The sequence below is a fragment of the Triplophysa rosa genome, linkage group LG14 (assembly GCF_024868665.1).
Source record: "Triplophysa rosa linkage group LG14, Trosa_1v2, whole genome shotgun sequence".
NCBI lineage: Eukaryota > Metazoa > Chordata > Actinopteri > Cypriniformes > Nemacheilidae > Triplophysa > Triplophysa rosa.
This window is the reverse complement of record NC_079903.1, coordinates 14,301,528-14,588,017: the sequence shown is the minus strand read 5'-3', so window position 1 is coordinate 14,588,017 and position 286,490 is coordinate 14,301,528. Positions and strand designations below refer to the sequence as shown.

The 286,490-nt window shown below is 38.9% G+C and overlaps 19 protein-coding genes across 31 annotated transcripts in view; 14 read left to right on the top strand and 5 right to left on the bottom strand.

The window, feature by feature from the left end:
• taok1a (TAO kinase 1a) overlaps positions 1–7,446 on the top strand; it is an 18,791-nt gene extending 11,345 nt beyond the window's left edge. For both annotated transcript variants that reach the window (XM_057351941.1, XM_057351940.1), the window contains exons 12-20: positions 1–73; positions 195–326; positions 473–709; positions 885–1,013; positions 1,104–1,307; positions 1,399–1,638; positions 1,929–2,141; positions 2,227–2,409; positions 2,753–7,446. The exon at positions 1–73 is cut by the window's left edge and continues 143 nt beyond it. In XM_057351941.1, the coding sequence (XP_057207924.1) occupies positions 1–73; positions 195–326; positions 473–709; positions 885–1,013; positions 1,104–1,307; positions 1,399–1,638; positions 1,929–2,141; positions 2,227–2,409; positions 2,753–3,283 (1,942 nt within the window). In that variant the 3' untranslated portion in view covers positions 3,284–7,446. The remainder of the gene's footprint in view (positions 74–194; positions 327–472; positions 710–884; positions 1,014–1,103; positions 1,308–1,398; positions 1,639–1,928; positions 2,142–2,226; positions 2,410–2,752) is intronic.
• Positions 7,447–7,811: 365 nt separating this feature from the next.
• Positions 7,812–13,474, top strand: tp53i13 (tumor protein p53 inducible protein 13). 2 transcript variants are annotated; one of them, XM_057351944.1, is made up of 9 exons: positions 7,812–8,442; positions 8,847–8,918; positions 9,031–9,066; positions 9,248–9,306; positions 9,430–9,508; positions 9,601–9,729; positions 9,877–10,083; positions 10,256–10,916; positions 10,997–13,474. In XM_057351944.1, exons 1-9 carry the CDS (start codon positions 8,347–8,349, stop codon positions 11,110–11,112), a joined length of 1,455 nt encoding a protein of 484 aa, XP_057207927.1. In that variant the 5' UTR covers positions 7,812–8,346; the 3' UTR covers positions 11,113–13,474. The 2 variants fall into 2 exon arrangements, with proteins under 2 accessions (XP_057207927.1, XP_057207928.1); XM_057351945.1 differs by lacking the exon at positions 9,248–9,306 and having other exon boundaries at positions 8,427–8,442.
• Positions 13,475–13,736: 262 nt separating this feature from the next.
• On the top strand, positions 13,737–18,791 carry LOC130565309 (matrix metalloproteinase-20-like). The gene is made up of 10 exons (XM_057351942.1): positions 13,737–14,757; positions 15,177–15,415; positions 15,491–15,639; positions 15,721–15,846; positions 16,818–16,976; positions 17,061–17,232; positions 17,426–17,559; positions 17,648–17,804; positions 17,880–17,983; positions 18,071–18,791. Exons 1-10 carry the CDS (start codon positions 14,575–14,577, stop codon positions 18,169–18,171), a joined length of 1,524 nt encoding a protein of 507 aa, XP_057207925.1. The 5' UTR covers positions 13,737–14,574; the 3' UTR covers positions 18,172–18,791.
• On the bottom strand, positions 15,727–28,683 carry npat (nuclear protein, ataxia-telangiectasia locus). 5 transcript variants are annotated; one of them, XR_008964351.1, is made up of 18 exons: positions 28,497–28,683; positions 28,066–28,184; positions 27,874–27,934; positions 27,691–27,769; positions 27,561–27,601; positions 27,179–27,397; positions 27,004–27,079; positions 26,727–26,850; positions 26,544–26,635; positions 26,368–26,449; positions 26,166–26,262; positions 25,940–26,047; positions 24,457–25,806; positions 24,202–24,302; positions 23,530–23,620; positions 22,070–23,328; positions 20,886–21,209; positions 15,727–15,826 (listed from the first exon to the last, which is right to left on the bottom strand). XR_008964351.1 is itself a non-coding variant. In XM_057351937.1 (18 exons), exons 1-18 carry the CDS (start codon positions 28,531–28,533, stop codon positions 21,129–21,131), a joined length of 3,921 nt encoding a protein of 1,306 aa, XP_057207920.1. In that variant the 5' UTR covers positions 28,534–28,683; the 3' UTR covers positions 20,648–21,128. The 5 variants fall into 5 exon arrangements, 4 of the variants coding, with proteins under 4 accessions (XP_057207920.1, XP_057207919.1, XP_057207921.1 ...); XM_057351937.1 differs by lacking the exon at positions 15,727–15,826 and having other exon boundaries at positions 20,648–21,209; positions 24,457–25,674; positions 25,771–25,806; XM_057351936.1 differs by lacking the exon at positions 15,727–15,826 and having other exon boundaries at positions 20,648–21,209.
• A 1,412-nt stretch (positions 28,684–30,095) lies between these two features.
• On the top strand, positions 30,096–46,365 carry hif1al (hypoxia inducible factor 1 subunit alpha, like). Of its 2 annotated transcripts, none has more exons than XM_057351997.1 (15): positions 30,096–30,242; positions 39,631–39,821; positions 40,133–40,284; positions 41,110–41,194; positions 41,336–41,448; positions 41,876–42,063; positions 42,596–42,702; positions 42,867–43,014; positions 43,124–43,332; positions 43,636–43,772; positions 43,849–43,944; positions 44,031–44,167; positions 44,302–44,404; positions 44,488–44,596; positions 44,672–46,365. In XM_057351997.1, exons 1-15 carry the CDS (start codon positions 30,220–30,222, stop codon positions 44,749–44,751), a joined length of 1,878 nt encoding a protein of 625 aa, XP_057207980.1. In that variant the 5' UTR covers positions 30,096–30,219; the 3' UTR covers positions 44,752–46,365. The 2 variants fall into 2 exon arrangements, with proteins under 2 accessions (XP_057207980.1, XP_057207981.1); XM_057351998.1 differs by lacking the exon at positions 30,096–30,242 and adding an exon at positions 39,283–39,453.
• Positions 46,366–48,077: 1,712 nt separating this feature from the next.
• On the bottom strand, positions 48,078–52,842 carry zgc:152863 (uncharacterized protein LOC562658 homolog). The gene is made up of 5 exons (XM_057351999.1): positions 52,677–52,842; positions 51,576–51,682; positions 51,253–51,450; positions 50,382–50,523; positions 48,078–49,254 (listed from the first exon to the last, which is right to left on the bottom strand). Exons 2-5 carry the CDS (start codon positions 51,667–51,669, stop codon positions 48,927–48,929), a joined length of 762 nt encoding a protein of 253 aa, XP_057207982.1. The 5' UTR covers positions 51,670–51,682; positions 52,677–52,842; the 3' UTR covers positions 48,078–48,926.
• A 1,026-nt stretch (positions 52,843–53,868) lies between these two features.
• Positions 53,869–70,744, bottom strand: pak4 (p21 protein (Cdc42/Rac)-activated kinase 4). The gene is made up of 10 exons (XM_057351996.1): positions 70,604–70,744; positions 63,521–63,742; positions 62,995–63,215; positions 59,973–60,387; positions 59,313–59,768; positions 58,839–58,972; positions 58,388–58,514; positions 57,349–57,474; positions 57,134–57,268; positions 53,869–57,016 (listed from the first exon to the last, which is right to left on the bottom strand). The coding sequence occupies exons 2-10, from the start codon at positions 63,719–63,721 to the stop codon at positions 56,861–56,863; spliced, it is 1,971 nt and encodes a 656-aa protein (XP_057207979.1). The 5' UTR covers positions 63,722–63,742; positions 70,604–70,744; the 3' UTR covers positions 53,869–56,860.
• Positions 70,745–71,086: 342 nt separating this feature from the next.
• Positions 71,087–75,645, bottom strand: aifm4 (apoptosis inducing factor mitochondria associated 4). Its single transcript, XM_057351459.1, is given in 18 exon segments — positions 71,087–71,582; positions 71,706–71,807; positions 71,909–71,984; positions 72,072–72,164; positions 72,255–72,372; positions 72,456–72,532; positions 72,625–72,688; positions 72,770–72,821; positions 72,900–73,035; positions 73,108–73,238; positions 73,406–73,476; positions 74,175–74,261; positions 74,344–74,456; positions 74,580–74,655; positions 74,740–74,784; positions 74,925–75,034; positions 75,257–75,366; positions 75,576–75,645. Coding segments are annotated over 18 exon segments (1,530 nt in total). The 5' UTR covers positions 75,611–75,645; the 3' UTR covers positions 71,087–71,548.
• A 1,536-nt stretch (positions 75,646–77,181) lies between these two features.
• On the top strand, positions 77,182–105,555 carry tlcd2 (TLC domain containing 2). Its single transcript, XM_057351332.1, has 4 exons — positions 77,182–77,730; positions 78,033–78,115; positions 90,659–90,741; positions 103,084–105,555. The coding sequence occupies exons 1-4, from the start codon at positions 77,552–77,554 to the stop codon at positions 103,462–103,464; spliced, it is 726 nt and encodes a 241-aa protein (XP_057207315.1). The 5' UTR covers positions 77,182–77,551; the 3' UTR covers positions 103,465–105,555.
• A 582-nt stretch (positions 105,556–106,137) lies between these two features.
• On the top strand, positions 106,138–113,936 carry ccdc92ba (coiled-coil domain containing 92Ba). Its single transcript, XM_057351331.1, has 4 exons — positions 106,138–106,549; positions 107,260–107,392; positions 108,568–108,615; positions 111,476–113,936. Exons 1-4 carry the CDS (start codon positions 106,538–106,540, stop codon positions 112,156–112,158), a joined length of 876 nt encoding a protein of 291 aa, XP_057207314.1. The 5' UTR covers positions 106,138–106,537; the 3' UTR covers positions 112,159–113,936.
• Positions 113,937–114,723: 787 nt separating this feature from the next.
• cluha (clustered mitochondria (cluA/CLU1) homolog a) lies at positions 114,724–133,814 on the top strand. Of its 3 annotated transcripts, none has more exons than XM_057351185.1 (26): positions 114,724–115,343; positions 120,814–121,007; positions 121,103–121,274; positions 121,351–121,494; positions 121,578–121,705; positions 121,794–121,948; positions 122,055–122,180; positions 122,556–122,703; positions 122,784–122,876; positions 122,952–123,646; positions 124,130–124,542; positions 125,338–125,439; positions 125,522–125,622; positions 125,980–126,132; positions 126,218–126,280; positions 126,448–126,692; positions 126,841–126,925; positions 127,003–127,156; positions 127,241–127,380; positions 127,464–127,544; positions 127,663–127,788; positions 128,006–128,127; positions 128,322–128,415; positions 130,202–130,336; positions 130,704–130,777; positions 130,862–133,814. In XM_057351185.1, the coding sequence occupies exons 1-26, from the start codon at positions 115,214–115,216 to the stop codon at positions 130,986–130,988; spliced, it is 4,200 nt and encodes a 1,399-aa protein (XP_057207168.1). In that variant the 5' UTR covers positions 114,724–115,213; the 3' UTR covers positions 130,989–133,814. The 3 variants fall into 3 exon arrangements, with proteins under 3 accessions (XP_057207168.1, XP_057207169.1, XP_057207171.1); XM_057351186.1 differs by having other exon boundaries at positions 114,730–115,343; positions 124,130–124,455; XM_057351188.1 differs by lacking the exon at positions 114,724–115,343 and adding an exon at positions 116,397–116,488.
• A 639-nt stretch (positions 133,815–134,453) lies between these two features.
• Positions 134,454–157,566, top strand: pafah1b1a (platelet-activating factor acetylhydrolase 1b, regulatory subunit 1a). Its single transcript, XM_057351739.1, has 6 exons — positions 134,454–134,605; positions 141,392–141,620; positions 150,020–150,104; positions 151,319–151,393; positions 155,099–155,305; positions 157,365–157,566. Exons 2-6 carry the CDS (start codon positions 141,589–141,591, stop codon positions 157,548–157,550), a joined length of 585 nt encoding a protein of 194 aa, XP_057207722.1. The 5' UTR covers positions 134,454–134,605; positions 141,392–141,588; the 3' UTR covers positions 157,551–157,566.
• A 6,783-nt stretch (positions 157,567–164,349) lies between these two features.
• Positions 164,350–194,646, top strand: mettl16 (methyltransferase 16, N6-methyladenosine). The gene is made up of 10 exons (XM_057350947.1): positions 164,350–164,482; positions 164,815–164,955; positions 182,971–183,158; positions 184,690–184,830; positions 185,005–185,117; positions 185,275–185,417; positions 187,458–187,527; positions 190,008–190,097; positions 193,444–193,617; positions 193,708–194,646. Exons 2-10 carry the CDS (start codon positions 164,828–164,830, stop codon positions 194,200–194,202), a joined length of 1,542 nt encoding a protein of 513 aa, XP_057206930.1. The 5' UTR covers positions 164,350–164,482; positions 164,815–164,827; the 3' UTR covers positions 194,203–194,646.
• A 1,822-nt stretch (positions 194,647–196,468) lies between these two features.
• Positions 196,469–222,352, top strand: mnta (MAX network transcriptional repressor a). Its single transcript, XM_057350530.1, has 6 exons — positions 196,469–196,861; positions 205,503–206,049; positions 206,191–206,232; positions 208,346–208,457; positions 218,975–219,167; positions 219,278–222,352. The coding sequence occupies exons 1-6, from the start codon at positions 196,789–196,791 to the stop codon at positions 220,054–220,056; spliced, it is 1,746 nt and encodes a 581-aa protein (XP_057206513.1). The 5' UTR covers positions 196,469–196,788; the 3' UTR covers positions 220,057–222,352.
• Positions 222,353–222,959: 607 nt separating this feature from the next.
• On the bottom strand, positions 222,960–228,389 carry slc35f2l (info solute carrier family 35 member F2, like). The gene is made up of 8 exons (XM_057350531.1): positions 228,313–228,389; positions 228,021–228,196; positions 227,760–227,887; positions 227,378–227,537; positions 227,020–227,176; positions 226,881–226,933; positions 226,578–226,732; positions 222,960–223,232 (listed from the first exon to the last, which is right to left on the bottom strand). The coding sequence occupies exons 1-8, from the start codon at positions 228,387–228,389 to the stop codon at positions 222,963–222,965; spliced, it is 1,176 nt and encodes a 391-aa protein (XP_057206514.1). The 3' UTR covers positions 222,960–222,962.
• A 711-nt stretch (positions 228,390–229,100) lies between these two features.
• Positions 229,101–251,583, top strand: vps53 (VPS53 subunit of GARP complex). Of its 2 annotated transcripts, none has more exons than XM_057350528.1 (22): positions 229,101–229,261; positions 230,123–230,203; positions 230,607–230,656; positions 230,746–230,812; positions 236,251–236,337; positions 236,665–236,780; positions 236,896–237,015; positions 240,719–240,797; positions 240,909–241,052; positions 241,138–241,280; positions 242,097–242,238; positions 242,372–242,467; positions 243,118–243,212; positions 244,183–244,425; positions 244,835–244,982; positions 245,071–245,153; positions 245,265–245,343; positions 245,456–245,604; positions 246,019–246,088; positions 246,201–246,338; positions 249,982–250,086; positions 250,167–251,583. In XM_057350528.1, exons 1-22 carry the CDS (start codon positions 229,175–229,177, stop codon positions 250,338–250,340), a joined length of 2,496 nt encoding a protein of 831 aa, XP_057206511.1. In that variant the 5' UTR covers positions 229,101–229,174; the 3' UTR covers positions 250,341–251,583. The 2 variants fall into 2 exon arrangements, with proteins under 2 accessions (XP_057206511.1, XP_057206510.1); XM_057350527.1 differs by having other exon boundaries at positions 242,369–242,467.
• Positions 251,584–251,850: 267 nt separating this feature from the next.
• On the top strand, positions 251,851–254,213 carry rflnb (refilin B). Its single transcript, XM_057351063.1, has 3 exons — positions 251,851–252,537; positions 252,698–252,771; positions 252,869–254,213. The coding sequence occupies exons 1-3, from the start codon at positions 252,352–252,354 to the stop codon at positions 253,182–253,184; spliced, it is 576 nt and encodes a 191-aa protein (XP_057207046.1). The 5' UTR covers positions 251,851–252,351; the 3' UTR covers positions 253,185–254,213.
• A 660-nt stretch (positions 254,214–254,873) lies between these two features.
• exo5 (exonuclease 5) lies at positions 254,874–259,500 on the top strand. Of its 3 annotated transcripts, none has more exons than XM_057351062.1 (6): positions 254,874–255,026; positions 255,509–255,587; positions 255,689–255,942; positions 256,035–256,139; positions 256,254–256,426; positions 256,727–259,500. In XM_057351062.1, the coding sequence occupies exons 1-6, from the start codon at positions 255,023–255,025 to the stop codon at positions 257,198–257,200; spliced, it is 1,089 nt and encodes a 362-aa protein (XP_057207045.1). In that variant the 5' UTR covers positions 254,874–255,022; the 3' UTR covers positions 257,201–259,500. The 3 variants fall into 3 exon arrangements, with proteins under 3 accessions (XP_057207045.1, XP_057207042.1, XP_057207043.1); XM_057351059.1 differs by having other exon boundaries at positions 254,874–255,143; positions 255,482–255,587; XM_057351060.1 differs by having other exon boundaries at positions 254,874–255,143; positions 256,727–259,499.
• Positions 259,501–275,706: 16,206 nt separating this feature from the next.
• Positions 275,707–283,140, top strand: abhd15a (abhydrolase domain containing 15a). Its single transcript, XM_057351058.1, has 3 exons — positions 275,707–276,910; positions 280,446–280,798; positions 280,997–283,140. Exons 1-3 carry the CDS (start codon positions 276,374–276,376, stop codon positions 281,550–281,552), a joined length of 1,446 nt encoding a protein of 481 aa, XP_057207041.1. The 5' UTR covers positions 275,707–276,373; the 3' UTR covers positions 281,553–283,140.
• The last annotated feature ends 3,350 nt before the right edge of the window (positions 283,141–286,490 follow it).

The following is a 286,490-nucleotide window of genomic DNA, read 5'->3' as shown; positions in this document are numbered from 1 at the left end:
CAAGAGCGAAGTAGATCTGATGGAAAAAGACCAGACCATCATACCCAACAGCACAGTGATCCACGTCAAACCGGTTTGTGCTCTTCCGCTTTGTTTCAGTTTACATATGTTTTTGCATTCGATACGAAGTTGGTTCATTTTCAGTTTCTCATGCCATGAGCAGCATTTTAATGTGGGTTCTGTTTGTGCTGAAGGATGAAGAGAGCTATCAGGATGAACCAGAGTCTCAAAGGCCGCCAGACGAGCCCCAGTCGCCCCCAGCGCAAACTCCACGCCGCCAGTTTCGCAATCGAGAGCACTTCGCAACCATCCGCACGGCGTCCCTGGTGAGATTACCACCTAAGAAAAGAACGAAAGAATTTGTTTACTTTCTAACCACTTTAAGCAGAATTGTTCACTGTTTCTACAGCTCTTAAAGGGTAAGAGATCCACATTAGTAATGGTAATCATATTGTGTCTATGTGTGTGTTAGGTCACCCGTCAGATTCAGGAGCATGAGCAGGACTCTGAGGTTCGAGAGCAGATGTCTGGCTACAAACGTATGCGCAGGCAGCACCAGAAACACCTTCTGGCATTGGAGAACAAGCTAAAGGGTGAGATGGATGAGCACAGACTCAAACTAGACAAGGAACTGGAGAACCAGAGGAACAGCTTTGCCGCAGAGATGGACAAACTCGTCAAGAAGCACCAAGCCACTTTGGAAAAAGATGTACAGTAACACAGTTACACATAAACAAATAGCAAATATGTTTAAGATGAATGTCTTCTTAGATTATGATGAATTATTCATTTGCGAGGCTAAGATTCAGTTTCATTTATTATTTAACAGTCATAAAAAATTCTGAACGGCTGGTCATTAAGTTTAGCACTGTTCTGTATTCTAGGCCAAGACGTTTACCAACGATGAGAAGAAATTCCTGCAGCACATTCAGAGCCAGCAAAAGAAAGAGCTCAGCAGCTTCCTGGAATCTCAGAAACGAGAGTACAAACTGCGCAAAGAACAACTGAAAGAGGTCAGAAAGCCATACAAATGTTAACCAGGAGCCCTTCATCCTCCTCTTTAATATTCAATTACAGAGTTACATGCATTACTTTCTTTGCAGGAATTGAATGAGAACCAATCCACACCAAAGAAAGAGAAGCAGGAGTGGCTGTCCAAGAAGAAGGAGAACTTCCAGCACTTCCAGGCGGAGGAGGAGGCCAACCTTCTCCGTCGACAGAGACAGTATCTGGACCTTGAGTGCCGCAGGTTCAAACGGCGGATTCTCATCTTGCGCCACAACGTTGAACAGGATCTCATGAGAGAGGTAAGCAAACATAAATGTATGAATAGTTTTGTCCTCTGTGCAACTCCACCATTGTTTTAATCCCATATTGGTCCTATGCATGTGTTTATAGGAGCTCAACAAGCGTCAGACCCAGAAAGATCTGGAGCACGCCATGCTCCTCCGGCACCACGAGTCCATGCAGGAGCTGGAGTTCAGGCACCTGAGCAACATCCAGAAGATGCGTGCGGAGCAGATACGTCTGCAGCACCAGACCGAGCTAACCAACCAGCTGGAGTACAACAAGCGCAGGGAGAGGGAACTCAGACGCAAGCACGTCATGGAGGTCCGACAGCAGCCCAAGAGCCTCAAGGTAACATCACTTTCCTGTCAAGATTATATACCTATAATGCTAATGGGATAGTTCACCCATCATTTATTCACCTCATGTCATTCAAAACCTGTATATGACCGTTTCATCTGTGGAACACAAAAGAAGATATTTTAAGAATGACTCCGTGGTTTTGTGTTCATACAATGGAAATCAATTGGGTGTTTGGTTACCAACATTCTTCAAAATATCTTCTTCTGCATTCTTCAAAAGAAAGAAATTCATACATGCTTACTGCATGGTTTCCCACCATTTTGTTGTTTCATTGACAGTCCAAAGAGCTTCAGATCAAAAAACAGTTCCAGGATGCATGCAAGACCCAAACCCGACAATACAAAGCCTTGAGAAACCACCTGCTTGAGAGCACGCCAAAACCAGAACACAAGACCATGCTGAAGAGACTGAAGGAGGAGCAGACAAGGAAACTGGCCATTCTCGCCGAGCAGTACGACCACACCATCAACAACATGCTCTCCACACAGGCTGTGAGTGCAGAAGCGTGTAATAGATGACTCCACCAATGCCTGATCATATGATAACCATCTCTCTCTCTCTCTCTCTCTCTCTCAGTTGCGCCTAGACGAGGCGCAGGAGGCCGAATGTCAGGTGCTGCGCATGCAGCTGCAGCAGGAGTTGGAGCTGTTGAATGCATATCAGAGTAAGATCAAGATGCAGACGGATGCCCAACAGGAGCGAGAGAGGAAGGAGTTGGAGCAGAGAGTATCTCTGAGGAGGGCTCTGCTGGAGACTAAGGTCTACACATTCACTTAAACATGAATAATGAAACATTAGAGTGAAGTGGTGTGGTGTATTTAAATCGCTTAATAGGATTTACAAAGAAGTGTCAGGCTGTGTTCCTTTAGCTCAAATGGTTGAGAGTTGCGTTAGCAGCACAAAGCTTGCAGGTTTGATTCCCAACTAACACATACGTATACTATTAAAATAGTCACTTTGTGTAAAAGCATCTACTAGATACATAAATGTAAAGCAACCCAAATTGTCTGTTTATTAAACAAAGCTATGTTTATATTTAAACCTCACGCCATAGAGTTCTAGAGTCTGATCATGTGATGACCGTGTGATGTCATACCCACAGATTGAAGAAGAGATGTTGACCTTGCAGAACGAGCGCACAGAGCGGATCCGCAGCCTACTGGAGCGCCAGGCCCGAGAGATCGAGGCCTTTGACTCGGAGAGCATGCGATTGGGCTTCAGCAACATGGTGCTGGCTAACATCTCTCCTGAAGGCCTCAGCCACAGCTTCCCCGGGGCCCCGGCCAGCTGGATCCCCCATCAGCACTCGGATAGTTCTCAGGGGACACAATGGGGCAGCAGCAGTGGGTCGGGGTCCAGCCACCACTATTACTCCGGTCAGGGAGGAGCGCAGGCTCAGGGCTGGAGTCAGGCCCAGGGCTGGAGTCAGGCCATGCCCGGGGGTGGACTTCCCCCGTGGGGCCACTCCTCCTCGGGTCCCCCAGGAGCCATGCCAAAAAGCGGCGTGGGGATGCGAAACAGCCCTCAAGCCATTAGGAGGACCACCTCGGCGGGGCGCACTGAGCAGGGCATGACTAGGAGCACCAGCATCACGTCTCAGATATCCAACGGTTCGCACCTGTCCTACACATAGACGCCAGTGCGTTTGTGCCAACCCTGAACACACAAACACACACGGGGTGGGGGAACGCACTGGCTCAGACGGGCACAGAGAGCAGAACTGGATGCACTTGTCTACCCCGCCTCCCTCTGCTCTTTTCTTTCTCTTTCATTTTTTCCCTGTATGTTTCATCCTACATGCAGATGTGCATGCAACCGTAAATATTGCTCAGGTCAGGAGGTATTCTAACACTACATGAAACGTGTTTGATAAGCATGCAGAGCTAGAGTCACCGTCACTAGAAAGCTAACTTGAGATGTGTTTAGTACTGAAGATATATACAGAGAGAGCTATATATAATAGATGTTTTATTGATTTAGTCCACTTCATGTGTGGATTAACAAACCAAAAGCATGTTAAAAGGAGAAATTGGCCGTAATTCTTTACAATAATTTAAGTTCTTGAAGATTGTGGAAGTATGAAGTGAACAGGGACACTTTTGAAAGCTAACAAACTATAGGCCTGCTGTCATGCTTTAGGAAAAGGAACAATCTGGGGTCGAAAAAACAAGGAACAGAAGTCAGAATGACTCGAGTATGAGTAGTATTTGTAATGTCTGTATTAGGAAGACGGCCAGCCAATCTGTCGAATCGATTTTAAGTTTGTAAAGTGTTAAAATTGTCAGATTGTAATAGTTTGAATTGCAAAGTTTTGAGTTAACCTACATTAAGCATTGTATGTTTTGTCTTTTGAATTACAAAAACTTGACCATATAGACTTTTTCTATAACGTTTTGTTTACATAAGATTAGTGAGGTCATGTTGCCCAAGATGTGTGTTTTTGCCATTTGCAATTGAGGATTCGAGGAAATGTGCTCATATCTCCTGCATGCTTTGCTTTTTCTTAGTCTGTACTTGAATTAGGCAACATGGTTTTGAGACGGTCTGTCTGTCGTGTCGCAGTCTTTGATACATCCATCCTTCATAACGTCAACCTCCTGTCATCTGGATTGTGTGTTAATGTGATACTAAAGCAGTATATTTCAGATGCAGTCCTACATTACTTGATATTAAATCAGTATGCTTTTGGTCCATTCATGTTGCATACAAGGAGCTAAATGATATCAGATCTACGGTCAGTGTCTTGAATGTGTGACTGGTTTGAATGTTGACACATGCCACAGATATGAATGTTTTTTCTCTCCAAGTTAGATTTAGTATAATTTTATACCCCAGGTAGTGAACAGACACAAAATTGGTCCAGTGTCACAGTGTAACAGAATGTAATGGATCAGGAGTGGGTTTGAGAGTAGGTGCATGTTTGTGTGAGTGTGTGAATACATTTGGTTGTGTACATACAGATGGATTTCCCCATACTGTAATACTAAACCCATTTTGTTAATACATTTTCAAGGTGCCTTTTTATAGCTGCCAAGCAGAAGCACTTTATGTAGCGTGTTAAGGAATATTTTTACAGATGTTTTGGAGCGCAGGTGTATGTAGTGTGTTATAACACTTGGTAAGTTTCTGACCTGAGGTTGTCCGGATGTTTGCTGTTCAGGGATCAAACAAAGATCGTTATGGTCACTTTAAGAAAGTGGTAGATATGAAAGATGAAGTTTGATCAAGATCAAGATTGAACTTGAGGGTTTGTCAGTGATTTTTGAATGGTTTATCAGAGGAATCAATGAATCCTTGAATGTACTTTGTCCTCCATCAGGTTTGTGGTTTTTGACACTTTGGGATTGTAAAGAATTGTGGGTGCATGATTGACTTCCTTTCCCCTGAAGGTCATGACAGCAGGCTTTATGTGAAACATAACAAGCAAACCCCTTTCGGTGCATTTAAACACCCTTGATCCGGTGACTTTGACACTAAATAGCAAAGGGTGTTTTCATTGTTTCGAGAATACACTACCAGTCAAAAGTTTGGACACACTGAACACATCCCAGGTGAAAGTCTAGGCAAAGACCGTCTGCTTTGAATAAGCTGAAGAACCTAACTTACTGTATTTTTATTGTTATTTTAATGTGGAAAATAGTAACATCATTAAACAACTGAATAACACACGATTATGTACTGACCAAAGATAAAAATCTTTGCATAAATAAAATGCAGATCTGCACACTGTGGCCCTTCTTTTAACCAGCTGTCCACACTTTTGATAAAACGATTAATATTAATCAACACCGACCTCAAAGATATAGAAAAGGCCAAAAAGTATAATTCTAATTTCTCCCTCGTTTGTTGGCTGGTAAGCAATTGAGATGACCAAGCACATGAATATAATTTTTCTGTAGATCTAACAGGGAAATCTTGTATGTCTTCATTCCTCCCCTGCTTCTGTCCTCTGTGCCGCCCGTTCAGCAGGTGTCAGTGCCCAGCGTTCTGAGGATACGAGATGTGCTGCCGGTTCCCCACTGCTTTATCTGCCTCAGTGCCATCACATCACGCCAAGCTCAGTCTGGATCCAGCCGTTTTTAGTGGATGAATGTCTAAATGTACTTTCTCGGTCAAGCTAACTTCCAAGCGAGTTTGGCTAGTTTGCTCGTGTGACATCCCTATGACTGCAGGAATTACTTTGATGGAAAACTGTTCATTCTTGAAAAAGCTTCACTCGTGTTTTAACACTTCTGATGGAGTACATTACCCTCGCCCTAGTTCAATTATTGGTGAAGATGAAATACTTCCTTGCAGTTCCTCCCAAGCAGGACCCACCTTTAATCCCTCCCTTTTCTTTCATTAACCCCAAAGAGCTTGATTTACCAAACGGATCCAGCTCTAATCCGAGAATTGAAAGTGTACCTATCTAAACTCTAGAGTCATCATCTAGGGGAAAGTGTTCATATTGTACATTTGAGTAAAAGACATTAAAGTTGACAGATTCGATGCTGGCACGGTTTCCACCCATCGAGAATCTCTAAATATAGACAAGTTTTAAAGAAAAATCGTAAATGTAAAACTATGTACCTTGAGCTTTTAAGAGGTTATCGGCCTGTGTACATGGATACTCACTCTGGGGCCTCAGATATGAACTTCAGGGAGTAGTGTGTGTTTACAGGTCATCTCTACACACTTTCTGTTTTCCATTTTTATGAGATCATTTGTCTGTTGTTCAAGTGTCTGCACAGTCCTCTTGGGCCCTCAAACGCCTTCATGCGAACCCTTCATTCGTGTGAAGTTTGTATCAGCAGGTGAAGAATACAGAATATTCTACTATGGCTTCAATTTAACAACAAATGTGCAGAACAGAGCTGTTAAAAATACAGCCATATTATTCCGTTTTAATTCTCCCATAGATCTGCATTTGATATTAGGGTAAACCTTTTGTTTTTAACCAACAAACGATCTGTTTAGTCCAGTTGTTGTTTTTATGGTTGTTTATAAGCATACGTTTTGGGGGAGGGCTTGGGTCGGCGTTACTCATAATTGTGATAACTGTTTATTTGTCAAACCTGCCATCGATATAGATTAAACATCTTATTTTTTCATTTGATCCTAGTTTGAAACACTTGTCCTACTGACTGGAATTAGGGGACGTGTAAGTTATACTGATATATGAGAAATACTAGAATGACTTTTATTATAAATAATAATAGAGGTTAAACCTCTGGTCAAACACTGTGCCATTCCACAGCTGCCAAGCCCAATCACTACTGCATTGTGTCCTCTCCAGAGAAACCTATTGACAGGTTATAAAAAAAGTGATGTTACTAAGTTTTAAAGCATCTGAACCCTTTGGCGCCAACAGTACAAAGAATTAAAATGAGAAGGTATAGAGAGGGGCTGGTCTGAGGGGAAGGGCTACATTTCTGTAAAGAACATCAGTATTCATTTGCTGTGTTTGAAATTTCATACTAATGTAGCCTACTACATACGGAATTGTTTTTGAGTATGGGTAGTATGGTAGTATGCCATTTCGAACGCACCCATTGTTTTATGGCTCAGCATCACCACTATAGCTTCAATGTAACCTGTAACAAAATGTATAGATTGTGTATCATGTTATTGAATGTCTAAAAGATTATAAAAAAGTTTAAAAATACAGAATAAATGGTTTGAAATTGTATTAAAGTATTCTTGAATCGGAGAAAAGTCTAAGGATAAATGAATTATTTTTTTCTTCTGTATTACTATTGTGTTGATGGAGGAACACTGGTCAGAGGATACGCTGTAATAAAAGTACATTTAGTACAAGTATTTGTCTGGCCTTTCATTTAAAAAGTTTGTTTTTTTGTTTTGTTTGAATTATTTTGTCAGTCATTTCACAGACGTAATATATTTTCAGCTTAGGAAGTTCAACAAACCATAAATGTTTTTTATCTTTAATTTACAATTCACATTAAACAGTTTTCATGTCAAACCGCAGTTTATTATCTTATGTTTTTTTTTTGTCAAAGACAAAACATTTGTATTACATGTATTTCTCTCTTAAAATGTTGGTATTCTCAAACAGTATACATTAAAATATAAATATGAAATATAAACCCCTCAGAATTAAACTATCGATCTACCTGCAGACGACGTCACGTAGTCCGCTTGAGCCAAAACGAGTTCTGATCCCTTTGAGCTACCGTACACAAAAAATATACACACAACATTCGTAGGTGTATTGTGAGCATTACTCGGAATATGAAATCTTTTAAAGTAACTTGTAATGCTTATTTCGTATGAACATGCGCATTTGTCAGAGAAGAATTCTTACGTTCACCGCTACATTAACGTTGGAGCGTACTGACGACATGTAACTTATCAGAGAAACTTCAGATGTTAACACGTTACACAATACGTTCAACCTGGATATAAACCATCTCTCGGATTTCTCTGCCCTGTTCAGTACGAATCATGCTGGATCTTCCGAGGAAGGTTTCGTGTCGCTCTGTCAAAGTAAAAACAGACTTCAAGCAGTGATTTCTGTGGATTTTATTCCCAAGATTAAGCATGGATCTTCACGCGTGTGTAAACCTATATATTTGCATTTATAAACTCCTACACAGTAATCTGCGCCGCAGGTTAACGATCAGTTGGGAGCTAACGTTATATAGTAAACCTTACCGTATCACGCGTTTTTAAATACATTAACAGCGGGTTAAAGTTATGAGTCCTCAAGTAAACCTGCTGTCTGGACTTGGACTGATCTGGCTCTGCGTAACCCAGTGGTGTCACTGCAGACTGGTCTGCGACAATGGAAAGGTAAAGATAAACGCCTACGACAGTTTAACAACGTTCTCTATGAAGTGTGTATAAGGTCATATTAATTCAAATTATACATTGAATCTTATACTTTACAGATGTGCATGGTATCCCTGCAAAAAAAAAAACTACAGAAATTCTAATAGATTTATTGATTCATGGGAATTATATTGGTTTTAATGGAAACAATCTTGGTCTGTGTGTGTCTCTAGGAGGAGTAGTGTGTTTGGTTCTGCTGAAGGGATTTTCTGGAGTTAGACCCAAAACACAATATAAAGGGATTTTAAAATGGTTTTAATGGGAAACTGCTGATGATTCACAATGTTACTTTTAATAGAAACCACTAGAATTTGTATTGGGGTTTTTTTCAGCAAGAATATCACAGTTGTCTTATTATCCAACAGGCAAATCTCATGACAGACCTACCAGGACCTGAGGAACTCATTTGTCAAGAGCTTTGGCCACAGTCACAGATGGTAAGGGGTGTTGTCTTACAGTGTAGCCTACATTTCTCTATCAAATGCTCACAGATAAAACATGTGATGACACAAAAACATGACTGACAGGTTTTCTTTTTTCTGGTTGCAGAATATTCCTGATATTGACACAAAATATGTTAACACGGTAAAGAGTCCCCATTTTTATTATTAGTGTTATTTTGCATTTCATTGTCATTGTAAACACTAAATTGGTTTAATGATTAAACATTTAGAATAGCGGAATTGTTCCTGTTGTTTTACCACATCAAATCCACACGCTGTTAAAGTATTCTGGCAAAACTCATTGTCACTTCTGTGTTGCGTAGGCTGCTGATTACATCTGTATGGACACACCCATTACATACCATGACCTCATACCCACCCAGTAAGATAACATATTCTTATACATAATCCATTGTCTTAAAGTTTCTTTATGTGTTAATGGTCCTAATACATCTAGAGGTATGCCGTTTAACTTGTTTGATTTGTCGTGTTATTCTTTTTTTAGTGGGCCTTACCGGCCTGTCGAGGCAGAGAGTGGAGAATATCTGTATTGTCCTCCTCAGCGCTGGCTACACAACCTCAAAGTAATGCACACAGACACAGTACACCTGTACTAACGTTAATGCCCTCGCCAATATCACAAATAAGCAGCACTGAACATTTTTATCTTTGACAGAATGGTGCGCTGGTGCTTCTGTATCACCCCTGTGTCTCAGCTGAAGCTCGCAGGAATCTCGCCGTGTTGGCTCGCTCGTGTCTGGCTCATTATATTCTCACACCGTACCCCTGGCTCAGCCGACGGAGAGTGAGTCACGAGACGGCACATTAACGCGTATAACACATGTCTAGATTGCTTGTGGCCGCTAAAAGATTGTGTTTGTTAAAACACTTTCTATGCAGACTTTCTACGCTAATATTTTTAACAGACATGTGTTATGTGTCTTTCTCAAAGCCCTTAGCTGTGGTCTCTTGGGGTCGCTCACTAGAGATGTCTCGCATCTCAACTGGGTTTTGTGATTGGTCGGTCTCCATTTCCTACAACATTAGTCAACTTAGCACGAGCCAAAGTACAAAGTACAGTCTGTACTTGACCAAACCAGCACCTCTGGACAGACCAATGAACATAAAGCAAGAGATGTCCAATGGGGAAGGATTAAAGGTAAAACAATTTGCATGTTGATGACTATTATCAAATGGTCATTAATATCAGAATTGATTAATATTATCATGAGCTGCATAATATGCAGATTTATTAACAGGAAGTTAAAGGAACAGTTCAGAAAAATTGCTTTCATAATTTTCATACTAACCTCCAATATATTGTTTGTAAGAATTGCTGCTTGGAAGCTCTCCATCTTAATGATGTACAGAAGACCAGAAAAAGATCCAGAAAGACCAGGATGGCCCTCAAACAAACATCACAGGAAGTGACACCGAAAGTCAAACCCAACAACCTTAACGGCATAGAGAGTGCAAAACAGAACATAACAGACAAACTATCACAAAATAACACAAAGGAGATGACCTCCTTGCTATTGTTTACCGTTAACGTCACACAATCTCACAATTCATCTAAGGACTTACAAGAACCAGCTGGAGTATCCAAGGAGCAAACTGACGCAGAGAAGCAACTTGTCCAGAATAATGTTGAAAGAAATAAAAACCAGACAGACCGAAAGTCACATATGAAAACTACAATAGAAAGCAGGAGGCATCGGATTAAGACTGATACAAAGGCACAGAGAACTGAATCTGAATGCGTAGATCTCACAAAGTGTGGAGTCCCAGAGTCTCCACATATAGGGGGTCCATTGAGAGGGGAGAGGATACCCATTCCACGCACCGATGAGGCCGTGTGGGCTGCAGCCGCTCTGGGCTTCCTGTTGGTGCTGCTCACCCTGTCCGTGCTCCACACGCGCCTCTATCGGCACTGTAGGTCCTCAACCAGCCTTTACTGGCAAGACGGCCAGCAAGACTATGAGAACGTGGGTGGTAAGTACACAGTCGTAAGTTCATGTCTTGGAAACAGTTCTTGCATAGCATATTTATACCTGAGGTGTCACATGTTGCAGAGGTCATCCGGCGGAGACTCAGGATGGTTGGCCGGAGGAAGAGGAGGTGCAGCTATAACAGGAGACAGGAAAGTGCATTACTGTCTAACTCCAGCGCTGAGGAGAATTCTGAGTGACTTGGATTGTTGAACACTCATGGGAATTGACAGGATATGCACGCTTGGATTGGAGACTAGTTTGAGTTTCTGCTAAGTCATACGTCACCCACCGATTCAATACAGACATTTTTATTGATAAACCAGTTATGTATCCGAATAACTGATACGTACACAAACACAGTATGACAACTTAAAAAACAAGTTTTCTTTATTTATAACACTACTTTCTTTAGCAAAGTCAGTATAAAATACCATGTACACATTGAATGTCTTGAGAGTTAAATTGTCTTTTATTATAGTTAGCATTTTGCTAATTTAAAGCATTATGGAAGGTTTTAGTCACATGCTGTGCCCTTTGGATTTTATTTGAGAGGTGTTAGTATTATTATTATTATCAAAACCAAAGCAATTCATAATATCTAGTGCTATACATTAGATTTTCATTTATCTCAATGGCTAATGTTCGGCTGGCACATGCCTGCTTGCTGCCATCTTTCTTCATGTGCTCGCAGCTCTGCCCCAAATGTTATATCAGAGCTGTAAATGACATGATTAATTACGTCCCAAAATCATCTCCTATGATGTAATTAAATGGCTGTCAATAGAGAAATGGTGGCTGCAGAATGGTGCAGTTACTCACTAGTTAAACATTGACCTCCTGTGGCAATGTTCGGATTAAAACATGCTGCTTTTCTCATTTTCATAATTTATGATAACACAAGATGGCGGCAGCAGAGAGCTCTGCAATTCTGAAAAGACACACCCTCAGTTGCTTGAGATGCTTTTTCATCCGAAAGTAAATGTAGAGTTTTAATTACAGGGACGTTTGGAGTTTTGGAATTTACCATGGTACTGCCAACTTAACAACGCTAATGCCTTTATTGTTATTACTTTACAAACATAACAAATTAATAAACAATATTGAAAGTATGGGTGTCACAATTGTATTGACAATAAGTGTGATAATAAAACCATTATTATCATCAATATCATGTTAATTCCACACATATTATTGTAAACTATTCAGCACCTATTTAAAATGGACTGAGTGGTTGCAAACTCTCTCTCTCTACCTCCCTACATTTGTATTTGGAGTGCGATTCATTTACCAAATAAAAGACAACACACAAAATTAAAGATGAATTCGACCAATATTCATTTATTTAAGAACTTCAATGAAATTGTGATAATATTGTTATTGTTGGCCACGATAACCGCATTGTGATCATTGTAATAGCCATAACTTTTAGAATCTTTTATAATTGTAATTAATTAACAAGCACAGTTGAAATTGAAGTTACTAAAACTTATAGTGTTCTGGTTGAAACATTAAATCTTCATGGGTATTCATATCAGTGTTGTATTGAAACATCACTGTAGTCACATTATCCAGATTGCAGTCTTTTTCAAAAGGATTATAAAGGTGTAATCTGGATCATGACGGCGTTGTGAAATTCTGTTCAGTCACAGCATGGAAGGAACTGATTTATTAACAATAACAAGCTGCAGCCAACAGTTTGCCAATTCATAATCCAGTGTTGTTGTCTGACCCATCATGACTTTGCCTTTGAGAACAGGTTATCATGTTAGACTGACATTAATCTCCACAATAAAATACAGCATGCATTTTAACAGTCTATTTTTTATAAGATCATGCCACAGTACTAGACTTTCTAGCAGATTTTCTCTGTTCCTTCCGAAGGTCAAGTCCTCATGTTAGTACTGTTCAGTTATCTCAGTGATGATCTGGGTCCTCTTTTGCAAGCAAGAGTTGTGCAATGGACGTAAAATAATAGATGCAATGCAATATGGATTATTGGTCTACATTGTGAAACCATAAAAAAAGCTATATGAAACTTACAATCCAGTATCAGAAAAGCATGAATGTTGTTCAGACTAAAGCATTGTTAAATTATACCTTAAATCTGTTCTAACATGACGCTTGATGGGCCATTAAGCTACTTGTGATAAGTATATATTATATAGTATAGATTATATTGTGTTTTTTTCTTCTTGCTTTAAGGAATCCTTGTAGAGCTTTTGGCAAGAATAGTGCATCCAAGAACAGGAATGTTTCTGCATGTTCAGGATGTGTTTTTTCCTTTATGTTTGACGAACGTGAGAAACAATGTATTTCACCCCTCTAGACAACCTCTGCGGGTTGTCTAAAGTCTGCGACAAGGAGTTTGGCATTCTGCTCACTACAAACAAGTTTGCATTTAGCCACTTTACCATGTTTCAGCAGAACAACAGCGAGTCTAAAATTACATCTGCTTTAAACATTCTTTTGCAGCTTTTCTTTTGACTGTAATGTATAATTACACGTATCACACACGTATTTTTAGGCCTGTATACATAAAAATCAGTTATAGAGGGTTTTATGCACTGTCTGTTTAGTCGAATGCAACACCAAATATTTTTTTTAGAACTGAATTGAATGCAATATTGAGCAGAAGCTAAATGATGTGGTATTCAAAAGCAATGTTGCAATAAACAGTAATGACTTAAAAACTGAATAGTTCCGAAACCTTGGATGTCCAATTTCACTGTTTTTATATATTAATATATATAGTATATTTATTAGATATACAAATATCAAAAAATTCTTAAATCAAGATACATGAAAGGAAAGTGACCTACAAGATATTTATAAAAGAATAAGTTTAAACATGCAAAATAATCTGCCAATGGGGTCAGAAAAATAAACTTGAATTGGTACTTAAGTAAAAGGTCAAATCAAGTTTATTTAAGTTCGTTTTACTTAAAGTGATAGTTCACCCAAAAATGACAATTCTGTCATCATTTACTCGCCCTCTCGTCATCTCAAACCTGTATGACTTTCTTTCTTCCGCAGAACAGAAAAGAAGATATTATGAAAAATATTGTTGATCAAACAGCAATGGCAGTCATTCACTTGCATTGGTTTTGCGTCCATAGAAGTCAATCGGTGCCACCGCTGTTCAGTTATCAACATTCTTCAAAATATCTTCATTTGAAAATAACTTGCTGTACACATTAGTATTGAAAATATTTTCACAACTAATCTTGCAATAAATCATCCGTTGTATATCATCGCCTGCCAAATTCTCAGCAAGGAAAGAAAATAACTGGTTCCGATCACAAGATATAAGTAACACTATACTGTGCATAACATTGGAGGCATTAGAGCTATTTAAGGACAAAACACATTTTCCAGACGCTTTTGAAGTCCACTTTAACACAAGGGCAGAGACATTTCATTGGCCGTGAAGTATGTCTGAGTGTGGTTGATACCACTCCCACAATCCCATGTGAAACGCATGTATTGCGTTTTGAGGTGTACGTGTTTGATGTATTTAATTTGACACATCTTACACAGGATCCCTCTTTTCCCGTGACCAGAACAAACCACGCCCAGCTCGAGGTTTTCCTGGTCTTGGCACTGTCTGAGTCATAATAATACGTTATAAAGCATTCCCATCAGCGAACACTTTCAACTTGATGTCCTCTTGGACCGGCCATTCAGAAGCTACGGTCTGGAGAGGGAAGATGCACGTTTTGCTCTGTCTAGTTTGTGTCTTCAGTCTTTTTGGTCAGTATCGTCTGACACCGTTACCACAAGATGAACATGATCAATCGATTCATGCAACCAAACCTGCTCAGAATGACCTGTCCATGGCAACTGTAAGTGTTTTGTATGTTTACACCTGTTTGGTGGTTTTACTTTAGTATAATTTTACTTAAGCTTTACAAACTGACATATTTTTAATGAAATGTTCAAATAAGATGTGCAGTGCAGGTAGAGATATTGTTAAAACAATTGACAATGTATTTCATTAGCCGTATTATAATTTATATAATCTTTAGTTTGTATTAAATAATGTATACACGATGACTGACTTTATCATGTTGATTTGTTCATTGCACAAAATCTTTGCAATTGTTTTGACATCGAATTAAAATGCTATAATGTGAGATGAATGCAAACAGATTTCAACTGATAAACTTCATTTGAGCTAACTTAATAAAGCCCATCAGATGGATAAAATACAGGAAGGGTGTGGAAGCTGAAAGTCGATACTCACTGTGGTGGTTTCTTGCAGAAATACCTGCAGCATTTCTACAGTTTCCAAGCAGATCCTGCAGGCCGCAGGAGGAGGAGCCGCCCATCGTTCTCATCCAAACTGAAGGACATGCAGAGCTTTTTCGGACTCAACCGAACAGGAACCTTAAATCCAGCCACCCTCATTGTGATGAGAACCCCGAGATGCGGCGTTTCTGATGTGGAGGACTACAGTCACAGACGTGGAAACAAGTGGAAGAAAAACCTCATTACTTATGGGTAAGTATTATGTATTTGTGTATTTCATGCATCACGAGAAGCACGTACAGTAATGTGAAGTGTGACATTTTACAGTGTTGGCCAGTATACCGGTCACTTACCGGTGAACATAGTGGACTCTCTGATCTCATCTGCTCTGGATGTATGGGCGAAGGCCAGTCCTCTTACTTTCCTCAGATCATATTCTCACGAGGCAGACATCATGGTGGAGTTTGTAAGAAATGGTAAGTGAGCGCACTATTGGTCACAACGCATTCTTGCTTTTTCATGTCTTACCGGATCGATTATGCTCTCTGAACATCTAGATCATGGTGACTCCTTCCCTTTTGATGGTCCAGAAGGCACACTGGCTCATGCTTATGGTCCAGGGGCGGGCATCGGCGGGGATGTTCACTTCGATGAAGCTGAATCCTGGACAGTGGGTTCAAAAGGTATTTTACATGTCCGTTTGGATGGACCCACATTTACATCTGGGCAATTCCAGCGTTTTGGATGTGACATTTTTGGTCAAAACTTGAAATATAAATTCTCAGAGAATGTATTTATTGCCAGTATATTGAATCGTCTGTTTATTTTTTACGAAGACATGAGAAAAATATCAATCTAAGCATGAGTTTTCTCGTTTAAAAGTGAGTTTGGATGTGGACATTATGGATGTGACAAAAAAACGCTGCAAGTTTTTGAGAGGTTACATACTTTGAATGATTTCTGTGAATTAAAATGCACAAACCAAAAGCAATAATACCCAACAAATGGAGGCAGAATGGCTCTTAATAGACCGCTAAATAGATTTTGTATGAAATTTTCATGTGTCCATTTATGAGTAATATGGACCGTTACAGATGTGACAATTCTCTTACCTAACTATGCTTTAACAACTTTGAGACTTCACATGGGTACTTAAACCACCAAATATTGACATATGACCTATCACACTGCAGGTTTGCCAGTAACTTACTGTAGATTTAATTTACAATTTTGTTTTAAAGAGAAACTTATATTTTCTTTCATAAAACAATACTAAATATCTTGGGTCACTTTTCTTGTTATGTAAATGTATCATAATTTAAGAAGTTTTAAATATTTTTACTAGAAAACGAAACAAAAATGCTTATCTCAGAAGTCAAAGTGGTTTAATTTCGTCAAGTTTAACTCAAATTGAAAACAGTACTAATAGGAAAGTATTAAGTAGTAATTAAATCCACAGTAAGTTACTGGCAAACCTGCAGTGTGATAGGTCATATGTCAATATTTGGTGGTTTAAGTACCACCAAAGTTTTGGAAGTTTTACAGAAAAAAACCTTTGGTAAAAACTTGATTTGTTCAACTTAAGTTGACATATGCATGGAATTGTCCATCTAATAATATAAAATGTTAATATAAGTCTACTTTTCTTTCTCAGGGTTTAACTTGTATCTAGTAGCTGCGCATGAGTTTGGACACGCACTGGGTTTAAAACACTCACAAAATCCTGAATCGGTGATGTACCCGACATACAAAAACAGAAAAACGTACAATGTGCTCTCCAGTGAAGATATCATAAATATCAACACACTATATGGTAATACATAAATCGTGTATTATGACACTATGAAAAACATGCACATGTAAAGGATATCACAGGAGTATGCTTTGCGTCTAACAGGACCAAGAAACAAAAGGCCTTCTCCGTCTTCAAGATTTATCTGGAGCTATCCCAGTGACCCCTGGCACAGCGGTTCTAATTTCCCTGTATCACTGAAGGAAACGTGTAATCCGGACCTGACTTTTGATGCTGTCACTACTGTAGGAGAAGCTCTTTTCTTTTTTAGAGACAAGTAAGTTGATTATGTGTTTTTGTTGGTCCTGACAGAAATAATAGGTTCATAAGAATAGTACACAAGCCCCTAACCAAGTCTAACCTAGCCTAAATCTAACCTAGACCCCAAACCTGCAATAAGATTGGTTGATACATTTCTTGTATTTAAGAGACCAATGAAAGGTGAACAAACATTTAATTTTCTCTTTCAGGTACTTGTGGATTAAACACAACAACCAAAATGATATAAAGGAAGGTCCTATCAGCAATTTTATGCCAAATGTTGATTGCAAGATCGATGCTGCTTATTGGGTGCCACAGCGAGCAACAGCTTATCTGTTTAACGGTACAGAGGTTGTTTGACATCATGCACCTCTGTAATGTCTATACAGGATGTTAACCGACACACATTATCTGTAACATTTTCAACACAGGGACTGTTTTCTGGACTGTTAAAGGATCCCAGGTTAAAAGCAGAGCCAGAAACATCAGGACTTTTGGGTTCCCATCATGGGTCCAGCACATAGATGCTGCAGTCCACATTCACAGAACCGCACACACCTTATTCTTCACTGAACACTTATACTGGAGGTGAACGACTGAGATTCGATTATTCAATTAAAGACTTTCTGTTAACGTTATTAAAGTTAAAACAATTTCTCTTAGGTATAACGAACATTACAAGTCTATGAATGACTCGAGTCCACGTAACATTTCTGAGGATTTCCCGGGAATAAATGGGCCAATAAATGCTGCAGTTTATAAAGATGGTATGTGTTATTTTACTTTGGCTTGTAATTTATCATTTTATGTATTTTCAGTCACATAACAACTTATCAAATCTTTGTTTATTTCAGGTTCCCTCCATTTCTTTGTTGGCTCAGATGTGTACAAATATGACACCAAACAAAAGGAAATTATTGGAGTGTATAAAACAATGTCCTGGCTTGGGTGTTAATGGACAATCATTTGAATAACAGTTGCTTACACTAACCCAATCTTATGTCTTTTTTGTTGAAATACATTCTTCTTTCCTAGTTTAATGTGCAGGCAACATGTTTTCACTTTCTTGAGTGCAAACAATGTTGCTCTTTTAAAACAACTCGTTTGAGTGGTCTATGAAGTGGCTTAAATGACTCCTGACTCAACCAGTGGTGCGAGTTCACAGCAGGATTCAAAGGACAGCGAATGGGTGTGGCAGAAGTAGCAGTGTTTTGGAAACCCATGTCAAAACAATCATTACTTTTGGAGATTTGTTTAGTGCCGAAGGCGGGATAGAAATTACACCACCTTTACTGATTATGTTGAGAATTATAAAGAAGCACGTCATGTTTGTTCTTCACGTGATAACTGCACCTACTGTGTAATGTCTTCGAAACGTGCGTATGTAAATATAATGTGGTGTAGAAAAGGTTTTACAAAAGACATTGTAAGTAAAAACGTATGCCCTTGTTCTGACCTTCTAACTTGCCATTACAGCTAAATTCTGATTTGAGAGCCTGTGTCCCATGTGACTATATACTGTAATAACTGTTCCATAAGATATGTAGAGCTGCATAAGCCAAATAAAACAGAAAATCAGCATTAAATTGAGTTGGCTGTGTGCTTGACCTCTTCTCTTGCAGTGTTGGGTGTAACTAGTTACTAAGTAATTAGTTACTGTAATTTAATTACTTTCCCCTTTAAAAAGTAAAGTAAGGGATTACTCTTATTTGTTCTGTAATTAAATTACAGTTACTTCTGATGTAACTGAATTAAATACTGTGTAATCTATACAATAATGGAATTGACATTAAAATTCAAAATCTAACTTCAAAATGCATGCATTAATGTATCTTACTCACATTTGTTATACAAGTCAGTTAATAATTGTACTTTATGTAGTTTTATATGATTTATTTGAATGAATTGAGAGTCGTTTTATGTCTATCCTTGACTCACTTAACTAATCAAGGTTGATGTAGGATATAGAAAGTAATTAGTAATAAGTATTTAAATACTTTTTGTAGAGAGTAATTTGTACAGTAATCTAATTACACTATTGAATATGTAATTAGTAACTAGTAATTAATTACTTTTTTAGAGTAACTTACCCAACTGTTCTCTTGCCATGAAATGTAAAATGTCTTTATTTGTTCAGTATAAGTACCTGGATATCTGAATTGTACATGTGGTTGTAGGCTACAATTAAGTCAGTGACCCAGTTATCTGAATGAATAGTCCTTGTGTACTTTAAACTAGGGATGTAACGATTCACCGTTGAAAATCGTTTATTATATGTGACGATTCAAGTTGGTTGAGACGTTAAATGAATCGCAATACATGTTTTGAACACCAGGGGCCACTGTGTTTACTGCAAACTTGGTTAACGTGGAAATGCTGATTAGGGTTGTCACGGTACCATAAACATATCCGGATACTATACCGTATGAAATATCACGATACCAACAAGTATTGAGATGCTTTCTCATGTTTATAATTAAAATCTACAAAATAAACCAAAATTCCTTAATTCACAGATCTAAATGAAACATGTCGTATTTAGTTAACTGTATTATACTGCACACTACAATATTTGTAGTAGGCTATTAACTGTAGTCATTGGATAAGTTTTAGCAAATACTGTAGCACTTTAATATTCACTGTGATAAGATTTAAAAACACTATTGTCTAGTAATTTTAGCAACGTTTACTGAAGTGACTACTAAATAAAAAAATGAACATTGGAACTAATTCAATCAATGTGCGACAAATTGCATTTATAGATATGCTTATAAAGAAAAACGGCCAGTAGGGGGCGGCATTTTTTTGTGTCAGTGAATCATTCAACCAACTCGTTCAAAGCCGCTGATTCATTCAAGAACGAAGCAAGAGTCTTGATGAATGACTCCCTGAATTATTATCTCGTCAAAACACGGATTCATTTAGGAGAGAAACGCCGCTAAAAGACAGATGAAAGTGTTCAAATGAACGTTAATGCGCATATGCAACATTAGTTACGGCACTACGATACTACCGTTTAAAAACAGCGGCATAGCGGGAATTTTGAAGCTTTAGCATCGCGATGCTACCGTAGCACCGGTACACCGTGCAACCCTAATACTGATATTTCAGACAAAGCAGTCTTAGTTTGTTTATATTAAAACGACTTTTGTATTATTCATTTTTTATTTGATTTGGAATTTGCTTTAAAATAGCAATTTTGTTTTGTTATTTGACATGCAAGATATCTTTTATAACTCGTTTTGTAAAAAATATTTTAAAAATCATATTGTGAGATCAGTATCGTTACATCCCTACTTCAATCTTTTGATACAGTACTTACAATAAATAAACAGTACAAATCCTAGTAAACTACTTTGCCTATAGGCAAGCACAACCTAGTGTAGTACTCCTTGCACAACCTTACACAGATATAAATCAAAACACAATCATTCAAACAAATACTGATTTATTAAAATAAGTAATAACGTAATAAACCATCTAAAGCCAAGAAAAGGAATACTGTTTAACTCCCGACATCCTTTCAGGCTTAGAAAGAGTTTAGAATTTAGTCACATGGTGCAACTGATGAAGACAAAACGCAATTAAAAAGCAATAAACTAAATAATTGATGCAATGTAGCAGCTGTACACTTTTACATATAGTCAAAATATGTAAATATATAGTCACCTTTTCTTAAATTATCTCCTTTTTCTTTTTTAAGAGTGCTAAATTGGTCCAGGCCAGTATTTTTTCTGAAAAGTGAAACTCTTAGTATATGATTAATAGGCTAATACACTGTATCTGTACATTATCTCACATTTTGTAAGTAAAACCAGAAGGTAGCTATTAAGGAGTGGTGCTGTTTTATCGTCTTCAGTAGCACACATGGCTTGATGTGTCCCTGAAATAGTGGGGACTGCCTTAGCGTCATTACTCATCATAGTGCAGAGATGACAGGAATTTATCCACATCCAGGTCATCTGGAAAAGAGTCCAGCAGTTTCTTCGGTTTCTGGAAAAACATATAGGAATTCATGTGAACTCTGCCAGCATAATGGATGACATCATTTGGTCTACACAATTCAACAAATGTTAAGTGAAAGTGACCTATTAGTCAGATATGGTGACCCATACCCAAAATGTGACCTCTGCTTTTAACCCATCCAGAGAGTAGTGAACACACACACAGCAAGTGGTGAACACACGTACACCCGGAGCAGTGGGCAGCTATCACTGCAGCGCCCGGGGAGCAAGTAGGGGTAAGGTGCCTTGCTCAAGGGCACCTCAGTCGTTACCCAACAGTTACCCTGGGAATCAAACCGGCAACCTTCTGGTCACGAGTCCGACTCTCTAACCATTAGGCCACGACTCCCCCAAAACTCAAACACAGTTTTTAATTGTAGTTCATGAAGGGTAATTGTTATACCTGTTGAATGTACTTACTATCTTGATAAAGGTAAATTATCCATAATTTCAAACAACAAATCTTAAACCCAATTTGGAACGCACAATAAAAAACATGACTTTTTAACGTTTTTAAAAACGGAGTTATCTGTTTTTGCAAAATAAAGGTCTTTGCACATACAGTCCGAAATTTCCGTATGCGTTTTTTCGTATTTGCCTCTCGTTTGTACGGTGTCTCTGAATTGTTAAAAAAGGCCACTCAAAATGCTTGACGGATGCGAAAAACGCAGAAAATCAAGCCCGGTCCGAATTTTTTTATGACGGACGAAAATATCGGAGGCAGTGTGTAAATGTGATTGACACAACGTGAGGTCTTATTTTTTAACGTGCGGAAATTTCGGACGCAAATTTCAGACTCAATGTGCAATGGGCTTCACTCTTAATTTAGATGATATAACATCTGCTCACCTTAGATTTTTTCTTACTTCCCGAGGAGCCAGAAAGCTGCAGCTCTTTCTTTGCTGGAGGACTAGGTTCAACATGCTTCCGTTTCTTGGTTTTAGGGGCGGAGGATTTCCCAGCACTGGCCTCTTCCTGACGCAAACTGTCCTTCAGGGGGCCTCCTGTCCTGGCGGCACGGGACAGAATCATGAGAGTGTGGGCAGCCATGTTGATGCTGTTCTCACTGCCTGCCTCACTGGCAGGACTGCAAGAGGGCACATCAGGAGTTGCAGGAGGCGGCAGACACCTCGGTGTGCTTTCACCCTCCCGCCCGTGTCTCTGCCGACACGGGGTTCTCAACCCATCCGTCACCTCCTCCTGTGTACGCACTGGTCCAGGTGTTCTGGGGAGTGGGATTTCTGGACAGCTGGCGCCTTGCCTCTTCAGAGGAGTTTGACCCTTTATGTCATGCAGCATCTCAACCGCCTGTTTAGTCAGGGGGCTTGTCTTGCAAAACATTTTACCGGAAGTGCTTGATATCGGTGTGGCAGGTTTAGCCGTAGAGGAAGCAAGGTTCTCAGGCGGCCGTGCGGCTGTTGGACACTGCTCTTGCTGACAGCCTTCCAACACATTTTCTTTGTTTGATGTGACACCGGGAGTGTCCTGTAAAGAGATTTTGTCTGATGATCTCTCGATGTGAGGTTCTTCTGGTGTACTGTTCTTTGTATTGCTGGCTGGTTTCAGCTTTGGCCATTGAGCAGATGATTTTGCACTCGAAACCGTTCCACCATCCTTGTTAGATGGTTGTGTTTTTTTCTGTGATTCTAATCTAACTTGAGGCTCACTGGCAGTTTTGTTGAACGTTCTGGCACTCGCAGCAGTTTGATCTATTGATCTCTTTTCACTCACTTTACTTTTTTGGGCTTCTGATTGTTGCAGTGGAACGCTGGATTTTTCACAGTCCTTTTTACCAGTATTGTGATTTACCTCAGGCAGTCTAACTGGTTGTATTCTTTTTTTACTGGTGTCAGACACCACAAGCTGGTTTGGTTCAGTCCGTTTGTTATCTTTATCCTGATGAGTTGGGGGAGATGTAACGATGGAGATGAGTGTGGTTGTCTGTGTGGAACTCTGAGCAGCTGTAGTGTTTTCGGGTGTGGTGTCAAAACGCAGTATCCTCCGATGGCTGGGGCTCGTTCCACTGGCACTCATTGGCTGGTCGGAGCTCTGAGAGGTCTGAGGAAGCACTTTTGAAACTTGGCCAGGTCCAGACAGGCCAGGTTTGCCTGAAAATGAAAACATCTCAAGTGAATCAATCTAATGCATAATCTATAAACAAATGCAATTTAAAACCTCTGGAGAAAGACAAGCTGTTTTTATTCTAAAGTGAATTTTCATCCGTCTGTGGTCCAGAAATGAGGCTTTCCTCATGTACTACATGTAGAATAAAATTAAAATACTGTAATAAACAAAAGAATTACTCTTACCCATGTCAATGTTCTCTTTGGGTGCTATTTTAGGTTGAGAAATGAATTTAGCAGGTTGTCTTACAGAGGTAGAACACGGCAAAGACAGCATCTGTAAATAACAATGTTTATGTTGTAAAAAATACATATTTTAAAAAATGTGAGATATATACAACTGCAGAAAAAATTAAGAGACCATTTCAGAGACAGTTTTTCTGATTTTAAAATGTACTATTTCTAGGTGTGTTTTAGTAAAATTATCATTTTTTGTTTCATTTTGTGAACTAATAACAACATTTCTCAGAAATTCCAAATAAAAATATTGTTTCTTTTTGCATTTATTTGCAGAAAATGAATACTGGAGAAAAAAAAAGATTATTAACAGTAATATTTGTACACGTATTTAGGAAAAGTTCCAAAATTATTTTAATGTGATAACCTTTTATCAGTTTTCACGTGTCTTGCAATGCTGTCAGTCTTTCACATTGCTGTTGGATATTTTTGTCATTCCTGAGGTTTGATTTAGTTCAAATTCAACAAACACTGGACTGGAATGACCACAATACATCTAGAAATGCTGATTTGAAATTACAATTTGGAATAGTCTCTTAATGTTTTCCGCGGCTGTATATATACCAACTTGTTGTTGGTACACTTCATCACAAAAGTTCAAACTTCTTAAATGTGTCTAACCTGATTGGGAAGTTTCCCAGTATTCTGCCCCACAACAGACACTGGAACAATCACATTTTGTAACATAGGCTGAACCGGTGAGGATACAATGATGGTGGATCCTAAAAAAACAGTTGGAATTTCAAACATGGCATTATAATCCAAGGTCAGTGGTTAAGACTAAATAGTGTGCCTTAACATAAACAAAACTCAGCAACATATCAAAATAAAACATTCATCCTACACAAACGTATACAGTGTCTAATCTTCACTCACCGATCTGAGAGATATTTGGACCGATAGACACAACCGTCCTCTGGCGAGGTGGTGTTGCTACCACATGTGGGCTAGAAGACACCGTCCCCTGAGACACAGTATTTGGAAGCAGCACTAGATTTGACCGTTGCTCAGCAGTGGTCGGATCAGTTACAACGAAATAGCTGCCTGGCGGTCCATAAGAGGGGTTAGCAGGCAACAGCTGAATAAAACCGGTTTCCTGACCTACGGGACGTGTAACAATAGCCTGCACATTGTTCAGAACGCTCCTCGTTGGTGTTCCAAACGATCCAATGGCCTCCATCCCCTGTAAGGTGTTCACAGCCTGAGCCGTCTCCTCCAGTGTTATGACCGCAGAGGCTGTGGGCAAACTCTTGGCAGGAGATTTGGCAGGAGACGACAGGAAGATGGTAGGAATTCGGTCACCGGTGATGCTGGAAACAGCCTGGTTCAGCGCCATATCGCTAGATTGTCCATCCTGTTCATCACTAAGTATAATTTTCAGAGACACGATTTTACTGGGGTCGGGCTCTTTAGCCTGGCTGTCAGAAACACACAGCGAGGTAGATGGTGGTGAGGTGGTGACACATGAAGCAAGGGCTGGCGAGTTTACAGAACCCGCTGTGGACCTCAAAACGCAAGGCTGAGCTTCTTTGTGGCTCGAGTCTGTATGCTGTGAGCATGTAAGGGTTATAGAGGTTTTGTCTGCAGAGTGAGAAGGTGTTACAGATAAGTCAGGTTCTGATAAGTGAGCTGAGGGCACAGCCACAGAAGTTCTTGTCATATCCAGATTGGCTCCAGGATGTCCACCGGTCACCATCCCAGTTTCCTTTACAGGTGTATCACTTGGAACAAATGCGTCTGTAATGGATGCTTGTTGTGGTGGTTTATTTAACACCGAGACTTGATAAATTTGATCACTTTGGTGATTACTGATGAGAGAGCTCTCCTGAGGTACCAGGGTTGGATTTTGAATGTTTTCAGATGTTTTGTCTTGTAGATCATCTATCTCCGTGGCAACAGTTTCCTCAGTGAAAGAAGAGCTTGAGGCGATTTGGTCAGGTGGATGTGAATCTGCTTTACTGTTTAACTTTGTGGTTGAAGTAGCATCTCTGGTTTGTTTATTGCCAGATAAAGCTCTGGACCTAGTCAGCCCTCTCTTTAAATTTGTGGGTCCATGTCCAGTAGCTGTTTGCTTCAATATATGAGGATGCGGAGCTGTGGAAGAAGACTTGGATACATTACAAATGACCGGGGATTTCTTTTTGCTTTTTGACTCTGAAGTATTCTGGCTCCTTAAGTTTATAGCATTACTTTCACCCCCTGGTCCGGAATCTTCCTGTGTGGTGCCTAGAATTAAACAATAACAACATGTTTGAAAATCAAAAACAACATATGCATGTGGTTTGAATTTGGTTTCATGTGGTTTCTTCATACAGCATTTTTTTTTAACAAAGCCTTTTTAAAATTAACCTAATATCACCTGTCTCTGAAGCGTTGTCAATGTGCATGGTCTCATCACTCTCTTCTTGTGCAATAGTGCTTAAACTACCATCAGCCTGTTCACTGCCTTCAGCCGCGTTGTTTTTCCCTTTAAAAGAGACAGATGGTTATTGAAATAAAAAAAATCTAGAACTAGTTTGATTTACACAAGTTCCTAAAAACTGATATGTACTTCCTCACTATATTTGTTTTACATCCAAACTTACCATAATCAAAGAGATCAAAGAGTGCCTGAAACGCAGGGTCTGACTCAGTCTGGGCTAGTATGTCATGGATAGCATCATCTGTCATATGAATTTCCCCCTAAAAACACATTTGCAATGCTGTTTTAAGAGCACAGAGACTGCAATACAGGGCGGTCAAGATTTCAATACTCCAAAAATCAAACATTACAAGAAGGACACACACCTGGAGGCCCAGGATTTCATCGATCGACTGTTCCTGTTCCATAGTACTGCAGGCTGCTTTTGATGTCTGGGGACTATTATCACTGTTAAAGTGATATTCAAATATTATAAACTTAACTATCATATCGGGGCTTAACTTGAAATGTTATGCAAGAAATTGCTTGCCTCTTAATTTACCTTGCCAAGATTTTGTTGATGTTTTCAGCTAGTTTTTCTTGCAAGGATCTATCATTTAGAATTTTTTCTCTGGCATTTTCTATAACTATTTGCTACAAAAAGAAAATTGACATGATTTTTAATGACACAGGAGTGTCAAACTAGAAGCTTAAAACAGACCCCCCCCAAAAAAACTGTCCTTACAGATAAGTTCTCTGCCACATTCTCTTCGCTAGCAGTTTCCACAACAAGAGTGCTGGACACTACTGTGCTTCGGCTGGTCCCACTGGCACCCAACTGACCGCCTCCTCTCCGCCTTGGTGAATCACTAAAATACAGAACATAAGATTCCACTTTCCTGTTTAATTCGAAATAGACTATCTGCCCATACTCAATTAAATGTTTGCTGTTATTTTAGTAAATTATATAAAAAATGAGAAAGTGTAAAATATTTCAGATGACATCGACACTGTAGTCTTACCATTTTCTGCGAGCAGGAGACAAAGGTCCTGGATTTAATCTATGGTCAGGGACCAATATCTGCAATGGTGACTCACCTATAACATTGTAAGATGTCAGAAGATAAAGTTTTTACTTATATTTTAATCAAATTGATATCTTTGCTTACAATGAATCTGAAAGAAATCAGAACTCACCTAGCTGAGTAAGGCAAAGAGTGGAGGGTCTGGTATATTGGGAGGTATAAGACACTGGGGTGGAATGTCCCAACATTCCTTGAGGGGTTGACAGGGGGCTGGGGACACACTGGCTCGTCACACTGCAAGTCACTGGCAAAAACCCAGTGATGGGAGACTGGGATGCGGAGATAGGTCTCTGCTGGCGTGCCATGCTTTGAATGTGGTGTTTAGTGCGCACTTTTGATGATACAATAAAAACAAATAAGGATATTTATGTCAGCATTCGGATCTGTCACTCACTACATTTACTTTGTTGCTGTTTTTACTAGATTTTATCACTTGGTTCTTTTTTCTACCTGTTGCAAATAAAGTGTTTATAAAACGAGCTAGAAAAACTCACATCGCTGATTCATTTGCAAAGCTGGAGAGTTCTGCATAGACCTGTAAATGATAAAGCATAGATTTAGTAAAGGGGGCTGCTAAAACATTTAAAGCATGCAGTGTTAACGTGTAAATAAATATGCATTCACTTGATTTGGTTGAGCGTGAAGTCAAGCTTTTTCCATAATGATGTCATTACAACCGGTATTTGATTTTCTTGACTTGTTTCTGCCATGAAAAATGACACATTGTTATTTCATGTTATTTATAATCTTACATTATTATGGAAAGTTATGATACAATTGACGGTCTATAACTGTCTTTGTACTCACCATTTGCTTTAACAGCAACATATTCATTTAATATCGTAAACAGGTTTTTTCCAAAAAGAGACTGGAAAGAAAAAAGAATCTACTAAATACATAATCTTCAGAGCATATCAGTAGTATAGTTAGGCAATAAATACACTGGATGTGTTTCAAATATATTCATTCGTAGCTATAAATTATGAACAGTGCACATACAAACACGCAGGCAGGAATAATCCCATCCTCTGAACTGTGCTCAGCATACTCTTTCAGGTTTGGACTTTCAAAAATGAAGGCTCGACTTGTAGCAGTAAGACCTTCCTGCTGCAGGTAGCCTAAATTCAAAGACAACAATAAATCATTTCAGAGATCAATATATCAGTTTCAAAATGGCACATAACGTTAGCATGCGTTGTTATCTGTACGTTAACCACCACCAAAAGCTCCATCAGATCACTTTGACACTGAATCTGTCACTACTTGAGTTCAGAATAAGACCAATTATGTATAAAATAAGCACTGCAGAGTTCTGGATAGACCACGTAACGTTAATTACATACATTAGACTGTATATTTATGCACAGACTAACGTTAGCTGCTCGCTAGCTGCTGTAGAAACACAAAAACAAGAGTCTCTGAATACTTACCAAGGACAAGTCTGGCGATATCGGAGGGCAGCAACATATTTCTAAGTTATCCGTTATCACCAAATCTACTGCATTTGATGTTTAAACGTTAAAATACAATTTAATCCATAATATGTCATGACAGTTGAAATATTGCAGGTTGTTTTACTCTTGCGTCCATTCCGACTGCGAAAAGGCGCGGAAATTCAGCTCCTCTGACCCGGATATTGTTTACATTATATTCAGGAGGAAATGAAGGGAAATGTAGTTTTTTCTCATTGTGCCGTTGAACTGTTGACAGATGGGAGGATCCCCCATATATATAGAAATGGAAATATATATGTGTGTGTGTGTGTGTGTGTGCGTGCGTGCGTGCGTGCGTGCGTGTGTGTGCGTGTGTGTGTGTGTGTGTGTGTGCGCGTTCATGTTTGTATATCCCGGTGGGGACCTAAACCTGAATACACACCAACACATGGGGACTCGTGTCACCGTGGGGACCAAAATTGAGGTCCCCAGGGGCAAAAAAGCTAATAAATTGTACAGAACAATATTTTTTACAAATCTAAAAATGCAAAAAGTGTTCTATGATCTTTAGGTTTAGGGGTAGGGTTAGGGATAGGGGATAGAATATACAGTTTGTACAGTATAAAAACATTACGCCTATGGACTGTCCCCACGGGGATAGTAAACCAGACATGTGTGTGTGTGTGTGGTGTGTGTATACATGTATTTTTAACCCCTTATGCACATGGCCCAATGGAAAAAGTGTTTTATTCATCGTGTCTGCATTTTTATTACCTTTGTTTTACATTATTATTTTATCAACTATAACAAACTAAGCAACACTTAAAAGCTAAAACACTCGACATTTATGTTCTGAACTTGTTTTTGCAATCAATAAAATGCCCAAAAATAGGGGCTCTTATATAAGAGGTTGAAAAGCAAAAAGTAAATACATGTATTAATAAAGACAAGGCACAGTGACAAAATAAATGTTTATTTAAATTAATTTTACACTTTTGCTTTTGTCACACAATTATTAATTCTCCTGGTTTGAATTACATTTTCTTTATTACACACATGCAAAACCTATACACACGCTAATGTATTCCTATTTGCTATCTTTTATGCCTATATCAGATCTGCTTGGGATACAAAGATTGAAATTGCAAATGTATTTAGGTTATTTAAATTTCTAAAATTTGACAAGGTTTGATGTAGTCCATGCTTTATCTACAATTTTTCTACATTTTCTGAAATTAACTAAAATCATTATATTCTATGTTATATCATTTTATTTATAATTTTATTCTGCTTAGTGTTGCAGTTAATGTGTTGAGTCTTGACCTTGTAGATTACCTAATTATTTAATGTGCTGAAATAGTGGGATTATAACACCTAGTCCTATTAAGAGAATCTGACCTTGGCAGAGCAAATACAAATATTTTAAAAGTACAGTAAATTTTTAAAAATAAATAAAACAGTAATATTCTATATCAACATACTGTTGTAATTGTTTTAACCCACTTGGATTTCAGACACGATTGATAAGAGTAGTACCTGCCTGCAAACCCGGAGTGATAACGCCCGCAGTGACTCTTATTTTGACATCGAGCATGTATTCGCAGATTACGGTCGAGCCTCTGAAAATTTGAGATAAACAACCAGCAAGCGAGATTTGCGTCTGCAGACAATTCAACGATTGAAGACATAAAACTTGATTTGTAGAGGTTTCATTGGAGCAATGGTGAACTCTGCGAATAAAAGGTAATGCATTTAGTCCTTTACACTGTTAATAAAATACTTAGAACTTGAATAATAGCAGAGGTGGTAAGTGGGGACAGATAGATGTTGGGTGGGAGAACAAGGTCCTCAGATGTAACGTTAGACGTATGGCCTCCATTTGTGTAGTCGGTGAATGATCAATAGATTGGTCAATTAACTTTGACCTACGTTTATAATAGAGTTGTTTGTTATTTTTAAATATCTTTATATGAGGTGTTTAAATAGTTTTGTCTGTGATTTGGGCAAACTGTTGTGAAAGACAGTTTGTAAAAGGACAATAGGGCATTGGTCAATTACATTGTAACGTTACACAGCATGAAATCAAGCCATTTAAAACAATAAATGCCTCAATTAAACAAAATCTTACCATAGCCACTGTGAACTGTCTAAATGATTTGTTATGATTAAGTACATTTAAGGTGAAGTCTATAAGAAATATAATCCAGTAACCATTGTTTGGATCAGGTGGTCGCTAGACCACATGGTGAATAAAACCGCTTGAAGTGAATGTCCTTGGTTTTGTTTGATTGAGTCTGGAGAATTTGATGATACCTTCTGTTTTGTCACTGTAGCTTTGTTCCTGACGCCTATAAGCACACATAATCTATGTATGGACTGTTTACAGCTATTGTTGTTTGTTTGTCTGAGAACTCTGATGTGAAAATGTGCTGGTCAATGAATAACGAATAATATATATATAATATATTATTATTATATATATAATGATATATATTTAATATATATATATATATAATATAATTGCTGTACAATTAATATTTTCTTCCATATGTTGGATGTCAATAAATATAAGATATTGGTGAAATCAAAACAAAATATATATAAAATATCCGCAATTAATCTATTATCAGATATACACAATTTTTTATTCGTCCCAAACGAATATCACTTGCTGTTCTTCACTTTTATGCACAAGCCTGTAGGCTTTCGAATATTTGAAGTTCTACATTTGCATATGGTTCAAGACAAAATTGTTTGTTTTTACCGTTGTCAGACCATCTTATCTTCACATATACAACCTACAGTGCGTGTCTGAAATAAACGAATTGCACACTTCCTAAACCAAGTAAATGGGCCAGAGTACATTTTGTTCTCTGTTGGCCTATATAGCAGAAATTACTGCCTTGTGTTGAAGCTTTTTTTGTTGGCACAGTTCCGTAGGCCCCCCCTCCCATCGACGTGCAAACGAACCTCGCTGAACAGCACACAAACACACAGCCAGGAGGAAACGTGTATCTCTCGGCACAACACATTGGCGCAATTCCCGGGCTGTATACGCGATAATCAAAGAGTCACGCCTACAGACAAAACATCCGACGGTATTTACACGAGCTAAACCGTCGTATCGCCAACTGACGACATATTATACATGTTAAAGAGTAGGGAGCGAAGGGAACACATTGTCCCCAAACAAGCATGACTAGAGAGAAGTCTACATTTAAAAAGACGCGAAATGTGAATCGGGCCTAACACGTTCCTTTAAAAAGTAACTGGTCGATTGTATTAGTTTCTTGTATAAATATATAGCCAAATAAACATTTTATAATGATTTATTTTGAAGTGGATTGAATAACATTTTAAAAACACCACTCGGCTTCATATCAGTCAGTGGAGTCCTAGAGCAGTTCACATGAACATTCCGCACAGCCTGACGGTATGTAGCATGCCTGTAGCCCAGACGTTCGTTTGAACGTGTTGGGAGGATGACTACATTCCGTCCTACATTAACGTGTTGACATTTAACCAGAATACCTTATACTCTTAGTAAATCCAAAACCATAACAGCACGGAAACTGGGCGTGTCGACTCAAGGACACTGTGTTCCTGCAACCGTTTACTGGTGACTTCGTCAGCATTTTAAGTTTAGGTTCATGTGTATTTATAACATTCATGTCTATTTCTTTTAAGATTTTTGTTAAGCCTTAAATGTATAAGGTATTTGAAATCTTAACTCACTGTGGTCTTAACTATGGGATTACTTTTGTGTCAATAAAAATGAACGCAAACTTAAAAAAAACGAACAAAAATATACGAGAAAGAAAAACAAGACTTTGATAATGAAAACAATAAACTCAGTTGCAAGAATGTGACATGATTTTCAAATAAACTGCTATTTTTCTTAACAATTTTCTAAGTTTCGTTTTTGAAAATAATAGTTTTGAATTCGCTGCTAGATTTTTCATTTGCGCTTTTCGAGTTTTCGTTCGCCTTTCTGGCACAAATATCACGTGTGGGCGGGACTTATGGCCACTTTACTCTCATTGGTTAGTGAGATTTGGATAGACAGCTCCCTGACCAGGAAGTCGATACTGAAGACAGTGCAGCGGATTAGAGAGCAATCTGTTTGCGGTTTACTGTATTGTATTGTTTTAGTGTTTGTACTTAAATTACCTTCTTATTTTGTTAGTATATTAGCAGGTTTGCCAACTTTCACGCACTTAAAAGTGGGACATCACGCCGTAACAACAAGCCAACGTCGAGTAAAGACAGGATAGATAGCCTTGTGAAGCTTTTGAGGCTTTTTCCTGATTGTACCAAAAATTATTCAAAGCCTCAAAGACAGACCCTACCAGTGACATCTAGTGGTCAGCTGCAATTATAGAAGCCACTTTCTAATGATTCACATCTTGTTGATTCCAGTTAACACAAAAGCAATACTCAGCAATACCAGCTGTATCTTCAGTCTGAGAATCATTGTCCACACATGAAAGCGTTACAACGTTTTGAAAAGTCACTTTACTAGTAAAATGTTTAAAATATGTTGCAATATGCAATTCAGTTCTTATGGTGGAACTGATTATAAGGACATCCCTGGATTTAGATTTTCTAATTTGCATTAAGAGCATTTTGTGTCTCCTTATAATGAATGAAGGCACGGCAAAGATTTGAATCAGTCACATCGCTTCAGGCGTTTAATTGTGACGTATGAAGCCTCAAATGTCATCGGTCACGTGATCACATACATTTGATACAAGCCTCGACACAGTCTCGAACCAGTCTGCTTCAATAGAGTAAAACAGGCTTCGAAGCCTTAGTGTCAAACGTCCCATCTCTAATAGATAGCCATATTCACATGCAACTTTACGTGGGTTTAAAGGCCGTCAAGACAGCAGTCTATAATTTATCATTACAATGATATCAGGAAAACGAGATGCCTAGTGAGTTTTGAGGAGATATACAATAAAGTGTTATGCTTCCAGTTCATATTTATAATTTATAGATTATAATCGTGGTGGCATTTTATGTATTGTTTCTATCTTTAAATGTTTGTTTATATTTTAAGAAGTCTCTCTTCTGCTTTTCTTGAACCTGTTTTATGTAGGTGTGTAAATACATAATGAAATTGTTGTTTGCAAGAGGCAGACTAAATTAATAAAACATTCTGAAGGCCTCTAATGAATTTGTTTTGTTGTAGCATTTAAAAAACATAAATGTCATTTGAATGTATTGGTACTGTTTTATGAGGTGTACTTTGTGTGAATGTAAAGAAAGGGGTATAATACTGTACATTCACCATGTGTTTAAAAAGAAAGATACAGTACTTGATTTATAAGTGGACTTAATTCTTTAAAAGGAGACTGTATGCAAGAGCGACATCGTCATCCTCCTCTTCAGCTGGACACAAGTCACCCTCACATACATTTATGTAACCGAGATAATAAAATCGCCAAAAGTTTCTCTGTACAGTAACTATGCAACTATGTTTTAATTTAGCACGTTAATTTAAAGAAATATGTAACGTCACCGCTCATGCGCGAGATGCACCCAAATATCCAAACGCATCCGTTTAGCGCATGTTTATATAGAAAAATTATGATAAAGTAGTGCCGCGGCATAGAAAGAGGCATTCTGTGTGAATGGCCGGTCACAGTGCAACAGTGAAAAGGGACTGAAACAGTGTCGCGCTTTGCCGCGTTCCGCACGTTGTTTAAGCGACATACACCGGTAATGCGATATATTAAAAATTCATATCATAACAAAAATACACACCGGTATTTGGTATGAACCGGTATATTGCCCAGCACTACTTAATAGTCCATAAAATAATACCTGACAAAAAATATAAAGCACACAATGAACGAACTAAGTAAAGACAGAATTGCTACTGTACAGGAATAAAACTTTTAGCTAGGGCTGAACGATTAATCGAATCGCAATCGCGATGTGAGACGTTGCGATTTGCTAATCGCAAGAGGCTGCGATGTGGAAACGATGTGAAATATAGGAAACGCGTCTGTTCCAAGCCTGCTTTGAGTGGCATTCTTGCTAACCAACAGAGTGAGCGCACCTCCGTTATGCCTAATCAAAAAAAAAAAAAAAAACAGAAGCGGGAGAGAGAGAGTGTGTTATTATGGCATCTGCAGAGTCAGATCGATCATATTAGGCAAATAAATACTAAAGAACCATCCAATTCAGAAGACCGCACACACAGCCTGTGTTATACTCGCTCTCTTCCCGCGTTGCGCGTCTTGCGGACGAGCCGTTTAAACTTGACGCGCACACATAGCCGTTTCATACTCGCTCGTCTCGCGGACGAGCCGTTTAAACTTGATGCACACACATAGCCTGTTTCATACTCGCGTGACTCTTCCCCGTGTTGCGCGTCTAGCGGACGAGCCGTTTAAACTGAATGCGCACACATAGCCTTTTTCATACTCGCGCGACTCTTCCCCGCGTTGCGCGTCTCGCGGAGGAGCCGTTTAAACTTGATGCGCACACATAGCCTGTTTTCATATCGCGCGACTCTTCCCCGCTGCCGTCTCGCGGACGAGCCGTTTAAACTTGATGCCACACATAGCCTGTTTCATACTCGCACGTCTCTGCCCGCGTTGCGCGTCTCGTGGACGAGCCGTTTAAACTGATGCGCACACACAGCCTGTTGCCTTGACGCACGCGCGCACCCTGTGTCAACTCACGCCTAGCCGTTTCAAACAAATGTAAATTCTATCTAACTGTTTTGCTAATTTCACTTGGATGAAATTAAACATTCAGCACATTTTCTACTGTTTTAAAAAATCCCACATACTTAAAAAATAATAAATCAGCCTATGTAACCTATGAACTATTTTAATAATTCACTAACACAATAGAAAATGTTATGGATTTAAGGGTTACAATGGAAGTTGTATTTGTTTTAATGGAAACTATAATAGTGTACACTGGTATTTGGATTCTATTGGTGTGATGTAATCTTGAAGCTGGAACCAATTGAACAACAGTAAGCCCGATTTGAATAATGCCCAAAACACACTACAAAAATGAATTTTGTAATGGTTTTAATGGAAACAATTAGAATTCTGTAATGTTTTTTTTTTGTTTTCTTTCAGCAGGGTAATTATACCCATACTGTGCTCCACACAACAATATTGAGCTGAAGTTTGAATTAGAAAAGTTAAAATCGCAAATCAAATCGCAATCGCAATGCCTGTCAAAAAAATCGCAATTAGATATTTTCCCCAAATCGCACAGTAATTCACAGGCTCAATATTTTGTTTGAATTTACTTTGTTTTGCTCAATTCTATATTAAGTTGTATTGTATTTTATTGAAAAGCAAGACAAATTATAAAAAGCACATTTTGACTATTCAGTTTGTGCAATAGTGAAAAAAATGGCTTAATAAATAGAAGTATGTTTTAAGTAACAACATAAGATAAAGCATAGATCGTTTCTCGCTTAAATCGTTGGCGTCTGTGCTGTAGTAGTGTTGTCACGATACTGGAATTTCTAACTTCGATTCAATACCTAAAAAAATATCGATATTCGATACCATTTTCGATACCACGGGGAATAAACTGCCATAGCAATAAGGCCCTAATAAGCAATAGCAATATAGGCCTTTTTAATTTTTATTTGAAGTTAAATTGAACAAGACTAGACAATGAGGTATATATTTTTACATTATTTATTAATTGTTAATCTAATGTTAATTTTACAAATACATTTACTATTTAAAATCAAAGTTGTATTTGTCAGTATTAATGGACCAGACCCTGTTGACAAAAACAGCCTATGCTGGTTTGGTATGTTTTGATGCTGGTTTGTGCTGGTTTAAACTGTTCATGTGCTGGATTAAGATGGTCATATGCTGATTTAAGATCAAACCAGCATCGATCAAAACATACCTTACCCAGCATATACTGGATTTTTCAACAGGGGAGCTTACATGAATAGTTGTATTTTTTAACTAACATTTAAAAGAGATTAATAAATACTTGAACAAATGTATTGCTCATTCATTGTTCGTTAATGTTAGTTAATAGCCTACATTTTTATTTGGCTAAATTGGCTTTTATTCACATAGGCCCATACTGTAATCATTGATCAGCACACATATAGACAGAAACGCAAACTTAAACGCAAGAACTGTTGCAGAGACTCCGCATCTTTCTAACATTAACAACTTTTAACTGGAGCGAATGAGACGAGTGGATGAATCATTGAACAGCGCACACACATAGAGCGCTATGGTAAACACGGAAGTGCAAACGTGTATCACACATGAGAACTGTTGCGGAGACTTTACTCGCACCAGCATTATTTCAAACATCAAATTAACCGGAGCGAACGAGACGAGTGGATGAAATCATTGATGAGCGCACATAGACAGAAACGCGTGCATTAAACATGAGAACTGTTGCGGTGACTCTGTACTAACATAAACAACATATAACCAGGGCGAATGAAACGAGTGGATAAAATTATTGATCAGCGCACATACATGGATAGCTATGGTAAACACGGGAAGCGTAACGAGCGTGCACCACGCCAGATGTGTTACTGAGACTGGCCATCTTTTCTAACATAAACACGATTTAACTGCCACGAACGAGTCAAGAATGTGAGAGGAGGCGGGGCTCTGTTGTTATGCGTTCACGTGCAGTGTGCGTTAACTCACTGTCAGAAAAGAGAAAGAGAGCGGGAACGCGCAGCTGATATCGATACGTGGGACATGGGTATTGGAACCGTTTCAGATTCTTCAGTATCGATACTTATCGAAATATCGATATTTTTGACAACACTATACTGTACTGGTCTTCAGTATCGCCTTCCTTGTCAGGGAGCTATCAATCAAAAACTCACTAGCCAATCAGCGTAAAGCGGCCATAAGTCCCGCCTACACGTGAGTTTGTGCCAGAAAGGCGAACGAAAACTCAAAGCGCAAATGAAAAATCTAGCAGCGAATTCAAAACTATTATTTGCACAAACGAAACTTAGAAAATTGTTAAGAAAAATTGCAGTTTATTCGAAAATCATGTCACATTCTTGCAATTGAGTTTATTGTTTTCATTATCAAAGTGTTTTTTTTCTTTCTCATTGTATATTTTTGTTCCTTTTTTTTTTTTAAGTTTGCGTTCATTTTTATTGACACAAAAGTAATCCCATACTTAACACTAACCATAGTTTAACTATGGTATTTGTAGTAAAACTGATGGTAATCATGTGTACTGCACGTTAACTATTATGGTATAAAACAATGTTACTTACTTGTTTGTGTAAATCATGATGTCATTTTTTTAGCTAAGGTGTTGTTACCATGATACTATTAAGATGCATTTATCAATTTAATTGAAAGTGACTTAAATTCGATTTACCTTTTTCAACTCACTTATTATTGATTGCTTCACATATTGTAACAGATTATAATGGAGTACAAACAGTACAGTATGTTCTTCTAATGGTGCACTGTAGTAAAAAGCCAAATCAGATATAAAAGCTATAAAGTTGTTGTATTTTATTGTCCACCTCTCTAGATTCAAAAAGCTTTACTGGCAAGGTAGAATGCAATATTTACAATGCCATATGTACAAATACATATGTATTTTATTTACATTTATGCATTTGGCAGTTGCTTTTATCCAAAGCGACTTACATTGCATTATACTATACATTTGTTTCTAAGTATGTGCAATCCCTGGGATCGAACCCATGACCTTGGCGTTGCTAGCGCCGTGCTCTAACTACTGAGCCACAGGAAAATCTATTTGTAACCTGTGTGTGCGCGTGCACGGTTGAGAGTGGATTATTGTGTAATCTGAGGTGGTCGCTGGGTCTTGAAATGGGATGCTGGGTCTTGCTTCATCTTGTCTGAAATATTTAACTTTTTGTTCTGATTTGAAATGTCTTTTGACTGTGTGCAGTCGTTTAATTTAACATTGTATTCATCACCATAACGTGGAAAGGATGCTGCAATGTTGTTTTTTTGTTGTTATTATATTCTCTGATCTCTGCCTGGTACAAAAGTTTTATGCGTGAAGTTAGGAATTGCAAAATGGTTACAGCATGTAAAAATGTTTATAGGTATAGGTAAAACTACAAGTTTTCCATTCACCGTCCTTTTTCTGTTTTTTTTTTTACTTTGGATGTTTTACTGCTTTAATGTCTGATTTGGATGCACCACTTTCTGGAGAACAGAGCTCAGTGTAATATTGTGAATCATTACTATAGTTGGCTTTTTACTCTAAGAGTTTTGGCTTAATGGTTAGGTTGTTAAATTAAAGTCATGCGGTAACAAATAATCATTTGATCCAGGTAGGCGATGCATAACTGGACCGTGTTGACTGTTTTGTTTATCTTATTCTTGACCATGCAATTTCTTATACAGACATGTTTCTGACTTGACCGACTAGACTACGTGTTGTTTACCAAACCATAAAGCTGGAACACGAATCGGGCCGAGGTGCCATGCACGCTCCTATCCTGTTTACAGGATCCTGAATGCATGTACCCTGAAATACAATAAGGCAGTAAATCAGTCCTGTTTAACATGCTAATTATGATTTGCCCTCAGAGAGTTCGTCCTTTGTTCAGTAACCTGCCAAAAAAAATGATTTCAGTCGTTTGGTGGGTGATTTTGGAATGTCAGGGGTCGTCAAAGTTCAGTCCCGTTCAAAGCACAGGAGGTGGTCAGGCCAATAGTGGGAGGCGACTATCTGATCGGGAAGTATGGGGGAGGGCCGCGAGACAAACTTTGCTGTTATAAATGCAACAAAGCACCTCTGAATGCCTCCACAATGCTTCAGGCAAATGGAGGAAGAGAACAAGACCCCTCAACCCCCCCTTTATTTCCAAAAGTTTGTCTGGCGCTTTCTCTGGCAGGACCAGAATAGACAGCATTGGAGCAGAGTTACAGCTGTATTGAGTTGGAACTATATTGAGAAGAAACAAAAACAACATGTAAGACGGAAAGAGAGAATGCAGTTGTCTTTATTTTTCTTAATGCAGACGCTTTGTAAGGGCAAACATTGTTTTCAAAGCAAACTCTTTTTTTTTGTTGCTCTTTTTGCATCTTTCATCGATTCTGTAAGTTTACCCTGACTACTGTTTTAAGCTTGTTTGTTTTCTCTTATTTAGGCCGAGTTTGGAGCAGCGGAAGGTGCGTTCGCGGGATGCGGCGCGGTGTAGGAGGAGCCAGGAAACGGAGGTGTTTTACGAACTGGCTCACTCTCTGCCCCTCCCACGACGCATCGCTTCCCACCTGGACAAAGCTGCCATCATGAGGGTGACGCTCAGCTATCTGCGCATGAACCATCTTATCCAATCCGGTGCGTTTAACCCCCTTGTAAAAAATAAGATCTTCTCAATAGCAGTTTATTATAACTTTAAAGTTGAAAAGATTAATTAATATTATTACATTATAACACCTTTTTTGTGGTTGTTGGAAAATTATAAATTGGCTAATAATTAGATAATTCATTCTGCATTGTTTTAGAATAGTATTATCTTCTCCATGGTCACCTTGAGTACCTTCAGGGACCCTCTGGGTGAAACCCCTCACGTTTATATATGATGGGGAAAATGGTTTAAATCCCTCTTTGTTGTCCTATGCTCATCTGGTTTTTGCCGCGTCCATCAGGGTCTACCAAAACACAGTCCCAAGACGAGACCGAGGATCCCACTGATGGGTTTTATCAGCAGGCACTGGCTGGTTTCATTCTGGTCTTGACAGAAGAAGGAGATATGGTCTTCCTCTCAGACGGTGTCAGCAAATACATTGGCATAACACAAGTGAGTGTGACCCTTCCTTGTTGAAGTACTGCATTTATAAATACCCAACATGGGCGATATAATGAAAATGTATGATATATTTGTTATAATGTTTGCTGGTTGTATACAATTTTATACAGAGTTGTGGATTTGAAATTTGTTACTTATAGTATTATACTTTGCACAATGACAATGAAGTTGAATCTAAGTATAGAGTCAATCTAAGCAATATGCACTTGATTGTATGACAGCATGTGACTTTAGTGTGTGTTTTCTATGGTATGTTTCTGTAACGTGTGTGTGGCAGGACCCTCTTAGAATAAGTCAATTCCTTAGGGAACATATGCAGACTGCAGTCTTTTGTTTATTAATGGAAGCTATGAAAGGAATCATGTATTAGTATAGTTTGGCCTCACTGTACCAAAATACTACAAAAATTGATATAAAGTATTTTTGATAGTAGGTTGTTTGATGGACAGGACATGAAACCTAACGCGCATGACCTAGATGGATGTTCTATGAATTGCATTTATAAATAGACATTATATCTATTCTAGTTTAGTCAGTAAGGCTCTCTTGATGTTCAGGCGATTCATTCCTGGCGGTCAGATCAAATGTATGTCCCAAAGAATGTTATGCTCTGTCATATTAACAGTATTTCTGGTACGTAGATATTACGAGTCATCATTTTTTTTATCTGGCTTATATTCAAGTACAACTAGTACACTTTGAATGTACTGTACAAGAGCTGCTCACATGTGTGACATTTTCTGCCATTTCAGATCTTTAAATGTTATGATTATGTGGTTTAAATCGAGATCATTTGTGATTTATTGTGATCCACAGCTGGAGCTGCTTGGGCAGAGTGTGTATGAGTTTGTTCATCCATGTGATCAAGAAGAATTGAGAGACATCCTCACCAGTAGACCAGGTAGATAACTTTGCTTGGGAATTGAGTCCCTGGATTGTGTTTTGACTCAAAATGAATGTCCTACTCCTTAATCACCTTCTTACAATGTTTGCTGCACAAGTTTGGGACTGAACAGGATGCAAATTTTTTTTTTATCCTCAGGTCTTACAAAAAAAAACTCTGATAAGTTGACCGAATTCAACTTTTTTCTTCGAATGAAGAGCACTCTCACTCACACAGGAAGAACAGTTAATATCAAGTCTGCCAACTGGAAGGTACACACAATACACAAACTGTACGTGTTTTACATGACTTATTACATGGTGTTATCCGGTTTGATCTGGACTGTTCATGTTAGTTCCACTTTTGAGGGTGTAGATAGCTTTGAGGAGCATGCAGAAATGTATTACCATTTCACATCTGCTTTGTACTTGTACTGAAGTCACGTCACCCGAGTACAGAAAACAAGACACGATTACTTACAAGGCAGAAGTCCAGTTATAGTTCTTGCCAAGACAGAAGGCAGAAGTCCAGAACATTTGCACGTCTTGTTGCACAATACTGTGTTTTATTGAGAAATTAACAAACAGTCTGAAAAAAACCTAGTGGCCACAAAGCATTTTATTACGTAAGCACCTGCGTCAGCAGACTTCTGAATTTAAACCGATTACCTAAAATGTTATGTTGCTCACTTTTTCTCAGGTTCTTCACTGCACAGGACACATACAGACTCTCAGCAGTGAAGATGAAAGCTCACCCCCTGCTGGCAGCTTCCTGACATTGATCTGCGAGCCCATTCCTCACCCCTCCAGTGTTGAATTTCCCCTGGATAGCAGCACCTTCCTCACACGCCATAATATGGATCTGACTTTCACACAGTGTGATGGATGGTAAGAGTTCACACAGATTCTCTGAAATGCATGCATCAAAACATATTGAATGCACAATGAATATATATATATAATGAAAATGAATCTCGACATGGCATAGTGTTTGTTAACTCGAGCAGGTCAGCTGATTTCTGTTCACCTCTTTAAAGAAGCGCTGAAAGAATCCAAATTTAGCCCCCTACTTGCGGTTTAATCCACCCACAAGTACACTGACTGTTCAATTACTAAATCTATCTACATATACTGTACACAAGCCTCTTGTAGCTGTTGACATTTTATCCTCCTTGTTGTTTTGGAAGAGGGACTGTACGTGTCTGCGAGTATGTGCATGAGAGTAACAGACTTCATTTACAGTCTGAGAATGCCCATGACTCGGGTTTACTCTGCTTGTAATACGAATACTGGATATTTATAGTCTCTCACCTCTGAACCTGGATGCACGAGTGACATTTAAGTGTCAGGAGATTTCCATTTTAAATAAGTGCAAATATAAATGAACTAGATGTTAACTGTCTGCTTTTTGTGGCAACAGTGTCACCGAGCTTGTTGGATACCAAACCGATGAGCTGATTGGCCGATCAGCCTATGAGTTTTTCCACGCCCTTGATTTTGATCACGTGACCAGGAGTTTACGCACCTGTAAGTTTAATTCGGTTACACAACTTGCTGAACTGTTTGTCTTAATCTTTACCCCATCCAGTGAAAAGATTATTAATGCAATTTGTTTAAAATTTCCTGTATTTTACATTCAAATGGAGTGTATCTTTACTCGTGCAGTAAGCAAATCTTTACTTGTTCCACAGTGTTCTCCAAAGGCCAGGTATGCACAAGTCACTACCGCTTCCTGGCTAAGAACGGAGGCTTTGTCTGGACCGAGACCCAAGCCACCGTCCTCTACAACAGCAGGACCTCTCAACCTGAGGCCGTGGTCTGCCTCAACTTCATCCTCAGGTAGTTCAATCTGACTCGGCAGCATGACATTTAGTTTCTAGTTTGCATTTTCATTTCATGGCCTTTTAAATAAGCGATGAGTAATATTTTCTTTCATTCTCTTTGGCAGTGGGGTGGAGCAGGCAGACGTTGTGTTCTCATTAGAACAGACCTTTGATACGTCGAAACCCAAAGTTGAGGTGCTGAGCGTGCTCAAGGAGGTCGACTCGGACACGGAGGAGAGCAGCACTGCCGATCTGTTCCTCAAGATGAAGGAGAACCCTGAGGAGTTACTGCAGCTGGCACCTCACTCTGGAGACGCTATCATTTCTCAAACAGGTGCCCGCACAGATGCTTGTTTCAGCTCTGTAGACCATTTTAACTTTTCATAAAGGGGAAGTGTGTCTTTTTTGCACCAATACTGTGTGTTTGAGACATCACCATTCTGTCTGTCTAACCAATGGTAGATGTGTTACGAAAGTCTGCACTGAAAATATTAATATAAATTATATAATATATAATAATAATAAATGAATTGTTGTACAGATTACACATTTCACCTTTTAGGTTTAATTTTCTCAAATCAATATTATTATTGTGAATCCTGCATAAATCTGATGTAGTGTTTTGTGTTATTTACAGAGGGTGTGAAGTTGTCATTTGGCTGTCCACCGAGTGCCAGCAGCATCCCAGAATGCCCTCAGGACTTCTGTACACCTGAGCTCCGCCAGCTCCTCTCACCAATATTCGACAAACCTACCAAATCCCCACCAGCTGCGGTACGTATGAGAGCAATTGATTCGGATCGGTTTGATTCTTGAATGCTTTGCCTGACATAAAGGATCTGTTTTTTAGAGCCTAGCTGAAGAGCTGCCAGTGGAGATGGATGGGGTGGAGAGATTCTTTGCTCTTAAACCTGAGGAGAGCTTAACTGTGAAAGGCGTGACGGAGGTACTGAGTGGTTTTCAGAATGAGAAATTAGCATCGATTTTTTTTATGTAGGGATGCAACATCATTTCTCTTTTAATCTGTGACAGGACATGGATGAGCTTGATCTAGACATGCTTGCTCCATATATCTCAATGGATGATGACTTCCAGTTGACCTTCCTGCCCCAGTGTCCCGAGATGGTTACATCATCTTCAGAAATGCAAAGCAACACTTCAAGGAAACGGTAAGCTGTCGCAAGTTTTCAGTTTCAGAGGTTTGAATGTTCGCTTGAATGTGTCAATGGATTCGCTTTCTGACCTGCATGATAATTCCTGAGTAGTATTAGATATTTCATGTCCTACGTGTCCTCCACAACAGAGGTTTAGAAGATGATGACATTCCTGTTCTGGCTGCCAAATGGGAGGAGAGAGAAATGGGCAGCTCCAATGAGGATGAGCTTCTGCTAAGCCACAGCTTACTGGTGAGGAGCATGGATTTGCTTATCTTTATCATGTCAGACCTGTTTTCAACATTAGGACATTATTTTTTATTTTTGTTTTACAGAAAAACTTTGTGTCGGAGGAGTTTGAGTTACCACCTCAAAAGCGAACTCACCTTTTGACCGACAGAGATCCTTTACTGGGAGGAACTCAGTCGTTGTGTGATACACCAGGTATGCATAAAATACGTTACATTTCGCAGTTACAGTCTGCCTATTTAATAACACGTGTTGTTATTTTGTTAACAGCTCTGATGAGGAACAGCTTTCTGAACCGGCCACCGGATTTAATGAAACCAATTGATAACACGGTGTTGTCGCTCACTTGAAAAGAAGACGACACAGATGAGCACACAGCTGTCAAAGAGAGAATAGCAACCAGTTAGAAGGACATTTCTAAATAATCTACATGCTCTTAAATATACTCAACAACCATCAATGTAACCCATTACGAAGAGCGACATTTTACGCACAACATACATGAGCATCGTTTTTTCATCAATCTGAAATTGTATACTTTTTTGGGGGAAGATGCTATAGCAAAATTAGACTTCGTATAGAATTAGTGTGATGTAGTCGAATAGATCAGTTGGGTATTGAAAACACAAGTGTTTTAAACACCCAGGAGTTTTGTAGTTTAGTCCAAATTCGTCCAAAGCACAAATGCGACCGAAGGGGTTTGAAATCGAAGACAATTTTGGTTAGGCTATATTAGAAATAGTGGTAACACTGTTATACCACAGCCTTAATCAAAATCTATAAATCAGATTAATTTGTGACGTTATGCTTAATGCTGTGAGAAAGAAGCTACACTGTATTTCACACAACCATCCTCTGCTTCCTTTTCTTACAAAAAGGGTGGTTTTCTGTCTTGTGATGCAAAGGGCTGGGCGATATATCGTGCGATTCATAAGCTCAGTTTCTCAATGACTACGGTTAAATGCCGCCACATCCGAAACCCAGAGGGCGCTCTTGCGCAGAAACTCCGAATATGAGAAACAGAAGAAGAACAGTTAGTTCCAGGAAATGGCAGTGGTCATATTCTAGCGCTGTTCTTCAAACCTTTTCAGGTATTTTCATGATAATAAAGTATATTTATAGTGATGATGTTTGACGAGTGTTGCTTTTTCAAATGTACGTTATAAACGACTCAATCTCGTAGTGATTTTAAATCGAGCAGTACTTCCTACTGATCAAAGAGCCGTAGTTCACGGAAGAGCTGTGCACAAAACATCGAATCGATTTAGACTCATATAATTAGCGTGAACCGCGATATATATCGCTCAACCCGGCTATGAATGGATATAATCATGCTTATGGTGTAATAGATGATTCACTGAGGCCGTGGCTGACAAACGCAACAAATACTCTCTAACATCTTTTTATAAATAATTTTATATACATATATACTTTTGCAATTTAAACTGGTGAAGCTATACTTGTGTCTTTGGTGTTTAACTACAAATATGGTATTTTTTTGTTTGTTTGTTTGGTTTTGTTTTATTTTGGCTGTGTGATAATTACATGTAATTGTTTTCAAAGAGACTATGCCGGTGACACGCAGCATTTAAATTGACTGAATGTCTTTTTGAACCCGCGATTTGATAACACAAAAAATGGATCTTGTTGTTGGTTGATATTACAAGTCCTAGATCATATTTTGCACCGATCATTTTTAAATAGTGGTGCTTTTTTCAGTTGACTGTGAATACGTTATATTCCCCTGATTTCTGTACAGTGTAGCTTGTACAGACATGATTCAAGGGGCCTTATTCGAGTGGTGTCAAAAATAAAAAGACATGCCTTTTTACATATGGATAACATAATGTTGATGGATAGCAAATACTCCAGACTGTGTATATTACTTGTGTATTTGTAGCATTTATTTCCAATGTACCTTTATCTTGTATTGACTGGTAAAGAAATAAAACGTGTAAAATGCATTCCAGGAGAGCAGTGTTTACAGGTTGCTAAAGAACTTGGGTCAATGAGGTTATTTTAAACTCTAATCCTCTCTAAAGCTTTACAGCTATTATTTGTTGGGGAGCAAAATAGCTGTCTTAATTAGTTGTCGTTATTTTTCAAACATTATCCCTTAAAAAACTATTAGAATTATGTGAATTGACATCAACAACCATCCAATAAGAAAGCGTATTCTGTTCTCACATGGTGACGATGGCGTGCATTTACCTAGTGGTTATTTCTGTTTCACATATCTGTAGAGTATTTTCTTTTAATGCTTCGTTCGGTGAGATGAAACCCTCATGGTGTGTAGGTACAAAATGGTGAATCAAAGGTATAGTTCACCAAACAGTTCTGACTTCCATAGTAGTAGTTTTTCTTACTAATGGTAGTCAATAGTGTCCCAGAACATGTGGTTACAAACATTCTTCGAAATATCTTTGTGTTTAGCAGAACAACCAAATTTATACATGCCTGAAACAACTCATGAGTGAGTATATGATAAGAGAATTTTCATTTTTGGGTGAACTATCCCTTTAAAGCTTTCATTTGTCAAAATGATTTGACAAATAACTAACTACATTATATCAGAGAATACTGCTTTTATTCTAATATATAAAAGATACACAGAAAAGCAGTTTAAAATAAATGCATATATGCAACTACAATTTAACCAGTTATTAATGTTTATCTTTCAATTTGTTTTTCTACAGCAGATCTCCTAGTTCTTGATTCAATAAGCTTTGCATGTGTTTTGTGTATTTTATTTGCCAAAAAAATCTCAAAATTGAGCTTTTGTTTACATTCCAAGCACTTATGCATGCATAAAAACTTATACATCTTTTCTAATATATTTGAATAAAAGGCAAAGACATAAAACATTAAAAATTAGACATCACGTTTGGCCACTACTGTATATGCATAGATAAACACACTGACTGTACAGTACATGAGTGAAGTACTAAAAATGGCCTGAAGGTGGGAGCAGAGTTGTTGTAAATTGTCTACTGTCAAAATGGCATTTGATTATAGGGACTGCTGGAAGTAGTAAGGTTAGGGTAAATTCAAACACATTGCATTGTTGGAATGCTGCTCCCAAAACAGTGTTTTGCACAAACTGAGTATGTAATATCACACAGTACACATAGCACACTAGTATAAATATTGCAAAAACAGTAGAACGTGCTTTTAAAAACTACATGCAGCACTAGCTATTCCGACTAAAACATACTTGAAGTCCCATCTCGGAGTGTTGAATCTGAAAACCAGTTTAGTTGAATGATCCCTTGTCAATGAAAAGCATGTAGGTCCTTCGTAAGTAGGTGTCATGTTCTCTATTTCTACCTCCATGAAAACAAATTTGTCTAAGCTCACGAAAGTCTTTTATGGGTCAGTACTTCTAAAACAAAACTGAACTGGAAACAACTAAACAGGTTTGAGCAGTATTAGAGAACATATCGGTTTAATGTGGATTAATGTACAACCTTGAAGTATGTTGGACCAACTACAAATAAATTCGTCTAAGCTCATGAAAATCTTTTATGGGTCAGTACTTCTAAAACAACACCAGACCAGTTCAGTGTAAAAACAACATGTTTGAGCACAGTGTTAGAGAACATATCGGTTTAGTGTGGATTAATGTACAACCTTGAAGTATGTAAGACCAACTACAAAATGAAACACCGCTCAAATAGCCATTTAAAATAGATTTTAATAGCAAACACTCCATTCATAAAGATTAAAAATATTAGCATTATTAAAATATTAAACATTTACCAATTGTGCATTGAGCATTATATACATGACAATGTAAATGTTACATACCATAAAAAATAAAAGCAAAAACACATTGAATGTCCAATCAGACAGAAGACTTCAAGTCTGTTCTACATGTCAATGCAATATTTAACAGCAGATAATTATATATATATTTGGGTGGAAGGATTAAGTTTGATTTATTCTACAATCATAGTCGGTCCATGTTTCATGGCCAACACATTCGATCGCAATGCTCTTTGAAACACTGAGTGAGGGGGTTTGAGTGCAAAAAGCTTTTCGGAGTTTAAATAGAATTTAAATGATTCATATTCTTTCCAGGCAGGCTAAAACCAGTTTCCATGAGCCTGCTCATGAGGAATTCTGGGAAGGGTTGCCACCACTAAAGTTAACTACACAGCATTCCATCTTCGAAGTATATAGATCTTGATTTCCTAATGTGATGCCTACATTACATAAAAGTCGTTCTTCATAAAACTACTCTTGAACACCACGATCTAATTCCCCTCATGGAGGAGAGACAACAGTCTTCAGATTGTCACCGAAAACATCATCAATATTGCAGCACTTCACCTAGAAAACATATCTATGTCGGACCAATACGGTCATTGCAAAACATCCCGACATTTCAGTTAGAGGACTTCACTGTGAAAGCCATAGAAGTTGACCTCTAGAAAATCTATCATCCATCATCGCAGGCAAGGACATGTTGCCTGTGCCAGGAACTGAACAATCACAAGGCTAAAGGTGAGTTAAGTTCAAGTCTTTAGTTGGTTTTATCAACAGAAAGTGCACTTTGCGAATCCCGTCCATCAATATCGCTTCCACCGACTCTGGATTGTGACTGGACCTCTTCGTATGGCGGTGGAGGAGTCTCTGTGCTCTGATTGGCTGTGTCTGTGCAATGGCTGGTATCTGATCGTATGAGTGATGTCAGAGGACTATGTTCTGACGCGTCCTGTGCCAACAGGAGCTGAGTGGGTCCGCGGAAGGGTGAAAGTCGTTGACCCCAGCTGCCGTAGATCGCCTCTTCATATGTGGGAAGAGAAACGGGTAACCCATCAACCACAAGGTCCAGCTGATCGGAGGACCTCCTGTTGAGACGGCAAGATGCAGCGTTAGTCAACATACACATTTATATATTTTTTTGAGATATGGTGCAGTTAGAATTTGTAAATTCATTTCTATTGTTGATGATTTTTAACTGTATTCTTTGATCTGTTTGGTAGAATATTTGTTCATGCTGTTAAAATGTTGATGTGCAGGGAACGTGTGTGTTGATTTCTTTTTTGATAGATAGATAGATAGATAGATAGATAGATAGATAGATAGATAGATAGATAGATAGATAGATAGATAGATAGATAGATAGATAGATAGATAGATAGATAGATAGATAGATAGATAGATAGATAGATAGATAGATAGATAGATAGATAGATAGATATCAACGACTTCCACCCTTCCACAGACCCACTCAGCTCCTATCAGATTTTAAATACATATGCGGTCAAGATAATGATATTATTACCATATAATTTTTTTAAGAAAACACGTCATGCTATCAGTCCAATTCATCTTTAATTTTGTTTAGGTTGCGTTTTTTTTGGACAACAAATCTCACTTAATGGTCCAGTGTATGAAATTTAACGGCATCTAGTGGTAAGGTGGCGAATTGCAACCAATGGCTCACTCCACCCCTCCCTTTCGAAGAATTACGGTGGCTGACACAGGACTAAGATGTCGTGACATTTTCGTTTCTTTTGCCGAAGGAGATGACACATTTACAAAAGCGCTCTGTAGAGCAGTTTGTCCCCGTTTAGGGCTACTGTAGAAACAACATGGCGAATTCCATGAATCTGTATGTAGATAGAAATAGCTCATTTTAAGGTAATAAAAACCGTATATAGTTATGCATATTATTTTGCATTTCTGTCAATAAAGGTCCAGTGTATAATATTTTGGAGGATCTAAAATCCAAGTGTAGGAAGTCCAAGAGAGAGTTTTTAATTATTGCAAATCAAAGCAAAATGTTAAACAGGTGCAAGACACTGCTGCTGGGTTGTATGCATGGATATTATATGTAGTATTTACACAATATCGACAATTATGCTTATTAATATTATAATTATCACCAATACTGGTATATTGTGACACCTCTACTTCAGGTCTTTCCTAAAACGTAACAAAAGTTTAAACTGGTGAAATGGCTTAGGCTTACCTTTGTGAACGACAGGAAAGCAGACGGGACTTGATCACTAAACAGGCCGTTGTGGTAAGAAGGAAGATGGACACCCCAATTGCAGTTGTAGCCACACTTGGGATAGAGCTGACCATTTTTTCATGTTGTTCAGCATGACCCTCTGTTAAAAAAACACAACATTGTTTTAAGACTTGTGTACGGTGCTCACAATGAACCTTACTGATAAAAATCTATACCAACGTAAGATGCTTTGATAAAAAATGTGTCTGCCAACTGTATGAATGGAAAGAAAAACTGTAAATTAGCCAAACAGGTTTAATGGAATCAGTGGTTACGTGGTTTACATCCTTTGTACATTTTAATTCTATGATGCTGACGTTTTCCGAAGTCTTAAAATGCATCACAGAAAAAAATCAATACTGGTTAGTTTGGTGACTTTGCTCACTTCCTGCTCAAGTTGCTGGTTTCCTCTCGTAACATGTTTGAGATCGAATGAGGAAGTGAGCAGACCGGTGTAACACATCAAGGTTTTTTCTCCTATAGCCTATATAGTTATGATTATTTAGGTCATTTATTCATAGCTCTGCTTGTGTAATTCCTCCTGCACATTTCCTTCATTCAGAATGCAGAACTGTTGCTCTCTGCAGCAACAAGTTCCTGCATGTTGCTTCGTCTTTCACGTCAATCGTTTACTTGGCAAGAAAGCAGTACATGCTTGTATAGCGATGTCATTACAAAAATCATGAAAATATGATGCAATGTGAGATGCATTAGTCTGTACACATAAATCCCCGACAGCAGTAGAAAGAGGAACACACTAGTGAAACATGCCCTGGTCCAGACTCGAACCCAAATCCGTAACTAAATATGTTATCTAGACTTTTCTTACCTGGTCTGGGTATACAGGTGGGCATGCCCGGCTGCCAGCGTCCATGATTACATTTAGCCCAATTGCGGCGTGAGGGAAGAGTATAGCCCGGCTCGCAAAAGAAGTGAATGACGCTCTTATGAGGAAAACCTCGACAAGGAGAAGGATCACAGCGGAAACCTCCATGCTCTGGTACGAGCGGGTGGGAACAATTCCGGCCTTAAACAAAAGCAAAATATTATGGCTACATTGATCGTTTAGCTTTATAAGTAGGTTTCAGAGGAAGTTGGTGGCTAGTTATCTGGAAGAGGAAGATGTGGTGTGCTAAAAGGAAACCTTCTTACCTGTGGTTAAGTCTGGCAGAGCAGCCAACATAAGAAACCCGTAGCTTAGGGCAGTACGCAGACATGGCAAGAGAGATGATCGCTGTGCAGACATCAAAACACCTGTCCTGCTCGCGAACAATAAAACAAACAACTTAGTAACCTATATTCCATATACAAACAATTTGTAAAATTGTTCATGCATTGTTAATGCAAGACTGTAAACGTATATGTATGGGAAGTCATGCATCAACTGTGTTTATTTGATGGGAAACAGATGCACTTAAGTGCATCACGTGGTGTGACTAACACCATCGACCGCATCTTGGGTTGGTTTCACAGATAGGGGAGAGAAGTTACAGCCAAAGCTGGCAAAAAGCACACACACCCAGCCTGTGACCGTAGAATAATAGCACCTGCAAAAACCTAAGTGCAACTTGGTATAAATGTCAGGGTGGCAGTCAATGGTCCAAAGATGACTGGCAGCTTTGCCACAACCTTTTATAAACAGGAGCAAGAAGTTCACCAAGTTCATCTTAAAAACCCAAAACACTGAAAGCAGGTTTGATGGGTGCAATGTTAAAGTCATCTGTGTAAATGCGGGATTGTCCCTTCTTGGCAGCTTGACATTTTCACACATAATGTTGGCACAGAACAAACCACAGTGTGGGCGGATTGCTGTCATCTATACTAAATACACGAATCACTTTAAGGTCGAAAATAAGTGTGCTTTGCAAAATAATGATGTGAGATGCAAACCAAACATCCTAGCCTTTTCGGCTACCAATTACCCTCAGTAAAAAGAACTGTGGATTTTGAGTAATAAAGTTTAGTGAATATTTTTGATAGGTCACACTCACACACTCGCGAACTGATCTTTGATTCACCTTCACTTCTCTATTAATCAAGCCATCCAGCTCATCGTTTTTATCACTGTTCTCTTGCCACAGCGCTACCTATAAACGACACGTACAGCCTGCTGTACACACAAACACGTGCATGTTAAGGCCTTTGTTAAGGGTTTGTAAAAAGCTCTTTCATGCCACCATACCATACTCCGCGTTAAAGCCTGTATTGTAACACGATGATGGAGCACATGACTGATCATAAACACAAACTCACCTGTCAATGCAGCTCGCGTCGATGTAAGTTTATATAATATATTCCAGCCGCTCTTGAGTGTGTTCTCGTTCTCAAGCTTTCAGATTTTAAGCGATGCTGCACACAACCTGCCGCTCGCACTGAACGAGACCTGATTCAACAAGTGTATGTATCCACAGAGCAGCTGTCAGATGACTCACCGCACAGCTGAGTTATCACACGCAGCTGGCGCTCTGATTGGTCGCTAGAGCTGCGCGTGCACGCAAAGAGCGACGAGAGCGAGCCGCCCACAACGACCATCATATTCTGGAAACCGAAAGCAATTCGTGGAAAAATGGTATTGTGGTTATATAATTAATGCAAGTATTTGTTTTTACCACCACGCCTAAGTAGTAACCACTTTCCCGTTTATGTTAAAAGAGGAAACGACAGAAGGATAAGGTAAATAATACATTTAGCTAAATTATAAAAATATAGATTATGTGTATACCACAGAGAGATAACGCTTATCTGTGAGCACAATGACTTTTTGGTTTTCAAATGAATGGTTTTATTTTGAAATTGGCTTTGGAATTTAACAATGTTTGTCACTGCAAACCAGTTGATAACTGCGCTGCGTTCTAGGTACATCGGATTTAGGATATTTCCCACCACAAACCCGGAAATAACGTTACTAATGACTTAGTAACATTAAAGCAATTAACATTACAAGAGCGCAATACCAAAAAATGATTTCTGTGTGAGGTGGGAAATATCCTAAATCCGAGGTGTCTGGAACTCAACATAAGCCCTATTGTTCCACTAAAGATGACCAAAATTTATTCTATTCTTTTTTGTCAGGCGCAACCGAATATAGCCGCTGTCCTTCTGAAACCTTGTATTTCCACGTGTCATGATTCTTTTTGCCATAAATCATTATTATTAGTCACCCTTTATGTTTCTCACTGGGTTCTTGAAAGCGCTTGATAACTTTGATAAATCAGTATTTAATCATTCGAAAAGTACAGTGTTTTTTCCATTTCCTGAAAAACAGTCAATTTGGACATCCAAGGTTTCGGAAGAGCAGCGACGATATATGCAACATAAATTGCATCTTTTGTACACTGGCAGGACTTTCCCACTTAACACTCTACAGAGAAATAATTGTGACATATCCTGAGAAAAAGTTCCGCTCACCCCCAAGCGATCAAGGATGTCAATGAGTCAAAAGGAAAAGGGTTTAAAAAGTGTATTTGAAAAATCTGTCTGAAGTCCAATTTAACCACCAGTAAAAATTCACATATGAGGAAACTAACATTGACTGTGCATCAAAAATGAAAAAACTAACAATGCAAACAACAAAACCAGAGAAAACGGTATGAACCAGTTTACATTTTCAAAAAGATGCTGAACTGTCAGTAGCAGTTGTACATCCAAAAAACTGCTGAAGATTATTTTAGCAATTCAATCCAATATAACGCATCTGTCTGGTATTTACATCCATATTAAGTCGGATAATAACTAGTCTTCTGTTATTACTTCTATTCCACTTCTAAAACAAAAGGGTTATTTCAAACTATCTACATGCTGACAGAACAGTAAATTATAGTTAAAAAAAGAAACTAAATTTATGTTTACAGTGCAAGATTAGAAACCTATTAGGTTTTTAACAAAATAAACGATAAAGACAACAGCAGAATACAGGACATCCTTTTAAAGCAGTGGCAATCTGAGATGAAACTATAGATAGAAAAGCCATATTATAAAACAATGTACCCTTCCAGAGAGCATTTGATAACGTTACCCAATAGTATGCGAGCACCAAATGAAGAACATTCAAAAACATAACACAAATGCAGATCATATCTTGCCATTCAACAGATCAAAGCTCACATCTTTTCTGGGAATGTAATACAGCTTGTGGGGGAAAAAAAGAATGCAGATCTTCCTATTCAACAAATCATGTGCACCCTGTTTCCTGGGAATGTACTGCATCTTAAACTTGTGAAAAATGGCAAAGAAAATACGTTTGGGAATCAATTAACACCTGTGTTTTATGAGAAAATCATGCAAGCTGAGCCGTTTTGCTCACAGTAGATCATTTTTCATTCACACATTTAAACAAATAAGGCTTCTGGTTATAGCTCTCATCTTTCTGAACAGTCAAAAGCCATTTTAAAATATGAAGGTCAATGTGGTTGGTCACAGTTTACTTGACATACTGTAGTAGTATTGCCCAAATGGCACATGTTCAGTTGAAGTGTTGCATTAAGGCTGTTGTTTTGTTGCTACTAATAATGATCTCCAGATCAACCTCAATTTGCTTCAGTGCACTCTGCTTGTTAAATCACAATCTATGCCTACAATAATAAACATTAATGTGACCCTAAACACACTATTCACTATTTGAAAATGGTAAATTTCATATATTCATCATTTAATAAAGTCTTTAATGCTATTAATGTACAACATATTTTGCTCCAAGGCCTGATTGTCATGTTTTGTTCTATCTCCTGAAAAAGTAACAGTCCGGAATTAAAAAATAATAAAATAAAATACTGGTGGGGAAAACTATTTTTTATATTAACAAATATCTGTCAATAATTGTTTTCTTGACATCACATCTAAAATTATAGTTATGCTTTGTGTTATAAGTGTAGGTCATTGAATTTTTTTATTGCCTTTGTTTTTATAATAGCTCCAAAATATATACATAGGCTACCGCTTCAGTCTAGAATTAATCAATCTCTACATAAACATACAGGTGACCCAAATCTTCATTTAACCGTCCAGTGATCTGATCACATGAATGATTTGGCCTATATTCTTGTGTGCTTTCACTACAACGAATGCCAAATCTGAGTAATCTTTTAATTACTGGTTAAATTTTTGTCATTACCACCAATAAAGTTAATGACCAAGCAAATAAGAATATGTAGCTTAGAAATATGTAGGGATTAATTTATATTATAAACTCTCATATTCAGACTTCATACTGTCTTTGGTTGATTTCTCGGTGCAAACTATTAAGGTCTCCTGCTTCCTGACATTGGGGTTCTTAATGCAGAAAGCAGTGTTAATGACCAATCATATGAGTGTTTGTACACTGATACATACATGCCTGTATATTACTGTATGTGCTTTGTGGCAGTTCTAGCAGCTGTCACATGGTGGAATCAAGCTACAATGTCCATTTCCATGGCTAACAAACTTAAAACACTAGAGCACACACGATGCTCAGCCATACTTGCGTAGCTGAGGTTTAAGTAAAACCTCATCACTCCTATAGAACATATCGTAAATGAATCCTTCAAAAAAAGCTGCGATACTTTAGAGATTTATGTGAAGGGCTTATGAACACAAAATTCCAATGTAGGACAGTCTATATGAGAAACAACTCAATCTCTTCAACTAATGTGCCGTGGCGCAGTGGTAAAAGTTTCTGAATCAGTTCTTAAAAAAATTAGCCCACACCCACCCCTCTCCTCTTTGTTATGTAAAAAAGTGGAACAATGAACGAAAGGAGGAAGTTTCTGTGTGGAAATCATATTGGAGTGCAGCTCAATGTCAGAGCAGCATTCAAAATCATCACTTTCACTCAAAATAAATCATTGCAACACAATATGAAAACAATTTGATATCATTAAAACGCTAAAATAAAAACAAAACGCCTCCAGTGTTTACCATTGTTTAGTGTTGTAACAGGAACCTATATTTTCTCTTTAAAAAAGAACTTTCGTCAGTAGTTGTCTTCCTGTTTAAAACCAATTGAGTAGTGTGTTCCTGGTGCAAACGATGAAGTGCAGAGAAAAGCTTGAGATTTGGGAAAATCCACAAAAATCTGTTGCGGGCAGGGTAGAATATCCAAGCGTTTCATTTTAATATCCATACTTTAACATACTCAGCTCAGCCAAAAGCGCAGTCTTAGAGGTCAAGCTCAAACCACTGAGATGTCTTCAGAAAGCCATAGGATAGAAAGGCCCTTGTTTAAGCAGAACACTGTGAAGGACTTTAAATCATGTCTTTCATGTCACCAAATACGGTGTATTTCAAGGGATGATAAAACAGTGATTAAAAAATGTGCTTCCTCAAAAGCGTCTTCATGGTCTATGCCCTCTTCCTAAAACGCTTGACCTGTACAATCATTTAACATTGCAGAATAGACCTCGATCTTTGCTTTGAGCTTAGCAGAGGGTTTCTGAGAGGTCCCGCCCCAGTTTCTCTTCTCATCTCATGCGGTTCTGCCTCATGAGAGGAAAAATGCAAGAGGGAGGGCCTGCTTTAGTCAGGAAGGGATGCTTTAACAGCTCTTGAGCTGTAGCCCTCTGGGCAGGATCTCGTACCAGCATCCTGTCCAAGAATCCCTTGAGAAGCGGCGAGACCTGCGAATACAGAAAATCATCTTGAAAAGTGAAAGCAACAAACACGCTAAACGTGACTTAACAGGTCAATACACAGCAGTTTGAACATGAATAACCAAGAGAACACAGTCTGATTACCTTGTGAAGATTTTTGAGTTTAGGCGGAAGATTGTCACGGATCATTTTCATAGCCTTGAGCGGAGGCTCGTTAAAATAGGGCGGCTCTCCGTCCACCATTTCAATCACCATAATGCCGAGAGACCAAATATCCACCTATACAAGTAAGTTACAATTCCATCATCAGACAGTGAAGTCAGCAGTATTGCAACAGGATTTAATTGTTAAAGTCTTACTTCTGGGCCATATGGGAGTCTTGAGATGAGCTCAGGAGCCATCCAATAGGGCGTTCCTACAAGAGACTTCCTGCGTTGCACCTCTTTTGACACCTGGGCACAAAAGCCGAAGTCTGACAGCTTCACCTGCAAATGAGGAGAACTTGTTTTAAATACATTTCATGTGTTCAACATTGACACCGCTGATTGCTACATAGAAGTACTCAGCAGATGAGTGTGTGAAAGTGATAAAGCCCTTTCTTTCTTAAGAAATGATTACACAATTTAACTCTAATGAAGCCCTGAGTAATGTCTTTGAAAGTTTCTGCAATACTTGGTTGATTTTACAAGAAATTATGCCCTTGGGTTGCAGCATTGAGAACTAGTGTCAGAAACACGGCAAGGGGAAATGAAACATGCCTGTGTATGCGTGTTTGACCTTACAGGCAGCCCTTGCCGAGAAACAGCTGAAGGTGGCTAAAAGTACTTCCGCCATATAAACCACAAACCATGTCAAACATAGACCCTAGTCTAACAAACCATAGTCTTTTTCAGCACCACCAAAAGATGATCTGGGTGATTTGGTATCATGGCCGGAAAAAGTGATTACATTTCTATGAATACAAAGAAGTATTTGCCAAAAGAGAAGAATAAACAATGGAAGCCAGGGTCTGTGAAGTCAGGTAAATGTTCCCGTTTATGGGGCAAATAATTCTGTTTTTGACGGTTCTGTACTTCTGTACTCCTGCCAAAAGTCAATTACATACTTGAAGCTACTGCTCAGTGCTCATGCACCTTGTGATGGCACGTTTAGATCATCTCTAATCACTAGTAGAAATACAGGTCTAGGCACACAAAAGAACACAAGAGTCTGCCAAAAACCTGTTTAAACATAAACCAGTTCTCAGTAAACAAGGATAAAATGAAATACAGCAAGGGTAGTTTTCCTGAAATCATAAACGCGTGCAACGCTTCAGCTCGACTGCAGACAAGAGGGATATAGAACTGTCCGTCATTTCACATAACACCTTCGGTCTTTGAAGAAAGGTGAGGGATTTACCCTGCCATCATGAGTGAGAAGAATAGAATCGCTCTTGATGTCTCTGTGAATGACACCCTGAGAGTGAAGCACTGAGAGAGCCTTCAGAACAGACAGACACACAGCGGCAATCTGCTCCTCATTCATCCTGAAAACACAGTTGAGAAAGACAATGGTACTTATTAACCATGAGCAAACAGAAATTCAGATACAATAGTTATACTCAGTTCTTCTACATGAATCAATGACAGGTTACGCTGGTTTGCTGTGATGCTCTGCCATCTAGTGGTGAAGTAACAGGTGGTTGGGCTACAATATGTTTTCTATATAACATACATCATACACTGAGGTACATATTTTATACCACACTGTAAAGATGGGGTTCAAACACTTCAAATCAAAGGTTTTTTTAAAGATTAAAAACAGAATTGTTGATTCTTTTTCTAAATTATTTGAAGATGAGGAATCTTGCCTGGTATGTGTGACGATGTCGGTCAAAGCTCCGCCCTCAAGGAACTCCATGACAACCCAGAGTTCATCCCCCACCAAGTAACTGTTGTACATCTCTACCACGTTCTCATGGTGATAGTCCCGCATGATCACCACCTTGGCAAAAAGAAACAATGGCAGCAGACAGTTTCTATTTAAAATTCTCATTGAGTGCTACAGGAGAACAAAATATGAAGGTCCAGTGTGTAATTTTCTTCGAGGATCTATTGACAAATGTAATATAATAGACATAACTGTATCTTCAGAGGTATATAAAGACCTTACATAATGAAACGTTATGTTTTTATTACCTTAGAATGAGCTATTTCTATCTACATACACCGCGGGTCACCTTGCATGGAATACACCATGTTGTTTCTACAGTAGCCCAAAACGGACAAACTGCTCTACAGAGCGCGTTTGTAAATACGTTATCTCCTGCAAAGCAAAAGCACACCTCATTAAACAGCAATTCTCGCCGCTGCTGTTTCCTCAAGTCCATCTTCTTCACAGCCACCAGCTTGCCTGTTGTCTTCACCGTGGCGATACACACAATGCCAGTGGAACCTTCACCGATCTTAATGTAGTGGTCCAGATAAGTGCGTGGGTCCCCAGGGTCAACCACCATCTGCAGAGCGGCACGGAACTGCTCGTGGGAAACCCGCTGCGGCTCCCTCTGAGGTGAGTGCGTCTGCTGGGACGGTACAGTCGGGCCGGATGGTTTTGGTGCCGGTGGCATCTGCTGGCCGTGAGGGGGCTCGGGTCCTAAAGCTGGGTGAGACGCGTGACGCTGGGGCTCTGCTCTGTGCTGCCCCTGCGAGGCAGGTTTACCTCCACTGCTGGCGCCCCGGACTGCCCCAGAAGAGGGGCCGTTGTGGTGGGGAGACTCGTGAGATTTGCCTGGTTTTAAATCCTAAAAGCGTAATACAGATAGATGGAACAGAAAGCAGAATATAAATAAGCAAATATATAATAGTTATTTGTAATTTAGTGAAAATAATTTTAGACCGCATGCAGAGTGTGCATTGTAGTTGTTAGAAAAGAAAAAATATTGTAGCCACTACAGAATTTCATCTTGAAAAACTAAAGTATTCTAATCAGTTTTTTCTTTTTGTACCTGACCGGTGGGGCTTCGTTCAGAGCGTGGGTACGTATTAAAGGGTCTTCCGGTTTGCTGTGCGGTTTTTATCACTCCCTCTGTAACAGGTAGGTTGGGGGTGCGAATGTTTGGCCCTGAGAGTGGTCTCTTTTCACGGGGTGACTGTGGGCTGGTGTCTCGCCCGACGTAGCTGGATTTGGGCCTCTTATCATTGGCACCTTCTCTCCTCACAACATGATCTTCACGTGGTTCTCTCTCTCTTTCTCGTTCCCTTGGCTGGGGGGGTGCGGCTGGCCCTCCCAACCAGTTGGGCTCTTTGTGTCTGATGGGCTCCTGACCGCGAGGCTGCTGGTGAGGGCGTCCGTCCTCTCTGGACGAACGGGGTGGAACCTGTCTATGGTCAACACCTGGTTGCTCCTGGCGTGGTCTGACCCTGCACACAAACACAAAGAGCTTCAACATCTACAGTGCTGTGAAAAAGTATTTTCCCCCTTACGTATTTTTTGTTTTTTGCATATTTGTCATGCTTAAATGATTCAGATCATCAAACAAATTTTAATATTACTCAAAGAAAACCAGAGTAAATACAAAGTGCAGTTTATAAATGATGGTTTTATTTATTAAGGGAAAAAACAATCCAAACATTTCTGACCCTATGTGGAAAAAGTAATTGCCCCCCTTGGTAAATCATGAATTAACTGTGATGAATTGAATAAGTGAGTTAAATTTCACTACCCACACACCTGTGGAATCAAGAAATCACTTAAGTAGAACCTGTCTGACAAACTGAAGTAGCCTAAAATATCTCAAGTAGCAACACATCATGCCGCGATCTAAAGAAATTCAAGAACAGATGAGAAACAAAGTAATTGAAATGTATCGGTTTAGAAAGGGTTACAAAGCCATTACATTATTGGGACTCCAGCGAACCACAGTGAGCGCCATTATCCACAAATGGAGAAAGCATGGAACAGTGGTAAACCGTCCCAGGAGTGGCCGGCCTACCAAAATTACTCCAAGAGCACAACGACGACTCGTCCAGGAGGTCATAAAAGATCCCAGAACAACATCTAAAGAACTGCAGGCCTCTCTTGCTTCAGTTAAGGTCAGAGTTCATGGTTCTACAATAAGAAAGAGACTGTGCAAAAATGGCATCCATGGGAGAGTTCCAAGGCGAAAACCACTGCTGACCAAAAAGAACACAAAGGCTCATCTCACATTTGCTAAAAGACATCTTGATGAGCCCCAAAACTTTTGGGTAAATATTCTGTGGACTGATGAGACAAAGGTTGAACTTTTTGGAAGGTGTGTGTCCCGTTACATCTGGAGTAAAACTAACAAAGCATTTCATAAAAAGAACATCATACCAACAGTCAAACATGGTGGAGGTAGTGTGATGGTCTGGGGCTGCTTTGCAGCTTCAGGACCTGGACGACTAGGGATAGGTATCGTTAAGATTTTATCTATACCGATACCGCTTATCGATACCGGTACTTATCAATACTGTTATCGATACTACACTCTATAATTTGATGCAAAAACACATGATGTGACAAGATGTTAAACATTTTAAGTTTCTTTATTACAGCTGAGCTTTAGAACGGCAGTTTACAAATACTTCTGAGCAAACAGAAAATTCCACATAACAAAACGTGTGTGTGTGTTCCTTAGCATACCACTTACGGCACTTAGCATGTGCATAGGAGCACATCATAATGTAATTCAACATATTTACTTTACATCACTATGGTTATTTGGCTGGTAGACCGTATTTCTTTTTTCCTTTCTGGTTTTAGGTCTACATAAATTTAAGTACTATTAGTATAATAAAGTCATATTTTTTTAATTATATGTACTATTTTTTATAATTTTACTAGCACATTTACTTCAATTTACTAAAGTAAGTAAATATACTCCGTGGCCGAATTATTAAAAACAATGTTATAACTTGTTCTCAAATAAAGGACTTTTATTTTGACAGGTTTCCGCAAAGGGGTGTTTGACGGAAGCTTCTTCGTTGTGAAACGCGGAAAGCTCCACAAGCGCAACCATGCCACTCTTTCACTCATAAACACGCAAAACAAGCAGATTACAAATACATCGCGGAAATCATATGACCCTAGATATCACACATACGTCGAGCAAACTTCAGCCATTCGGACATCATCAGGGATGGAAAATGACAGGCAGCAGCCTCTAATTCACCATTTAACACACGAATACACAGAGATAAAACAACGCAAGTATCGATAACAGTATCGATTGTCATGAAGCTTATCGATACTCTGGTATTGACCCAATTATGTACCGGTCCAAAAAAGTACCGGTTCTCGGTACCCATCCCTATGGACGACTGGCCATAATTGATGGAACCATGAATTCTGCACTCTACCAGAAAATCCGAAAAGAGAATGTCCGGCCATCAGTTTGTGACCTCAAGCTTAAATGCACTTGGGTTATGCAGCAGGACAATGATCCAAAACACACCAGCAAGTCCACCTCTGAATGGCTAAAAAAACAAAATAAAGATTTTAGAGTGGCCAAGTCAAAGTCTGGACTTAAATCCAATTGAAATGCTGTGGCATGACCTTAAAAAGACTGTTCATGCTCGAAGACCCTCCAATGTGGCTGAATTAAAACAATTCTGCAAAGAAGAGAAGGCCAAAATTCCTCCACAGCGTTGTGAAAGACTCATTGCGAGCTATCGCAAACGCTTGATTGCAGTTGTTGCCGCCAAGGGTGGCACAACTAGTTATTAGGTTTAGGGGGCAATTACTTTTTCACATAGGGTCAGAAATATTTGGATTGTTTTTTCCCTTTATAAATAAAACCATCATTTAAAAACTGCATTTTGTATTTACTCTGGTTTACTTTTTGTAATATTAAAATTTGTTTGATGATCTGGATCATTTAAGCATGACAAATATGCAGAAAAAACAAAAAATCAGGAAGGGGGCAAATACTTTTTCACAGCACTGAACATTGTCACCGCAGCCTACAGAAAGCACACATTAGGATTGAAACTACTCATGTGACACACCTGTCTTTGCCGTCTCCGTAGCGATCAGGGTGCCTGTATTGCTGGTGGGGGTGTTCTCCATTTTCTTGACCCCCTACTGATGAACCGGAGTCTCTGCGAGGCTGTAGGGGTGGGCTGTCTCTCCTCAAAGAGTTTGAGCGGATTACCGACATGGTCTCAAACTCGTCCAGCAACCACGTGAGAGAGCCATCGTCACCGATTTTACGACCCCGCACAATTGTCTGCACCACACAAACATACACAAATATTACAAAGTACTTAGCTTTTGTCTTTGTTTTCAGTCCATTTTAGAAATTTTATGGTTATGGTGTTAGAATTGTTTTAGTTGAACCGGTTCCCAACGACTTCTAAACATTGCCAATATACACAACCACAAATTACACAATCTCTTCTCATTACTAATCATTTAATTGTCACAGTAAATCCACAACTTGCTGCTACAACTCACATTCACAAACCAAACAGCCAACAATAACACACAAACAGTTACACAACATGACCAAACACACAGCTCACTCCCTCTCACCTTGCGTGGCTCTACAGTAGTGATGACAGAGGCATCGATAAAAGGTTTCGGCCTCTTAGCCGTGTCCTCAATGAGGCTTTGCCATTGGCGTGGTAGCCCCACAAACTTCTGCTCCTGCTCATCGAAATCAGTGTGAACGCGATGCTCAAAGTTAGAGGGGGCTGAGATCGGGATGCGTTGCTTTTTCTTTTTGCTGAACATGTCTGCGGCAGAGCATCAGACCTAGATGTAGAAAAGATCGCAATCATTTTAAAACGCTCATTTACATTCAGTGAAATCTCATACAGAAAGACAAATACAGGAAGAAATGTCTGGGAAATACATCAGGAAGCAACAGCATTCATTTACATGAACGTTTCAAGCAATATGAGCATGTTAAGACAGGTGATGCCATTTCGCATGATCAAGGCAACGAGAAAACTTTCATTAACAAATTCAGAAGCAAGCAGAATTGCTCATTAAAAACTTCAGTGCACAATTAACACTCTGCCCTGTTTATCCACAAAAAAAACCCCAGAAAAGACCCAAAACAGCTGTTCAAGTGTAAATGTGAGCTTTCTCACTTACTGAGCTTTTCAACAACACTCTCTTTATACAGTACAAAACAAAGCTGTCCAGCTTTCCATACTCTCTCCTCTAGCCCTGCCTATTCTCTCTGTGGGTATCAGAGACACTCCCTGAAGCCAAACACTGGACCGAAACCCCCTCCCACACCTGACTGCCATGGGAAAACTCAGCTGCTTCCTGAGACGAGGAAGCAGCAAGAGGCATTTTTTAAAATGCAGGAGCGTTTGATGTGTAAAGTGATTATTTGTGAAGATGTCAGCTGAGGCATGAGGTCACTGTCAGGTATTTTGGAAGTATGCAGAGACATCTTGAAGGGCTGCTGTGAACTGATTTCCAACACTGAGGATATGGAAACACAGCTGTGTGAAATTTTCAGGTTAAGATCAAGTGAAGTTTGCAGGAGAGATTATATTATCATGATAACAAACACAACTCAATAAGCATTTTTCTGAAACATTCCTTAGGGGAATGCATGTTAGGACTGGGCAATATGCTCAATATTCAGAATGAATATAGCAATAATTTTCATTAATTATTTTATGATGTTTCCTAAATACTCTGCTCCCATATATAATAGTTAAGACAGCTTGATAGGGACAAAGATTTTGATAGGCTTTTATGTTTAAACTATATCATCCTGCCCTCTTGCACTTGCAGATGACAATGTAATGAGAAACAATAATTCTATTTGACATATTAGTAGTACTTAAACAAATACCTCACATAGCACTGTAATAAATGGGGAAGAATGTGTCGCTTATGCTGTAATCATTTCTGTGTACCAGCAGTGTGCCAACAACTGAGGGACTTTTTCAAGGGCACACTATTGACAGATCAGGATAATTCACTAGCTCCTGTCTCACTCCTGATCTATATGGTGTTGATTTGTCCATACTTTTACTACTAGAATTTACATAAATCACTTTTGTAAGCTTTGATCTAGTACAGACTACAGGCGAAACAGGAAAAGTTAAATGTGGCCTGAATTAACTTGCACATGTGAGATTGTCTATTGGAACAGATGCAGATCATACATAAGTGACAGAAACAGGTGCTTCAGCAGAAATCTACTGTTCAGCTGGATTCCACCACACGCATACACAAACGCAATATCCAACACCACACCTCCTGCGTATAAACACAGTATTTCTCCGGCACTTGAAATTAAAACCAGTGAATCTTATTAATGAGGTGTAACTAAGGTCTGATGTTAAAAGTGTGTATTGAAAAATTACACTTCCTGGTTGAACCTGGCATTCCAACCACATACTATTATGCACTGGTGAACAGTGAGAAAGACATCTCTGTGGTCAGCGCTGCACATATATCAGCCAGAGGACTGTCTCAGTTAAACTTTCAATAAGTAATAATACTGACTAGGGCTGTAGTAGCTATTGATTATTTTAGTAATCTAGTATTCTACCAATTAATCCATCGATTAATCGAGTATTCGGATAATAAGTACTTTTTCCTTATTAAAGAGCAATACTAAATATACAAAAGAAAATAAGACGGGTCTTTTAAAATGAACAACTAATTCGTTTCCTTTTTAGAAAAATAAAAAAAATGTATAGCCGAAATTGCATACATTAATATCTTTGAAAACTAAACCCATTTAGTACATTCCATTCCCATATTACATTCAAAATGCAATATAATACAAATATATAAACAAGAAACATTAATAAAAATAGAAAGAATAATTTCAAAGGTAAACAACTAACTTCAGCTTGTACATGATGCATTTAGTTCATCTAAATTAGTTTTAATTTTTCAAAGTTCTGTTTTTTATTTTTAAATATTAAATTGTAATATATTTGTCCACATAAAACTACTGTAGTTAACCAGACTTTTATTTTGGCAGGTCGCCGTAAGACACTTATTTTTGAGCGCGTGTTTGATAGCTTCACTTCACATAGCTTCACTCAGTAAAATGTTCTGAAATAAACTCTCAGAGCAACTCTGGAGATGAAGTTCAGTCAAACAGCGCAGACAAATCCATGAGAATCACACGTGTAGCATGTTAAACTGTGCAGTTCATTCAATCAGACACACAGAACAGCCAGATGGCATGTTTAAATAACAGGATTATTTAGTTATATGGACTCAATGCAGCTGGAAAACAAGTTTCACTCACAAAATAGACTAAAACTAAGTAAAATAGCGGCGCGTCATTGATTAACGTCACACAGAAACAAGCACAACGACAAACGCACTTCACACAAACAAGCGTCTCTGTTTAATGCACCTGCCAGACTGTATAGCATGCGTGCTACACATAGGGCTGTCACGATAAACCGACGATAAATATCACGTGATTTATGCACAGCTTTTGAGTGAAGTACGGGAAAATGCTGCTGCATCCGAAAGCCAGAGGGCGCACTCGTGCGAAACTCCAAATACGCACTGCAGAAGAAGACCATAACACATTCAAGAATCTAGGAAATGCCTATGGACATCTTTTTATCAGTTACTCAAGCCTCATCAGGTATTTTTATGATAATAACGTATATTTATAATGAACATGTTTGACGGGTGTTGCTTTTTCAAATGCACATTATAAGCGACTCAAACTCGCACTGCTTTTAGATCGAGCAGAATCTCCTACTGATCCCAGAGCCGTGCTTCACGGACAAGCTACGCATTAAAAAAAATCGACACACTGCATATCGCAGCCAGCTCAATTACAATAGGATTTAGTGGTATCGCGATAAATTGTCGTCCAGCCCTATTGCACTGTACAGCCCTGTTAAGCGCATGTGTTTAAACAGCCACAAAGAAGACCGCTTTCAGCCTTTGGACATAAGGAACGTACCAAGCACAATGCGCACGCACACACAGTGTTTGTCGCAGTCTCGCGGTTGTCAGAGCAGAAATGAAAACGTCTGCCCTCTGTATATTTTTCTGCAATTTATTCTGCAGCGTCTTCTGTGTTTACTTGTCCAGAGTTTAGTGGTGTGTGCGTCAGTAATAATGGTCCGTGTAAAAGGGCCCATTAAATAGTTAGGGAAACATTAAAATATGACAAAACTGATACTTCTAGAACAGTTTTTCAACTTTAAGCATAGAGCTTTAGCTTAGCTGAAACAAGCCTGTTTTTAAAGACCAATGAAGAGTACGATAAATACAGCTTGACCTTGGAACTAACAACTCTAGCATCAAAGCTTTTCTTATCAGACCAGCCTAATGTTTGCAGAGCCTGTTGTTTTCTATCCAGTGAAATGAAATAATTAAAAATGCATTGACTGTAAAAGTTACTAAAATATTTTTAAAGACACCTGTGCTAAATCTTAAAAGAAATATGTGGAACAAAGTTATGTAAATTGTCCCCCTATTTCTGATAACATCTGTTTACACCACAACAAAACCAAACCACAAGGTTTACAAATTGTTCTTAACATACATAAAAGTACATAAAACAACAACTATAGTGTTATCAGCAAAGGGGAACAATGCATTTGAAATAGGGATGCACCGAAACGAACATTCTAGGCCGAAGCCGAACATGATGTGAAACACTTGGCCTAAGCCGAACATGGTTTTTTGCATTTCTTCTATTTATTAAGCCATTTTTTTTCACTATTGCACAAACTGAATAGTCAAAATGTGCTTTTATAATTTGTCTTGCTTTTCAATAAAATACAATACAACTTAATATAAATTTGAGCAAAACTAAGTAAATTCAAACAAAAAAATTGAGCCCTCTCCCTTGAAAAGGCTATATTAATTAGGCCTATAACTGACTGCTAAAAGAATGTAATGTAAGTTACTCTGTACCCCTACAACAAAACACTTCATTAAAAACTGTCATTCCACATTAGGCCTATAAACTAAAAATACGAATAAACGAAAACTGTTGGATTATTATAGGCTACATTGCAAAAAGATTTAAAGTAAAAAAAAACATCAAATGCAAGCAATTCTGACTAATGCTGACTGACAACCATTTCAGTTAACGTCTCTCTTCCAAACTCCGCCCACAAAAGCTGACCGTACTCTCAGAAGATGTACAGAACATACTTTGACAAGTTGTTTAGTACAGGGAACTGTGTGCACGCGACCACTGTATGATGTCAAAGGATGTCGCGAGCGGCGGGGCTACTGTCAGACAGCCCGCTTCCGTCTGAAGTAAAGTTACCGACCGGTAAAGACGCGTTCATTCGGAAATTTACTTCCGTGCGGCAAGTCCCGTGCTGTGTCTTTCTCTGACACTTTAAAATGCTCCACGCACGCGCACACGCACTGCCAAAATGTTTGCGGCAGTAATAAAGCGCACGCGTGTCTCTGTCTCTCTCTCTGCGCTGGTTGCTGCTTGATCGTATCACGAGTCATGTTCGGTAAAATTTATTCGGCCACTTCACATATTCGTCCGAACACCGAACTTGCGTTTTTTTGCTATATTCGGCCGAACATTTTCGGTGGCCGAACATTCGGTGCATCCCTAATTTGAAAAGCACTATTGTTATTTGCAAAACAGTTTCATTTCAGCTGATGAAGGATAAACACTGACTAGTCTGTGATGCTACAACAATCCCATAAAAAATGTGTTTGTTTTCATTATTAATAGTTCTTCTCAAATACTCTTTCCAAAAAAATTGACACCAAATAAAAGAGAATTTTCCAGGCGAACATTTTTATGATCAGGGTTTTAACATTTTGACATTTTCATGTGTCAGCTCATTGTTGAGTCACCTGAATTTTCCAAGTAATAACATACATAATGCAACAACAACAGCACTTTTCTTGTTTCCACAACAATCAGTTGTTATTCCGTCATTGTGCATCACAAAAAGCAGTAACTGCAACGTGGCGTGATAACACCCCACAATGCTCTGCATGTGCAACATACACAAGGTCTTTGTGCACTTGACTGCAGGTCCTAGTTTGATAGAGGGCCTTCCAATGGAACAGATTACACATACATAATCTCTTAACAAAGACTACAGTACAGTGTTCACAACAGCAGCTCACAAAACAGACAAGCAAGTGGTACAGTGGCATCACTTTGCAGCTGATGAGTAATTAGGTAATGCAATACTAAATGACTTTCATTGAGGCTACAACAATAACATGTGATGTACACCCAGTTACTTTTCATGTTTGAAAAGAACAAATCAAGGGCACATAAGTGAACCAAAAGAAACACCAAACATGTCAAGAGCATCGATTTCAAACAGCATAAAATACTTTTAAAAAATTTAGTGACAACTGGACTTCAATCTGAAAGACAAAGTCTGATGCTGGGATAAGGTAAGCGATAGCATGGAAGACTGCACATTATGTGTGACCCGGTCCAGCACTAAAGTATGTAAGGAATGTTTGGAGTGCCCGGTACAGACTGTCTGAATTTCCATCACACCTACTGGAAGCCTAAACTGATAGCTGGCTAGAATGAACAGAGGTACAGGCACACAGTATTAAAGCCAACAACGAGAATGCAAAAGGTAAGACAAGGGTGCAAGAGATACAAAATGACTAGTACTTGAAAATGAAATACTTATGTATCTGCTAGATAATCCATATCTGCTAGTTAGATAATGACAACCATCCATCAATGAGGTGAACAAAGAAAGGTTAAATTAAAAACTAATTAGTGACCCACTGACTTTTTTGACAAATGGTTAAACAATTACATTTAACTTCCTTGAAGAAGCTTCTTTTTTAATGCTACAAAATGATGTCATGACTCTCAAAGGAGACAAGCTGAATCAACCAGTATCGACGACAGGTGCAGCCATGTAATGTCCATTGAAAACCAGCGATCTTAAACATTTTATGAAAAAAACCATAAATTGACACAATTCTGTATATCACGCACACAACTGATCAAAAGCAGTATTACATGTACAAAAAGTAGCATGGACAGCCCCATTAGAGACCGCTTTCGGTTTATGGGGATTTAAAACACGAACGGTACACCTAGTTTGAAGCGGACCTTTTGAACAATAAGTCGCATTTAGTTGGCGTTGAAAATAATGTATTTTGGCTTGTGTAACTACCTGCTTCACTACCTTTAAATGTAACGCATGAGCAGTTTGGTCAAACTTTGCAGTAGTTTTAGAGGCCTTCTGGTAATGTTGTTTAGAACAAATTTTACCCCTTATAGTCAGCAACTCAATTGTAGGTCTCAAACCTCTCGCTTGCATCTAACGTTAAGTCTGAATAAAAGCAGTGTTGGTAAGAGTCTAACTTAGTAAGATGGAAGTATTTGACATCTAAAATACTAAATGTAGTTCCCCTGCAAAGGTAAGAAACAAACGTACAAACTTTAACGACAGCTATTTGACTCTATTACTAACAAAATAACAATCTACTTTGTAACTTTTATGACGTATATTCATTTTTGTTGAGACACTCCAGCGCCTAATGCTACTCAGCTAGCTAACGTTACAAGGAATTAGCTAATTTAGCACGACGAACAAACTCACCGAAACTGCAGTCTGCCACAAAAACAGACCAGGCTGATAAACAAACTACACACCTTCATAACACAAGTCGCTTTACAAAAATTCCTACCTGTAGTGTAAAGTGTGTCCGTTGTGAAAACAACTTCATAGAGTCTGTAAAGTTTCACGTATGAAGTTAGCTGAAACTGGCTAAGTGTGCGTATAAGTCACAGATCCCTCAAGAGCGCATTGCTCGTGCTCTCTGCGCCATATTCACACTGAAGTTTCATCCGGGGAACTTGCCGTTTTGAGCCACGCCCCCAAGCTGTATTATGTATATTTTAATTTTAGTCATAGTAAATATTAAGGTAACATAATAAAATGAACACAATGTAATTTAACATAATGTAAGCGGATTTTTCTTGTGTGTTTTTTCTTAATTTATGTTACTTTAAATTATGTTTATAAAATGATATTTGTATAGGTATATTTGGTAATCACACATAATAAGCTGATAACAACAGATTTGTAAAATTTCTCTATTATCTGTTCTTTGTTTTTGCATTTAATCACCAAAAACAACAACAATAACTTTAAAATGAAAGTTAGGAAATAAATGGTCTGCTTCAGAAATGTACTCAAATGTGCACTATAAATTAAATGCAATATAAAAATGAATTGATAAAATTGTAAAAAGTATTAATGCCAGTTACCCTGTAGATACAATATAAAACATGAAAATCAACAGAACATAAGTACTTATTATCATACCAATAAGCAAAGTAAAGTAATAAAGTGTATAAGGATTTCTCCACAGACAAATGTTTATCGCACTGTCTAGTCACTGATGTCAGGACATGTGCTGGGGTGGGTCTTCAGCTGTTTGTAAGAACAGCTGCACCTGGACTTATGACTCCGGCAAACAATGTTTTTTTTTCTTTTTTGATAATAAGAAGCTATATACCTGGTACTAAATATAAGTACAGTAAGATATTAAAATAAAATAATGGACAGACAAACTGCAAACAACATAGAAATGGACATAAGTGTTGATAACTGAAGTGTTGATAGACTTTTATGGGAGCTGCAACCAGCTAAGGTCATCGGATCTGTGAAAAGAAAAAATCCTTGTATTTTATCAAACACATGTAAAAACTGTACTGTAATACAAGTTATATTTCGGTTTATGGATACACAGAATGTTTTGTGTTACCCAACCTATTGATACTCACTGGGCCTGAGCCTTAGTGATCTTCCCGATCAATAACATTTCTGCCAACATTGCGACAGCAGGGTCAAAGTTCATGCTGGCAGCTGCAACAACTTCTTCATCTCTGGATTATGATATAAACAGATGAACCAATTTTATTTTCAACATGTGAAACAAATGTTAGGCTTTCACAGTGTGAGTGTTGAGAAGACACTGTTAGCTTACTTAATGTAAAACGCCAAAAACTTTCTTTCCTCAAGACTTCCTTTGAAAACAATGTCAGTGTATCCCTCTCAGTAGCCTTGAAGAATAAGAAAAAAATTATAAAAATCTGTTCTTGTACTCACATACTGCCACAGAGATGAGAAATGTATATTGGAATGATCACCTGTGTATCGGATACTTTTCCCTAACAACACGGTCCAGAAGTATGGTACAGTCGCAACCTGTCGATTCAGCATACTTAAGCCAGCAATTCGTCCTGTTTAGAACCACAAACACATATTTTACACTCATTTCACCTTTTTTCAGGTAGTAACACTGAGAGTGTCATTATGAAATCACATGGTACCATGTGCTTGTGCCAACTGCCAGTGTCCAATATTAACCCTCTTATGCCCGACCAGAGCAAGTGGAAACGACACCACATCTCCAGCACCGAAAACATCAGGAACATTAGTTCTCATTAACTGAAAAACACAGACCTCATAAACATGACCGTATTAGAGAATTAAAGTGTTATGTGTGCTCTATGGGATGTGATGTCTGCTACCTCGTCCACGACAACAGCATTGCGTGAATCAATTTCCACCAATGTTGTCTTTAAGAAATCAGAGTTGGGTATGACACCTTGAAAAGAATGAAGGTGTAATTGTAAAATACATATGCATTGCATTTTTTTCTATGCAAGTCATAAAAGTGAGAATTATTTTTGCACATACCAATGCCCACAATTACAATGTCTGCTGGAAGGACTTCCCCGTTTTTCAAAACAACTTCCTTTACCTGAATAATTGTGTAAGTTGTTTACATTATCATGCAGTCAGACACTGTATGCCCCTTGGTTGTTATTATGCTTTCTCTTACCATTCCATTTTCACCTTGAATTTCAGCCACACCATTACTCATGTAAAACTTTCTTCCAGCATCTGTAACACACAGATGTTTATTCTTACAGCAGGTGTATAGCAATAAACCAACAATAAGGAAAATACACCAATGTCTACTAGTATTAACCTGCATCGTCATTTTCCCAATATGTGGACCCAGTGATGACTGGAAAGGAAACTTGCTGCTGCCAATAACAGTGACACTGGATGCCTTGCCAGACAAATAAGCTGCTACCTCCATTCCTGATAAAAAAAATGAAAGGACATAATTTGACAATGCTGTGTGTATAAAAAACCTTTCCATCTTTTGAATACCTATGAATGAAGTTCCAACGATTACCGCCCTTTTGCCTGAACTGATTTGATGAATTTCTGTGGCATCCTTATAGTTCTGCACCAATTTCACATTTTCCCGCTCAGCACCAGGACACTGCAGTGGCCTGGCTCTAGAGAAAAAACAAAAGACATGTTAATATGTGCATATGTTGTAACATTTTGCATAAGGTGCTTAAATGAAGATAATTGCTCAAATAGCGGGAAAAGAGGTGTTCCTTTAGCCTTTTTCTGACCAATAAGCACTATTAAAATCGAGCTCTTCAAAACATAAACTAACCTGCCACCTGTAGAAATCAAGAGCTGATCATAGTGCTGGTTAGTGCCATCCTTGAAAGTGACTGTTTTTGCCTTTGTGTCAACAGACAAGTCCACAAATGAATACATGTTTTATATACATTATGTCTCTCTCTCTCTCTCTCTCTCTCTCTCTCTCTCTCTCTCTATATATATATATATATATATACTGTACATATATAGAGCCGCGGGAAAATTAAGAGACCATTCCAAAATTATTTTAAGGTTTTTTTTAGGTTTATGTTTAGGTTTATGTTTATTTTAGGCTTATGTTTAGGTAAAATTATAATTTTTGTTTCATTCTGTTAACTACTAACAATATTTCTCCCAAATTAAAAAAATATATTGTTTCTATTTGCATTTATTTGCAGAAAATGAACACTGGAGAAACAGTTCAAAATAACAGAAAAGATGCTCTGTATTTTTTCAGAGCTCAAATGCTGCAAAGAAAACAAGTTCATATTCACTATTAAGCAATAACAGTAATATATGTACAGATATTTTATATGTAGGAAAAGTTAAAAAAAATATTTTTTACGTGATAATCTCAATTTGTATCACAGTTTTCATGTGTCTTGTCACGCTGTCAATCTTTCACATTGCTATTGGATGAAGTTTGATTTTGTTGAAATTCAACAGACACTGGTATGGAATGGCCACATTACATCTAGAAATGCTGAATAAATGAAAATTTGGAATGGTCTCTTATTTTTTTCAGTGGCTGTATATACTGTATAGAGAGAGAAACTCACCTCCTTTTTAGTCCACACTTCGATTTCATACTGCTGAAGGAAGTCACTCTGCCGAAGCAGAATCTTTCAAATTTCAATATTCATTGCCTACAATAAACATAAATATAAATGGTAAACAAATAAACACAAACAAATGTGCCTTATTTCCTTTATAAAAAAGTGTTCCAACCTTGCTAAGCTTGGTCTTATCCAGAGGTAATTGCTCATCTTTGCTAACTATTATAATTCTACCGCCATGAGAATTCTGCCGAAGGGTTTCTGCGCATTGCAAGGAAGCTGGACCTGCGAAAATAGAACCACATATATTGCATTACCAGGGTATTCACACTAAGGTGGGAGGAAACTTTACGTTAAATATTCAAATGAACATAAAGGTTATATGATCTCAGAATGTCATTTGCTCACCTCCTCCAATTAGGACTACAGTGTGACTGACTTCAGGGACTCTCCCACTCATTTCCTTAACTCGCTTGTTCTGCATCTAAATTTGAATGAATATGACATAACATTTAATACAATGCAAAGCAACAGGTTACAGACAAAATAAGACTGTTAGCGAACTAACCTTTTTACCAGCAGTCACGTAAACTTTACCATCCTCTACTTTGACCTTAACAGGACAGTGACAATGGATAAATGTGTGATTCATAATACACAGGAAATCCCACATGAATTGCAATTGTTATGGGTGTACAGCTCCCCAACAAAACTGCCTGACACCTTTAGTGTTATCAAAGACCCCTGCAGTACCTTGTACTTAAGCAGACAGTCCAGTCCAGGAAATTCTTCAATATCTCCAGTTTTAGTATTGAAACACGCCCCATGAAATGGGCAAAGAACTCGATCTCCAAGCAAAGCACCTGTACGGTAAGACATAACCAATCATACCATTGTTAGAAACACAACACTGTACACAACAATGTAACCTGATAGATCATAATGACAAAAAAGGTTAAGGGTAAAGAATGATTAATTTTTTACAAAACAAACACTGAATAGGGTTTATCAATTGTTCTTGGTTGTGACAGCCGGTGTGATTGATCACGACAGCCAGTGTGATTGATCACAGGGCCTCACCTTACCTTTAACAAGAGGGGCACCATAATGGGTGCAAAGACCACCCACAGCAGTAAATTCTCCATTATTCCACACCAACAAGATTTTATGATGGTCCATCACAACCTCATTCATTCTGTAGAACAGCCACAAGTGGCATTAAGATGTAATTTTGTATTCACTTCAAAATTCGCCCCCATTGACTTTCCATAGTAGGAATAAAAATAACTATGGAAAGTGAATGGGGGCAAATTTTGAAGTGAACTACTCCTTTAAATAATGAGTAAAAAAACACTCACATAAGCAAACATTGTCAAAAATGTGTACAGTGCCTGGTAATCTTACTCTCCATCCTGAAGATCTGATTCTAAGAACACCATCTCTATGATCTCCTCACACTTGTTTGTCGACTCAATTATAGGTTTTCTGCTGTTTGATCAAATGAAACCAGTTATTGTTGACCACGCAACAGTGTTCCAAAAGTTACCATCTTTCATATCCAGTGTAGGAAGAATAAATGCATTTGACAAGCAGGCAAACCGTTTTTATAACTCATCTTTTATGTTAAATAAGCAACATATCTATTGAGAAGACACACACACACACATGTTTATTATACGGACGATGAGCCATTTGTGCTTTACTAGAAGCACACCTTCTGACATGAAATGGTAACATAAAGGATACATCCTATTAGCATAAAGACAGTGTATCGTCCCTTATTTCGTGTCGTCCTCTCTTACTTTTGCACGTTTCTCTTGTCTTACCAGTCAGTCAAGACGACAAATGTACGGTCTTAGTTGAAATTCTGCGCTTCTCATCCAAACTTCGCTGATGTTCGCTTTTCCCAGCAGCTTCTACATGAACTGCGAAAATCGCTGACACCTCTCGACATAGCAGCTGCGATGCTGTGAGCCAATCAGAGTGAGCGGCGGTGACGTCGATGTCAAACTGTGTTTTGTTCATAAACATAAGTCGAAGTGCAATTAATGAAGCGACATTTATTTCATGTTTTATTTCTAAGCTCATTTTATTTACATACTTCACCTAATTACACACATTTAATTAACTTGTTTACAGTATTCATATATTTCAACAGCTAATGGTATAGCACCAAAAGCTGGTATCGACTATATTGTTTAAAACCTCCTTGACTTTATCTGAATTGTTAATAGTGTTATGTTAAGATGCAACGTGTCTACGAAACTGTTACAACACAGGTTTAAAAGAGAACTATTAAAATCGAAACACCACGAGATGTCGCTAGACGCCGCGACTTGGGCGCCGGAAACATAAATTAGGAGATCGGCCACCCTGTGGTTCCCTGCCTTCCTTGACCCGAAATATCCTAGTAGAGTAGGCTCCAGCATCGAAAACTCCCAGCGACCCAATACTGAATAGATGGATCGAGCTATGAGACTCTTGGCCCTGAATAAACTCAACGAATAAACATTCAAAAGTCCGTTCTAACATATTAGTTGTTTGACTACCATGTCCACCTGTGTCTAACAGTTATGTTTTAACAGTTTTCAAATATTGACATTTTAAGAAGTAAGGTCTGGGACAGAGGTAGATTCGTAAAATCTAAACATGAACGTCATTTGAAAAGCAGCAAAAATAAAAGGCGTGCTAAAACGTTTTCAGTGTTCAACGTGAACTTTAATATGACCGCAATAAGACGTTGAAAACGAATGCAAAAGTGCAAATTATTTTGGTTATTTAAATGTAAAGCCTATGAGTGTGACTCTGTAGCAACTTTAAATATTAGAGAATATTAGGCCTATATAAGAAAATATCTAACTGTAAGCTACGAAAGTCGTAACTACATCTCCCACAATCCTCCCCTTGCAAAGGGGGCGGGTCTAGAAGTAAGGCTCAAAAGCACGAGTGGCTAGTCGATAATTACGATAATTGGGCGGGGATTCTGTTGTTTGGTAATAGTAAAAGCGAAAAGTTACACAAACACATCAGGGTTTTGTAACGCATACGTTGCCTCCGGTTCAATTGCTGCCACTCGTAACTAACTCACTCTTGTGATCCCAGCTTTCTGTCGGACCGACCGAACCGAGCAGTGAAACAAAATAGCATTTTTTTCTTTTTTAACATACAACAATTATGACATTTTGGTTGTAAAGGACGCTATCAACACGTGCGACGTAATCGTAGACTGGACTAGTCCAAAATGAAATGAAATAAAACAACCAGGATGTCGTTTTGCTAAAGTATAAAGATAAAGCGCATCTGTTTCATTCTCTAAAGGTCTAGACGCGCGTGCGAGACTCGGGTGCTTCTAGTGATTACGAGAGGCGCGCGCTGCAAACATGGAGTTGAATTCTGTGATTTTGACCACTGGAGCCTCCGTGGGATTTTTCAAATTAGTGAACTACGGGATCGGAAAACTACCTGTACCAGAGACAGCAAAGAGAAACACTTGGAAATGGAAAAACATCTCTACGTCCTTTGTACACAGTCTCATAACTGGAGTGTGGTCTGTGCTTTGGTAAGTGACAGAATTCCCCCACATGTGCATGGGGAATACACACTCATCGCTTATATACTCATGTTTTTGTCGTCTTTATCAGATGCTTACGTATTTTATCGAAATATCTTTGGCAAGGTGATCTTAGGTGATTAACGGATGTAGTTTGATCTCACGTACCTTTATATTTTGCAACATGTAAATCTTTTATTCATTGACACATTTTAACCCAGTGCTTTCTATCGCTCATAGAAACGTTTGTTTGTCTTGGCACACAGCATCTTCATTATATGCCATGCCCTGATATTACTTTCTCCTCCCAGTTTTTTCATACACCCCAAGATGGCTGAGGATTTGATAGAGACACACTCCGTTTTCTCACACGCCCTAGTATCAGTATCAATCGGTGAGTATTAAGCATTGTTGCATACAAAGCGTTACATTGTTATTTAACATGTCGAGGGGGTTGTGGATGGACTCATGGTCAAGAGTTACGAATAGACAGCAGTGTCAGTATTAACAGGTGTCTTTAAAGGGATACTTCACCCAAAAATGAAAATTCTGTCATAATTTACTCACCTTCGAGTTGTTCCAAATCTGTATAAATTTATTTGTTCTTATGAACACAGAGAATTGGAAGAATGCTTATAACCAGACAGATTTTGCCCCCCATTGACTACCAGTAGGAAAAAATACGATTGTTAGTCAAAGGTGCCCCAGAACTGTTTGCTGTCCTACATTCTTCAAGATGTCTTTGTGTTCAACAGAAAAAAAAGAGAAAGTACTTTTTACTACTATATGGAAGTCAATATCTGTTTGATTACAAGCATTCTTCCAAATATCTTTCTCTGTGTTCATCAGAACAAAGAAATTTACACAGATTTGGAACAACTGGAAGGTGAGTAAATGATGACAGTATCCCTTTAATTAGGGCAGTGGCTCAAAAATGGGGTATGCAGTATATGCGGTGCATACGGGCGCCGCACAAGGGGAAATAACAAAATATTAGTTAAAGATTTTTTAAATGAAACGTTATAAATAATAGAAAATATAGCGAAAAAAGTAATTATATAAAACGTTTAAGTTGAACTTTTGTCTAACATTTTAAACGAGTTCAACAAATATATTTTATTTAAATCAAGTTATGTCAACCACTCACTCTGTGACAGTCACATGACCAAATGGATCGAGCAAAGAAATGAGGCACAGAACAAGAAAATTAAAAACAAGTAAATTGACAAGTAAAATCAAGACAAAAAACAAAAACAATGTCCAAGTGGATAAAGATCTATTGGTATATCATTTAATCTCTGTAAATCTTTAAATTATTTAACGTTGCCGGAGAGGTAGGCTAGTTCATATCATAGTATATGATATGTGACCCTGGACAACAAAACCAGTCTTATGGGTCAATTTTTCGAAATTGAGATTTTTACATAATCTGAAAGCTGAACAAATAAACTTTCTATAGATATATGAGTTGTTAGAATAGGAAGTTGAAGTTGTTAATCAGGGGCACTGTGGCAGACCATCCACTCACAAAAATAAAGTTTTTATATATTTAAGGTAGGAAATTTACAAAATATCTTCATGGAACATGATCTTTACTTAATATCCTAATGATTTTTGACATAAAAGAAAAATCAATAATTTTGACCCACACAATGTATTTTTGTCTTTTACTAAAAATGTTCCCGTGCTACTTAAGACTGGTTTTGTGATCCAGGGTCACATATATTAACGTATCAGTTCACCTCCACGTCGCTTGTAAAATAAATCTATGTTTGTGAATGAGCTTTACATTTGGGAGAGTCTGAGAAGGTTGTTAAAGCTGTTAAGTCTCCCACTATCATGCATATAAGATAGCCTAGTTGTTGGGCTCTTCATTAAACGTCAGACGCGTTTCCCCATACAACGCGAGCAGTGCAGTTTGAACGTCAGGCCCGTGTTCTTCATATAACGGGAGCAGATGCGTCTTCTGCAAACAGCACGAGTTTGACGCGTCTTCTCTATACACAGAGCACTGGGAGATTGCGTGAGGACAGTGAAACAGCGATTGACAGGATGACAGAGACAGGAGCGCAAAAGAACGTTTGTTAATAAAAAATATATAATTTCTTCGTTCAATGTAAGTGAGTTTGTCTTTGTTTTACTTTAATGATGTTTAATAAATATGAACCACAAACTAAAAAAAATTAAAGTAAGGGGAAAATCCAAAGATCTTTTATTTATCTGTGTTAGGCTAAATGTATGTTATCCATCTTATTTCGTTTTTCAATAAAGGTTTCATTATAAAGTTTCAGTAAAAGTATGTTTAACATAGGTTACTATTTTATTGTTGTGTTTTCATTAAATATTTATGAACCACAACTAAGCATTAAAGTAAGTGGAAAAAACAAAGACTTGTTGTTTATTTGTGTTATACAACGCAAGTATATCATGTCATACCTCTTATTTATTTTGATAATAATGAATCATGTTAATAATATTTTTTGTTGAAGGAAAGGGAATAATCTAAATGTCTAACTTTGAAGATCAAAATAAGTTTATTATTCACTGGGCACATTTCCTCACCAGCACATCTCTAATGGGCTACAACTCGATTGCTACTTATATTTAGGATATTTAAAGAAGTTTTATTGTTTAAAACTGGACAAGCTTTTTTATTAAAGGTATTAGACTAAATATCAAAATTCTAGATTATATAAGTGAAACCCACTTTTAAAAGAATACAATAAATACCCTTATTTGGGGTTTTATTTCGTTATAATAAAAAGTTAAAATAAAAAATTGTTTAGCCTTTTATCCAATTAATCGAAAAAACAATCGTCCGATTATTCAATTATCAAAATAATCGTTAGTTGCAGCCGTAATTTATTGTGTATGTCTGAGCATTAACTTCATGTAGCCCACTTTTATTACTTTTTACTCTATTGTTTTATTAGTTTTCAGATAAGTTATTTATCTTTTCAGAATTGTTACACTGTGAAGCAGTGTTTCTGTAAAAGTGTTTATTTAAAAGGAAACCTTTATGCTTCTGTTATGCAAATCTGATTGTCACCTTCACGTGATTTAAAATACAGTATAACTAGAATGACTCCAAAGGTAATATACAACTTGTCTACGGATTTTTTATTTGTTGTGTGTTTTCTATATTGGGGTGGCGGATGGGGGGGCGCCAAAACTGATCTCGCATACCCCTCCGAAAATGTCTAGTTGCGCCCCTGAATTAGGGCTGTGCAAAAATATCGATACATGTAACTATCGCAATATATTTTTTTCGATAGTGTATCGATAGTGATACACCTCTACTACCGATCATTTTTTAAAAATCATGTCATATACATACGGCCAAAAGTAAGTGGAAGCGAGCATGGGGAAAAATATAAGAACGCTTGGAGCTCTCAGAGCTGATGTGTGGGTGTGCTTTGGTTTTCAAAATAAGTAATGGAGTAATAAGTTATATAAAATAATGCTGTTTGTAGGCTTCGCAAGTCATGACACAAGTCACTTAGCTGCTGCAGTGCATTAGACAAAAGGTTTATTAAGAAAAGAAACAATGACATTTATTGTGCTTTCACGGATGTGACACCAGCACATTTACAGCACGGATGAAGCAGGGGTTTTATACTGCCCATGTTCAGTGTTTTAACTGTAAAGCACCACAACAGCCAAGTGACTTGCGTGAGCCACCTTATTCCCCTGTGCTACCCACTTGAGGGGTGCAATCCACAGTTTGAGAACCCAAACCTCTGATCTAAAGGTCCATGCATCGCACATCATGGCCACTCTGCAGAGGTAAGGGATGTTTTTACACTTATCCTTACAGAAAACCCCCGGTGGTGCACAGCATGTTGTATTACAAGACAATGAATCAAGACAAAAACAAAGAAATTGAATAATGGTCAGAACATAATGACCAAAACAATCGTTTTTAATATTATTTTTGCAATATTTTGACTTTTTTTGGTGTATACTGTGTATATATACAGTACATAATATGCCTTTATGCTTTTAAGAAAGTTTACGAAACTTGTATTATGTTGTGTTAGCAACAGGGGCGGTTCTAAGGTGAGTAGATATGCTGGGCTTAGCCCAGAGACCTCCACATACGTGTTCGAATACAGTGGTGTAGCAAGTCAGGTCGGGGCCTGTATGCAAAAACTTTTAATGGGCCACCTCAGTCTGTTCGCGACCGCGTTGCGCATTACTAGACATCGGTTGTTTACTCGGGTTTGTATTTAAATGTTAATGCGTGTCAATCGTGCTCAAATAGTACAGGCAGACCCCATTTTGAAACAGCAAGGTAAACAAGGAATGTTGTACACTATATAATAATAATAATAATAATAGAGTGTAAATGATTGTGTAGTAAAATTATTACATATGACAACTAAGGGTGGAGCCGAACCCGAATACGGTATTCGGAAAGGCACAAATAGCGTGTTTTTTACGAATACTTATTTCGAACAAATACTTTAAAAATATTTGTATTCGGGAACAAGAAAAACTTTATATCAAAAAGCTGCGTTTTCTCACGAGACCGCAGTGCATGCCCGCATGAGTGAGTGACATTCAGGGGTGGGGGGGGGTTGGGGGTAAAAGAGATGACTGACACAGGCTGCTCCACACAGCAACAGAGAAGGCTCGGCTGAGCGAAAAAAGACTTCACTGCGTGCATCACTATTTTTGTTGAATAGATTTTTGTACCTTAACTGGGTTCCGGAGGCAGTTTATAACTTTCGGGAAGCGGAGTTTGATCGGGAGATTATTCCGTTATGCTTCATTATTGACGTCTGCAGTCGGGTGCTCTCATATTCGCTCTGTTTACGTACACTATAACGTAAATTAGAAGTGTAACGCAAAAAAACTGGATTTTTACACCTATTTTGAATTTTACTCGAATACAAATACAAATACTTTCCCCCCTCAACAAATACAAATACAGATACAAATACCGGCTGCTTTGCACACCCTTAATGACAACTAACAGGGACAAAAAGACCTCTCTACAACCCTTAACCTCACCATACACTTTATTATTAAACACCTGTTAGCCATTTTCATATATTTTCTTCATTTAGTTGAAAATAAATGACTGTATGATCTGATGTGTGATGAGAATGTAGTTTGGTAAAAGGTGGATTCGATCTTGCACTCATATTTGTCAGTACGCCTCACTACGCAAGAAGCTGCTGGGAAAGTGGCGTTGTTTTTACACTCTAAATTTGTTTACGGAGAAGGACCCACTCACATTTGTCCATGGGTAGATGCGCAAAAGACGCTAAATGTAAAGGGCCCCTAAGTGATTTGTACATGGCATGGTAATAAAACATTCAGTGCTTTACTGAAAACTTTCAGGGCTTCAGCCCCATTAGCCCACCCCTAGCGATACATTTCAAAATATACTGACAAACCAAACAATTCAAAGCTCTTTTACCACATGACATCACATTATGAAATAACCTTCCCCTGAGTTATTAGTGTTATGTATGCATTTTATTTTGCAGTTATGTTAATTTTTGCATTGCTCTTACCATTTCACTTTTGTGTCGTCTGGAATGTTTATTCCAGCCTATAAGCAGATCATTCCTATTTAAACTGCCAAATACCAGAGATATTTTAGATACTCTGTGGAATCCCACATGCTTTTGGCAATGAAGTAGCTATATCTACAGAATCAATGGATGGCTTTATGATCCGTCCCAGGCACTAACCCCCATAAGTCACATGACTAATCATGAATGGGCCTTTATCGTAGGCTTTTTAATTCTTATAATTCATGGTGTTTTTGCTGAACATGTATCTCAGTTTGAGCAAAACACTGATATCTATGTCCGCTGCCAAAGTTGTTTAAAAAAAAATCGGAAAACTACCTGTACCAGAGACAGCAAAGAGAAACACTTGGAAATGGAAAAACATCTCTACGTCCTTTGTACACAGTCTCATAACTGGAGTGTGGTCTGTGCTTTGGTAAGTGACAGAATTCCCCCACATGTGCATGGGGAATACACACTCATCGCTTATATACTCATGTTTTTGTCGTCTTTATCAGATGCTTACGTATTTTATCGAAATATCTTTGGCAAGGTGATCTTAGGTGATTAACGGATGTAGTTTGATCTCACGTACCTTTATATTTTGCAACATGTAAATCTTTTATTCATTGACACATTTTAACCCAGTGCTTTCTATCGCTCATAGAAACGTTTGTTTGTCTTGGCACACAGCATCTTCATTATATGCCATGCCCTGATATTACTTTCTCCTCCCAGTTTTTTCATACACCCCAAGATGGCTGAGGATTTGATAGAGACACACTCCGTTTTCTCACACGCCCTGGTATCAGTATCAATCGGTGAGTATTAAGCATTGTTGCATACAAAGCGTTACATTGTTATTTAACATGTCGAGGGGGTTGTGGATGGACTCATGGTCATGAGTTACGAATAGACAGCAGTGTCAGTATTAACAGGTGTCTTTAAAGGGATACTTCACCCAAAAATGAAAATTCTGTCATAATTTACTCACCTTCGAGTTGTTCCAAATCTGTATAAATTTATTTGTTCTTATGAACACAGAGAATTGGAAGAATGCTTATAACCAGACAGATTTTGCCCCCCATTGACTACCAGTAGGAAAAAATACGATTGTTAGTCAAAGGTGCCCCAGAACTGTTTGCTGTCCTACATTCTTCAAGATGTCTTTGTGTTCAACAGAAAAAAAAGAGAAAGTACTTTTTACTACTATATGGAAGTCAATATCTGTTTGTTTACAAGCATTCTTCCAAATATCTTTCTCTGTGTTCATCAGAACAAAGAAATTTACACAGATTTGGAACAACTGGAAGGTGAGTAAATGATGACAGTATCCCTTTAATTAGGGCAGTGGCTCAAAAATGGGGTATGCAGTATATGCGGTGCATACGGGCGCCGCACAAGGGGAAATAACAAAATATTAGTTAAAGATTTTTTAAATGAAACGTTATAAATAATAGAAAATATAGCGAAAAAAGTAATTATATAAAACGTTTAAGTTGAACTTTTGTCTAACATTTTAAACGAGTTCAACAAATATATTTTATTTAAATCAAGTTATGTCAACCACTCACTCTGTGACAGTCACATGACCAAATGGATCGAGCAAAGAAATGAGGCACAGAACAAGAAAATTAAAAACAAGTAAATTGACAAGTAAAATCAAGACAAAAAACAAAAACAATGTCCAAGTGGATAAAGATCTATTGGTATATCATTTAATCTCTGTAAATCTTTAAATTATTTAACGTTGCCGGAGAGGTAGGCTAGTTCATATCATAGTATATGATATGTGACCCTGGACAACAAAACCAGTCTTATGGGTCAATTTTTCGAAATTGAGATTTTTACATAATCTGAAAGCTGAACAAATAAACTTTCTATAGATATATGAGTTGTTAGAATAGGAAGTTGAAGTTGTTAATCAGGGGCACTGTGGCAGACCATCCACTCACAAAAATAAAGTTTTTATATATTTAAGGTAGGAAATTTACAAAATATCTTCATGGAACATGATCTTTACTTAATATCCTAATGATTTTTGGCATAAAAGAAAAATCAATAATTTTGACCCACACAATGTATTTTTGTCTTTTACTAAAAATGTTCCCGTGCTACTTAAGACTGGTTTTGTGATCCAGGGTCACATATATTAACGTATCAGTTCACCTCCACGTCGCTTGTAAAATAAATCTATGTTTGTGAATGAGCTTTACATTTGGGAGAGTCTGAGAAGGTTGTTAAAGCTGTTAAGTCTCCCACTATCATGCATATAAGATAGCCTAGTTGTTGGGCTCTTCATTAAACGTCAGACGCGTTTCCCCATACAACGCGAGCAGTGCAGTTTGAACGTCAGGCCCGTGTTCTTCATATAACGGGAGCAGATGCGTCTTCTGCAAACAGCAAGCTTAAACTCAGTAAGACAGCGAAGGCACCTTTACGGTGAAAACACACGCACCCACTGTACATCCACTGCTCTTACAACGCGACTGAAGTATCACAGTAGACTACTGACAACGAAACCAAAGACCCAGTACCATTGGCACACATACTGTCCCTATAACAGCTCTCAGCTACATTACCTTTACCGAAAGGCCTTAAAAGCTGCCACAGACCATAGCCCTGTACGTCTTCACGCACGACCCGCGCATCTATAAGTGCCCACATCTTCCGCTTCCCAAATACTATGACGACTTGCCCCGTCCTAAGCCACTACTAGTCCTATTCAAAGATACACTAGATTTTCTACTTTCTTCAAACCCCTATAAAGCAACCCGTAACCGCTAATAAAAACATATATAATTTCTTCGTTCAATGTAAGTGCGAGTTTGTCTCGTTGTTTTACTTTAATGATGTCTTTTAATAAATATGAACCACAAACCTAAAAAAAATGTGAAAGCTAAGGGGACAAATCCAAAGATCTTTTGATTAAATATCTGATGTTAGGCTAAATGTATGTTAAGTCCATCTTATTTTCGTTTTTCAATACAAGGTTTCACTTATGAACAGTTTCAGTAAACAGTACTGTTTAACATAGGTTACTATTTTATTTGTTTGTTGTTTTTCATTAAATATTTATGGAACCACAACTAAGCATAAGTTAAAGTAAGTGGAAAAAACAAAGACTTGTTGTTTATTTGTGTTATACAACGCAAGTATATCATGTCATACCTCTTATTTATTTTGATAATAATGAATCATGTTAATAATATTTTTTGTTGAAGGAAAGGGAATAATCTAAATGTCTAACTTTGAAGATCAAAATAAGTTTATTATTCACTGGGCACATTTCCTCACCAGCACATCTCTAATGGGCTACAACTCGATTGCTACTTATATTTAGGATATTTAAAGAAGTTTTATTGTTTAAAACTGGACAAGCTTTTTTATTAAAGGTATTAGACTAAATATCAAAATTCTAGATTATATAAGTGAAACCCACTTTTAAAAGAATACAATAAATACCCTTATTTGGGGTTTTATTTCGTTATAATAAAAAGTTAAAATAAAAAATTGTTTAGCCTTTTATCCAATTAATCGAAAAAACAATCGTCCGATTATTCAATTATCAAAATAATCGTTAGTTGCAGCCGTAATTTATTGTGTATGTCTGAGCATTAACTTCATGTAGCCCACTTTTATTACTTTTTACTCTATTGTTTTATTAGTTTTCAGATTTGTTATTTATCTTTTCAGAATTGTTACACTGTGAAGCAGTGTTTCTGTAAAAGTGTTTATTTAAAAGGAAACCTTTATGCTTCTGTTATGCAAATCTGATTGTCACCTTCACGTGATTTAAAATACAGTATAACTAGAATGACTCCAAAGGTAATATACAACTTGTCTACGGATTTTTTATTTGTTGTGTGTTTTCTATATTGGGGTGGCGGATGGGGGGGCGCCAAAACTGATCTCGCATACCCCTCCGAAAATGTCTAGTTGCGCCCCTGAATTAGGGCTGTGCAAAAATATCGATACATGTAACTATCGCAATATATTTTTTTCGATAGTGTATCGATAGTGATACACCTCTACTACCGATCATTTTTTAAAAATCATGTCATATACATACGGCCAAAAGTAAGTGGAAGCGAGCATGGGGAAAAATATAAGAACGCTTGGAGCTCTCAGAGCTGATGTGTGGGTGTGCTTTGGTTTTCAAAATAAGTAATGGAGTAATTAGTTATATAAAATAATGCTGTTTGTAGGCTTCGCAAGTCATGACACAAGTCACTTAGCTGCTGCAGTGCATTAGACAAAAGGTTTATTAAGAAAAGAAACAATGACATTTATTGTGCTTTCACGGATGTGACACCAGCACATTTACAGCACGGATGAAGCAGGGGTTTTATACTGCCCATGTTCAGTGTTTTAACTGTAAAGCACCACAACAGCCAAGTGACTTGCGTGAGCCACCTTATTCCCCTGTGCTACCCACTTGAGGGGTGCAATCCACAGTTTGAGAACCCAAACCTCTGATCTAAAGGTCCATGCATCGCACATCATGGCCACTCTGCAGAGGTAAGGGATGTTTTTACACTTATCCTTACAGAAAACCCCCGGTGGTGCACAGCATGTTGTATTTCAAGACAATGAATCAAGACAAAAACAAAGAAATTGAATAATGGTCAGAACATAATGACCAAAACAATCGTTTTTTATATTATTTTTGCAATATTTTGACTTTTTTTGGTGTATACTGTGTATATATACAGTACATAATATGCCTTTATGCTTTTAAGAAAGTTTACGAAACTTGTATTATGTTGTGTTAGCAACAGGGGCGGTTCTAAGGTGAGTAGATATGCTGGGCTTAGCCCAGAGACCTCCACATACGTGTTCGAATACAGTGGTGTAGCAAGTCAGGTCGGGGCCTGTATGCAAAAACTTTTAATGGGCCACCTCAGTCTGTTCGCGACCGCGTTGCGCATTACTAGACATCGGTTGTTTACTCGGGTTTGTATTTAAATGTTAATGCGTGTCAATCGTGCTCAAATAGTACAGGCAGACCCCATTTTGAAACAGCAAGGTAAACAAGGAATGTTGTACACTATATAATAATAATAATAATAATAGAGTGTAAATGATTGTGTAGTAAAATTATTACATATGACAACTAGGGGTGGAGCCGAACCCGAATACGGTATTCGGAAAGGCACAAATAGCGTGTTTTTTACGAATACTTATTTCGAACAAATACTTTAAAAATATTTGTATTCGGGAACAAGAAAAACTTTATATCAAAAAGCTGCGTTTTCTCACGAGACCGCAGTGCATGCCCGCATGAGTGAGTGACATTCAGGAGTCGGTGGGGGGGGGGTAAAAGAGGTGACTGACACAGGCTGCTCCACACAGCAACAGAGAAGGCTCGGCTGAGCGAAAAAAGGCTTCACTGCGTGCATCACTATTTTTGTTGAATAGATTTTTGTACCTTAACTGGGTTCCGGAGGCAGTTTATAACTTTCGGGAAGCGGAGTTTGATCGGGAGATTATTCCGTTATGCTTCATTATTGACGTCTGCAGTCGGGTGCTCTCATATTCGCTCTGTTTACGTACACTATAACGTAAATTAGAAGTGTAACGCAAAAAAACTGGATTTTTACACCTATTTTGAATTTTACTCGAATACAAATACAAATACTTTCCCCCCTCAACAAATACAAATACAGATACAAATACCGGCTGCTTTGCACACCCTTAATGACAACTAACAGGGACAAAAAGACCTCTCTACAACCCTTAACCTCACCATACACTTTATTATTAAACACCTGTTAGCCATTTTCATATATTTTCTTCATTTAGTTGAAAATAAATGACTGTATGATCTGATGTGTGATGAGAATGTAGTTTGGTAAAAGGTGGATTCGATCTTGCACTCATATTTGTCAGTATACGCCTCACTACGCAAGAAGCTGCTGGGAAAGTGGCGTTGTTTTTACACTCTAAATTTGTTTACGGAGAAGGACCCACTCACATTTGTCCATGGGTAGATGCGCAAAAGACGCTAAATGTANAAGGGCCCCTAAGTGATTTGTACATGGCATGGTAATAAAACATTCAGTGCTTTACTGAAAACTTTCAGGGCTTCAGCCCCGTTAGCCCACCCCTAGCGATACATTTCAAAATATACTGACAAACCAAACAATTCAAAGCTCTTTTACCACATGACATCACATTATGAAATAACCTTCCCCTGAGTTATTAGTGTTATGTATGCATTTTATTTTGCAGTTATGTTAATTTTTGCATTGCTCTTACCATTTCACTTTTGTGTCGTCTGGAATGTTTATTCCAGCCTATAAGCAGATCATTCCTATTTAAACTGCCAAATACCAGAGATATTTTAGATACTCTGTGGAATCCCACATGCTTTTGGCAATGAAGTAGCTATATCTACAGAATCAATGGATGGCTTTATGATCCGTCCCAGGCACTAACCCCCATAAATCACATGACTAATCATGAATGGGCCTTTATCGTAGGCTTTTTAATTCTTATAATTCATGGTGTTTTTGCTGAACATGTATCTCAGTTTGAGCAAAACACTGATATCTATGTCCGCTGCCAAAGTTGTTTAAAAAAAAATAGAAATTCTGTCATTTACTCACCCTCCACATCTGTATAAATGCATTTGTTCTGATGAACACGGAGAAAGATATTTGGAAGAATGCTTGTAACCAAACAGTTGTTGGCCACCATTGACTACCATAGGAAAAATTACAGTGGTAGTCAATAGTGTTCCAGACTGTTTGCTTTCCAACATTCGTCAAAATATCTTCTTTTGTGTTCAACAGAACAAAGAAATTGATAAAGCCGTTTTTACTACTATGGTAGTCAATGGTGGCCAAGAACTGTTTTGTTACAAAAATTCAAGTTTATTTCTATAGCATGTTTTAAGATTCACATTGTATCAAAGCAGCTGTACAGAAAAACATGTTAAACAAATATACAATAAATATAGCCCCAATAACTATATAAAATCTAGAAAAGGAAATGAAAAAGTATTCTAAAGTATACATACTGCTGGCAGAAATAAATCATCCTCATGTATACAACAGCACCATGTAAACCTGTTGCTTTGTGCTGCTGCTTCCACCGATATAAAGTGAACTAAGCAAACAGGTTGAAGCTAAATGGGAAATTGTGTGTGTATTTAAACTGTCAATCAGTACATTAACATTAATGAGGTCTCATATGTTATACTTCATTTGCTGTGTTGAACCTCCACCATCCTAAAGAGCTGTCTCCATGGATACCCTCATATTGGGAAATGGATATAAATAGCCCTCTGGAACCTGACATCTTGGTAACCAACGTAATTATTGACATGGTATCTGCTGCCCGAAAAACCTGTTGAGAAGCTAAGAGGTCCATTTTGTTAACAGTTTCAATCTCCTTTTGTGTTTCAGGGTATTTTATTTATGACTTCTTCGATATGGTTCTCAATCAGAAGATGGGTCAATCATGGGAGCTTCTTTTCCATCACGTAGTGGTAAGGAGACATATAATGTAGCACAGACGTAATCCACTGGCATAGTTTTGCAAACTGAAAAGAATGAGCCTTTGGCGCTTAACAGTAACATAATTCCAAAAGCAGTTTCTGTTTTATTCACCTGTCACTTGTCTACTAAAACTACACAGACCTGATACGGCACCTTTTTGGTGCATCCAAATAGTCAAACCTGTCTGACCGTCATGTCTTTGAGTGTCAGTTCCTCAGGTTAAAGGCTTTGAAACGTCTGTTGGAAAAAGGTCAGGTGATAACAAAAATTAAGAGGAGGTGAAATAATCTAGATTCTGAAAATAAACAAATCCATAGTCATGCAGCTTTAGCACAGCCCACTGAAACAAATGCATTTCCCTCAGTACACGCACAGGTTATCACAACCTGTATTGGTTGTTCTGTCTCGCAATGGAGTCGTACATCCCTGTCATGTTCAGCAGGTTTTCTGGGCCTCAGTTGATTGTGCTAAATGTGAACTGCAGAGCTGTGGTGCATCCCCAACAGTTTGTCGAGGGAAAGTGGCCAGCTTCATTCTGTGCTGCTGCTGTTGTTGTTATTCCCTCTTTTATTGGGGTCTCATTCACTGAAGTGGCTAAAGAAAATGTGCTGCCAGATTCTTAATGGCAGTGTGAGAAACTGTCAGACCCTTTCCTCTACACCAGTGGTCACCAACCCTGTTCCTGGAGATCGACCGTCCTGCAGACTGCAGCTCCAACCCTGCTTCAGCACACCTGTCTGTCATTATCAAGCAAACCTGAACACCTTGATTAGATATTTCAGGTGTGTTTGATTGGAGTTGAGGCTGAAATTGGAGGCTGAAATCTTCAGGACAGTCGATCTCCAGGAGCAGGGTTGGTGACCACTGCTCTACATGGTCAACCTTTTGGGAAAAACTATAATAGAATACATTTTTATTTTGAGTTGTGCACAAACTTACAATGGAATGTGGCTTGTCAGCAGGTGAATTTTTTTAACGTATTGTCAGTTCTGGTTTTGGTAGTTTTTTATGCTTAGCAGCTTAGATCCTGGACCTACTGGATAAAAGACTCATGGGTGGGGCTTCTTACCCCGCCTTCCAGAAAGTTTGTAGCGTCTCCCTTTTTGAAATAAATGAAGCTTTTTCTGGCCTCCATTAATGGAAAAACTCACAATTTATCCTTTAATTAATATAGTTTATCCAAAAATAAAAATTCTGCTGAACACAAAAGCAGAGATTGAATTCTTTTTTATACAATTAAAATAAGTCACAGTGTGAACATTCTAACATCACTTCTTGGGCCCTCTGCGGTGGAAAAACATGCATGCCATGCATAAATAACACAGGAATGACCATAAACCCCAAGTCAATTCAACAGTGTCAGTGTATATATGTATATATATATATATATGAAGTGAAGGGGAAAACAAAACTGGGTGTTATTCTTGGCTTTTACTTTTGGGAATGCTGAAGTTTCCAGAAGTGGTTCTGGGAAAAGCATTAATCTTACCCAATAACATGTTTTCGTATTTAGACCACCTCAACCCTGCTTCAAATCGGTTTAGATTCACAGAGCACATGTCTCTCATCCCTCGTTCACTTAACAGAATTGAGTTTGCAAATTAAAGTCGGCTGGTCTCAGAAGAGGCAGATACTATCAGTATGTATTAGCACTTGTTCCAGACACACGGCGGTGTGTACGTATCTTAAGGGGTCAATGGTTGGGTCATTTAATCTTAGAAACAAATCGTGTGGTGACTATTTTCTCAATGGCAGCTTTTGCTCAATGACTGAAATGATGCCGTCAAATAGTTATGCGAGAGTTACAGTGTCATGCATATTTTGTAAAACCAGATAATCCAGCTCTGCTGTGGTAATCCAGTGACTTTCCCTGAAAGCTTTTAGTGCCATAGGTGGTAAACAAGTCAATTGTAATAAAAACCCATGGAATTCTGAAAGAAAGGTTGCCTATGAAGTAATTTACTGATACTTATGGACAACTTAAAAATTGAATTCATAGTATTTTTTTGGAAAAAAGCAAATAATTAAGATATTTAAAACTAGTAGGTCGAAGGTTACAAGCGAGCTTTGTTCTGTAAAAAGGGAAAGGAAGAGGTTGAGGGGTAGTGGAGGAGGAAATAATGTGTATGAGAGGGAAAGAATGTGTAAGTGAGGGAAACACTTGGCTCTACACTCCGGTGTATTTGGAGCCTTGCTTCTTTTTCTACATGTGTTCAGCATTTTACACACATTTGGTCCACACATGTTCCACGTGAGCTCCAGGACCCTATAGTAGAAACCCCCATAACAACAAGCCTCTACAAAATCTCCACTAAAACCCAAACCAAGAGCCCACTTACACTTTCTTATACAGACTCCTCCCATGTCACGAGAGATCCTCCATGTGTACTCGCACATTCACCTCCCACACATTTCGAAACAGCATTCTGTCTCATCCGTAACAACCCACTCGTAAATAAGACCTCACTTTTCCTAGTAACAAAAACACATGACATTTATGTCCCTAACTGCTTAGCTTTTTTGAATGGAACTTCCTGAAAGATCTGCCTTTTGATAGCTTTACCTAATGCGTTTATTGTTGTTTCATAAGATTGCTTGAGGTCAGACGTATGGGATGAGGATAGGAATGCCGCAGGCCTGGGAACACCTACAATCAGTGGTGTAGTCTAGTTTTTTGTAGCGAGTATACTCTGATCCCCCCAGCCTACTCACCCATCCAAGATCGACCCCTGAGCACCACAAAGAATGTATAGAGTATGCTTCTGTATGTAATCAAGAGCATTCTGGAAGATGTATTGCAAGCAAGATTTCAATAGCCAATAACAGCTGGGTGGACTTGCTGGTTTTGTTAATCACTGTCTCACAGCCAGTTAAGAGTTACATTTAGCCTTAGATGGTATACTGTATGTATACAATCCCTAAAGCACAGCTTTTATCAGCTGGCAATTTTCAATACACAAAGTCCTGTATTTGTTATATACTATTTCTGCATAGACCCACCCTGATAAAAAAATAGTATTGCATACATTTAAGTGGTTTCCATTAAAATGCCATTATAACATACCACAAATTTACAAATAAATTAAGAAAAAAATGTCCTTGGCAGTAATGGGTATTCCATTGATTCCCATCTTATCTATTGTGTTCTGGGCAGGGTTCTATTTTTTTTTCAGCAGGGCAACCAACATAATGTAAAGAATATCCTGTGAAATTATAATTGTTAGATTTTGACTGACTAAGGCCATGTCAAAGACGTACAGTAAATCATATTGAAATAAATGCACCCGCCAGATCCCTACGTTCTGCAAACGAACAACGTCTTGTGGTGCTATCCCAAAAAGGTAAAAAATCACTCTCACGTACCATCTCTGGATCGGTGCCACATTTATGGAATGATCTGCCCGCTGCTACAAGATCAGCAGATTCTGTAGCCATCTTTAAGAATCGTCTGAAAACACATCTCTTCCGTCAACACCTGACCGATCTCTTTTCTACTTTCAAAAAAAAAAACAAAGCTCTGTATACTGTGGTAAGCTACATGAGACCAGTCTTTTATCGCACTTATGCTTTTTGTTGTCCTTATGTTGTTCCAATTGCTTCCATTGTTTCCCTCATCTGTAAGTCGCTTTGGATAAAAGCGTCTGCTAAAATGACTAAATGTAAATGGTTTAAATCAAACTCTGATGCTTATCATCTAAAACAATGATAAACATTGTAGTATAAGTTATCTCTCCCTTTCTCCCTCATTTCTTGATTAACCACGCAAACTAACGTTTGTGAAGTTGGCTAGTTATATGCAATTTAATATGCCAACAATTCCCTGCATTTATGTTAATAATAACAGATATGCTCATTTTTATTAAAGAATATGCAGTGGTTTTAAAAGTGTGGGGGGGTTATCAGCAGAAAGTATAATACACCGGCGAACAGAGTATTTGATTGCGACCCAGGAACACTATCTCGACGGAGGGGGACCCCGCGAACAGCACAGCATGAGCCACGTCGGGCTCATTTTCTGTAACACCTGCTGCAGTGTCACCCAAAGCACCAGTAGAGTAGTGACAGGCAGGCTTACAAAAACACTGAAATAACTGTGTAAATTGCTTGCCTTTCATGATCTACTTTTGTTTCATATCTCCCGGTTGCACCAATGGTCCAAAAGTCGATGCGTCGCACTTTTGTGACACGAAACGATGTTACGCATCCTCATGCTTTTTTAAGTGGGTATACGGAAATCCTTGATCTTTTCTAGTGGGTATATGGCGTTTACCTGCGTATCACGTAGACTACACCACTGCCTACAATACCATAAAAGGCTTTTGTGATGAAATAAGTAACAAATGCATTTGATTAAAAATTAAGATTTAAACATTTTGACTGATTTGAACCAAATGAATTTATATGTAAAAATAGCATATCATCAAAAATCAGTCATACTGAAACGTAACAAGATCATAATAATTATAATAGTTTACAATTTTGATAAAAATATAATTATAACTCTAAAAGTTACATGAGGGAGACGTTTTGACTTGACTTGACATGATACCCATGTCAGTCGGTACCAACGCTGTACATTATTTTGGAGAATGTGTATACCTGATGCTGTTAGTGCTTTGTGAATTAGGCTATTGATGTTACATTTATTGAACGTTAAAATCCCTTCTCTCCTTTATCACAAAGTGGGTCTTGAGTACAGGCAGTATACTACGCGGTAGCTTTAAGCACACTCATGCAACCGGTTGCCACGGAAACTGTTTTGTGCATGTGCGTATGCACGATGCCAAGCACAGTGCTCAAATGATGAATGCTCGCCTTTATCATTCATCGTTGGTGTGCATGGGGGTTATACCCTTTTAAATATAAATAAATGCAGCTTGGTCTGTTTTAAACCGTTCGGATCAGATTAGATGTTCAGTAGTGTGGGGGCAAGGTTTATTTTTAGCATAAAATCTTGAAAGAATGAAGATGAGGCTTCCTTTGTTTTGTCTTTCAGTCAAAGGATGTAAACCAAGATAAACTCGAGGGAAAATATTACAAGAATATTTGACCAAAGCTGGAAATTTTGGCATCATTTTTCCACGCCTGTGTTTATTTACTTATTTTATTTATTTTAAAGCTCAAAGGAATTCTTGAGTGGGATTTCCAAGCTGGTTTTAATGCATGCAAAATGTCACGTTCAAGTTTATGAATTGAGTTGTTACTATGACGTCTTGCTTCTAGTGTAAACATGACATGGGTCATGTTGTTCTTTTTTATGATGGTTTTACTCACCTTTACTAGTCTTTTCTGGCTTGTTTCAAGTGTAGTTTTTGTGTCGGTTTCTGGACTTTGTCCTGACCATGCCTGGGTAAACATTTCCACCGTGCTTCTCTTTATCATTTATAAAATGGCAGGAAGGAAAAGAGTACGGCGTCACCTACACTTTCAGTTTTCAATCTCTTTGCCATTTTACATTTTCAGCTTCTAATTCAGGAACTTTTCATTAATGCATTGCCCTATTTTTTCATCAGCCTACTGAAGTGCTAACGGTGTTTTTATTAAGCATCTCAGATTGTGATTCTCATATTTGGGTCTAACTGGAATGTTGTCCGTTTGCTTTGTTAGCTTTCAATGCTGGTTGTGATAGATGACATTTGAAGCACGCATGATGTTTTGAAATGTAAGATGTTTATTGTGACCTAATCCCAGACATACTCTGGTTTATATTTAATAAGTTTTTGTTGCTGTGGTGTCTCCACAACAATTTTTGTGGCTGGGTCATTTGTAGTCATAGTGATTTCACATGTTTCTAGAAGAAAACTACTTTGATTCATAATGAAGTACTTCAGATATAGTACTTTTTTTTAACGTTGTGAACAGGAAAGCCAAATAACCATAAACGCAAAACTTCATTCAATTCATGTTTCTTTGTTCTATGACGCCGAAGCTTTACCACACCTCTTGAGTTCGATCAACACCTTCATTTCGCATTTCAACATGCGTAAACCAGCTTCACCACCATCTCCCAGCCCAGTTTCATTCTTTCTCTAGCCCCATCTGCTCCTCCTCTGCCTTCAGTGTCTGTTTTACTGCGATTAGAATCTGGAGGATGTTCTGTACAGGAACGGCAGTGCTCTGTTTGTTTATATAAAAACTACTTCAAGAAATACTTGACCTAGACATTGTATGTCTTTGTTATTTACTCATCTCTGATTAAATTTTTATGCTTTTTCCTGTGTAACTAGAACAGTTCATTTACTCGTAATCTCTTTTCTTACATTTTATTTTCATGCAGTTTATTGTAACCATTAGAGCTGGGCAAAAAAATTGATTAATCGTTTTTTGTTAACAGATCAATTCAATATAGGGCTGCAACTAACGATTGTTATGATAATCGATTAGTTGGTCGATTATTATTTTCGATTAATCGGATAAAATGTAATTACATCTTTTGCTTATAAGTAAATCAGATATGGGAAAAGTATACACAACTGAACTCATTAGCCTTCTCCCAAAATGTTGTGAATGTCTCCATAATTAACACACCTGGTGAGTTGATTCAAGTGTGTCATATTAGAAGCAACTGACAATAGTCTCTCCCAAACGTGGGAGCGAGGGGAGGGTCGGCCAAGGAAATCATTTTTTTGTGCCATGAAAAGTGAGTTATTTGTCACTCAAATGTAGTGAAGTACGGTAAAAAGTAAACAGAAAAAGTAATACTTCAGTACAAATACTCAAAAAGTGTACTTAAGTACAGTACTCAAGTAAATGTACTTCTTACCCACCTCTGAACTAAATAAACCACCAAATCAGGGTATTTAGCCTATTATGTACTTTGCAAAGTGCAAACGCCACAAATTGGGTTTTACTAATATAATCTTTAAAACACCTCTCCCCTTTAAACTTTAAAACTGCGCAGCTTGAAGAGATGCATGCAGAACACGTCTGACTTTAAAACTGCGCAACTTGTGCCGCACGGAGAGACACGTCTAAAACGGTAATTTTAAAAGGGAAGAAGACGCGCTTGATTTATAACTGCGCAGCTAGCAAGTGACGTCACAGACCAACTAATTGATAATGATAAAATCGTTATCGATGTCAACGAATTTCATTGTCGATTATTATCGATTTTATCGATTAGTTGTTGCAGCCCTACTTCAATAACGATTATCAAAAGCTGTGAATCAATTTTTTTTTTCTTTCATATTTACACAAGCACTGAACATTAATTTATGTTAATGTTATTGCTACTACTATCCACTAGATGTCACGTTTCTTTTTACAACGGGTGGATGTTACAGCAGGGAGTATCCTTCATACATTGCTTAATTAACATGGGATCCGGGTGTGTCGTCGAATTTAACATCACCTTCATATAAAAGGCAGCAGTTCACATGATTGCAGCCTCTATTTACAGCTATTTGTGTGAAATTTTGTTTGTTATACTGCATCTTAAATTTAAAATAACTGTTCTGTTTCAATATACCCAAGTGTTTTAAAGTTTAATATACAGATTTGTGGCTCTTCATTTCATTTTTTAATTCACCATTGTAATGTGATATTTACTGATCTTTTTTAGAAATATCTATAGGTTTTGTATTAAATCTATACCCAGATAGCAAGCAACCATTGAATCAATGTTAAAAAAAATAATTTGTCAATGTTAATTGCATTGAATCAATATCACGTTTGCACCTCCAATTTATGTTGAAAAAATGTTGAAATTTCAACAAATCACAATTATATTAATAGAAACGTTTTCTTTAACTGGTCATGTTTAAAAGTAAAGTTTTCAAACCATCTCTTTCTCTATCAATGTATAAGTGCTCTTATTAAAGCACTACTGTAAACATTGAAAGTGGTGAAAGAGTTAATAAAAAATGTCCACATTAATTGCAGGTGCAAAAGTGATATTGATGCAATTAACATTGACAAATCAACTATTTTTTAACATTGATTCAATGGTTGCTTGCTATCTGGGTAATCATTGACTCGAATCGAGAATTGAATCGAATCGAGAGCTTGTGAATCGGAATCGAATCGGAACATCAGAAACGATACCCAGCCCTAGTAACCATGGCTTTCAAGTGAAAAAGACAATAAAACATGCATGAATCATAGCAGTTCTTGTTTAAATATGACTCAAGCTCATGAGCTTCTGAAGCCATGCAGGAGCTTTTTGTAAGGAACCGTTAGGGTTAGGAAATTCACGCAATCTTGCCCTTGTGTCAACATCAAACCTGACTAAATCTGAATTTGACATTAGAATGACGTGTCCGAGCTTTGGTGGAGCGGAATGTTATTAATTCCTCACTTTTGCGTGTGTGTTTGAATGCATCAGAGCATGCGTGTCCTCACTGTTGTCCACCTGTCTACGCTCCTCTGACCCTGAAGCATTGGCATCTCTGCTCTATTTCTCACTGAGCTGCAACATTCATCACAAACCTCACATATGATCTTGCTGGCTAAAGCTGTCGAGTCAATTTCACCTGTAACCAGATTAACTGCTTTAAGAGGTTTCTACTGCTCCCCCCATTGAAGTACCTAGGAGGAATATTTTAATCTCATGCCAATTGCCAGTTCTTTGTCTCTAGGGTTACTGTTTTCCATATAGAAAGCACAGATCTTAGCTGTGATAATTGACCCCGCAGGGAAGTGTTAAGAAAACAAGTTACACAAAGACCTGTATGGTTTTTATTCGGGGTTTGTGCGTTTTCTCATTTTTCACTATAGCCGGCAGAGTTTTTATCATTACTAGGAAATCATGTTCCAGGGGCCAGTTGCATAAACATAGCCGCTATGTTAAGACTGTGTCTTAACAACTATTCTCACAGACTAGCAGTTAGTTAGGACAAATCTGTCTTATTTTTCATATTTCAATTAGACCAATCTACCTTTGTATGTAACTGACTTGAAGAACTTAAGGCCATTCTTGAAGAAAAAAATGAGCTGACAAACTTGTAAGACTAGTCTAAGCAGTTTATGAAACCAGCCTTTGGTCTCCTCTAATGTAATGCTGTTAATACCTCAACTTGTTATGCGTGCTTTTGTTGAAAATACGTCTTTGTTGAAAACAAATATTTAGGTGTGATCGGCACGTGCATTGTTTTATTATTACTCACTCCCATGCTTTGGCTTATAGAGCTTTGTGTGTGTGTTGTGTCTGTGTGAATAGGATTATATCAGCATGGCTGCAGACGGATCACAGGAATAAACTTGCCTATGCAGATTGACTCTGATTTGTCGGCATGCATTAGGCCGGAATGGATTATTGTGCTTTTTATTCTGGCGGTGAGAAATGCCACAGGTGTATGCCTCCTCGTAACATCCAACCTAGCCTCGCCCGGCCAAAATGGGTTTGACGTGGCTTTACAGCATCTGAGACAAAACAAGCAATTTACTGTAATTTACTGCTATTAAAAGTGAAACAACATTGTGTGATGTATATCACATGAAGACTTGGTCTATTCCAGTCAATGATTACTATTTCTTTAAGAGTGAGAAGGAAGTTATAGTATTTTATCTCTTTATTGCAGTTGCCATTCAAATATAACAAATTGAACAATAGTGTTTGTTTTTGATGTCACTGACTTTGTGACACACCGATTTCACCTCAATAGAAAGTCATTAAAGTTAAAATTCCACTTTTGTTAGCAGAGGAACATAATGTGTGCTTTTATGGCTGTTGAATGCATATAAAAGTACACTTCGTATATACATGAATAGATTCTCCCAGCCTTATCTGACTTTTATGATGTTCTTTGTGGTAGTTTGAATTACATTTGGGAGATGTCAATGAGAAACAGGGCTTCAGAAAGATAACAGGTGTAATTGTGATGTTGACCCAGGTCAAAGCTTGTGTAAGGAGCTCTGTTGACCTCACCAAGAGTAAGAGCAAAGGTCATCATCTTTTCTTTTGTAACACCAAGGTGACAAACCTTATTTAATAATCAATCCGGTCCCTGCAATCAGAGAAGATCGGTAAGGTTGTACATAAATCATATTTACATAGCTGGCGATCCCATTAAACTAAGCTGTTATTTATTTTAGTTTGATTGCTTTTAGTTAAAAAGTTACAGTTTAAAGTTACAAATGTTTTTATTCAACCACTGTTTACTAGTCTGTGGTCAGGAAACAGATTGCCACCGCTTTTGTTAGCTGTTTTGTTAGCAAGACCCATGTGGCTGGAGGGTTTGTAATGCTTAGTTTTGGTGCAGTCCTCAAACATATGTGATGCTGTATTTTTGTAAAGAGGAATTTGTTTCGACATTAATAACACCCCCATACATTACATGGCAGCTTGAAACGCATACCACTGGCACACCGAGAGACTGTCTGGAGAAGAGCTCAGGCTGTGCTGTAACCAGAGGGTTGTGTTCATGTGAACTACTGTGACATTGCTGACCGTAAAGATTATAGGCTGCACTATAAATAGTGATTATTCAACAGACTAAGTTGTAAAATTTCAGCCATGGTCTATTTTATTCATGGCTGAATTGATTTAAAAACAGTGTTCGCGCATGAAAAAGTGCAGTTTCCAAATTTATGGCCATTGAAAACAAATGTAAATTCGGTGGGGTAAGTTCTGTGCAAGAGAGGCCTACTAAAATGACAGTTGAGGCACTAGGTGTTTTTCATCAAATTGATGGCCAAGATCTAGAAATTTCTGTCAGTGATTTAAAATGTGATACTTTTTTGCTTATCTTTTGGGACCAGGCATGCTTAATGTGTAAAGGATTCATGTTGCAAATCCAACCAATGAGTTTGTCTTATAGAAGGAGTTATACAAGAGACAATACTGGCTTATTGTACCCACACCTTTGTCCAGCCTCCGCAATTTATCATACCTGACACTTGTATAAAACACTTCAGAAATTATAAAATATTTGATAGATATTGAGATATTGCCATTTACTTATTTTGTGGTTTTGCTGTTTGTCATTTGTTAATACTGCTATACTTACTGTAAGGCTTATTAAAACTAATAAAAGTCAGGAACTAAATGTTTAAAGATGAACGAAATGTAATTTTTGTAGTAAGAGATTTAGACTAATGTGCGTTCATGATAGACACAGACTGCCACCTAGTGGATTTTAATGGAATAAGACTCAGTTTCACTGAAACTCAATTTTTGATGAAATTTAACAAACGAACTTATGATCTTTAATGAAAAGGTACTTCAGATAATGCGAAAGACAACAAAACTCTATTGGTATTAGTATTAGTCTTGAGTAAAGCTACTACTAGGGTTTGTTTAAAGTCTAGAACTTGAGCAGGATTAAAGTCAACACATTGGGATCACTATGGCTATTGTCATGCTGGCTTTAGACTGGATAAACAGAGAAACTTTGTGTTTCTGTCCTTAGTCACTTCCGTTGTTATTAAATGCTACAGAAGACGCATTCATCTGTTTTTGCACATTAGCATTGGAAAGGAGGAGTTGTCTCTGGAATTAAATGGCATAAGAACATAAGAACTGTTTATAGAGCTTTTTTAGCCTATTTAGGACTAACCATTGATGCATTATTTTAAAGCTATTAGTGTAGCGATTGCAATAACAAAAAAAATCCTATATTATAATGTTTTTAATATAATTGTACTATAATATATAATAAGGATTTGGTATTGTTGGAATTGTATCGATTCCAATTCTGCTTATTGATTCCGATTCTTATTAATGGTTTGCAAAAATATATATATTTGTGAGCACCGTTTTGTGTATATACACATAGAAACCATGTTTTGTCCGATTTATTACATAATGAAACTATGGTTATAGTAAAATATGTTTACTTTTCATAAGGGCTTTTACTGAGATATTGTCAGATCACAAGTGCACATTTCTGAAAGTGTGCACTCAGGAATTGATGAGAGGAATTGATATTTATATTTTATATTAAGAACCTTTTGATTCTGACTCCAGAATTGGAATTTATTTTTGATTCCCAACAGTATATATAATATCATTATTTTATATTTATTTAATAATGTTTTTCTATGTGCTCACACACAGTTGATCAGCTAGCATTGCTACCAGACATTCAAAAACTATAGAAATTAAAATGCGGTCATGCATGCTTGTTCAATGTAAAACGGAATATCTTCAAACAACTTTTATACTGTCCTCCAAACTGAGATGTTGCTTTTTTGATGTGGAGAAAACAGAACCGTGACAATGCTCCTCAAATAAATCTAAAAATAAATCTCTTTTGTCCAATATAAGCACATCAAAATACTAAAACAACAAAGGGTCTAAAAATACACGTGAAAAGATAACAAACTATTGATTAAGGTGCAGGTTTTTCACTAGCAGAAGCTTTGTCATGAGAGACGTCTCAATCTTTTTGCAGGTGATCACATGTTTCGGGATCTCAGTGCTGAGCTGTCGGTACGTGGGCTTCGCCGTCGTGGCGCTGCTAGTGGAGATCAATTCCATCTTTCTGCACCTCAGGCAAGTGCTCCGCATGGCCAGCCTGGCCAAAAGTACATTCTACCGTGTGAACAGCATGATTAACTTGGGCACCTACGTGGTGTTTCGCATCAACACTTTGGCCTGGATGACCCGCTGGCTGGTGCTGAACCGTGAGCACATCCCCCTGATCAGCTACACCATCGGCAGCGTGGGTTTGGCCATCATGACTCTCATGAACATTGTGCTGTTTTACCGGCTGATGAGAAGCGACTTTATGAAATCCAGCCGTGAGAAGGAAGTGAAGAAAGAAAAGATGTGAGAGAGGTGTCTTCAACTACTCCCACTAGCTCGAACCAAATCTGCTTCATTGCTACCATTCCTTTGGGTTTACCGTGTCTGATTGGACAGACGTCCATCATTTTATATGGTTAGAAAAACATTATTTATATCGATATCAGCCTGCTGACCTTACTTCTAATATTTACAAGATCAAAAGTAGCCATTATGCCGCCACGTAGACCTCAAACTATGCTACGACATTTATATAGTGGCTGTTGTCACAGGTTTACAGACGTCTAAACAGACAATGCATTTACACGTGCTCAAAATTCATGCATGATTTATACAGCGACTCAAAAGACTGTATGGCCGTCGGTTTTACACATATTATGCTTGTTAGTTGAGAGGAACTGGATTTACTCCTTTATTGATATCACATTATATGCTAATGCTGGTCTGCCCTAATTTATGATACCTTCTATAAATATATATATATATATAAGCAAAAAATAAGATTAGGAACTGCTTGGACAGGATTATAAAACAAAAAAATATATATGCAATATATATTTATCCAAGGGTATCTTGTAAAAGACCATATGTTGGTATATTTATTAAAAATAGCACTAAAGATGTGTTGTCTGGTCTCAATACACCTACACCTGCTACCTCGTGGACTTGACGTGTGGAGCTTGTTTTTATTACTGACTAGGAAATCACAGTTAAATGTACATGTCCATGACCATGTACAGAAAGAACCCAATGTTCAGTAGTGTATGACTAAATGGACAGAATTATTTTTGGTTAATATGCTACTCTTTAAGTGAAGGATATAATCTCAATGCTGGAGCCATCAACATTATCAGACTAAAAACACTCTAACTCATATGCGTGATAATTCAACAACATGTTTTGAGAGTTTAGAAAGCTTCAGCCCAGCTCCAGAGGCAAAAAACTGTCATTGCAGATGTCATGCCTGTAGGTGGCACTACACACACAACAGTGACCTCATTTTAGTTTATGCTAATATTAAGAGATTAATCTATATGAAAGGCAACAGATACAGTATCAGCTACATCGCTTAAAATGTGCAGAATGTTTTTAATAAAGCTTTGCAGTTTGTTTCTTTTTGTACTTTTGTAATTTATTTGAACTTATTGTCATTGATATTAGGCTAGTTATTGTGGTTCAGCAAATACTGAATCCTCTTTTCCTCTTTAAAAACACAGTAAGAAATGACAGAACACTGTATTGTGCTGAATGATGCTGTGATTTTGTTGGTGGTAAAAAAAAATTGCCCGATCCAGATTATGACTCGAATATGCCTGGTTCCATTGAGGTTGTAGACTGAAGCCTTATCCTTCTTTGATTGGGTAAGTGTGGCCTCTCTGTAAAGTGAGAAACACTGTAATCGCATGTAGCTTCACCAACTTGTGCCACAAAGCTATTTCTCTCATAGCACCAAGGTTTATTCATATTGATTTTTCAGCTTCATCTTAATATTATTACAAATTGAAGGATGGGGACCCAAGGAGTTAAAAAACTAATTTTAAATAAATAAAACTTGCAAAGGAACCTAATGAATAAAGAATAGCAAGTAAAAGTGCTGAATAAAGGTTTGCACTGAATCACAGTTGGTTACTATTGGCAGCTTTATATTGAAATTTTGTGCTTCATGAAATAGCAGGAATCTTATGTGTTATTGTAGAAAACCATTTGACAGCTTTGTAGGATCATTTCAGTAATGTGGTTTACTTGACTTAGTGTGTTGTGTTTGGTGGATGACGTCGTGGACAAGAATTTTGAGCACAGTGTTGCAGTGTCAAAAGCCCCATATATGATTAAATTCAAACTTTGGTTATCGTAATAAAACATAATTAATGAAACAATAAAAACGCATTTCCATACCCACATTCAATTTTTTTGTATTTTTCTTTTAGTATCTTTTTGTCTTCATTAGACTCATTTTAGTTTCTGTTTCATACAATCGTGTTCAAATGTAAATAGTAATACTTTTATTTTTATTTGGATGAATTATTGTTTTGTAATTAATAATGAAAACTATGTGACCTATATAGCTGTGGCTATATGACCTTTATATTGTAAATTGTGAAATAAAATGTTAACAGATTCTTATTTGAGGTTTTTCATTTGCAAGATGAAAAAAGTCTTTTGTGAGTTAAAAAAAGTGTTTAAAAATATCAAACAGTTTGTCAGATGAATGTATGTTTTCATGAAGAATGCTCCTTCTCAAGCCTGATCAATTTGGCTTTAATTAGAAGTCAAAATGTTCTTGAACCTACAGATTTTTAAAAAGTACAAACAAATGGTTTGACGCAAAGCTTTCTTGAAGAGATAGTTCACCTAAAAATAAAATTCTGCCATCATTTATTCGCCCTCGTGTTATTCAAAACCTGTATATGACTCTTTCTTCCGTGGAACAAAGAATATATTTTGAGAAATGTCTCTGTGGTTTTGTGTCCATAAATTCGTTCTTTTAATATTGTTTTTTTTTTTGACGAGGTTGAATTGAAGATGTTCATGTTTGGGTAGCCTAGCTAAACTATCGGAGCAAGTAATGCGACACTGTTTATTATATAAATAATGTGTGACATTCTCCTAATTATTCAGCATTTTCATGAAGGCAATAAACTGGGCTGTGCAATGCGTCGGTAAAGAGCATCTCTGTTTCCTCCATCAGTCGCTACCTCGCGCCCGTGCTGTTGTCACGCGTGTTCCGGTCACGATGCTGATGATGCTCTTCTGTATCTTCACAAGAAGCAGAGCACACGAGAGGATGATGCTGCTGCCAGCACAACGGCGGAATACTCGCTTTAATCGAAAGTGACATTGACGGACAAAGCAATCTATAACAGTGGATGTCGTCCATTGCCAAGATTGACATTTTTTACTTTTTGCCAAACCTCTGCAGTTATTCTGGGATAAATCTTTTCCTCGGTTCTTCCTTTAAGATATGTATCGATCTTCTTAAAAGATGTCGTCATCCTATGTTCAGCCGGGGTCCGATCGTTGAAGGGCAGAGATGAGAACATGGTAAAAGCCCATGGTGAAACCTCACGTTTATCGCTTGGATATTAATATAAACTGCGCTAATGGAGAATACGGTGAGTACAGAATGTCTTATTTTGCGCTGTGTTTACCCGATGATTTTATTGTGATCGGGTTTATATGAGAAAGTGTCACAAAGTAGTTTTGTATTATGTATCCGTTGGAAGTCGAAATTCAATTTCTAGCGACCTTGCTGCAGTTTTTCTGTATGTATAAGTTACGTTTATTTATTGAAGATCAAAATCTTAGCGGTTGCTCACTTCAAGTGTTGCAATGTAATAAAAACGCAAATTAATTGGTTTGGTTAATAATTTGATAGTAATGGTAATGATAGTTTTATATAATTTAACCGGGGCTAGTTGTCACACTTTTCAGTCAATGTCATGTTTTTTTTTCCGGATTTTTTTCTGAAGTTTATTTCTGAAAAGTCTTGCCTACAATGACAACAACAACAAACACATTTCTTTGTTATCAGTGAGGGAATCAATTAAGTTTTAGTGTAATACTGTAAAGATAATGTAAAAATATCAAATCATTGTTTTCGTTGCGAATTGTACTTCGTTTGTTTAAAAATGTCCTTGTTCTGGGAACACAGATCTACTTTTGACCCTTATACCTGGGCCATTGTGGATTTATTGGGTTCATTTTGTGGAACTGGAATTTTGACTCAAAATCTGTGATGCATCCCTTGAAATAACCCTGTGTGACACATAGCCCCCGCCTCCTTATATACAGTATTGTATAGGCTGTGTGTGTTTTGGTGAAGGGGTCACAGATGGTGTCGCTGGAGCAGCAGGTGGAGAGTGTGGAGAGGAGCATTGTGTTTCTGAGACAGGAGCAGCTTACCATGCTGCATGGACTACACCTGGAGATTCTGTCTCTCCAGAAACGCTGTACAGGTGTGTATCATGACAACTATACCCCACACCCAAAGACGTTTACTGTTTATTCACAAATGTAAGTACTGGCCTATATAGTGTCATATCTACAAAATAGAATGCTGAGCGACGCATATGTTTTGCTTGAAGGCCTGCTGAGGAGAAAATAAAGTAGAGTGGGAGAGAACCATCACCGTTGTCCTGTATTTATGAGTATGAGCTACATTTCAGGTTTTAACATAAAGGAAGATGTCTGTATTGCCACGCTCTATTCACTTATTACAGTTAGTATTGCTTATGGAACAAATATACAACAGCTTGCATAATCTATTTAAAGCATCATAACCACAGTGAAACTATCAAAAATGTCAATGTTGGCTTTCATTCTAATTATACTGTAATTTTACCTTTCTGTCTCCTGTGCAAAATAAAAGAGGGTTGTGTTGCTCTCTTTGATGGCACAGAGAGAACCACAGGTCAATAGCTTCCTGCCAGTGCGGGGGTTGTGTTCGCCTTCTCAGTATTATAGTACATGGTCTTTATACCTGGGTATTTCTGTAGATGTGCTGAACCAGCTAGGGCACAAAAGGCAGAACACTGCATAATGATCTCTTTGCTTTCCTGCCCTTTAACATTCCAATGTCCACTGCACAGTATGGGGCTTTCTTTTTCTGACCTTTATACATAACAGTAAGAGGGATTTGTTATGTCACCCAAAATACTTTAAAGGAACAGTTCACCCAAAAATGTAAATTCTGTCTTTTACTCACTCTCAGGTTGTTCCAAATCTGTATAAATGTCTTTGTTCTGATGAACACAGAGAACGATATTAGGAAGAATGCTTGTAATCTAACAGTTCTTGGCCACCATTGACTACCAGTAGGAAAAATTGCTTTGTAAATTTCTTTGTTCTGTTGAACACAAAAGAAAATCTTTTGAAGAATGTAGAAAAGCAAACAGTTCTGGGGCACTTTTGACTACCATTGTAATTTTTTCTACTGTGGTTGTCAGTAGTGGCCAATAACTGTTTGGTTACAAGCATTCTTCCAAATATCGTTCTCTGTGTTCATCAGAACAAAGAAATGTAGCTCCAGGGTGAGTAAATGATGACAGAATTTTCATTTTTTGATGAACTGTCCCTTTAAGGTGAATACTTGGAAAACATGGAAAATCACAGTCTGTCTGTCTGTTTACAGAGCTTACACAAGAACTAAACATGAAGCCACCAGGCAGGAGTGAAGCAGGTGAGCACTCTCACACATTTACAGTTATGTTGCGCTTATGTTGCTCATGTCTTTTACACTTTCTCATCCCAATTGTATATAGCGACAAGAATAACATGCAAAGACCTACTTTGTCAAAAATGTCAGAACACAAAAGAAGATATTTTGAAGAATGTGACCAAACAACATTTGCCCCCATTAATGTCTATTGGACACAAAACTCCTGAGACATTTCTCAAAATATCTTCTTTTGTGTTCCATAGTCATATACAGGTTTTGAACGACATAAATGGCGCTATAATTTTTATTTTAGGGTAAACTATCCATTTAAAGTAACCACTATTAGAGTATATAAATATCATGCAATGGAAGTGTTTATGTTGATATCTATAGTTTTGACTGGCAGTTTGACAATCGTGAAAACATCAAGTTGATGCAGATTATGTACTCAGCATTTGTTATCTTTATTTTACACATTATGGGCAAAATGTATGTGATTATAATTAACAAGGCCCAGGCAGTGTTGGTTAAGGACCATTTCGTTTGATTGTGACTATTATTGGACTAAAACCCAAGCCAGAATCACATTAAGACGCCACTCATTGTTAAGCAGAAGACTTCCGCATTTCTGCAGGTCATTCCTCTATCCACCCCAGCACAGCATCAGCCTGCCACAGATTGATCGACCCTGTTTTTTCTCTTGCTGCGCAGTTCCAGTGGGGGTGTACAGTTACAGCATTTTTATTTTTTTGCTGAGACAAAATTGGGCAAGGAGAAAGCGAGAATCAGCTGAAGAGAATAGAAATTAAAATAGAGATTTTATAGTTGTTATGTAATATACATTTTTGGTAAAATGATTAGTCTGAGAATGAGATAAACCAACAGTACGTTTTGTCAGTATGTTTCTTCTAAGAAACCCAATGAGACCCAACAGTCTTGTTTATTTTAAAAGCATATTGCTGGTACAATGCTCTTCATACTTTTAATTTAACACTCCCTATCTGCACACAAGCCACTCAGATATGCCTCTTTCACAATATGGCGGCGGCGACCGGATGTAGGGAAATACTGTTTCCGGCCGCACTGCTGCCATAGCCATTCTTTCAGCTTGTTTTCTCACAGGCATTCATTTTATTTACCAAAAACAAAAATAGCATATGTTGTCCGATTTATTCATGGTTTACTGGGAGATGTAAAAATAGGGAAAACAAACATTACAAAAACATTGTTTTTTGAGCGATTTATTTATTATCAAGGTCTGATATATGTTAGACAAATCAGCATTATATGAGAGCCCACCAGCCGCGACCCAGGAAGCCCCACCCACTGAAACCGTGCAGGTCCGACCTGGTCCCATTCCGCGATCGACAACTGAAATAGGTCTATTGTTGTCAAAATCTTAGTTTCATTAAATGCTCGATTAAGAGTCAGAGAAAGCAAAGAGTGAAGTCAATGGAGAGATCAGATTTAAGCCTCAGATAACCCACCATTTTCTAGTGTCACATTATGAGCTCATCTTGTTTTTGGCGCAATGGGCGACTGATAAGCTGGACAAATCTGGCTGTGAAATCTGGACAATTTGGACAAGATGATTTAGGGGACACTCAAACTATGCACGAGTGAGGGCAATAAAAGGAAGAAGTCTGGAATACAAAGAGAAAATAAAAAGAGGAGAAAATCAGCATGAGGTCATCAAGTTCATGGCTCAGGTGTAGAGTGTCTGACTCTGATCCTGTAACTCATTTTTAGTCTACTTAGCCTATCTCTTGACCGAGACGCTTTAGGCGAGTGTGAAGATAATGACACATGAAAGACGCCATGGACTGGAAAAATACATTAAATCCCTCATTTGTTTGATTGTAATTAAATGCCATGCCATTTGCCAGCTGTTCATTCTGTTTTCTTCTGATCTTATAGTGCACAGCAATAATCTACTCATCACAATAATATAATAGGGAAGGAACGAGGTGATAATTATTTTTCTGCAGATATTTGTCTGAAAGGTTTGAATCCAACCATATTCTTCCAACAGAACTAATATTGGTTTTGTCGTTTACAGTAATGTGGATTTAAATAAAGAATGTACACATATTAAAAAATGTACTCATGCCTTTTCTAATATAATATAATATTTTAAATTTCTATTTATAATTTTGTGGAAATGTGTCCCAGAGGTTGCATGACATGCATTTGTATCTGCATTACTTGTTCTGTGCATTGCGGGCACTGTAATAAAGAAGACTTGGGGAGGTCTTGTCCCATACATTCAATGGTGTCTGATAACCCTGAACAGATGGCACACCCTGCCAGTAGCCAGACCAGAGTTGAGATTAGTTGCTGTGGATTTGCTCAATGAATCTGTAATCCATTGGCACAGAACAGCCTTTTGTCTGCTTTCCTAACTCACCTTTCAGATCTCTGATTTTATGGTTTTAATAGAGGGGCTTGTTTGGTGTCTGCAGTTTAAAGGGATAGTTCACCCAAAAATGAAAATTCTGTCATCCTTTACTCACCCTCATGCCATTTCAAACCCATATGACTTTCTATCTTCTGCAGAACACAAAAGAAGATATTTTGAAGAATGTTGTTGACTGACACCCATTTACTTGCATTGGTTTTGTGCCCATGCAATAGAAGTCAATGGGTACCGCCATTGTTCGGTTACCAATATTCTTCAAAATATCTTCTTTTGTGTTCTCTGCAGAATAAATAAAGTCAAACAGGTTTGAAATGACAAGAGGGCGAGTAAATGATAACAGAATTGTCATTTTTTGGGTGAACTGTCCCTTTAAGAGACTCTGGATGTGCCACGTATAACTATCAGCTAATGGATCATAAAGCGTTTTATTATAATGGCTATTCCTGTCTGTGTGTGTTTCAGACGTGCAGGAGGAAGAGGAACTGCTGAAAGCACATTGTTCGCAGGTTGAAGAACGTCTGCAGGAACAGCAGGAAGTGCAGAGCGAGTTGCGATGGGAGCTCAGCCAGAAGACTGTGCTGGTGGGCACCCTACGTGCCAGTCTGAAGGACAAGGAGCGTCGCTTCCTGGAGGAGCTGAAAAATCGCAGTCACAGGACCACCGCGCTCAACACCGAGCTGCATAAGCAGACGGAGACGGCTGCGTATCTTTCCTTCCAGCTTCATTCTGCAAAGCAGAAACTGCAGCAGCAAAAGCTGCAGCAGCGCAGGAGGCAGGCCCCGCCCGCAGATGAAAAGCCTCCCATCCACCCTCCGCCCCAAGACAGAGCCAGCAGCCCGACTGTGGTCAAACCCAAGCGGCGGAGCTCGAGCCGGCCTACCTCACACCTCCGCACCGAGCGCGCCAGGGAGTGCGTGCCACGCGAGAGGGTGACGGGCCCGGAGGAGCCCATGGCCATGCCTGACCCCGCCCTTTTCCTCTACCCCTACAGACACAGAATGCGGCCCCGCCCACCATATAGACACGCCCTGCAGGAAGTGGAGGGAGGGGAGGAGTCAGACCAGCTTGATCAGGGGGCTTCAGTGAGCAGACTGGCGACGACAGTAGCTAAAGCCACTGCAACTACAGAGAGCAATGTTGAATGAGTTTTTGTATGGTTCACCTCAACGACAACCCGCTTGTTTTTATATTTACCCCTGAATTGCACCTTGAGAGATCCTTGCTTTCTTTATGACAAAAAATGTTTATATTTGCGAAACCGTTTTTTTTTTACACTTTGCACATGCATTTATGAACAATCTGAGGAGAGATTTACGTTCACATTACCGTCGAATGAGAATCGACTCGTGTTTAAGCATTTTCGTAACCAGGTCCCTGATGCCCCCAATACATAAACATAAGATGGTGTCCTTGTTAACTCAGTACTGCTGAGTCTTTGTTCGACTGGGTTTTTTCAATTTGCCAGGTTTGCTGAATGATCTGTTGTCTGTCTAGTGTGACCACAAGTGCACTCTTTCAGCCTTCCAGATGTAGTGGGGATTTTGTCCCATAAACTCTCCTTCGTGGTTCAGTTAAGTAGTAGAATATTGTATGATAGCTGGTGATCCATAGGACATACAACCTGAATAATTTGCTTAAGTGCTTTATCTGGTGTAGTGTATGTACAGAGAGTGTGTTTATATGTAAGCTTGTTGATTAGAAGAGCGAGGGCTCAAGGGTCAACGTACCATTGTTCTGCCATCAAATGAGCTATAGCGATGCCCAAAGGACTGATTCATTTTATGCTGCTTAACTCAAAGTCACTTACTCACATGTTTTAGCCTGGTGTTGCAGATAACATGATTGCATATATCCTTCTTGACCATTAAAATACATTAATAGTCACCCCCACACACTAAAATTAAAGTATAAACACCTCAGGTTATGCCATTTTTATTAACTGAGAGTCAAAAACAAATTCAGAGACAGTGTAACTGTATTTCTTGCTGTCTGGCTGTGGTGTGTAACTTGTCTACCACATAATGTAGCGGAAACATATTTACACTTGTACATTTCTATAAGTTTGCGTTAAATGTTGAATATAGAGTTGTGAAAAATCCAAATAACAAAACCATCCCCTTGATATCAAAAAAGCTTGTATTTGAATGCATTTTCCTAGTAAGCGTAATATTTTATCTCATTTGGCGCCCTACAAAGTGATGTCTGCTTCACTCAGGGACTGACAAACTTAATTTTGTAAATGTACATGTATGCCTGACACTATTTAAAAGGCCTATAACCACTTTTTTGTATTATACCAGTGAAGCGATAGAGAGACTTTAGAACAGTAAGCTAAACCGTGAGATACTGTGACATTGTCTAGTCACATCCACTAGTTAGATAGATGTTGTTCATTTACAATTGAATTGTCTAATTGTTAGGTTGTTAATAATACCATTGTGATGATCCTAACATGTTTCTTACAAAGAGATAAGCAATACTGCCTAACATGAGGACTTCCACATAATCATATTTGAAACATACATTGCAGCAAAATGTGTTAAATTGGAAAAAAGTTTTATTCATTTTTTGTATCGTTTATTTTCAAGTTTTTATGTTGTTTTTGTTTCACTTTCTTATTCTCAAATGTGGAATAACCAGTCTTCCCTTTTACCACTGGGTAGAACAATTTTACTGTTATAAATGTATCAAAGGAAGTTCAAAACTGATTTTCATGGCAAGTATATGTGAGAAACTGAAATATGGAAACACACTGTACATGCATGTTTGGCCAATACCAGACATCAATGTCCTGTTTCACAGACATCTGGAAATTCTTGAAATGTACACAATAATTTTAAGACTGAGTATTCACACATGCAACAATGTCGCAATAAATAATTCACTGTTTACTCTATAACATTTAATTAAAATGGTGACAACCTTTAGTTATACTGTCTTGATTTCAATCATGATTAGAAATTGATGTTGCAAATGTCTTATATGCTACAAATGTTTCCAGTGTTTTGAAAATCGATCTTGATTTTTCCAAGTCAGAGGAAGGAATATAATTTTTGTAAGATTAAAATGAGCAGGCTGAATTTATTTAAATAATTTCCTTATATATATATATATAATATTCATCAATAGTATGTTCAGTAAATTGATAGTTTAATAGCTTTAATACATTTTTATTGAGAACTGTTTGTATTACAATTTTAGGAATGCAGATCAAAGGCTATGAGTACAGACTTCATCTTTATCATCAGTAAGATTTACTTGCTACCTAGAATTGAACTACATTTTCAGTGCGAATGCAAAATATGCTTAGTAACCATATAGTGGGACATACTTAAAGGAACAGTTCACCCAAAAATGAAAATTCTGTCTTCATTTACTCACCCTCTAGTTGTTCCAAATCTGTATAAATGTCTTTGTTCTGATGAACACAGAGAAAGATATTTGGAAGAATGCTTGTAACCAAACAGTTATTGGCCACCATTGACTACCATAGTAGGAAAAAAACTTCTCTGTGAATTTCTATGTTCTGTCAAACACAAAAGAAGATATTTTAAAGAATGTAGGAAAGCAAACAGTTCTGGGGCACTTTTGACTACAATTGTCATTTTTCCTACTATGGTAGTCAATGGTGGCCAAGAACTGTTTGGTTACAAGCATTCTTTCAAATATATTTCCCTGTGTTCATCAGAACAAAGAAATGTATTGATTTGAAACTACCCGAGGGTGAGTAAATGATTACAGAAATGTATTATAAGAATTTATATTATATTAATTAAGTTGTTTGCGGGCCAATCCAGTAGTACACAAATCTAGATTTTTGATCTTTGTATCCCAGTTTTTACAGTGTTTCAGTCTTAAAACTAGTTTACATAACACCAATTAATTGCGTACAACCAAAAGTTCAATCGTTTCAGTAAACGCTCTTCTCAAGAAATGAGGCTGCAGACTTGCCGTAGCCGTTTGTTTGGTGGGCGGGACAAATACAAAGGCAAACAGGTCAAGAGGAGGAGAAACCACGTGTGACAGCCAGGCTGAGTGCTATCCTTCGGAAGTGAAGTTGTTTTTGTAATATCTTTGCATGTAACAGCCAGCCATTCCGTCTAACGGTGAAGGCCATTCAACAGACTTACAGCAAACCCGTCAGCAACGGAAATCTGTTGCTAGCTTCGAAACCGAGTTTAGTCTTGTGGCATACGAATCATGGTTAGCAAGACGGATGACATCCCAGCACCAGTCCCGACCTGTAACACCGTTGATTTGGCCAGAGAAGGCGAAACGGCGAACAGCAAAGAGACCAGCAAGACAGCCTTGCAAGATCCATGTGCATGTGGTATGTGAGCTTAACCCCATTCACAATGACTAGTTGCGTTTTAATTCTATTTCACTCTTAAATGACCGGCGAATGGTAAATCAGTGTTGAAACCTGATTTATGTTTGACTGGATAGAGGTCAAAGTAGGACAAAGACAGACAGTCATGCAGAGGTATTTGCTCTTTACTGGTATAAAGCAACGTTATGATGCTTAGGTAAGTGAATTAATTTACAAATAAGAGCCCGTAATGTTTAAGGATGCTGGCTTAAAACATTCAGCACTAGTTACTGTCAGGGGGAACTTGTTTTATACCTTGGTTAATGTACTGTGGATGTGTATTATACGTTAGATCTGCTCGTTACTTTCATGCAGAAACGCAATAACGATGCATTACGACAGAGTTGTGAATACTTAACATACCAATGTTTCAATTAAATCTGTTCATGCTATGTTACTAGTGCCATGTGCACTGTATTCGTTAATGTTTGAAGACGTGCTGGTTGTAGTTAAAGATCAGGCAAATTGAACAGGCTAATATGATGCTAACTGTAACCAAGGTGAATGAAAGCTGTCTAGTTACTCCCCTCTCATCTGAACTCAAGATTTACACAATATATTTGCTTGCCGAAGGACAACACGTAGCTCTTAAACTCTAAATATAATTTCGATCATTTTTTACATGCTGGTTTTGATCGCTGGCTAGCTTTCGTCTTACATTAATGTAGTGTGTTCTTAGCATCTTGTCCACTAGCCGCCGTAAGATCTTGACGCACATGTTCTGTAACAGCGCGCATGATCACGAAAGAACTGAAGGTCACCTTCAGTGGGACGGAACCATTCGGAGAATAGGGGACAACTGTTTGTTTAACTACACTATGATTATATGAAACTCCTTGTTTAATATTATTTTTGTTTAATATTGTTTTTATCAATTATACTTATTATGTCTGTAGCTATACTTGTTTAATACAGTTGAATTTACTTTATTAGAAGTATAAGGCTTATTTTGAACGCGTGTGTTCGTATCGACCCCTCCTGTTTTCATTCAGCAAGGTGTTTCGCTCCTCGACCGGGAAGCGGAAGTAGTCACACATGGAAAGTCATGGTGCATGTGTACCGATAGAAGGTTATTGCTACCAGTTAAATATAGAGGGATCTGTTAGGTAAGTGTTGGTTTTACATAGTTTGCTTACAACAAAGGATACATCCTATAAAATCAGACTTATTTCCGAGGTACAAAACGAGGAATTATCTGCTGTCAGTAGATTAGCTAAAGAGCAAATGGCCGGTTAATGTGTACAACTGCTAGTTGCTGCATTCTGTGTCATGTTAAAGGAGACCTTGGAAAAGACTTGACACCCGACAGCTTTACTATGGCTCAATTTAATAGCCCATGAAAGTTCGTGATAGTTTGAATTTGATGCCTAAAAATGCCTGTCCTTTGTTCTTAGTTCCATGAGCTGTGACATCAGCTTCAGAAATAAGACTTTGTGTGGATGTGACTTGTAGCCAGTTGCATTATGATGGATGTAATAAATGTTTAATAAATCTATGTCAGAGGCGCACAAGTTGTTTGATTCATTTTTATATACTTATAATATATTCAGATGTGTTCTCGTTATGTAATTTTACTGTAATTTGTGTAGTCTCATTTTACAAATTCAGTAACTGACGAATCGGACTAACGTTATGTGAAAAGTTATCAGCACCTCAGTACCCTCTGTTATATGGTTAAATTAAAAGTAACAGAAATGGCCTTTTGTAGTTTAGTTGTCTGTGAAGCTGTCCTGGCTGTTAATAAAGGATGAGGGGCCTTTGCATGACTTAAGCCAAATGTTGGCAAACATGCTTTCCTAACACATCATTCCATTTTACATGAGGTCTAGAGGATCTGGTCTCACTTGGATCTCAGACCACCATGATCTCAGCTTTAATAATGTCTGGCAGGTTTTCAGGTTGGTGCAACATGCCATAAAAGACACTTTGACAACAAGAATTGCACTTTTTGTACTTTAGCATTATGAGAGTCTGTGACAAAGGTTTTGCATTTAAAAAATTGGAATTGGAGTATGTTGAAGGGAAAACAAGACTTTGCATAGGTTGGGAGTGTAATACTGAATGGACACATTCTTGTGGCACTATTAAGGTTGCTAAAAGAAGAACATTTTCTTACCTGGTTGACTAGAGCACACTGGTGCTGTTTTAACTACTATCGGTGTGCCTTTGAATGATTTACCAGGAAAATCTAGACAAAGTAATCAAGCGGTTGTTTAGTTACTGTTTTCATTTGGACTGTTCCGCGATTATAAAACATAAACACAGCAGGAAGGATGAACCAGAAAAAAAATCACCTGCACCTTGGCTATTAAAGAGAAAAATGAAAATTCTGTAATCGTTTACTCGCCCTCAAGTTGTTCCAAAACTATTAAAATCTTTGTTCTGTTCAACACAAAAGATGATATTTGGAAGAACGTGGGAAACTAAACAGTTCTGGAGCACCATTGTCTACCATAGTTTTTTCCTTACTATAGAAGTCAATAGTGCCCCAGATCTATTTGGTTACTGACATTCTTCGAAACATCTTTCTTTGTGTTCAGCAGAACCACAAAATTTACACAGGTCTGGAACAACTTGAGGGTGAGTAAATGGTGACAGAAAGATTATGGTGTTGAGAGATGTATAAATCAGCAACAGGACAATAAGCGTCCTAGTTCTTAAATTTACTAAATGTGGTGTGCATCTGGACTTCACCCAGTTTTGTGGGAGGGACTATTAAAAGACAAGTCAATTGACTTTGCATTGTGCAGTGTCAAGTAGCAGTCAACTTCATGAAAACTTTGTTTGTATGGTGCAATTCACTGGATTGGCTGGTTTAGGGTGTCGTTGTTCTGTGCAAATTCCGATTTCAGTAATGTATCATGTGCTTCTCAGTTTTGTGATAGAAGAAATAAGACCAAATAATATAGTTTGGAATTCCACATTAAAAGATGTGGTAAATAAAATCTAATTAGAGATGGAACAATATATGTTTTTTTATGTAAATGCCCTGTAGTTTTACTCTGCAAATTAAGAGTTGTCTTTGCCCAAGGGCACAATAGTGGGTATTCCGAAATCTCAGTAAATTACTTGTACATAGTCACTGTGGCCTGGTTTACCAGTCTATCTGTTAGCGGCTCTTCACCCAATTTGGCAACCAGCACTTAATGCTCATGATTAGATTTGCATTGGATAAGGGAAGCTCTGTGACAAACTAAATCAGGATAAATAAATGACAGTGAGCCATATGGTGCGGCTAGGTCTGAGAACAGTTGACTTCGATTAGAATTGAAGAAGGGTGTAGTAGGTAGCTAATTCAACACTGTTTAAATACCTTCCATCAAATGAGAGGCCAATCCACATTCCTTTAAAATCAGTGGAAATAAAGTTTCCCTTTTTTACGCCATGCTATTTACTCTTGATCAGAAGTGCACAATCTATAAATCATGCTTTCAGCGAATTCAAACATAGGGTCATTGTGAAATCTGTTTGATGCCTCTCCCCTGTGGTCCTCTGAGGTCTGTACTGCGAGACCAACTGTTTGTTGCTATAGCCGTGACACTTTTTGAGGAGAGCCAAGGACAAGCAGCAGTTGTCGAAAAGCAAACAGTGTGTTTTACTCTTGCAAGCTGAATTACGGCCGAGACAGCTGCGACTTCAGAAGGGTCCTGAAAACATCTCTGCCGAGACAGGAATTTGTGTTTTGTCACTTCAATATATGCTAAAATGTGCCGGTTCGTGAATCAACCAAAGCCTTCTCAAACAAATGAGTCATATGATATTGCACCACTGGTCAGGCAGCATTCATCCGTAAAGCATGCCAAGAGTGTTTGGCCCCTGAGACCTAGGACTTTAACTGTTGCTGTGGAGATCTCCATGGTAGCTCGCTGTGGGAGCTGTATTGTGTGAAGTGTCACAGGGGCTCAGAAGCTGTCCTGTGAGCTAGTTGGCTGGTAAAAATCCACTAACCTTTATGCAACTCTTACTGCAGGCTAAGCAATACCTACAGCAACGGCGTTAATGGTTAATTCCTGATATAAATTACTACATTGCAAAATAGTTCTTGTGAGTAACATTCTTTGACCGCAACTACACAAGGATTATTTTCATAAGCATCCATTAAACTGATTTATTGACAAGTAACCTACTACTTTTCATTGTAATCAACTTGCAGTAATGTTTTTTTGTTTTTGCTTTGAGGTAGGGCTGGGCAGTATGACCAAAAATGAATGTAACGGTGTTTTCCAGATTTATACCGGTTTCCCGGTACATGGCGGTATTTTAACCACATTTTCTACTGATTGAGAGAGGAAATAGTGCTGTTGATTGACTTAAAATGCCCTTTTATACTGTAATGGTGACAGTATCCCCATAATAACTGCAAAGTTTAGACTTTTTTAACAACTGAATAGCATGCGAAGGTAACTTGCATACATAATATTTAAGCAAATAAATAGAGAACAGGGCTCGAAATTAACTTTTATCCTTGGAAGCACTGGTGCTCCCAACTTCAAGAGTTAGGAGCATCCACCCAAAAATGAATAGTTGAAAACAAAATGGTAACAACTATACCATTAAAACATGCATGTCTGCTGTGTTTTACATAGTCACAATGGCTTCATGATTTCATGAAATCATATTTTTTAATCATAAAACAAAGGCTTAAATTAGATATGTGAGAGGAAAGTGATCGCATCACGCTGTCAATCCATCCTCCTTACTGACCCTTATTTCTCATCATAGCATATAGAGAAACAGTTCAAACTAAGAACACATCATATTATATTCTTATATTGAGCAGATATGAGGGGAACACGGTCGTTTTTTGAAAATGTTTGTCCGTGAGTATATTTAACATAACGTAATGCGAACTTGCAATTACTTGTGCTGCTGTTCAGCCGCGAGGTGCGCGCTCCCATTGCGACGGGAAAGAAATATGTAACGTTACCGCTCATGCGCGAGACGCACACAAACATCCAAACGCCTCCGTTTAGGGCATTGCGATTTATACAGAAAAAATATAATAAAGTAGTGCCACGGCATAGAAAGACGCATTCGGTGTGAAGCCGTGTGAATGGCCGGTCACAGTGCAACAGTGTCGCGTTCCGGTTGTTTAAGCGACATACACCGGTAATATGGTATATACAAAATTCATATCATAACAAAAACACACACCGGTATTCGGTATGAACCGGTGTATCGCCCAGCACTACTTTGAGGTACAGCTTGTAATAGGCATGTCCTAACTGGCAATAAAACTTGTATGTCATTAGAGTTGATCTAAAATCTAAAATGATCTTACGTTTGGTCCTGTGTATTGTGTGCCATTAACCAACTATGATGCCATAATAAAGCATTTTTTTAGTTGTACAGTACAATACGTATGTCAGTTTGATCATTGAATGCTTACTGGCTGTCATTCTAATCGGAAAATGAATGTCTCTATCGTCAGGGCACCGTGGTGACACAGCAGTAATGAACGGGGACAGTGCTCATGATCAAGCCGAGGAGGCCGACTCCAAACAGGACGGCAATGCTGATGCAGACCCCGGAGAGGATGCGAATGAACAAGAAGTGATTGTGATTCAAGACACTGGCTTCACTGTGAAGATCCAAGCACCAGGAACTGAACCTTTTGACCTTCAGGTGAGCGGTGTTCTTACATTAATGGAATTGTCTAATAGAATTTTGAACAAAATGATCTTGTCATTTAATTGAATAAATCGTGTTTTTTTACTCAGGTGTCACCACAAGAAATGGTGCAGGAGATCCACCAAGTGCTGATGGACCGTGAGGACACCTGCCACCGCACCTGCTTCTCTCTGCAGCTCGATGGGAACGTACTCGACAACTTTGCAGAGCTCAAGTCCATCGAGGGCCTACAAGAAGGTTCCCTTCTCAAAGTTGTAGAAGGTATGATGCGAAGTCCTTTTGTTTTAAGTAAACATCTTATTAGAAGGTACTGAGCTTCAGTGTTTCCGCTCTGCAGAACCCTACACGGTGCGTGAAGCTCGCATCCATGTACGCCACATCAGAGACCTCCTGAAGAGCCTTGATCCATCAGACGCTTACAATGGAGTGGACTGCAACTCCCTCTCGTTCCTCAGCGTGTTTACAGATGGAGATCTTGGAGGTGTGTAATGGGAAGAACGTGAGATCTTTGTTAGTGTTTTTAGGTTGGTGTCTTGTATGTGAATGTTTTGTTCTTGCCTGTAGACACTGGGAAACGCAAAAAGAAGGGCAGTGAACTTGAGCAGATTGATTGCACACCACCTGAACACATTCTGCCGGGCAGCAAAGAACGTCCTTTAGTTCCTCTACAGCCACAGAACAAAGACTGGAAGGTGAGCGCAGCCATTTATTAAATAACAATCTTTTGCATGACATTTACTCAGCAGAATTCTTAATCCTTATTTCGTCTTTTATTTGCAGCCAATGCAGTGCCTGAAGGTCTTGACTATGAGTGGCTGGAACCCACCACCCGGCAACCGGAAGATGCACGGTGACCTCATGTACCTGTGCATTGTGACGGTAGAGGATAGACACATCAGCATCACTGCCTCCACCCGTGGATTCTACCTCAATCAGTAAGTGAATAAAGACTCTTCAGCTTCTACAGCCAACATTATATATAATATACATTTATTTTTCTGTCTGAGGAAAGTTTTTAAAGTTACACGTTGACTATTGCAGGTCAACAACATATACCTTCAACCCCAAGCCAGCCAACCCCAGCTTCCTCAGCCACTCTCTGGTGGAACTTCTCAACCAGATTAGCCCCGCCTTCAAGAAGAACTTCAGCGCTCTGCAGAAGAAGAGGTATTACCCTGTCATTACTATTATATTTAAAGGAATAATTCACCCCCAAAAAATTCTCACTTAATTTGCTCAACCTCATCTCAAATGTATGTGGTCACTGTATAAATATACTTGAATTAAAGTAAATTGAATATATCCATGTAAACAAACATACACATCTGCACGCTAAATATGGTGGCACATCGATAACGTAAAATCTTTGTGGTCTTGTGACTAGTTGTCCTATACGTGTTATACGTATACACTTTTTTTAGCTTCAACATTTTTGTTCAAGTATAAGAAGATAACATATCTTTTAATATAAAATTGTCTGTGTTCACCTGAAGAAAGGAAGTTCTATAAATCTGAGATTGATCCTCTCTGATCATATTTCAGGGTTCAGAGACATCCATTTGAGAGAATAGCCACTCCCTTCCAAGTGTACAGCTGGACTGCACCACAGATCGACCATGCCATGGATTGTGTGAGGGCAGAGGATGCCTACACCTCTCGCCTGGGTTATGAGGAACACATACCTGGCCAAGTATGCTTGAAATCATCATCTTTACTGCAAAGATTTCCATAAATTTGAATATTCTTCTGATATTGTTTCTTCTGTCACAGACTAGAGACTGGAATGAGGAGCTCCAGACCACCCGAGAACTTTCTCGTAAGAACCTCCCCGAGCGTCTGCTGAGAGAGAGAGCCATATTCAAGGTGAACATTAACTATGACTTCAAAACAACACGTTTGCATTTCAAACATTGCCCAGCTCACACTTCTGTTCCACAGGTTCATAGCGATTTTGCCGCCGCTTCCACACGTGGCGCAATGGCGGTGATTGACGGCAACGTCATGGCGATCAACCCTGGAGAGGAGACGCGCATGCAGATGTTCATCTGGAACAACATTTTCTTCAGCTTGGGCTTTGATGTACGTGACCACTACAGGGAGCTGGGTGGCGATGCCGCCGCCCATGCCGCCCCCACCAATGACCTGAACGGGGTGAGGGCATACAGTGCTGTAGACGTGGAGGGGCTCTTTACCCTTGGCACGGTGGTGGTGGACTACCGAGGTTACCGTGTAACCGCACAGTCCATCATTCCTGGCATCTTGGAGCGAGAACAAGAGCAGAGCGTCATCTACGGATCCATCGACTTTGGCAAGACTGTAGTGTCTCACCCCAAGTATCTGGAGCTTCTGGAGAAGACTAGTCGCCCGTTGAAAGTGCAGCGACATGCTGTGCTCAACGAGAAAGATACCGCGGTGGAGCTTTCCTCCTCTGTGGAATGTAAAGGTATAATCGGTAACGACGGCCGCCATTACATCCTGGACCTTTTGCGGACCTTTCCTCCTGATCTCAATTTCTTGCCGGTGGAAGGAGAAGAACTTGCTCCGGAGAGTCAGAAACTGGGTTTCCCACGACATCATCGTCATCGCCTGGCTTGTCTGCGCCAGGAACTTATTGAGGCCTTTGTAGAGCATAGGTATGTTTTTATTGGTTAGTTGTGTTTATCATTGTAGTTTTCTGTCATTCCAAACCTTTTGTGGAACATACCAATGGTTGTCAAGTACCTTTGAGGGATAGTTCACCCAAAAATGAAAATTCTGTCATCATTTATTCACCCTCTTGTCAATTTAAACCTGTATAACTTTCTTTCTTCCAGAGAACACAAAAGAAGATATTTTGAAGAATGTCGTTAACCAGCACCCATTCACTTGCATTGGTTTTGTGTTCATACAATAGAAGTGAATAGGTGCCAGCGCTGTTCGGTTACGAACTTTCTTCAAAATATCTTCATTTGTGTTTGAAGTAATTTTTATTTTTGGGTTAACTATCACTTTAAGTCTCATAAGTGATCTCATCTATTCAAATCTTTAAAATAATCTATTTTATTATAAGTTACTTTCTTTTTAATGGCTTGATTTCGTGAAACTGCATCTAACCACGTGAACCTCTCGCACCTCAGATATCTTCTCTTCATGAAGATGGCAGCACTCCAGCTAATGCAGCAAAAGGCAAACAAAGACAATAAAACCGCAGCACTTCAAGACTCAAGCACCGCAGATACACAATCCGATAGCAAACCTCAACCTGCCGAAGCTTCTGACAAGGTTATCGAAACCACAGCACCTCCTCGAACCTCCTCCGATTCCACTCTGGCTACAGAAGAATCAAAAGCAACATCCACGCCTGAAAAGGAGGCCTTAGCCAGTCTGAATGCAACAAACACCAACGGTACTCATGAGCATTCAGCAGAGAGCCACAACGGAGGCTGTGATAGTCTTTTGGAGGGTAAGGACGCTGATGAAAATATACCTGGACTTGCCCAAGCTAAAGAGCTGGCCAAGTCCTTAGCGGCGGAAGATGGATCTGGTATTGGTACGTCGTGCGAGCAGCCAGAAAGAGCGTTAGAGGGAACAAGAGCAAGAGTTGGTGGAGATATGCACATGTGACTGCCACAGTTTACAGCTGCTTCTTCACATAGATCCATCTGGGTTCCCTCAGGGTTTCATTATCACCTCATTAGATATCCTGCTGTTGTCATTTTCATTTGCTTTTTAGTGCATCTCTCATCTGTGCTTTGTGCTTTTGTTCCCTCTGATGCCCATGGGAGGAGAGCATGATCTCCTCAGTTGGTTTTGTAATATCTTGGCTTATATGTGTCAGGATTTCAGTTTATTCACAACAGTCTCGCATCCCACTGTCTAATCTTTTGACATGGTTTGAGCAAACTTGAGATTTTTTTTTCTTTTTTGGAGAGCAAATCAGTTTGTTGTGTGTGGGATTGATTTGGTAACAGAGTTAACTCTTAAAGCCCCAGTGAAATCAAAAGGAAAGGTTTTTTTTCCTTTTATTAAAAATAAGTTAGCCTTAAGGATCAGTCAATAAACTGATATGTTCCTACATGAATTTTCACATGAATTTTAAAAAGAGAATGACCCACATTGATAAACTGTTTACAATAAACGGTGCGATATCTCATAAAAAAAGACATTGTAAGTTTTAATTTCACTGGAACTTTAACTCTTAACTAATAATTTAATACCCAGTTACAGTTATCAGTTAGTAACCTGAATTTCATAACGTGATCTCTTTTATTTACTAACGTTAATATATTAAAAATCATGAATTTATAAGTTGCTTTTAAACCAGAAATAATTTTGCCTTTCACAGACCCCAGAAGCAGAGAGGTGGTCCTCAATGCTTGTAAAGCTGTCGGCTCCATCAGCAACACCTCCTTCGATATTCGTTTCAACCCAGATATCTTCTCTCCAGGTATGCTGGGAGTTTTTGTGGTATAGATCATATTTTGATATGGGCGAGGCTAACCATGTGACATCATCTGTCTTCATTGTAGGAGTGCGTTTCCCAGACTGTAGCTCTGAGGAGGTCCTAAAACAAAAACAACTTCTCAAAGATGGTGCGGCTTTCCTAATATCCTGCCAGATCCCATCTTTTGTGAGTGATCTAATCCACACCCACAGTCTCAGATGGGTTTATTAAAGCAATAAACAATAAACCACAAAAGGCTGTAGGAGGGCAGGCTTATTGCTGTTATAAAGTGGTGTACATAGTGGCGTGATAAATGACAGCAATTTTAAATAAACATAAGCATTTATTAATAATAATAACCAAAATAAACACATTCTTCTGCGTGAGGAAGTTCTCACTAGCCTTAATATTTCCAAGCAATTCACCATTTTGACACAATAAAAGAATGTAATGGTAATACTATTTTACAGCTGCTTTGAACCTGTCATGTTTTTGAATCTTGAATTCTTCAGGCTTAAGTTGATGTTTTTTGTCGTTCTGTAGGTAAAAGACTGTTTAGATCACAGTTCTCTGCCAATGGACGGTGCTTCATTGACAGAAGCTCTTCACCAGCGTGGTATTAACGTGCGCTACCTTGGTACTGTGCTGGACTTTGTGGACAATATGTCTCCAAAAGCACAACTTGAACACATCTATGTAAGTTAAGATGTTTGGTAGCAAAATAAAACTTTTTAAAAACAAGTTTTTAATTGTTTTATTGAAATGTTTTTTGTGTGTTTAGAGAATTGGAATCAGTGAACTCATCACCAGATGTGCTAAACATATCTTCAAGACATATCTTCAGGTAAGCTGGAACCAATATTCACAACATCAGTTTTGATGATAATAGTGATATAAAAAAACTAGATCGATATTGTGGTGAAACGGATTTCTGTTTGAATACATTTAGTCTTTGTGGTTGTTGTTGTTTGAACAGAAGTGCTAACCTGTTCTTGTGTTTGTCATCTACAGGGTGTGGAGCTCTCAGCTCTGTCTGCTGCTGTGAGCCACTTCCTGAACTGCCTCCTGAGCTCTTTCCCAGATGCTGTAGCTCACCTCCCCGCAGATGAGCTGGTGTCGCGCAGGAAGAATCGGAAGAGGCGAAACAGGGTCCCCGGTGGAGGGGACAACACGGCCTGGGCCAGCTTGACTCCCAGTGAGCTGTGGAAGAACATCGCTTCTGAGGCACAGAGCTACTATCACTTCAATCTACAATGGTGAGAACCACAAAGACTCGCCATTTAAAAATAAGTTAGTTGCAATAAAAGCTTATGAAATATTTACAAAAGAGCGTTATGTGCCAATGTTTCAAAAGTATATAAATGCAGATAAGATGTCCAGACTCACAATGTTCTTCTTTCTCAGTGAAAGTGTAGACCAAGCAGTTGAGAAATACGGCTTGCAGAAGATCACCCTGCTGAGGGAAATTTCCATCAAGACAGGCATTCAGGTAAAGCTTTTATCGATTTCTCGCTTCTGACAAGTGTCATCAGACCTGTATTGAAAATGCTTTTCCTTTCCCTGCAGATATTGATAAAGGAGTACAACTTTGACAGCCGCCACAAGCCGACCTTCACCGAGGAAGACATCCTAAACATCTTCCCTGTCGTGAAGCACGTCAACCCTAAAGCCTCAGATGCCTTCCATTTCTTCCAGAGCGGACAGGCCAAGGTTCAGCAAGGTAGTCATGACTTAAAATGCTTATTTGAGCAAATATCTGTGATGCAACATGTAGTTTATAAACACAACTGTCCTATCTTTCTAGGGTTCCTTAAGGATGGCTGTGAACTCATCAATGAGGCCTTGAACCTCTTCAACAATGTGTATGGAGCCATGCATGTGGAGATCTGTGCCTGTCTGCGCCTGCTTGCTCGTCTCAACTATATCATGGGTGATCACGCTGAGGTACGGTGATATTTGAAAGATCAAATCTGTTAATTGAACTGTTTAAGTAATATGTTTTTAAATTAAATGCATGTTTTTGCCAGGCTCTGAGTAACCAGCAGAAAGCTGTTCTTATGAGCGAAAGAGCGCTGGGCATTGAACACCCCAACACTATTCAAGAATATGTAAGTATTTTTAGCATTGTGCCATTTCTTTGGAAAATGGAAACATCTAGTTTGTCTAACTACAAAATAAAATGAGCTCTCCGTGTTCTCTAAATGTTTTATGTGTGTTTCTTCACAGATGCACTTAGCCCTGTATTGCTTTGCCAATGGTCAGCTGTCCACTGCCCTGAAACTATTGTACCGTGCCCGATACCTCATGCTGGTGGTGTGTGGAGAAGACCATCCTGAAATGGCTCTGCTCGATGTAAGCCAGCAGCATTTATTTCCCCCTTTTGCGTTTTCTTCAGCACTGCACATCTCAAGTTTATTGCTTTGAAAAGTTAAGACGACATTTCTGTGTCTGATCATCTAAACAGCTTAATTTGTTCCTGGCTGAAGCCTTGAAGGGTTGAGGCATGGTAATTGAATTTTCTGTGCTCAGGTAAGCTGAGGCTTGTTGAACATCATTTTCTCTGATGTAGAGCAATATTGGTCTGGTGCTTCATGGTGTGATGGAGTATGACCTTTCTCTGCGTTTCCTGGAGAATGCCTTGGCCATCAATTCAAAATACCACGGACCACGTTCTCTCAAAGTAGCCCTCAGGTACATTTGACTTCACACTACATGTAGGTAATTCTTTCATGCATTTAGTATATATTTAGTCAGCATTGAGTCGCATGCAGTCTTCTAGAATGATCTTTATTGTCTGGACATTGTCTGGCTCATAAACATCCATTAATCCTGAATGTTCTGCTGAAACAGTGTTGTCATCTGTAACATTTCACTGTGTTGTGCAGTCATCACCTGGTGGCCAGAGTATATGAAAGTAAGGCCGAGTTCCGCTCTGCATTGCAGCATGAGAAGGAGGGTTACACGATTTACAAGAACCAGGTACAGCAAGCCACACACATGTTCAAGGATTTGAGAAATATATTACTATTAGGGCTGTCAACGTTAACGCATTAACGCATGCGATTAATCTTTTTAAATTAACGCGTGAGAAAATATTTATCGCAATTAACGCAGCATCCGTTTGTTTTGACATCCTTTGTCTAGCGTTACATTATGTAATCACGCTATTATTCGTGTACAGGCTTTTAAACCACTTAAGTGCGATTTGAAACAGTTGCTTTGACGCGTTCAATGAAGATAGACAGCTTCTAAACTGTGGGACGCGGCAAAACGCAACGCGAGGTCCAGTCTGGTGTAAACAGTCACGGGCTGAAGGCTGCGTCGGTGAATCTCTGTCAGACAGCGCATCCGTGTTAAGTTCTCTTTCGTGCTTGAATGGATAAAACCACACAAGATTATGTCAGAAAGCCCATTTTGTCTAGCGTTTTCTTAAGCACAGACTTCAAAGTGTAAAATAAAATCTTAAATGAATGCAAAGAGTTGTGAAAATGGGAGTGCGGTGACGGTCAGATCTGCGTACTGAGACAGCTCTTAAAGGGGCCGCGCTCTTAAACGTGCTGCTGTGACTCCTGTCACTAATGTTAATCAAAGAACAAAAGAAAATAAGAAATCAATGTGATTTTGTAGCTTTAATGAGAATTCTTCTGCATTTAATTTATAATTTAGCATTAAAGACTGTAAAGTGTCCTTCAATTTCTGTATATTTCCTACATGATAGCTCTCAATTATACTGTTGAATGGCTATAATTAATGCTAAAATAATCAATTTAATAAAGACATCAGTTACAGTACTAATATCAAAATGTTAGCTTTCATAAAATTACGCTGTTAAAGAAATATGTTGTTTCTACATCAATTTGAAGATTAAACGTGAAATTATTAAAATGTAAAAGTATATTTTAAAATATTATTGTTATGTGCGATTAATCGTGATTAATCACAGAAAAAATGTGTGATTAATCAGATTAATTTTTTTTAATCGATTGACAGCACTAATTACTGTACATTAATTTCGAGTCTTACAAATCTGTGCAGTGAATGATTATTCATGTTGTTTTTTATGTTGATCAGACATCAGACTCGGAACGACCTCTCAACACATTAGAAAAGCATGTTATTTAGAGACTTTGTACCTTCTGAGACAGCAACATGTGACAAGCTAAAATGGATTCTATATTAGAAAGGTTTTTTATAAAATGTCGCAACATTGTGGCTCGTCTGGTGTGGATGTGGTTTAAAGGGATAGTTCACCCAAAAATGAAAAATCGGTCCTCTTTTACTCGCCCTCAAGTTGTTCCAACCTTGAATAAAGTTTGTTCTGCTTAACACAAAGAAAGATATTTAGAAGTGCCCCAGAACTGTTTGGTTACAAACATTCTTCTGTTCAGCAGAACAAAGAAATTAATACAAGTTTGGAACAACTTGAGGGTTAGTAACTGATGACAACATGTTCATTTTTGGGTGACGTATCCCTTCAAGGGTTGACATAGTCATGGTAAAGTTCAACATAAAACTGGTCCCAACCCCTTTCCTTGTGTAATGTGACTCATTTCAGAGTGAGACTGGATATTTAGTGAGACGATACATGTAAGTCAATGTGAGCCTTCTCACATGATGTGTGGATAGAAGGGTTTGTAAAGTGAGTCAGAGACGAAAATATTATGAAGTCAAACATTTGTCAAATGAAAATGCATCAATAAATTGTTCACAATATTATGTGAAAGGTTTATAAAGAGATATTGTATTGTGATATTTGTGTTTTAAGGTTGGTGAAATACATGAGAAGACTAAAGAGAGCTCAGAGTATCTGAAGTACCTCACTCAGCAGGCGGTGGCGCTGCAGAGAACCATGAATGAGATCTACAAGAATGGGTCCAATGCCAGTATAATGCCACTGAAGGTCAGTCACACCTTTACAAATCTTAAGAGATGCAGTTGAATCATCTTTACTGAAATACTGTGGAAGTTTGGGCAGGACAATTTTCCATTTTATCCCTTATAATAATCCGGTATTCTCTAGTTAATGTTACAGCCCTGAACCATGATTTATATTTGCTCTTGCTAGTTTGACTGGACAGAATATTTCCATATTTTTAGTGAATTTTCTTAGAGGAGAGAGATTGTACATTTTAAATGTGCTAAAATATATAGTTTATGTGCATACACTAGCATATTGATGACCTAGCTAAAAGCCACTGAGCCACAAAACACAAATTTTGATGAGATCTATAACTGATCCTGCAATATTTATGATTTTGTCTTTACAGTTCACTGCGCCAAGCATGGCTAGTGTCCTGGAGCAGCTCAACATAATCAATGGTATCATATTTATTCCTCTCAGGTGAGTGCTACAGTACTGACTCTACTATGGGGTCTCTTGTGTTTCCTTTTTTAAACCTGAACTAAACAAAAATCATTTATTCAGCCAAAAGGACCTAGAGAATCTAAAGGCGGAGGTGCAGAGACGGCAGCTGCTGCAGGTTTCTGGGAAAACCGAGGAACAGCAAGGCAGCCAGTTAGACCTGAACGATGAGCTTCCCGTGGATGATTAACCACCCCCACCCATCTCTCCACATGAGGAGGACACGATGCGGGAACCATCTGTTTGAACCTGTGGACCTGAGAACTGAGCGGTCTAATTTAACCAATCAAATTTGAGCATAATGGGAGGTGGAGGAGCAGGAACAGGTGAAAAATGTGTACAGAATGTAGTTTGTAGATGTGAAGAGAATGAAAGCAGATGTTTAACGTGCAATTCAACAACAAGACCAAGAGACGTGCGTTCTCTGTGATCTTACACGGGAGGCTGGAGGTGGCCATGGATGTCCATGACATTTTTAACCAGAGCCTTATCCATCGATCATCTCTCGTATATTTCCATCCGTTACGTTCAAACCTGAGCCTAGAATAACCGCAGTCCGTCCCACATGAACCAGTGAGTGTAGAGAGATCCCTTTCCCACCACACACCCTCCAATACATAGCTTGTCTGAAAACTCAGGTGATTTCTACATTGCACGAGTTGCGACCAGAGATGATCACCGATCAATTCACAGATAGACAATAAGCTTAGGCTTGAAAAATATACACTTATGGTCTAGCCTGAGGATTGATGCAACTTTACACATGGTCACATTCTGTAAAAAATCTTTTTGTAAAAGTTAACGGGAAGGGAAGAAGCCATTAGATCTTGTACGCATTAATTTAAGCCATGTTTGTTTTATAGAAATACATTGAAAGGCTTAAAAAGGCTTAAGCGTAAAGTGTAAAGCTTTATCTGTGGGGTTAGACAGGTACTTGATTCATGTTGATGAAATACTGATTTCAGATGTCCAGCTTGACGTAGATTGTGTTCAAACTATTTTTCACTTTAAGTGTGTGTGTGTTTATGTATGTGTGTAAACCTGTCTTACTATGGTTGTCCATGCTAGTGCAGGGATACAGAAATGGATTCGGAGGAAAGTTGCTGCAACAGAAATAATATTGTGATGATATTTTTTTATATACAGCGTTAATATTGGATGGACTCATGCGTTTGAACATGTGCGATTAAAATAGTGGTTTTTCGAGATCAGATTAGTGTGTATGACAATACAATCAGTTTTGAATCTCTTTGACATCTTGGATGAAAATAATTCAGCACAATATTCGGGATCATGACATTACATGCTCGGCAGTTTAAGAGGTGCTTGTTTGTTTGTTTCCTCTCTAGCAGTATTTATTGCACTTTCCAGTGCTGTTTTGCGTGGTCTCGTACACCACCACCAAATGAGGAATAAAGATCGTCTGCTTCATGTAAGAAACCAAAAAGACTGAGGAAGATGTGTTTGCTTGTATACATGCGTTGTGTGTGTCCTGCAAATGTCAAAATTGTTGCTGTGCTAAAACTGTGTATGAAGCAATATACTGGAAATAAGTGCACCTTGGTTTATGCACATGGATGCAAGAAAACTGCTAGCCTGATTGTATTTTCCATAAAAACAGTAAAGTTGTTTAAAAAAATGAATCGTCTCTGGGAATTGGGGGGGAATAATTTCACATGTGATATTTAATCTGTACTTAACATCATGAATATTTAGTGTGAGATTTGTGCCTATCAATGCTCTGTCCTGTTAAAAGATAGGACAAAATTTGTGGCGGTGGAATAGGAACTCGAAATCTGTCTTTCATTGGAAAAGTTGAACCTCCGCTGCAGTACCCCAAGGTGCCACATGGGTATGCTGTAGTCAACACGTTAATACTGATTGTTAATAGGCAAAACTTCACCTATTGCGTTAAAAATGCGAGATGGATTGATTGAATCAATACAATACGTATTTACAATCGTATATATGTCCTTGAGCAAGGTACTTGCCTTGTTGCTCTTGGGCCATGGTTCAGCTTCCTGCAAAGAGTAAGCATTTTGGATAAAAAAATAATCTATCCTGATCTTCTTGAATTAATTGAAATGTTAAAGCTGATCTTAAATACTTTCAAGAGTGTAGTTACACATTTTCTGAACAAAATTAAATTTAACTGCGAAGATCATTGAAATGACATATCTTAAAGAAATGTGTGAAGTGTTCATGTTATGTACCAACATTAATTCAATTCAGTATACCATAACTGCTTGCATGACAAACCAATTTGATGTAATATAGACATAGTATTTTAAGAACATTTTGGGAAATTAAACAAAAGAGCAATTTACTCTTTTAATTAGAATGCTAAATTTAAAGCATATTATGTGTTTTTGTAATATACTTCAGAACACAAATGTTTCTATGTAAAAGCTTGCGGACAAAATTACAAGTTTTTTTGGGGGGGGCCTTTCACCTATCAGTGGAAAAAGACTGTCCCAATAATGCTAAAAAGTGGTCAAAATGCTTTCTCTAGTCAGTCAGTTGGGTTAAGTTACCCAGCAGTTGAGTTCACTTTTTATAAAAAAAATGAAAGTGGTCAAATTTACTTGAGAGGTGTCTTGTTTGATCATAGAGGTTGCTGTACACCAGTCATTTGGGGAAATACTGCAATTACGCCTGCCAACTATCATTTCTTTCTCAATCACTTCTAACATGCCCAATACTAGTCCAATGTTAACTAGAGCAAAAACACCAAAAACTAAATTGTTTATCTGGGATACTATATATAGAGCAAGATACAGTGCTCTAGTTGTCATCACCTCTAGCAGCTTCACATCTTTTTTTCGTTTTTTTAACCGAGGTGGATTTTTATTTGTGTTTGGTTTGGTCTGTTTGTTCTTGACATGAATTTTCATGAAAATTGTGAATTAAAATGTGTGGCTGTTTTGGTTTCTTGAATGATTTTCAGTTGCTCCAAATAACGATCTAATTATTTTTGGGTTAAAGTATCCTTTTGTATTAAAAATGAATAAAAATAGAAAACAACGTGTAAGTACATTCATTTTAATTAATGTATACTGTATCATAGACCTTGTTTTAAATATTTTAGAATTTTTCTAGGTAATTAGAGTGCTTTAATTGATTTATAATATATATATATGTAGATATACAGTATATATAGCCTATATAAAATATGTAAAAGACAGTAACTTTTTATTCATTTTCATATATTTTGTTATTTATATTTCATCTATAAATAGATAAGTATATAGATGGAGATATACGAACTATTTGCAGTTGTAGGTGTCTGAAAAATAAATGTAATATATAATGTTTAATATATTACGGTATACTATATATTATAGGCTTTATATGGTAAACTATGTATAATATGGTAAATTTGTATGGTAAACTGGTGTGTTCACCTGACATGACACTTTGTAGTGGTGTCCGCTTCAGAGCTCAGAACGAGCTAAATGTTCCCAAGATTAGGTATTATACTGGGGTATGTGAGAAATAATGGTATGTGGTTCATCTTTTGAAGTTCTCTGCAGTAAAATCGATACGGTAGGTGATGAGCTGAATATGTATTAAAGTAACGCCCACAGTAGATGTTTGAGAGGAGGGCGTGAGATTGAAGGGCGTGCGCGCCTCCGCTTGCTGAAGTCAGCCCATACATGCGCGCTCCCGTGCCATGTAGAGGCGAATGCGGCGCTGCAAGGAGGCAGACCCCGAGACTCGAGCCCCTCTTTTCAACACGAAAATAACATTCATTTCGTCCTTTACGCGCGTCTTCCGATTATAAACATTCAGCACTGACGCTGTATGGTAAGAACACCCTGTTTGTATATCTCTTTGCGGTTATGGTAGAGAAAAAACGCCGGTCAAAGAGCTGTTGTGGAGATAATTTTGCGCCTCCTTTTCTCAGTGTCTCAAAATGGCGGACGCGGCCGTTGGAGAAATAGTTCAGCTTCTGTTTTTTCTTCACTAGTCTTGAATATTTCGGCAAGTCTATTAGTCCGTGTTGTGTGATTGTTATGGCTGTATTTGAACTTATTTATCGTAGTCGTGTTTGCAATTTAGGCGGCTCATTAGAGATGTATGTAGTCGGCGGATCAACACGTCGTTTCATCAATGTCACGTTAGCTAGCAACAGTTGGCTAACGCCCGTGTCAACAGATATCTGTTTCTATCGTTTTTAACCACTGAAATTAATGTTGACCTTGCCGTGTCCCTTACTGTCTTGGCAAGTGCAATAAAATGAAATTCGTCAAGTGGTCATGTTTGCTGCGCAGTTGGTGAGAATACGGTGGTCAGGGTTGTTTCTTCAAACATAGATTTTAGTCCCTAGACTGCATTTTGACAATTATTAGGGTGCGTCCGACTCGATAACTTACACACTTGACATGCTGTGCAAGTGAGCTTCAAAATACCCCGGCTGTATCTCATAACCAGGTGACCTGTCCTACCTAGACAGCATTTGGACTCGTTTAATTCGAGGTTATGAAACTGAAGCGTTTGACATTTACTAATCTCACTTGCATACAAGTCGCGCGTTTATTTGTAACTGTCACAAAATCTGGACCAGTTTAGGACGAGTTGTCCCATCACAAATATAGGTCAGATGATTAAATGCATGCAGACCAGGAAGATACTGCTGTGTTTATTGGGATGTTTGGTCTTCATACAAACACGTTGTGAAGTGGCCTGTACACCTGCACTTAAGTGTTTGGGTACTCTTAATTCCAGTCATTTAATAGAAGTTAGATCTGCTAGGGTGTGGGAACAGTAGCGTCATGGCCAACTGTACTCATCAAATAAATGCACTGATGTAATGTCTGCATATTATGTATCAATAGCAACCACAAGTTGATGTAGGGTTAATGCAGTGATTTAAAGATAGATTAGTGTAATGGTTTCGTTTTGCAGAGGAGGGTGCCTGTGTATTGCTCTTTTTTTCTAAGAAACGTTTTTGATGTGGGTGAGGCAAGTATGAGCATGTTTATCAAGATCTGGATGTTATGAACCAGTGTGGTACCTGTACCTCATGTGCTTTTAAACTGCTCGGTTCATTATGTTAAGTTGTTGTACCAAGTTAGGTGTACTCTCTCCCTGTAGATGTTTGGCAGGTGTCTTGGATCATAATTAATTGCTAGCATGTTCACAGCGGTAGTCTGTATGTTTATTGGTTAAAGAGTGGTTACACAATATAAATGGTGATTTTTAAAACATTTCATATCGGTTGAAAAAATATTTTTTCATCACTATGTAAGAAAATTAATCTTTAAATGTCTTTGACATGTGGTCTCAAGATGGTGCCCATCTTTGGACTCTCTCTCTGTGCCAGTCAGGGCTGCTACTCAGCACTCCCTCAGCGGAAATGTACTGTGATCCAGTAATCTTGGCAATTCTATCAAGAGACCGACAGAAGTGGTTATTACTTCAAGCTTTATTGGCCAGCTATCTTTGCCAGCTTGCACAATTACACTAAGAGGCTTGTTTCGGTTTGCCATTGGTCTTAACATCTTGAATAAGCTTGAGGAAACAACGCCAGCAGACTGCACTGTTTTGGGGTTTGAGATGCTAGCGGATTTTACTCTTCTCTTAAAGAGGTGATATGACATGGCTGAAACAAATATTATTGTTTGTTTTAGATGTAATGCAATGTGTCTACATGATTTAAGGTTGAAAAATGCTGTATTTCCCACATACCATGCATGTTTGTATCTCCTCTTTGCCCCGCCTCTCTGAAACGTGCAGATTTTTTACAAAGCTCATCGCTCTGAAAAGCGAGGTGTGCTATGATTGGCCAGTTCACCAGTGCATAGTGATTGGTCGAATACTGCAAGCGTGTGATAGAAATGTAACGCCACTTACCATATTTGGAACATCATGTTCTAAAGACAGGTGTGCCCAGCTTACTTGCGTATACATTTTGGCGGTCTTAGACAAAACAGAGCACGAAGTGGCGTAGATTTGTGAGGGTGTGGTTACACAAGGCGTTTCAGGCAGGTCTGGGTGAGCATTCGCTTTTACATTGAAAGTGTTGGAACAAAAGATTAATTCTTTTTTTGCAATTTGACGTGTCTAATACATGCATGGGCAACTGATAACACACCAAAGACACAGAAAAACACATTCGCGCCATATGACACCTTTAAAAATAAATTGGATTTTATTACCTGTGTCCCTGTTGAATATCTGCATCATCTAACATATTTGCACTTATAAACAGTAGGGATGCACTGATACCAGTATCGTTATCGGGCCCGATACTAAGCTCATGTACTCGTAAAAATGCACCAAAAGACATATACCTCATGTGACATAACTGACTGAAATTTGTTGTTAAATTTGCTTTGAAAGATTGTGACAAGCACATACAATTATAATTTTTTTAAGTGAGCTTCAAAATAACCCGGCTGTACCTCATAACCAGGTGACCTGTCCTACCTAGAGAGCATTTGGACGCGTTTAATTCGAGGTTATGAAACTGAGGCGTTTGACATTTACTAATCTCACTTGCATACAAATCGCGGTTTATTTGTAAGCGTCACAAAATCTTTAGGACGAGTTTATTAATTTTTTCATATATGTTTAAGGTGGAGTTGTTTGTAATTATGAAGCCATTCTATTTTTATTAGTCTCACTGTGTTGTGAAAAGGTACTCTTACTCGGTCTTTAAAAAATGGTATTGGTGTAGGGCTGAAACGATTCCTCGAGTAATTCGAGTACAGAAAACATCCAGGAAATTTTTGTTGCCTCAGCCTCGTTTAGTCCATTTAACTACAGTACACACGGAGCGCTGCGTTTCCCCACGGACCGTTATTACTAACGCACAGCCTGCTAAACTCTGTTCATGTAACAGGGCTCTCAAGTCTCCCGCATTCAAAGTGAGACACACGAATTTTAGTCTGTTCACACGTATTTCTCATGCTGATAAATAAGTGATAGCTTATTGAAATGGTGAACTGCTATTTTACTTAGCTTTAGTCTATTTTGCGAGTGAAACTTGTTTTACGGCTGCATTGAATCCATAAAACTAGATTCGGACTAGTGGATGCCGAATCCTGTTATTTACACATGCCATGGACTAGTGGATGCCGAATCCTGTTATTTACACATGCCATCTGTCTGTTCTGCGTGCCTGAGTAGATAAAATGCACAGTTTAACGTGCTACACGCGTGAGGACATGAACACATGAACTTCATCTCCAGAGTTGCTCTGAGAGTTTATTTCACAAACATTTTATTGTTTGAGTGAAGCTAACACACTAAAAAATAAGCGTCTTCCGACGACCTGCCAAAATAAAAGTCCGGTTAACTCGGTATTTTTATGTGGACTATTTAATAGTAAAAAAAAAGAAACAAACTAATTTAGATAAACTAAATGCATCATGTATAAGCTGAAGTTAGTTGTATACCTTTGAAATTATTCTTTCTATTTTTATTAATGTTTCTTATTTATACATTTGTATTAGACCAATATTGCATTTTGAATGTAATATGGCAATGGAATGTAATACATGGGTTTAGTTTTCACAGATATTAATGTATGCAATATCAGCAATAAATATGTTAATTTTTCTAAAAAGGAAACAAATTAGTTGTTCATTTTAAGATACTTGTCTTATTTTCTCTTGTATATTTAGTATTGCTCTTTAATAAAGAAAAAGTACTTATTATCCGAATACCCGATTAATCGATGGAAAATCAGTAGAATACTCAATTACTAAAATAATTGATAGCTGCAGCCCTATATTGGTGCATCCTTAATAAACAGTGATGAGCAAACATGTGGGAGATGCAAGATTCTTTTGTTTCTTTCTTTGTCTCAATCGCATGCCTGTCATTGTTGGTCTTTTTATAGCAGTAACGGATAATCGCTACTGGACTCTGTTGCCTGAGCTTTGTGGTTCTGCTACACACAGACAGTTGCTAAGAGACCCATCCAAGCCCTTGGCTGAAATAATGCCATGCACAGGCTAGTGTAATTGTACGTTGGTGAATTCCAACAGGCAGTTTGTAACATCCGCGATGATGATGGCAGGGCAAGATCTACTGTGTTGCAATACTTTTTATTAAAATGATGGGTTTGCTTTGCTTACTGGTTGTGCATATTATGATTCTTAATGGTCGCCAAGAAAAGAACATGATGCATTTTGGTGCCAATGGGGATCAGTAATGTGTTCACCATGGCAACTAAAAGCTCTGGTGTTTGTCTGATGTGTGATATGTAAATTTTAAGATGGGGGTAATAATCGTCTGTATCAATAGTATTGTATTAATGTTTTATGTGATGGTTGAATTCTGTTATATGCTAAAAAAAGCCATTGTTCTAAGTTAAACGGCTAGTTTTGGTTTGTTTAAGTGTGGCTTAGGCTAGGAATGAATAAACTCATAAATGTAAGTGCTGATTATGCTTTTTGTAGGCCTATAGCTTTTATACCGTAATCTAATTTTTAGACATTACAGGTTGCGTTGGTTTACAGAAGTCCCGTATGACTCCCACTGTCCCACATACTGGTATTGTGCTTAGGTCTGTTGAAGCAACAAAGTAAAACCTCAGGCTGAGTTGTTTGCTTGATTTGGATTCCTCTCTGTACCCTCAGCTCTCTTTAATGTTTAGTATGGCAAAGGGCTAAGTGAAAGAGCTGCCATGTCATTACAGGTCCCATTTCAATAGAGCAGTGAAATTGAAAAGGACGAGATGAAGAATTAAGAGCCCTTCTTGCTCTTTGCATATCTAATTCACATTCCAATCCTCGCATGATCTCCTGCTGCCATCACCGTTCACGCATTCAGTTTAAAGGGTGGGTTTTTGTACAGAAAGGAGAACACTTACAAGCCTGTTAAGGTTGTCATTACATAATTTTTTGATTCTCTGTTATTTTTCTATGATTGTCTAGCAGTTGTGGTGACAGGTCTGTGAATAAAAGTAGCATGTCACAGCCTCTCTAATCGTACATGGCTCTATTGGCGCTTAATATCTGGCAATTTATCAGCCTGAGATCAACTCAACATACCCAATACTGATAAAGGCTGTTCTCTGATTTTATGATTATTACTAGTAGGTTTGAAAGTGCGTAATTTATACCTGTCTATGACTAAGTGCTGAACCTTTCAGATTTATGTGTTGGAAATGTGGAATGATTTTGAGTGTTACATGTTTTTCCTGTATTCTTGGGTAAGGAATGTTGTGTTCTGACCTCTTGTTTGTATTTAGTAATACCGTAGACTAGACATATGCCCGGTTAACCGAAAATATATATCACGTGATTTATGCACAATTTGTGAGTGAAGTACGGTAAAATGCTGCTGCATCCGAAAGCCAGAGGGCGCTCTCGTGCAGAAACTCCAAATACGCACTGCAGAAGAAGACCATAACGCAAGTAGTTCTTGGAAATGCGTAAGGACATGTTTTTATCACTGATCCTCAAGTCTCCTCAGGTATTTTCATGGTAATAAAGTATATTTATAATGAGCATGTTTGACGGGTGTTGCTTTTTTAAATGCACGTTATAAGCGACTCAAACTCGCACTGCTTTTAGATCGAGCAGCATTTCCTACTGATCCCAGAGCCGTACTTCACGGACAAGCGACGCATCTATAAAATAATCGATATTTTGCATTATCGCAGCCAACTCGGTTTCATCAGGATTTAGTGGTAACCGCGGTTAACCGGGCACATGCCTACCGTAGACCCCCTTGAGCTAGATTTAGGGCTCTAACTTCAATCCAGGTCTGGACTAAGATGCTTACAGTGTTTCCCCTTCCTGCGTTTTGAAGGGTGCGCCTGAATTAACCCTTTAATAGTCAAGCTGTTTGTTTACAGGAATATCTAAAAATGATTCGATTTTTCATTCAGGTTCTGAGATCTGCTTGTTGCTGTCAAGCTGTTTATCTCACTGGTGTGCAGAAATAGGTTGATGTTAAAATCTGGGTCATTGGTCCCTTTTACACGTGTTTAGAGTTCCTTACAGGAGCAGCAGGAGTCCATAACAAAACGCTCCACATGGCAGCAGATAGAGTAGATGGGGAGCAAACTAGAGTTTAATGTGTACTGCGGGAAATAGAGCAGATTGAACACCTGATGAAAAATGTGTTAACCCTTTTGTCATATGAGAAACAAATTCGGTAATATTATTGCCTTAAAGGGATAGTTCACCCAAAAATGAAAGTTATGTCATCATTTACTCACCCTTAGATTGTTCCAAACCTGTATAAATATCTTTGTTCCGATAAACACAAAGGAAGATATTTGGAAGAATATCAGTAACCAAACGGATCTCATCCCCCATTGACTCCCATAGTATTTATTTTCCCTACTATGGCAGTAAATGAGCATGAGATCTGTTTGTTTACTGACATTCTTCCAAATATCTTTCCTTGTGTTTAGGAGAACAAAGATATTTAAACAGGTTTGGAACAATCTGAGGGTGAATAAATGATGAATGAAATTATTTTTTTCTCTTTAAGCCTAGGTGACCACTACTCTGCTCATAATTACATTCTTAATTGGACCTGTAGGTCTGTCATTATTGTATATGTGTCTATATCATGACATTCTCCTCCAGGCTGATCGAATGACAAATGTGTCTTGTTCCTCCACAGATGCAGTGACCGTCTGGTCTGTAGATGCCTGCAGGCTGTCAATGCGTGGTGTTCCAGGAGCCAGTCTTTTAAGGAGACTTGTTTTGGTGTGAGCTGCTGACCACCCTGCAAGGCGGACCCTGCATCCTATATCTGCCAGGGAGACAGCAGTTGCTGCACGAGCTTCACCTGAGCCCCGCCCCATCCCCTCTTCCACTATGGTGCTGTCACAGAGGCAACGTGACGAGCTGTAAGTTCACAAACCTTCTGAACTCTTCTCACAGAGCGAAATGTGATAGCGCTGCACTGAAAATAAAGTTAACTGCATATGAAGTGACTCTAAACAAACAGCAGCAATGAAATGTATGGGAAAATGTGCAAATGTGTGGCCGATATCATAATCACAACCCCCTCACAAGAGCTAATGTTTTATTAAACTTTTGACCGCATTGAAGGAAGGTATAGATTTGCCAAGGAAAAGATCATCGGTTTGCTGTCCTGAGGAATCAATGAGCAGGTCACTACAGGAGGTCCAGACAAAGCCTGGACATCATCATCCTCTTTGTTTCCCATCAGGTGCCCACACGCTTTTTTTTTTAAATTCAGAACTCCACAGAAAGCTCTCCACGTTTCTACAAAGTTGGATTGCATCCATACAGTTCCGCATGTGCCCCACTCCTTGCGAATGATTTTGGCTACCATGTTTTTACAGTAGTACCATGTTAAAATCCATTCTGCTGATATTAACTCTGAATCAGCACTGCAAATTCACTGACTCCAGATGTGTTGTTTTAATATTCTCACCCTGTGTGGTTTGGGCTGGTTATTGGTTTTTGGCTAAAGATAGATTCTGTGACTTGTATGTATATGAGGAAAGATTCTGCCTGAGGTCTTGCACACAGTATAATTAACCTCTGAATGTGGATGCACTCGGATAGATAAGAGCTTTTAATCAGCTCTATGGTTGGAGGTATAAGGTAATGAAGTTTAAAATGAGCTGAGACTAGCCTGCTTTCCAGTAAATAAGATAATCTTTAGTGATCTTGACCAATATAAATATACATAATGTGGCTTTCATTCTGATTCTTAATGGATTAAATTATGAGTCTGTTAATACTACTTAATCGATTAGTGTGTGAAAATGTAATGTTACTATATTTTAAAAAGAGAAATGAGTTCAGTAATGCATCTTTTTTTTTTGCCTGCCAAAAGGAACGTCTTTTGTGAATCCTGGTTGAAAACCGGGGGCATTTTGATGCATTTATGTCGGATTCATTAGGACAATAGGGAAGGGGAAATTGGAGACAGTGACATGCTGACTGCCTCCCTCAGTTTATTTTCTTCCATTGAATAGATTTCTCAGAAAGAATACATGAATAGAATGTGTTATTTAGGCCATTCTCAATACATAGAGCTCAGCTGCTGGCCACATAGAAATGATACTTCAACCCTTTCAAAATCGTTTCTAGGTCACGCAAAGACAAGTTTGTGCACTGTAGGGTTTTATCACGCTTTTTACATACGGTTAATTTTTGCATTTTTTTTGCCCAGCTTTTCTAGCCCTTTTTGTCCCCTGACTGACTGTAATTAGATTTGCTCACTCATTTGTTATGCGTTATCTAACGTCATCACATGTAGTAGAAGTATACAAGTGGTGTCTGTTTATTTTGTCAGGATTCTAGGAAATATTTATATTGCTCATATGGTTGCACATCATCATAAAAGAAAGGTTAAATTTAGTTACAAATAATTAGGCTAAGTGATGAAATCACTTGTATAATAACACATTGTTTTTCTGCACTGAAAGCTTGGCAGATTGAAGACTAGGAGGAATTGTTTTATAAATAAACAGTGCTGAGTGTTGAGGCGAAGGTATCTATAATGGAGAATCATTTTCTCATGTTAACAGTCAGAAGTAGGGTTGTCATGGCACCATAAACATATCTCGAGATACTATACCAGATTAAGTATCATGATGCTGCGCCATGTTCATTGTGGAAATCTACAAAATAAACCAAATTTCCTTCATACCCAGATCTAAATGAAACATTTTGTATTTACTACAGTGAACTGTATTATATAGTACACTTTGTAGGGGTGTCGAAATAAATAGTTTTTACGATGCATCGCGATGCAAACGAGGACGATTCGGTATCAGTTCAGTAACAGACCATAACCGGTTATAACGAATTTATGTTTTTCTGACGTCATGTCGCATACGTGCCTTTACTGCTTTAGCATACAATGGCTGAGGTAGGCGAGATGCGAGTAATTAAAAATGCTCCAACTACTTTAATAGCCGACATCTGGGCACATTTTGGCTTTTATGAAAAACCTGGTAAACACGACCTGGACAGGACACATGCTGTGTGTAAATTTTGTCACGCACAAATAAAATGTGCAGGGGGTAATGTCACTAACTTGAGAAACCACGTCAGCCGTTTTCACCCTGAGCTGTTAACGCCTGTCAGTGCCACTGCTGTCTGTGCTCATCGAGTTGCAATAACATGCGATTCCTGGACTTCGGTCGCGACAGAGTCGTATGTGACAATAACGGCACATTACATTAGCGTGGACTGGGAGATTACTACGTTCACACTGTAATGTATTGGGTAACTGTTGTTTGGGGATGTTTCTTTAAGAGAGCTGAATGGGGGTAGGGAAGTAGGGGGTGTGTTCTTGATACCAAAAAACGAGGCAGTTCAGCCAGGGAGTAATGGATGTAGCTATAACAGCCACATGTACTGTTGATGTATGTTCAGTAAAGGTTCTTAAATGTTACCTGTCTACCTCCATCATTGAAGAATCTTACACATACTACAAGCGTTAATGCTCAATTCAGATTTTTTGCTCAGATCTGGTTTTTTGTTCGGCTGTTCACACTATTTTTAAAATGTGGCCAATATCAGATTCCAGTGTGAACTCGTGATGGTTATAAACTGAATCGTATGCGCAAAACAACAATAACACGTAACACGCAGCACGCTTTCATACAGAATTAAGCAAGGGTCTAGTAGTCAGCGGGTGTGTTTGACTTTATGTGGTGCTGAGCGGATTGATCTCACGGCGCAATTTTAGAGCATTCCTGGACAGTGGAAGGGCTTATGTTTATAATCTGATGCTTAATGTTTGGCAACCGAGCTGTAAAGTGCACTTCCGTCAACAGAATAGCGCGTGAAGCTTTAAATTAGCGCAGAATTATGACGCAAGTCGATCTACAATGATGCAAAAGTCACATGAATTCCGATTATGACCGTTCAGACTGAGGTCGCATTGCGAAACATCAGACCTGTATCTGATTTAGGACCACATATGGAAGTGGCTCAGATCAGATTAAAAAAGATCAGATTCCATGTGGTTTGTCCTGTTCACACTGTCATGCAGTAAACAGATCTGGGTCGCATATGAGCAAAAAATCGGATTTTGGTGGCGGTGTGAACGCAAACAAGAGCAGTTTATGAGTCTCACATGGGTGCGACTACAGTAGTGCAGAGCTACTGTCTCATGCCGTTATCGGATAAAGATGTAGTGCTTGTGACAGATAATGTTTGATGTTTGATACATCGAAGAAGAGCAGGTAAAATTAAAGGTTCAGTTCATATATCTGACTGCTTGTATTTATTGACAAAATTGTATACATGTGATTGTGAACTAGTAAAATTGAAATTTGAGGATGCAGTGCATCGTAATATCGAATTGAACCGAATCGATGACCTGATAATCGTAACCGAACCGTGACACTAGTGTAGGTTCACACCTCTAACACTTTGTACTATTTTGTAGTATTAACTATATTTATTACATAAATTGTAGCAAATACTTTTAACGTTTAGTTTAGTAAGACTCAAAAATACTAGTGACTAGGAATTTTAGGAAAGTTTACTGTAAATACTAAAGTACACTAGAACATTTTTCAGCATCAGCAATGTTAATAAAGGGAAATGTTCCTTACTTTAAACGCGAGTCTGTGAATCATCCAACCAACTCATTCAAAATAACTGATTTATTCAAGAATGAAGCAAGTGTCTTGATGAATGAATCATTATATCATCCGAGTCGTTCAAAATTCCGATTCATTTAGGAGAGAAACACAGTTAAAGTGATACTTCACCCAAAAATGTTAATTCTGTCATCATTTACTCACCTTCCAGTTGTTCCAAATGTGTATAAATTTCTTTGTTCTGATGAACCCAGAGAAAGATATTTAGAATAATGCTTCTAACCAAAAAGATCTCAACACCCATTGACTCCCATAGTTCACTTATATTTTCGGTTGCCGAACATTCGGTGCATCCCTTATCGCAATGCCTACCGTATCACCGGTACACCGTGCAGCCCTTCTCAGAAGCCTGCGCTTAGTTTAACTCCGTTCGTAGGTGAGATAATGTTATATGAGCCAAATATAATATAATATAATATATCATGTTATGTTACTATTGCAAGTAAGATGAAATTTGGTCCCAGCTTGCTGCATTCAATAGTGGTGCTTGTATCTTGTTAATAGATCTTGCCTTTTATAACTTCTGGGCTTTTATTCTAATTAAAAAGATTTGCTGGTTAATTGAGGAATGTGTTATCTTCATGTTATTGTCTTGTTAAACACTTTCTAAAATCATAGCCCACCCAGCAACCTCAAAAATGCCTTCGCTAGGGGCTTTCTTGCTTATTTGATAGAATCTCATTGAAGTAGGACAACTAGTGCATTACACATTTGAATACCACTCACCTATTGTCATTCAAATGCATACATTTAGACAAATTCAGGTTCTAGGTTCACTTTTTCACATTCATGTAATTCCAAACATTTTAGCCATTATGCTGAAAGCGTTTCTCTACATTTGCAATGAGGGCATACTTTTATGTGTGGAATACTGAAAATAATTGGAATATCAGCATTGTTTTGTGCTGTAGGTGTGGCAGGAGTGGGCAGGCCTGGGCTCTGGGGACCACCTCTCTGAGCGGAGCTGTTATTGCCAGCCCCTGGCGAGCTCTGATGAAGCTGCCGCCAGCCAATCAGCAGGGTTCCCATCAGCAGTATGGATTTAATCTGCAGACTGGCACACGGAAGAGGCAGTGGCCCTTCTGCTGCTTAAAGGGCTTCATCCGTCAGCCTGGTTGCTACCTCAGCATCCCTAGAGTCAGTCTAGACCCCAGACTGAGGTTTAATATGTCATTGTGGGCAGCTAAAATAAGCTAATTGAAATAGCAAAAATGTAGAGAGATGATAAAAATGGTTATGGATGACTGTAGGTGGAGCTTGCATGACAATTTTTGTAAGGTTTGTGGTTTAATATGTTTACAAAACAACTGAAATTCCCGTGGAGGACCCGAGCAATGCTTCACAAACATAATACATGCATTAGTGTCACATGCGGCGTGAGATAACTGTGTCATGAATGTGTAATTTAAAGCTTCCTCTTTCAAGAATGTGGAAATTACTCTGCTGCAGCCTGTGTGTGCATGTATATGTGGGATTATGCTGTGGCTCAGGTTTTAATTCAAGTAACTACAATAACACCGCTTTAGTGGTAAGACCCTTCTCGGCTAGTCATCTTAAAGGGGTGTGGCCTCTGCGGTACAGCCCAAATCTCGTTAACGCTGTTGTCAAAGGGGCTTCTAGTGTGTGCATGAGACAGCTGGCACAACACTCCCATGCTGCGCACACATACACATCCAATTCTGAGTGCCCTCAACACACCAATTCAAGCCCTGCTGTCTCTGAACTACAAGAACATATGTAGCTTTTGCAATTAAGCTAGATTTAAATCACTAAAATAAGATTTTGAGTGTTATTTCTTTCTCCTCTCTACTAGTTTTAAATTTTGGGGCATTTTGTGTTCTTTTCGTTCTGATTTTAAATATCACGCATGACAGATCTATCTCAATGTTCATTGTTGTTGTTAGGGTTGTGTGTGGCAGCTTACCGGTCCAAACCTATCATTTCCAGTCCCTATGGTTTGGGCCCCCTCTTTTCAGTAAAAACGTGTTTGTTCTGGTCGGAGGTTGAATGAAAGCATTTGTGTCACTGGCTTTTCTTGGAAACCTGTGTAAATTCCTCTTGGCTGCTTAAAAAACACCATGTGTGCGCTTACTCAGCGGAGACATGTCGACCTCCGCTCAGGTACTTTTTGTCAAGGGATAATCATCTCTTCTGCTGAATCCCTGGATAGAGCTGCGTATAGACAGTGCTGGGTTCGATGAAAGCCTTTTAATGCCAGCCATGTTGTTTCATTTACAGGCTAGCTGCAGGGGAGATCAGACTTTACCTCTGTTTGCAGAAAGGTCATAGTCTCCCAAATACCGCTAAGGGACTCTTTTTGCAGTCCTGTGATGCTGCGTTCTGATCCATGATGGCAGCTTGATAATAAGCAAGCAAATCCACATGCCAGAGGCGGTCATAAAACAAGATCTACCCAGAGGGGCTCATGGGAGTCCCTCATGATAAGGCTGCGTTTGTTTACTGAGGAGAGATGGATTGGGTGTGGGGAGTCGGGATGGGAGGGGTGTGGGATGTCATCTGGCAGTGGTGATGTGGATGCGGAAGCGAGCGCAGAGCGGAAATGATACGAGCAAGATGACGCGCCTCAAGAAGCAGTGAGGTAATGCTGCCCCTATCTTCTGCAGCACACTTTAATGTGATCGCTTGCACCTCTTGCTCACTTAGACACACTACACAGCCCCTCTAAATGTGATTTATATTTGATGTTTGCGAAGAACTGCTTCTTGAGTTACAGATCGAGTCGCATGGTTTTGAAAGCTGTTTTCTCCTCCCTCCAGTGTACTAAAAAATAATAGTCACGTGTCTCTGTACATTAGTCATTAGATATTTTATAGAATACATGTTGACATTTTTTACAGATTTTCACAGATTTCAAAAACCATGTGAGTTTCTCCAAACATTCAAATGTGCCTATGTCGCCCAAAGATGCTGTCTAGCCATTGTGCATATGCTCTCATATAGTCTGATAAAATGAGTGTCTTTTGTTCCCCGTCTTCAGCATCTCTGCCCACTCATGTTCGTCATTACAGCTTTTCCTCCTCGGTTTCCATGGATACCTGCCCAATGGTGTGAGCACTCATTTGTTTGTTCACTGTTTTTTTGCCATCTCCAGTATTTTCTGTCCTTTTAAACTGTTTGGAGAGTTGAAGGGACTTTTGTACCTCATGTTTTACCACTTTTATTTTTCCATTTGGTTTGTGGCAGACAGTACAACTAGCAGTATTGTAAAATAGCTCTTGTGCATGGCTGTAATTTGCATCTTGAGCTTCGATAGGGGTCAGATACAGGCAGGTATATGAAGACTAGCACAAAATGCATCGGGGGTTTCTCAAGAAATGGAAATATGTACAACTTTCTGAATGGTAGACATCCCCATTCAATGGAAATCAACTTTGGGCTTGGTACCTGATCTTTGTTACTTGTCTCCCCATCATCAATGAAAGATAAACTGAAACATCATATGCCTAACTTATTGATATTCTAAACACATTTTTTATAAGATGAACTAAATATTGGACACAAAGGTCACATTACTAGTTTTGTTTTAAGGTGCTCTGTTCTAAGTCAAAGAAGCATTGTTGCTCTGTTAAATCTCTGGCTAAGGTGTCTGTTGAACATATCCCACCCTACAAAGACAACAAAGCAAAGACCAGACACGCACACAGATGCCCTCCAGAATAATGCAGAGCGTAGATCCTTTCGGCTGCCTGTCACATGAGAGATAACCCTGTCCTGACCTCGACTTTAATCAGAAAACCCTCATTCTCACAAGCTGCAGTGAATCTGCTGGTAGAGCTTCGTTATATCAGCATCTTCCTATAAAACTCACCAGGATTCATCCTGCAAACCCGTGTCAGCCTTCACCACTGACTGTTTGTATAATCATATCATACGTAAATAACTGTGCCGCACCCAAAGTTTCGTTCCTCTCTGTGTGTTTGCTTTTGGTCTCTTTGTTGTCTGGTCTATGGCTATAATAATTTTGGTTGTCTGTCTTGGATCTTATCTTGATTTTAAGCGTATATGTGCACAATGTGGCTTTCCTCATGGTTGTGGATTCTTCTGACATCACAATGCCAGGAAGATTTCGGACAACGGAGTGGCGTCTCAGACAGCTGTCTTTTGTCTTCAATATGTTTTAACACACTCACAGAATGTGTTAAAACTGAGGTGGAGGCTTGCTGCTTAAGATTAACACATTCTTTCAATGTGAAAGTAAATGTATTTTTTGCGATTTGCTTGTTTTGTTTTGGCCGTATCTGGATGTGATGTTTTTTCAAGCACATGATAAAATATGAAATTTTTGCTTCGGTCAGATCCATAGAGAAAAAGGCGAGAAGCATCTCATCCATTTGACAACCTGCATGCTTTTAATGTCAGACTCCAGGCAGATGCTCATATGGTGGAAGCATTGACATTCTGTTCAACATTGTATGTTGACTACTGATTCATTGTGACCTACTAATGTCTCTTAAAGTTGATTTTTATAAATACCCAAACTTAAATTATGTAGTCAGGCTTCATATGTGTGTATGCTCAGAAAAGCATGTTCTCTTAGTTGTGTGAAAAGCTCATAAAAGCCATTTTTTCCACAGTCAGTAAAGGCTTGTTATCAAGAGAACTAATTAAGCTTTTTTGTTGTTTTTCAGAAACCGAGCGATAGCCGATTATCTTCGTTCCAATGGATATGAAGAGGCATATTCAGTTTTCAAAAAGGAGGCGGAATTAGACATGGTGAGTGTGGGAACCCCCCTTGCTTTAAACACCAGCCAGGCCGATATTTCTTAATTTGAAGTATTCCCCGTTTAATTTGCGCCTTTGTACGAGGTTGTGACTGACAGCACACGTGCCAAATTAAAGCAGTGCCGACTCTGCAGAGATAATTATGATGTGTGGCAGATGTAAAAACCCTCTTCTGTCTCAGCGATGGCTCACGCTGATATGGGGATGTACTGAATAGTGAATCTCTATTATCACAGGGTAGACCAGAAGAATTACTGAGATTCAGCAGAAAATGCTTTGGCATAGTAAGCGCAAAGATGCTTTGGCACATACAAACACTCCTGGTTACATAAATAAACATTTAAAGAAGGAAAGAGGATGAGTTATTGATCAGATTTGTGGATGGAGAGGTGGGCTGTGGGTGATGGTGTGATGCTAAAAGCTTACTTTAATTAAATGGGATGCTATTAACACAAATTCATTTGGCGGAAGAAAGCTCATCATCGATCCGTCCAGCTGTTCTGGGATGTGGCAGGGGTTTGTGACTTAAGGCATAACTGTGGAGGAAGGGAGGCTCTCGGAGGGCTGAAGCGAGCCGATGGGCTGTCAGGCCGCAGTGATTAGTGGCTGGCAATGCTGATGGGCTCGTATTTAGCCGTTGGCTGCCACAGCGGCAGAGGGTCCAGACAGATGGTGGCTCAGACCTCGGCAAGGGCTTGAAATGCCCCTCTCCCTCAGAGACGCACAATATTGCCCCTCTCATTCTTCTCGCCACTGAGAAAGCACCTGTTCTGCTGGAAACCTTTCAGTCCACCTCACTCAGACATGTAACGTGCTAGATTTCAGGAAAAGGACTGTAGACAAAATATGTAGATATTCTCACATCATTAACAACACATTACAAGAAAAAATTAATGCTTGGTTGAGTTTCAAATCTGCTTATATTTAGACAGTGGACATGCTTTACATTTTGAACTGAGAGCTGATTGTGAGAATTAATGTTAGTGCCAGGCACCCTGAAGTTATTTTTTCACGGTGCAGTGTTTACGCAAGTGTAATCTTGGTAATCGCTCTTTGTCTGCGGGAGATTTACCAATGCAAAGGGATTTAGAGACAATTTATTGTTGACATCAGGTGTATGCCTCCTGTTTTGCTGTAGGTTATGTGTAATTCCTGTCATTTTTTTAATGCTTGGGTATAATGCTTCTGTCATCGTTTGTTACCAGAATGAGGAATTGGATAAGAAATATGCAGGCCTTTTGGAAAAGAAATGGACTTCAGTCATCAGATTACAGAAAAAGGTTTGTGCATTTCATATTTAATACAAATCCTATTAAAGAGCAGGTTTCATGAATCTCATAAAATTACCAGCATTTCAGTGTGTAACGTAGCTTTCCTTCAATTTTGACGATCTGCAAAGTTGTTATTCCAAAAAGTCCATGATAAATTAAGATATTGGCTTCCAAAGTAAGGAGTCGACTCCAAACAAATCGTTAGGCTTTCGAATCTTTTGAGTGTAACATCGATACGTCACAGTGTATGCATCAGCACAATCCCCGCCTTCCCGCGAAAGAGGAACACTCTGACCTGCCCACTAGCACTTCAGGTAGTGTTGCGTATACAACATGTCAAGGGGACGCTGTGTTTTGTGCTGTGAACGCAAATGTACTTTGTTTTCGCTGCCAAAGGATGACGATGTGAAGGATCAGTTGTTACATTTTTTTTTCCACGATACCACTGCAGTACAATTCCAACCTTGTGTTATGTCATTTTACCGACGACTGCTTCTCAAATTTTGGCGAGTTCAACGTGGCATTTGCCAGCCGCTAGACCCTTAAAGATAAGTCAATACCAACTTTATTTGGACTAACAAGTGTCTCAGAACCACAAGCTGTAAGTATGATAAATACGTTATGTGTACATGTTAAATTGAGTGCTTACAATATACGTTAAAGTAATTGTGCTAATCCGTGTTGTATATTTAGTACAGCTGTAGGTTTCCAGGTAAACAACGTATAAGTTAACTGTGTTACAGTTTTAATAATCCAACTCTTACCTAATAATGTGGCGGTTATTGTAGACTGTTGTCGTTCTACATGTCGTAGTATTGTACAAACTGTATCCCTTTATCGTTTAGTCACGGTAGCACTTTGCTAACGTGTCTCACATTATGGTTTTGTCAAGTGTGCAAAGTTTAGCTGTGGTCACGATCCCCTTCAAACAAAACGGTTTGCTTGTCATTATTTTAAAATCGGACTGCAGCACTATATCGTTTTTATTATTATGTAAAGATGTGTGCATTATGTTTGGAAGCTCTCGCTAACTTGCTCAGTTACTCCTCTCTGTATAATCAAAGTAATGATCAACTTTTGGATAGAGCCTAGGGCTGAAACGATTCCTCGAGTAACTCGAGTTATTCGAATACAAAAAATCATCGAGGCAATTTTTGCTGCCTCGAAGCCTCGTTTAATCCATTTAACTACAGTACACACGGAGCACTGCGTTTCCCCACGGACCGTTATTACTGACGCACAGCCCGCTAAACTCTATTCATGTTACAGTCTCATGCATTCACCGTGAGACACACGCATTTTAGTATGTTCACACGCTCACACGTGTTTCTCATGCTGATAAATAACTGATAGCTTATAGGGCTGTGACGGTTGCCGTAACAACCGCACCACCGCGATGGTAAAGTGCCATGACGGTGAACTGCCACCGGCGGTAGTGCACGTCACTCTGACAAATATAGGTGTAATAAATATGAGAGTTGCGATAACGATTGCTAGTTGTAGCCTTTCAGTTGTGGTGGTTTTATTTAAAAGATTTTAAATTAACAGAAATTATTGGCATACGTGTCCGTTGGTGCGTTCGAGCGCAGGCCTGCACGGCAAAACCCAGGTTATTCTGCGGCTTCTGCAATGGATCTTGTTGTGAAATGAACAGATACGTAAAATCAAAACTGGCTATGACCCGCTTGCTTAGTGTCGGAGCGCGCGCAGGTTTTGCCGCGGTTGCGGAGAGACATCTATTCATTTGCGCTCCTGTGCACATCTTCTGAACGCGCATTTAGTGCAGCTGTACACATTTTAATCTGGACAATGTCAACAAGTAAGTTTCACATCAACGAGTCGGAAAAAGTAAAGTTTTTATGGCAATCTGAATAGGAAAGCCAATGTAGGTTTAAACAGTTTGTTTCAAATGGAATTGTTAAGGACTGTAAGGGTTAATACGCCACTGACTGAAGTTACTGCAACAAGAGCTTTTTTATTTAGTATTTAGCTTTCTTATATCATTTAAGTTTTCATTATTTACTGATGTTTATTTCAATGTTTTATATGCTGTAGTGTGCCGTTTCACTGATGGATTTGCGCGTTAAACATTGACGGATGTTTCATCCTCATTTATTTCAGATATCATATTTCAATTATTTAACAATTTCAAGTATTTAAATAAGGTCTATATTTCTCTTCCACTCGTCATGTGGTTGCTACACGCAAATATAATAATATAAATATTATTTATATAAATAATATATATTTCTCAACCACCGCACCACCGCGGTCGATTTGTCTATTACCACCGCGGTGGTAAAAAACTGCCACCGTCACAGCCCTAATAGCTTATTGAAATGGTGAACTGATATTTTACTTAGTTTTAGTCTATTTTACGAGTGAAACTTGTTTTCCGGCTGCATTGAGTCCATCAAACTAGATGCGGACTAGTGGACACCGAATCCTGTTATTTACACATGTCATCTGTCTGTTCTGCGTGTCTGAGTGAATGAACTGCACAGTTTAACGTGCTACACGCGTGATGCTCATGAATTTGTCTGCGTCTGCGCTGAATGAGGACATGAACTTCACCTCCAGAGTTGCTCTGAGAGTTTATTTCACAAACATGTTATTGTTTGAGTGAAGAAACAGACATGCTAAAAAATAAGGGTCTTCTGACAACCTGCCAAAATAAAAGTCATAGGCTATTGTTTGAAATTATTAGTTCCATTTTTATTCATGTTTCTTATTTATATATTTGTATTATATTGCATTTTAATTTAATATGGCAATGGAATGTACTAAATGGGTTTAGTTTTCGCAGATATTAATGTATGCTATTTCAGCAATAAAAACTAATTGTTCTAAAAAGGAAACAAATTAGTTGTTTTACTCATTTTAAGAGACCTGTCTTATTTTCTCTTGTATATTTAGTATTGCTTTTTAATAAAGAAAAAGTACTTATTATCCGAATACCCGATTAATCGATGGAAAATCAGTAGAATACTCGATTAGTAAAAGAATCGATAGCTGCAGCCCTATAGAGCCGTTGTTGTTCTCCCACAGCTATGACGAAAAAAGATCAACAGAAAACAATAGTCTGAATGGTTTATGAAGATAAGTTTATGAAGATAAAAACTTGTGAAATGGTAATGCTGATGCCATTTTTACACACAGCGTCTTAGTTTACAAAAATCTTCCTGAGATAAGAACTGTGGTAATGGGCGTTTCGTTTCTGACACGCAGTGTATGAAGAAAGACCAATCACAACTGATTGGGCCAGTTGGCCAATCGGAGCACTCTGGACTCGCGGTAGGGAGGAGCTTAGAGAAGCGAAACATTTGAACCGCTTCGGAGGAATCGTTTAGGGATCTTTGAGAAATGGATAGATACTAAATGCTTATTTTAAGAAAATAGCACCGTTTTTACCTTTGATGCATTTGAACATGTTGTTGGGTCTCTAATACAACATTAGGACACTTACAAAAACCTTGAAACCTGCTCTTTAAGGAACATTGAGGTGGTCTTGACTCATTAACTATTCATACTCTGAGATTTATGAATTGAGTGGTTAGAAACACTTACTATATAATCACAGCAGCTTTAATGAGTTGGTTTAGCTCTTTATTTTATTTCAATATATTATGTTTTTGCATACTGTGATTATGCATTTTTAATCATTATAACTAGCCAGCATGTTAAATGACTAACAAACAAGCAAACTGTACACAGGTGATGGAATTAGAATCAAAACTGAATGAGGCGAAAGAGGAGATCACTTTAGGTGGGCCAATTGGACAGAAGCGAGACCCCAAAGAATGGATCCCCCGTCCCCCTGAGAGATACGCCCTGAGCGGCCACAGGAGTCCTGTCACCAGAGTCATTTTCCATCCTGTCTTCAGTGTCATAGTTTCTGCCTCAGAGGATGCAACAATAAAGGTTAGTCAGTCTTCTGTATCTTCTGTGATGTGGTGTGTTTGCATAGCATAACATTAGCCCTTCATTTCTGTTTGTAAAAATGATAAGGTTAACCTACCCTGCTGGATGACATTAATGCGTTTTTTGGGTTGAATGAGCTGGACATTTGCCTGCGAGCATTTACTGTCCTCTCTCTTTGCTTGGCTCATACAAAGACCCTTGAGACACATTACATACACAGGTCTGCACAAGCAGTATAGCATTCCCATGGCAGTAGCACCGCTTCCAGACATGCCCCATTTCTGCCTGTCTGCTCTCTATATTAGAGTCTAGCACATTCTCTAAAAACTCAGTGATGTCTCCTAATGGATGGTCACATCATATTGAGCTTAAATTGTTTAAACGGCCACTTATTTATTTATTTAAAACCCGGATGGGTTTTCCATTTTTGTTCAGCCTTTAAGTCGTATGATGTATGCAAAGCACTCCCTCCTCAACATTTTATTCTGAATCGCCCCTACAAAGGATTCCTCTGCTCTTGTTTTACAAGCAATTCATCCTTCACATCACTGCCGGCAGCTATGGGTACCAACCTGAGCCTGGCAAGACTGGGCTGTGACCCCCTCCTACTGTGTCCTAGTTTCATACAGCGTGCTATTAAATCCTTCCCTAAAAATCCCCAGCCCTCTCCATTTTAACATGGGCTGCCCTCAGCCAGACAGCCAGAGCGAGTCCAAATATATTCTCCCCCATTCCCTACATCGACATATTCATAGCTGGTTGTCACGGAGCCCTGAAGCTGAGCAACCGTGTGCGTTTCTACCTCACTTCTGCCCAGTGTAATGTGGATGTGGTTAGACCACAGTTATTTGCCCTATTTTTTTCTTGTTGTCAATCAGATCATGTTTGACAGATTTTTCTTTTTGGCACTTGACAAGACTTTTACTGGGTCTTACACAGTCGGCTAAATGGCTTGTAGATTAGTTTCACGCAGGAGGTTATTTCAGACTTTGAGATTTTATACATGTGCATGAACACATGACTGCTCGAATAGTTTAAGCTTTATCTGAAATGTCAAGAAAATAAGCTCTCTTTCCTCATGCTAAACTGCATAGTTGATTTTAGCATGGCCTTTTATTTTTCGTTCCCTTGCTGTACACCCTTAGTTACACACTGGGTCAAACGCCAACAGATGTAGTATAATAGGACTTCAGTTTCAGCTGCATGATTGGTGCATGCTCTTCCTGCTTGACTAACCAAGGTGTGCCACATCAGGTTTTTGTGTGCATGTTTAATATAAGCACACGGCTGGGTTGGGCATTTTGGAAGCGGGAGGCAGATAAGCAGGTGGAGGGGCTTCTGTCAGCAGCCCCCTGCGCAGCAGACAGAGCTTATCCCTGTGTGTCTGCAGCCTGAAACTGCTGAAACTTGATCATCACATTAAGCCCTGAGGCTGTTTATCATACTGCTGCATCCAGGCGAACAAGCAGATAACATTCACACCACTTCACCATGCTTTGATGATAAAGTAAAAATGATGAAAGCTGAATTTTAGGAGGAACGCAATGTCAAAATATTTTGCTTGGTGTGTAGAGGGTTCTATAAGGTTAATGCTGGATGAGATTATGTTGACATATTCTTGTGGCTAACAAACATTCACATCATAGGTTGTATCCAGAGGGCACTCTGTTACATTTATTGGTGCTAAAATGCTGCATGTCATATGTTAGTAACACGTGATTAAAATGTAACATTTACATTTGTTGCATTAGGTGTCATACATGAATTATTTAACCTGTTAAAAATGTATTGGTTTATCTATAAATTATTAAACGATGTGAAGGTGTTCTTTATTTCATGCTGCAAGTTGCATTAAATAATGTTAATGAATTGAATCTCATAGTAAAGTGTTACCCAGGTGGTTTATTAGAAATATAATAGCAGCCGCAAGCCCAAACCTGCCTTTTATGCTTTAACTTGTTTGGAATCTTATAATCACAAAGTAATGGGTTTTGTCATTGAAATGATGCCATGTCAGCATGAATGAGTTGGGTTATAACACAGTCTGTGTCTGTTTCAGGTATGGGACTATGAAACAGGAGATTTTGAGCGCACTCTTAAGGGCCACACAGACTCTGTGCAGGACATCTCTTTTGACCATACTGGAAAGCTGCTAGCCTCCTGTTCAGCAGACATGACCATTAAGCTCTGGGATTTCCAGGGTTTTGAGTGCATCAGGACCATGCATGGTGAGCATAGCATGTAGTATCAGATGTTTTCATTGGTTCTGGCAACTGGTAGGAGCGGACGGCTGTCTTGAGGGGGAATAGAGTGTCAGGAGGCAGGTGTTGAATGCAGCTCATTAAAGTGCCAGCTTGCCAACAAATGCATAAGAGAGAGACTGTCTATTATAGGAGCTGCCTGTGACACATTTCTTAACCTATTACTGGGTTATTTTACTTTTCCTTTTAGAGGTATGCTTTGAGATGTAAGCGAGTAAAGCATGTTTTTTCCTGTTTTTCTTTTTCCTTTCTTTCGAATGAGAGTGAGGCTTGGCAAGTCATACCTTAGGCTGTGTTCTTGTTTAAAATCCTAATTGCTTGGTAAATTTTAATAGCTTTCCTAGAAATCTGAGCCTTCAGGCTTATGGGACATCACACCAGAAGAGAATTAGCATTTAGACTTATGGGTTTTGCATTTTTTTCCTCACCCATGCTGGAAATCTAACACTCAAAATTCCCAACTGATGTTGTCAGTTTCCCTTCAGTAATTTGTAATCCGCATCAAGAATTTGTAAACCCTGACTGGTAATAATCCAAATAACGTGTGCACCAGCTTGTAATGTGCTCAAATCCAAATGCTTGTAATTTACACTCATCACTGCAACTGGCATATTGCCCTGAGACTAGGGTAGACTAACAGATTCGAAGAGGCGGAAAAGGGACCCCCTTCCTTCTGTTTGCAAGTCTGCCTAGTCTCCTCTCTCTCTCTCTCTCTCTCTCTCTCTCTCTCTCTCTCTCTCTCTCTCTCTCTCTCTCTCTCTCTCTATTTTTCATGTTTGATGATCTAAGTTGAGATGCTGTTTAAAGAGTTCTGATAAGAGAGGTCTTTTGTAAGACCTGTTAAGGCCTGCAGGTGAGTCTAAATGACCTTTTATTCCATAAGTCTGTGTGATATACGTTCAGAAGAATAACATGCCATTCTGATGAATGCTCAAGTGAATGTGAAAATGAGATGTGAGCCATTCGTTTGTGCTGAGCTATATTGAAAATGTAGTCACTGCGGATTACTCTAGTCTGGAACGGCCCACCTAGACAGGAAGAGCGTCTGACTTGACATGCGAAGCAACCAGTCACTCTTTGTTTTGGTTTTAATGTGCCTTTTAGAAGTTGGTTGAAATACATTATACCATAACAATAGACCTGCATGCAACAATGAATTTCAATCTTTCACAGTAGTGCTTGTTTTAGCCCCGTCTGTCAACCTTTTAAAGGAATAGTTCGCCCAAAAATGAAAATGACTCATTTACTCACCTCAAATTGTTCCAAATCTGTTTAAATTTAGTTGTACTATGGTAGTCAATGGTGCCCCAGAACTGTTTGGTTTCCCACATTCTTCTAAATATATTTTTTGTGCTCAGCAGAAAGAAAAAAATAAGTGTATACAGAGTTGGAACACCTTGAGGGTAAATACATTTGGACAGAACTTTCCCTTTAGTCACAATTTGGTTGCCTGGTTAACCAATAGAAAAAAACTGTGTGCCCTTATTCCTGGAAAAGCATAAAGCCAGTCAATCAGATTAGATCTTGCCAATTCATCAAAGTAATTTATAGTTTTGCTTGCAGGATGCATCAAATGGTCAATAAGAGAATTATGGGTGGTTTCCATGAGGCAAATGCAGCATCCACACAAGAGGAGAGAGACAGCCTCACGCTCCGAGAGAAAGTTGTAGAAGTTGTCGAACAGATGTTTCGGAAGATCATGAATAGTAACAAATGTTTTTGGCACTGATGGATCAGTGTTCTCATTTTAGCTGAGCTGCATTATCAGCGGAGAGCAGAACTTAAGACTGTTACCAGCTAGTGCTCCGGGATTTCCCAGTTTACACTGACACCGCTTCGCATTTTCACTCGAGGCAAAATTATTCCGCAATTATATAAACTCATTTTCCAACACACATACAGAAAGAAGTACGCTAATATATGCCTTCACCTCCAGCCAGTGTTTTATATGCTAATGCAAGTTAGTTTGCAGCGAAAAGAGGAGGTGTTTTATCACAAGGGCTCTTGACTGGGCCTGAAAACCAATCCGTAGAATTCGATTAGAAACAATGGGAATCTCACAAGAGCAGCCTGGACTGAAGCTTGATACAGTGCAGCAGTAGGTGCAGTTCTCACCTCTCCGCCGGTTTGTTGTGTGAGCCGCAGCAGTGTTTGTCTGAGCCATAATGAACTCTAATAAGCAGAATAAATCATACTGACGTGTTGAGCTCTAAAGGTACACGTTGGCATTGATGGAGGGCCCAACCGCTGGGGATAGTTTGTGTGAGGAACAGGACAACAGACAGTAGAAATACAACCCTGCTGTTTATTTTCTTCGTTATGCTTCCAGGTAGATGTTACAATAATGGAGGATTTGTTTCTGGTGTAGCAGAACTGTGTGAGCGTTATGCAGCTACTGTACTATATTCAAATTCTTTGACCAAAATATTTTTAAATGATTGTTCACCCAAAAATGAAAATTCTGTCATCATTTATCTACCCTCATGTAATTTCAAACCTTTCTGACTTTCTTTTTTCCACAGAACACAAAAGAAGATATTTTGAAGAAAGTTGGTAACCGAACAGCACTGGCACCCATTTACTTCTATTGTATGGATACAAAACCTATGCAAGTCAATGGGGGCCAGTTAACAACATTCTTTAAAATATCTTCTTTTGTGTTCTGTGCGGTGTTCAAATTGTGTCAAAGCTCTTGGGGGGTCTTTGACGGAGCTGCCAGTACAAGCATCAATCACATGATAGTTTGGATCATAGTAATTTGATCACATATAATGTATATGTATATATTGTATAATTTGGATCACATTACATGCATATATGGCCTTAAAATGTTGATAATCCATTAAAAGAGATCCACATGAGGCAGAGATCGAAAGATATATTTCTTTATTTTTTGCAGTGACCATGTGATCAATCTTGCTGTTTATTGTTTTTATTTTGCATAGTACATTTTTTTATTCACAAAAACAATTTTCTTAAGATTTTGCCTAGGTTTCATGTCTTTCAGAATCAGAAGGAGCTTTATTTCCAAGTATGTTTACACACACAAGGAATTTGACTTGGCGACAGGAGCTTAGTGCAGAAGAAAGTTTACACATGGTGCAAACATAGTGCAAATAAACATTAAGATAGTAAAAAACTGAATTAAATAAAAACAATAATGCACTACACACAAAAGTGAAAAATATAGACAAAAANTATATATATATATATATATATATTCCTTCCACTGTCTTAGTCTGTTTGTGCCTAGCTTTTGAGGGGCAAAGACTACAGAGAGAACCCATAAAGTAGAGGTGGAGAGTTTGCTTGGTCTATGGGGCTTGTTATATCTGTAGCTTTGTTACATCACTTCTGGAGTGTACTTACCATTCTCTTATTGTGGATTTAGATAACATTTAATGGTCGCATCTAAGAACGTTTCAAATGTTTTGTCTAGAAACCTTTGGGAATAAATCTTTGTACGCTTGTCATGGCACGTCCTACTGAGAAGTACAATCCCAGAGACATGACTTTACACTGTAAGAGAGAATTATGCTTGGCGATTGGAGTAAATTTGTATGCAACTCCTGCATCAAAAAAGCCATTCTGCGTAGTGGGCAGCGAAGGTTTTCCTTTCTTGCCCTGAATCAGAGGTGATCATAGCTTTAGTAAAGATTTTGACCTTGATGGTTGTCTGTCACTCAGGAGCACTTCAAAACTAGAAGCACCTGTAATGTTGCCTCAGCTGAGCACTTGATTTGGCCCTTGACATTTGTAGTTAAAGTACAGCGCCAATGAGCAAGGTTGTCATTTTTTATCCAGGTAAAGATGATACTTCTTTGAGTTGATCTTGATTTGTATTTGATTGTCATGTTAGCTGGGTGTTTCATTCATGTTGCCCCTGTGGCAGTTGTGCTACGACTGAAGTTCAGAAAAGACATTTTAGACTATAATCACAAACCCTCAGTTTGGACCTAAGATACAAAGCATGACAAGGGCTCAAAGTTTCTCTTTTTAGGGGATGTGCAAAAATCTTGAATAATAGAAACTTCTGGGGTTAAGATGAAATGTGAACTGCGATTCTATGGGGAGCTCAATCATATAAACCAACAAATTAATGTGGAGCTACAGACTAATGAAATGCCAGCCTGACCTCTGCTTTGTGGAGAAGACCCTTATATGGTCTTCATACTTCGGGTCATAGAAAAAGCTCTTAGTATATGTCAGGTTCTTGAAGAATTGGTTGCTGGAGATCCTTTGAATATCCCAAACACCACAGGTGCTCAAGCCATTACTCACGCCTGATGAGTGGCATATTCTCTGGTCATCTGTTAATTAATGTGCAAATAAATACACAATGGGAAATGATTTGATAAGTCCTAAACATGGAGATGAATCATTCCATATCTTAAGGAAAAAAACTTGCCTTTGAAATTGTGGTGTGACAAAATGAATCGAGTTAACTTGCACATCCTTGCTGTATATAGATCTTTGGTCCCATCAGACTGAAGGTCTAAGCGATGTAAGACTTGTTAAAAAAATGCATAAACAGATATCATTTTAATTAGCCTTTTCATTCCAATGCAATTATATAATAAAGAATTTCACTGCTTAACCGTGCTATTATCAAGCGATTTCCTGTTTTGTGTGTACTGGATTTACCTGTTGCTGCTGAATATCTGAGATGTGTACCTGTTGACGTAGCACTGCTACATGTAATAGTACTGAGGACTGCGCTGTCTGGTGGGTACGGTTTTCTATGTTTTCTTCAGGCAAGTCAAATATTGCAATTACCATTGCAAAGATAAGGATAATTGTCACATGTGATTTGAAAGGGGAAAAATATACATCTGTTGCTCCTTAAATGTTAAAATGAAGATGGGTCACCCTACCAGATAGGTCAGCTGGCATGCTAACTGTGGACAGCTCAGTGTGTTTGTATGAAGGAAGATGATGACTATTTGTTTTGCTATGGGATTGTGGCAGACTGAGCAACGCAAGGGAGAAGTGCTATTACAGCAAAACACATTTGATGCCTCCTGTAATTTCATCATTTGGAGAGGATTTATATTGGTCCCTCAGTCACTGTGTTGTAACGCTATAAACCTAAACCAAAAATGATGCCAAATCTCAATATTTGATATACAATCATACACACATTTCCACGGTTGATTATTCCCATTTAAGGAAATTCCCCCAAACACTACTCCCTGAAGATGGGCATTCTTCAAGACTTCCAGGGCCTAAGATCTGACACCAAGGACTACATTCAGACTGGACGAGCTTGTTTAAAACAGATACGTTTTTCTTTGTTTGACAGGAAAGAAAAGAACTGCACAGGCGCATCCTGTTTTCATGTCTAGAGGAAAGATCCCAGATTCGCAGGTCCCAAGCAATCCCACTGCTGCGCACACTGGATGGGTTAATATACAGACAGACTTGAGAATCTGTATGTCCATCCTTTAGCAACAGGTGAATCATCAGCTATAACTTTGTGAATAGATAGGAGGCTAAAGACTTCAAAGCTTGAATGGGACTCTTTGCTTTTTATGGTATCACTGTTCACACAGCCAATTGTTAACAATATATCTGGATGTTATTTGCAACATAAAGAAAAATATGAATGATGTGTCTGTTGATAATAGTAATGCTTAAGGATGCTTGAAAGAATGGAGTAAGTTGACGTTTGGTATCCAATGGTTACTATTCCAAGCGAGATTCTTAATATTTCATTATAATAATCATTCCTAATATTTAAAATTTACTCTGATAGACTGTTCCTAAAACTTTATTTCTGAAAAAAAAATTGAACTTGCCTAAAGTATAAAAATACTGAAACTTTAAATGCCACCACTGATTACTTATTAGTAGGAATGGTAGTAAAAAGTGCCCCTGAACTGTTTGCTTTCCTACATTCTTCAAAATATCTTATTTTTTTGCTCTACAGAGCAAAGCATTTATAAAGCAGTTTTTGGTAATCAGTGGTGGCCAAGAACTGTTTGGTTACAAGAATACTTCCAAATATCTTTCTCTGTGTTCATCAAACAAAGAAATTTATACAGATTTGGAACAAGTTGAGGGTGAGTAAATGAAGACATGGATTATGATAATGCAAGATAATGGATTAATTGTTCCTTTAAGTTGTGCATCCAAGTTGCAGCTAGACAAACTGACAAATTGGAAACAGTCATCTGAACAAATAATTTACGAGTAAAGTAACACTTAGTCTGGAAATGTGATTATATGGCTTTTAAAGATCTGAGAGTCTATAGACAAAATCTGATACATAACACTCCAATATATTTTGCTGCAAATTAAAAAGTTGTAGTTCACCCAAAAAATAAAAATGCTGTCATCATTTACTCACCCTCTTGTCATTTTTGCAGAACACAAAATATGATATTTTGAAAAATGTTGTTAAGAGTTACTGGACCCCTTTCACTTGCATTGGTTTTGTGTCCATACAATAGAAGTGAATGGGGTCCAGTGCTGTTCGGTTACCAACCTTCTTCAAAATATCTTCTTTTGTGTTCTGCGGAAGAAAGAAAGTTATACAGGTTTGAAATGACAAGAGGTAAATGATCATAGACTTTTCATTTTTGTGTGAACTATCACTTTAGGTATAGCAGACTGTTATTCAGTGAGATTTAGGATTTTGTTCTTACTGCATTATAAAGCCATAAATACATAGTTAGAAGTGATAAATGACTCTCACCATTTAATTTTTTTTTACATTTTATATATGAAAATACAGTAAAAACAGACCAGACCTCTGACGTCATGTTTGTTCGCCGTCGCACACTTGTGACCCAGGCGGAACAAAGAACTCAACGTTGAGACAACGTGATTTGTCTCTGACAGCGAAGTGTAGTCTGCGATACTAGTGAAGTTTTTATTCGTATTCAATCGTCTGTTCTTCCGATCTTTTGAAACGGTAAAGTGTATTGTGTTCTAACTCAGTTGTTACAGTTGCATGTTTTGCAGTGTGTTTTATAGTAAACATGTTAGCTGTTTGGCTACTTTCTTTGCATAACAAGACAATCAGGCATGAACACTGAAAAAGATTCGTAATGTATATCTACTAATATGACACCTTATAAGTATAAGTGTAACGTTAATATGATTCCTCTATATAGACCCGCTGACACACTACGCCGGCGTTCTCTTTAATGCATGCACATAGATAATAAACCATAATAAATAATTTTGTTTTAAACGGTGTCTTTTGATCTGTATTTTAATGTTATTTTTAATTTGTCTTTGCAGTGTAGTAGAGAGGATGGCGCTGAACAAATCCATGCATCCTCGAAACCGTTATAAAGATAAACCTCCAGACTTTGTCTATCTAGCGTCAAAATATCCAGAATTTCAGAAGCACGTGCATACGACACTGACGGGCAGAGTGACGTAAGTAAAAGTACCATTCTGTTTTTGATTTTTTTAAGTTTCATGACTTGCCTGAAGAATTATGACGTAGTAGGATATAAATGCGTTGGAGTCGTTCGGAGTTTGATCTCTGCCTCAGATGATAAGATTAAGAGCTGTGCATTTTTACAGCCCTGCAGCAAAGTTGCTGTTGTTACTGTTGTATTCGTTCAAATTGCCTTTATACCGTTTTTCAATATAACTTACGACATAATAATATGTATAATTGTTTATCTATATGCATTAAAATCAACATCAAAGTTTATATTTTTAATGCATGTTCAAGGTCTTGCTAGCTATGCACCATTACCACATTTTACATGAAGAAAACTACTACTATTTTTCTTCAAAAATTTGTTTTACTTTTGATACTATAACCACCTTAAATATCATACCCATCTATCTTTTCTGCTTCAATTCTGTAATAGACCCCTCTGGTCTTTGTAAACTTGTTTTAAGCAGACTCTCCCTGGCAATAACTGACAGGAAACTTAAAGCCAGAATATGTAATTATTTTGTTATGAAATATCCAAAAACCACTTGCACAGTGTGATATATTTCATGCAGTTGTGTACTTACATTATCCCGAATGTTCCCAAGTGTGTGCAAATCCAGAGAAATTCCTATTTTAAATAATGGCTCGTCCCTTGTCTCCCTTGTAATTGTCGCATATCAGTGACTTAATATCCGCATCCTCAGTTTCCGGTTGTAGAAACTACGGCAACACGCAAATGCCGAAGTGGCGGTTATGGATCACGATTACTCGTTGGCGAGTAAAGAAATCCTAAAAAACGTAAACGTAGGCCAAATGAAGCAAGCAGGCTTATGGACAAACGTAGGAATAAAACGAGGATTAATATCGGCGTTGTGTTTTCGAAATGGAGAGAGCTTCGCGACCAACTTAGACTCGACAGAGACACTGCGCTCGCATGTGTTTTAAAGGGGTGATATGACACGGCTGAAATGAATATTATAGTTTGTTTTAGATGTAATGCAATGTGTATACACGATTTAAGGTTAAAAAACGATGTATTTTTCCACATACTGTGCATGTTTGTATCTCCTCTTTGCCCCGCCTCTCTGAAACGCACAGATTTTTTACAAAGCTCATCGCTCTGAAAAGCGAGGTGTGCGTTGATTGGCCAGTTAACCAGTGCGTAGTGATTGGTCGAATACTGCAAGCGTGTGACGGAAATGTAACGCCTCTTACCATATTTGGAACATCAGGTTCCAACGCAATTGTACTGACAGGCAGAGGTGGGTAGAGTAGCCAAAATCTTTACTCAAGTAAAAGTACAAGTAACTAGAGAAATTGTTACTCAAGTAAAAGTAAAAGTCACTATTTTAAAATTTACTTGAGTAAAAGTAAAAAAGTATGCAATGAAAAAACTACTCAAGTAGCTAGTTACTTAGTTACTTTGTATCTGATTATATAGGCCTACTACATAAAATTAATATTAACGCCAATATTTTAATATTACATTTTAATCAATATTTTTAATTATCATAAGCAGATATCTTTGCAATATACTAGAGAGACTAAAGAATAGACAGACACAGAAGAGACAAGCATTTCTGTAAATTTCATCTAGTCCGGATGTCAATGTAGTTTACACAACTTATTTAGAATAATAGACCATGTCAAACTAAAGCATTAACTAAACTCAGAGCATTTCCTAAGATGATCTAGAACATCTGCAGTGCTCTCTTAAATGAAATACACATTTTTGAACAAAGCTCATGTTTTCTCGTGTTGTGTCACGTGTGTGTTGTGAAACGCTCTTACTTGTAAACAAACAGTAAACAGTGAACCACACGCCCATCAACAAGTTTTCTTCCTTCTGTTCTACAAATGTATATTTCTGCAAGCCCACGTCTCTGTGTCTGACAGGTAACGCGCATGTTGCGGTGTCTGACGAACAGGATGCGCGGGTGCGCGCATATGGCGGGCATATATCACCGCTGGCAAACAATATGACACATTTGCAGTTTTGATTGTATAGATATAGATTAATATCCACTTCATCCAACGCTCTTTGTGTTCTGCGTGTTCTTAAGATTCGCGCTACGAGGAGTGAGTAATCCTGCTTCAGATGATTCAGATCGTGCTGCGAACTGAACAAATCATTTGAACTGATTCATTAGCCTATTCAAATGGTTTTGCCCATTGTTCAAATAATGCTTTCAAAAGAATCGACTCAAAAGAATCGATCACTCGGGAATGCCCGTAAAAAGAGACGACAACCTTGAAATAAACAACGCGTTTTAAAAAGCATATTTTAAAACGAAGGAACGTCACGCAATGTAAGTTATGTAACGAAGTAAAAGTACAGATTTTCTATTAGAAATTTACTCAAGTAAGAGTAAAAGTACACACTTTTAATTTTACTTAAAAAGTATAAAAAAAATTTCCAAAATGTAACTCAAGTAAATGTAACGAAGTAAATGTAGCGCGTTACTACCCACCTCTGCTGACAGGTACGCCCACCTTACTTGCGTATACATTTGGGCGATCTTAGTCAAATCATACCACGAACTGATGCAGATTTGTGGGGGTGTGGTTACACAAGGCGTTTCGGGCAGGTCTGGGTGAGCATTCGCTTTTAGATGGAACAAAAGATGCATTCTGACACTTTAATTTTTGCAACTTTACGTGTCTAATACATGCATGGGCAACTTATAACACACCAAAGACACAGAAAAACACGTATTCGCGCCATATGACCCCTTTAATATACAGGTAAGCAAATATTTTTTTATTATACAAGAAATAGTCATGCACAGATTATTTGAATAGATATGAATGCAGTTACCCTATGAAATACAGTATATGTCCGTATTTTAGTTATTACTATTGTTATAGGTGTTGTTCGATGACGCAGTATGCAGTCGTGTAATGTTAAAATGTTCTGCACATGCAGGTATATTGTACTTTATTTGTACTTCAGTAACGCTTTTTATCAAGTCTGGTGAACAAGTCTATGGCAGTGTAATTAAATACAGTATGTGTTGCACAAAAATATGTAGCCAGTAACGTTACTTGTAAATACTGTGGGTTCATTCAAATTAACTTTTTAAACGATGACTGTGTGACTGTTTTAAACACGTAAAACTGTCCAGCATTACGCTACCAAATCATTTGACAAAGTCAAATATCAGTGACTGGCTAACGTAGCATTACATTCCATGTTTCTTGCAGCTAATTCGTTACGATGACATAAAATAATGTTATATACATTCATTCATAACCTCGTCCGTGAACATGATGGGCGATCTCCATACGCGTCTGGATGGTGAAAAATACATCACCCATCATCCCACTCTCTTGCGTAACATCATTTATGCTTCGCCTTTGTTGTTGATGTTTCGAAAGTGCACCATCTAGCAGTCCAAATTTACATATGGTGCCTTTAAATCATCTACTTTCCATTTATTTTAGCTGTAGAAGTGTCTTACACTACTAAGCTAACCTGATCCTTCTCTGATGTCACTTTGACAGTGATAATTCATTCCTTTTCATTTGAAAGTAAATGCAGGTTATGGTTGTACCATAAACGTCTGCATTTAGCTTCAAAAGACATCTTTACCAATTCTATTCTGTATTATTGTTGTTTTATATTTTTATTATTATTTAGTTTTTTATACTCTCAGTAGCGTCAGTCACCTCTACAGTGAAAAATTCTTCTCTGACATCTTGTTAGGTTTGTAAAAGGAGATTTATTGATCAATAATCACATCGGAACTGTATTTTAAGCCTGTACTATTGAAGCAGTTACGGTGACTGGATGGGCGTCCTGCTGTGACTGTCGATACACAGCAGCACACTGGGAGCTCCAGGCTGTTGTCAAAAAATAAATTTGACAAGCAGTGCTTTCTCTTTTCTCTGCATTTTGTCCTGTCTAATTTCTTTTCCCGCCTATTTGTGAGATTAGTTTTTGGTCTAATGGGAATCATCTTGTGCAAATGCCTTAAAGTCACATCTGAGGCATCTTGCATTTTTTTTTGCCAAGTCTCAATATTTCCACTCAGTCTCACTTGGTTGTGCATGGTTACTGTTGACCTTGCCAAGAGGTGCATACCTTCTCACTATAGAGTGAAAATCCCCAGTGGTTGTTGAGGTAGCGCATGCAAATCAATCTCTGTGCCTACAGTGTTTTGCAGTTTTCAGTTCGATCCAATCCTGACTAGAGCAAAGATCTCAGCCGCTGGGATTTTAATCTTGAGTTGCCAGAGGGCAATGTTTGATATCACGGGGGTATTCCTATTTTCTGGCTCAGGTTTGTGGAACATCACTATGGTCTTTTCCAAGGTTTAGTTTTAGTAAAGCCTAAGGGTTTGTCTCTTTAAATACATTCTCTTCAACACAAAGTTCTGCGGGCTCAGCCTCCATTATTTTGGGAGTGTTTTGGCTCTGGTTCGGCAGGGAAAGAAAGCCTCCCTCATTATGCATGCATGAGAGGAAGCAGGATTTTCAGATGCTCTGAAACATTTCCTGCCCATGTCTGTAGGAAAGCGCTGCAGATGTGCACTACGGTGCCACAGAGAGGCAGGTGGTAAAGGGGCAAAAAGCACCCTTGAATGGCAGAACGCTTGAAGTGCTTGAAAGGTGGAGGACAGGAGTGTGTAATTGTGGGAAACATAAAAATGCATGAGACATGTCAGGTTGTGTGTGTGGGCACTTCTGATTGTAAAACAAAAAAACAATGTTGTGTTGATTTTCTGGATTTGACGTTTGTTATATGTGCAGCAAGTTATATTGTGTCTGTTTTGTTTGTTTCGTATTATATCACAAAGAGAATTGTAGCTTGTGTGCCTTGTCATGTCCCTCAGTGCCGATGCTGTCGGGTAACGTCACAATTCCCCAGCAGGATAAGTCATTATAGCGTGATATGCGTCCAGCAGAACAAAAGAAAGCTGGGCTATGGTGCCCTGAGTTCACATCTCCAGACTCTGTTGACGTCGGTGCACCTGGAGAGGCTCAGCTGACAGCATTAGTGTCTCTATCTTTTTGCGATCTTTCCTCTCAGGTGTGCTGTCTGGTCTGGCGGTGGAAGCTCTTTTTGATGCAGCTTGAAAAGAGCCCCACGATTCCTCGCCCTGATTCCTGACGATAGCTTCAAATGCAAACGCCCCTGAAGCTATCCGCCTCTGCCGTCTAATTAGGAGGGCTAGCCAGCTTGTCCACCACACACTGTTCTGTCTGTTAGCATCTTTTCTTACTCCATTCTGTAAATCCATCCTTTGTTTTTCAGCTTGTGCATGTTAATCACTAGGTTAGTGTATTCGAAAGAAAGAGAACTATACTAAAGTCAGCACTTCTCCTTCTGCGCTCCAGAAGGGTTGTGCATAAATAAACACCTGATCAGCTTAAAATCCTCTTTTTTCCCCATGACTTATGCATGACTGAATTTAGATCAAACCAGCACTGGCCACGTTTGAAGTCCAGGTCGATTTAGTTGAACACACAGATCTGGGTCAGATTATACTGTTATAAGGACATGTTAAATACCCACACTGGTCTTAAAGGAACACACCACTTTTTTTGGAAATAGACTCATTCTCCAGTTAATAAGTTGAGTTTTACCGTTTTGGAATCTATTCAGCCGATCTCCGGGTCTGGCGATAGCACTTTTAGCATAGCTTAGCATAGATCATTGAATCCAGTTAGACCAGTAGCATCGCGTTCAAAAATGACCAAAGAGTTTCGATATTTTTCCTTTTTAAAACTTGACTCTTCTGTACTTATATCGTGTGCTAAGACCAGGGGAAAATGAAAAGTTGAGATTTTCTAGGCCGATATGATTAGGGACTATACTCCCATTCCCACGTAATAATCAAGGAAGAATTCTGCCGTAACATTAGGGCTGTGTATTGGCAAATGCCTCCCCATTCGATACATATCACGATAGATGGGTCACGATACAATATATTTCTATGTATTTCGATACGATACACATTTGCGATATATTGCAATACTTTAAATAGAAAATGTAAAAAATAGAGCTAGAAATACAACGTGCTGTGCACCACCAGGGGATTTCTGTAAGGATAAGTGTAAAAACATCCCTTACCTCTGCAGAGTGGCCATGATGTGCGATGCATGGACCTTTAGATCAGAGGTTTGGGTTCTCAAACTGTGGATTGCGCCCCTCAAGTGGGTAGCACAGGGGAATAAGGTGGCTCATGCAAGTCACTTGGCTGTTGTGGTGCATTACATGAACATGTAAACAACAACCCCTGGTTCATCCATGCTGTAAATGTGCTGGTGTCACATCCGTGAAAGCACAATAAATGTCATTGTTACTTTTCTTAATAAACTTTTGTCTAATGCACTGCAGCAGCTAAGTGACTTGTGTCATGACTTGCGAAGCCTACAAACAGCATTATTTTATATAACTGATTACTCCATTACTTATTTTGAAAACCAAAGCACACCCACACATCAGCTCTGAGAGCGCCAAGCGTTCTTATATTTTTCCCCATGCTCGCTTCCACTTACTTTTGGCCGTATGTATATGACATGATTTAAAAAAAATATCGATAGTAGAGGTATCACTATCGATACATTATCGGAAAAAAATATAATGCGATAGTTACATGTATCGATATTTTTGCACAGCCCTACGTAACTTGGCCACAGCAGGCGCGGTGATATCACGCAGCGCATGTGGAAATAGGCTAACTTCCGTCAACATATCTAACGTGACCAACTGCTTGCACAAGGAGCGTGATATCACTGCGAATGAGAATATTTCCAAAAAAAGCGGAGTGTTCCTTTAAGGGAAAGTTCACCCATAGATGAAACCCCTGTTGTTGTTTATTCACCAAACCTCAAAAATAAAGTTTTGAAATATGTATGGTAGGAAATTTACAGAATATCTTCATGGAACATGATCTTTACTTAAAGGGGTCATATGACACGGCTAAAACGAATGTAATCGTTTGTTTTAGATGTAATGAATGTGTATACACGATTTAAGGTTCAAAAACGCTGTATTTTCCACATACCGTGCATGTTTGTATCTCCTCTTTTTCCTGCCTCTCTGAAACGTGCAGATTTTTTACAAAGCTCATCGCTCTGAAAAGCAAGGTGTGCTATGATTGGCCAGTTAACCAGTGCGTAGTGATTGGTCGAATACTGCAAGCGTGTGACGGAAATGTAACGCCTCTTACCATATTTGGAACATCAGGTTCCAAAGCAATTGTACTGACAGGTACGCCCACCTTACTTGCGTATACATTTGGGCGGTCTTAGTCAAATCATACCACGAACTGACGTAGATTTGTGGGGGTGTGGTTACATGAGGCGTTTCAGTCAGGCCTGGGTGAGCATTCGCTTTTCGAAAGAATGCATCTTTTGTTCCGACACTTACATTTTTGCAATTTTACGTGTCTAATACATGCATGGGCATCTTATAACACACCAAAGACACAGAAAACACGTATTCGCGCCATATGACCCCTTTAATATTCTAATGATTTTTTGGCATAAAAGAAAAATCTATAATTGTGACCCATACAATGTATTTTTGGCTATTCACAGTAGAATCGCCATTGTTAAAAAGGTCAAATTAACACTCACAGTGTATATATAATCCACACTCTCAACGTGTGGATTATATAAACACTGTGAGAGTTAATTTGACCCTTTTTAACACTGGCGATTTTGCTGTAGGTTTGAACCATCATGAGGATAAGATGATGCCAGAACTTTTATTTTTGGTTGAGCTGTCCCTCTGTGTAAAGAGGCTTTTTTTAGCCGCATGCATGAATTAGTTTACATAAATACAAATACACATTCCTTTTCTTTTCTGTTCATTTGTGTTCCGTTTATACATATGTTGTATGTTAAATTCTGGTTGAGTGAGTCCTGCACAGATATCTGGAATAGTTTCGACTGGAGTTAGATCTCGTGTGTATGTTCTTGTGTCTTTTATGTGGTCTGAAAAATTCTGCAACAACAGCCTGTGTGATGAGGAAATGTCATTGTGTAAATGGAGATGAATTCTGCGGCAGGTGTTAGTGTGTCACACACATTTGCATTTTTTTAAAGAAGTGTGTAAATCCTGCTGCCATCTGCAGCAGGTGTGAGTTACACCACAGTTACCATCAGCCACTGTCTCAGACCACATATGCTTTCTTTATCTAGCATTTTTAGTCTATTTTTGTGCAATGTCTGGTAGCACAGTTAATTATTAATCAAGATGGGGATAGTATCTCCGGTTTATTCATCATTGCCTGCTTTCTCGCTCTCTTTTTTGTGGTGTACTGACATATTTGCATAACATAGAGGTCACTACAGTGGACAGCATACAGTATCTCATGAAACAAAACGCATATGCAAATTTTCAGCAGACATCAGAAAATCTGAAAAAATGTGTAAAAAAAATTCAATCTTGTTTTACATTCTCTAAGGCCAAAAACACAGAAAATCTTGGTTGTCAAATTCATGCATAAAAGGGTTAAAGGAACAAGGGTGTTGTCTAGCGAAACGATAAGTCATTTTCCAAGAAACTAAAAAATGATATACTATTTTAAACATAAATAAGGCTTGCACTGCCTCGGAGTGCTTCCATGTGCACGCGCGTCCACGACTTCACGTACTACGTAATCACGTTGGAAAGGTCATGACGTAAGCGGAAGTTCCGACCCAGTGTTTACAAGTGTGGAGAAAGAAGACTGTCAAAAGTTCTTGGATGTTGAATGACACATTATATGTCTTTGTGGAAGATTCATGTTTAAAGTTGTTAGTTCGTGTGCATATCAGGGATGTTTAAATCTTTTGAAATCTACGTCATGCGTAACCTTTCCAACGTGATTGCGTAATATGGAAGTCGTGGACATGTATTGCGGAGGCAGTGCAAGCCATGTATTTATGTTTAAAAAGTATATATCTATATCGTATATATCGACAACACCCTTATTCATCGTCTGGTGTCGTGTAGAGCCTTTTGAAGCTGCACTGAAACTGAAATTTGGACCTTAAAGATCGGGTAACATGCTACAGCCTAGCAAGAGAACAACATTCTGAATTCTTTACACTGTTGAACGTGCTGTCTTCTCATGCTTAACATGGTCAACTTGTTAAAAAACGAGTTGGACATATGAGGTGGTATTTCTGTGCTTGATACACTCCCCCAGCACTCCAACTTGATTCGGAAAGTTTTTTAAAAGTCTGGATCTTTGTTTCATATTCCTTTATTGGGCAATTCTCCCGGAAACGCACGCCCACGCCAACCAACGAGTGATAGGAAGACCCGCTAATCAAGATTGGCTGCCCTGTGTCAATATTGGCTGCGCTGTAGGCCTGCAGCTCGTTACTCTTGCAATATTGAGAGAAGTTGAGGTGTGTTTGTTGTACACTTCATTTCAGTGATGGATGTTATATAAACGGTGGATGTAACGCTGGATTTGGAGATCGTTTGAAACTGATAGATGGCGCGGTCCCAGTGCTACAAGTAGGGATGGACATTTTTCAATAGTTTCATATTCAAATATTTGAGCTCATAAAAAAGAATATTTGAATATTTGTTTATTTGAATTAAGTTAATAATGACATAATTTGTTACGTTTTTATTTAGTCAAAATTTCACATCAAGCTTATAATTATCAATAAATATTCATAACGCATTAATATTATATCCTGTATATCGTTTTTTAATGTTGAAGAAAAGAAAAAATAGAAGAATACATAAAAACAGCGTGTTACGGTATAATTAAAAAAGAAAACAGACAAAAGAAAACAAACAAAACAAAACGTATATTAACAGTCTGTGATATATGGTTATCGTGTTACATGTTACATGTTCTTGATAAGAAAAACAAGCATATAGGTCTATTTTCCTCTGGTGAAAGTCTGTTCAACAAGCCGACGGTTAACAAGCCGACAGCAGAGAAAACGCGCTGCTCTTCTCTAACTCCCGGTAACAAAACCCAGATCTGACAAGAATATCTGGCTTTATCGTTTATAATGTTGATAATAAATAAAGTAAACGGGCTTGATACCTCCATGCCGACTGTTAAGATCCTAAAAAATACCCCGCAACAAAGACGGAGCCATATTGCTTGTTTCCCTATTTATTATGTGGCCGTCATCGGAGGAAGATATTTCCTGCTGATCAGCACGCATATAAATATTGTTTTCTTTGTCGTTCACGGCCAGTGTCTGTCTTGTTTAGCTTTGCATTGGATTTGCATCAATAAATAAGATTCAATTAATTATTTCAACTAAGGTAAGGAATCACAGCTCATTTTAAAACAAACAAAAAAAGCATCCGTGAGAATTTATTTACAGGCTGTAACTTGAAGGCGACGACCCTATTTGAACTTCTAGAAGGCAAATTCAGGCTTTTAGGTATGGAAAAATGTGCCAGTCTTATGTTAAGGCCAAATTCATTAAAGGGTAACTCCGGCCCAAAAAGAAAATTCTGCAATTAATTACTCACCCTCAAGTAGTTTAACATCTGTATGACCTCCATTTTTTCCAAAAATGCAAATTAAGGTAGTTTTGGAAGCTTTCTGACTCCTCAGATTGCAACGCAACCAAACACACGAGCCACAGGCTGTACATCAGAACGCGCATGCGTCGACCGATGCTGACACCGGATGCACTGTCTTGTGGCTCTCGGGAACGCGCGCTGAAAACTTAAACTCAAATCAGGAAGTTTTTGAATATAGTCGTTAGTTTTGTTTGTTTGCGCACAAATAGTATCCTCGTCGCATTATATTCATTTATACTGAACCAACGGAGTCGCGTGGACAATTTTACAAGGCACTTTCAGCGCTTTGAAGATTGGTTGCGTGCCAGACATGAACCGCACGCGGTAAGCCAAACTAAGTCATATGTCTGTGTTTTGTTGGCAATCGGCGTGTACGTGCATAATGTAAAAGACACGAAGGGATTAATGCAATGATGTGTTGTGTGCTCGTGCTTTAGTTCCGTCCCACTGCCTGCCTCCAGCAGCGCGTCTTTTTCCGGAAATAATCGTACAGCTGTATGTCTCTTTTATAAATTTGCCCGTTGAAGTCCATTATATGGATAAGAACCCTGTAAAGCTTTCCTCATAAGCCTCAATTGGTTTTCGACAGAAGACATAAACACACGGACAAGCTTGTATGACATGTGGGTGAGTGAGTTATCATGAAATTTTAATTTTATAGGGAACTACTCCTTTAAACCCCACCTGAGCTGCTTTTTAACCAAACTTCACAATTTCATATTTCGGCAGATCCCACATTTTAAGATTAAGTCTTTGCTATATGAATTATCATTAGCTTTTCTCATCATTCCAAATGCCACAGTATGGAGGATAGGGTTAATCTGGAAAGAGCAGATACGGGTATGGAATCCTCTCCTTCCTCCTTCCTCTGCTGCCACAGAAATAAGATATTAAAGAAGAGGAAAGATTTGGGGCGCAGATGTCATCCAGAGAGAGATTGGATTAGAAAGCATGAACTGGAGAAATGACATACATCAGTGGCTTGTGGATGACCTGGGAAGGAACTGAGGGGCATTAAAAATGTATACTACAATGTGACTTTCAATGTTGATTTTGTGGGAGAAGGAGAACGAATAGGATCTTTCAGATGTTTCTTGCTGCAGTACGAGTTACATTAATCTCTGCAGTCTGGCTGGTAGGGAGGTGCATTATTGATGCGGTGGAGGGCTGTCCCGGGTGAGAGCTCTCTGTCTAAATGATGGGCGTAATTGCGGGGTTCAGTCTCAGCTCACTTACAAATGAGATGCGGGGGAATCTCACGATGCACGCTACAGGACTAATCCTAGTTTTAAGATCGTCCTTCCTCCACAAAATAATACATTTGCAGCATTAGCCATCAGTTTGTCTGAATGAAATAGAGCGCTACATGCTAAACCTCAAAGTCATACAAATTTGGAATAACAGTATGAAAACGATAGAAGAATGTTATTTTGGGGTGAACTGTCTTTTTATTAGATGATGTGACTCCAATTTGCATTTAGTTTCCACTTGCAGAAGCAATAAAACCCCCTAAAATCTCAAATCTCTGAGGCGTAAGTCCTCAGGATATTCCGTGCACTCATGTTTACCGCAGTGTTGTTAAGTAAAAAAAAAGAACCTGTGCTATTGGAGATTTGTCAGGTTAACAAAACAAAATCAGACAGTTGGTGGAGCGTCAATCCTCGTAATGGCCCTTGGCTCGGTTATCTTATTCTCTGTTATCGTATTAAAACTGCAGTGCAGCGTTCACGGTTTTCACAGAACACAATAAACAGCCGTGGAGTGTGTTGAGCCTCCACGCTTTGCTTGATAATGGCTTGGTTTGGAAGCGGTTTGAGTTCAGGGGATTAAAACGTGGCTAAACTGAGCTGTAGAGGTGACCTTGCCGTGATGATGGGTAGACACATGCTGTGCCCGTGTGTTACTTTGATTAGTTGGTGTTGCTCTGCTATGCTCTTCAGCCTGACTGGAATTTGTTATTGTGTGATTTACTCTCTCTTTCTGTATTTTCTGAATATTTCATATTTAACCATCACATCGCTGCTTGGTAGAGATGTCCAAAGCTCTATACCAGCTAGTTGGTGGTTGTGTAATCCACTACTGGGATGCCACCACCAACCCAATAGTCTGTTTGTGGACAGGGCTTAGATGTTCTTGAGTCAGTTCTGACCCCATAGACAAGCACGCGTCATAAACACCCATCCAGCCACCTCTCACGTCAGCAATCCCGTCTACTCACACACTAACGCAATCCTCCCCAGGGTGGGCGAATCGTTCACGTGCCCGAGAGCCGTTGCCGTGGAAATGGCACGCAACTCTGGGCTGCAGCACTCAGGCTCCGTCCTATGAGTTGAGTGATTCAAATGTAAGGCTAAAAATAGTGCGGGATAACAGCTTGCCGCTTCATCCCGTGCACACTGATAATGACCTGACGGATGCAAGGTCGTCCGGCATCATTTACACACTCTGTAAAGGCTGCATGAACTGCTGGGGCTCCATTATGGGATGTTTTCTTCTCTTTGTAAAGTCCACATCTCAGTCTTAAGGGAACTCTTTGTATACTACATTTGCGCTTTGTAATTGCTTTTATTACTGCAGGTAATTTCAGGTGGTTTCCAGGGGAACCATCTATGACATCCATATTCATATTTAATGCCCAAGGTCACTTTTTCAAAATTAATAGACAGGAATGAAACATTGGATTAATTAGGGATAATGTGTTAATAAATTATAAAGGTAATCTAAAGAAGTATATTGGATTTTTCACATGAATGGATACCACAAAAATGTTTCCTCTTTTGTGTCAGGTTCATGTTTGCGTAGTCAGCATTATTCGGTTTATGTGAAATAAAGAAGGATGTAGAGCACTGATGTGGGATTGTAGATGGTTGGTATCAAGAGAGCAGATGGACCTATCAAATACATATAAAATACGCTTGTTTATGCTGCTGTTTTTCTACGCAGTAAAAGTGAATGGAGACCATGGACTGTTAACATCCAAAACTGTGAAACAATGTATGTTTTGTCAGTGATGGTAAATGTCACCCATTCTCTTGTTTCTCATAACAGATTGTGAAGTTTAAAAATGATTTTAAAAAAATTGCACTACGTCAGGAGCAGTGTTAATTTTGACAGCAAATTTTGATTTAGTTTTAGTCATAGTCTTTTGACGAAAATGCAATTTAGTCTTAGTCACATTTTAGTCAACCCCATCATTTTAGTTTTAGTCTAGTTTTAGTCGACGAAATATGAAAAACATTTTAGTCGAATAAATATACATTATATTTAGTCTACTAAAATCTAAATGGTTTAAATCATTTACTTGGTGTAATTAAATGTTCCATACAAAGATTCAACTGTTTTGACATAATTTACTTCACCTTAGAATGAAATTAAACCAGGTCATTACCTTTATTTTTCAGAAAAGTTCAGTAACTAGATTGCATTGTTGGAACCAGATATTAGACCATGAACGACATGTTCCAGTTCTTCAATCCCATTTGACTCAATTGACTCGTTAAGTAGGGCGTATTCATTCAGTTCATTCAACCAATGAAACGCTCTGACAGGGCTCACACTCAAAGGCTATTGGCTCATGGCATGCCTCTTTGAAGAAAGAGCTGCACTGTCTTTGCTTGAGACAGCAATGAATGAGAATAGCTTTCAAAAAGACATATTATATAAATTGCATTACATTTCTTTAGTCATGCAAACATGTTACATATTTGGTTGGAATGTACAGTTTGACTCACTTCATCACTTCTATAATCAGTAGAGGACAGCGCTGGTTTCTTTTGGCTGACTTTATGTTGCATTTCACGTTATGCAGCAGCTCGTGTTAAGTTAACATTGGCATATAAAAACCTTTGAGCTTGCCTTCGTAATGTGTTTCGGGTAACTCGCCTGCAGTCGCGCTTCAAGTTTGCGGCGTTTTACTGGCGATCGTGAAGGAAAATAAGACGCTTTGTAAACCGCGTGAGACACAGAATACATGTGCGTGCTTCCGCTTCTCCCAGAGACTTCTCTCTGCCGTTTATATGAGATAAGCAGCACGTGCGCGCAAACTGATGTCCGCCAGGTGGGACAAGAATATTTTCGTCTCGTTTTTATTAGTTGACGAAAATGTCAGTATTTTTATTACAGTTTTCGTTATAATGCATTCATTTTTATTTAGTTATCGTCTCGTTTTCGTCAGTGAAAACATGTCGTTAACGAATACTTTTCGTCATAGTTTTCGTTAACGAAATTAACACTGGTCAGGAGAGATTTTTGTGAACAATGACATCTATTCCTGTCTATTCAACACATTTCTGGCACTTCTGACAGAAATTGTAACATACAGCATGATATATATATTATACCACGGGGCTGTTGAATGCTTCATTCTGATTGGCTGACGAACGTTCGACGGGTGTGCATTATTTTTCAGTTAAACGCACACCTATGAAGGTGTTCCAGGTCTGCTGACCGCATTACAGTCTCCATATCACTTCGCCAAGTTTAGCCTACTGTCCACCAGTGAATATGTATTTAACAACAGACAAAGTGACAGGCAAATTCCATTGTCTGAGAAGAAATAACTATTAATATTTATGGACAGCATGAACATTTGAACAACAATGGCGAGAGCACTGTACAGGACTGTTCAGATGAAAAACTAAAGCATATATCAAAGGTAACGGCAAACTACATGACACAATCAGCGGGTTAAAGATAAAACACGAAGCACAAAAATAACAACAACAACATGTTAAATTCGTCTGTGGAATGGGTAAACGGGACTTAAAACACACAGCAGGAAGCTTTCTATGCCACTGAGAGAACCGCAGCTGGCGCAGAAACCTCCGAGTCACTTTTTTCTCTTAATACTTTTCTTATACGACAGGGGTGTTAAATACGACGAAAACAAATCAAATATAGATACTTGTCTTTTCACTCTCAGTGAAGCAAACGCGTGTGCACGTGCGCTGTCTGTCTTCCTCTCGCTCTCGGAAAACTGCATATGCAGCTCAAGCAACGTCTTCAGATGAGATGCGTAAGAAATTAGTCCTACCAGCAAGTGCATTCCGGGACAAATACCATACAAATGTCTTGAGATAAAACATCGTAACAACGTCTTGTGGTATCGGAACAACGTCTTGTGGTGTTGTGACCGTGGTATAAGCGGAATAATTGACTCCGGTCCGTTCAATTATCGAAAGTTAATGCACACCCGAGGTGTAACGGCCACTCCGCTTCGCGTCGTGGCCGCATTACCACCTCGGGGTGTGCATTAACTTTCGATAATTGAACGGCCCGTCGTCAATTATTCCTTACATATTGGTCTGTCAGTAGTTTTAGGTTGTCCCACGTGTCTTGAGCTTCATACTTGTGTCATTTCAACGTCATTTCATTTCATTTACACTGTGTTGTTAGCGTCCACCTAACACCAGACAATTGTTTTCTTCAAGCATCATTATTTTAATAAGTTTTATTAATATTTAAAATTAGCTTGATTTTTTGTTTTTATGTTAATTGTAATGAAAGTTTGAGAAAAATAACAAGTTTGGTATTCTTTTGTCATTTTATAATATATTTCTTTATTTTTTATGTTGCTAATTAATTTTTATTTTAGTTTTTGTTTATTATAATTGTAATGCTTTAAACTTATTTCAGTTTATTTTTGAGGCAACATTTCCATTTTTATTTAGTTCAAGTTTTTCCAATAATTTTTAGGTCAATATTTTATTTAATTTCAATGAAAAGAAACGTTTTCAAAGTTTTAATTGTAGTAAACTAAAATAACTTGGCCCAAACTTAACTTTCGGTAGACCTCAGCAAAGAATCAATAACTGTTGAATAGTTTCATACAGTTAATATAGAATATAGAATAAGATATTAATATGAACTAATATTAATATAAATTAAATATAAAATAAATTGTTATATTATAGCCACTAGCTAGACCGATAACCAAACACAGACCGGAAGGTAACTTCGGGCCAGGAAGGCATGAAACGGTCTATATTAGAATAAACCCATAACCACCTTGTGGTTTGCTTTTTGCCAAATAATTTTAAAGGAGCTGTATGTAACATTGACACCTAGCGGTTGAGCTTGGTGTCACAGTCCAAATTCAAAATATTGGCGATGCTCGCAGGAGTTGCCAGACACTTACAGGAGTGTAATGAAAAGCATCAACTCTTACACTGTATGTTTATCTGATCATTTATACGTTTGCAGTGGTTTTGTTGTTTGCAAATATAACTCAATCAGCAGCTTGTTTCAGAGGTTGCATCCTCTGGAGGCCGCATTTACGGGCCATATTGCTGTGTCGTTTAAATAACTGTAGTAAAATTGTATATTACTCGTAAGTTGTAAAGTAATATAGTAATTCTTTATAAATTTGCAGCGTAATAGTACCGGAAAGGGTGGAATCTGCTATCTCTGACCCACAATTGTTTGTTTGCTGCAATATGCTGTGATTGTCGCCAACTGGCAACCGAGCTGTCGAAATATGTGGGTAAATCGTTAGTGGGCGGGGTCACATTCTGGCACCGAACGCACATTTCAGAGTGAAATAACTGGCTATAGCATTGGTTTTTTGGACAAACCATTATATGAACTTAGCATGTTTCCTAAATGTCTACGAACATATTAAGGTATTGTTTTGATTTAATACAGTGAAATTATTACATACAGCTCCTTTAATTAAATCCAATAAATACCTTAAAAGTTTTAGTGTTTTGTCCATCTTGTACCTTATACCTCATATATTGATGGCTTAATTTAACCTGAGGGGGTAGTAAAAACAAATATTCCTCACCTCGACATCACTTTTGGCCACCACTATACAAACACGTGCAGTCCAATCATCTGTGATTCACTGGGGTTATGGGTAAGACCAGACCTCACTGAGCATTGATATCAAAATGCATCTCTTACATCTTAAATGGAATATAACAGAAAATGGAAGCATTAGCTTGTTTGAAGTATTTCCGTCTTTTGCACGTTTATGCAAACATGACCATTTCAGCCCATTACACCCATTATTTGGAGAGCACATGCTCTCTCGCTAATGTCAAAAAGCCCTTTTGTGATGGAGGGCTCTTATGCTTAGGGTGGGGTGCAGGTGTTTTTAAGCGCTCTGCAAAATAGCATTTCACACACCATGGCTTCATTCCACGGCACCATAGTTGCTTCCCTATCGGAGGTGCCAGACAGCATGGAGCGTTTAATTACATCTATAGAAGTGTGAATGTACAAAGACACCCTAATTACGCCCCAGAAACGTGACTTTACTGCTGCAGGATGCTTTAGGAGCATTGACGATTTCTTTGGAGGGGGGTATTTGGGCCGTTGCTAATAAGGCCATTCCTTCCGTTTAATAAATCTTTGCAAACGTGGCAGCTGGACATTTATTGCACTAGAGAGAGGGTATGTGGTGTTTTTATAAAATGTCTATTAGCTGAGGCTTCCCTTTTATTATTTCACTATTATCCCCTTATCAACGCTCATCGAAACCTTGTCCCTACCGCAGGCTGAACTTCAAGGACCCGGAGGCTGTCCGAGCCCTCACCTGCACCCTACTCAAAGAGGACTTCGGCCTGACCATCGAGATCCCCCTAGAACGACTCATCCCCACTGTCCCACTCCGCCTTAACTACATCCACTGGGTGGAGGACCTGATTGGGGGCCAGGGGAACCCACGGAGAGGCATCGACATTGGTATGCCAGCTGACACTTGCTGGTATTATCCTGTTAAAGCTGCATCCCGTCCCTGGGGCTGGTGGCGCACGGTTTGGCAGTGCCGCTCTGTGCTTTACACATACACACGCCGGTGGATTGTTGAGACAGTGTGTTGGCAGTCATACACCATCAATACCTCTGGATTTGAGCACGCTGTCCCGCTCCACCAATGTCATGAGAATCCATTCTAAGCTAGGGAACCCTTCCTTGAATACAGATGGATCTTTGTCCTTTCTGTCTCGAAGGAAACTCTTAAGTACTTCAGCAATCGTTTGTGTTTACCGTAGAGTGCGTGAGCGATATAGTTGTGGCGCTGCTGATTGGATCAGATTGTAGATTGAAGACCTTTGCCAGCTCTGGGATGAGATTAGCTGCATTAGTGTCATGCCCATGATAAATAGCTTTAAATCTCCGCTTGAATGCGGTCTGTGTGAGGATCATCTTTGTTTAGTTCTGCGAAATTTCCGACGGTTTTTAAAGCTGGCTGACTGGATAATGGATGACCGTAGATGTCTTGCTGAAGTCTAACCATATTATAAAAGCCGTACGTCAATGTGTCAGGCAGTCGGCTGCACTTCAGGTTATCATAGTAATATTTGCTTACAGAGTCCCAATGTTTGTTTGTATAAATGTATAAATTGGGGCTATTAAATAATGAATCGCATTCTGAATAATTGTTTGTGTTAACGTAACATATGTCTGTGCACTGATTTTTATCAAAATCAAAACATTTAAATTGTATATAAATATACAAGTCAAATATTTTCTAAATATTTACATGTATGCGTTTATAAATACAAAATAAATATGCACAGTACACAGACATATATTATGTAAACTTTTATTCTGGATGCGATAATTGCAATTCATTGTTTAAATTAGTATAAATTTAGTATTAACTTTTTTTTATTTTATTTTTAATTTAGCGTATTTTGTTAAAATACATTTTCTGCATGGCAGGTCAAATGATAATTTATGTCCAGGGCAGGCTAAATTATTAAAACATATCATTCAATGACCAATAAAACATTTGGCTAAATTATTTGGCTAAAGATCAATACTTCCAAAACACAATATTCATGATTCTTTAAACCCTGCTGTTGTCTTAAAGTGTTGCATCTCACTGCATGACACTATGTGTATGTTAAAGGGATAGAAAATTGAGTCATCGTTTATTCATCCTCATGTCATTCCAAACCTGTATGCTTTTTTTCTGCAAAACACAAAGGACATTTTGAAGGACATTGGTAACCAAACAACCTTAGCTCCCATTGACTTCCATTATATGACCACAAAACCACTGAGACAATTTTCAAAATATCTTCTTTTGTGTTCCACAGAGTCATATATAGATTTTGAACAACATGAGACTGAATAAATAACTGAATTTTTATTTTTGGGGGAACTAGCCGTTTACAGCTTGTTTTAGAAATGGAGGCACAACACATTTTATTTGTATTTAAACACTGTCGTCTCACGATGTGATGTGACAGGTTTTTGCTGTGTGCAGGTACCGGTGCCTCCTGTATTTACCCCCTCCTGGGAGCCACTATGAACGGCTGGTTCTTCCTCGCCACAGAGGTAGATGACATCTGCTTTAATTATGCAAAGAAGAACGTTGAGCAAAACCACCTGGCAGAGCTCATAAAAGGTGTGTGTGTGTGTGTGTGTGCGTGTGCGCGTGCGCGTGTGTGTGTGTGTGTGTGTGTGTGTGTGTGTGTGTTTTTTTTATGTTATACAGATAGATAGCTTGACAGTAATTTAATATATATGCTATAGCTGACACACCAATGTCGCTGCGTGCGTGCGTGCGTGTGTGTTGCAGTGGTGAAGGTGCCCCAGAAGACTCTGCTAATGGATGCACTTAAGGAAGAGTGTATTGTCTATGATTTCTGCATGTGCAACCCTCCTTTCTTCGCCAACCAGTTAGAAGCAAAGGTACATTGAGCTCTAGTCTTTGAACAGACGCTCGCTGTGTTCAGTCCAAGCAGGAGCTGTAGAGCCCCGGGGCTGTTTTCCAGCAATATCTGTCTCTTTGTGGACATGACAATAGCTGTTATCTGTTTCGCCCAATCTTCTTTGGTTCCTCCATCAGGGGGTGAATTCAAGAAACTCCCGCAGACCTCCGCCCAGCTCCGTCAATACAGGGGGGGTGACTGAGATCATGGCTGAGGGTGGAGAGTTGGAGTTTGTGAAAAATATCATCCACGACAGTCTGCAGCTGAAGAAAAGACTAAGGTCATACACACACTAATACAAATACATAAAAAACCCTAAATGACGTGTTAATTTTGTCATTTTTGAATGAAATTAAATTCACTGAAGTGTAAATTTGAAAGCAGGGAAAGAGTCTGTCACTCTTTAGTTGGTCCATTTGTTTGTCTATTGTAGTCACGCAAAGATGAATATTCTGAACCCGCATGACTTTCTTCTGCAGAACACAAAAGATGATATTTTGAAGAACGTTGTTAACCAAACAACATTGACCTCCATTGTATGAACTAAAAAAACGGACATTTCTCAAAACACCTTCTTTTGTTTCACAATCACAAAACTGCATATCAACCAATAAATCGGTCTGCCACTTGTCAATGCATGAGAATCTGTGATCAGCCTAATGAGAAACATACAGATCTTTATGTGTCCATGTTTGCTCTCTGTAAAGATGGTATTTTGTGCCGAGAGCCACGGAGACAGGGCAGATGGATGCTGGGATGGATCCGTCATCCAGAGTTTGTGTAATTAATTGACAGGCAAAGTAAATAATTACCCCAGGCAGTATCCGGGCCGCCCAACGGGAGCAGCTGTGTGTGTGTCTGGGGCAGACGGCGTGCCCCTCGTGCCAGGGCTGTCAGTAGAGCACTGGAGTGAACCGTGCGGGGAGGGGCAACAAAGCAGCTAACGTTAGGCCTGATTGAACATGTCATGTGATAAACCTCAAGAGGAATCACACGTTGGATTGAGTATGTGCATGTGGATAGAAAAGCTAGTGGGCTGTTTGGAAGGTTGTAATTTTCGTTTTCATTAAAGATGTATTGTGAAATCATTGAGGGGGTTTTGTGTCCTCTGCTTGTGTTGAGGATTGACTGGTTTCCACAGGGGAAGCTGGGCACTGTTCCATCTCGCTGTGTTACCAACTCCTCCATCTCTTGTGGGTTCAGACTACACAAGCAGACCGGTTTCAGTGTGTGCGTACGAGCGAACACTGAGTCGGCAGGTGCCCATAGAGTCAGCCGTGCATTCTGATTGGCCCTCTGAGATCTCCCTTCCTCTCCAGCTCTACAATTAGTGCCAGTCTGTGTCCGGCCCCTCCTCTCTCAGTCTCATCCTAAATACTCTGATTTCTCCTCATGCCAAACAGTCTGCGCTATTGAAATCCTAATTGTTGCTTCTTCCTGCTGCTGGCCTGGTAAATAAAAAGAATGTGTAAATGGCCCCATTTAGGTAGGATGGATACTGGAGCACCCCATTATTAGTTGGGGTGTATAACCTCCCTCCACTCAGCATTGAAGAATGTGTGAATATTAGGGCTGTTTATTTTATATTGTGAAAGGAAATGATTGTCAGTGTCCTGAGGCTCAATATGCAGTTTGACGTGTTTGTTGACACGTTGAGATCTCTCAGGGTTATCTTGACCGTGAACAAAACGGTCAAAACATCAAACAATACCTGATGGATAAAATTATTAAACATCCTGTTTTCTCTGGAAATGTCACATAACAGATTTAAATAGTTCAACTAAAAATGAAAATTCTGTCATCATTTACTCACGTTCTTGTCATTTTAGACCTTTCTTTTTTCTGCAGAACTCAAAAGAAGGTATTTCAGGTTTGAAATGACAAGAGGGTGAGTAAATGATGACAGAATTTTCATTTTTATAAATAAAGATAAATAGATTATTTGAGCAGATAATATCTGCAAATTTAGAAATGCAGAAAAACTGTCAAATTGAGACTTGAGCATCAATCAATTGTACATAGATTTTTCTCTCGCTGTTTCCTCTCCTCTGGGTTCTCACTGACTAATGAGGCCTCATCTTTTTTTGTAATGGCAGATATTCATTGATTTTTGTCTCAAGTGTAACTTCAAAGCTCGTCGTCAAGGTGGGCTTTTCAATTAAACATCCCGCTTCAAATCTTAAAACAGAAAAACAAGTAGCCGCACCGGCTGTTCCCACAGAGCTCTGCCATGTTCAGCTCTTGGGTCTGTAATCCTGCAGTTTATTTGATGTTCTCCCATAGATCTGGTGGTTTCACAAGCCTTTTTATCCGTTTACAGGTGGTACAGTTGCATGCTGGGAAAGAAGTGCAGCCTGGCACCTTTGAAGGATGAGCTGCGGAAACAAGGGGTGAGTTTTGCTTGAGCCAGTGTTACGCGTGTGTTTTCTCAGATCTTGGCAGATAAATGAATGGGCGTTTCCCCATGACTCAAGGTTAATTGATCCTAACGAGTTTTACTAGCGTGGCCTAAAATTGCACCCTGATGGGGAATGCTAATGGAGAAGATTTCATTAGCTCATTAGACATCATTAGTTTCCCCGTCACCCCTTCACCACCAGTCCCTCATCCTGGGTCTGTACAGTCAAAACCCCCTGTTATCTGTGAATGAAAGGCATTCGGATTGCTCACAGGTTATTAGTCTGGTGTCCGTCACTCTGCTCCGATGTGTCATCGTTCTCATCTGAAGGTGTCAGAGTGCTGCCACCCTTCATTAGATTCTTTGCGCTCCTGGCTCGTGTCCAGCAGGCAGGGCTGCTTCCTCTTCTCACCACTGGGGTTGTAATTAATATGCTAATGAGATGCTATCGTTTACATCTGTCCCCTTGCTTTCTCTTTTCTTGTATGTGTTGTTTAAATGCCCTGAGGCTGCAGAGGTCAAACTTGAGTTTTTTTATCCGAAGTGCAGTATATTGGAAGGGTGCACTTGGGACTTCATAGTTCACCTCTGTATCTGTGTTAAGACACATCCCCTGCTGTTTGAATTGCAAGTTTGCATCAATAAAACTGGGAGAGTCTAGTGTCAATTATACACTGAGCACATAGTTTCATGTGTCTCTGTAATCTACCATTAATGTTTTAAACCCTTTATTAAAATAATATTTACTAAACAGGGCAAAATAGCGCAATAGCGCAGATGGGAGTGGAAATTTCTGAGGGTGATTTACTAACAAGGCGCACAGTAAAAAAAGCAATATCTCATTCCCCTAATGACCAATGCAATATACGAAGAGCAGCGCAAATTAGTGCAGGGTTTAAGACATGCTTTTTTGGGGGGTGTTAAATAAAGCGCACATACCAGTACAATGATGAGCGCAAACCTTAGTAAATCACATTCGTTTAAATACTCCCCTCCCATAAATTTGCGTTTGAAGAGGACTCCTACAAGTGCATATGCAATAAGGTCAGTGCAAAAACAGCTGTGTCCACGCCTTTTCGGTGCTAATTGTCACTCCGTGTCTTTAATAAATACTGTCAATGGGTTTTTTTTTACGCCAAAAGAGGTGTTTGCTGTGCCGCAAGCTGTTAGTAAATAAGGCCCTTAATCTCCCAGTTTTCTGTAGCTTGTAACGTAATGTTTTGAATTATTGTAAAGTAGAGTTAAATAAGGTCAATTAAAACGCATCTTAATGTCAAAGTGTGCCAATTTACCTTCCAATTGTCAGTATATAGTTTTGGCCACAAGCGATACCCAGGGGTCATAATTGTACTAAAATTTGCTTTAAAAGCACCCTCAGGTTAGATTAAACCATTAAAATCTAAGGTATTAGATGGTATCAAATCAAAAGTTTTAAAGGGGTCATATGGCGCGAATACGTGTTTTTCTGTGTCTTTGGTGTGTTATAAGTTGCCCATGCATGTATTAGACACGTAAAATTGCAAAAATGTAAGTGTCGGAACAAAAGATGCATTCTATCGAAAAGCGAATGCTCACTCAGACCTGCCCGAAACGCCTCGTGTAACCACACCCCCACAAATCTACGTCAGTTCGTGGTATGATTTGACGAAGACCGCCCAAATGTATACGCAAGTAAGGTGGGCGTACCTGTCAGTACAATTGCTTTGGAACCTGATGTTCCAAATACGGTAAGAGGCGTTACATTTCCATTCACTACGCACTGGTTAACTGGCCAATCATAGCACACCTCGCTTTTCAGAGCGATGGGCTTTGTAAAAATTACGCTCGCTTTAGAGAGGCGGGGCAAAGAGGAGATACAAACATGCACGGTATGTGGAAATTTTCGAACCTTAAATCGTGTATACACATTGCATTACATCTAAAACAAATGATAATATTCATTTTAGCCGTGTCATATGACCCTTTTAAAGTATTTATTCGACAAAAGGCCAACCACAGCTTATCAGTTTTATATTCGAATGTACAATAAAATGCATTGAAAAACAAAAAGCCCACTGGAACTAAAGCATACACTGACTACAGTTTTATCTGTTAATAATATTTTTTCATCCTCTGTTGTAGTTATATTTTGTAGTCATTCTCCTGGGCTGTCTTTATAAACGTAGCACATGTTGTAATTTTTTTTGCCAAGCCTCCTTAAATTCTTCTCAAAACTGAGCTTCAGTTTATACTCCAAACACACCAATGCAACATGCATACAAAATCTTGGATGCATTTTTAATCAAATATTTGAAAAAAGAGCAAATACGTCAATTGTCCAAATTATGCAGATTTTATTCATACATATCGAAATCACTGTTTTATAATATGACATGCATTTGTTTCGACAGCTTTTGTGACTTGTTTTTCCCTATTTTGGGTGCGTGTTACTGAGATAAATCATTGTTATATCCTTCTTTTGGTCTCTTGCAGGTGCCCAAAGTCACACACACAGAGTTCTGTCAAGGTCGGACCATGCGCTGGGCCCTGGCTTGGAGCTTCTATGATGACGTACCTGTGCCTGTAAGATGTGACCTGCCTTAGTTTAGAGTCAGCACAGCGCTTGCCCTAGTTTAGCAATATAGAGTGTCTACCATAGTTTAGAGTTTTGGTAGAGTGCTCGCTTTGGTTTAGAAGCGAGTTTAGAAGAGTGCCTGACTTAGTTTGTAGTCCACCTTAATTTACAGTCAGCAAGTTAGTCCTCATGTAACCCATGTACCCTAGACAGCACAGCCAGTCTGTTTGATGTGTTTGTGTATAGATCCGCACAGGGAAAGCAACACCTCCTGAATATTCACTGGGCTTCTCTTGTAAATAATGCATATTCAGCTCATTCCACCAGACACACTTGACCTGCTTCCAGAGGCACAGCTCATCTCCTTCGGATGGCGTTTCGTAGCAACAGTTGCTCAGACAGAGTGACAGTGCAACACAGTCATGCACTTTTGACGTAAAAAGGACAGGGCAAACGCAAAAGAGGGATAAAGGAAGGAAGGGTTGTGGGATGGATAAAGGGGGCAGTCGGATGATTTGTTAGGGTCTTTTAGGAGATTTCCCCAAGTCCCAGATGCTTTTCTCCTCATGAGCACTTGAGCAGAAAGATTGGCCTACATATCTGTCTGTGTGTCACCCCACCTCCCTCAGTCGGCATACAACAGATATCTCACATGCAAGAGCTGTGCAGACACGTCTAGGTTGCTTTGGTGCCACTTGCGCCGCATCTTTAGCTTTTTTAGTCACTCTCTTTTGTCGTGTCTCTGCTACCTCAGCTCCTTTTGCTTCCTTTGTCCATCTTGTCCCCCTGTATCCAGCTGAGCCCCATTAGCAAAGTGCGTAGAAGCCAGATCAATCTCTTTGACAGTCACATCTTCAATCTAGACATGAAACGTGTGGAGGGAGGGGTGGTTAGACAGAGCTCTCAAAAACAAGGAGGGCTTTTGAAAAGAAGCTTGCTGTACTGAAAGCACGTCTGGGATATAAAGGCTGTTGAAGCAGTGGATTTACAGTGGGGAGCGGAGACTAAGGGGTCAAAGGTCTGGAGGCTCCAGCAGTGACAGGAAGTATAAACCCAGCATCTGCGAATAACCGCTGATCGTTCTTCCACTTATCTCCTTGTGTTCAATAATTGAATAATGACCTTTCAGCTCAGTGTCTACATGGTGTCCCTCGTGATTTTAGCATTTACAACAGGGTGCTCACAAAGAGTGCCGTGTTAAGACCAGAAGCCATTTTATAAATCTACTCAACCTGTTTAAACCGAATGTGTCTCAGACAAATAATGGACAGGGGAGGGGGTTATAATTCAGCGTGACGAGGGGCTGAAAGCGGTGCATTTTTCTGATTAACCTCTGATAGAAATTAATTGAGAGTATAGACCGCCACGTGTCTGCACTCATTATGCGCTCAGCACAAATTCACACAATGGGCAGTGATGCTGTGAGCCTTATTTTTACATGCCTTAGGGTAATCTATAAAACATACTCTGTATGTCCTTGATGATAAACTATACATGCGCATATTCTGATCATATTTTGATTTATCCCATCAATTTGCTCATTTTGCCACAAACCGCAGTATTTAATATTCGCATGGGTGAAGGTGCTTTTGTTCAGAATTTAATTGTTTTGTTAGTCTGAGGTGTGTTTTGTTAGTCTGAGATTTTAGCAGAACATGTGAGGCTCAACGTCTGATAATGGCGCCCTCTTGTGTAAGCAAAATAAAATGCATAGGGAACCGCCTTGATGTTAAACCGTCTTTGAAAGAATTGTTTGGTGCTGGCTGCGGAAGCATTACAAATGTGCAGAACAATCAACTATTTCAAGTTATTTAGCCACCATGTATATTTAGACTCCAACTATGTGTAGTTGACTGTCTCTTAATCACATGTATTAACCTTAAGGATAGATTATGAGTATGCCAAATGTTAAATCGTAACATCTTTCACAACGTTACCTCTATAGCCATTTATGAGAAAATTAACTGTAGATTCATTTAAAAAATTGTAGTGCTTTACAATTAGACTAGACCAAGTTTAATTGGACAGTTTGGGTGCAAATAGCAAGTCCTATTTAAACATGGTGCTAATAGACACTCATATGCTGTGTGCAGTTCACTTTAATCTTGTTAATTCAGGCAGGACAGGAGGAATGGGGTGTTAAGAGAAAACATCTGCGAGTGATGCCAGATTAGCTGTGTGCACTGTCTTGTGTTGACAAGATATTTGACAAGATATGTGTCTGGTTGGTTGTAAATCTAACACCGATGGATGACTCCTGTATTACATTTCAGTAATAGATAATGGATGTGCTCTGTGTTTTTCACTCCGTTGGTTTTGGATGACTCATGTTGTCCACTTATCTGGCCCAACAACAGATGCTCTGTTACAGAAAGAGAGACGTGTGATTGAGAGCTAAGACATTTCTAGCCGTTTCGCTGGACTACCAGAAATGTGTTTTCTTATAAAAATGCTGCAATCTTATAAAAATGTGGCATGTGTGTGACTTGTGCATTACTGGGTTGTGTTGTGGTATGTCGGAGACTCAAATTTGTTTGGACATGTTTATGAATGTGCATATGTGTCCATTCAAACAGAATAAGGCATGTCGCTGTGTTCAGTATTTCATAATTCAAATTATTCATATCTTCAGTTTACATCATCAGAATTGTTTCTGTGACCATGTTCAAAATGTGAAATAGTCAAATATATCTATTGCACCAGATAGATTGTAGGTGGCCAAGTGACCAGTCTCTCTTGAAGTTAATAGTTCACCCAAAAATTGTCATTTCAAACCTTTGACTTGGATATTTTGAAGAAAGTTGGTAACTGAACAGCACTGGACCCCATTCCCTTTTATTGTATGGACACAAAACCAATGCAAGTGAATGGGCGCCAGTTAATAACATTTTCCAAAATATCTTCTTTTGTGTTCTGCGGAAGAAAGAAAGTCATACAGGTTTAAAAATGACAAAAGGGTGAGTAAATTTAATTTTGGGTGAACTATCCCTTTAAATGTGGGTGATATTTCTTTGTGCAATGCTGCCATCTATTGGGCACCTTTAGTAAAGTACGATTTTTATTGAAAATACCTGTCACTGTATTTCCATATATCACATCCATCCATCCATCATAAAACCCAAGTAATCCATATGACTCCATTTGGGTTATTTAATGTCTTCTAAAGCCAAATGATAGGTGTTAATATTTCAAGCTTATTAAGTGAAATGTTAGGTGATCTATTCCTTTGAGAAGTACTAAGACTAAGATCTTTATTGCATGATGTTTTTTAATATTGAAATTAACATGTTTCTAGCATGCAGTATTACAGAGGCGTAAACACTCATTAAACTAATTTCCTTCTGGATCTCCCAGTCTCCGCCATGTAAGAAGAGGAAGCTGGAGAAGGCTCGTAAGCCCCTCACCTTCACTGTACTGAAGCCCACTGTGGCAGAGCTGCAGACCCAAGCCCCCAGTATCGGCTGCACAGACACGAGCCCCACAGAGAGCGTCTCTGTCTGGCTGGAGAAGATACTGACAGACCTGAAGGTGAGCTGAAAGCGAATGGAAAATGTTCATTATTCACTTATTGGTATCCAAAAAGAATTCAGCAACATGGGGTGTTCTGTGTTTCTGCAGGTGCTTCATAAACGTGTACCATGTGGAGAGGCGGAGCTTAGCCTCTTCCTGACAGCGGTGGAGAACACCTGGGTCCATACACGGCAAAAGAGACGAGAACAGCATCGGCATCTCCGTGAGCTCCCTAGAGCGCAACCGGCCTCCACCTGCAGCACGGAAATGGACACTTTAACCCCAGAGGAACCGTCCACAGAAATCAGTGCCGATCCTCAACACAGCAACGGGAAGGAAACAAACGAGCAGCAGCATCCAAAAAAATGTGCAGACGTCCCAATGGAATCACCCACTGAACAGAACGAGGCGCCCATTAGCAGTCCTTCAAACCCAGAGACGGTCCAGCAGTTCCTCTTCAAGTGCTTGGTGAACATGAAGGTGGAGGATAGCGACGTGGTGGTGGAGATGCATTGGGTTGAGGGGCAAAATAAAGATCTGATGAACCAGCTCTGCACATGCTTGAAGAACTCTCTCTTCAGACAGGTAGCCAATCCCACCTAACCCCCCCACACAGGTTTTGTTCTCTCTTTCTTTCAGATAATTTTTTCATCGCATGTAACCCCATCTATTCTGCTGTGATCCATGTGAATGGTAAAGCTGCTAATGTTACAAAACACAAGATGTCATTAATCAATGCTATTCAGCCATGTTTGAAATTTGACCACATTTGTAATAAACAAGTTTTAAATCTATCTCTTTGTTGTCTTTTTGACTTTGGTCTCAGTATTATTACTGTAATTCCCTTCTGATCAGGCATGTTTTTGTGTAAAGGTGCGTGGAAGTGGATCCACTTTTTAAACATTTTACTTTTTAAACATTGTGTGATCAACAGAATCTTAAAAATAAGATATGCATAATTTGCATAAACTGATTGCAACTGTGTTGAAATTTTGTTTAGACTTCTCAAATACCTTTGCATTTTATAGAAATACCTTGAACATTTTTGCCTGTTGAGCCTTGCAATCGAGCAACCCAAACCTTACCTTATAAGCCGAAAGCTTCCTGCTTTTACACATGCTGAACAAAAAACATTTGTGGACAAAAAATATATTGGGAAAGCCACATTCCTTCACTTCAATAATAGGTTGTGTTGTTTCTCTCCCTGGAATGCCTTTCTGGTTGTTTGCAGGAAGTTCGAGTCAGTACAAACTTCCTGTGTCCTGTGTTTAATTGCTCTTCATACCAGGAAGACAACAGCAGTCGGGAGGGGGCACGAAGAGTAAGGTGTGGACTCAGTCACATGAAGTTTTATAAGGGTGAATTGGCTCCCGCTTAATTGGTCTGGGGCAGTTGATAGGACTTTATTTACAATGCATGTGAGAGTCATAAGAAGGTATGAGGATAGAGCAGGTTTATAAGTGTTTGCATGCCCTTTGCCTTGACTTTTTTTTTAAAGAAAGAAATAGAATGAGCTGATGTGCTGTAGACAAAGAAGAACATCTGAATAAGTGAAAGGCTGTTTATTCAAGCAGAAAGCGCCGAATAAAAAAGGTAGATAGTTGGCAACAATGTAATGTTTTCTGGTGGAAATGGCTGAGATTCATTCAACTTTATTTAACAGCTGCAGAGTAACAACGGTGTCATGGGACAGCCGATATCTTCCTTATTCGCACCTCAGCTCAAGGGGGCTTCCTGTCAACACTTGACAGCAAGAATAACCCACCATACCTTAGTTATTAGTATTTTTAATAATTCATTTATCAATATCTTTGCAATATTACAAAGAAAAATATAATTTAAAACTCAGAAACGATTTTTAATTTCCTCAGTTGTTTAATGTGGCAGTGGCTGGTCATGTGACGTTGTTTACTTATAAGTGGTTTCTTTATGCTCAGCTGGAGGCTTTCTAAGGCCCTGGTTTATCAGTAATGCATACACTTCTTCCTTTTTACTTGAGATATAGTTGTGTGAAATACACTCAAATCTTTGCGACACATTCATTATTTTCTTTCCTCCATTGTGTCACCAGACCCTTTCCTGTGACTCCTCAAGACTCCCTACTGTCCTGACACTGCCTCCAGGTTTCCATGGATACAGTCACATGACACCCTTTTATTCAGTCAATGCATGTATTTTATTCAGTCAAGGCAGCAAGGGAAAAGGTTGGGGCTCATATAAAAATGGTGTTCGTTGGTCAACGTTTAATAAGGCTATCAAGTGTCTTTTTAGAGACATATTGGTTGAATTGCTCACAAAAATGTGTATGATATATTACTACTTATTTCTATTTATTTAGCCCTACAGTACCAGTATAAAGGAAAACAACGAATACTAATTAGTTTCTTTAATGGGATCATTTTCACATTACGTTGTTTCTTTAATGGGTTAGTTTTCACGTGACAAAAAGGTTACGTAAATGTTTTGATCCAATGCAAATCATGTTGACAAAGCGCTTTAATGTTGCTGTGGGTTGTTTCTGAGTCACTGAGGACTGTTTGTTAAGTCTTGTTTGAACAGCGACTGGATTACAAACAGCACGTTGGTCTGCAGGTTGCGTTTTCGTTTTGAGTTGGCGTGCGATACGCGCAGAATGACACCCACGTGAGATACCATGCCTTCTGTCTCTGCTTTCCCATTGGCTGCTCTAATCTAATGTTTTATTAATCACGTAGGGGCGTGGCTTTGTAGTTGTATCGCGTAAAAGCTGGATTTGACAACTACATTTTTAGGCGTTTAGGGAGGCGTATTTAAACAGCAAACAAAACGTTGATACCACACGTTTCTCTGAGGTTCTTAAATTTCGCCATTAATCGTGATTTGTCGAATGCAAGCGACCATGAACAACGGGGCATGTCCGTGGTTTAAGAAATTAATACGTGGGCGGGGTTAGGATGAAGGGGCGGGGTCGAACTGTCTGTACAATGGCTCGAAATGTTGACTGAATACCATGAACCGCCATCTTGTCGTGACTCCTCTACGTGCGTGGAAGATTTGAAAGGGGGGTCCAGTCACGTCTTTTCTTTAATTTTATTATTTTTGAATAGGTGTGAAGGTCGGATCCCAAACAGAAGCTTTGAATCCGGCTAGTTAGTGTTTTTAAATTAGTTTCAGCCATTGATTGTGGACCCGACAATACAGCGAACAGAGATGAGCATCGAGACGCTGTTAGAGGCGGCGAAGTTTTTGGAATTGCAAGCCCAGCAACAACAGAAAACACGTGGTAAGAAATTGAAAGATCACGGGACAGTGGGGACGCAAACCTTCACAAATGGTAGTGCGGGACTTGCCAAAACGAACCAGTGTTCTGTAATGTCGTGTCTTGTTAATTTGTATAAAGCTATTTGTTTCATGGGATGTCATAGCCTGCGTAATTAGAATGTTTGGCGGAAGGTGGCAGAAAATATTGGCATAAAAACGTCAAGTTAATGATAACACGACACGTGCTTTTTGCAAACGTTCTTGCTTTGCGCTTATTTTCAAGGTGTATCAAACTATTACTATTCGAAGTGACAGCTATGCACGAAAATGGATGTTACGTATATTTTCTTAGACTGCTGGGAAAGTTCGCGACCTTACTTTTTATTGCAATGCAGTGGGCTTCGGTGCCTGTGTTGGAAAACATAACGTTAACGTTACCTGCTTGCTTGAAAGGGCGGTGGCTTACAAGTACGTGCTCGAGTGCCAGTTGCGCTGTGTAACCGAACGCATTACCGGAAAATCACACTCATTCACATCTGCATTCTGAATGAATATAACGCTTTATTTCACGTTCGTAAGCAAAGTGGTGCATTATTTATCGATTTTAGATAATCTGACTATTCTTTTTCCCTCCCGCGCTCCGTGCGTCTACGACTGGCGCTTTCTCAAGCATTTCAGTCATGTGTCCGATTTAACCACGCCCCAATGACGTGTCGTCTCGATCATGCCTTCTTACAGGATACGCGCGAACGAACCCCTCCCCCTTTTTTCCATGTGCGCGCCAGGCGCTGCTTGCGGCAAGAGGGAAAGTAGGACAGAAACCCACTGCTTTCTTTTCAAAAATGTTAGTTATATAACACACTTTACAAATTTGAATAATCGTTTTGCACTAGTGCATGGAAAGAGCGACATACTTTAGAAGAACGTCATTCACGAGCTTATTTGTAAGCTTTTTGTATCGCACAACATTATAGAACATAAGTAGTCAGTAATTTTACTATTTCAACAAATGATGGCAATGTTCCCAAGCGGTTTCATTTTATTTTCCATTTTTGCTGACTTTGTGGCTCAGCATGTGACTCTGTAAAAGCATTTAGTGCACTGCACTCCGGTGCATAGATTTATTCCATGTACAGCCGTGGCCAAAAGTTTTTGAGAATTACACAAATATTAATTTTCACAAAGTCTGCTGCCTCATTTTTTATGATGGCGAATTGCATATACTCCAGAATGTTATGAAGAGTGATCAGATTAATTGAATTTTATTGTAAAGTCCCTCTTTGCCATGAAAATGAACTTAGTCCAAAAAAACCATGTACATTCCGTTTCAACCCTGCCACAAAAAGACCAGCTGACATAATGTCAGTAAGCGCGTTTCCATCACTCTGGTTTTATTCGCATTTTGAAGTTTCGCATCAGAAACGAGTGATGGAAACGCCAAATTTCGAATTAAAAATCCTTAATTTGCAAAAAGTTTTTACGCTCGCTTGAGGTGGTTTTTCATTTTTTCGAAAAAGGGTTAATGCGAATAATGGGAGATGGAAACGCATTTGCCGAATAAATTCATCCAAAAAGTCACGTAAATGAGACGGCGTAACCTGAATAACTAGAGTAATGATCTTGTTACACAGCATCAGAAATGTTGTGATGGTCATTCTTAAATGCCTGAGCAAAGTCGTCAAGTATTTCTGTAATTGCCTCTTAGAACTGTCAGGACTGTGTTTCCCAAACAGCAGGCATCCACAAAAGCACAGCATTTATTGTGTTTCGTAATCGTCTGCTTGCGCAAGTATTACTCTATATGAAAATCATTATATTCAGTGGCTTCTCTTACATTTCTTACTGATATTAGTGGCAGTTTATTAGGAAGTGACGGTTGACTATTTGGATGGAAACGGTGCTTATTCGAAAATGTTTTATGCGATATTCCAATTTTGCGCATAAACTAAATTCGCAACTTTGGATGGAAACCTGGCTAGTGACTCTCTGGTTAACACAGGTGAGAGTGTTGACGAGGACAAGGCTGGAGATCACTCTGTAATGCTGATTGAATAAGAATAACAGACTGGAAGCTTTAAAAGGAGGGTGGTGCTGGAAATCATTGTTCTTCCTCTGTTAACCATGGTTACCTGCAAGGAAACATGTGCAGTCATCATTGCTTTGCACAAAAAGGGATTCACAGGCAAGGCTATTGCTGCTAGTAAGATTGCACCTACATCAACCATTTATTGGATCATCAGAAACTTCAATGAGAGAGGTTCAGTTGTTGTGAAGAAGGCTTCAGGGTGCCCAAGAAAGTCCAGCAAGTGCCAGGATGGTCTTCTACAGTTGATTCAGTTGCGAGATCGGGGCACCACCAGTGCAGAGCTTGCTCAGGAATGGCAGCAGGCAGGTGTGAGTGCATCTGCACGCACAGTGAGGCCAAGACTTTTTGAGGATGGCCTGGTGTCAAGAAGGGCAGCAAAGAAGCCACTTCTCTCTAGGAAAAACAACAGGGACAGACTGATATTCTGCTAAAGGTACAGGGATTGGACTGCTGGGGACTGGGGTAAAGTCATTTTCTCTGATGAATCCCCTTTCCGATTGTTTGGGGCATCCGGAAAAACATTGTCTGGAAAAGAAAAGGTGAGCGCTACAATCAGTCCTGTGTCATGCCAACAGTAAAGCATCCTGAGACCATTCATGTGTGGGGTTGCTTCTCAGCCAAGGGAGTGGGCTCACTCACAATTTTGCCTAAGAAAACCGCCATGAACAAAGAATGGTACAAAAACATCCTCCGAGAGCAACTTCTCCCAACCATCCAAGAACAGTTTGGTGATGAACAATGCCTTTTCCAGCATAATGGAGCACCTTGCCATAAGGCAAAAGTAATAACTAAGTGGCTCGGGGACCAAAACATCAACATTTTGGGTCCATGGCCAGGAAACTCCCCAGACCTTAATCCCATTGAGAACTTGTGGTCAATCCTCAAGAGGCGGGTGGACAAACAAAAACCTACAAATTCTGGCAAACTCCAAGCATTGATTATGCAAGAATGGGCTGCCATCAGTGAGGATGTGGCCCAGAAGTTGATTGACAGCATGCCCGGGCGAATTGCAGAGGTCTTGAAAAAGAAGGGTCAACACTGCGAATATTGAGTCTTTGCGTAAACTTAATGTAATTGTCAATAAAAGCCTTTGACACTTATGAAATGCTTGTAATTATACTTCAGTATACCATAGTAACATCTGACAAAAACATATAAAAATCACTGAAGCACTAGACTTAGTGAAAATTAATATTTGTGTCATTCTCAAAACTTTTGGCCACGACTGTACAGCTATCTTTATATGTTAGTATTAGGAGTGTGACAAGACTGGGTTCACGAGAACATGACGAGACAAGAACTTTTTTAAAGAAATCCTCAATGATGAAATATTTAGGGAAAAATAGTCTTTTATTCACCTTAAAACACAAAATGCAAAAAATGTAGTCATTATAAAATCACCTTGTACTTTATGAAACAAATTAAACTTTATATTTGAATGAATTAGACTATGCAGTAATTGCACAAAAAATATGCTTTGTTTTCTTAATAGGCAAAGCTTTTAGTAAAGAGCTGTGGCTGTTTTCTCTATATGCTTTTGCATAGTGCTCGACTGCCCGTGTTAGCAGAGGTGGCGATCATATCACAATGTCAATCCTTCTTCTTCCGCTGACTGAACCCCCCCATAGCCTTCAGAGAAACGGTTAAAACTACATTAACATATCATGTTTTATGCTTACATTGCACACAAGTAAGAGACGGATGATCTGTTTTTGAAGAGGTTTGCCTGTGAATGTATTTAAAATAACGTAATGTGAACTTGCAATTGCTATACTTGTGGTACAGTCAGCTCATCTGCTGACCAACCGCGCGCTGCGGGAACTGCCGTAAACAATCCTGCTTAAAGTGATACTTCACCCAAAAATGAAAATTCTGTCATTTTTGTTGTTCTGTTGAACACAAAAGAAGACATTTTGAAGAATGTAGGACAGCAAACCGTTCTGGGGCACTTTTGACCACCATTGTTTCTTTCCTACTATGGTAGTAAATGGGTTTTGAGATCTGTTTGGTTATAAGCATTATTCCAAATATCTTTCTCTGTGTTCATCAGAACAAAGAAATTTATACACATTTGGAAAAACTCGAAGGTGAGTAATTGATGACAGAATTTTAATTTTTGTGTGAAGTGGCGCTGCAGACGTGAGAGACGCGCATGAACGTTGAAACCCGTCCGTCTAGCGCGTGTTTACATAACAAAACGGTGGGAAAGTAGCGCTGCGGGATGGAAAAGTACGTTGTCGAATGGCCGGGCCGGTAGTGCGCACATACATTGTACAGTTATTAGCGTGTTCTGTACAATAATGAAAACAGGTCACACCACAACAAAATGTGCACTCACACAAATGCTCCCAAATATATTTTGAGGTCACACAGGTATAGGGAGCATATTGCGATTACCAGTCGGATCTCGTGCCATAGTTAGTATACTAAAATATTTTGATTTGCCTTGATCTTTATTGGCTGCAATAAGTGCATTCTAGATTTATTGTAATGTTTTATTAAACTGTTGTTAAGATAGTCCTGAAGTTAAAAGGAATGCGTGTCTTTAAAGGGACTGAACTGTCACATTTCTGTCATGGTCCCTTCCTCATGTATTCCGCTTCCTTGTGTATTGTGGTAATTGGTTGTTTATTCCACAGTAACTACACATCTATCCCCCACTGCACCTGGTCTATACATCAATAGGATGCTTGCGTTGTTCTCGCATGGTGGAGACCAGTTGGGGGGTGGAATTCTGTATTGCTATTAAGTTTAAGTTGGTGAAGGCGGAGCACTTTAACTCACCCCCCTTTGCTTGACACACATGTGAATCTTAAGTCCCATTATCCCATATGTGCGCATGATTTGCCGGCTTCCATTCTAATGAGATTCGTGCCATCCCACGAACATACAAGCACACGCTCATGTGTTTCTCACTGCACATTATTACTAGGTCACCACAAACACGTGCGTTCTTTATTACTTCTTTGTATTCAGAGGATTTTCATTATTTTAATTACTGTTTTGATTGTTTTATGACACCGCTTCGATGATATGAGGAAGCAATTTGATTCAGTTATTTGTACTACACCCTTACGTTTTTAACAGGTTGCAGTAGTATCTCTTCTTGAGGGTTAAAGGAGTAGTTCACCTTCAAAATGAAAATTCTTTTATCATTTACACGTCATTTCAAACCTGTATGACTTTCTTTCTTCCGCAGAACACAAAATAAAATATTTTGAAGAATGTTGTCAACAGCCCCCATTCACTTGCCCCCTTTACCCCCTTTAAGATGAAATGCTCATCGTCAAAATAACAAAGCAGCACTTGTTTTGGATTGTTTTGTTTAGAATTAAGCATTTCCAGGATAAGTGAGCTGATTGTGGCAGTTGTGGCCTAATGGCTAGAGAGTCGGACTCATGACCAGAAGGTTGCCGGTTCGATTCCCAGGGCCGGCGGGTAACAACTGAGGTGCCCTTGAGCAAGGCACCTTACCCCTACTTGCTCCCCGGGCGCTGCAGTGATAGCTGCCCACTGCTCCGGGGGTACGTGTGTTCACTACTCTCTGGATGGGTTAAATGCAGAGGTCACATTTCGTTGCCTTGTACTTGTACATGTGCAATGACAATAAATTGAATCTAAATCTAATCTGATGTCTAAATGCACTCAATATCTAAATTTAACACTGTTTAAGAGTAGCAAAGATGAAGATTCGATTACCCACACACTTCGTATGTTTTCCTTTAGTCAGACAAACAGGTTATCCCACCCTAAACTCCAGCTATTGGTTGAGCCAGCATTGGCTATGTCCGGCTACTCAAACAAACACAACAATGTAACAAACTGCCACATGGTTTGCCCTCTTGGGGGTAGTCGGTCATAACAAGGTACCCCCTCAACATTATGATAAATTATCTTCTACGTATTTTTATAAAGCAGTGTCAGATTGGGTGCAATAGAATGTCTAATTGATGCCAACAGGTTTGGCAAAGGTCCTGGGACAGAAGGCAGTGTAGAGGTAGGGCGGTCTAGGATCATCACATTTCCAGTCCTGAGAAACTCTAGCCTTAAACCTGTACATGATGTGGTCGGAGTAAACTTTATCCCCAACTGTTAAGCAGAAACACACATTTGTCTGTAAGCACACAAAACGGTCCTTCAGAGGAAATCACTGCGAGGTAGACGCAATCTCTGTTTTGAACCAAGCTGGGCCATTGACCTACATTGATCTGTGGCCGATTTAGATCCATAATATGTCCCAGTTTTATCCCTTCACACATGGTTAAAAACAAAAATGTCCCATTAGTCGCCATTTTAAAAAATGTATGTGTATGTTTTAAGAGCAATTCAAAAAACAGAAAAATTGAGTTTGTCAGAATTTAAGCGTGAAGGATTAAAGGGATGATTTAACGCTGTTTCATGCATTCTGACTTCTTTACAATGTTAAATGTGTGGCTTCTCATGCTTAACATGGTCATCTTGTTAAAAAACGGTTGGATGTATTAGGGATGTGCACAAATATTCGAATATTCGATCCGCAATAACTATTTGAATATTAAAAATGCTATTAGAATATTCCTGTTTTTCATAAGAATAAAACTGCGTCACCACAAGGTTAAGTTTAGGGCTGAAACGATTAAAGTAATTCGAATACAAAAAATCATCGAGGCAAATTTTGTTGCCTCGAAGCTTCGTTTAATCCATTTAACTACAGTACACACGGAGCACTGCGTTTCCCCACGGACCGTTATTACTGACGCACAGCCCGCTAAACTCTATTCATGTAACAGCGCTCTCAAGTCTCCCGCATTCACCGTGAGACACACGCATTTTAGTCTGTTCACACGCTCACGCGTATTTCTTATGCTGATAAATAAGTGAGAGCTTATTGAAATGGTGAACTGCTATTTTACTTGGGTTTAGTCTATTTTGTGAGTGAAACTTGTTTTCCGGCTGCATTGAATCCATAAAACTAGATGCGGACTAGTGGATGCCGAATCATGTTATTTACACACGTCATCTGTCTGTTAAGCAGTGAATGAACTGCACAGTTTAACGTGCTACACGCGTGATGCTCATAAATTTGTCTGCGTCTGCGCTGAATGAGGACATGAACACCTGAACTTCACCTCCAGAGTTGCTCTGAGAGTTTATTTCAGAACATTTTACTGAGTGAAGCTAACACACTAAAAAATAAGCGTCTTCTGACGACCTGCCAAAATAAAAGTCTGGTTAACTCGGTATTTTTATGTGGACAAATATATTACTATTTAATAGTAGAAAAAGAAACTAAAACTAATTTAGATAAACTAAATGCATCATGCACAAGCTGAAGTTAGTTGTTTACCTTTGAAATTATTCCTTCTATTTTTATTAATGTTTCTTATTTATACATTTGTATTAGGCCTATATTGCATTTTGAATGTAATATGGCAATGGAATGTACTAAATGGGATTAGTTTTCACAGATATTAATGTATGCAATTTCAGCAATAAATGTTAATTTTTCTAAAAAGGAAACAAATTAGTTGCTCATTTTAAGAGACCCGTCTTATTTTCTCTTGTATATTTAGAGTTGCTCTTTAATAAAGAAAAAGTACTTATTATCCGAATACCCGATTAATCGATGGAAAACCAGTAGAATACTCGATTGCTAAAATAATCGATAGCTGCAGCCCTAGGTAAGTTACGTTACAGAAGACCTTAGAGTTTGAACCGATTCATTTAAACTATTGAACTTTTCAGTCACTAGCGAATATAAGAGATCCTTGAATCATTTAAAGTGAACCACAGAGAATGCAAGATGTGAATGAGCGTTGCTCATTTAGAAAGACTGGTTAATTCAGTTGGCTATTGTGGGCTGAAAAGTTAGTTGAAATGATAAAAAAGCTTTATTCGATTAAAAAAACATTTCTGTTTGGTTGAATAAAATAAATGTTTTATATAACTTAATAATTGTCATTTTTATCTAATTTTATTAGAACTTTTAATATGTCAAACTCAAAGTCACTTTGGTTAAGCCACTTAAAGGTACGGTAGGCCTACGTGTGTGTGTACAAGATCAGGATGGCACCACCTCCGCCTCATTTTGAGCCAGGAAAAACCCTGTAGGCAGTGCTGTACGAGGAATTACTGTCCCTTTGGCTTTGGGATGTCTTACTCTTGCAACGCAGCAGTAAAATGCAACGATATCCGAAATGACCACATGCTTTTGTAAATCATCTTGAAACAGAGCCCTCTCTTCATCAGAGACGAGATACTTGTGGAAAATCTCTGTACAGTGTGTGTTTGTGTCTGTGTGTGTGTGTGTGTGTGTGCGTGCGTGCGTGTGTGTGCGTGCGTGCGGGAAGGGTGAGTGTGCGTGCGTGTGTTGTATGAATGAACGATCTGAGTTTCTAACAGTGAAAGCAACCTGTGAGCAGAGTAAATCTATTCACAGTCTGGATCAATAACCCTGTAAGTGTAAGAAAACTGAATATGCCTGACAGATTATGACAACGGGTCTAACAATTTTGCATTGAATGACTAAGAGGTTGCACTATTGCCAACAACATGTAATTCTCTCTTTTACATCTCGTTTTCTGTGTTTATTCAACAGAAGAAAATGAGCTTCAGGAAAAGCGACGTCGTGAACAGGAGGCTGAGAAACGGAGAGTCGAAGTGAACTCTTATACTCACCCTGTACGAATTAACCACATGACCCGGGTGGAGGAATCCGGTCCTGAGCATCGCTATATAACCGCACCGGCCCCGCCTCCTCCCCCCACTGTGCCCATCACTGTCATCCCCATCCCAGTGGTATCCTCCACTCCCACGGCACTCCCTACATCTATCAGCCCCTCGACAGCACCCCGTCTGACTTCGCCCAAAAAAGATGTCCACTCTCTGCCAAAGCAGCAGGCGCTTCACCAGCACCCCCTCATCTCGTCTCAGGTGAAAGCCGAGCCCATATCACTATTTCAGTTCAACGGCACCAAACCACACCCACCCCAGCAGCTCCAGCCTTACCCAGGCTCCATAATCACAACTACCCCGCATGCACTTCTCTCCCAGCCTGGACTTCCTTTGACCCAACCCAGCCCTGCAGCCAGAGGCAGCCCACCCGATGACCACCGTAATATAGATGGGAAGAAAAGACCTGGAGGGTGAGTCAGGAAGCGGTGGTATATGACCGTGTGAACTACTGTATAAACGTTTACTTTTATAGATGGTTTATGGCTGTGTGTTTGAGTTTGGGGTTTGTGAACCGACTGGAGTGTAAAAGACCTTGTGACCTGTGTTTACAGGGCAGGAACAAGAGAAGTACACAACAAACTTGAAAAGAACAGGTAAGTTGATCTTTTTGCCCATGGTCACCTTGTTTGTATTTTCCCTGTGGGAACAAAATCACGTGTAATATTGTGGTCATCTAAACGTTTAGTAAAAATAAATTGTCTAGTTGGTACACTACCAGTGAAAATTTTAGGATAACTTGATTTCTCATTATCTTGAAAATCTTTTAATCTCAAGGTTGTATAGCCACGGGAAAAAATAAGACCATTTAAAAATTATTTTCTGTTTTTCTGAATTTACTATTTATAGGTATGTGTTTAGGTAAAATTATCATTTTTGTTTCATTCTGTGACCTACTAACCATTTCTTCTAAATTTTAAATAAAAATATTGTTTCTATTGGCAGATAGAAACAGGTCAAAATAACAGAAAATATGCTTTGTATCTTTTTAGACCTCAAATACTGCAAAGAAATCAAGATCACTTTTAAGCAATTCAAAAGTACAGTAAAATATGTACTGTATTTAGGAAAAGTTCAAAATCATATTTTATGTGATAACCTTGATTTTTATCACAGTTTGTATGTGTCTTGTCATACTGTCAGTCTTTTGAAATTCAACAGACACTGGACTGGAATGACCACAAAGCATCTTGAAATGCTGATTAAATTAGAAATTGGAATGGTCTCTTATTTTTTTCCACGGCTGTATGTTTCAATGTTTGAAATCACCTCTGTAGACAAAAACATAATTGTGCCAACATATTAATTTCTTTATTAAAAAATATTTGAAATGGATAGAAATTTCATCAGTACTGTTTTGTGATGACGATTTGTTCGTTGTAGTCATCACTTGTATGCCAACCATGAGGTTTGTGTGATTTGCCACTATTGTTTGCAGACTTAAACCTTTCTTGGAATGTTTGTGATTATGGGTTTCTGTAATTTCATAGATTTTTAATTTATGTTTTGGTAATAAGTTTTGGGTACTGTGTTGTTATATTAAATGAGAATCTAGCCAATGTACATCTTCTAATATTAGGTATGTTGTTCACTGATAGGTGCACATGTTGGTGATCAATGTTAGACTATTTTACATCAATAGTTCCTATAAGCAAAATTCAAACACGCAGAGACCAGTTGAAGATTATAAATGATTTATTTTGAAGCATATTGTATAGGTAAATAAGGAATCTTACATGCCATGTGGCATTCTCACCACTTCCTGGATTGGTACCTCCTGTTAACAGGGTCACATTTATTCTTATGGGTCATACCATATTGCAATATGGGGCCAAATAATATATTTTAGGATTAAGGTTGTGACCAAGTGTTCTCAAAGCTGTTTAAAGAGGTGAATACTCGATAATGAGACATGTAATTTGAAGAATTTTCTGCATTGATTTTATTGTTTAAAGGTTATATGTTGTGTATGTGCATTGTGAGATTTTGGCACCCCCATAGTTGGTAGGGTTCTTCTATTAGGGAGGCTGGCCAAGGTTATTTAAGACAGTCTAGTTGTAACCTTAGGGGAGGTGGTCCTTGCGATGTGTATTGTCTTGCTGCCTAAAGTAACTATTTTCTTTGTTCAAGTTGCGACATAGTATGCACTGAGTCTAGTGCTATTATGTTTGTGAACTCGTGATTAGAATTTAGATTTTTTCCCTTTTTTTGTACTTTATATCTAGGGTGTCCATGTTTCATCTAAATTTTGCCCTCCATTAAACACTTTTTGGGATTATAATCAGTGTCTTCTGAGCCTTCCTACCACCTCCCCTTAACCAACTCGGGACACACTACGACATGTTTGAAAAGCTTCCCAGGTTGAGACCTCAAGAAGCTGAAAGATAAAATGCCAGGTGTTCGAGATTTTGCAAATTTTAGGCAAAGGGTGACAACTTTGAAGATGCTAAAACATAACATTGTTTAAATTTATTTTAGATGCTTTTAATCGCAACATAATTCCCAGTTACAACTATTCCATGGTTTTGATGGGATTACTATTATTCTAAAATGTAGAAAAAACCTAAATAAAGATTGAGTGAGTGGTCCTAAACTTTTGACCAGTAGTCTATAAGCATTTGAAATAATTTATAATCTTTTCTTAAAAATGTGGATGGATTATTTGGGAAATACAGGTGTACGCCAAATGTTTTTCTTTCTTTTTTTCAGACGGGCTCATTTAAAGGAGTGTTTCGAGACCCTTAAGAAGAATATCCCTAATGTTGATGAAAAGAAGACCTCTAATCTGAGCGTTTTAAGAAGTGCACTGAGATACATTCAGGTAAGAAAAACGTGTGTTAATAACTTTATGTATGTATACAATGGGCAGGATGGTCTATTTGTCATTCTCTGAGATTTCTCTAAATTTTTGCAATAGTTTAGCTTTAACATTTTATTAGTGCCTGTTTTTTAAAGAGCATAAATGTGAGGATGGGATTTTGAAGATGAGTAATACATTTGATTTGAGTTTTGACTGCTGATCATAGTTGTCCCCCTGCAGTGAGAGTAGAGCACCTTCTCTTAACCATCACCCTCATTTGTCTCGTGTAAACTGAGATTATAAACCACATCCAGTGCCACTTTCACACACATGCGAGCAGACCCTTCATAAGAAAAATCTAATCAAAGTATTCGTTTCAGCTAGGGCTGCAGCTATCGATTATTTTAGTAATCGAGTATTCTACTGATTTTCCATCGATTAATCAGGTATTCGGATAAGTACTTTTTCTTTATTAAAGAGCAACTCTAAATATACAAGAGAAAATAAGACGGGTCTCTTAAAACGAACAACTAATTTGTTTCCTTTTTAGAAAAATTAACATTTATTGCTGAAATTGCATACATTAATATCTGTGAAAACTAAACCCATTTAGTACATTCCATTGCCATATTACATTCAAAATGCAATATAGGCATAATACAAATGTATAAATAAGAAACATTAATAAAAATAGAAGGAATAATTTCAAAGGTAAACAACTAACTTCAGCTTGTGCATGATGCATTTAGTTTATCTAAATTAGTTTTAGTTTCTTTTTCTACTATTAAATGGTAATATATTTGTCAACATAAAAATACAGAGTTAACCGGACTTTTATTTTGGCAGGTCGTCGGAAGACGCTTATTTTTTAGTGTGTTAGCTTCACTCAGTAAAATGTTCTGAAATAAACTCTCAGTGCAACTCTGGAGGTGAAGTTCGTGTGTTCATGTCCTCATTCAGCGCAGACGCAGACAAATTTATGAGCATCACGCGTGTAGCACGTTAAACTGTGCAGTTCATTCACTCAGACACGCAGAACAGACAGATGACGTGTGTAAATAACAGGATTCGCATTCCACTGGTCCGCATCTAGTTTGATGGACTCAATGCAGCCGGAAAACAAGTTTCACTCGCAAAATAGACTAAAACTAAGTAAAATAGCAGTTCACCATTTCAATAAGCTATCACTTATTTATCAGCATAAGAAACACGTGTGAGCGTGTGAACAGACTAAAATGCGTGTGTCTCACGGTGAATGCGAGAGACCCCTGTAACATGAATAGAGTTTAGCGGGCTGTGCGTCAGTAATAACGGTCCGTGGGGAAACGCAGCGCTCCGTGTGTACTGTAGTTAAATGGATTAAACGAGGCTTCGAGGCAACAAAAATTGCCTCGATGATTTTTTGTATTCAAATTACTCGAGTTACTCGAGGAATAGTTTCAGACCGAGCTCAGGGAGCTGGGGAAACAGAACTTGTGTCACGGGATTGCTTCACCCTCCTTCCTCCGTTCCCCCTCCTGTAATTTAAGCAGCTTGTTTCTAGTATCTGTTTGAATTCACTAGAGCGGCCCAGCCTACATCATTATCTCTCTTTTCCTCTTTCTGCTGTCTGTTGCTCAAGCAGGCTTACGGTGTATTTATTTAAAGCACACTGCCTGTCAGAAACAGCTTTGACTTCTCCAGAGAGTTGTGAGTGTACTGGGAAGTGCAGGATCCGATTTAATCAGAATTGAAAATGCAATTCTATGTTGCGTTTGTTTGTCTTCTCTGGAAAACCATGTTTGTGATGAGATTGTAAATATACATACGTAAATGAAACTTTTATTAAAACAATCAAAAACATAGTGGCAGAATATTTCACTACAAAGTACAAGCCGTAAAACGCTTTACAAAGTTTACGATGAATTTGTGAATCTTTAAAAATTAACTGGTTTGTTTAAATGATTCATCATAATAAAATGATAGACTTAAATAAGTGGTCACCAACCTTTTTGAGCCCAACCGGTTGGCGACCACTGACTTAAATTCAGGACATTTTAGGAGAGTGTGTAAATCACACAACAATCATACTTGTTACTGAAAAGATACACGACTGAAAACTTACGTCACACTGGTTGAGAATGTGGTTAGTGTTGTTCCTACTTTGTTACTTCCCAGTAATGGACACAATCAGTAATCATTGTTGACATTAACATCAACATTGTTTCTAGTATGACGGGTTCGTGGAAAGATTTTGTAGTCTCCTTAGAATTCATGTTGAATAGTTGGTGTATTTGAGCCGTTTTCTTTTAGTCTGTTCTTTAATAATAATCTCTCTCTTTCTCTCTATCTCTCTCTCTCTCTCTCTCTCTCTCTCTCTCTCTCTCTCTCTCTCTCTTTGTTGTGTTGTGTTCCTGCTTAAAAACTTGCGTTTGTGCTTGTAGGTCACCGGGCTTCTCTTAATGTTGTGTTTTGCAACAGAGCCAGCAGGGTCACACCGTGTGTCCAGGTTCACCGGGCCATGGGCGGAGGCAGGCACGCGTGATTCACCTCCACGCGTTTGCCCCTGCATGCGCTCAGGTCCACAGCCCCTCCCACTATCCCCTCGCCAACCAATTAGCTTTTCCAGGGACTCCATAAGAGGATTTTTTGATGAGATTACTTTTCGTTTTATTTATCTTTATGGCACCCGATTTACCTGTGACATCACCGCTGTTGTGTCCATTGTGAGTCCCAAGTGAATTAATAGATAAGTATATTTGTTATCGCGACGTTTAATGGAAAGAAAGATTGACAGATTATGTATTAAGGTTGATCTGTTTACTCCTACGTTGGGGAAAACAAAAGCTCCGTTTCATTAAAAGCAAGTTTGCTTATCGAGGAAACAGACGAACTCATTGCACCACAGTACATTGCTTTGAACATTGTACTGCTAAAAAAACAGTCTCCGGAGTTTCCCTGCAGTACTGGCTGTGTCATTTCTTCTAGTCAAAGCTCCTCCTCCACTCCTCCCCCTGCGCTTGTTTCCTGCTACACTCCTCTCTCTCTCCACTCGCTCGACGTGTTCCCTGCCACATGAGTAGCGAGCACATGGCTACACAGAGCCGCGTGACGTCACCTCCCGTGACGGCCCCATCCTGGCTCAGTGCCCCACTGCTGTTCTTACCAGAGCACGGCACATCACGCTCGTACTAGAGCGAAATCTTAGCTTAACCACATCCCCAAAACTCTCGCATTAGCTGCTGACCTTTTTTTAGGAAGTTTAGCAAGTTGTTGTGACACTTTTTTGTTATTTTAAAGGTGAATTCCAGACTAGTGGATTGTTCTCTCCTAGGTCGTTTTTGTGCGGAGTGCAGAAACGAGATGATCAATTTTGGTTCTTTACTTTAGTCCAAGAGTTAAACTAATACTATTCAGTGTTTCTTTGACATTGACATCAGCCCTGATGTGGCATTATCACCAAGGTTGTGATAGATCATATCACCAGGATTTTAAAGCCAGAGTCACGTGATATGCCTGATTCATTTCCTGTCTTTGTGCAGTGATGTGTGTCAGCAGTAAAGAAAGGGTCAGTTGGTCATCCACATCATACTCCTCAGAGACCAGTGTCTTGTCTTTTTGCGTAGGATCACACGCTTCCTGCTTTGTAGTGGCATGCAACACATGTCATATACAGTATACACGTGAACATTCTGGCCAATGAGAATAAAGTGTGTCAGTGTGTCATCATAAAGGCTTTCGCAGCCGATTTTGAGCAACTGCAGCGCATGACCTAGGTGGCTGGTCTCGTTTTGCTCTCCTGGTACTTTAATGGCACATGTGATCGTAAGGCGGCTGTAGCGCCGATCAAAATCGGACAAAGTTTCTAACCAGAATGCATTGCTGTTGTCAGGCGGCTGCAGATTCTTGCGGCGCCACATGAAGTCGAACAAGCCTTATGCATTTTTCCCATAGATTTTTGGAAGATCGCAAAAAATAAGCTCTGTGATTAACAAAGGTTTATGATGTTTACACGTTTTGTCTATCAAGATAATCTTTACAAATTAACACCACATGTGTTACTTTTGAAGCCGAAATACAATCGGCAGAAGTAAAAAGCTAGCAGGATGCTATAAACAGACTACACTTAAGGTCGCTCGATATCAACGTCACCACCACCAAGCCTCCGACAACTCTTTCAAACATTATTAAAAATATGTTCCCTGGTAAGTAATTACTCCGTGAAGGAATCTGCATCTACGTTTTAAGAGATTTGTGCCCATGTTGCATTATTTGTGAGCTTTATATGCGCGTTGACGTCTAACGTCCCCGCCAAAGGAAGTAGTCGCTTTTAGCAACTTGTTAGCAACCGTCCGTTTTAAGACACAATAAGTGACAAACGGGTTATAATTGGTGTGTTTTATGTCATAGAATAAAAAAATGTGAAAATATTTAGAGCTTTTGTTTACAACAGACCTTAATTCGGGCGATTTACCAAAAACCCATTCAAAAAATCCATAGACTTTGGAGCGATGGAACCGGAAGTCCTAAAATGCTTATTCGCTTCTGGGTTTTGCATACAAAAATACGTCATCTCTGAGCCTTTCTATTTTCCAATAATCTATATTTCAGTAGACTAAAATAATAATGTGCCTAATTTTTACAGTCTCTAGTAGAGAGATTTAAGCCTCCTAAAAACTTGAGTTGCAAAGATTGACAGTTAAAACGAAATGCATGTTGTTGGTTGAGCTATCTCTGTGCTCATACTGACGCTGCAAACCAGAGACCCAGCTGTGCTCGAATAGACAGTTACCGAGTCACGGGATATCCTTCACAGCAGGCTTGTTTATGAGCAAGAGCATGGGTGCAACGTGGCCGACTATCTCTCGCTCTCGCTCTCTCTCTCTCTCTCTCTCTCTCTCGCTCTCTCGCTCTCTCGCTCTCTCTCTCTCTCTCTCTCTCTCTCTCTCTCTCTCTCTCTCTCTCTCTCTCTCTCTCTCTCTCTCTCTCTCAATATGACATTGTCTAGTTTTTTATGGTAACACTTTACAATAAGGTTGTATTGTTAACAATTAGTTAATGCATTAGCTAACATTTACAGTGAACAATCATTCTACAGCATTTATTATTTTTAGTTTGTTCATTTCAGCATTTACTTATATATTATTAAAATCAAACATTGTAACTGTTTAGATTAGTTAATGCACTGTGAACACGAATGATTGAATTGACATTAACTAACAAGAATTAATGCATGCTGAAAAACTATATTGTGGTGACAAACGATGACAAACTGAGGGTGAACATCATGTGCTTCATGTGGACACAGGCTGCGTCCTCCAGAGGTCTCATTCGAAGGCTGCTACGTCATCAAGGCTGTGTCGTTTCATAAAATCAGGTAGTACTCTCCGGAGGCACCCTTCAAATGCGACCTTGTTTGACAGGAATTCTTAGGACACATAAGCTGTATCCTTTGTTGCTAGAGATAACCCACAATTCTTTGCGTCGGCCAACTTCTGTTATTTGAATAAACAGCAACAGCTGCACATTCAATCAAATATGTGGTGTTTAAATGTTAGCAGTGTACAATTTGTGTCACTTTTTTTAATCTTAGCAGGCATATGTAGTAAATAGGTTTACAAGTGTTTAGTGATTTTTAAACGTTTTGAAACAGTAAGGCCAACTTTAACCAACTTTTTACCTCTTAAATCATGTAGAAATCATTTTAATTAATTTGACAGGTGTGGGAGTGCAACGTGTTGTCATAGCAACGTGGTACTTCCTGTTTCTTTTTCTGCCAGTATGTCCTACGAAGGATGTCTCGTTTAATTCTAAGATGAGAATCCTCCATATACCGCATCCTTTAGATGATGATACCTCTGGAGGACACAAGGACGCAACCTTACGAAACGAGACACAGCTACTGACTACAGAGACTCATTAGAAGTGTCTTAACTCAGCCCTTTGCCAGGCACTGTGTTAACAAAAAGCTTATTCAAAAGTAAAACTTGACCTAATTAATCTCCATATAGTAGGCACATTTTCATTGACTCTATCAATCATTAATACATATTTATGCTTTAATGTAAAAAAGTGAATGTGTGTCACATTCATATTATCTTTGTTGTTGTTTTTACATAACATTCAATCAATCATGATTCAGACAAGCTTACTTTAACAATACACGGTTTTCTTAGAAAAATTAAATAAACAATACATATCAATAAAAGTCGACTGTTTAGTGCAGACCGGGTCCTCATCCACATCCTTTTGCTCCTCAAAGCTGCTTTAGGCTATAGCAGGAGACGAAGGGATGGAGGCTCTGCTCTGCTAAACAGGAGTTCACTGGGTTTGGGTGTTTGTGGAGCAGCCCAAGCTGTGTGTGTGTGTGTGTGACTAATAGTGGTAGGCACGCACAGCTGTGGGCTGGAGCTGAGCCTGGTACAGCACACAGAGCAGAAGAGCTGTCAACAGGTCCCATCAGTGGTGGGGGTTGGGTCGGCGAGGGGCTGGTGTAGACAGCCAGGAAGGAATGCGCCTGCCCCCCAAGGAAAGGAGGGCTCACTTGTGGAAAAAAAGACAAGATGGCTCTTTTGTAACTGTCTTTAACAGGCAGACAAGAGGAAACGCTTCTATTAATATTTAGGGTTAGATATAGATGTGGGTACACACACACAAATATATAAAGAGGTACTCAATCAAACAGGCTTTTATACTACTGCCCAATGCAGGCTGCACACACGGTCGCATTCAGTTGCACGCGCTCCGTTACCGTGGCAACAGTGACGTTTCTTTGACTGTTGTCTTGGCGACGGTAGTATTTCCCAGCATCTCATTTGTTGAGACAAAGGCACTGACACCTCAGAGAGGAAGCGGGGCTTTCTCAGCCTTCTCTAGGAAGTGCCTTGTATCGATTGGTTCCTCGAGCTGTCGTATCCACGAAGACACGAGATGCAGACGGCTGACCTTATCGAAGCCAAGCTGCACTTCCTTCTTAATCTTCGCGCACCTGCACCCATATCGAATGACCAGCCTGGATCTGCATTCTAGGCTGTTATTATTTCTGCAGAGCCTTGCTTGTCAGGCGCACGTGGTGTGAGAAAACGATGAGCTGTGTGTGCGTGCAGTTTGACCAGTTTGTGTGCCATGAGTGGGTTGCCGTAAATGTGTATTCATTCTGATTTGAAGGGTATAGTCTGTCTCTGAGCTTCTGACAAGCTGAAAGCTTGAAAAATGGTCCGTGAAATGTGAATAACCTTAGGAAATCTTCATGACAGCATCTAGCGGAGAAACTAAATGTGCCATTTACCTTGTTTTCAAAGCATCTGTTTGTTTTTTATTAACTTTAGACTTCAGAAGTAAGGTCAAAAGTGTAGCCCGTGGTACTCAGACCTGCTTCTGGAGATCTGCCATCATGCAGTTTTGGGTTCCATCCCTCTTCAAACACACCTGCCTATAATTTTTATACGAACCCGAAGGCCTTGAATATCTGGTTCAGGTGTGTTTCATTGGGGTTGGTGCTGACCTCTGGAGGAGAGTAGATAACCTCTGCTGTGTTGTGTTGTGTGTATAGGCCTCAGCTCATATTTAGGAGTTTTCGACATCTCCAAAACTCAAGTGGCATTGGATTTATGGTAGATGAATGCTGGGGTTGGGCGATGTCTACCAAATTGGCATCGGACGATGGCTGCAGTGAAACGATGACATCGCCTTGCAGCGTTATAAAGTGAGGCCCGTCTGGCACGAGCTGCGCAGAGACACATATTCTTTATACAGCGCGAGCTGGGCAGTTATCAATTCAGGCGTGTGTCATCTGTACAGCGCAAGCTTCATGGTTATAAAGTGAGGCTTGATTGTATTGTCATTCTGATGTTATATTCAATAAAAGGGTTGTAAAGTGAGGTGCGTCCTCTTTATACAGCGCAAGCTCCACAGTTATAAAGTCAGACTAGTCTGATCTGTACAGTGCAAGGTTTTATGCCCCTTAGTCTTGTTCATATTTCTTTACAACGTAATTTGCAGCCCGTAGTACAGAGCAGCACGTGACGAAAGTGAAACATTTGTTGGAATCACGATGCTGGCTCAACATCGCCATGTCTATCAGCCATCGCCGATGGACGATGGCATCGTCTATTGGCCCAACCCTAGCTGCCACATATCTGTCTTGCAGTGAGAAGTCTTTAATTGGTTAAAAAATATTGTGCCAAGGACTAATGGGTGTTAGTAAAAAAAATTGTAATTATAATTGTTGATTTTCTATTTTGTTCATTCACATTGAACAAAAACAATTGAAAAAAAAAAGAAAATAGAAAAAAAACAATTGTAAATTGTTGATGAATGATAGCTATGAAGCATGCTAGACGATATTACTCATTTAGCAAGTTTATAAGACAACAGGCTTGTGCAACAAAACTGTTTCTCATGAAAATAATAAAATATACAAAATTCAGCTAGCCCGTCCACATAGAGACGCATTTAGCTGTATACGTAAAACTTATGTATCGTTTCGGCGTTTCGTTCAGACGGATCCGACGTTTTGGGAGCCTGAAATTGCTTTTTTTATTTTACCGGGTTGCAGAACGGATAAATCTGAAACAACACCCTTGCGTTTTCGTGTGTACAGCAAATCTGTATATTTTCTGAAACGATGATGTCATCACCCCACGTCGTGCAAGGGTTATGCGCATGCCTTCACGTATCGCAAGTCATCTTCTCTGTTTTAAGTGTATCTCTGTGGCAGAATTACAGCGCCACATACTGGTCTGGCATGTATACTACATCGTTTTGAGTTGGTTTCAGTGGTTTTGTGTGTACACTGAAATTTCTTGAGACCACTCTGTGTTTACGGAATTTTTTTTTGGCTGAGGAAAAAATTGAATGGGGAAAGCTCTGGGTTTGTGTGGATGTGGCCTAATGTGCATCATTTTAACCAAATTCATTTTGAAATTATGAGTTTGTTCTCGCGATGTTTAAAGTCATCTGTCCACATACAGTACATTCTGTCATTGTCGTTGGCACACAAATTTGAAATGGTTTAACGCAAAACCTGAGCAAACCCTTTGAGGTATTGTTGAAAATATTTTGACAGGAAACGTAAAAATAAACCAGAATTTGTGAAGTTTGTCATGGCTGGTTGATAGAAGAATTTGTGCAGTGCTAAATTGTTGCATACATGTGTAAAATATTTAGCAAAGAATATAGCAAGAAATGTATTGTACTATGCAACATTTTTTTCCTGGATAGTGTGTCGACACTTTCCAGACCTGTTTATTTCCACCTATGAAACGTTTCTATGCTTTTAAAGTTATGACCCAAACATTATTATTTGCAGACTATATACTTTATTTTTTGAGCGCAATAGTTTTGTTCATTACCTTCTATAGCACTGTCCAAGAAAATCTCCGAAACATTCAGAATTGAGGGTCAAATGAGTTTGTGCACTGTCTGTGTGTATTGAGCATAGTAGATTCCATCTGTTCCCATGTAATGCATATCACTGAGCAGCATGACTTTCCAGTTACATGGAGTTTATTGTATCGTAGACTTGCATTCTCTCTATATACAGACACTTTAATCTTTCTCCATCCATCTACTTAAGTGTTTTAGCTGCTGTTGTGTCCTTGTGCCTGTGTGTCAGCTGACAGAGAAGAGAAACTGTCGCTTAGATCCAGCCCAGTGTCTTAATCCTCTCTGCTCCTCCCATCTCACTCACCCTGTGTGTCATGTTTGTGAAGTTGGACCAGCATGTGTGTGTTGTGTTTGTGCACATATAAAGATGGTCACCAGTCACTCTCCTTGTTTGCCATGGAAAGTCTCGCTCTGCCCAAATGTCAACTTGTGATTGGCCGATCTCCACTGTTGTAGGCTCCTCCCATCGATCTTACTCTGTCTGTGCGTTCGTGCATACCAAGTGAATGCCTTCCCAGAAGTGGGAGGGGCTGTCATGCCTTGGGTTATCCACATGTTAATGTGTCAGTTAGCAAGAGGGCGGCAGGGTCCTGAAAGCATAACAGACGGTGGGGGAGTAGTGTTCTGGACTGACATGCAGGAAGAAACAGGACCCTGTGCTAGGCTGTTTAACAGATTGCAGGCATATTTATGCAGAAGCACATGACATCTACAGTCCGAGGAATTTTGGTTCACTTCCGTATTCCGTCAGTGTTGGCACTTGTTTATGGTTCGGATGATATGCATTCTCCTTATTTTTTGACAATATTTTTATTTTAAATTTGGTAGAAATTTTGTTTTCTAACTATATATTATGCTGAAAGTATTATTGAAATTATGATTTAAATCATGTATTTTAAAATGACTCATTTTTATTAAAGTTATTAAAGAAAGAGTCACCTCAGTATGTTCCATGGACAACAGTCAAATGTTGAGGCTATTACACAAATATATATGCCACAATTTTACAGTTAGATTTAACCCACAAGCTTCCCTTGGTTTATTTTAAATGTTGCTACAGATTTTTTACAGAGAGCTTCAGGAAATATCCACCATGAGTGCCCGTGGGCATGTTGGTGTTTTTTGTTTTTGTTGCTCACCAGAACATTCATGTGTTTCATCTCTTCCTGTAGACTCTAAAGAGGAAGGAGAAGGACTACGAGCATGAGATGGAGCGTTTGGCACGGGAGAAGATCGCTTTGCAACAGAGATTGGCCGAGTTGAAGAATGAACTGAGTCAGCGATTGGACGTTATGGAGATTGATTGTGTTCTCCGACAGACTGTCCAACCTGATGATGACCAGGCCTCTACCTCCACTGCCTCAGGTAGTATCTACCAAGTGCCTTGTTTGCTGTTGAGCGTAGAGTTGAGCGTAATGTGTACTTTTAATTAAAGTCATTTATAGCAAATGCATAACTCTGATTTTTCTCCACAGAAGGTGAAGACAACATTGATGAAGACATTGAAGACGAGAGCTTGTCAGCTACGCCCAATGCCTTACCCAAAGTGCCTCCTGCGCCTCATCCAGAGTTTAAAAAATCCCGGCCTGCTTCTTCCCTCATAACACAGCACGTTTCTATTCCACAGAAGCTATGTACGACTTTACCCCCCGTTCCCTCGGCTCAGCTATCCCCTGTCGTCGTCGCCGCCCCAATCACAGCTCCAGCTCTGTCCCCGACACCAGCACAGGCTCCCAACGGCCCCGCCTTCGTTTCAGCCATCCAGCAGCCGCATGCAGTGGTGACCCCGCAGACCCTACCTCCAGCCCACACTCGCATAATGACTGCATCCAGCCTCCAACCCACCGTCATCGCTCACGCCGGATCGGCATCGCACGCCTCCGTCATCCATACCGTCAACCATGTCATCCAGTCGGGCTCCAAGCATGTGGCCCATATTGCCCCCTCCAGTTCTGTACAGCTGGCTTCCGGACCTCAATCTATCAGCCATATCACGGTACACCCGGTGGCCCACCTTCCTACAATCTACCCTCAGCCTGTGGCGGTCACGCAAACCACCGTCATGGGCCACATCGCACACACGTTCTCGCACGGCCAGTTGAATGGCACGCCGGCCACCATGGTGGGCAAGCAGACGGCGATAGGTGCTCAGATGGTCACCCATCACCCTCATTTAGTCGGACAGACCGTCCTTAACCCGGTCACCATGGTGACCATGCCCTCCTTCCCAGTCAGCACGCTAAAGTTGGCCTGAAGCGATACTGATGCCTGGATAGAATACAGACACAGAGTGGTCAAAAGGTGATGCCCCCACCCATCCCACAACAATGCTGCATTGCAATCAAAATGAATTATTGAGCTACAGTACATTCCAAATGACAAGAAAGTATTAAAAAAAAACTTTATAAAGACTCAAATCTAAAACAGAGAAATTTATTGAATGTCTATTGCTATATAATGATATATAATAACAGAAGAAAAAGAGAATTTCTATCTTTATGTGTGGGATAAGGCAGAGTTTGATGTTTAGAGTGCTCATGTGCTACTCGGTGTATGTTTTAGGCCCTATAGTGGAATGAATAATGATGGAAATGTGATGGTCTGATCAGTTGAAATCGACTCTCGATCTGACTGCTTACTAATGGTTTGATACCTCACACTTTTTACACCTCATAGACTTTTTAGGCAAACCAGGTATACAGTTTTGTCTGTCACAAATCTCAACCAAAACCTCCTAAAGTCCCTACAGTTCTGTCTTAAAGGAACAGTTCACTCAAAAATTCAAATTTGCCATTTACTCTCCTTCATGTTGTTTCAAACATGTATTCTAAATATTGTATGAATCTTCTCTATATCCACCACTGATCCATATGACATCCAAACTACTGCACATTTAAGAGCCACGACAAAGATGAGCATTTGCATTTTGGTCAGTTCTGTAGCTTTAGAAGACTGCACACTACATTTATGGTGCTTTTATTTACATTTTATGAATTTGGACGAGAGACACTTTTATCCAAATCGACTTGTGGTGCTAATGCAATGCTCTACCAATTGAGCTACAGGAATGTTGAACTGTCATCGCATAGAGAAAATGTCAAGATTCTTTACATTTTTTGTCAATGACAGAATTTTCCTTATTTTTGAGTGAACTGTTACTTTAATATCACGTCACCTGTACCGCCTTCACTCAAACCATGTAGTTATGCTGCGTTCGAGACACCTCGTAACTGAGATATTTCCCACTACAGACGTAGTAACGTCTTGTCTCACATTAATAAAATAAAACATTAATGTTACTAATGATTCATTAAAACTTTGCAAGTGTCTGTTAACATTAAAAGAGCACCGTTCCATAAAGTATTTCCGGGTCGAAGTGGGAATTGTCGAATTTCCGAGAGCATGTGAAGGCAGCATTAATGACGGACTAGCGTCATTATCAGTAAACCATGTAGTTGACCGCGACACTGAGCACATTTCGGATGCTTCTATATGAAATATTATTTTGCAGAGTTTACGCCATTTGGTCGTTGTACTCTAGCTGGCATAGAGTCTTGTGTTTTGTGACTGTCACGCGAATAGTTGGAGGGAGTTTGACAGCAGTGCCTTTTCAATCTGCAGTCCTGTTGTATGTTCACGCCCCCTTATGTTCTCTGTTTGCAACTGCACTCATTCAGAAAATACGTTATTCAGTAACAGTCACCTATTTAAATCTAGATAAGCGGTATGTGAATTGCTTAGAGGAGTAAACAAATATGTTTGTGGAACAATTGCAAAGAAGTTGAACATTTCTAGATGTCACTGTGAATGTATTCCAGCGTTTAGACATGAGGCAGGCAACGGCTCATCTTGCCATTGGTGGTAAATGTTGGTTTGTTTTAGGTAGTAAAAGACTGCAGTCAGTATGTGGTTATTTGTAATTTTTTTAGGGTACATGTAGCAGATGTCGTGAGTGTTACGTTTATAAGTGTGTTTGTGGAATGAAAATGCATCTTTTTTTAGTTAAGAAAACTCACATGGGCTTTAAGTCTATCAGCGTTTGACTAATGTCGTTTCGATGAAGCTGAAAGGTGGATGTATGTCACCTTGTATTCCTTAATGAAATATTTTCACGCATTTATGTTGATGTCAGAATGTTTTAAACACGCTGTGTGTAGAGAGATTCGATTTTAAAAGAACACTGTGATATAGTTTGACTGTCCCTTATGAGCTTCTTTGACGTATCTTCAGAAAAGATGTGGCTGTTTTCGCATGTAAGGTTAGATGGATGATTCCTGTTTTCTGGTAACTCTTAAAATATGTTTATACATTTCTGGGACCATGGACAGTACTGTATATGTTGGGGCAATTTTTCTGACCTCTTTCCACACTGATATTATATATATACATGCATATATATATTTAGTGTGTTTTCCCTATGGAGAAAGTTTAAGTTGTATATAGCCTGTAAATTTGGAGCTGCGTATAGATCTAACTGTCCAATGTTATAAATAAAAAGAAAATAAATAAAAGAGAACAAATGCTAAATAAAAATAAATCTTGAAACCTTTACTAGCTGTCTTGTGATCAATTTAGACACAAAATGGTTTACGATGTATGTTTTCGTCTTTTTACATTATACCAGTTGTAATCATTCTGAATGTTTAGTATTATCTAAATCAAAACCAAGTCATTCAATCAAAGCCTTTATATGAGACATTAAAGTTGTGGCATTGTACATTAGCGAGAAATGATTGTCTCCAAACTTGATAAAACCAAACCAAAAAACAAATATCGTCACAGATTAAAAAAATTCTCCATTGGGAAAGTGATGTACTATAAACTCTTTAAAAAAGTACTGAAAGATTAATACATTAATGATAAAAAATAGCTTGCTCATTCTGACCACAGATTATCTTTCATTTACGGTTTTCACCAACAACTTGGTACAATAAATATTAGTTTAAATTGACAGTGATAGCAGCCACACATCCACTGTACAATAAATATAATTTTATATATAATGATATCCTATAACTAATAAAAAACAAAATGTGATAAAACAATCGGTTACATCCTTGTAACAAAAATGTACTGTAACTCACCATTGTGAGATTATGATGCATTTGAGCACTGTTAAACAAAAGTATGTCTATAACCTGTTTTGCACTTCAGTTTACGCTACAGTTTAGCACTGTTTATGACAACACTGTTGTCTAGTTGTCTTTTATTAAGCCGGTTCTTGACTTGATCTCTCTCTAGATCCACACGCGCACATGTCGTCATCTCCACACACCTCTGAGTATTCTCATCATCAGATTCAGTAGTTTGATTGTCAGAACCTTCCTCATCAGATGTTGGGGCAAGAGGCGGCATCAGTGTGGGAACAGAATTAAACATGATGAAACCTATCAGGATCACCACCAGTGACACAATATATAGTCCTGAAAACTGTGGAAGAAAACAGAAGGTGGAAGTCTACTTCCATCTGAACCGAGGTTAAAGGGGTAGTTCACCCAAAAATAACATTTCTGTAATCATCTACTCAACTTCGAGTTGTTCCAAATCTGTATAAATTTCTTTGTTCTGATGAACACAGAGTAAGATATTTGGAAGAATGAAGGACAGCAAACAGTTCTGGGGCACTTTTGACTACCATTGTAATTTTTCTTATGGTAGTCAGTGGGTTCCAAGAATTGTTTGTTTCCAAGCATTCTCCCAGTTCCAAATATATTTCTCTGTGTTCAACCAAACAAAGAAATATATACAGGTTTGGAACAACTAGAGAGTGAGTAATTCATGACAGAATTTTCATTTTTGTGTGAACTATCCCTTTAATACATTAACATCATCCTCAACTGAGAGAATTATTAACCTCTGTGCATAACAAAGTCAAATAATCTGATTAATTGAAAAGACAACAAAAACTGTGAAACATTATCATATAGGCTAAATGATTTGCTTGATGTCACAATGACCTTCTGTAGACTCCTAGAAAACATCTAGTTCATTCTGCTAGCACAGAATGTGGAAGTGCCATATAGAGGGTATGCATTGACATCACTTTTTCACGTGAACATGCCTGACACGCACCCTCAAGTACTCTGCAAAATGGCTGCTTTCAATAGGAGAAACAAAGAAACCGGGGCTGTGTTTGAAAACGCTCCCTATATCCTATATAGTGCACTATATCGGGTGTCCGCCATTTTGTAGTGGTGTCCGAAACCTGAGTGAACTACTTCATTCGCTATATTTGTTCACTCTATTTTACCCACAATGCACTCCCATCGATTTTCCCATCGAGGCTGTACACTCGCTCGCTCACTATTTCTCATGATACGACACACTACGACCACTTGATTAGAATCAGCTGGAGGAGAGTGACCATTAAAGGTGTCATGAACTGGCCTTTTCATACTGTTGTCTGAGGTCTACTTATGACGTTCACATGGTTTTTACCTAAAAAAATCTAAATAAATAAGTAATAGGCTATATTCTACCATGGTTTTGAGGCAGGCTCAAGAAACGCTAGGTTTTTATGGGCGGGCCGCATTGAAGACTTGGAAGTAAACGCCCACTGCTATGATTGGATAACAGTTCCAAAAGACAGCAGTGTGCCATGTGATGTACATTTCTGTGTGTCTGTTTGACAAGCTACGTGCTTAGTTGGAGCCTTCTGTAAACTTGGTTAAACATGTAGGTTACACATAATCTGGTCCCAGTTGCATAAAATTAGCCGCTAAGTTTATGCAACTTATGCAATTTATGCAGACAGCATCTTAAAGGCGGGGTGTCCGATTTCTCTTAGCCGTTGTTGATGTTCAAATCACCAAAACAAACACACCCCTACCCCCATCTTTCGCTTTCGTCAGCGCTCGGCTCAGCTAATGTGCGTCCTGTGCATTGTGCAACTTACTGCTGAAAATAAACGTGGAAAACAGTTGTTTTGTTCTCTTTATTAAAAACTGATACAAAAAACGTGAAAATTAACCATTTTATTAAGCAATCCATGAATCCACATAGGTGTAAGATAATGTCGAATGTCCGCGACAGTACTGTCAGACGCAGGTTATATTACGTCAGTGTCTGAAATCGTTCACTCATTTTCATTCACTTCTTCCCCATATAGTGGACTCAAATGTCATTCGCTATATAGAGAATAGTGAAGGAGTGATCGAAGGAGCGGTTTCAGGCACAGCACGGGACAAAAACACACAATTATTTGCGGAAATTACAAGCAGCTGGACTCGACGGTGATCCTTACGACTACCTTAAGATTTACAAAGGAATCAGGTGTTCTCGGACACTCAAATGTTGCCCGGAATTGCGTTTCCTAATATTGTAATCATTCATTTTGCAGAGTGTTTTACCACTCAAGCGGGCGCGTTCCTGCGTGTTCATGTGGGAAAGTGACGACATGCGCATACCCTCTATACTCTGATATGAAGATCCAGTGGGCCAACTTTTTCTTACTTTTCTCAGAACTGTATGGGGCGGTCTCATAGGCAGGGTTTACATTACTTTGTTCTTATAAATTCATAAATATAAGCATTTTTCCAAATTCTCTATTTTCATCAGAACAAAGTAACATGAATGGTGTGCATGGCACTGATGTATTTTGTATTTTATGTTGTTTTTAGTTAAGACAGCTCAAATTTACATTTTAGTCTAGACTAGGGCTGCGTCCAAATACCTCCACTTGTGGTCTTGGCCACTTGAGAGCGCGTGCACATGACAGGAAATAAGATCGCAAGTCTGTCCAATGTCTTAAAAACGGCAAAGTGCAGTGACCTTAACACACACTAAACACACACTATCTTGAATACCGCGTCCGAGCGGTATTCAGGGCTAAGTGTATCCCATCATGCATCACGTTCTGGATATATCATGAGACTTTTTGCTAGGGTCTCGCGAGATGTTGTGGAAAGCTTTCCAGTGTAAGTTATACAGCTACTTTTAAAGGTTATATCTATTTATTCTATGTTTGTCTAACATGTGCTTTTCTTTTGTTTTTGCTTTTTTGGGTACAGCTGCTTTGATACAACAAATAAAGCACTACAAAAATAAATCTGACTTGACTTGACTATATAAGTAATACATATAACATATATAATTTCGCAGTAAAACGTAGTGATACACATTTTATTGGTGAAAATCCAGAGTTATGTATTTTGTTAAACTGCTTTTTATGACATAATTAGAAACACCAAATGAATTAACGTTATATGTTTGCACTTGCGAAGTGTGTCCCATCGGGTTAGAAATATTACATGCTCACTTGGGATATTCACACCCACTAGAACACTTGGGCCAAAAACAGGAAATACGTCATAGTCAAGTGGTCAAGTGCACAGTCCGCAAATGGGGGTATTTGGACGCAGCCTAGGTTTAAAGTCACCATGAAACGGAAGTTGCGATTGACTTCTTTTCCGTATCGTGACGTGTATCCGAGTGAAATGGCTTCTGAAATTAGAAAAAAATGTAGGGTGGGACTATATTGCAATTTTTTTTAAAGTGTGCATGGATAAATCATTTATAATAATCACTGCAACACTGTGTAAAACACTTAGAATTTTCCTGTTTGATTTCAAGGTGACTTTAAGCCTTGTCTGCGAAACTGGACACAAAAGTCTTACCGTTATAATCTATCAATGAAAAAGAATAATAAAAAACAGTCACAATTTCATCTATTTAAAAGGTCACAATTATTTCTGTAATTTCTACTTTATTCTTTACTTTTTGTTTAGCATTTTCGCAGGTTTTAACTGAGCCACCATTTTATGTTTAAATACTTACAGAGTAATGAAACAGAAAGAGTCCACAAAACAGGCTGAAGAGGTCTCCGGTGAGCAGGGAAAGGTTGACTGCTGTGGCGCTGGTCATCTTTACCACTATGGGCATCATGCTATAAAAGCCATACATGCACAGTGCATATCCAGCCAAGAGAAGAGCTGCGAAGAAAGTTGAAATATGAAACAGAGAAAACATCTTCACAAAGCTTTCAAATGTATGATGAGTACAGCTTTTGATGTCATTGGCCTAACTAACTCTGTACAAAATTACTTTTTATTCTCTTTTATAGTATTTGCCATACTTTACCGATTTCCCACTTCCATTGAATTTTGGACACTTCGCTGTGTTCAATAATGCCTCTGCAAGAGAAGAACAATGATGGCGATGATGTAAGTAGCTCATTTATGAACAGACCTCTTGTGATTAACAACTCAACAAATCTCACAGTTGAATTCCACTGATGACCGTTCCGAAGAGCCCAATCATGCCCAGAAATTCAACCCGGCTCAAATTCTTCACTGTGTACTCCTGGCACACATTCGAAATGGCGTAAAGAGTAGCACTGATGAGAACCAGACCATCCCCAAGGAGAATGTTACTTGCTGTTGACACAGGCATGAATAATAGTGAGGTTTCATTGTGTAATGACACATTACACTCTATGCTGAATTATGTTCTGGACAATTTATTGAAAAGAAACACATCTGGGCTAAAAAGACCAAATGACATCATAAAGTATGATTGAGACCACCAATGCTGGCCTTTTATTCTTTCAAAGAATCTTTTGAACTATTAATTCTTACTAGATCCCTGGTCCTGACCCGCAAGGATGTCTGCCCCCACCATGGCTCCTACCCCAGCCAGACATATACACACAGATACAAAGTGAGTGATCCTATAGCAGGTTTTCAAGAAAAACCAGGACAGGATCATGAGAACTGGGATAACAAAACAGTCCAGAAGCTGAAAAACCATAATACAGAACATACAATAAGTACAGAATTGCAGTTATAATTCAACAACAGCTTGCAAATCTGATTCTACTTTTGTCAATGTGTAACAAGAACAATTCATGCATGCATGCAACAAGTGACATATTCTAAAATGCAACTTTAAAGTCATAATCTGAGATGTTTTAGTGAATACAGATGTATCATGCCATAATTTTATATATACGACTGTCACCTGTATGCTGGTTAATGTGGTGTACTGGTATGCTTTCACTACTGCATAATTTGCCTCCACATCTGTAAGTCCCAATAATACATATTTCCACCATTTAGTCTTTAATATCTGCAAAATATTGCCATAACCTACATTAAAAGAGAGACGTCCTGAATATTACATGCCAAAGAAAATGTTTAGCACCACATACAGACCTTATTTACACAAAGAACACAATGATCATAAGTTACTGATACATTTCTGATGTTTTCATTCAGATACCATTTCTGAAGATCAATGCCGTGGTATATGTGATGCAAAGGAGGGTGTAATGTATAAAGCTCTGAAGCATGGGTGTATTCAGATAGTAAACAGAAGCCAGATATTGAGATGTTACAGCAGTTCCACAAATCAGCACTGAGAGGATTTGTCCCATCAGCAAAGTTTTTAAAAGTTGCCTGTAAATAACAGACGGTTAAACTGATGGTTAACTCATAATTTGTGATGGATCATTTAACCACTAATCATATGGTAAACTGAAAGATCTTGCATATGTAAAGCTGTGTCCACTCACCATGTGAAGATATCTCCCAACTTTGGCAACCCCGCTCTCATTTTAGAGCAGAGAGTGTTCAGCCGCACTTGAGGCATCTTGTCTCGTGTCATTCATTTCAGAGAGCTTTGAGACACCATATCAGTGAGTAACAAGATTAATCATTTACAGTTTGATAAAGTACAAAGCAGAGCAGAAATCTTACAGTGCACTGATCTTGAACTTTAAGATGAAGCCCTTACGAAGATAGTCTTTGACATTCAAAAGCAGAATAAAACATATCCTCCAAATATCCAGACAACCAGTCAACCACATAGACAAAGGTATGAGCCGACCTAAATCTAATGCAATACTATAACATAAAAATATACTGTATAATCTTACTTTACAATATTGAACAATGTTACTAGAAATCAGAAAGTCTTGATGGAGTTACTATCCAAATGAGGTAACTTTAACAAAACACACTGGGTGTTTCAAATCAAATACAAGCTTACTGCTTGCTGAATTCTACACAGTAGTGAGTATTGAATACAATGCAAAAAGTGTGTGTGAATTGCTCATTGTCTAACTTTGAAGCTCTTACAATTATAGGCAACTATTTTACAGTGTACATTTAGTAGTGTCTGGCAAAAAAGTAAGTCATCCGAGCATACAAAAATCTGCATACTATACACGGTGTACATACTGTATACTGCAAAAACAATATTTTAGTGTTATTGTGGCACCCAGAGTGTTTAAAACAAATGCGAACGCTAGTGTTGTGTCTCCAGTGCACCAGAGGGCGCTAATACATCACGTCCCCCTTATCGTCGCAGGTAAAGAAGTGTTCACGTCAGCAGCACAGGAGACAGGAAAATAAAGCCACTGTTTACCGTTCATAATGATGGAAGATGAAGAATTAGAGTTTTTGGAAGATTTGGAAGCGATATTGCACCTTACCCCAGAAGTGCAGCTGGCTATTGAGCAGGTGAGGCAGTATTTTTTTTGTGTCCATTTGTAATGGTGTTACAGTGAGCGCGCACAGTCAGCTGTTTACTCTCTAATGGCCAGTTTGACACACCGCGAATGATTTTTTTTAGATATTTTCTTTTTAGAATATAGCATTTTTTATTTATTTCGTTGAGTAACTGTTGTCAACAAGCTGTTTCAACGAGCAAACAGATCAGACAGATCTGTTCTTGGTAGCTTTGCTATTGGGGAGGGAGGGAGGCAGGTGTCAGGAAAAGAGAATCAACTTGACACGCGTAAGTTAGAGAAAATAAATAAATAAAACAGAAGCTGTAGCCTTTTAAACATAACTGTATAAGCTAATACAAGAACCAAATCTGTAACGTTACCGTTTGGTTTTGCCTTTTGTAAACGTGATAGCAATGGCGCAACAAAACTATGTGTTTGTGTATAATATAAATAAACTGAACCACGAAGAAAAGAAAACAGTGTGACATATGTGGAATGTGGATATACATTGGTATAGTATTGTTGAGCAGTGCCGAACACTAGAAACATGATTTCCTATAAACATTTTCTGATCAGTTTGATGGAGACAGGCAGGTGTTGCAGAGGGATGTGCAGATTTTTCAATAATCTGTGTCTTCCACTGCATCTTCAGTCCAGAATTGTATCATTAATACAGCTTCTCATCTTGGTTCATTTGTTTTGCTGTTGCCTTCGCTTCATCACTAGCGGATTATACATATTTATTATACATATTTATGGATGAGAGACCTTTAGAGACCTCGGGACCACATTAAAAAGCTGACAGCATCAAACATCAACCAGCAAAAAAACATTTTTGATGAAGTTGTTTATTCTCTATTCAATTTTCCAGGTTTTCCCCAGCCAAGACCCGTTGGATCGAGCTGATTTTAATGCTGTTGAATACATTAATACATTGTTTCCAACAGAGCAGGTAATTTTATATTGAAGAATTGGGTTTCAAACTAAAACTGTATAATGAATGTAGTGTGGTGTGTTATCTTTGTGTGTTTGAGATTTTGAAAGCTCCAGTTTTAAGGATTGTTCGTATGATAATTGACATTCCAAATCATTACATCATAGGTTCATCTGTCTGTAGGCCACCATAATAAGACCAGTATCCCTTAACCATGCTTTCACAAAATAAATCAGAAAATTGAGTAAAGGTTCTGTAGTGTAGGTCTCAGTCCAAAATATGAATTCAATGTCTATGTTCTTTCTCGACCAGTAGAGAGCGCCACTCTCTGTGTGTATAAAGGAATCACCAATTTTATTGCTGATGTATTTGAATTGGTATAGAAACATTTGTATTTATTTAACATATTTGTATGTTTTAGTCATTGGCCAATATAGATGAAGTGGTTAATAACATACGGCTAAAAATCAGGTGAGTTTTTAGACTGTGAAGACTTTGTTTATATAACTGATGTTATCACTTTTTATGTTTGTTGTTGAATATTTATTTTCTTTGTTTAGACGGTTGGATGATAACATCAGGACGGTGGTGAGGGGACAAACTAATGTGGGACAGGATGGCAGACAGGTGAGTCCTTTAATTTTGTTGAAACTTAACAAATTAATCTTAATTCGTTAAAACATTTAAATGTAAAATATTTTATTATAGATGAATATTTAATTACACATGCAGTTTTTATAATTTTCAGTTTGTTGTTTGTTACATGGTAATGACTAATATTTTTAGAACTTATGAAAATTATATACATTAATATACAGTATGTGTCAGTGTTTTTGTTTTCTTCAAATTTTTGGGTGAAAATCAACATTATGCCACAAATGGTATGTCACTAGAGTCCATAAATTTAAATAGATTTCTCTTGTATTCAGCCTTTTGGGCATCTAGGGTTTCAGACTGTAAGCGCATTTTAAATGCTTTACACAGACCCAGAAGCTATAAAGGATGATTCTTTTGGGTCTCAAGCAGTTTCCTCAAAGTGCTTTGTATTTTTTTACGTAGAAAAATGATTGACACGGTAAAGGTAGCATTAGTACTTTTGAATGTTCTCCTGAGGTAAACCACCCTCTCCACTTCAAATTAACATTCATTTTGAATGCCAACCTGTGCTTCTCTTGCATTTCTCATCTCTGGATGTACTGTAACAGCCATCGCATTTCCAGGCCCAGATGCTGTCTCTTTCTGGAAAAGAAGGCCCGTTTTACCGTGAATTTCCCTTTTCTCAGCAGCGATTCCATTCCACATTGTGGTTTGGTGTTCTGCTGTTTTTTGGACAAGGTTGGAAACCTTGATTCAACACAGATCTGTTCCTAATCAGGATGGCAGGCTGAAGTGAAATGTGACCCTTGATTGCGATGTAGAGCGGAGAGTGCGGCTAAGACCTGCGAGTGGGGTCAGCTGGTCCTGAATTACCCAGCATGCACTTCACGTGGAAACTGCTTGTGTCTGAACCGTTCTGCGTTAACATGGGGTCGTGAATCTCACAGCCCGTAACCTTCAGAGATGTTTCCATGGAGCAGAGGAAAATCCTTTCAGCAGATGGAACTGCTGGGAGGTGTGGATTACACATGTAGCTGGGGTCTAGGAGTAATGGTGGAGACAGAGGGAGTGGACTGGAAAGACACACTGTTGTTTTTTTTTGTTTAGTCTGTGAAGTATTTATCTGAGAGATGGAGACATCCACGTCTGGAGCGGGATCTCTGGAGTGCACTTGATGACATTTCTAGCTGTGTGGAGGAGTTAGAAGGATGTGTGTGTGTGACCTGAGAGTTTTTTTTTTCAGGTTCTCCCATGTGATGCAGAATGACCAAAGTTAGAATTGGGTATTTCAGTAAGTCTTATCTGAGTTTCTGATGTTTGGATGAAGCTGAGGGCCTGATATGCAGTTATAAGAGCAGACACTCAACAGATGTTCATGCTGTTTAAAGACCTTTGGGACAAAAACCCTTTGGTTTTTATTATCACCTGCCTGCTGTGTATATTCATTTTTGACTGTAATAATTAGCTGTGCTTATCTCTGAAAATGTATATTTATACTATTGTTTAAAAGTTTAGAGTTACTTTACTGAACTGTTTCTTTTGAGCGTAAAAACCTTTTGGTCTTACGGTCTTTGCTTAAGTGTCTAAAATTAGTTTAATAGACAAAAATATAATTGTGCAAACATTCATTTAATTTTAATTCTAAAATTATTTAAAACATTTTTTTTAAATTGACAACTTTGAATAATGAGAAGACATCAGCCAATAAGAGCCCAGCATCCCAGGGTGATGCATAAAAAAATGGCTAATAAAATGTCAAGGGAACATTTCTGCAAATTCTAATCAAAGGGTGACTTTAGTTCACCTTCAAAATTAAAATTCTGTCAACATTTACTCACCCTGTTGTCATTTTAAACCTGTTTTATTTTCTTTTATTTTCTTTGTGCTTCTGCAAAACACAAAAGAAGATATTTTGGAAAATGTTTGTAACCAAAAAGCATTAGTCCCCATTGACTTCTATTGTATGGACACAAAACCAATGCAAGTCAATGGGGACCAATGGTTTTCTGATACCAACATTTTTCAAAATCTTTTGCGTTCTGCAGAAGAAAGAAAGCCACACAGGTTTGAAATGACAAGAGGGCGTGTAAATAATGACAGAATTTTCATTTTGAAAGTGAACTATTACTTTAAGATTCCCGTTCTTACATTTGTGTTATATACTTTTCATGAATTTACTGTTATTCTAACATTTTGGGGGAAAATATCTATAACTAAGTGCGTAAATGACCCTAAACGTTTGAATGGTAATGTACATATCCAGCTTCTTATAACAACAATTTACAATGTGAGGAAATGGCTATTCCACATCATTGTTAACCCACTGACAACAACCTATTAAAAATATTTTCGGAAGTGTAAGACTTGCATTTCACAATGCAGGGAAACTTGTTAGATGTGTGATATCATTCAAAAAGGAAAGTCAGTAATGGACCAAAGCATTTGGTGAAAAATTATTTGGTTAGTCTCTCATTTTGGACTCCCTTTGTCTCACTTAGGAGTCTTGTTAATGTATATTATTTTCCTTAATGCCGCAAAAAGTTCCATATAAAAACTTTGCCATGTTGTGTTCCCATATGGAGCATTCAGATGAGAGTTTATAGTTGTCAGGGAGCCAGTTGGGATCAGGATGTCTCATGTAGTTTTTGGCATCTGGAGCTGCTTATTAGGAATGCCGAGAAGGATCCTCCCCAAGAATGTAGTATAAATATTTAATCTAAACACAGGATGGAAAGTTTACTGCATGTGCGGTTTTCTATCAGTCCTTATAGATGGATACTTTGTTTGTATTTGCCTTGGCAGTTATTTTAATCCTTTGCTGCATTGTTGAGTTTTTGAAGCTTCCCAACAGATTTGTTTTAATGCCCAGGTTTCACCCAGTCTTATACAAATGTTTGATTCACATTGTTTGCATAAAATAGGTCACATTTTTGTACACATTTAAAAAAAAAGTAATATTTGAGAGGGTTTTATTTTTGGTATATGCTTGCAACACTGTGCTTTTTGTTTATTTAAATATTTGCAGTGATTATACAATTTGAAGTCATATTAAAATGGGAAAAAAAGATCAAAGAGCAACTCCATTACACTTTAATTTATCGCTGCTGCCCTTCTGAAACAATCTACATATTTTGTGATTTTAATTTTTTGCCAAGTCATTATTATTATTCACCCTTTATGTTTGTCACTGGGTTTTGCAAATATCTAACCAAAAAGTATTAAAAAGTGCTTGTCTACTTTGACAATACAGTATTTAATCATTTAAAAAGTACTGTGTTTATTCCATGACCTAAAAAACAACAAATTTGAGGTTTTGGAAGGACAGCGACGCTATTATTCTTCGTCATCAACTTCGTTGACGTTTGCTCGGTGGCTTTGGTCGGGTTCACTGAGTGCAGCTATGACACGTCAGAGGAGATCTGGCCCTCCTGGCTGAGCCTGGTTTCTCCCGAGGTTTTTTTTTCTCCATTTATTCATCATTGGAGTTTGAGTTCCTCGCCACAGCAGTGCAGTGTTGGCTTGCTCACCGGGAGACTGCATTTATTTATTTATTCATTTATTTATTAGATATTAGATATTATAATGATCTTGCTTGGTCTATAAACACCATGCACTGTGCTGTGTTTTACCTTTCTGTGTTTTTCTTATTTGCTCCTGTAAAGCTGCTTTGAAAAGCGCTATATAAATAAAATTGAATTGAATTGAATATTATTGTTCAAAATGTACAACATTAGTTCACAAGTATTAACTTGTTGACATATTGATTTAAACTTTTAAATCTACATCACAATAAATCCTTTGAATGCCATCAAATATCATTATGTCCTCACAAGAAAATTAAAAAGATAATTGCTTACTCAGAGTTTAAAAGGAAACCAGGCTTTGTACTTCATTATCTCTCCTACCCTTTAGGAAACATTTATATCCAGAATAATCAGTGAGATAATCAGGAATTGTGCATGTGTGTGTTGACAGCTGTCTATGATTGACATCATAGTCATAGATAAAATGAGTCTCAGTCGTCTCTGTCAATTTGATCGACATGATATTCATCCGTCTTTCATTCATTCGTCTTTCTCAAAGCTCCTACATATTCTTGAATTGTTACACCTCAGGGAGATGTAGCAGGCATCCCAGCACTCATGTCGTCCTATAGTCTGTGGCCCGCCTAAACCATCTGGGGGAAAAACATCCCCAAACTGCAAATAGAGTCCACATGTGTGGCAGCTGCTCTGCTTCCTGCCAGATCCAAATAAACCCTCACTCCCATCAGAGAGTATTAGAAGATAAGAAAGAGATCTGGGGACTCTCCTCCAACAAGTCCTTCCAACCTTAGAAAATCAGCTTCCTCTCATTTAATGTGGTTCTTTTTAACTGGAGGTCGGTCTTGAGAAGATGTGGCCTCAGATTGAGTACAAAGCATTCAAAATCTAAGCATAACCCTGGACTGGTCTCACAGTGAAAATTCTTTCTCAGAAAGAAGGATGCATCATTGTCAACACTGTGTGTGTGTGTGTGGGGGGGTGTGTGTGTGTGTGTGTGTGTGTGTGTGTGTGTGTGTGCGCGCGAGTGTGTGTGTGCGAGTGTGTGTGCGAGTGTGTGTGTGCGTGCGTGCGTGTGTGTGTGAGAGAAACTCAGAGAGCGTGTCTGTGTTTTTGAGGAGGCTTGTAAAAGTGGTAAATTCCAGGGGGCAGCTGGTGCCGGCTGTAAGCATTCCATTTGCCTGTGAAAGAAATTGGGTAGAGAGTCTGCCAAAGTCTCTTCACTCTTCACGCAGCCACATCTTTCTACACGCATTGGCTAGAGTTCCCACTCATCCCAACAGCTGCAGAAGTACGGCATGGTTGTAATTAAGCATTGTCAGAGTCCGAACACTGGCAGTATGGCTTCAGTGGGAGATGTGCCGTTGGCCGTTGGCCGTGACTCTGCAGTTGAGCGACCAGAAAGATCATACCCAAGTCAGGCCAAGCCATAAACCTTGTGAAGTGGTGCGATCAGGTGGGGAACAAGTGAAAGGGCCAAGAGCACAGCTGCTGCAGTTTTGGCCTACAAGAATGTAGAGTAAAACGCAGCGAGGGCGGTTAAATCAGGCTATGCGGTTTGGTCCACACCCTTCTGAAGAACATAGATCTTCCCACTAAAAATAATACGGGGTCAGGAGGCCAGGCAGGAAGCACGTTCATTAAATCTTCATCTCATTTCAACCTCGGATCCGGCTCGTGTTTTTGTATTAAAAATGAGCTCAATTAACAATCGCTTTTGATGTGGCGGAGGGATTTGGGTTGAGGGTCTGTTTTTCTAATCAGCTAGTTTGAAAGAGATGAACTGAACCCAACGTAAACTCAACTTGATCCAGTGAACTTGAGGTTGCTGATACAGCAGAGTATGAAAAACATTGAGTTGACGGCAATCTGTAATGCTGCTGCGGTGCTGTTTGTGTCATTTTAGATCTTTGTCTTCTCTTTCAGGCGCTGGAGGAGGCACAGAAAGCCATCCAGCAACTCTTTGGCAAAATCAAAGACATCAAAGACAAAGCGGAGAAATCAGAGCAAATGGTGAGTAAAAATAAGCCCCGCAGACAGGAACCTAGTCATTTAAGGCCTGAAAGTCGACCCAGAGTAAATAGCCGTTCGCGCCCACCCACCGACCCTAACAGGCTGGGTAACCAAGGCAGAAGAAACTGTGACATACTGTGGTTTCGTCCACAGCACTCTTTGAGCCCATGGTAATGCACGGGCCATCTGTGAGAGTAATGCAGTGGAGGTCAGAGGAAGGGCAGGGATTGGCTCGCAGCATGAGACGGGGAACAATAGCGAAGCTTTGTCCTTATTCTGATTGTGATGGAGAAATGTGAAAGTATATCAAATGTTGCTCTCCTCCAGGTGAAGGAGATCACACGGGACATCAAGCAGTTGGACCATGCAAAGCGTCACCTGACCACTTCTATAACTACCCTGAATCACCTGCACATGCTGGCTGGCGGGGTGGACTCTCTTGAGTATGTGTAGATCAGATGTATCCGCCATATTTTTCAGGAATGATTAAATGATGATTCAGTAGTTTTGGTTAGCAGTAACAGTGCGCTATAAGTTTGTATGATTGCTTGTTTGCAGAGCTATGACTCGAAAGAGGCAGTATGGTGAGGTGGCCAATCTCCTCCAGGGTGTGGTCAATGTCCTTGAGCACTTCCAGAAGTATATGGGCATCCCTCAGATACGCCAGCTGTCAGAGAGGTGAGGAGACTCATCCTGTCAAAAAAACACTGTGCTTAAAACAAAGAACTTTTGCCAGACTAAATGAAAAAAACAACTTGTCCTGGCATATCTTAAAATACATCCGTGCCATTGTGTTGTCTCAAGATGCACACCAGTAATGTATTTTTCTAGTGCTTTTTTATAAAAGCGACTTAAGTTTCCTAATTTAATTCCTGGCTTAAGATAAGCCTTGTCTGTGAAACCAAGCCATGGATTCACAAACTCATAGACCGTAGTCACATTTAATGCTGCTTGCGTGTGCTTAATGGAATTATCATAAATACGAGTCTACAACATTTTTTTATATTGCATAATTTCATTGCATAGTGTGAAAATGTGCTTTTACCGACCGATACCGATATATTGGTGCATCTATAATATAAATAACTTTTTGACAAATTCTGTATGTTTTATACAAAGCGAAAATAGCATGTACAGTATTTAACCAAAACTTCAAAATCTGATTCTAGATAAAGCTGTGAAACGGTAAAGCGGTTGATGTATGCTTGACAACAGTCAGAACCCTTCATTTTAGTCAGAATCTGAAGGCAACCTTATCCTGTGTACATTTTGACTTCTTCACCATGATTCCCAATACTTTTAACACCAAAGAACACAATGCCCGTAATCACGACTACTGAAGTGGGAACTTGGAAATTTTCGATTTTTTAAGCCTGTGAAGCTAGCATAAGCCTCATGTTACTACCAGGTCTGAACGCCAGTCTGTCTCACCTGACCACTTGAGATCATCTTAATTCCAGGTATAAACAGAAACATGACTAAATCCCTGCTGTAATTCAGTGGTTCTGAGGCTCTTTGGATCCTGTTTTTGTTTACCAAAGATGCGGTGCAGGAAGGAAATCTGTTCCACAGTGTCTCTTATTTACTTTTTTCCACTTTGGCCTTTTCTCTCAGCGGAAAGCGGCTTTTTGTTTCTGGCTATTCCCAGAGGTGAAGCTCTCTGTGACTGGGTGGTACATTCCCCGTACCCTGCAGGCCTGGAGACTGGGCCCTTTTCGAAGGAAAGAAGCGGGCCTGTATGGTTCTGCGCTTCCCACTGCTTGTTTATGTTGGATGCTGCGATAAAGCTGTTTGTTTATAAGCAGATGGCAAGGAAGGGTGTGTTTGATGTGGAAAAACGATTCCCCTGATTGTTCCAGTTTCTTAAATGTTTATCTGGAAAAGCATGTGTCCGTGGTTGCTTTTTAATGTCTCTGTAGTCAGGATGTATTGACATTATCTGTGCACTTCATTAGACCTTAGAATGATGCATTTGGAGATCTTCTGACTCAAGCAAATATAGCGTGTGGCTAAAACAGCATTTTAATGCACCAAAATACATCAGCACTGCTTTAATCCGGTTTGGCGATGAGAAAGAGTTGATGAGAATGGAGGATTAGACTTTACAATGAACTGTAATTAATAATATTATCCCCCCGGGATGTTTTAAGCACACAGTAAGATCCCAAAACAGTTGTTGTGATGGTACTATATAATTGGATGTAATTTGTTGCCAAATATGGAGAAAATGGGATGTTTTCATTCCATACCCGACTGTCCCTAAATGGAGATGTGTGGTTGGTTGAAAGGTGTGGCAGAGATGTTTGATCAGGGGCAGCAGCTGAGGCATCTGCTGCGGTTCAGAGTCAGACAGTGTCGTGGTGGAGCTGGTGAAGGAACAGACTGGTAGCTGACTGGCAAGCACATCTTTCTCCATCCCTCCCTTCGGTCTCTTTTTCTATCTTATTTACTTTGGATGACACGTGTCTGGTAAATTGAGCCAACAACTGATCCAGAAATGAAAAGAGCATCTTCTAGTCATGATGCTGTGGTTCATCCAAACTCTTGGATGGATTGGCTTTGTTTAGCACTCTGAGCACTTAGTCTCTGATTATTGAGATTTTGGTCCCAAGTTGAATTTGTCCTCATTGGTTAGTAGGATTTATTTGGACACCTGTTTTTTTCATACAAGTAGCTGTTATTTCGGTTTCTGTTTTATTTTATTTTAAAGGTGTGATGAACTGGGCTTGTTTATTGTTTTATACTGATGTATGAGGTCTACTTATGACGTTCGCGTGGTTTTTACATTCAAAAACCTCAAAATCAATAAGTAATAGGCTATTTTCTACCCGGGTTTTGAGGCCGGCTTGACAAACGATCAGTTTGAATGGGCGTTCTGCCACGAAGACTTGGAAGTAAACGCCCACTGCTATGATTGGATAGCAGTTTGCGTAGTAAACTTAGTTGGAGCCTTCTGTGAATTTGGTTAGAGACGTAATGTTAGGTTACACATTCGCCCTATTCGCACAGGATTAGTATTATCTGGGGACCTCGTGTGATTTATAAATTACCTCCCCAAATCTTTATTTCATGTGGCACATTCGCACAGGATAAATGAAGCCTGTGATTTTACTCAAATTTACTGACTTATTTCCCGGTTGTGATGGCAAGGCTTTGCGTATAGTTTGTATAGGCTATAGTTGTATGGTGTTTAATGATATCCGTACCTTCCAACATTGGAGCCCCGTGATCGCGAACTGAACATAAGATCACCGCGATCGCGAATCTCAAATGTTACGAGAGTTTCCATGATAAATAAACAAAAGGGAGACTCCCGGTAACTTATGGATATGACCCAGCACCTGAAATAATACGAAAACACTTCAAAACAGCCTCCATTATTTGCAAATGGTGGATAAAACTTTGAAAAACGATATATGAGCCTGGCAAATCACAGCGATCTCTAACAAAGCAATAGTGACACATAGCACAAATATGTTTTACTCACATAAGATTGCTGCACCATTCCTATCGGATCCAATATTGACGGCACAGCACTGCTTTTTAATTTTAGTCTCTCAGCAAATCCATCGTCAACCTCTGCCTTGTTCACAAACATCTTTAAAAATAAACTTCAACCACGCATTACTAATGTCGGAATCCGAAGGAAGGTTATGCGACTTAGCGACTGTGTTCTTCCACAACCAAGCACTGACTCCACAATATTTTGCGATCTTTAACAGCATGTTTATTGCTCGCTCACTCTATCTGGTTCCGTGCAACTCGTGTTACTTCAGTACTGTCATGCGCGAACCAGTGGGCGGGGCTAGAGAAGTAGTCGTTGATAATTTTCTGTGGAGGCGGTGTTCCAACCTGTCATAGATAGGTGCATTCCAGTACCTGGCGTTCGCTGAGCCTGGTGTCAATAACAGTTGTAATTTCAGTAACAAGGGCGTTTTCAGTTCTGACACTGCAATTGTACTAAACTCCCCTGTGATTTTTGGTAGCATTATATTTCTATCTGGATTTTAAATACAATTGAAAATTAAATTCATGCATTATGATATTCTAATCAGATATTAAAGGGATAGTTCACCCACAAATGAAAATTCTGTCATTTAGTCACCCTCTTGATAGTGACTGGTTACCAACATTCTTCCAAATAAATCCCTTAGTGTTCTGTGGAAGAAAGAAAGTCATACAGGTTTGAAATGACAAGAGGGTGAGTAAATGATGATAGAATTTTCTGATCTATCACTTGAAACCTGTTATAAGGGGTACCTTAGGGATAACCTGATGGGACCACTCTGTGCTTTTAAAATCTCACCGGATATCAGGAAATTGCATTCTGAGCCCACCAGGTGTCTTGTAAACAATCTCACCCGTCTGTTTTGCCCCTCAGAGTCAAAGCAGCACAGAGCGAGCTTGGCACGCAGATTCTTGCTGACTTCGAGGAGGCTTTTCCTGCACAGGGGTCAAAAGTAAATTGAGAAGTTTTTGTTACTCCATTTCTTATTCCTAACATACATGCATACTCTCTGTTTCAACTGAGGTTCAGATTTAAACGAAACTATTTGGTTTGTTATTTAAAGAAATCTGGAGGTCCTAGCATGGTTCTCAGAGATGCCTGCTTGGTAGCGAATGTCCTGGATCCTCGTATTAAGCAGGAGATCATCAAAAAGTTCATCAGACAGCACCTCTCTGAATACCTAGTGCTCTTCCAGGAGAACCAGGATGTGAGTGTGACCTTTAACCTTGTACTCTAACCGTTTCATTCTGTATGCTGAAAGTGGGTTATTTGTTCTGCTGTCCCAAACGCAGGTGGCATGGCTTGACAAGATCGATCGGCGCTATGCGTGGATCAAACGTCAGCTAGTGGACTATGAGGAAAAGTACGGGCGCATGTTCCCCGAGGAGTGGTGCATGACGGAACGCATCGCTGTAGAGTTCTGTCATATCACGAGGTACGGCTCCTCGCTCTGAAGCTAACTCACGACATAGATCAAGTCAGATGTCGGAAAGTACCACAGTGTTTACACTTTTTAGTCTATGAAGGTCCAGGGTATGAAATGTAGCGGCATCTAGCGGTGAGGCTGCGAATTGCAACCAACGGCTCACTCCACCCCTCATTTTCGAAGCAATACGGTGACTATCACAGGACAAAGATGTCGTCACATTTTTGCTTCTTTGCCGAAGGAGATAACATATTTACAAACCGCGTTCTGTAGAGCAGTTTGTCCGTTTAGGGCTACCGTAGAAAAAACATGGCGATGCATAAATAAAATGCATCTAGACCTTACATAACACACACGTATGGGGTAGTTTAGCAAAACACCGAACTGTGCTGGTTGCTGTGCATGTCTGGAATTTCAGTAGCAGTCTGAAGTAGGCTGTACGTGTGTGTTTTCAGGGTGTTTTCAGAGTCCTCTCAAGAGAGTAATTACAAAACCCTCAGTGTTTGGAAAGAACGCTTGAGGTCCATTGTAATCTGATCTTAAATATTACTCCTTTTGACAAATCTTTATGTAAGAGCCGATATGCCACAACACCATCTTTTGCCTATTTAGGTCTATTTTGTTCTTGCAACATGGCACTTTTTAAGATGACTGTAATCGGATCTGTCCTGTGAATACAACAGCGGTCCACTGTGGTTTCGTTTAACAGCCAAACCAGGCATCTGCACATGCTGTCCCATAAAAGCAATGACCTGAAGCCCTAGTCCTACTTGGCACGTTATGTTTCGCTCACTACCGTGTGTCTGTTTTTCGTTTGCTCATCAGAACCGAACTGGCCAAGCTGATGCGAACCCGCGCCAGGGAGATCGAGGTCAAACTTTTGCTCTTTGCTATTCAGAGGACCACCAATTTTGAGGGACTGCTGGCTAAGCGGTTTTCAGGCTGCACCTTGAACGACGGGCCTGGGGTGAGACCACCTCTCAGTTGATGTTTGTTTGTGTTTTGGCAAACACAAAAGGGTTTACTGGGGAGTGAATGCACCGGTAATCTGGGTTGTTCTGTTTTGACTGTTGTTTGATGTTTTTATGCGTTTTCAGCAGAAAAAAACAGAGACTCCTCTAGAACCTACAAACCCCTTTCTGGAGGACGAGTCTGGTGAGGAGAACGTATCAGAAAAAGATGAAGATTTGGACAGGGTGAGCAGAAATATGGGAAATAGTCTATGCCAGTACCAGTGATATTTCACAATTCAAAAAAGGAAGCTGTTAACATATTCCACTTGCACCGGTACTTTTATCATCTTTAGTCAGGAATTCTTCACTTTAGCATTTACTTGTGCAATAGATTTGAAGTATAGGACACTCTGACCCCATTTGTACCGTACAGTATGCAGTTTACCCCACCCATTGTTTAATATTGCTTTTGGTACCATTCCAGCATGCAATTTACATTTCTTTCTAATGTGCTTTGATTTGACTTACACTTGAACTCAGGCCTCGGTCAGTCGCATTTTCTCTAATTGATGTGTTATGAAAACATTACAGATTCCATGTGCTTGGAAAATGTGTTTATCACGTTAACTCTTAAACCCTATATGTTTGATTCTGGCTTAGTTCTTGCATTTATTGCATGCAGATTGTGTTCTTTTATCTTTAAATTGCCACAGATGTTCTCGGTATCAGGTTTTGTAAGAACATTTCTGATGCTTCGGGTTTGTGAGAAGGTCACTGTTATCCAAGTTGTGATAATGTTGATGTGTTTTTTCAACAGAATTTACACCCTGGTGCGGGTACCACGTGTACAAGAACCTGAAAAGAAATTCTGAATAATGTTTTGTTGTTCACAGCCGAAGAAGCCCAAAGCTCCGGACAACCCATTCCACGGCATCGTTTCCAAATGCTTTGAGCCTCACCTTTACGTTTACATCGAATCGCAGGATAAGTGAGTGAAATCTTCTGTATGCAGTTGTGCCTGAATGATACAAGATGTCTTAAAATGCTGCCTCTTTGGATAGATTTTGGAACAAATCCATGTAGTAGCCCATTCATTTGAAGCTAACCTTGTTGCTAAGCAGATTTAATATATCTCAAGTGTCCTTCAGGGGTCCTCTTTAGATACTCGGGGGATAGTGATGCTCCGATGCACTTGAGTTGTGAGCTTCCCTTTCCTGTGCCCCCTTTGTAGCAGTTTCCTTGTATCTTTCCGCAGCAACTGAGGCAGGAACAGATCCCATAAGCTGTTAACCACAGATGCCGCAGACAACCTGAAAAGGACCACCTTCTTTACACACCTTTCTTTTTTATTTTCTGTCTTTCTTTACCTCCTCTTTCGTTTCTCTCTCTCCTCACCCACGGCTTCCCCAAGTAAAGAGCTTCTTGTATAGGCCTCTCTCTGGCCCGTGTAATGCCCTGTTGGCACTGTCTAAAGCAAAATGACCTTTCCGTTAACAATGGCTTGCTTTATACCACTCCAGACTGACCTGTCTGGCATGAAAGTGTCCACATTCTCTTGGGGTTAGTGTCTGATTACACAGTGCAGAGAGAGAGAAAGGCCATTTACTGTGATTTTACAATATATCAGCTGCATACAGCAAGTTTAAGATATCTGTATGATTCAGAAGCGATCATTTTAGTTACGTTTTTGGGGAAATGGTGATTTACAACCACTGAGAGTAAGTCTTTTAATGTGTATACTGTACCATTGGGCCAATGTACACTCAAAATCCAAACCTAAAATGAGCTGAGAATAAAACTGGGCACAGCACCAAAGTCCCAAGTTGATGAAAAAGAAAGGAGTGAAAGATCACAATAAATCAAAGTTTTGAATAACTATACAAATATCTTTTTATTATCATGTCTCTGATGTTCTCACCCCGGTAGACAATCGCTAATGGTTCCGTTGCTTGTCCTAGGAATCTTGGAGAGCTCATCGACCGTTTTGTCGCTGATTTCCGGACACAGGGTCCACCTAAATCGGGCACAGATGAGGGCGGTGCCGTTCTTCCCAGCTGTGCTGATCTCTTCGTGTACTACAAAAAGTGCATGGTCCAGTGTTCGCAACTGAGCACCGGAGAACCCATGATCGCTCTGACCACCATCTTCCAGAAGTATCTGCGTGAGTACGCCAGGAAGATCCTCTCCGGGAACCTACCCAAGTGAGTCGAGCCCAGCAGCGGGTCACCTGACCATGTTTCGCCAGACTTTTTTCCTCTTCCTCCCTTTGTTATGGTTGGCTTTTTGATCCTCCCAAAAACTTGTTTTTTGTATCTGGGGTGTTAATGCTGGGGAGGAGACGGAGTGGTCGTCTCTGTGTGGTCGCATATGTGGAGTTTCTTTTTTGCCGCTGTTCAAAGAAAGAACAATCCCCACCCGTTGCCTAGTGTGGTTTACTCTGTATTGTCTTTGGGAGTTTAAAAAAGAGGGGTTTGTTTAGAAGTTGTCTTGTGGTTTCCATGCAGTCTTTCTTGTGTTTCTTTCAGCAGGGAGGGTGGTGAAGGGCCCGAGGGTTAGTTGGGGTGCTTTGGTAACCATGTTTGTGTGTGTTTGGTACATGTTTGCGTGCAGAAACAGTACCAATAGTGGTGGTCTGACCATCAGCAGCTTGCTTAAGGAGAAAGAAGGCTCAGAAGTGGCCAAGTTTACCACAGAAGAGCTCTGTCTCATCTGCAGCATCCTCAGCACAGCCGAATACTGCCTGGCCACCACACAGCAGGTCCTCGCCAAGACGCACATCCCTCACATTTACAAATAAACCCTGAAGTTGTGAGTTCTGTCGCTAAAGTTGTGTGTTATGTCTGCAGCTGGAGGAGAAACTCAAAGAGAAAGTGGACAAATCTCTGATGGATAGAATCAACCTGACTGGGGAGATGGACACTTTTAGCACGTAAATACCAGTCACACCTTTGGCGTGAACTCATGTGATCCTGAAGGAAATGAGTTTGTTACGACTGGTCTGTCTGTTTGTAATTTTCCCATGACTCTCTTTGTTTGGCAGGGTTATTTCCAATAGTATCCAGCTCTTGGTTCAGGACCTGGATGCTGCGTGTGATCCAGCCCTCACGGCTATGAGCAAGGTAGTCTTCTACCACTTCAGAACCGCCTACTGTCATCAAGCTCTGATTGCTTAAAAATGTGAGTTTTAATATATGTGGCTTTAAACTCGGGTTGTTGTGTATGTTTGTGCAGATGCCGTGGCAGAGCGTGGAACATGTGGGAGACCAAAGTCCTTATGTGACCTCTGTGATCATGCACATCAAACAGAACGTGCCCATCATCAGAGACAACCTGGCCTCCACACGCAAATACTTCACCCAGTTCTGCATTAAGTTCACCAAGTCAGTACCGCCGCAAAATCCGCAGAAAAATCGACAGCACAAAATATTATAGAACATATCATAAAATATGAGATAAAATAGTGTATGAAGGTGGCACTTTTTAAAGCATAGCGTGAATGTGTAAACTGCGTTAGCCCTTTTTTTATTTAAAAGGCAACGCGATTAATCGATTCCAAAAAAGGGTTTATGTTTATATGTGTGCTGTGTGTATTTATATGCATACACATACATGTACATTTATTTGGCATTCGATTAATTGCGATTAATCGATTTGACAGAACTTTTTTACGTTTTTACGAACGTTTTTATAGTCTTGCCTTTCTTTATAGGTTGTGACCTTTTACATGACTGTGTCTTTTCTGTAATTAATTTTCTAATTTAAACCCTGCTTTTATTTTCATCCACTTATTTTAGCTCCTTCATTCCAAAGTTCATCAACCACCTATTCAGATGTAAACCCATCAGCATGGTTGGAGCAGAGCAAGTAGGTGGAGATTTAACCTGGTGGTGTTAATGGTTGGAAAGGGACTGTCTTTAACCCTATTAGAATTCATATTTAATATTAATATGTCCTTTTTGACTTCTAACTTCTACAGCTTCTACTGGACACGCATTCACTCAAGACTGTTTTGCTAGACCTCCCTTCCATCGGCTCTCAGGTGGTCCGTAAAGCCCCGGCGAGCTACACCAAAATAGTGGTTAAAGGAATGACTCGTGCGGAGATGATCCTCAAGGTGGGAACCTCACGTGCATTTACGGCCCGTAAACATTCGGGAATTCACTCGGATTCTATTTTAACCAGGTTTCCCCGTTGAGAAGTTCAATACAGGAAAGTCCGTAATGATAATTTGCTCATAAAGCTCTGCATGGTGCAGCGCTCAGTTGAAGTTATTTACCAAGCTGTGCGCGTCTGATTTAATGAGGTTTCTCAGAGAGACAGGAAGTGCTCGCATGCCTTGGCTTTCCAGCCTGAAGCTTTTGCAGAGGGTGGAGTGCTTACAGACATCCATTTTATATATATATATGCATATAGACTTAAACTATAGCTTTTTCCCTAATATCCTGGTCTTATTCAAAGATTTAAAAATTTAAAAACCTTAAAAATAAACAATAATTTCTTACATTTCATCTTACCTTTAAGAATTCTAGATGGCCACACGCTAGTCTGGAAGGATTAAGATGTTACATTGTGAATGACATAGAGTTTGCATAGTACATACAGTAACATCCTCAAACTAAAAAGGCTTGTTTTCGTTATATGTTCCTTTTAAAGGAAGAGTTCACCCATAAAAAATCTGTCATCATTTACTCACCCTCTAGTTGTTCCAAATCTGTATAAATTTCATTGCTCCGATGCACACAGAGAAAGATATTTGGAAAAATGCTTGTAACTAAACAGTTCTTGGCTGCCATTGACTACCATAGTAGGAATAATTACTTAATAAATTTCTTTGTTCTGTTGAAGACAAAAAAGATATTTTGAAGAATGTAGGAAAGCAAACAGTTCTGGTGCACTTTTGACTACAATTGTCATTTTTCCTACTAGGGTAGTCAATGGTGGCTAAGAACTGTTTGGTTACAAGCATTCTTCCAAACATCTTTCTCTGTGTTCATCTGAACCAAGAAATTTATACAGATTAAAGCGGAGATAACACATGCAGTTTCTGCCAATGTCATATTAATCTTGAGAACCTATAGAGTTCATATCTTCGAAGAGTATTTAGTTTGATCACATTTATAAAAGACAGATACAACTATACGATTATTTCCGAAAACAGTCGAGCTCCTGAAGGCATGCAGGGGTGCGGCAATAAAGCACGATCACACAATACGTCATAGCATTATCCCCGCCAAAGTGTTGATTCACTATAAGTTTGTGTTGTTTACATTACATAACCACCGTTTATATAACATTCATCACTGAAATGCCGTGAACAAACAAACACAGATGAACTTCAGTAACGAACGAACCATATTGATTGGCGTGCTCTTTCTCTCGCTCTCCTGGTTGATGTGTGGGTGTGCTTGTCCGGGACAATGGTCCAATAAGGGACTAAGAACCCTTGTTCTGAAACGGGAATTCATGTTTGAAAAAAACTTTCCGAAAGCTGTACGAACCTGGCAGAGTGTATCGAGCACAGAAATCTTGTTTTTTTGACAAGTTGACCATGTTAAGCATTAGAAGACAGCACATTTAACAGTGTAAAGAAGTCAGAATGCATGATTAAAACAATAAGCCCCAAAAAGCAGTGGGTTACAGTGCATTTTATAACAGCTAAGGGCATTGTGGCAAGACGCGAAGCGGAGTTATTCCATATGCGTAGCAAGGTTTCATAAAATAATGTAAATTAAGTGATATTTAGGCTATGTAATGTGGTCAGCCGTTATAAATCGGGTTATTTTATAACGGCTTAGATCTCGGCTCAGCCAATCAGAATCGAGGACCAGAACTGACCATTTTATAAATAGCATTTAACCCCACCTTTAAGAACAACTCGAGGGTGAGTAGATGAAGACAGAATTTTTTGGGGGGGGGTGAACTGTCCCTTTAATATTACGACTAGACGGAGGGTAAGCAGTGTGGAATGCAGGAAAAAAAGCCATGTGCCTCTGTGAATCTTCCTCTCCATGATCACCAGACCCACCTTCTTCCTCTGACCTCCGTCTCCAGCCCTACCCATGATCCTCATACTTTTATAACTCTCTCCAGGCTTTCCTGCTTCTGGTCTTTTAACTGCCTGCAATTCATCCTTAATCCACCTAATGTTCAAACCGGGATCAGTTCTAATTATGCAAGATCATGCAAGGACCATTTCAAACTAACAAACATGCAAGAGGCCAGTCATTTTCACCTCATGAGATGGAGACCTGATTTATCAGTAAGGTTGAGCAATGGTGAGTTACAGTATGTGGTCTCTCGATTAGAGCCTTTGTTGAAGTTATCACAACAACACCAGCTAAATATGACAAACACGGCTGACGTGTGTATATGAGCACATGACCAGTGACCTAACATGTGTTTACATGCATTCCCTTTGCTTTTAGTCAGTTGAAGGACTGCACGACACAAACCCGCCCTTGATCTTGACCTGGGTCTTCAAAATCTGGTTTGCATTAAATGATAAGCTTTGTAAGGCTCCAGGTGCCTCGCACGTAATTACTTCCATCTTCATCAGCATTTCACTTCGTAGTTTTTGGTGGAGCGCTTCAGAGAAGAATCAGCTATACCGCAATGTTATTTTGTAAAGGCATAAAGAGTTCTGATACCATGCGGTAAGTGGTGGTTATATTTGGAACAATATCATAGTTGTTTACAACCTCGGTCTCACCGTGTCACCATTTGTTGTTAATCCTTGTTGAGTTACATGAGCGAAGCGCCACACCGTTTATGGGTGAAATGTGAACTTCATTGCTGGTGGCGGATTGGTTGTCCACATGATGCTCATTACTGGGTAAAGATGGAGCTTAATCTGTTAAAGATGTCTTCATTTTTTCATGTCTTCTCTTTGCTGGGAATGGGTTCCTGCCCATATTAAGGCCCAAACCTCAGAGAGATGTGAAGCTGGAAGATGTAGTGCTAGCCAAGCATGCTGCTGCCTATGAGACGTGGCTGTTTTCCACACTCTCTTTTGCCTGTCTTAACCCCTCCATTGTGGCTCTTTTTGGAAATGAACGGAAAGACAGACTTTCTCCCCCTCCTCTCGTTTTCATTTGGTCTTTCTCTTTTGCTCTCTCTCTCTCTCTATTCTCTCCTTCTCCTTTACGAGGTAGCTACAACAAGCCTCCTCAAGGTTTTTTCTTTGGACCGCCTCCAGGACAGTCGCTAAATAAATCATTCTGTGGTAAGGAAGGAACGTTCAGAATCCAAAACCATCCGAAGTGTTCCATGTCCCTCTTTGTTTTGGCCCTTTAGCCTTCAGGTATGGAGAGGATAATAGGTATTACTGTATGAAAGGATGCCGTTTCAGATGCTTTTATATTTCCCCGCCGTATCTGTCAGCCATGTGTTCCTCTGCCCTGCTGCAAATCTAAATAGTCACAAACTATGCAGTTAAACATTTTTTCTCCTGCCCTTGGAGCGAAACAAAACCGATTCACAGCGCAGGCCTGTAGCCTATTTAACCTCTTTTTACTGCTCATTTGAGACGCTCTCATTAATGCTCCCCCAAAAAATTACCGGTGAGGCTAATTCGGATTCATTCAAGTGTGGCGTAATTGCGCTGTTAAATGCGGGCCCTAAATAGACACTTCAGCTTTGGAGCTTTGTTGGCGCTTTATGTTGTGTTCCGCAGTGGGGATCATGTGGGAGTGTTTAGATGCTGGGACATTTCAGAGACCAGCTCTAGATTAGCTGACTTATTTCTCTCCGCCTCTCAGGTGGTCATGGCCCCTCACGAGCCATCAGTGGTCTTCGTGGACAACTACATCAAACTCCTTGCTGACAGTAATCCGGAGACTTTCCAGAAGATTCTCGATATGAAGGTGAGTCTGGTTGACATATCCTTTCAGAGTTTTAAAAAGAGGACCCTGATACAATAATGTTTTACTGCATTTATCTATAGGGGCTGAAGCGGAGTGAGCAGAGCTCCATGCTGGAGCTTTTCAGACAGAGGTTGCCCACTCCCCCCTCCGGACCGGACGGTGGCCCATCACTGTCCTTCAGTACCCCCACCCCTGAACAAGAATCATCCCGCATCCGAAAACTAGAAAAGCTCATTAAAAAAAGAATTCAATGAGTCAGCTTGAGCTTTATTACAATCTGCATATTAACAAGAGCTTTCTTTCTGGTGTCAACAATTTCAGGCTGAATGTGTTACACTTTATTGTGCTATTAATGAGGTGTAAATATTATTTCATTTTTTTGTATTTATGTTCTCTTATAGATAATCATTGTCCAGTCATTGACGTTTAGTTTTTTATTTGCGTTACTGTGAGCCTTCAAGGCTCAACATGTTGAAATTTCCTACAGTGTAACAGCGGCATATTACTGGAGTGAATGAGTCATTTCTCGTTTTCTTTGCTCTGTTTTACAAAACTAAAAATCTATAACTCTCACAATGTGTCACTTACCTTGCACATTGCTCTGTAATATGTTTGCACTTAAAGCAAAAACAAAGGGCATTGTGTCGAAAGTAACCTGCTGCTATTCTGGCACAAATTCTTCTGAAGTAGGCTTTCCAATATCAAAATGATTAAAACCCAATGTTTTAGATTTGTCCTCTCACTATAACAGTAAATGACTGGGTGGAACTTGGCTTCTGCTTCAGTTAAAGGTGCACGTGGAGTATAGGAGTTGGTGGGCAAGTGAGTGGGGATTCACATGTTACAAGGTATCCAGGTTAGAGACTTCACATCAAAGGAGCTTGGGATTTCCTGTCTCCTACTGAAATGACAAACCAGTTGTTTTGGCTTTTAAAATACTTTCCCATGTTCCACATGTCGTCGTAGATGTTGCAACCCTACTGGAGCTGTAATGAAGAAAATTTACCACTTGCGCTTTCCCTTGGCAGAGCTATTTTCTCTGAGAACAATAACTGCAGTTCAGGAGATTATCGGAAAGTATTAGTGTGCACATTGAGAATACATTATTTTCTTTTTAAGGAAAGACGTGTTTGTTTTTGTCAATTTATTGTGTAGTCCTCAAAATAACATTATTTTAATGAATGCTGGAATCTGTCTACAGGAGTTTTCATTGTTTGATCCATCATCACCTTGTCCTTCGTAATTGTTGCTTCTCTGCACACGGTTTTGTATTTGATAACAGACCTCAACATGACGTGTACAATGAATGTATGGTTCATATGTTATTAATGTTGGGTTAGTGCGGTTTCATTTGCAATGGTTTTTGCTACGTTTAATATTGTTGATTGCTTGAAATGCAAACATTCCTGCCTTCTGATAGTATTCAAGTCTTTTTAATACCACTGCAAAGTCTTGTCAATAAAAATCTGTTGTGTCATGGCGTTTGGGTTAACAAAACGATGTTGTGAGTTAATTTATTTCCAATTGATGAGGGATGGATGCATATTTTATTGGTTTTATTTAAACAGTATAAACGGTTATAGCATAGTAACAACCCGGTAGACCTCAGCAAAGAATCAATAACTGTTGAGTACTTTTAATTTAATTAATATACAATAAAATACAAATTAAAAAAACAAACAATTTATTGCATTATAACCAAACTCAGGCCCATGCGTCTGATAAACCTTTGGTTTTACTTGCGGATTTTAAACTTGATTAAACGTTGACATATTGAAGGGAGGGGCTTTTGACCTTCTCTAATTGGTCCACCAATCAGCAGCAGGAGGCAGGTTTGAAGGCGTTCCCTTTTCGCGGTCGCTTGTAAACAATGAACGTCTTTCAGAGTGGACAATCTTGAATTGCAGGCAAACTGACAAACTTGCCTTCCCCGGTGACCCCCTCCTTACTGAATGCGAAGGAGATGTCCAGTTTCCTATCACTTTTTATAAAGCCATCTGAAGACAACAGGCGCATTTTGCATTCAGTCAGCCAGCGGGTTCTTCAGATCAAAGTCTCCTGGAGGAAACGGGAGCGCTGATTTACCACGACACGGATTACCGACAATCGTTCCCGGCACCGCACAGCTGCTTTTCTTTACACGAAATACTCGGATCATCGTTACACCCGCAAGATCGACATAGAAAGACGATCTGGTACCGAATTATTTTAATGAGATCGTAAGAAGAACTTGCCGCAAGTTTGTTGAGCGACTTTGAAAAAGCAATGGTGGGGAGGCTTAACTTGCAGCATGTGTCTGACGACGATCCGCTGGGTATGAATTTCAAAGCTGATCGACCTCTTGACAGTCCGGACTCGGGTTTGCCGCCCAGCCCAAGTCCGAGCGTTTGGTTACAGGGCACCGGGACAGTCACCCCGATTACTGAAGACGAGAGCAGAGAAACAGCTGTGGTATGTGTGAAACTTTTTAATGCTGAGTCATGAAATATGATCAAACACTGATGCACCTTTTTAACTCTGACTTCATGTTTCATCCGTGAATGCGTTTTTGCATTGAGCTGTAACTGAATGTTGCACTGTAAGTAGCAAACCAAATGTCTCGTTACTGCAGGTTCCTATTAAATTGCACCCACTGTCATACGGAGAAGGAATCGAACTCGATCCTCTGCCAACTAAAGAAATAAGGTAAGTTGCACTGTAACCCTGAGTTATGATTTAAGTATTGTATCCCAATAGGTGAAGTGCGCTTTACGCATTAACCCGTGACATGCATTTGTTACAGATACACAGCTTCTGTGCGTTATGATTCCGATCGACACTTCATCCAGGATGTGACACTGCAGCCCAGAGGTTTGGGGCTGGAGATGTGCAGCCAGACAATCTTGGCCCTGCCTCAAAGCACCTGGAGACATTACAAGACCCAGCTAGAATTCCAGCCCCGTCAGAGGGTGCAGCGATACCAGAGCACCACGATAGTGTACCCCAAACACACCCGGACCTTCTACACCACCCAGCTCAATTATGATGGGAACAAATTGGCCAAGCGCTTCTTTACTGCTGTGGAGCTGCAGGCGTCTGACTCCAAGGCTGGTCTTTGAAATACAGACGGCTATTTGTGCCTCACATTATGCCCATATGTACCAATTATAAACCACCGCTTGCATTCATTGTGATTCCCAGGAGACAAAAAAGGAAACCTAAAACGTTTACAGTTGGATAGGGTTTCCCGAAAGACAGGCAGTTTTTAGTGAATTTAAGGTTGAAGGAGAGTAAGCAACTGTGTTGCTTTGGTTTAAAAGGTTTTTTAAGAGCAGCATGTGGAGGTTGGTTTGCTTTATCGCTGCTTTGTAGTGATATGATATACAGTGGTTATTTGTATGGTTTTTTCATTGCATGTTGTAGTGTGTTGGTGATTTAATGGTTAGGTTTATCCTTCAGTGGGATGCCATAGAGGAATATGGGACAGCCTCATTGAAAATTCAGCATTGGAATAATAAAATTAAGCATTTTGGGGTTTAGTTACCATGGTGGAGCTTTCATACTAATCTGTCACAAATTTGTTTGTGTACACACATTTTTCAGAATAGACAGGGTATTTCAGGCTGTTTGCACAAGGGTAATCTGGGTAGAACATGTTTGAGCTTTAGCTCCATTTAAAACAAACCCTATCTGCGCATTTTAACTACTGTAAGTTTCCATTCTGAGTCTGACATGTTTATGCCTTTCCTAAAGGCTAGCTAACTTCAGAATTTCTTGCTTTTAGTAAGTTGTAAAGATTTTCTCTTTATCATTTACTTGTGAAGGAAAAGAAATAGTCGGGTCAGCATTAGAATCGAATCATGTCTGATACCGCAGTCAGGGGTTTTATAGACCAGTATTTGATATAAATTATAATGCAAATAACTTAAACAGCACTTCAGTCTAAATGTCTGTTTTTATCAGTTTTATCTGTTTTTATTCTCTATTTATTTCCTGTTTTTAAGTTGTCATCTTTATATGCACATGCATTGATAGAGAGTCATTAAAATTGCACCTGTCTGTAGATGCAATCAAATTTTTGAATTCTTTTTACTGCAAATCTTGTTTATTTTAAGACCGTAAGTAACTGTTAAAATAAAATAAATTCATTCAAAGTGACATGTTTTTTTATTGTGGTGTGCATGGTCCTTAATGTTTGAGACCTTAACAACAATTATGTAGAGCGCAATGTTGAAACAATAACGTATTTAACTTGTACTCTTGTCTTGTTAGCCTCATTTCAATTGCACTAAATAAGTTGTTCTCGAGAGCCCTCTAGAGGTGTAAGTGAATACTATGAGAAGTCACGTAATTAAATAAGCGTGGCAATTTACCGTTTAGATGGATATGGCCAGATAGTCATTGCTTTTGTTTGTTTGAGAATTCCTTTAGTAATTTCTTGGTCTTTTTGGTACGTTGACAGCATGCATAACAACCCAGCCTCTTCTTCAGTTCCCTAGGTGTTGCTTTAGTGTGATTAGGTTTTGTGAAGTAGCCTCATCTTTAGATCATGTAATAGATCAATTCTGTCAAATTTAACATATTGTTACAATACTGATTAATTTACCTGGTAATATTAAAAAAATATATTTTTAATGACATAGTATTAGGCATACTTATTGCCATACATTTTTAAAAATCATTTTTAATACTGATACCTCATGCGCAGACGAAGCGGCGTATGACGTAAACATACCGCGAGAGCTGTGCTGCACGGAAATGTAAAAGTAGGCGGGTCTTTGTGGGCATTAGCCAATAGAAATATATTTTCAGCAAATATGGTGAAGGGCATGGCGTGTTGTGAAATGTTACGACTACTGTATAAATGAAATTCTGACATGTTTATCATACACGTGACAGCTGCGGTTTATGAAACACCGAAACTGGAGATAAGAAGGGTTGAAAGGTTCTGCAGATTATGAGTAAGCACGGGTTTCGTTTCGAGATGAATGCGTCTGGAACAGAGCAACAGTGCGATGACTGGGATGATTTTAGCGATTCAGAATTACTCGACGTTTTATCCGAGACACAAAGCTTCGGTAAAACATCGTGTTATTGTACTTGTTTCGTTTCTGTAAACACAAATCTGCAGGGTCTCTTTAACAATTGTGGTGACGTATTTATTTCCGGACACAATGTGGCACTAAAGTAATGTTTTTATTGTGTAATTGAGCTGTATCATTTGTTAAATTCCTGTTTTTATAAGAAACAAATAAATCAATAGAAGTGTAGGCTATCATATGTATATATATATACATTTATTTTGTTGTTTTAATGGCTGTTGGTTATTCTGATTATCACATGACTTCATAGCAAATAAACCATTAAATGGACATACATTTTTTGACTTAATGGACTTAAAGTTTGTTTTTGTAAGCAAAGGAATTTTTGTTCATCCTTCAAGAGTCTCAAAGGGCTCCCGATAGCCAAGTTAATGCTGAACGCTCTGAAAGCCCCAGTGTATCTTCCACATCAATGCAAAAGTAAGTCATGCAGGCTATATCATTGTATGGAACAGTTAAGCATTTATAATTTCTCTCTTTGCTTTTATCACAAACCATGATGTTCTTCTGTTCTGGCTTAGTTGTACCGAAGCAGCTTCTGGGCGTGAAACTGTACAAAGTGATGAGGTGAGGGGTTTAAAGAGAAAGAGCCTCCATAAAGACAGCTTCAGTCCAATGCAGCGCTTCCTGAAACGTCATCTAAGTGTAACCCTCCTCTGTGACCAGTCATGGTGTGAGATGAAAACCGTATACAGTCTTTTGAAGCCACATGTTAAGAGAAATGACATGCAACGGGCTGAGGTGCAGATGGGAAAAGACTTTCATTTATCAAGAGGTGAATGACATTAATACAGCTTTACTTATTTATCGGTACATTGTGCAACATAATGTATTCAGTAATCCACAATTCATGCCTTTTCTCTTTAGAACTAGAGATACAGAATGTTGTCCCTGTATATATCTGGACCAGAGAAGAAGCCGAAGCCATTAAACTACTCAACATGTTACAAATGACTCGACTATTAGAAGCAGGTGTGTTGATGGAGTTTTGCTTGTGAACACACTGTAAGCTGTACACAATCACAAATCTTACTGGCCTTGTTGTTTCTGTGCTCTGCTTACAAAATGTACTGTTTTGTGTGTCAGGAGAATGTGTGCGAGAGTTCCCAGTATTTGGTGTCCTGGAAGGTGTTTTCGTTATGGGGGTCATCGATGAGCTCAGGTATAACCAGAAGGGAGAGCTGGTCCTAAATGAGCTTAAAACTCGCAAACACAATTCAATGCCTAGTTCTGCACAAGATAAAGTCAACTGCTTTCAGGTGAGCTGGAGCTTTTTTTTTAATCACCGACATGATCTTGCTGATACCAGTAGTAGGTAATTGCACTGCTTTCTGGTACATCAGCTGAATTGGCGTTCCCACTAGATGTCAATTTTTTAACAGTTTAACTTTCGGTTTCAGTTTAAAGACATTCAAAAATACACTGTTTACGGCCTAAAGCATGTAGATATACAATAACGCCATACTGTATGTGCTTATTGAACATTTAATTTCGATATGATATAAAGTTTCATTGCTGTTGTGTTCTATATATATTATAAATATATATTTATTGTTCAGGCGGACCTGTATAAATTACTTTTTGATGGATTGGTCAGAGGGGAAGTGAAGAAAGAGCACATTCTAGATCACCTTAAACTGCGTTCACACCAGGTGCTCGGAGCAGGAGTCCAGGCTCATGCTAAAAACATTGGGGTTCATGTGGCTACTTTTGAAGATGTGCTGGATGCCTTTCTGGTAACTATGTCATGCAGTGATCTGCCGTGTATTGACCTGCTTCAGCTGGAATACTATCACCAAGGTTCTAGAGGGCCCATTGGGACCCGAGTCACTCCTTTTGACGAAGCTCAGCTACGGGAGGATCTAAAGGGTTATTTAGCTTACTGGAGGGGCGAGAGAGAACCCAAAGGAGTGGACATAGAAGAGGCCTGGAAATGTAGGTCATGCCTGTATAAACAGACCTGTGGTTGGACAAAGAGTAGATCACAAATGGCTGACCAAAATGTAGCTGGTGTTAGCAGAAACTTTAATTAGAAATTACTTTGGGACATAACATTTTTTAGTTTTCTTTGTCGTTTTGGCTTTAAAGGTGCTGTGTGTAATTTTTTGAAGAATCTATTTACAGACATGCAAAAAATATACATAACTGTCTTTAGAGAAAAGACCACACATGATGAAGCGTTATGTTTTTATTACCTTAGAATGAGCTATTTCTATCTACATACACCGCGGGTCGCCTTGCATGGAATTCGCCATGTTGTTTCTACAGTAGCCCTAAACGGACAAACTGCTCTACAGAGCATGTTTCGTAAATATGTTATCTCCTTCTGCAAAGAAGTGAATACGTGATGACATCGTAGTCCTGTGTCGGCCGCTGTAGTGCTCCGAAAGGGGTGGAGGGGTGGAGTAAGCCGTTGGTTGCAATTCATAACCTCACCTCTAGATGCCGCTAAATTTCATACACTGGACCTTTAAAGCTATATGCATAGGATATGTTTGCATTTCAAACTATTTACATTTTTATATTATTTTAGTTAAACAGCATTAGTTAAAATGTTTTTATGAAACCAGAATTTATGTCAAATTGACATTTCTACGAAGTTGAAGTGACAGCTTAAAGGAGTAGTTCACTTCAAAATAAGCCCCTATTGACTTTCCATAGTAAATTTTAAGTCAATGGGGGCTTATTTTAAAGTGAAATACTCCTTTAACTTAAAAACGATTCACCTACTGTGAACCAAATTGTAAAATAGGGTACAAAGCACCATAATAATATTAAGGAATTCCTGTATCATTTTTTTACAGCTTTTTTACCTGTATATTGAATTTTACTGAGTTTGAGTGAAACTAATGGATAATGTACTAGCAGAAAAGTATATTTTGCATTGTTTTTTAAACAGTTTAAGCAATTGTAGTAACAAAAATACTTTGTAAATAACTTTATTATTAACCAAAGATGGTGCAGATTGCAGTTTAAATTACGTTCGTTAAATGTTTTTTTTTTGACATTATGGATTTTAGCCATCGGATGGCACTATTTCACCACATATTTACTGTAGACTCTCATGATATGATAAACAGTATGATAAATTGGACATTGTCAGCGTTGCTCTGCTTCTTTATGCAACCGTAAAGCTCTTTCTGTCAGTTATTACTGATAATAAATCAGTTAATAGTAATATAGTATGCCTCTGTAAAGAATGTTAATTTATTAAAATAAGTAAATATTTTAATTTAATGATATTTCCTAGTGAATAGTGATATTTCGTAACTGGTTAGGACAAAGCCGTCCTGAATTAGTGTGAATATAGTTGTGAGTGGCTAGATATTAGGCTATGCATGTTGTGTTATTGTCTGATGTTTATTCAATAATGAATTAACATGGGAACTACCCCGTTAAAACTACAAATCTTACAGAAGAGTTTAACCTCTAATGATTTTGCACATATTCATGCATCATAAACCAGTGAGGCTGAAGGCAGGCTGTTATTAGATCATAAAGGTCTGCACCAGTCTGGAGGTCGATAAGAGCCACGTACTGTGGTATGTTTGTTCATCATTGCATTAAAGCACACCATCTTTCCTAACAGCATGACCGTAGAATCCTGCAATCCAGACGGTCTGATGAAGTCACTCAGGTGCTAATGACCGCTCATTCAAGGCTCTTAAAAGCTTTCCCACACACTCAGAGCCCCAGTAAAGTGCTATAGCACTTAACTTTAGCGTATGCAAACTTTCAGTCACCTGGAAGACAGAGGAGCCATGCAACAGTAATGTGCCACATCAGTCCATGCTCTGTTTGCCTCGCTCGCTGGTTTCCAAATGCGCTTTCAGCTTGCCTGATCAATAGAATGCACAATAAAAGGGTCTCTGCATGGTGATTGCATTAAGATACAAACAAGAAGTTCAAAAGCCCCTGTTCTTTCAGCTGAGGAAACAGGTTAATTAATGCGTAAATCTACTTGTAAACATGTGGGAAGATCACGCGCGTGTGAGTGAACCGAGGATGGGAGCTAATGCAAATAAAACATATGTTATTTCGAAATTGTCAAGACTGGAATCACTTTTAAACAATGATATTGATGAATGTTACATTAGATGACATTATTCCCAGTAAGGCTGGATCTCATTAAAAAAGTCAAGAAAAAAAAGTTTGCATGTGAAAATCAGGATCTTTTGCATGTGGCATTTTATCATGACACTTAAAGGGATAGTTCACCTTCAAAATGAAAATTCTGTCATCATTTACTCTCATAGCAAGAGACAAGCGACACACAGCGACAAAGTCGCTGGCTGTCTGAACGGGGCTTTAATTCTTTCTGCGGCTAAATATATAGTATTTTATATAGTCAAATATAAAACATATACATAAATAAAGGATTTATGCTTAAAGGAGTAGTTCACCTTCAAAATGAAAATTCTGTCATCATTTACACGCCCTCTTGTCATTTCAAACCTGTATGACTTTCTTTCTTCTGCAGAACACAAATGAAGATATTTTGAAGAATGTTGTTAACAGCCCCCCATTCATTTGCATTGGTTACAATAAAAGTGAATGGGGGGCTGTGCTGTTTTGTTACCAACAATTTTCAAAAATATCTTCTTTTGTGTTCTGCAGAAGAAAGAAAGTCATACAGGTTTGAAATGACAAAAGGGCGTGTAAATGATGACAATTTTTATTTTGAAGGTGAACTACTCCTACGTGTCTAGCGACTTAACAAAGTTGAGATTTGCTCAACTTTATGCAAATGATGAGCGACTTTCGGGAGTGACTACCAATAGGAGTACAGCAGCGGAGCTCACATCAGCCATCTCATCTGTTACTGCAGGGTTTGTTATTAAAAGTTTCTAGGACAACCAAAGTTAGGAACGCCTTCTAATGACCTCATAGCGAGAGACTAAAAACACAGTCACTGGCACTCTGAATGCAGCTTGACTCCTAATGGTAGTCGCTCGTGAAAGTCGCACATCATGTGCATAAAGTTGAACAATTCTCAACTTTTGTCGCTTGACTCAAGTTGCTGGACATGCCCACGTCCTGTCGCCAACGGTCACTGTGGCTAGTGTCGCCGGAAGTTGCCAGCTCTCCATTGAAATGAATCAGATCACCTAGCATCACCGCTGCTAGTCGCTGGTGGTCTGAACGGGGCGTCATCATCGGGGAATCATTCAGCTACAATGAAATTGAATTAGGAGAATGAATACAATGAAGTGTACTGAGAACTAGAATAATTTGAAAGAAATAGAATCTTCAAGCAAATATTTTCTCGCTTATTTTTTTTTCTTATCTGAACTGCTAATGCTAGTACATCCAGCATCTCGCATTCTCTTTATGGCTGCCAATTTCAGAGCTGTTCCTGGAGAATTTTCATTTCAAATCAGCATTTCATGTATTGTAGCCATTTCCGTGGAGGGGCTGTTGAATTTCAACAAAATCAAACCTTAGGAGTGACAAAGTCATCCAACAAGCAGTGTGAGAGATTGACAGCATGACAAGACACTGATAAAAATCGAGGTTATCACATTAAAAAAATAAGTTTGGTCTCTTATTTTTTCCGCGCCTGTATATAAATATATAAAAATAACAATAAATAAGTAATATTTATTTTCATGACTTTCATGAATTTTTTATTATTATTTTTTGTTTTATATCAAACAGCAAAAAAGATCCTTAAAACACTTTATTTAATGTAAGCATGACACACTAATGTTCTTACAACAAACAATTATGGGTAAACAAAATAATCTGTTTTCTTTGACAGCACACACATGTCATGATTTAGATTGTTTATACAAAAACAGCAAATGATATTTAAAAAACATTATAGGAAAATCCCTTAAGGTTGTGTTGCAGATCCTATTACAGAACTACAGCTTTCCATTGCCGCAAGAGTGTAACTGATCCTGGATGGGGCTACATCCTCCACATTGTGAATGCCCATGTGGTCACATTATCCAGGTCCAGAGCAAACCGGGCCCCAAACTGAAGCAAAACATGGGGAAGTCCTTGGATAGCATTGCCACTTGGCCACAACCTTGATCTCCATGTCATCATCAGTCACATAGTCTCCAGCTCTGACTCTTTAATCCCATGGATCACTTGCGGTTGGACTCAGAGTTTTGGAATGTGGCGTGATCTCAGAGGCATGCTCGAAACAGGGAGGAAAGGGCCAATAACACTGACAACATCATTTTTGATAACAGAATGTAACATTAGTCTGTGTTTGGAAATGTGTGCACTCATCTGGAGAGAGTGATGGGATGATTCAGTGCAGCTCCGAAATATGAAGTCTGTGCAAACCAAAACATCTGTCATCTTTAAACAATTATATGATTTAACTAAACTACAGCTAGACCTTTAAAACTAACCACATAATTGGAATAATACCAAGTTGTCAGGTTTTCACAGATCGTCTTTATAGACCCAAGCCTTATACAAACAGTGGTGTTTAAATCAAAGACTGAGGGTATGATTCAGTTAAGCACCACTTAAAAGCTAGCATCATTTCAGTAGAAACATTAAAAAATATAATGCCAAATAACATTCAACAATAAACATGTTTGCATTTTGATTGTCAAATATGTCCATAGTGTATCTGAAGAATTGGGGTCATTTTGTGAGGACACCTGTGTGAACTTGAGGACAGCTGACAGATACCACTTTGATTTTTTTTGCCATGTAATTCAAATATTCTTTAGTTTGACTTGAAGGGATAGTTCACCCAAAAAAATCAAATGCTGTCATCATTTAGGCCTACTCACCCTCGAGTTGTTCCAAATTTGTATAAATTACCACAGTAGTAAGAATTACAATAGTATAGTCAAAAGTGCCCCAGAACGGTTTGCTTTCCTACATTCTTCAAAATATCTTCTTTTTTTGTCTTCAACAGATCAAAGAAATTTACAAAGACATTTTTCCTAATATGGTACTCAATGTAGGCCAAGAACTGTTTGGTTACAAGCATTCTTCCAAATATCTTTCTCTGTGTTCATCAGAACAAAGAAATGTATCCAGATTTGGAAAAACTTGAGGGTGACTAAATTATGGCAGAATATTTTCTGAATTTTTGGGTGAACTGTTCCTTTAAGTTTCCAAATATTTGTTTCACAAGGGTTTCCACTCTTTTGCAAAAAGTTTAAATAACTGCATAAACACCTGTACTTTCCCACCCATTCATGGATATCTTGTTCTGCTCATGTTCAGTAACCTCTTGTAAACACCTAAGAGGAGCTATGAATGTGTCATTTGATATCTGCCCTTTACAATGACTGCGGATATAAAGAACGCCTTAATTCACTCTTTCACATTTTTGGCAGAAGGCAAGAGCCCTAAGTGGCTTTAAAGTTCAAGTGAAACCTCCTAAAACTCTGCGGATCTTAATGTGTGCACATTTCGCCCTAACAGAGCAATTGTCCTCACTTTCTGGAACGTGAAAAGCAAAAGGGTGTTCACTCATTTTTCATTTGGTGCTATGGGAAAAAGAGAGACAGAGAGCAAGCAGCCTACTGTCATGAAACACGAGGAGGGAAGAACCCAATTGCAAGCAGCAGTGGTGAGCGGTTAACAAAAAGGATTTATTGTAACAAACACAAAACAAAGACCCACGACGGGGTTAAAACCAAGGGAACAAGATAATATGACAGCAACAGGACGTAGACGAACTAATACTAAACTAAAACAACACTTGACTTGACTTGACTTGACTTGACCAATCCACGGCAACAGCAAATAAGCACAGTGAATACAATGACCGAACCCAGGACAATGAACATGAGGGCATTATAAAGGGAGACTAACAAAGGATAATTAACAGGGGACAGGTGTCGGGGATGAAACACTGATGGAGCACTAAATGAGGAACGAGAGGGCGGCAACAGAGACGCGACCGGAGAGAGCATGAGGAAAGCCAAATGGGCCAAAATGCTTCTCTCCACATAAAACCTAAGGCTTTGCCATGATTCTGCCACAAGACCAAGAAAGACATGACATGATGGGACAGAATCATGACACCTACAGTTTGTGTTGTTTAAGTGTCTGTATAGAAAGCAGCGAACAGACATCTTTCAGTGAAGTAAATAAATGAATGAACTCTAATTTAAAAAAGTAAATGACGCAAAGACTGAGATAAGTGCAGGTTGTGAGAATGTGAATGCAGCATGTATGTTTTAGTTAAAGAAAGGAGAGGGTTGGTTTTATAGAGATTGAGCACACATTGGTGGCACATCACATGTGCAGTTGTGTGCATGCGTACGCAAGCTTGTGTGCATCAGAGAGATTAATTGAGCTGTGCAGAATGTACTCGGTTAATGAAATGGCAGTTGACAGTGACCTGCTGGGCAGGAAGCCGGCCTTATCTCAGTCACACAGAGTAGACAGCCAGCGCTGCTCATTACGTAGGTCACCTGACAACATGATATATTTCTTTGCTGAGCGGATAAAGTGCAACTCAGAGAAAGGGTCAAGACAGAAGTGTAATATTAAAAGAAAGTTTTCACCTTTACAGTCAAGTCTTATGAACCTTCACAGATCAAAAGTACATGCATATTTCTTGTTAGTACAATGTGTAGTTGTTGTTTTTGAGCATGTGACTGGCATATGTCAAGTGCCTCTTTTAGAGTGATAGTTCACCCAAAAATGAAAATTCTGTCATCATTTACTTACCTTCTTGTTAGTTCAAATTTGTATGCCTTTCTTTCTTCCATACTAAAAGGGAGTGGGTGCCCACGCTGTTTGGTTACAATCTTCAAAATATCTTATTTTGTGTTCTGCGGAAGAAAGAAAGTCATAAAGGTATAAAATGGGTGTGTAAATGATGACAAGATTTTCATTTTTGGGCGAACTATCCCTTTAACACAGTGGTACTGTACAGTAAGTGCAATTTACCCGGAGGTTAAACACACACACACACATTTTTGCCATTTGCTTATTCCCGCATGATGAGGAGATATGAATTCATTTGCTATTTTTATAAAGCTGCCTGCATGCTCTGGCAATTTTGGAAAGGAACAAATTTGGCGATTCAAGCAGAAATAGTAGAAAAAACATGTAGATGAACAAATAATCCACATTAAAGATACACCCTCACAGTATGTATTACGTTTTCATTATTCTGTAATTAAACACTTGCTCCTGACACCACAGGCGCTGTTGGCTCATTAGGACCTGGGTTCGGTTCCAGACATGTCCCAGTTCCTCTAATGTCTCTCATATAAGAGGAAAAGAATTCCCAGCATCCATTTACAAATAAATAGAAACACCCCATCTGCTTGTTGGGAAGTGTCTGCTCATAATAGGGTTCTGTAGTAGTGCATTACGTGCTGCTTTCCATCCCATTATGACAGCGTGAGTCTGTGGCAGCAGCACTTATGCAATTACTGCTATGATCGAAAGTACTGTCTTGCCCCACAGTGCCCCCTGAGTGGAACAAAACAAGCTTTCTAGCTATCATCTGTCTCGCAGCAGGAAAGGTACTGTAACACTAACTACACATAATGTTCTTATCAGCTGTGATTAAAACAAAAAAAGATTGTTTATCTTTCTGTGTGCTAGTAGAAATCAGTGGCCGACTGTGAGGTCTCTGTGTCATAGAAGTGTTTGTCTGTCACCCTACCCCAGTGGGGATTGGCGAGTATCGAGATTGCTATTTATTCCCACAGGAATATACAGGAAATTAGAAAAGCAGATGGTGTGCTAATGAGTTCTATTACAGAATTCACATGTTAGAATCTCGCCACTGATTGGTGGGATCGGCGAGATGGTATTAGTAGCGTGGTGAGACTTGTTTAATGCTGGGACTATGATGTCATAGATCCTATTTTATATTTAGATTCAAAGTTTCCCTCAACAATTCTTTCCAGAAGGCTCAGTGTGTTTGTCCGTGTACAGGTTTAGCTATCCTATATGTGATTTCCTCAGACATATCAAAATCTGAGTTGTTAGGACATTTTAGGTAGTCTTTTCTGGGAAAAATGATTCCCTTGTGTTTTTCTTTAAATCTACTAACGTGAGCAGCTTTCTCTGAGGATTAGATTTAGGGAGATAATAAAAGTAGTATTTAGGATGTCTTTAGTAATGCAGTGGTTGAAGTGTGTTATATACACAGGGATGTCTTCAGAGAGGGTCATTTTAGAAATCCTCTTCACTGTCAGATGAGGGAAGAGAATCTTTGAAGTGACGCTAGTTTCTCAGTAGTAAGGCCAGGGAGATGGATGTAGTTTTAGCATAGGTTCTGTATGCTTCCTTCCTACAATACTGGGAAACAGTTGAACTTTAAATGAATAGCATGTAAAGTCAAGTTAAAAAGTTACTGATTTAGTTTATTTTTTACAATGAGCAACTAGATTTGTATATTTTCTCACCACAATGGTGGAGATGGCATGAAGACGTTTTTTTAGTATTTTCTAAGATCTTGTCAATGGTTTGCTAGGTAGTCATTTGGCAGTTGAAATGAAGAGTGGGTGCTAGAGCAAATAAAATATAAGCACGGCTAATAAAAATGTGTCAAGCTTCTACTACTTGGGTCACATTTTATCATGTTTTCCTCAGTGTCCAGAGAGGAAAAGCCTTACCATGAGTGTCCCACATTGTTTCTTTTGGCTTTTAACCAGATAGGGCAGCCTCTAGGGAGACAGATCCTAGAACAGAAAAGATCGTCTCAGTTACAAGGGAAAGTCATACAGCACAAAAGTCCAACTCTAAAATGTATCTAAAAACAAACTCATCATTTCATGACAGCAAAGCATTAATTCAATGAGAACATGATGACATTCGAGGCACATGTGGGTCTACGTCAGTTCAATAATCAATCATTAGAAGGATATAATGTTTTTCCACAATTTGCTTCGTGTTTCAAGTCCTTGAGTTGAGGCTGTGTGATATGGATGCCATATACATGAGCATACCGAAAACTAAAAGAAGTAATTTAGAAAAGCACTGAGGTGTCAGCGGAGAGCAGATACCTACATCACAGGGACATTCCCCCTGGTGTTTAGATAGAATGATATAAACCAATGTGAAAAAGAGCAGTTCATCCAAGAATAGAGATTATTTTTTAATTTATTTACTCACCCTGTGTATAACAAACCACATACAGTAGATGTTAGACGCTGGGGGTCTATGCTACTTTGTTGAATGCAATGTACAGTAACCAAATGGTGACCGCAAGTTAAAATGCTAATAAAAGTAGGCCATATGACTCCTTTTTGTGGGCTTGGAGTGACATGAGGATGAATAAACATTGACTGAATTAATTATTTGACAAGTATTCCTGTTTATGTTGTTTGTGGAAATGATCTTGGTCATTGTGTTGTGGAAAGAAGTGGATGTGTTATTTATTCTGTAGCAGGCTTTTTGCATCACAGGATCCTGAATCATCCTTTTAAGATGTTTCCATTCTTTGGTTCATTCTTTTTCCTTTGATATTGTTTGCTGAACTACCAGTACCTGTGAGATTTCCACCAAATCTCATATAAAGCAGGAAATATAAAAATATGAGCTGAAAATAGTATTGTGATGGTCAACAAATTTGAAAGGTGAATTTAGTTCACACTAAGCATTTGGATTCTGTGTATTTTACAAAGTATTTAAAAATAGCTTTGAGCTTAGCTTTATAAATCATCATCTGCGTTCATTGTGAAAACAAAATAAACATTCTAGCTGGAATTTGTAAATAATCTTTTTCACTTTTGGGTCTCTTAAAATAGCAATTTCACCTTGATGTTTTACTGTAGACCTACTCATTCATAATCAGTCGGAGGTTATGATAAAAGAGCCGGTCTTGTTTAAAAAAGGGGAGAGTTTCCACCTGCTAACTAAAGGGCAGTATTTATTTGAGCTTAGAGTTAAGCACACATGCGCATGCAATCAGTCACAGCTCATTTCAGATCAGTTTATCACTGCACACAAATTTTAACTGATGCTGAAGTCCAAAGAAATTTATTCCAGCTTTCCACAGTGAGAAAGAGAACACTTGACACAAAATAATTTGTTACCGAGTCATTAGTTTTCATAAAGTTTCCAAAACACACTCTGAGGAGATGAAAAGAGACACACATTATTTACTGAGCACAGTAGAGTAAAGTCACCATTTAATAAAACTGGAATTTTATCACTTTATCTATTTTTTATCACTCAATACACCATTTGCTTGCTAAAAGCTGACAAAAGGAATGGCCAACAGAATTCAAAGATATCTTTAAATCTGATTTATTTCATCGGTTCTCAAATAACCTTCTTTTCATCTTGTCTGCTTTTATGAGTGTAGGGTTGATCTGAGACATCCCACAACACATCACAAACACACTTTAAAGAAAGATCAAAGAGAATAATGAAAGTTTGCTTGTGCTTTTATGGTAGCTTTGTGTTGTTCAGTTCTCCTGGTTTATGTAACTAGTCACTCGCATGTTACATTGAAGCAAAGAAGCATCAGAGCAACTTTTGGATTCTGCTTTGATGAAACGCAACCGATTAAATCTCTGAAGGGAACGGAAGGTTTTCTTATGCTGTAATATGTATTTCAAGATGACAACAGGGCCAGTGATTTGGTGGAGGCTTGTTTTAAAAATCACTGTCAGCGAGCATTAAACAAGATTTAAATGCTCAACGGGAAAGTTAATAAAACATTTAATGTGAAAGGGTGTTGCACAGGACAAAGTTTAAAGATTCTTTAATCTTGGCATTGGGATTGGCAATCTTGGCATTGGTTTCCAGTGTTTAAATAAACTGTATTTTTACTAATCATTCTCTAAATGTCTTTGTCTTGGTTCTGTTTAGAGGAAAAATAACTATATAAGATTCAGCAAATGCTTTTGTCATACAGCGCATTTTATCAATATGTGCTGGGAAACAACCCCACGACCTTGGCATTGCCAGTGCCATTATAAAGCGACAGGAACAAACAAGCATAAAAATGGACATAGGGATTTCTGCCTTTCGTATGCCACTTCAAATACATGTATTCCATGCATTCTGCATCCACCACCCACCCCAAATGGCTCTGCATTCACTTGGCCATAGTCATGCAACAAACAGAAACCTTTTCAGACATTGATGTACTTGGCCACTGAGAGAGAGGACAGATGCACTTTGTGCATCACTTTGTGCTCTTAATCTGAGTTTAATTTGGTGATGGATGATTAGGAGCGGATTAACCCACAGGCTTGCCTAGGCTGCAGCCTAGGGCCCCACCTGTTTAGGGGACCCTGATTGGCCAGATTGTTTTTATTATTTTAAATATACTTCAGCGCGAACAAAAAATAGACCCTCATTGGCTAATAAGAAATAAAACAAAAAATAAGACGGACATTTGGGTCACATCTGTCCAATCAGCTGCTAGTGAAATCAGGTCAATCATTTTCATTTACGTCACTGCTATTGCTAGACGGCATAGCGGCAAAATGTTTGAAAGAAAGTACAATAGTGGAGAACAAAAACGTAAAATACAAAGGTTAAAAGAACAACGTGACTAAGATAGCAGCAGGAGGACTGGCAGCTCGCATTGGCTAACATCGGTGCTGCGGTTGAAACCTGATTGAAGCTGTTGCAGAAGTTAGCTCATCATGTCATCGGTAATATTTCAGGGAGTTATTCAACAATTTCATGCATATTATACAGGTTGGTTTTTAATTATGGATTTGTTTTATACACAGTTTATGTAATGCACCATGGCTTGTCTCAGTAAACAACCGAGGTGTTTTTAGGGGCCGTTCATATTTTGAGTATAAAATTCTTGTATATAACTGGAGCTTGCGCTCTTCTGGTGTTTGCCGTTGTTGCTAAGCAACCAGGAATGTAGAGGAAACACTGTGGTATTTGATGTCTCAATGTGTGTGTATCCGAGTGCGAATGTTCCCGACGCCCCTCGCAGCTTTGGTTTGGTGTCTCAAACCAAACTCTTGATTCTATCAAATCCTGGTGCGTTTGCATTCATCTTACGTCATCACATCAACGTGCATGACACATGATAGTAAACCGAACGCGGGTCCATATATTGTGTTTTTTATTCACTTAATGCTATTATGCTGATTAACAACAATTGGTCTTACTGTATGTTCCATTACAGAGCTTTCTGCTGCTTGCAAACAGACTATTTATCAGAACTATTTTTTAAAATGGAAACATCGTATTCATCTCTTACATGTTTTATTGAAGTAAATACATTGTAATCGGCTAAAGCGCATGCGCAGGGTTCGGTACCCTGGTGCGCACCTGAGTTTGCGTGAGAGCTTTTAAATGAGCGATTTTTCATGTAAACCGTGCCCCGTTCCGAACTAAACTGCAAGCGTGAAAGGCACCTGAAAGCCACCTGAGGGGGTGTGGCCTCCTAGCAGCCTAGGGGACCCTGACCACCTTAATCCGCCCCTGATTGTTGTTTACATATGTTTACATAATTATTTTTCATTTGTCTTCAGATTTTTTTCTTTTTTGGTTTGTGGGTCAGACTGGCTTTATAGTTCTCCACTGGTTTTGCTTCAGGACCCAAATTTACCCAGATCCCCAACTTTTCAAGTGGCAACCCAACATACTGCACTAAAATTGTTTATCACAAGAAAGTAAATAAAAGAGTGCTTCAAATCTAACATTGCTTTATAAATATTACGATTTCATGTACACATTAAATATTTTGCACAACTAGGACTAAAATAACAGGCTGAAAGGAAATATAAATATGACTTTTTATTTGTGTTTTTACTTATTAACTTTTAATGTTGCCTTTAAAATTTAAAAGATGGCTTTTCAAACATCTTACATAAAATAATTTATAATAATTAAACACAAATCACTATGAGATCATGCTTTTTTGAGGATTTATTCTCGCTGCAGGTAAACTTGTGTATATTGCTTTCTGGGTCATATTTTCTTTTAACCTTTGTTATGGTATAGTTGCATTTTATTATTTGCATCCAGCATTGTTTTTTGCTCTGCTGTTTGCAGACAGTTCAGAACAGGCTTGCAATCCAAGTTTAAAAGTACTGCCTCTACTCTATAAACAGCTGCAACTGTTTAGTTTAATCCATTTACCAGTGAGGGGTGTCGGGTCCCTGGAGGGAAGCAGCTCTAATAAGACCTGATGTGTGGCTTTCTTCTTCATGGCTCATACGACGCATTTATCACTCTGATGTGTATTAATAATCATCTCTTTATGAACAGAGACTCAAAGAGAGATGAGAGAACCACAGAAAGCGTGTCAGGAGCTTAACGTAAAACACGTTCTGAAGACTGAAACACGCTCACATTCTTTCAAACAAAAAAACAACAACAACAGTCAAGAAGGAGCCAAAATGCAACACTAGAAAACACATTTCTGACAAATCCCGTGACTCTCTGACACTGGCTGGCATTTTGCTACTGTTTAAATCACCTATGAATGCCAGCAGGTGAAAACATCTGTTATTTGTTGCTAAACATCTTATGTCGCCATGGAGATCTTTACCATAATACCTTGCCAGCAGTGCCTCAACCAAACAACGTTGGCAGTCCAGTAAGACAGTAACAGTGACTATGATCCAGAGTTTGTCTCCTTAAAGTGATAGTTCACCCCAAAATTAAACTTCTGTCATCATTTTCTCACCCTCTTGTCATTTCTTTCGCAGAACATGAAAGAAGATATTCTGAAGAATGTTGATAACCGAACAGCTCCGGCATCCATTAACTTCTATTGTATGGACACAAAACCAATGCAAGTCAATGGGTACCGGTGTTGTTCGGTTAACAACATTATTCAAAATATCTTCTTATGTGTTCTGCAGAAAAAAGAAAGTAATACAGGTTTGAAATGACAAAAGGGTGAGTAAATGATCACAGAATTTTCATTTTGGGGTGAACTATCACTTTAAAGAAAACTATATGAAATAGCAGTTCAGCTAGTATAGATCTTATACTGTTCACAATGAGAACGTAATTAAATTGAAGCATTTACTGTCCACAATTTTCCTACGCCCCATGCGCTTAGCGCGAAAGATGGGAGAAACTTCCGGATCAATGTAAACAAATGCATTTCTGCCGTATTCAAGTCATTCGTTTATAGCAGAATGTGAACTTACACACTGACATCACTTATAAACTACATCAGCATTCTGTCCACCATTTTATAGAGGAATGGGATGATGATTTTAATACTTGACGGCGGATATTTAGCAACTTGATTGATTCAGTTGTTGTGACAGTAAATCAATGAGCAATTTGAATATTATGGAGTGTTTTCTATTTCTTTACATGATGTCGATTGTACTATTTAAAGATGTGGTAAATATTTTTTTAAATTGAAAGCGAACTGCACGCGTTACACATGTGCACATGTCAAAAAGCTGCTGTATCATCAGCTGGCCATCAATCTGATAAACATTATACTAAAGATCACGTGCAGAAAAGATGCCTTTTTACATTTTAAAACATTCTCTCTACATTTTGTTTATAAGACGATACGTGGAAGAAATACCTACTTTACGTCAAGCATATCAGATGAGAAATGTAGTCCACCTGATGTGATATATTCCAACAGATTTTTGACAACACGTCGGTAAAATACAGTAAAGAATCCTTGTAAATCCAGTTTACTGTCTCACGTTTTTATTGAAGACCATACAGTGTGTTCATGATCTATTTGAACTCCCTTTTAAAACTGCGAACTATTTTTAAACAATGAGCACATTTAGTCTAAGTGATGTTTAATGTTTGTTATCTTTTTGCTTGAGATAAGTGGTCGATATTTTGAAGTTGGTCTCTTAAAAACTGTACAGTCCCTCACATGAGCAGTCCTTCTTAACTTAAAGGGATACTTCACCCAAAAATGAAAATTCATCATTTACTCACATTCGAGTTGTTCCAAATCTGTATTTCTTTGTTCTGATGAAGACAGAGAAAGATATTTGGAAGAAGGCTTATAACCAAACAGATTTTGCCCCCGGGCCATTGACTAGTAGGAAAAAATACAATTGTAGTCAAAAGTGCCCCAGAACTGTTTGCTGTCCTACATTCTTCAAAATGTCTTCTTTTGTGTTCAACAGAAAAAAAAGATAAAGTAAATTTTCCTACTACATGGGAGTCAATGGGGGGGAACGATCTGTTATAAGCATTCTTCCAAATATGTTTCTCTGTGTTCATCAGAACAAAGAAATGTATACAGATGTGGAACAACTCGAAGGTGAGTAAAGATGACAGAAATTTCATGTTTGGGTGAAGTATCCCTTAAAGATCTGTGTGTGTGAAGTGCTCTTTTGCAGCCATGAGCAGCAGGTGTTGCTCATCAATTTCGAAATTATTTTTAATAGATTACCACATGAAACCAACAGTATTACAATTCAAAATATGAATCACAGTCTCATTTTCTGTCATCAGAATAAGTTATTCAACGCTGCAGTTAGTGCAATACACTACTTCCGCCGCTTCAACGGAAGTTTTACCCACTTTCATTTTTACAGAAACTCCAGAAACTTGTGGATAGCTTTGTATACAAAAAATAAAGGGTTTTGCTCCTTTTGGTGTTAAAAAACAAACAAGCAACAATAGACAAAAAAAATTAAAAGTAGAAATAGAGCCTCATCCAATTTCTGTGTACATTAAAATTTTCAGTAGGCTAGTTTAGTTTATAGATGCTCAGACAAAACGTACATAATTACACTAACATTTGATTGAAAAATTCATCATGAATGACAACGTGCAGCTGGAGTAACTGTAAGAAGCATTTACAGCACTGGGGCCTGCAAGTAACAGTAGGCTAAATAGAATCAAAATCTACAGGAGGAATTATGAAACTCCATCAATGAGTAACCAAACAGTGTAAATGAACACATAGACATTTACTTTGATCAAATGACAACTATTCACTGACATCAGACCCACATGAGATCAACGAGGACCTGTAAAAGACAACTTCACTGCACCTGGTTGGACTTAGCCTTTTAAAACAGGAAGTTTAGGAGGAAGTAACTACAAATGCATACACATAAATGAAGGAAGACAACAGGATGTGGTCAAGTGTTGAAAAAACCTCACGCACCATTTTACCTTCACACCACAGAGCCATCCAGACAATGCTGCAGTGTGTCTGCAAACCCACTGAAACAGTAGAGGACCAGCCCCTGTTTTACTGCATACTCATTCAACAGCATTGCTATAACCAGATCTTTGCTCCCACATAGTTTAACAAAAGCTGACAGCATTTTTACAACCTTTCACTGATAAATACATAGCAGTGGGTCAGAATAGATGTATTTCTTCTTATCATCTGGAGATGTTTATTCATTCCTGTACAGTTGTGCGTGTGATGGTTGATGTCACAGACCGACGAGACCGTCTGCACCGTCTAAAGGGTTCAGAGTGAGACCAGCCAAAAGAACACAGCAGATTTTGGGCTTATCATGGCAGATTTTTTGTCTCATCATAACATCAAAATAGTAGCATGTGTGATGTATGGATGCAGTCTTATGTTATTTTATGTTATGTACCTCCATACTTTAATAGGTTATTTTATTAAAACACTTCTGATACATAAACACTTAAAACAAAAAGTCACAGTAAGTGCCACTGCTCTGATCAGAAATAAGACATAAAACACCTTTACACTTCTGCTTACAAGCGCTATAAGGCTCTGCAGTTATACAACATTTCTGTTGACTCAGAAGTGACACAGGATGCTATAATTTCATATCAGTTTAAGAGAGATTTAATGTTTCTTTAGGTTATGTTCAACCCACTGTAAATTAAATCTGCATGACTTTGCTGAATGATCAGCTGCCTGTGCAGGAGATTTCTCATTTATAATGCATGCAGTGGTACTTGCGCTATACTTCAAGCCATTATGAAGGCTCAGTTTCAATTTTAGTATTTCGGTTAGAATCAGCACTCAAGGGAAGGCCAGATATAGACAAACCTTTCTCAGCTCTATTAATGAGCACAATCAGTGAAAAAACACAAGTATGACCGCCTTTAATTGTCACATTTATTTCACCAAGTGCATGTTACCACAATCAGATCTGAATCACAAATGAGGGCAGATGGGGCAGAAAAATGTGATACGGCGATTAAGCGGTTTAGCTTTGTGCTCGTGGTCATGGCAGCTCAAAAGAAAAATTTGCATTCGTCATGCAGGTCCTTTGTTTTCTCACTGTCCACCCAAGGCTATCAGAGGAGGTCCTGTCTTTTCAAAAATAATTCTGGGACACTTCCTGCATAGCAAAACGACACTTTCATTGTCACTGAATCTTGTGTGGGTGTGACACTTGTTGAAAGTTTCTATTACATTCCCAAAATACTTGAAAGGTCTTTAGTTGCTTTACACATCCTGCTAGACTCCCTTGAGGTCTATCGGTTTGCTTCAGAGGCAAGATTTTACAATACACGTTAAAATCAAGAGGCAATACAAGACAGTAGCAAAACTATTATACATTCAATCATAAAAAATCATTCAGTCATAAAAAATCATTCAGTCGTAAAAATCAAAAGCAACATAATTATCAATATTACAACAAATTACAGTGAACTACAAATGCCCAACAAGCCACCACAGATGTGTGATTTATCAACCCACAACAAAAGCACAAATCGCTGTATACACACAACAAAAAAATAATCCCTGAATCATATTTTCTTCTTTCCATATTAAAGGGATACTTCACCCAAAAACGAAAATTCGGTCATCATTTACTCACATTCGAGTTGTTCCAAATGTGTATAAACTTTGTTTATACACATTTACACAGAGTGAGATATTTGGAAGAATGCTTATAACCAAACAGATTTTGTCCCCCATTGACTACCATAGTAGGAAAAAAAAACAATGGTAGTCAAAAGTGCCCCAGAACTGTTTGCTGTCCTTCATTCTTCAAAATGTCTTTTCTTGTGTTCAACAGAACAAAAAAACTCATAGTGTCATTTTTCCTAATATGGTAGTCAATAGGGGGCAAGATCTGTTTGGTTACAAGCATTCTTCCAAATATCATTCTCTGTGTTCATCAGAACAAATACATTTATACAGATTTGGAACAACTAGAGGGTGAGTAAATGATGACAGAATTTTCATTTTTGGGTGAAGTATCCTCTTAAAGCAGCAGTCAGCTCAGTTAAATGTGAGAGGAACAGGTTTAGTTGTGTGTAAAAATCTGACTTGAATCTGTTAAACAAATCCTATGCCACATGTTCCCCTGTAAACCTGATGCAATATATATACAACACAGTGCCATTAATGAGACCATACTCTGTCCATTCTGGGGACATTGGGAATACACTGAGAACAATAGCTTCACTGGTCCCAGCAGTCTGTGCGGGCAACACCCAGATGGAGCTGTGCCACATATAGGCCCGTTTTATTGCATATACACCCTCCAACCCATTCAGGATGAATGCAATATACTTTTCATTCTATTCTTTTAAGTCACATTATGATCATTTAATATGAATATTGGGTAACTAAGTGACTTACATAAATGCAGTTTTAATGTGTAATGTGTTTTTTTAGGTTAGACTTTTTTACTCACACCAGCTCCTATTCCATTGTTTCTCTTTGATGATCTCATTAGTTTGTTCAATTATTCTCTTCTACTAAACTTTATTAGTACAGACAAATTTGCCCTGTAAATGTCAGTGATCAAAGATGTTTTTGAATGACATCTGTTCATGTTTTCATTTATTTTAGTAAATTCATTAAAGCATTAACCTCAAAGTATCTTGCGGAGGAATAATATCTTCTGAAGAGGGCGTTCCTTATGGCTTGCGCGTGATGATGCGATTTGACACAAAACTATGTGACAGTAATTCACTACAACAGCCATTCTGTGGCAGACCACCAGCACAAACATGCCACAAAACACGGTGCATGTACCCGACAGGCGGATGCAGGTGACTTTGAAGAGTTGACTGCGAAAGAGGATCTATTGCATAATCGGACAGAGCACAGCTCGCACAAAGAGCAGCGGGAGGGAGCGCTTCGTTTTGAACTATGGCGGCAACGCACCACATTCGTTTGACATACATTGTTATCATGACGCGTTACGCGGACTTCGGAAAATAATCCAGAATTTTGGACATGACGATAAACATCACCCTACTTCAAAACTTTGAAGAGGATATTGAATTCAGTTATACTACATGTGTGCTCTAAATGGAAAGAGTAGTAATGAAGTGCAGATTTTTTTAAAGATTTGATTGTCTTTAAAAACACATCCGAGGTATTTTTGCAGGTTTTCTCAAGCGCATCCTCAGAAGCCGTTCAAATGCTGGAATGGATTGGTGCTGTTTGTATTATGGTTTTAATGGCCATACTCTGGCCGATGGTCAAGTGTTTTGGAGAAGGGAGTCAGTCCACGTTGCTGCTCCAGGGGCTTGAAATTCCACGGCGCGAGAGCAAAAGATCAACGGAGAGATGCGACTCCAACTGTGGCACGGGGACGCAGCAGAAACCAGGGGGTCGAGATGAATCACCCACGGTCGCCTTAATATGCAAACCCTCTGCCCTGGCGAACTACCTTCTGAAACATTGCATGACTTTTTGCAAGCAGCTACGAATACAGAAATTTAACTGGCGAGTGAGTTCATCTTTGCAGACTATTTTCGGTGCTGTGTGGCCGTATGACTGCCCTGTGCATTTTATTCGAGATCATTTGCAACTGAGCGACGATGGGCTGGTGGCGTTAGACTGGGCTGTTGTTGGTGCACATCACAAGAGACGGAGGACTTCAAGTAATTCCACAAGTCCAATTCTGCTCGTCATACCCAACTCTATTGGTAAAATCACCAGGAATGTGCTCAAGGTAATTTCAAAGCACCAGGTGGCTGCAATCAAACATGCTGCGCTAGATTCCTGACAAAATGCTTTGTTGTTAGCAGATAAGAGTTACCTTGACTGAGACACATTGTTACAGTATTGAAATACTTCAACAATTGACTTCAGTCCAGCCTGAATCCAATTTTTCTTCTTAGATTAAGTAAGGATTAAAATGAAGACATAATTCAGCCAGCAACATAAATCAAACGTATCAGGCATTTGATGTAGTTATTCAAAATACAGGAAGATACGCAAAGTGAAAACATGGCTGTTGTTTTGCAATGCATTAAAGTGAAGATTTAGCTAAGTTACCATTGTCCATAGCAAAGCACTATGAATTAGGCTATACATTCAGTAGTATGCATGATAAAATCATCTCTTTGGCTATTTGCACCAATGATGGGCAGAAGTGAGTCATTCCTGATTGGGATGTGGAGCTCACTCCATATTCCAGACCTAAAGCTCCGGGCAACCCTACGTAAACAAATTAGATTTCAGTCTCTCACAGATGATTCCATGAGAAATGTGCTCTGGGCTCCTGCAACTTTGTTAACTGTGCATTGTAGGGGGTAGAATCAATGCGTTAGCTATCTGTTCTACTCGATAGTGTTACCTTTTTTGTTTCGGGCATGACCGAGAGCATTGATGGTGAAGTTATCTTTGTGCACAGATGACATTAAGACTCACCCCTGCTCTTAAAGTGTCAGAACAATTAATTTCTCTCTCTCAATGCAATGTTCCTCTGCTTTGTCAAGTGGCCCGTGAGGTAATTTGCTCTTTTACTGTCTTTGGAAAAAGTATATTTTTATACTGGACTCTAATCAGACTGCTTTAGATTAAGTTAAATGGATAAAAAAGGATAAAGAAAAAAATCAGTTTTCATTTACTCGCCATCATGTCACGTTGTCTGTATATGACTCTTTCTTCTGTGGAACACAAAAGAAGATATTAAAGCGGCCCTAACACACACGGTTTCTGCCGATCTCATATTGATCTTGAGTACCTATAGAGTAGTATTGCATACTTCGTATCTTCGAAGAGTATTTAGTTTGATCACATTTTTAAAAGATAGATACAGCTGTACGATTTTTTTCCAAAAGCATACGGCGCGTGCGGGGGGAGGGGTAGGCTGAACTAAAGCATGTGCGCACCCATTGCCAACAAAACACAGACATCAGTTTCACTCACCGCATGCGGTTCATGTCCAGTATCTTTTAGCGCTGGGACGGTTCCATATATCAGTTTCAAACGATCTCCAAATCCAGCGTTATATCCACCGTTTACATAACATTTATCACCCAAATGCAGTGAACAAACAAACACCTGAACTTCGCGAACGTGTGCTCTCTCTCTCTCTCTCTCTCTCTCTCTCTCTCCTGCACACAAGTGAAAGTGACGTCTGCGCATGCTCCTTCTCCTGCTCTCCTTGCTGCCGCGTGCTTTTCCGGGAGAATTGTCCAATAAGGGACTAAGAAAAATTGTTACGAAACAGTTTTATATGTTCGAAAAAATTTTTCCGAAACCTGTGGGGGAGGGTATCGAGCACAGAAATACTACGTAATACGCCCAACTCGTTTTTTGACAAGTTGACCATGTTAAGCATGAGAAGACGGCACGTTTATCATTGTAAAGAAGTCAGAATGCATGACACACCGTTGCAGCACCCCTTTAAGAAATGTCTGTTTCCATACATTGTAAGGCAATGGAGGCCAATGTTATTCACATAGAAAATCACACAAGTTTGGAATGACATGAGGGTGAAAAAGTGAACAGCCCAACTAGTCAAGCCAGAAAATAATTCTATTCTAGTAATGGAGACAGGTATATTTGTCACATTCATGTGACGTATTGCATCAACAGACAATAAGACTGTGTGTTCAAATGACTCTTCACACATTTATGAGGTACGGGGGGAAGGTGAGTGAGGGTTCGTCAGGTTTGTGTGGTTTACCCCATGTGATTACGGTTGCACCTTCTTTACTGCAGTCTGGTTTACTCGTGTCTAACAAGGGAATGTTGTTTTCACTGGACACACTGGGAGAGCGGTTGTGTCCAATTGGCACACCAGAAAACAGCAATGGGCTGCACAACGGCTGGTGTGTTTGCTGACAGTTCAGGGAATTGCCGTAGATAAGGGACATGTAAATATTGTGGTGAGATCCTATTTCTATTCTGAGTCATATTGATTTGAATATTAACACAATCAGACATCTGTCATCATGAATAAAATTCAAGAAATGTCATTTTAGTAAAAGACAATAAAAAGAGTAAAAGAGATGGGTAGTGATGAGCATAAGAGAAGGGAACAGGAATGAAATTTTGTATATTCTGTACGAACACCGGCTCATTGAGACTGGTTTATCTCCTCTAAATGCTAAGACGCAACAGTGGATGCTGTGCTCCTTATAATATTAAGACCATCTAACATAAGTCAGATCTTAAAAAGTATTGTTTTGTTGATTTTAGTTTTATTGCTTTTAGACTAAAGTAAAAATCTGATCGTATGCAGTCGATAACAAAGAAAGGGTATTCAAACAGCCAAATACATCACTCCTGTGATAATTCTTTACAGGTCCAATGTATAAAATTTAGGGGCATCTAGCGGCCGGGTTTGTGAACTAATGGCTCACTCCATCCCTCCCTTTCTAAGCATTACGGCGGCTGACACAGGACTAAGATGTTGTCATATTTTCACTTCTTTGTTGAAGGAGATAACGTATTTAAACGTGCTCTGTAGAGCAGTTTGTCCATTTAGGGCTACTGTTGAAACAACATGACCCGCGGTGTATGTAGACAGAAATAGCTCATTCTAAGGTAATAAAAACATAACGCTTCATCATGTAAGGTCTTTATATACCTCTGAAGACATAGTTATGTATATTATATTGCATTTCGGTAAACAGATCCTTCAAAAAAACTACACACAGCATCTTTAACTCTCCACCACCACAACTCCACCTTCTGCTCAATATTTTATTTTACATAATTCTCATTTAGCTGTCCAAGAAGTATGTAAAGTCTTGTACGTTGAGTCCTTCATCGTGGACAGCACACGTTTATTTCATTCATGGTATTTATGGATATAAAAAGGTGGACTCGTGATATTTTTAGCACACATGTGGATTGTTGGTTATACTTTTTTTTTTAAGTTATAAGGTTTTTAAGTTAAGTACGACTCATGGAATTTCGTGACAGTGTTTCTGGTTCATCTACTGAGCCTGGAAATCTGACTGAATTTAACACAACCCTGACGTTAACACAACACTGTGACAGACAAAACCACTGACCTGCAGTGCCCAGATTCAAAATATATTGAATTTTTATGTTAGAGTTCGAGTTTTAGGGCAATGACCCTTTTGCTTAAAAATATTTAAATGTAACATTTATTTTTACATCGACCAAACACTACTCATTACAGGTATGGACAAGATTCAAGGAAAACGTCTTTGTTTACATGACAGATGTCAGTATGACTCCTGTGTGCTAAAACAAGCATGTGAATGTGTCTGTTTTCTCCTCAGCTCTGTGAGGCTGGTCTGAGTCACGGTTACCTCCCTGTGGTCTTCAACCGTCGGAGCCAGAATGGGACGCCACTTTCTACCGTTAAACTTCAGCAATTTGGTGATCCAACTGACCTGCGGGAAGCGGTGCGATACATTAGGTACCGGCAGCCAGCAGGTCAGATCTATGCTGTAAGTGAGAGCACTGGTTCAGGACTCCTGCTCTCTTACCTGGGAGAGTGTGGCTCCTCCAGTTACGTGACTGCTGCCGCCTGCCTGTCTCCCATTTTCCGTTGCCAAAGCTGGTTTGAGAACGGCCCGACCTGGCCTTTCCACTGGGCTCTTCTGCTTTACCAAAAAATCTGCTTAAGCAGGTAAGGTTGTGGGGGTAAAGGACACAGTTTTGCGTGTCCTTTGGTTCCAGGTGATGTAAATTGAAATACTGTGCTGTTGCCATAGCCACTAGTGATTAATTTCCGGTACTATTGATTTCTTGTATCCATCCAAACAGCTTGTTGGCTTTGACACCAATGATGATAACAAAAGTTTGTTGTCTTAAATCTCATCTATAGGTACAGAACTGTGCTTGGGGAGCATGTTCACGCAGACAGCTTGTTCTCCAGCTGTTCCTTGAGGGAAATGGAAGAAGCCCTATTCTGTCAGTCAGGGTTGAAGGGGACATTAGTGGAGGAAGCAGGTGGCTGGGATGCGTACTGGGAGCGTAATGACCCTCTGAGGGACATAGATGAAGTGGCCATCCCTGTACTATGTGTTTGCAGTCAAGACGACCCGATCCGAGGGGAGCCCCGGGCGACGCTACCTTTGGAGCTGTTTGAGAGTAACCCCCATTTCTTCCTGCTCCTGACTGGGCACGGAGGCCACTGCGGCTTCTCCACGCCAGACGAAGGCAGTAACGTCTGGAGCCACCAGGCTTTGCTGGAGTTCTTTCGTGCCACAAACGATTTCTTCACTGCAGAGGAGCGTGCCAGTCTGGCAGCCAGGCGGAGGGGTCTTGGCGGGGCTGGCAAGACGTTTCGCCTTCGCAGCATCAGCACGTGCAAAAGAGTGCCTGTTTGCTCGCATAACATTCACGCCATTTATAACTGGCAGAGGTCCTACACCAGTTGATGATGTGCGGAGAGGCTCCCCACATTTGTTTGGGGTTACGGAGAGGGATTCAAGGACACTGCCAGGCATCGCATTCTGACGCAGTCTGACCTGCTACTCCAATTTCAGCAATCGAGCAAAGAAAAATATTTAAAGTTGTTTCAAGATGTTAGAAATCACGTCATAGATCTCTGCTGCATTGAACGGCATTAGCCTTGGAAATGTGCCTGCCTGTTTCAAAGGGATTGGTCTAATGTTTGTTCTGTACCTCATAAATGTTTCATTGCTTCATTTCAAAACTTAGAGAAGCATTATGAAGCACCTCTGGGTTTCAGTCTACATTGTGACATATGTACTTGAATAGTTCAGCAGAACTGCAGTAATGCTTTAGTACGTTATGTGCATACAATAATGAAATGTGACATTCTGTAATTTTCTCTGTTCAATATTTTTCTTCTTTGAGACTGCTAGTTTATTTAGAATAGTCTCTGTTGTATGTCAGAGAGAGAGTCTGGTCTGGTGAATGGGAGGTAATTGCCGTCATTCTGAGGTTTGGGGAAGCTGGTCTTCACTGTCATGGGTGGAGCTAGTTTATCGGTTTTTCACATTTGTTTAACTTGAACACTGTCTTTTTTTTCTATTGCTGTTTTCGTTTTCAACCCTTTTTCTCTAACTCAAAATTTGTAATGTCTTTCTGGTATAAAACGCTATGTTTGTATGTTAAATTATCTGTAAACACAGGAGCTTTAATTAAAGGGTTTCGCACCTAAACACACATTTCCAAGTCTGGAGGATTTTGTTGGTAAACTAGGCATCAAAATTTTTGGTTATGCAGTGGATTCATGAAATTCAAATAAGATTTACGTTTATTTTCACTGCTGTTCCAGAAAAATGTCTCGCTACATTAGAAGGATGGACATGATGGGAAATTCATCATAGAACTTGTAAATGCAATAGTGAAATAGTGAATATTCTCTGATCCTTTTTTTTCCATACGGTTTAATGCATGACCAGGATTTTATTGCACAACCCCAAACAAAGCTACAGCCAAGAGCCCGAGCGGAGCGAGGAGGTATCAGATTAGAAGAGACAGTCTCTGTAGACTGAAACTCGAATGCTCACAGAGACAGCACTAGAACAGACATATAGATAGAGCTATTTTTAGTTCGCAAAGAAAATGATCTCTTCATTTGGCATATAAATCCAGTGTATAATATTAATTAATATATGGCAGCCAGTATTCACTTGGAAAAGATTTATTGTTGACATACAGTATTCTCCTGGAAAACATGTACATTCTGAATTGCATAATTATGATGGTTTGTGGTCATCTGTAGCCATCAATATGTCTACCCTCTTTTCAAGGGGCCTTGAAGAAACAAAGCATCTTTTCAAGGTCTAATTTAATTTCTATTGCCCCTTTGAGATCCCAACTGGCATTTGTTTGGATAATTGTTTATATATTCCTTAATCAGTTTTAATAATCGTTACGGTTACAACGTTAGCTCCTAATACAACATGATTGCTTACCTTGTTTGCTACTGAAACCACACAGACAATTGAAACTGCAGGTTGCAAACTCAACTGTATTTTGATAAATAAAACAAATAGCCTACCTGGGTGATCATGTGAAAACTGTATACAAAAAACGTATGAAGAATATAAATGTATACATTTTATAAAAGTGTACAATTGCTTGTGCATTACTTGAAGGATTCCAGTCATTTTGACAGCGCTGCCTTTTAGTGCCATCTAGTGGATAATAGAAGCCAGACCGCTATACACAGTATCATAACCATTTTTTAAACTACCACGTTTCCATAATTCCTTAACATTTTTGGTTGCAGTCTTTGTTAAAACTGTTAAATTGTTCAAATGAATACCCACACCATATTAGCCAAGCATTCAACAAATATGGCAAATACAGTATATGGCCTGCCCTACAGTGTGTGGTACTGCACAACACAGGCGTTTATTCTATTTTTGGGTGAAGTAGGCTATCCCTTTAAGCTGGATTCAAATGAGTGACAAGGTTCAATCTATATTTTATCCAAAGCTATCAAATAACATACAAAGTATTTAGCCCATGAGTCATATAAACAACTTTCAAGGTATGTTTAAGTTCCATAAAAGCCGCCATCTCATCCATGTTTTCCACGAACGAGAAACATACACGTTATTAATTATGAGGTAAGATGACACTTTTCAGATTGCCTTTTATAATTTCATATCCGTATATAGGTATAACCTGACGACCTTGTTATGCTATTTTAACTTGTAAAAAGATAGAAGCTGTGTGCGCGCACTCATGCGTACAGCTCCAGAAGCAGCCGGTGGCAGTAGCGAAATAGCCTGAAACGATGGAAACCAGTGCGGACGTGAGTGACGGTTACCATGACGTCTCGGAAACCGAGTTTATATTTAGTCCCTATGTTTAAGTTGAAACATGACACATGTAGCCTAAATTAATTCCAAACACATTGGAATTCATTCAATGCTTTGGTCCTAACTAGCATTTAAGAGAAAGTTTCACAGAATGAGGTTTACAGACCAAACAAGATTGTGCATTGTCATTATAGTTCAGGTTTCAAAGTTCTCTAACAGCAGAATGCCATACAAGTGATGAACAAGTGCAGCAGGATCATGTACCATTAGTGGGTCACCAGTGGGCAGTGCAACATTGACCTGTTGCCAGTCCCTAGGAGGAAAGAGAAACATCTGCATGCCATGTTTCACATGAAATTGTTCCTAATTTAATTCCAAATTGTAATTAAAAGTTTTAATTTTAATGTGATAAAATGTTATTATTAAAAACTAGATAAGTCTGATCCTGGCTTAAGTTTTATGTATTTTTTTATGTAATGTGGATTCTGTAGTTGCAAAAGACACAACACCTGTGTAAGTTAACCTGTCCTCCGTCACTGCTATCCAGGTGTCAACATTTCCCAACTCAAGCTGCAAATATTTGCGTAAGCTAAATTCTTAGCATGTTCGTGATACAGATGGTTGGTGTAACCATTTATCCTTCTTAATTTTCAAGACTCTGTTGTAAAGCCTTTATTTGGCATGATTGGTATCCTCATGATACACATTAAACACAATATTTGCAAAACACACAAAATCTCTGCCTCTTTTTTGTCTTTTCTGTTTTTAAGTGTGCACAATAAATTGTTCTTTATTAGGACGATAAAATAGGTGTATTTTTGTTCATTTGAACTGCAAATAGCCAATAGTTAACAACAAACATAACTTATGTCAAATTTGCAAAAGAGATTTATATAATGATAATGATAAAGAATAGATGAAATGGATATCATTCCATATTAAAAATGTATGCCATTTTGTGATAAAACATTTTCTAAAACTTTTTTTGTGATAACTTTGCATATAAATATATAGCCCTATGTGCTTGCCATTCTGACTCTCTTTTACTGTACCTGAATATGCTTTAATCTCTCTGAATATCTTTGGCACCAGCTGTGACTAAGAGAAGGGCTGGTTTACGCCTCTCCCCTGGGCAGAGACTGAGAACAACTGATGGTAAGCGATGTAATGTAGTGTGACGGGTTGCCTGATTCATCTGAAGGGGGCCGGATCAGTTTGTGATAAAATCTGTCGCTAGGACCTCGCTTTCCTCCATCTTTGATTTTACTTTGGGTCATATTTTTTGCAATCTTTAGGACGAAAGGGGAGGAAGAAACATCAGTTGGCTGTGCTTAAATGGTCTCAAAGCCTACAGTACAGGCAGCTGTGTGGTGGAATTGCTCTCTGTGGTGAAGACTTGCATCAGGTTTTTTTTCCATTGTGCAGCTTCATCCTTGTGTAGCATGATCTGAGGCCACTTGCTGACTGTCATCAGATATACCAGGATAAGAGAAGGGACGTTAGTTTCCACTGTTGTAGTCAAGTGTTATTACAATAAGAAATTATGAAATGGAGTTGAGCAGTGTCTTGGTATATTTGACTATGCTAACTTTTTAATAATAAAGATTTTGTTTCGTAAATGGGATAATGTGTGATTTGGATAAAAGTGTCTCCCAAATGTATATGCCTCATGCTTTTGCTCATGCCTGACTCTGTAATTAATCTGTCTGATTTATTGGAAACATGCAGGAACTGCACAGCTCCTGGATTCCGTCCTTGGGATGTCAGCCTCTGGCTGTAGAGAATATGTGTGTGTGAGAAGAAGGGGGTGGCTGGGTACCCTGAGTACATCAGACATCTGTGTCCTCTGTTTGCAGGGCAGCACCTTTCCGCTTCTCTTCTTCATAACAAAGCAATGTAGCAGGCTGGGGTGGGCTTGGCCCCTCGCCTGCCGGACCATCGTTGCTCTTGGAAAAGTACAGCTGTCTCCCAGCTTGTTGGATGCTGCGTCTCATTACCTCTACATGAAATGGCCTTGGCCAGATGTCTCCTGCCGCATTCCTATCTCTCTCATTTTTTGCAAAGAATCTGCCACAGCTCAGAGAGACGGTTCACAAGAGGCAGCGGTCACAACATGCTCTTGTAATATTATTTCAATAGTTTGTCATATCAGCAAATACATTGAAAGAGGAGGGCAACAGCAAAGTTGTAGAGGTCTAGAGACTAGAGGCCCGGGATCTTTACAAGCATGGTGTGAATTACAAAGGTATTTTAAAAGGATCTAACCCTCTTCTGCCCAATTAAGTCTTAAATTTATTTCAGGTCGAGTGTATGAAATTTAGCGGCATCTAGCGGTGAGGCTCACTCCTCCCCTCCCCCATCCCTTTTGAAGCACTACGGCTTATTCCTGACACAGGAATAAGATGTCATCACATTTTTGCTTCTAATGTATGCTTATATAATGTATTCATGAAATGCGTTCTGTAGAGTAGTTTGTCCGTTTAGGGCTACCGTAGAAACAACATGGCGAATTCCATGTAAGGGGACTTGTGGTGTATGTAGATGAAAATAGCTCATTCTAATGTTATAAAAACA

Excerpts from the sequence above, each read along its gene's own strand:
- pafah1b1a (XM_057351739.1), top strand. The coding sequence starts at position 141,589 with ATGGTGCTGTCACAGAGGCAACGTGACGAGCT. Across the intron at positions 141,621-150,019 it reads CAGAGGCAACGTGACGAGCT|AAACCGAGCGATAGCCGATT; the intron begins GTAAGTTCACAA and ends GTTGTTTTTCAG. Across the intron at positions 150,105-151,318 it reads AGGAGGCGGAATTAGACATG|AATGAGGAATTGGATAAGAA; the intron begins GTGAGTGTGGGA and ends GTTTGTTACCAG.
- vps53 (XM_057350527.1), top strand. The coding sequence starts at position 229,175 with ATGATGGAAGATGAAGAATTAGAGTTTTTGGAAGATTTGGAAGCGATA. Across the intron at positions 237,016-240,718 it reads ATACGCCAGCTGTCAGAGAG|AGTCAAAGCAGCACAGAGCG; the intron begins GTGAGGAGACTC and ends TTTGCCCCTCAG. Across the intron at positions 240,798-240,908 it reads TTCCTGCACAGGGGTCAAAA|AAATCTGGAGGTCCTAGCAT; the intron begins GTAAATTGAGAA and ends TGTTATTTAAAG.
- ccdc92ba (XM_057351331.1), top strand. Across the intron at positions 107,393-108,567 it reads TCTCCAGAAACGCTGTACAG|AGCTTACACAAGAACTAAAC; the intron begins GTGTGTATCATG and ends GTCTGTTTACAG. Across the intron at positions 108,616-111,475 it reads ACCAGGCAGGAGTGAAGCAG|ACGTGCAGGAGGAAGAGGAA; the intron begins GTGAGCACTCTC and ends TGTGTGTTTCAG.
- rflnb (XM_057351063.1), top strand. The coding sequence starts at position 252,352 with ATGGTGGGGAGGCTTAACTTGCAGCATGTGTCTGACGACGATCCGCTG. Across the intron at positions 252,538-252,697 it reads AGAGCAGAGAAACAGCTGTG|GTTCCTATTAAATTGCACCC; the intron begins GTATGTGTGAAA and ends TCGTTACTGCAG. Across the intron at positions 252,772-252,868 it reads CTGCCAACTAAAGAAATAAG|ATACACAGCTTCTGTGCGTT; the intron begins GTAAGTTGCACT and ends CATTTGTTACAG.
- exo5 (XM_057351059.1), top strand. The coding sequence starts at position 255,023 with ATGAGTAAGCACGGGTTTCGTTTCGAGATGAATGCGTCTGGAACAGAG. Across the intron at positions 255,588-255,688 it reads TCTTCCACATCAATGCAAAA|TTGTACCGAAGCAGCTTCTG; the intron begins GTAAGTCATGCA and ends GTTCTGGCTTAG. Across the intron at positions 256,140-256,253 it reads GACTCGACTATTAGAAGCAG|GAGAATGTGTGCGAGAGTTC; the intron begins GTGTGTTGATGG and ends TTTGTGTGTCAG.
- tlcd2 (XM_057351332.1), top strand. The coding sequence starts at position 77,552 with ATGGAGTTGAATTCTGTGATTTTGACCACTGGAGCCTCCGTGGGATTT. Across the intron at positions 77,731-78,032 it reads GGAGTGTGGTCTGTGCTTTG|TTTTTTCATACACCCCAAGA; the intron begins GTAAGTGACAGA and ends TTCTCCTCCCAG. Across the intron at positions 90,742-103,083 it reads TTCTTTTCCATCACGTAGTG|GTGATCACATGTTTCGGGAT; the intron begins GTAAGGAGACAT and ends ATCTTTTTGCAG.
- mnta (XM_057350530.1), top strand. The coding sequence starts at position 196,789 with ATGAGCATCGAGACGCTGTTAGAGGCGGCGAAGTTTTTGGAATTGCAA. Across the intron at positions 196,862-205,502 it reads GCAACAACAGAAAACACGTG|AAGAAAATGAGCTTCAGGAA; the intron begins GTAAGAAATTGA and ends TTTATTCAACAG. Across the intron at positions 219,168-219,277 it reads CTCTACCTCCACTGCCTCAG|AAGGTGAAGACAACATTGAT; the intron begins GTAGTATCTACC and ends TTTTCTCCACAG.
- cluha (XM_057351185.1), top strand. The coding sequence starts at position 115,214 with ATGGTTAGCAAGACGGATGACATCCCAGCACCAGTCCCGACCTGTAAC. Across the intron at positions 126,133-126,217 it reads CACAACTTGAACACATCTAT|AGAATTGGAATCAGTGAACT; the intron begins GTAAGTTAAGAT and ends TTGTGTGTTTAG. Across the intron at positions 128,128-128,321 it reads TCTCTCAAAGTAGCCCTCAG|TCATCACCTGGTGGCCAGAG; the intron begins GTACATTTGACT and ends TGTGTTGTGCAG.
- slc35f2l (XM_057350531.1), bottom strand. The coding sequence starts at position 228,389 with ATGCCTCAAGTGCGGCTGAACACTCTCTGCTCTAAAATGAGAGCGGGG. Across the intron at positions 227,538-227,759 it reads CCACATTAACCAGCATACAG|CTTCTGGACTGTTTTGTTAT; the intron begins GTGACAGTCGTA and ends ATGGTTTTTCAG. Across the intron at positions 226,934-227,019 it reads GTCATCAGTGGAATTCAACT|AGGCATTATTGAACACAGCG; the intron begins GTGAGATTTGTT and ends CTTCTCTTGCAG.
- LOC130565309 (XM_057351942.1), top strand. The coding sequence starts at position 14,575 with ATGTCCTCTTGGACCGGCCATTCAGAAGCTACGGTCTGGAGAGGGAAG. Across the intron at positions 17,560-17,647 it reads AACAGCTTATCTGTTTAACG|GGACTGTTTTCTGGACTGTT; the intron begins GTACAGAGGTTG and ends TTTTCAACACAG. Across the intron at positions 17,805-17,879 it reads ACTGAACACTTATACTGGAG|GTATAACGAACATTACAAGT; the intron begins GTGAACGACTGA and ends AATTTCTCTTAG.
- mettl16 (XM_057350947.1), top strand. The coding sequence starts at position 164,828 with ATGGCGCTGAACAAATCCATGCATCCTCGAAACCGTTATAAAGATAAA. Across the intron at positions 164,956-182,970 it reads ACACTGACGGGCAGAGTGAC|GCTGAACTTCAAGGACCCGG; the intron begins GTAAGTAAAAGT and ends TCCCTACCGCAG. Across the intron at positions 185,418-187,457 it reads CAGCTGAAGAAAAGACTAAG|GTGGTACAGTTGCATGCTGG; the intron begins GTCATACACACA and ends ATCCGTTTACAG.
- zgc:152863 (XM_057351999.1), bottom strand. The coding sequence starts at position 51,669 with ATGTCTGCACAGCGATCATCTCTCTTGCCATGTCTGCGTACTGCCCTA. Across the intron at positions 51,451-51,575 it reads TCTGCCAGACTTAACCACAG|GCCGGAATTGTTCCCACCCG; the intron begins GTAAGAAGGTTT and ends CTTTTGTTTAAG. Across the intron at positions 50,524-51,252 it reads CACCTGTATACCCAGACCAG|AGGGTCATGCTGAACAACAT; the intron begins GTAAGAAAAGTC and ends TTTTTTTAACAG.
- tp53i13 (XM_057351944.1), top strand. The coding sequence starts at position 8,347 with ATGAGTCCTCAAGTAAACCTGCTGTCTGGACTTGGACTGATCTGGCTC. Across the intron at positions 9,067-9,247 it reads ACACAAAATATGTTAACACG|GCTGCTGATTACATCTGTAT; the intron begins GTAAAGAGTCCC and ends TGTGTTGCGTAG. Across the intron at positions 9,307-9,429 it reads CATGACCTCATACCCACCCA|TGGGCCTTACCGGCCTGTCG; the intron begins GTAAGATAACAT and ends TTCTTTTTTTAG.
- hif1al (XM_057351997.1), top strand. The coding sequence starts at position 30,220 with ATGGTGAACTCTGCGAATAAAAG. Across the intron at positions 39,822-40,132 it reads GAACCATCTTATCCAATCCG|GGTCTACCAAAACACAGTCC; the intron begins GTGCGTTTAACC and ends CGCGTCCATCAG. Across the intron at positions 43,015-43,123 it reads TGCCTCAACTTCATCCTCAG|TGGGGTGGAGCAGGCAGACG; the intron begins GTAGTTCAATCT and ends TCTCTTTGGCAG.
- npat (XM_057351936.1), bottom strand. The coding sequence starts at position 28,533 with ATGTTGCTGCCCTCCGATATCGCCAGACTTGTCCTTG. Across the intron at positions 27,080-27,178 it reads TCTTTGCCTTACTCAGCTAG|GTGAGTCACCATTGCAGATA; the intron begins GTGAGTTCTGAT and ends ACAATGTTATAG. Across the intron at positions 25,807-25,939 it reads TGACAACGCTTCAGAGACAG|GCACCACACAGGAAGATTCC; the intron begins GTGATATTAGGT and ends GTTTAATTCTAG.
- abhd15a (XM_057351058.1), top strand. The coding sequence starts at position 276,374 with ATGCTGGAATGGATTGGTGCTGTTTGTATTATGGTTTTAATGGCCATA. Across the intron at positions 276,911-280,445 it reads TCACCAGGAATGTGCTCAAG|CTCTGTGAGGCTGGTCTGAG; the intron begins GTAATTTCAAAG and ends TTTTCTCCTCAG. Across the intron at positions 280,799-280,996 it reads CAAAAAATCTGCTTAAGCAG|GTACAGAACTGTGCTTGGGG; the intron begins GTAAGGTTGTGG and ends TCTCATCTATAG.
- pak4 (XM_057351996.1), bottom strand. The coding sequence starts at position 63,721 with ATGTTCAGCAAAAAGAAAAAGCAACGCATCCCGATCTCAGCCCCCTCT. Across the intron at positions 59,769-59,972 it reads AACGAAGCCCCACCGGTCAG|GATTTAAAACCAGGCAAATC; the intron begins GTACAAAAAGAA and ends TTACGCTTTTAG. Across the intron at positions 57,017-57,133 it reads AACTCAAAAATCTTCACAAG|GTCTCGCCGCTTCTCAAGGG; the intron begins GTAATCAGACTG and ends CTGTATTCGCAG.